The following is a 288,358-nucleotide window of genomic DNA, read 5'->3' as shown; positions in this document are numbered from 1 at the left end:
AATCATGTTTATTAGGGGTTTATTCTACAAAATCTTCTTCAATTACTATATTGTTTTAAAATAAATCTTCTGTACCTAAATATTGCCCTAAGGGAGATTTATCATGAGGAGAAATTTTAAGCAAGTTTTGCAGTTTGCTTTGGTGTAATTTGCGCCATATTTTTCTAATGTCACAAAATGCTTGATCATTTTGGAGCATCATTAAGTCTAACACTTCTGTCTCGAGATGTCAGTCGACTTTCTATACCACCCCTGTACTAGACTACAATGGGGACCATTTTTAATTCACAGTTGATACATCTGGCCTACTGTAAATCAGCTTGACAGGCTAACCATTTCCCATGCTAGCTGTGTTGTACAATTGACACCTGACTGCAATGGCAGTGGCCGGGTTTGGAGTGGCCCCAACGTTACACTGGGTCCCCCGGACACCCGCTCAGCGTCCCGATCTCAGCGTCTTCTTTTGGTCACTCATGCAAACTGTCAGAGTCTTCCCCTCCGAGCACTGGTCCCTAACTGCAGAACACTAGGGACTCTGACTGCTCTCCTTATTTACAGTTTCTGGCTGAACTAGAATCTTCTAGTGGGAGGTGTAGAGTGGAGAAACTCAGCACAAACAGATACATTGTTACACTTTCCGTCTCTCATAGACTTACATTACAGCTTCAATGATACTCAATGACATAGCAGTTTTTCCAGACACAAACAGGTTTCCAGACATAACAACATAGCTAAAACCAGATATTCAAGGTCAGTCTGTCTGATTTTGGTGGTAAACAAATCTGGCCTTTTCTCTACAAAACGTGCTCTTCTTTAAACCCTATGGCAGCTGTGGAAAACCATCAGCTTCTTATTCAAAGTCCCAAAAGTTTCTCAGTAATCATTAACCCTTTCCACACAGCCTCGCAAATACAGTGCAAATGAACAGGATATATATACATATAAAATGCAGTTACACAGTGTATTAAACAGTATAAATCATTGCAGTTTAACTATTTCAAGTGAAATAAAGTAAGAAGTTGCTGACTTTGCATAGGGGAACAGAGCAACTGTTCACAAATGTCCAGACTTCAAAGTACCCCTGCTCCAGGGCACTACACAATGACTGAGATGATAAATTGCCGTCTATAATATAAGAGATCAGAAGATCACATGTTCAAGTACCCTAGGGGGATTAAAAATGAAAGTAAAAAATATATTTTGAAAAATACTGTCATGTGTACCCCAAAATGGTACTGATAAAAACTACAGCTTGTTCCACAAAAAAACAAGTTCCAGAGACAGAAATATAAAACGGATATGGGTGTCAGAATGTGGTGATGCAAAGAAATAATTTTTCCAGATTATTTTTTTTAAGTAGTAGAACATAATAAAAACAATAGATATTTGGTATTGGTATGATGTTTAGCGCATAGTAAGCACCATAAAAAAAACATAGAAAAAACAAGGAATTATTTTTCTATGCCAATCAGAATTTACAAAAAATGCAACTTGCCCTGCAAGTTGTTATGTTTTGGATGTTGTAACAAAGAAGTGTAAGATTTAATTATGGGGCATCCCTTTTAAAAGAATTTTGCAGAATTCAGTTATCCCCCCACCCCCCAATGAAACATTGGGGCTCAACCCATGCATGGCTTCCCCTTTGTACTTGTAATAGTAACAGATGATGTGGGCACTGTTTCCATACACTCTAGTGAGAGATTGTAAAGAGATTTAAATGTGAGACAAGTTCTGAAGAAAATTGCTAAAGTTGCTCGATTCCAATCTTAGACAATCTAAGGGGTTGTGTCACTCCAGCAAATGGCATTTATGAGGCAGAGAAAGTTCATACAAGGCATTTACTAATGTATTGTGACTGTCCATATTGCCTCCTCTGCTGGCTGCATTCATTTTTCAATTGCATTATACACTACTCTTATGCAGGGGTTACAACTAGTGTTGATCAAGCATGCTCGGCTGAACACCAGCGCAATGCTCGAGTCTCCTCCCTGCACGTTTCTTGGCTGCTGCGCAGCCAATAAATGTGCAGGTAAGTGCTGCCCTCAATGTAATGCCGTAGCCATGTTGGTTACTGGCATTACAGTTATTGGCTGGCCGGAACGCGTCATCAGGTGCTATATAGCACCCGATGATGCGTGTTCGGCTCAGTCTTAGTCAGGGAGAGCTGAGCATAGGAAGGGACAGACAGCGTAGGGAGTGTAATTGGAAGATTTTTTTTTTTTTTTACTTTTCAGAGACCCAAAAGTCCTTTTAAGGACTATTATGTGTGACAGCAGCAAAATATGTTTGTAGCGCAAGCTGCACTAAACTTCTCAGTCTTAGGCCTCATGCACACGACCGTTGTGTGCATCCGTGGCCGTTGTGCCGTTTTCCGTTTTTTTTCACGGACCCATTGACTTTCAATGGGTCCGTGGAAAAATCGGAAAATGCACCGTTTGGCAGCCGCATCCGTGAGCCGTGTTTCCTGGCCGTGAAAAAAATATGACCTGTCCTATTTTTTTCACGGCCAACGGTTCACGGGCCCATTCAAGTCAATGGGTCCGTGAAAGAACACGGATGCACACAAGATTGGCATCCGTGTCCGTGATCCGTGGCCGTAGGTTTTAGTTTCATACAGACGGATCCGAAGATCCGTCTGCATAAAAGCTTTTTCTGATCTAAGTTTTCACTTCGTGAAAACTCATTTCCGACAGTATATTCTAACACAGAAGCGTTCCCATGGTGATGGGGACGCTTCTAGTTAGAATACACTGCAAACTTTGTACAAGACTGCCCCCTGCTGCCTGGCAGCACCCGATCTCTTACAGGGGGATATGATAGTACAATTAACCCCATCATATCCCCCTGTAAGAGATCAGGGCTGCCAGGCAGCAGGGGGCAGACCCCCCCCCCCTCCCCAGTTTGAATATCATTGTGCGGCCCCCCCCCCTCCCCTGTTGTTAACTCGTTGGTGGCCAGTGTGCGCACCCCCCTCCCTCCCTCCCTCTATTGTTTTAATACATTGGGGCCAGTGTGCGCGCCCCCCCCCCCCAACCCCCCCTCCCTCCCTCTATTGTTTTAATACATTGGGGCCAGTGTGCGCACCCCCCCAACCCCCCCCCCCCCCTCCCTCCCTCTATTGTAATCATCATCGGTGGCAGCGGAGTAGAAGATTTTCATACTTACCTGCTTCTTGCTGCTGCGATGTCTGCGTCCGGCCGGGAGCTCCTCCTACTGGTAAGTGACAGGTCTGTGCGGCGCATTGCTGTCACTTACCAGTAGGAGGAGCTCCCGGCCGGACGCAGACATCGCAGCAGCAAGAAGCAGGTAAGTATGAAAATCTTCTACTCCGCTGCCACCGATGATGATTACAATAGAGGGAGGGGGGGGGGGGGGGGTTGTGGGGGTGCGCACACTGGCCCCAATGTATTAAAACAATAGAGAGAGGGAGGGAGGGGGGGTTGGGGGGGCGCGCGCACACTGGCCCCAATGTATTAAAACAATAGAGAGAGGGAGGGAGGGGGGTTGGGGGGGCGCGCGCACACTGGCCCCAATGTATTAAAATAATAGAGGGGGGGTTGGGGGGCGCGCGCACACTGGCCCCAATGTATTAAAACAATAGAGGGAGGGAGGGGGGTGCGCACACTGGCCACCAACGAGTTAACAACAGGGGAGGGGGGGCCCACTGGCCACCAATGAGTTAAAAACAGGGGGGGGGGGTCTGCCCCCTGCTGCCTGGCAGCACCTGCCAGGCAGCAGGGGGCAGTCATGTACACAGTTTTTTTGTATATTCTAACCTGAAGCGTCTCCATCACCATGGGAACGCCTCTGTGTTAGAATATACTGTCGGAAATGAGTTTCACGATGTAGCTCATATCCGACAGTATATTCTAACATAGAGGCGTTCCCATGGTGATGGGGACGCTACAAGTTAAAATATACCATCGGATTGGAGAAAACTCCAATCCGATGGTATAACAGAACTCCAGACTTTACATTGAAAGTCAATGGGGACGGATCCGTTTGAAATGGCACCATATTGTGTCAACATCAAACGGATCCGTCCCCATTGACTTGCATTGTAATTCAGGACGGATCCGTTTGGCTCCGCACGGCCAGGCGGACACCAAAATGACTTTTTTTTCATGTCCGTGGATCCTCCAAAAATCAAGGAAGACCCACGGACGGAAAAACGGTCACGGATCACGGACCCACGGACCCCGTTTTTGCGGGCCGTGAAAAAAAACTGTCGTGTGCATGAGGCCTTAGGGAGAGCTGTGCATAGGAAGGGACAGACAGAGTAGGGAGTGTTATTGAAAGATTTTTATTAGAAAACTTTTCAGAGACCCAAAAGTCCTCTTAATGACTATTGTGTGTGTGACAGCAGCAATATATATTTCAAGCGCATCCTGCGCTAAATAACGTCTAATAGGCTGCTGCGGACAGTTAAATTATCCGCGCCACATGTCCTGTGTAAAGTGTGTGCATCCCTAAAATATCAGTGACATCCAGTGTACTTTTTCCATAGACGGTGTCCGCTGTGGACAGTTAAATTATCCGCGCCACATCTCCTGTGTAAAGTGTGCACATCCAAAAATATCTGTGACATCCAGTGTACTTTTTCCATAGATGGTGTCCTCTGCGGACTGTGACATTACCAGCGCCACATCTCCCATGTAAAGTGTGCGCATCCCAAAAATATCTGTGACATCCAGTGTACTTTTTCAATAGATGGTGTCCGCTGTGGACAGTGACATTAGCTGCGCCACATCTCCAGTGTAAAGTGTGCGCATCCAGAAATGTATCTGTGACATCCAGTGTACTTTTTCAATAGATGGTGTCCGCTTCTGACAGTGACATTAGCTGCGCCACATATTATTATGTCTAGTAGGTCAGCACTGCAGGTAAGTTTTGTGGTGCTCGCGTCTTAGGATTGGCATCCCATAAAGTAACAGCAGTAAAGGGCTGGCACTCACTTCCAGTTATGTTCAATAAATCTGCTTATTGTTCACTCTGCATTATGACAAGAATCAGATCTCAATCCTTGATACGTGTGTGATTAAGATGAAAGTGAAGATAATAAGATTGTGACCGACCTATACATTAAAGACACTGACCGCAATAGCACATTGTTTTACACTAGTAATCATCCTGTCAATACGAAACGGTGCATTACCATATTCTCAATACCAACAGGTGAGACGTATTGTGGGTGATCCCGAGCAGTGTGAAATTAGACTGAATGAAATGTCAGCCAAATTTAAGGAAAGAGGATATCCCCGTATTTACTTCAAGAACAGAGAGATAGAAATCCACACACAATTGAGAAGCCATTCATACCTTTTGTGGAAAATAATACACGTGGATACATAAAATCAGAACGGTAGTGAATAAACATTGGCATATTATTAGCGAGTCATACCCCACAATTGAAGAGTTCCAAAACCGACCTATGGTATGCTACAAGAAAACTGAAAATATTCGTGACAAATTCGTCAAACCTGACATAGGGAGTGACAGAAGGGAACTAAAACAAAAAGTTCTTATGACTCTGAAACAGGGAACTTTACATTGTTCCAGTGTCATTAAAGGTTCCTATGTCACTCACCCACGATTGGGGGAACATATCCCTATACGGGGCTTTTTCACCTGTGACAGTAATTAAATTATAAATATCTTGAAGTGTCCATGCGGTCTTTTATATGTAGAAGAAATGTCCACACGCATGAAAGATAGGTACAGCAAACACAAATCCATGATCAGGAAGGAGAATCTGCTGTTACCGGTACCGCATAACTTTCATCAAGAGAGACATAATATATCGCAGTTCCAGTTTCAGATTATTGAGGGTATAACACAACCAAGGAGAGGAGGGGACAGGAATATATTACTAAGAAAACGAGAGGCATACTGGATCCATTGGCTCCAAACTTTAGAGCCGATGGGTCTAAACTGTGACTACGAACTTTTTTTTTCTTGAATTTACAACTTTTATGCATTTGATATGGGTAGGATTTTAATATATATATATACAGTACAGACCAAAAGTTTGGACACGCCTTCTCATTCAAAGAGTTTTCTTTATTTTTATGACTATGAAAATTGTAGATTCACACTGAAGGCATCAAAACTATGAATTAACACATGTGGAATTATATACATAACAAAAAAGTGTGAAACAACTGAAAATATGTCATATTCTAGGTTCTTCAAAGTAGCCACCTTTTGCTTTGATTACTGCTTTGCACACTCTTGGCATTCTCTTGATGAGCTTCAAGAGGTAGTCACCTGAAATGGTTTTCACTTCACAGGTGTGCCCTGTCAGATTTAATAAGTGGGATTTCTTGCCTTATAAATGGGGTTGGGACCATCAGTTGCGTTGTGGAGAAGTCAGGTGCATACACAGAATTTGTATTATGGCAAGAAAAAAGCAGCTAAGTAAAGAAAAACAAGTGGCCATCATTACTTTAAGAAATGAAGGTCAGTCGGTTCGAAAAATTCGGAAAACTTTGAAAGTGTCCCCAAGTGCAGTCATGAAAACCATCAAGATCTACAAAGAAACTGGCTCACATGCGGACCGCTTCAGGAAAGGAAGACCAAGAGTCACCTCTGCTGCGGAGGATAAGTTCATCCGAGTCACCAGCCTCAGAAATCGCAGGTTAACAGCAGCTCAGATTAGAGACCAGGTCAATGCCACACAGAGTTCTAGCAGCAGGCACATCTCTAGAACAACTGGTAAGAGGAGACTGTGTGAATCAGGCCTTCATGGTAGAATATCTGCCAGGAAACCACTGCTAAGGACAGGCAACAAGCAGAAGAGACTTGTTTGGGCTAAAGAACACAAGGAATGGACATTAGACCAGTGGAAATCTGTGCTTTGGTCTGATGAGTCCAAATTTGAGATCTTTAGTTCAAACCACCGTGTATTTGTGCAACGCAGAAAAGGTGAACGGATGGACTCTACATGCCTGGTTCCCACCGTGAAGCATGGAGGAGGAGGTGTGATGGTGTGGGGGTGCTTTGCTGGTGACACTGTTGGGGATTTATTCAAAATTGCAGGCATACTGAACCAGCATGGCTACCACAGCATCTTGCAGTGGCATGCTATTCCATCCGGTTTGCGTTTAGTTGGACCATCATTTATTTTTCAATAGGACAATGACCCCAAACACACCTCCAGGCTGTGTAAGGGCTATTTGACCATGAAGGAGAGTGATGGGGTGCTGCGCCAGATGACCTGGCCTCCACAGTCACTGGACCTGAACCCAATCGAGATGGTTTGGGGTGAGCTGGACCGCAGAGTGAAGGCAAAAGGTTCAACAAGTGCTAAGCATCTCTGGGAACTCCTTCAAGACTGTTGGAAGACCATTTCAGGTGACTACCTCTTGAAGCTCATCAAGAGAATGCCAAGAGTGTGCAAAGCAGTAATCAAAGCAAAAGGTGGCTACTTTGAAGAACCTAGAATATGACATATTTTCAGTTGTTTCACACTTTTTTGTTATGTATATAATTCCACATGTGTTAATTCATAGTTTTGATGCCTTCAGTGTGAATCTACAATTTTCATAGTCATGAAAATAAAGAAAACTCTTTGAATGAGAAGGTGTGTCCAAACTTTTGGTCTGTACTGTATATGGTACTAACCACTAAAATCATATCTGATCAGCACTCCACTATATAGCCACTAGATGAGTATATCTATGTTGGATCCTTAATAATACATAAATAGCAGCAACAATAAGTAGATGTCTATCTAAAGTGCTCAAGTAAACAGGTCCCCATACATCAAGCCATCTGATATAGGCTAAAACCAAAGCTCGCCTGAGGATATCTGATGGAAAATTCTGACATACCATGTGACATGATGGAGGGCAGAAACAGCAGGCACAAGGACAGGCTGAAAAAACTCTGACGCGCGTTTCGCCTCAGCTTCGTCAGGAGGTTCATGAAAATAAAGAAAACGCTTTGAATGAGAAGGTGTGTCCAAACTTTTGGTCTGTACTGTATATGCTTTTCTACAGGTGAAATAATGTAAAATTATGCCGTACATTAAGATTGATAATAAGAGAAGATCATGCCCAGGATGAGAATTATTATTTGCATTATTATTTGTATTGTTTGTTTATTTGCTGGGGGGCGTGTTTTGTGACATCACGATCATGTGATGCACACACCTTGCTGGGGGTTTAGCTATTTAAGGGTTGTCTGTAATGTGTTTGGTACTGTTTGACAAAGACACCTGGGAGTGTCAAAACGCGTCACAGGGATGTGTGACAATAAACAGAATTATTGAACATAACTGGAAGTGAGTGCCGGTCGTTTACTGCTATTAGCTGCGCCACATCTCCAGTGTAAAGTGTGTGCATCCCAAAATTTGGGAAGATGGTGAAGAAGTACATAGCAGACCGTGTCAGCGTCCTCAATGATCCCTCAGTGCCTTACAACCACTGGGTGTCCAAGCTGGACACGTGGCATGAGCTGGAGCTCTACGCCTTCTGGTGCTGGCCTGCCCTGTTGCCAGCATTTTGCCTGAGCGGGTATTTAGTGCTGCTGTGGCATTATAACAGATAAGCGTATCCGCCTGTCAACTGAAAATGCTGACAGGTTGACTATTATAAAAATGAACAAGGCCTGGATTGCCCCTGACTTCTCGACTCCACCAGAGGAAAGCCGATGAACATAAAGGCACTTTAAATGTGTTGTTTATAATGTACTGAATACACTGTATTCCCATGTACCCCTTCCACCACAAACAAGGTTATACGGTTAAATCTTCCTTTTCTGCTTATTTGTCGCATATAATGCACTCACATATATGCCCTTTGCATATAATGTTTTACAGGGTCAGCTCAGCTGCAGGCCTGCACCTAAAATCTTTTATAGGGTCAGCTCACATGCAGGCCCTTACCTACAATCTTTTATAGGGTCAGCTCACATGCAGGCCCTTACCTACAATCTTTTATAGGGTCAGCTCACATGCAGGCGGCCCTTACCTACAGTCTTCTACAGGGTCAGCTCACCTGCAGCCCCTCGCATATAATGTTTTAGAGGGTCAGCTCACCAGCTGGCTCTCACCTACAATCTTTTACAGGGTCAGCTGACCTGCAGACCCTCACCTAATTATACCTAATCAGTAATTTGCGCACATGCTGCCTTTCTTGGAAGTGGTAGCCGTAGCTGTTCCTCAGGTTCCCTCTCCAGAATCAAACCCTCATTCCCCGTTACCCGTGGTCACTGTGGTTGGGGCAGAAAATAACATCAAAAGTTCATAGGGCAGACATCCGTCGCTGTCACAGGGACGTAGGATCGGGCCCAGGTTATCTAGAGTCACCAAAGCGGCAGCAGGCCCTCGCCCATAATGTTTTAGATGGTCAGATCAGCAGGCCCTTGCTCCAAATGTTTTTGAGGGTCACCAGCAGGCCTTCAATCATAATTTTTCAAGGCTGTGTATGATGCCCTCCTTTATGCGATATACAGGTTGTATCGGAGTGCCTCTTCCTTGTAATTTAATATACAGGAAAGAATGTTTTCTAAAATTTTTTCCTCTAAAATCGATTTTATCTTCATTTTTGTGCGTATTATTGTCAGTCTGTAAACGTGGCGTACTACTAAGGCCTTTTTCAGACGGGCGTTGCGGGAAAAGGTGCAGGTGCGTTCTGGGAACATGCACAATTTTTCCGCGCGAGTGCAAAACATTGTAATGCGTTTTGCACTCGCATGAGAAAAATCGGCATGTTTGGTACCCAAACCCAAACTTCTTCACGGAAGTTCGGGTTTGGGTTAGGTGCTGGGTAGATTGTATTATTTTCCCTTATAACATGGTTATAAGGGAAAATAATGGCATTCTGAATACAGAATGCATAGTAAAATAGCGCTGGAGGGGTTAAAAAAAATAATAATAATAATTTAACTCACCTTAATCCACTTGATCGCGCAGCCGGCATCTCTTCTGTCTTCTTTCTTTGCTGTGTGCAGGAACAGGACCTGTGGTGACGTCACTCCGGTCATCACATGGTCCATCACATGATCCATCACCATGGTAAAAGATCATGTGATGGATCATGTGATGACCGGAGTGACGTCACCACAGGTCCTGTTCCTACACACAGCACAGAAGACTGAAAATCACTGCTCATGTGAACAGCCCCATAGAAATAAATGGGTCGGGATTCAGTGCGGGTGCAATGCGTTCAACTCACGCATCGCATCTGCGCGGAATACTCGCCCGTGTGAAAGGGGCCTAAGACAACATCGTTCCCAGCAGAAACCTGGGAGTCCAAGATGCATCCAGACAACCTCCCTATGCTGTTCCTGAACCATTTCGGTGGAGTTTTCATAAATTTCTGACCTTTTCCTATGAGCCAGGCACCCTGCCCTCTTCAGAGCAGGGGGTGCCTGGTTTATTGCTCGGGTTCTCCCATTGACTTCCATTGTGCTCGGGTGTGGTATCGTTGTAACCGAATTTAGCTGGAGAATGAAGATAACAGGTCAATTTTACTGCACAGTGTACAGTAAACCTTTATCAGAATTGCACTTTTTCAAAATTCTACCCCATTTGGAATTTTGTTCCCGCTTCCTACTACATGGTATGCAACCGTAAATGATGCCATTAGAAAGTACAACTTGTCCCACAAAAAATAAGCTCCCATGAGGCTATGTTAATGGAAAAATAAAAAAGTTAGGACTATGGGAAGGCAGGGAGTGAAAGACGAAAACGCATAAATGGAAAATCCCAGGGTCCTTAAGGGGTAAAGTGCCCACATGTAGCACACAGTGGGACACTGCAATATTATCAGAAAATAACTACAGGCTGCCTATGCAAAACTAACTGAGCATCACAACAGGATTCTTCCACACTTCACACATTATTACTCTAAAAGCAATATAAACAGAACTAAAATAGTCCCTCATTTTATAACTACTTTTACATCAAAGAAAGACCCTCTTCAATAAACAAGTGCTTGGCTTCACTCCCTCCCCAGCAGTTATAGGGTCAGGAGTTCACTGTACTTGTCAAGTGTTTGTGTTCAATGAATCATGTTGCGTGAGGTGTATTCATGACGTGTGACAATGGCGGGGTAGATTGCGATTTTCTTTCGATTTTGTTAGCATGTGCGCTGCAGGGGATAAATGAAAGGACAAACGCAGTGTGTAGCATCCAATAGGAACATCTAATGCTTGTGGGATATGAATTATTAGTGAAGCTAGCTGTCACAAAGGTAGGAAGATATTTTCAAGTGTCATGACAAGTGCAGCTCAAATACAGATGTAGCAGTGTTATTTTGACAGCAGCTGCGTCAGGATTGTCACAATCGCGATTTGTTGTATTACTGTAAGGCTTCTTTCACATTACGTTAGGATTGTCCTGCAGGGGAACAGCCTGCTGGATCCAAACTAACGCTAGCCCACGTGTGCTGACAGAAGTCCGCTCCAGTCTCCGGACCCATTCACTATAATGCCAGACAATCCTAAAGAAGACTAATGTAGTCAAAATTACAGCGGTTACATCTATATAAATTGACTGACAGAATAGGTTGTTTTAAAAAAAAGTTACTGAGGGACATTTACTAACGGAATTACCCAATTATTAAAAAAAGAAGCAAATTATGGCGCACGCCATATGTACACGCCAGTCTTGATAAACGTCCCTCACTGAGTATGAGGTTTGGAAATCAGCCTTGAACCTCTTAGGGTACAGGTTTCCTGATGCAGTTTTGGAAGCCAAAGCCAGGAGTGAATTTACAAAAGAGGATATCATATCTCTATTTTATACTTTCTCTCCCTTTTGATCAATTCCTAGTTTTGGCTTCCAAAACTGCATCAGGAAACCTGACTATGTGGCCGTCCCTATACAAAGAAAACGTATCTTTTGCAGTAACACGTTACCTGTTTGATCCTGTTGCAGCGGCAATACCACCTACTGTAGTTGAACTGTGATGTGACTGTTGCAAGAACATGCCAGCATTGCTTTTACGTTTATACATGCTTTGTATCTCCCAGCACTGAAGTGTGCCATGTAACTTGCACCCATGATGATATGTCATGTTGTGATATGTGAGTCACCATGTACTGTGCCTTTAAACCCCTGTGAAATGCCAGCAAGGGAATGATAAATGTATATGCGCTAATGTGGGTGAGACATCCTGTAAGTATTGAGACTATGGTGGGAATGTATGGTGATGATGCAGTGAGCAGATTGTGACAATATACAGACACTCTAGGAGAGTCATATACCTTGGGTAGGATATGATGGACATTGCAGAGACTGCACTGGATTATTACATTTCTCATCATCGAAAGTGCAACACATTGGGAAGGACAAGCTGTAAGGTTATGCAAATCGAGGAAGTAGCAGGTATCCCTCAGATCTACAAAAAATCTAATTTTCAAGCACCTAGCTCCAATCTGTGGCACGTGAGAGGGTTATAAAAGAAAGCAACGTTTTTTTAGCCACAAATTTTTAAAAAAAATCTGGTCAAGTCATATTGCATGATTGTGCAGTGCCTCCTATTTGTGGACGTGCCAGTTTTGTACAAGTAACAGGAACAGAAGCCTTGAACTGAAAGACCAGCAGATCAGTACGTGTCTAGGCCAAGATTTCACCACTGTTCAAAGTTGCATGTCCCAATGATTAGGAGAAAAATGATCATGTTATGGATACACCTGGCGGTACTCCCGTGGCAGTCCCACCCCTTCATGGCAGCGCTGCTATCATCTTTCTATTGCCATAGCAGCAAACCCCGATCTATCTGGATAAGGAAGTGTTGGGCCAACTAGACGTGGTTTTGGCATCACATGCTTTCTGCTAGACAGAGACTTAAAGAGGCAGCTGCTGGCAAAAGGTGTCTGTGATTGGTTTCCTTAAAGGGAACCTGTCACCTCTACTATACTACCCTCACTGAGCATTTCTAAATGTTCATTGTGTTACCCTAAACATATAAATTACATTTTTCATTTCATTTGCAGACAAATTCAATAAGTATTATGCATTTTTGTACTTCCTACCTTTTATGCAAATTAACATAAAAGAGTCATATCTTACTTGTGTGACCAGAGAAGAGTCATATTTTCACGCTCTGACTCATCTCAGGGTAATTTGCATATGTATCACATCGTTTTTTTTACACAATAAAAGCACACAGAGCTATAGGGACTGGGTATTGCGGATGTGCTAGCGGCCATCTAGCAACCCATGTCCTTAGCTCTATACCCAAAATCCCGGTGACAGGTTCCCTTTAAAGGAAATCCATCCCCAGTTTTATGATGTCCTAACTAAGGGCAACATAAACTAGTCACAGGTCTCCCTAGCAAAATGATGCTTCACTTTTCTTAATTGACCCCATTTTTTTTTGCGGTGCACAGAAAGACGTCAAAGGTGGTTGTAATGAGGGTTTAACCCCTTCAGAAATGAGTCACGCTTTTGTCTCAGACACAATGATAGTCAGAGATTGGTCTGGAGACCGCATAGGCAATTCTATGAAGATGCCTTCACAAGGAAATGTCATGTTGGTCCTACTCCTGGGATTATGATGTGGGGTGGCATAATGTATGGTAGCCAGACCTTTCTACTTATTTCAGGTACACTCTCAGCTTGAAGTTACATTGATCTGGTGGTGAGACCAGTGGTATGACCATTTCTTCAAAGTGTCCAAGGAGCTGTTCAGGAAAATGCCGGGCCACATATTGCTCGTGCTACTGTGAGCAACATGTGTTGTCGAAATATGCTACCTTGGCCTGAAGCGTCAACGGACATGTCTCCCATCAAGCAAATCTGGGACCTCATTGGTCTGCAATTGCAAAAGGAACTGCCATAAGTGGATCTTAATGATTTGTGTGCCAAAGTGCATTCAGCACGGCAGAACATTCCTCAGACAATCATTATAATAACCTTATTACCAGCATGACAAAGCTGTTAAGCACGTGTATTTCTGAGCATAGTGCTTAAACTGAAACTAGTGCTTATACGGATACTGATATATTGATACTGATTAAACCAAGATGTTTTGAATATTTGTTTCCATTTTTTTTATTTTTTTTATTGTTTGTATATCATTAACAAGTCTATCGGTCCTTTCCATAATGCAATAATTGTTTCTTCTTGGTGTTGCAATTTCAATGTTGAGGAGTGTATACAGTATATATACAATGTTGCCTCTTAGAAATAAAGAAGGCTCTGCAGTAAGTGGGGGCAGTAAAGACAGAGAATGCAAGTGAAAGGGTTCTGTGGGCCAGGAGGAGTAGGAGTAATGCTGTGTCCCCTGGCTTCATAGCACCGTGTCAGACTCAGAGTTGACATTCACATCATTCTACTGTGATTGAGGATGAGTGAGCCATTAATGTCATCCACTTTGTCCACAATAATGATGTGGTGTCTATCACACATGAGGGAGAACTGGGACCTGCTGCATCTACTACTCCAGGGCAGATGGCTGGTGCTGCTTCTGCTGTTTTAAATACTATAGCCACCCACATTCTGACTTTCGGATGATGAGGCATAGGTCTTTAATTTTCCATTCTTCTGTTTGCCAGGCATTTTATTATGAGGCCTATAAATATAAAGCCACATGTTTGGTATACAAATAGTTAGGGTACTAGCAAAATTGCAAGTGTTTTTTTTCTCTGTAATTTACAGACATAGCCACAATTTAATGCCCCCTCCCATCAACAAACACACTGCACACTGGTATTGACAATTTACAATGGTAATACAAAGTGTTGAATGAAACTGCTATATTAATGCAGTTATTGCAGTTCAATGTATTCACTAAAACTGCTCGCTATCTTGAAACAATACAATGCTTAGATTGAAACTGTTTAATGAACTTATTTCAGTACAGTACATTCACTAAAACTGCTCTGTATGTTGACGTAATACAGTGCACGGAATGAAACTGCTATATTGATGCAGTTATTGCAGTAGAGTGTATTCACTAAAACTTCATGGTCTCTTGGTGTAATGCATTGCATTAACTAAAACTGGTAAATGTCCCAGAATTGCTCTCTCGCGTCTGTAGGTTCCAAGAGATAAAGGGGAACTTCAATTCCTAATATAGTCAATTTAAGTATTTTTTGTATTAGTAGTCAGGTTATGATCAATAATATATCCAGAGCAAGTGCCTAGATGGTGGAGAAATGTCACTGTTTTTGTTGTATGGGGGACAATTTGGCCGTAAGAAGTTCAATAGGTTTAGCACTTTTATTTTAATGCAGAAAGTGTGGGGAGATATTAAGAAAATTATTGCAATTTAAGGATATATACAGGCTTCAATCATCTCAGGTAATAATACACCGCCTCATTTTATAGTTCATCTGGATTCACAGTTCTGCTTTAAATTTAGTATTACCAGAATTGTTCAAGTGATGGATTTTGAGGGGTCTATTTTACTTGTGGTATTGAAACAACAATACAGACTTCCCATTTCTCCATAAATTTTGCCGAGATATTTATCTCACCCAGCATGGGTATATATAAAATGACACCCCAAAACACATTCCCCAACTTCTCCTGAGTATGGCGATACCACATGTGTGACACTTTTTGCAGCCTAGGTGGGCAAAGGGGCCCACATTCCAAAGAGCACCTTTCGGGTTTCACAGGCCATTTTTTGCTGATTTAGATTTCAAACTACTTCGCACGCATTTTGGCCCCTAAAATGCCAGGGCAGCATAACTACCCCACAAGTGACCCCATTTTAGAAAGAAGACACCCCAAGGTATTTCGTGATGGCATAGTGAGTTCATGGAAGTTTTTATTTTTTGTCACAAGTTAGTGGAATATGAGACTTTGTAAGAAAAAATAAATAAATAAAAAATCATCATTTTCTGCTAACTTGTGACAAAAAATAAAAAATTCTAGGAACTCGCCATGCCCCTCACAGAATACCTCGGGGTGTCTTCTTTCCAAAATGGGGTCACTTGTGGGGTAGTTATACTGCCCTGGTATTTTAGGGGCCCTAATGCGTGAGAAGTAGTTTGAAATCAAAATCTGTAAAAAAATGCCCTGTGAAATCCAAAAGGTGCTCTTTGGAATGTGGGCCCATTTGCCCACCTAGGCTGCAAAAAAGTGTCACACATCTGGTATCGCCGTACTTAGAAGAAGTAGGGCAATGTGTTTTGGGGTGTCTTTTTACATATACCCATGCTGGGTGAGAGAAATATCTCGGCAAAAGACAACTTTTCCCATTTTTTTATACAAAGTTGGCATTTGACCAAGATATTTATCTCACCCAGCATGTGTATATGTAAAATGACACCCCAAAACACATTCCCCAACTTCTCCTGAGTACGGCGATACCACATGTGTGACACTTTTTTGCAGCCTAGGTCAGCAAAGGGGCCCACATTCCAAAGAGCACCTTTCGGATTTCACAGGCCATTTTTAACAGATTTTAATTTCAAACTACTTTGCACGCATTTGGGCCCCTAAAATGCCAGGGCAGTATAACTACCCCACAAGTGACCCCATTTTGGAAAGAAGACACCCCAAGGTATTTCGTGATGGGCATAGTGAGTTCATGGAAGTTTTTATTTTTTGTCACAAGTTGATCCACCACTTGTGTGATACTTTTTTGCAGCCTAGATGCGCAAAGGGGCCCAAATTCCTTTTAGGAGGGCATTTTTAGACATTTGGATCCCAGACTTCTTCTCACGCTTTAGGGCCCCTAAAATGCCAGGGCAGTATAAATACCCCACATGTGACCCCATTTTGGAAAGAAAACACCCCAAGGTATTCAATGAGGAGCATGGCGAGTTCATAGAATTTTTTTTTGGGGGCACAAGGTAGCGGAAATTTTTTTTTTTTGTTTTTTTCTCACAAAGTCTCCCTTTCTGCTAACTTGGGACAACAATTTTAATCTTTCATGGACTCAATATGCCCCTCAGCGAATACCTTGGGGTGTCTTCTTTCCAAAATGGGGTCATTTGTGGGGTGTTTGTAGGGTCTCCGCAATCATTAAATGTATGGCCAGCATTAGGAGTTTCTGCTATTCTCCTTATATTGAGCATACGGGTAATGAGATTTTTTTTTCCGTTCAGCCTCTGGGCTGAAAGAAAAAATGAACGGTACAGATTTATTCATTCGCATCGATCAATGTGGATGAAAAAATCTCTGCCAAACAAAAAAAAGGAGGGGAAAGGCGTCTGCCAGGACATAGGAGCTCCGCCCAACATCCATACCCACTTAGCTCGTATGCCCTGGCAAACCCGATTGCTCCATTCACATCAATCGATGTGGATGAATAAATCATTGCCGGGATTTTTTTTATTCTTTTTTATATACAAAGTGTTTGCCAAAGCATATGAATACCGCCGCCTCCTCAGCTCCTATGCCTCGGCAAACGTATCTTTTGCTGCAGAGGAGAAATCTCGTCTTGCAGCGCCGCATACACCGACTTTTGTGTAATCTGACAGCAGCGCGATGCTTCTGTCAGAATGCACATCAGTGCTGCAGCTAGTCGATCGGTTGGTCCACCTGGAAGGTAAAAAAAAACTAAACAAAAAAGAAAAAACCAGGCCGCAACGCAATAAATTTATTAACTTTATAATAACATTTGAACGGAACATATAAACTTTATTTAACTTTTTGAACAGAACGTTAACTTTTTTGCTTACTGGTGATTTTTTTTTTTTTTTACCTTTAGAGGACAAACCTCTCCTTCCCCATGGGACAATGTGCAAAGCGCCCAAAGATGTGGCGAAGTACATTATGCACTTTGTCCCAGGTGAAAGGAGAGGTTTGCAGCAGCTCTGTGTGAATGGGCCCTAATAGCCCTGTGTGCCTGTCCTGTGAGATGCAATCCCTTTGCTAAGTGTACCTGTGTGTGGTACTTCCGGAAACACTCCCCAAAGCATAGGGCAGGGTGGTCAGGGCAGTCAGGACAGAAATAGCGGGTGTCACGCCTTTTTCCACTCCTGCTACAGACACAACATCTTTTTTCGGGTTGACGGTTGGGTTGAGGTACCAGCAACGACATTGGGGAAATGTTGCTCGTGTAGACGACTCACTACACTGGTGGATGGGGCTACGGAATCTCCTGGATACAGGAGGTTCTCCATGATCTCTTCCTGAAATTTGAGGAAGGATCCTGTTCTCCCAGCCTTACTGTAGAGAACAAAACTATTATATGCAGCCAATTGAATTAAATATACAGAAACCTCCTTATACCAGCGTCTGGTGCGTCGGGAAACCAAATAAGGAGCCAACATCTGGTCATTGAAGTCCACCCCTCCCATGAGCGAATTATAGTTGTGGACAGGGGCTTTTCAATGACACTGGTTGCTCGTTCAATTTGCATTGTCGTGTCTGCGTGAATGGAGGAGAGCATTTAAACGTCACGCTTGTCTCTCCATTTCACCGCGAGCAGTTCTTCATTACACAAGGTAGCCCTCTCCCCCCTTGCAAGACGGGTGGTAACGAGCCGTTGGAGGAATCCCCGGCGACTAAGTCGCGCGGTGCCACAGCAGCCAATCTGTTCTAGGAACAAATGCCTGAAGAGGGGCACACTTGTGTAGAAATTGTCCACATAAAGATGGTACCCCTTGCCAAAAAAGGGTGACACCAAGTCCCAGACTGTCTTCCCACTGCTCACCAGGTAGTCAGGGCAACCGACCGGCTCCAGGGTCTGATCTTTACCCTCATAGATCCGAAATTTGTGGGTATAGCCTGTGGCCCTTTCACAGAGCTTATACGATTTGACCCCATACCGGGCGCGCTTCCTTGGGATGTATTGTTTGAAGCCAAGGTGCCCGGTAAAATGTATAAGGGACTCGTCTATGCAGATGTTTTGCTCAGGGGTATACAAATCTGCAAATTTATTGTTGAAGTGGTCTATGAGGGGCCGAATTTTGCGGAGCCGGTCAAAAGCTGGGTGGCCTCTAGGACGGGAGGTGGTGTTATCGCTAAAGTGCAGGAAACGCAGGATGGCCTCAAATCATGCCCTGGACATGGCAGCAGAGAACATGGACATGTGATGAATTGGGTTTGTGGACAAATATGACCGAAATTCATGTTTTTTGGTTAGACCCATGTTGAGGAGAAGGCCAGAAAAAATGTTAATTCGGAAACTTGGACGGGTTTACACCGGAAAGGCTGGGCATAATAGCTTCCCGGGTTGGCGGCTATAAATTTAGTGGCATACTGATTTGTTTCTGCCACGACTATGTCCAAGAGCTCCGCAGTCAAGAACAGCTATAAAAATCCCAGGGTCGAACCGATCTGTGCTGTCTCAACCCGAACTCCAGACTGGGCGGTGAAAGGGGGAACTAATGGTGCGGCTGAAGTTGGGGACTGCCAATCAGGGTTTGCCAGCACCTCAGGGACTCTAGGGGGTCTACGGGCCTGTCTGTGCGGTGGCTGCGACGGGGTAACTATTCCACGTGCCACCGTACCAGCTTCAACTGCCCTTCTGGTGCTCGCCACTTCACCATGTTGTACGGCAGTGCTGGTACTAGGTCCAGGGTGGGCTGCGCTGCTGGTGTATGCCTCACCACGTAATCCGACAGCGCCAGCCCCACTCTGCTGCCCTTGAAGCGGATTCTGCGCAACCTGTGGTGTAGCAACACGGGGCCGGGAACGACGCCTGTTGGTATCAGGGACCTCAACCTCCTCGTCCAAACTTTGGGTCAGACTGCCACTGCTTTCTACAGGTTCATATTCTGACCCGCTGGATTCGTCAGATGAGGGTTCCCATTCCTCATCCGACTGGGTCAGAAGCCTGTAGGCCTCTTCAGAAGAATTCCCCTTGTTTGCCATTTGGACTACTAAATTTAGGGGGTATTCCCTGAGACTATCCAAGAAAAAAAGCAAGCCTGTCTTACAAATGGGAGGCTAGCAAATACCGGAGGCCGCTGCGATTGATGAAAAATTTCAAAACTGATTTTTTTTTTTATTGTAAATGAATGCCAGATCCAGCATTATGGCAACTGATCCGAAATTTTAGATGGCGATAATACCGTAGCATGCCGCGGTATTTCCTCCGTCCATAACGCTGTTCAGTGACTGAACTGATGACATCCTGATGCATCCTGAACGGAATTCACTCCATTCAGAATGCATAGGGATAAAACTGATCAGTTCTTTTCCGGTATTGATGGAACTCAGTGCCGGAAAAGAAAAACGATAGTGTGAAAGTACCCTTCACACACAAAACAATGAGCTATTCAACTCAAATTCTGGTTGTACATTTTTCAGTGCAAACTTCGCACGTTGATAAACTGGGTTCCTGCATATGGTAGCTATTTACAAAAGTTACATTTTTCTTCATTTCCCTACTGATTGAACGCCAAGTTGAAGAAATTACCTTGTATTATTTTCTTCATGTATTTTAAAGGTTGACATTAAAATAGTATGAATGCATTAAATAATCATCACATGCAAGCACTGCTATGGATTAAGCATAATTCCTACATGACAAAAACACATAAAAGTCAGCATTGTCTGCAGAGGTACTGGTATATGTTTTCAGATAAACTCCCTTGGAAACCGCACATAAATTCCACTATGTTACCTTCCCAAGCAGCTACTGTTATCCTTAAATGTTCAATATACTAGATATCCATATACATCAACAGCGAGTGACCCCTCCATTCTGTAATAAACTTTTTTTGCTTTTCCTTCTCAAGTAAACCATATTTCTATCTTTAGCTAATTACTATGTCCTTAGGAACACTTAGGTGTAATCTGTAATTTTCTTAAAACGTACAGTCTGTGTACCACCTAACAGAAGAAAACAACATTTATGAATAGAATCACTGGTTTTGTTTAAAGAAAGGGAAAAGAATATCTTAAAATAAAAAAGGCACATGCTCAAGAAATGAACATTAAAGGCAAGACTATATCTGGAAAAAGTTATAGTGAACGAGAAACATCTGTTTAAACAAAGCGAATTTGCCATTTTCCTTTTTAGCCAAGTAAACTAAAAGTGGTGGAAAGTGAAGGAGTAAAGTAAAAATAGAATTTATCAGAGAAGACCCTGCACGCAAAGCAAACGTTTGCGGATGAAGCAGCAACAAATATTTCATGGTGATGAGATTCCCGGAAGGGTCACATTCACCATCACTTTCTACAACCTGGGTTAACTTACAGACGTAAAGAGGTGTTGAAATGACACTGAATGTGAAGGGGTCATTAACACTACACCTCTCTGTGGGAGCAGGTCAGAGTTTATTCAACATGTTCACTGGTATCTAGGTATAATGTATGGCTGACATGTTCACATCCATGAAGCAGCTGTCTGGGGTCTCCAGATGTTCTCCATGTCAGAAGATATATCATTGGCCAAATAGGACAACAGTTTTTCAGACAGATTTGCAGGGAACCATTGTCAATTCTGCACACACTTAATGAACTAACCATTAAGGTTCCAGGGTTACGAAAACATCTGCTTTTTATCAAGATACAACACCTTGTCTGTCTATAGGCTTGGTCCAGTGTCCTAGTCTATGCCCATTCAATGAATACAACTGGGCTATCATACTAGACTTAGAACCCAGACAGATATGATGATGTTTCTGGGGAGAGGAGCATATCTATGTTTTCTAATTCTGAACAACCCCTTTAAATGTGCCCAGAGCCTAGACAAAAAAACCTAAACGCAATACCCTGAAGGATTTCTAAGAGCTCTACTCATTTTCTGAAAAGAAAGGGAAAGATGATCTGTCACTGTTTTATAATTATGTATTAGAGCATTTATTATAAAATTGTTTCAATCTGTGTTTTGTCATATTTTTGTCATATTTTCTTTGGCACAGCATGAGGACTTCTCTGACTCGCCTGTAAAATCATCATTGTTTGGAAAATAATAGAAGTTGGCATATTTATCAGAAAAGACACTCACAGTGGGCCAAGGCTCACCTGGGCATAACGAGCTGAAACTCTCTGTGTTTACACTTGGCTCATTAGTTACTTATATTGGGGGCATCGGGTACTTGTACCTGGCTGATGGATGCAGGTGCCCTCCTAAATTCAATTGTATCACCATTAGCATGCTGAAGGTAGGGCTGGCTTGTAGCTATGGGCCACATCTTACCTCATAATCACCATGCATAAGAGACAACTGCAAGAGGAGGACAGAATCTGGCAGCTGGTGCCAACCACCAGAGAAGGGTAGATTCTAGGGTAGTCTTTTGTCCTGCATTATGACATTTGGTTTTGCAGAGACACTATTTTGTGCTGCAATTCCGTATTGCTGACTCCACCTACTTGTATTGACCCCACCTACTGTCATTGTATTGTCCTACCTTCTGTCTATTGGGGCCCATCATGGGGGTCACTTTTAGATTTTTTTTTTTCCAGGGACACTTTAAGTTCCAAGTCAGAACCTGCAAAATGCTGCACAAATGTTGCTCATGAGTTCTTGTCTCTTCAATTCCTTAATGTGTACACAATATAGATTATTTCTAGTAATTTATGCAAAAAACATTTACTATTTTTGCTACTTCAACCACAGATTGTGCTCTTCTCCTGCTAAAAGGCAATGGGTTTGTTAGACTCTGTTCACATTAGTGTCATAACATCTCTTGCTAATAAAGCCATGATAGTTTAGATTGGTTCCAATTAGGGATGAGCAAATTTCTTGAAATTCTTATGGTTCCAATTGTAATTAATCAGTAGGAAGATTAGATTGAGGTGTGATCAAATTCAACCAGAATCAAAAGTGCTGAAAATTTGTGTATGACACTCTGAGATCTTCTGGGACCCATATTTTTTCTCTTTTGTCTTTCTTTCCTTTTTTATACATTTTTAAAATACACTTACTTGTTCAGTTATTAACTATAGAAAATTAGCAAGAGGTTTTTGGAAAAAATGGCACAATTCAAAATCTGGGGCCAAAATATATGCTACCTAACTAAATATATCTCCTCAGTTCCTAATACTATCCCTGTAAGACCGTAAACTGACTGCCTTGTGTGTCTCATCGCTGTCTCTAGTTGGTACCTTATATAGAGCCTAATAGGCTAGACATGCCTCCTGATTGGCTTTGAGACTGAGGGCAATGAATTATGGGCACGCCTGCTGGCCAGGGTCCCACTCAGGGTCATGTGATCCTCCGCTTTTACCTTCCCTGCCCATCACTGCATTTGGAATGTAAAATGGTGGACGCCATTTTGCACGATTCATCTGAATCAAAATGCCAAAACTTTGGTTACATTTTCAAGTACAATTTTTTAAGAAATTTGTAATGACTTAGATTCTTTTAAAATCTATTCACTAATCTCTAGTTTTAATGAATCCTGGTAAATCCCACAGAGAAAAAATGGGTGTCAAGTTTCCATCAGGATTCCATTATTTCTTATTGCAAGAACAGGCCTGCAGATTAGGTGATTCTTTCCTTCAAAAAGCAATGGAAACCTGATGGAACAGAGGCAGGCAGTAGTGTGAACCGAGTTTTTCCCATTGATAAACCTCAGATAATTCAATTTGTTACATGTATATTTTCTTATTTTTCGTATATTTCTTTGATAGTATCTTGAACACTTAATAGACTTGTGGGCTCAGTGTCAGCATTTACAATGGTTTAGTGTTACATAAACATAATTCACATATCAATAAGAATCACTGTTCACAGTAACTTACATAAATGTGTAAGAGGTTACTGGTAATGCATTCCTAACCCAACCATCGACACAGGACCACTTGACAGCCTGATCTGAGTTTTATGTTTATCAAAGAGATGCCCTGCAATGAGTAGCATATGTGCCCTCTGGAAAAGGCTTCTTATACAAGTGACATGCCTTTCCTTGTTACTCAACAGTTGGGGTTCATGTACACAACCATTACCTGTTTTGCGGTTTGCAAAAAATATGGATGACGTCCGTGTTGAATTTTTTATTTTTTTGCAGATCTTTTGTAATAATACCTATTCTTGTCCACAAGACGTACAAGAAAATATCATGTTTTATCTTTTTTGCGGAGCTGCGGGACGGACATGCAGATGTGGACACAGATGCTGTCTGCATTTTTTGCGGAACCATTAAAATAATTGGGTCCACATCCAAGCCGCAAAAAATGCGGATTGGATGCGGACCAAAAATACGGTCATGTGAATGGTGCCTTAATAGGAATGTCACATATATTTAATTTTAGTTTGCTTTCTTAGATCTTAGTGTATAGGTGAGAAATAATGTGTTATAGTTGTAACTATTTATTTTTTATTTTTTAAAATACTTTCTTAGGGTGTCCATATTAAAGGCACGCTTCATCCTGTGTTATAAATGTAGCAAAGGGTTGCAATTAGAGTTTCAAGGAAGTGAGAGACCAGTAAAAGTCAAGAGAGATGCATACAGAACCCTATCTTTATGCACAGTGTTACTATCCTGCCTTATCTGGGACTCCAGCAGCACAATATTGAACAGTCATTATATCTTGGAAAGTTAAATGATAATGAGATGACTCTTCCCAATCTGTCCTAGTCTGTGCAACAAAGCTGACAAGTGAGTTGTAGAAAGCATTAAGAGGCAGAATTATGAAAACTGTGTAAAAGAAACATTATAGAAACCAATGCCAGTGCAGCTTTTATTTTTCGGGAGCAGACCGTTTCAAAAATCTCTGTCAGTCTATTTTGTTTGCTTTAGGCTGCTTTCACACTAGCGTTCGGGTTTCCGTTCGTGAGCTCCGTTTGAAGGAGCTCACGAGCGGACCCGAACGCAGCCGTCCAGCCCTGATGCAGTCTGAATGGAGGCGGATCCGCTCAGACTGCATCAGTCTGGCGGCGTTCAGCCTCCGCTCCGCTCGCCTCCGCACGGACAGGCGGACAGCTGAACGCTGCTTGCAGCGTTCGGGTGTCCGCCTGGCCGTGCGGAGGCGTGCGGATCCGTCCAGACTTACAATGTAAGTCAATGGGGACGGATCCGTTTGAAGATGCCACAATGTGGCTCAATCTTCAAGCGGATCCGTCCCCCATTGACTTTACATTGAAAGTCTGGACGGATCCGTCCCAGGCTATTTTCACACTTAGCTTTTTTTAGCTAATATAATGCAGACGGATCCGTTCTGAACGGAGCCTCCGTCTGCATTATTATGGGCGGATCCGTTCAGAACGGATCCGCCCGAACGCTAGTGTGAAAGTAGCCTTAGGCCTCATGCACACGACCGTTGTGTGCATCCGTGGCCATTGTGCCGTTTTCCATTTTTTTTCGCGGACCCATTGACTTTCAATGGGTCCGTGGAAAAATCGGAAAATGCACCGTTTTGCAGCCGAGACCGTGATCTGTGTATCCTGTCCGTCAAAAAAATAAGACCTGTCCTATTTTTTTGACGGACAACGGTTCACGGACCCATTCAAGTCAATGGGTCCGTGAAAGAACACGGATGCACACAAGATTGGCATCCGTGTCCGTGATCCGTGGCCGTAGGTTACTTTCATACAGACGGATCCGAAGATCCGTCTGCATAAAAGCTTTTTCAGAGCTGAGTTTTCACTTCGTGAAAACTCAGATCCGACAGTATATTCTAACACAGAGGTGTTCCCATAGTGAAGGGGACGCTTCTAGTTAGAATGTACAACGAACTGTGTACATGACTGCCCCCTGCTGCCTGGCAGCACCCGATCTCTTACAGGGGGCCGTGATCCGTACAATTAACCCCTCAGGTGCTGAACCTGAAGGGGTTAATTGTGCTATCATAGCCCCCTGTAAGAGATCCGGGGCTGCCAGGCAGCAGGGGGCAGACCCCCCTTCCTCCCCAGTTTAAATTTCATTGGTGGCCAGTGCGCCCCCCTACCTCCCTCTATTGTAATGATAACATTGGTGGCACAGTGTGCGCATTCCCCCCCCCCGCCCCCTTCTCCCTCCCTCTATTGTAATAATAGCATTGGCGCCCCCCCTCCTCCCTCTATTGTTTTAATACATTGGTGGCAGTGTGCGCCCCCCCTTCCTCCCTCTATTCTTTAAATACATTGGTGGCAGTGTGCAGCCTCCCCTCTCCCCACCACCTGATCATTGGTGGCAGCGGAGTTCCGATCGGAGTCCCAGTTTAATCGCTGGGGCTCCGATCGGTAACCATGACAACGAGGACGCTACTGCAGTCCTGGTTGCCATGGTTACTTAGCCTTAGCAATAGTAGAAGATTCATACTTACCTGCTGGCTGCTGCGATGTCTGCGTCCGGCCGGGAGCTCCTCCTACTGGTAAGTGACAGCAATGCGCCGCACAGACCTGTCACTTACCAGTAGGAGGAGCTCCCGGCCAGACACAGAGATCGCAGCAGGCAGCAGCCAGGTAAGTATGATGCTTCTACTCCGCTGCCACCAATGATCGGGGGGGGGGGGAGGAGAGGGGAGGCCTCACACTGCCACCAATGCTATTATTACAATAGAGGGAGGGGGGGCGCACACTGCCACCAATGCTATTATTACAATAGAGGGAGGGAGGGGGCGGGGCGCACACTGCCACCAATGCTATTATTACAATAAAGGGAGGGGGGCGGGGGGGCGCACACTGGCACCAATGCTATTATTACAATAGAGTAAGGGGGGGCGGGGCGCACACTGGCCACCAACAAGTTAACTACAGGGGAGGGAGGGGGGGCCCACTGGCCACCAATGAGTTAAAAACAGGGGGGGTCATGTACACAGTTTTTTTGTATATTCTAACCTGAAGCGTCCCCATCACCATGGGAACGCCTCTGTGTTAGAATATACTGTCAGATCTGAGTTTCACGATGTAGCTCATATCCGACAGTATATTCTAACATAGAGGCGTTCCCATGGTGATGGGGACGCTTCAAGTTAAAATATACCATCGGATTGGAGAAAACTCCAATCCGATGGTATAAAAGAACTCCAGACTTTACATTGAAAGTCAATGGGGACGGATCCGTTTGAAATGGCACCATATTGTGTCAACGTCAAACGGATCCGTCCCCATTAACTTGCATTGTAATTCAGGACGGATCCGTTTGGCTCCGCGCGGCCAGGCGGACACCAAAACGACTTTTTTTTCATGTCCGTGGATCCTCCAAAAATCAAGGAAGACCCATGGACGAAAAAACGGTCACGGATCACGGACCTACGGACCCCGTTTTTGCGGATCGTGAAAAAATACTGTCGTGTGCATGAGGCCTTAGTGAGGCCAGTTGGCAATAAGAACATTTTAAGATTTTTATATGCATATTCACTAGTGATGAGCGAGCATGCTCGGCCGAGTACCGGTTCGGCTCGAGCATCGCTATGATCGGCATGTGGCGGTACTCGGCTGAATACTACGTGTGCTCGTCGCATTGCTCGAGTCTCCTTCCCGCATGTTTGGCGCCTCCTAAGCAGCCAATTAACGTTCAGGTAAGTAATTCCCTTCAGTGTAATGCCATAGCCATGTTAGCTATTAGCCTTACACTGGTTGGCTGGCCGGAACATGTGATACCAGTTTATATAGGAGCCGATGTCCCGCGCTCGGATCATTCAGCGTCAGGGAGAGCAGACAGTAGGCAGGGACAGATAGCGTTTTGCTGGAAATTCACAGATTTAATTCCAAAAAACTATTGAAAGACCAAACATAAACAAGAACAAACTATAGTGTGTGTTTGACAGCAGTGCAGCACCATTTTTTATTTTTTTTTACCAGGGGTTAAATTCAGCAGTATCAGGGACAGGCATCTTCAGGAAGGGACAGATAGTGCAGGGGTGGAAAATCGCTTTTAAGTACCCAAAAGCTTTTAAAAGACAGAAAGATTTGATATTAGTGAGATCTACAGTACGCCATCAGAAAGCAGTGTGTTTAGCAGACATTATAAAAGGGGGCTTATTCACTAGAGTGTGCCTGCTAGTAAAATACACCACGCCATCAGAGAAAAGAAAAAAAAATCGGTGGAAATTAACTAAATTTGTGCCACATCTGTGTGTGTGTTCAATCCGTAACCGTTATATACAGTATTCCATCAGAGAATTAATTGTATTTGGGACAAATTTAACTAGTTTTAGGCACATCTGTGTGTGCGTTCAATCCACATACGTTATATACAGTATTCCAGCAGAGAATACATTTTATTTGGGACAAATTTAACTAGTTTTAGGCACATCTGTGTGTGCATTCAATCCACAAACGTTATATTTAGTATTCCAGCAGATAATTATTTGTATTTGGGACAAATTTAACTACCGTATTTTTCGCCCATAAGACGCACTTAGGTTTTTGGGGAGGAAAATAAGTAAAAAGATATTTTTAACCAAAAGGTGTGCTGTGTGTTTGGTGGGTTTGGAACTAATGATGGTCTGTGGATGGCACTATTACTGGGGATCTGTGAATGACTGACACTGTTATGGGGGGATCTATGGATGACGGACACTGTTATGGGGGATCTGTGGATGACGGACACTGTTATGGGGGGGATCTGTGGATGACGGACACTGTTATGGGGGGATCTGTGGATGACAGACACTGTTATGGGGGATCTGTGGATGACAGACACTGTTATGGGGGATCTGTGGATGACGGACACTGTTATGGGGGATCTGTGGATGAAGGACACTGTTATAGGGGGCATCTGTGGATGACGGACACTGTTATGGGGTGGATCTGTGGATGACAGACACTGTTATGGGGGGGATCTGTGACGGACACTGTTATGGGGGATCTGTGGCTTGCACTGTTACAGGGGGATCTGTGGCTTGCACTGTTGCAGGGGGATCTGTGGCTGGCACTGTTACAGGGGGGGATCTGTGGCTGTCACTGTTACAGGGGGGGATCTGTGGATGGCACTGTTAGAGGGCGGATCTGTGGGTGGCACTGTTATATATGTGCCATCCACAGACCCCCCAGCCCATAACAGTGCCATCCACAGACCCCCCCAGCCAATAACTTTGCCATCCACAGATCCCCCCCCCCCCCCCCGCCGCCGCTGCTCCAGTATACAAATATAAGATGTCTTATTCAATTAATAGTTATTAAACATGCCCCCTCACACCTTATAGTACCTTACATCCTAACCGGTTCAGTAGAACCCTGGCAGGCAGGCCGGGCGGCCGGCGCGTCACTCACTGACGTCACTTGCCTGCGCCGCCTGCTTCATTCATAAAGTAGGCGGCGCAGGCACATGACATCAGGGAGTTAAGCTGCCGCCCGCCCGGCCTGCCTGCATTCTACAGAAGCGATTAGGATGTAAGGTAGTAATAGGAGTGAGGGGGCATGTTTAATAACTATTAATTGAATATGACATCTTATATTAGTATACCGGAGTGGCGGGGCTATACTACACTGACTGAACCGCCCGCCGCTATTGCCAGCCCCCAGATCCTCCTCCCAGTCCCTCCCCGAGTCCCAGCTCGCTGGTACATCGCAGCTTGCGATGTAAAACTGCAAGCATTCGCCCCATAAGACGCAGGGGCATTTCTCCCCCATTTTGGGGGGAGAAAAAGTGCGTCTTATGGGGCGAAAAATACGGTAGTTTGGGGCACATCAGTGTGTGCGTTCAATCCACAAACGTTATATACAGTATCCCAGCAGAGAATAATTTTGCTGGGGGCAAATTTAAATAGTTTGTCCAACATCTATTAAATAAACCTTTTAATATATAGAAAGTGAGCACTAAGGGACGGGGAAGTGGGCATGTTGCTGACGGTTCAGGCAGAGGCCGTGGCCCTTGGCGCAATGAAACTGTGCCAGCTGCCGGTGAAACTGGAAAAAAGAAAAAAATCCACCATACCCAGTTTGATTTCACAGTTAACTGGGCGTCGCAGGACCAGTGCGGACCAGTGCGACTGGATGGTCGGTTCGATGGCAGAAGATAATTCTTCCACCCTCTCTTCCACCAAGACCAGTCTCATTAGCAAAGAGTCTGGTCCACAGAATCCTCACCCTGATCCTCCTTCCTCCCACCATGTAGAGTCAGGAGTCGGACAAACCGTTGATACCACACTCGGACATTCCGAGGACCTACTTTCATCACCATCACTAGATTTGGCCCTCTCGCCAAGCACACTTGAAGAGGCACAGATCTTGTGCCCTGATTCACAACCTCTTAACCTAACACAGGGTCAAGAAGATGAGGGTGGTGAACATCAATTATTTGTTCACGAGGTAGATGAGGATGAGACACAGTTGTCAATCACTGAGGTTGTGCTTAGCTCAAGTCAGGAGGATGGGGATGAGGAAGTGGAAGAGGAGGTGGTAGACGATGAGGTTACTGACCCAACTTGGGAAGGTGAAAAGCAGAGCGGGGAAAGCAGTACAGATGAGGAGGGATCTGCAGCACCGCAACAAGCTGTACGAGGCAGTGGTGTGGCAAAAGGGAGAAGTCGGCCCACACCAAACAGGCCCGCAACCGTTACATGGAGAACCCACATGTGTAAATCTCCTTTACCAAGGGGTATGTGTTCCGCAGTATGGCGCTTTTTTGCGGAAAGTGCAGATGACAAAAGAGTGGTAGTTTGCAACCTGTGCCGTACCAAAATGAGCCGTGGCGCGAACACCAGCAACCTCACCACCACCAGCATTATCCGCCACATGGCATCCAAACACCCTAATCAGTGGTCCGAACGACTGGGTCCACAATCTGGGTCGAAGTCTCAGGGCCGGATGCCCCTTGCCCTGCACCTGGGCCTTCGCATGCACCATCAGCAACTACATCCACTTCCCTGTCCCAGCACAGCGTCCAATCGTCCTTACCCCAGGCATTTGAACGCAAGCGGAAATACCCAGCCACCCACCTACTGTCCATAGCACTAAATGCGCAACTTTCAAAATGACTGGACCTTGAAATGTTGCCATATAGGCTTGTGGAGACTGAGGTCTTCCGCAGCCTGATGTCGGCGGCCGTCCCTCAGTACGCAGTCCCCAGCCTCCACTATTTTTCATGGTGTGCCGTGCCTGCCTTACACTATGTGTCCCAGAACATCACCTGTGCCCATCACCCTCCCATTTCGCTTGATCATCTTTGATATATTTCGACACCTTGATTGGAGTACACCTATTGTGTGAACTATTAGTTGAGTGGACATAATTTAGAAAGACACAGCCCTGTCTATATAAAGTCTCACAACAGACAATGCATATCAGAGCATAAACTTAGTCATGAGAAGGAAAGAACTGCCGGTAGAGCTCAGAGACAGGATTGTGTGGAGGCACAGATCTGGAGAAAGGTACAAAAAAATGTATACTATACTGAAAGTTCCCAAGAGCACACTGACCTCTATAATTCCTAAATGGAAGAAGTTTCGAACAATCAGGACTCTTTCTTGAGCTAATCATCCCATCAAACTAAGAAATTGGGGGAGATACGGTAGGTCTTGGTAAGAGAGGTGACCAAGAACCTAATGGTCAATCTTGCTGAGCTCAAAGTTCTGTGTGCCTGGGAGAAACTTCCAGAAGGTCAACCAGCACTGCAGCACTCCACCATTCTGCTGTTTAAAGCATAGTCCCCAGAAAGAAGCCTCTCCCCAAGTAAGACACATGAAAGTCTGCCTGGAGTTTCAAAAAAGCACCTAAAGGACTCTTAGACTGTGAGAAACAAGATTCTCCCAATACCATATAGTGAAGCACGGTGGTGGTAGCATCATGCTATGGTGTTTTTTTCACCAAATGGGACAGGTAGATTATTTAGGGTTGAGGAAAACCTGAATGGAGCAATGTACATAGATATTGTTAATGAAAACCTGATCAGAGTGCTCTCGACCTCAGATTGGGCCAAAGATTTACCTTCCAACAAGACAATGACCTTAAGCACACAGCCAAGACAACACAGGAGTGACTTGGGGTGTGAATGACCTTGAATGGCTGAGCCAGAGCCCTGACTTGAACCCAATCAGGGCCGGTGCTACCATAAGGCAGACCAAGCGGTCGCCTTAGGGCGCACCCTGGGGGAGGGCGGAAAAATGTGACATGGAGGGGGAGAAATGTGACATGGGGGTCTGATGGCTGACATTGGGGGCTGATGGCTGAGGGATGATGTCTGACATGGGGTTCTGATCTGAGGTCTGATTAACATTGGGGGTCTGATTGGGGCTGTGAGCTGAGGTCTGATTAACATTGGGGGTCTGATTGCTGGTCTGACCTGAGGTGTAATGGAAAAGATTTTTTTCTTATTATCCTCCTCTAAAACCTAGGTGTGTCTTAGAGGGCGAAAAATATGGTTCTTAAACCAGCCATTGTCCGAAGCAGAGAGAAAATACCAGGACCACAGAGAGGAGAAGCGTGGGGGGGTGGAGGGGGGGGGCGCCAAAATGTAGCTTCGCTTGTGTTGGCAAAAATCCTTGCACCGGCCCTGAACCCAATCAAACATCTCTGAAGAGATCTGAAAATGGCTGTCCACTGACAATCCCTATCCAACCTGACAGAGGTTAAGAGGATCTTCAGAGAAGAATTGCTGAAAGCCCCCAAATCCAGGAGTGCAAACCATATTGTTTCATACCCAAGAAGACAATGCAAGATTTTAGTTTTTCTTAAATCAAAGATTTCTAAAATTCCATTATCACTTCGTCCTTATGGGGTACTGAGTGCAGAATGATGGGGAAATGTGATGTATATTTTAGTACAAGGAAGCAATATAAAACATGTGAAAAAGAGAAAAGATCTGAAGACTTTCTGTATGCATTGTATAAGAATAAATGCTCCAGAATTGCTATTTCATGAAGAATGCAAATACTTACTAAAGTAGACATGTTAGGGGAGATGACAGGCCATCTTTAATTGATTTACTGGTTGGCACTGGCAGCTCCCTAATAGCTTCAAAATAAGAACAATATTTCATATATGTATTCATATTATATATAAGAGTCGCAGGTCGGCACTGCTGTTTGAAGTTGCGGTGCACGAGTCTGTGGGATGGCGTCCCAATGTAATATTGCAGAAAAGACCGGCACTCGCTGTAGATCAATCTTGTATTTATTCAGTCACATATACAGGGAATAAGTGACGCGTTTCGGTGCTACCGCACCTTCATCAGACTTATCATCATACAAGAAACATTTCACGTTTAAATAGACCGCCCAAACACAGGGAAATGACATCACACAGAAAACCAATCCCACCAATCAGTGTTAAATCAAAACATATGAACAAAATGAAAACACGCTAAATAGTAACATTTCTTTGAATTCAATCTATATTATTCCCTCTTTATTGTGTTCTTCTTTCCTTAGGTCCACTGTAAAAAATATAAGAAAAAAGGAATCTTTTTTAGTTTTGTTTTTAAAAAATAATTTGGGTTACAATTTTATTTTATTTTTTTCAAAAATTGTTTTATTTATTTTTAGGAATTTTTATCAAGAAAGAATTATATTTTTTTGTATTTTTAGTAAGATGATCTATCAAAGGAAGCTTTGTACATTGTATTTGCGGTTGAGTCCATGGGGCTCAATCGTTTGTAATCGGTGTATCCAATAAGCCTCCCTTTTAAGCAATAATTTATTTCTATCTTCACCTTGGAGTGGAAGGGGTACATTTTCAATGATCTGCTAACACAACTGTGCCACTGTGTGTCTATGTTCGTGAAAGTGAAATGGTACAGGAAATTAGATTTATGATTGCTTAATCTATCTTTCATCCTTGTGGAAATTTCTCCCACGTACAATAGACCACAAGGGCACTTCAAGATGTACACAATAAAGCGGCTATCGCATGTAAAAAAGCCTTTAATAGGTATACGTTCACCCGATTGTGGGTGTGTGAAATGTGTACCCTTAATTACGCTGGAACAATGTACGCAATTTAAACAGGGAAAAGTTCCCATTTTGGGGGTAGCCAATACTCTCTGTATAGGTCCAGTTCTATTGCTGCCAATATCTGCCCGTACTATCCTGTCACGTATATTGCTAGCTCTTTTAAAGCACAACATGGGTGGTTGTCTAAATTCCACCACTTGTGGGTAGGATCTTGATACCACATGCCAGTGTTTGTTTATTATCCCTCTCAATCTCTGGGTCCATGGATGATACTTGACTACAAGTGGAATCCGTGGTTGTTTCAAAGGTTTATCATGTTAGGGGAGATGACAGGCCATCTTTAATTGATTCACTGGTTGGCACTGGCAGCTCCCTAATAGCTTCAAAATAAGAACAATATTTCATATATATATCAATAAATCATCCTTATCACAATAATCCGGATATCGTAATTCTAATGCTGACTTTAAAATTAAGCTTCAGTGACGCTGATGTGGCAGTTTTCTAGGATAAAGTCTAAAAATTCTGCTGGGTCCCCATGTCTGTTCCTAATTCTATAACATACAGTAATTGTCATTTTCAGATGGGGAAATGGTCTAAGACTTTCAGTCTTTCCCATAGGACTTTAAAATATTCTATGACATAAGGAAATGATATTTGCAGCTACTGAGCCAAATCTTTCCGACCAAATCTTTCCCTTTTAGAATAGGAAAGATGGGAATATGTTCAATAGGCTTCCTTCACATGTGGGGGGATATATCATCCCCCCTATGCCAGTTTTTGTGCATTAAAAAGTAGCAAAATCTGCTTTTGCAACTTTTAAAATGTCATTGCAACGTTTTTTAGTCGCAAGTGCCATTTTTACACTGCCATCACTAGCTTCCAAAAAGGTTGTGTGGTGAGGGCAGAGTTCATCAGCCCTGGCACATTTATCATTATTTATGCCAGAAACTGGAGTAAATAATGCCTAAAATGTACACCAGCCCCTAGCTTTTGTAGATTTCAGTCTGAAGCATGGACTGCTTGAGAAGGCATTTCATTTATGTACTTTGTCATTAACCAAATGCCTCCTCCTGTGGCGCAGGCCTTATCAAGACCGATGCAGTGCACAGCGGTCTTGGTAAATCAGGGCCATCATGTTTTGTGGCATCTTCTTTGGGCTTGTAAAGAAACACATTGCTGTCCTTCTATCTGAGCTGGTCGTAGGCACAGCATCTCTCACTCTTACTTTGCTCCTGCTGGAGTCCTGAGTCTCCCGTGGATTCCTCTTTCTGCAGTAAAGGTCCCTCTTCGCTCAGCTGTGCTGTATTCTGATTGTCTGCCATACCGACCTCTGCCCATTAACCGACTCAAATCTTCTTCTGCCTGACATGACTATTGCCTGTTTACAGTCTTGCCCCTTTGCTGCCTGCCCTGAACTTGGATTGGTTTCACAGATTTGCATGTACAGTCGTGGCCAAAAGTTTTGAGAATTAGAAAATTGGAAAAGTTGCTGCTTAAGTTTTTATAATAGCAATTTGCATATACTCCAGAATGTTATGAAGAGTGATCAGATGAATTGCATAGTCCTTCTTTGCCATGAAAATTAACCTAATCCCCCCCAAAAAATTCCACTGCATTTCATTGCTGTCATTAAAGGACCTGCTGCGATCATTTCAGTAATCGTCTTGTTAACTCAGGTGAGAATGTTGATGAGCACAAGGCTGGAGATCATTATGTCATGCTGATTGGGTTAAAATGTCAGACTTGACCTGTTAAAAGGAGGGTGGTGCTTGAAATCATTGTTCTTCCATTGTTAACCAAGGTGACCTGCAAAGAATCATCGCATTGCATAAAAATGGCTTCACAGGCAAGGATATTGTGGCTACTAAGATTACACCTCAATCAACAATTTATAGGATCATCAAGAACTTCAAGGAAAGAGGTTCAATTCTTGTTAAGGAGGCTTCAGGGCATCCAAGAAAGTCCAGCAAGTGCCAGGATCGTCTCCTAAAGAGGATTCAGCTGCAGGATCGGAGTGCCACCAGTGCAGAGCTTGCTCAGGAATGGCAGCAGGCAGGTGTGAGCGCATCTGCACGCACCGTGAGGCAAAGACTTTTGGAAGATGGCCTGGTGTCAAGAAGGGCAGCAAAGAAGCTACTTCTCTCCAAAAAAAAACATCAGGGACAGATTGATATTCTGCAGAAAGTATGGTGAATGGACTGCTGAGGACTAGGGCAAAGTCATATTCTCCGATGAAGCCTCTTTCCGATTGGGGCATCAGGAAAAAGGCTTGTCCGGAGAAGAAAAGGTGAGCATCAGTCCTGTGTCATGCCAACAGTAAAGCATCCTGAGACCATTCATGTGTGGGGTTGCTTCTCATCCAAGGGAGTGGGCTCACTCACAATTTTGCCCAAAAACACCCTCCAACAGCAACTTCTTCCAACAATCCAACAACAGTTTGGTGAAGAACAATGCATTTTCCAGCACGATGGAGCACCGTGCAATAAGGCAAAATTGATAACTAAGTGGCTCGGGGACCAAAACGTTGACAATTTGGGTCCATGGCCTGGAAACTCCCCAGATCTTAATCCCATTGAGAACTTGTGGTCAATCCTCAAGAGGCGGGTGGACAAACAAAAACCCACTAATTCTGACAAACTCCAAGAAGTGATTATGAAAGAATGGGTTGCTATCAGTCAGGAATTGGCCCAGAAGTTGATTGAGAGCATGCCCAGTCGAATTGCAGAGGTCCTGAAAAAGAAGGGCCAACACTGCAAATACTGACTCTTTGCATAAATGTCATGTAATTGTCGATAAAAGCCTTTGAAACTTATGAAGTGCGTGTAATTATATTTCACTACATCACAGAAACAACTGAAACAAAGATCTAAAAGCAGTTTAGCAGCAAACTTTGTGAAAACTAATATTTGTGTCATTCTCAAAACTTTTGGCCACGACTGTACTTTGCCTGCCCTGACCTCTGCCTGTTTCCTAAACTACGAGCATTGCCTGACCCCTCAGTGCTTCACAATGGTGTCTCTGACTCCCATGGGTCATCTTGCAACCACACCAGAACTATTCCAAGAGGTAGAAGCCTGGTGGCTCCCCTGCAGTGAATTCCAGATCCGTGTATAGGGTTTAAAAGATGAAAACCAGGGGATTGTAAGGATAACTCACTTAGGTCTAGCCCAAAGTCAAACCCGCTGTCCATGACGCACATGAAATTCATGTGTTTTTTACAAGCACTTTTTTGGTCATATATTTTTTAGGTATTTTTTTCCATATAGAGAAGCCTTTAGTAACTGAAGGCAATGCCATACCTAGAGCATGCCGCATTTTGACAGCAATGCCATGGACTATAAAAAATCCAATGAAAGTGATGGGAAACACTACAAATAAAAAAAAAGACACTGTTTCTACTGCATTTCATATTTTCCTACTGACGTATAAATCTGTCTGGGTGTTTGCTGCAAAAATGGTGGCAACAAACCCTTGCAAAATACCATCATTTTATATATAGGGGGGAATTTATTATAAGGGGAATATTTGAAGTCAGCTTTTCTTCAGTGTGCATTGACATACCGTATGCCACATTTATCAAAAGTTTCATGCTGTTTGCTAAATTTGTCTTATCCTTAAACCTAACACTTTTGTCTAGAAAAGCTACTCCAGTTTTCCTACTCCACCCTGGAGTAAGATTGAGACTTTTTTTTGCAACTTTTAAAAAAGTCTTAATGATAAATCTGGAGTGAAATTTATTAACATAGCTAACCATGGCCACTTCTCCACCCCTTTTTTTAAAACTGGAGTGAGTGGTATAAAACTGCAAAAAGTTGCAAATTTTTTGCACAAGCGTGTGCTCTATTTGTGATTTTTTGAAGCCATAATTTTAAAGTGAAGACATGATAAATCAGGGCCATAGTATTTTGGATAAAATACTATGTATGAAATCACCTCAACAGTAATTTTGGAAACCATACCCTACAAACTACATGAGTGACAATGTTTCAGTCGAAGAGGATTAAAGGAGTTGTCCAGGAATATATCATTTCTAACAGGCGCTGGTAGCCTGTCACCCCTACTGAAAGGATCATACTAACCTGCTTACCACCACTCAGGTCCGCCGGGCTGGCTCCCATGCCTCCATCTTTCATTTGGGGTTTGTCTTCTTCCTCCCCGGCGTGGCATTGTCACCTCTTCAGTCAACTGCTGGCTTTAATGGGGCCATTCAAGAACATTCAAAGAGCATGTGCAATCAGCCATTCCATTCTTTTCAGGAGGACTGCAGGTTTTATGAGGCCCCATTCTCGTGATCAGTGGGGTCCCAGCAGTAGGACCCCAACCAATCTAATAGTTATCACCTATCCTGTGGATAAGAGATAACTTGTAACAACCGGAATATCCCTTTAAATTAAAAGTATAAATGTATGCATTGCTGAACTTGTTTTCACTGCTTGGTAAAAGAAAGATTATAGTTAGGAATTTAGTTCCCCTTAAAAACTGTGTTGATGAAAAACAAACCACCACTAAAATCCACTTTACATTAGTGGTTGCTGTTATATATCTGTTTGGCATACATACTGTAGCTTTCACTCTCTTAGCAAAGTGAAATTGAAGGGACACTTCCTCCAACATTTTTCAAACTATGTGTTAATATTCTACCAATTTTTTTATAGTATATTTACATATGGTTTTATTCTAGTTCCTGTCCAGAATCTTTATTTTCCTCTTTGTTTGGATTTTTAGCACAGCAAACATCCTCACTTGATTGTCATGGCTGTGTCTCAGTCCCGGTGTAGTTTGCCGTGCATGCAGTTGCCTGGGGCAACGTGTTGTTTCTGCATGTGTGCGGACAGCTCCTGTTTCCTGGCCTCTCCCCAGTCTGGTGGTTATGGGGTTAAGGTGTGGATCTGGGTGTGGTCTCATGGCTCTACTTATCCTGTTGCTGTGAGGTTCAGGTCAGTTGTACTCCAGCCTTAGTGTGTGCTGGAGTTATGCTCCTGTGCTGGAGATTCCATCTGTCCAGTGTGAGGGCCACCTAGTTTGACATCAATGTCTCTCCATTGTCTTCCTGTTGTTGTTCGTCCATGTTGTGGAGGAACAGGTCGTCTCTAGTTCCTGATCTTTATTTCAGGGATCATCAGGGCGATTCAGGGTCTGAGGTTCCAGTGTATGAGCCCTCCTACCATCTGGGTCCGCTCATACAGTTAGGAGTCAGGGAGAGGTTTAGGGATGCATTAGGAAGTTTTCCTGCTCCCTTTCCCCGGTGACCTGGCCTATTTTCAACTCCCACTTCCTTACGGTGTTCGGTGTGGAGTCTTCCTCCCACAATGCACAGTGACAGTTTGTCAAAGTAGGTGGCCCTCACACTGGACAGATGGAATCTCCAGCACAGGAGCATTACTCCAGCACACACCAAGGCTGGAGTACAACTGACCTCACGCTCACAGCCATAAGACCACACCGAGATCCATAACCACCAGACTGGGGAGAGGCCAGGAAACAGGATCAGTGCACACACATGCAGAAACAACACGTTGTCCCAGTCAACTGCATGCACGGCAAACTACACCGAGACCGAGACACAGCCGTGACATTGACTATCTCAGTCAAACCATTCACTACGACCAGAGAGAGCCCACTGTAGTGGCTTAGAACATCACACTAATCAATCCTCTTATGTGAGCATCTTTATCTAGGCTTATCATTAGAAAAATTTAGCTACTATACTGTTATGCCAATTCTACACCTACTATTATCATAAGGGTTACCCTTCTCATAACCTCTTCCCCCCCAAAGCAGAAGTACACAATGGATTACCTTTGTATTTAGGAGGTCTTATCATTTGTGTTGACTGCTACTGAAGAACAATATTTTGAGTTAGTTTCAGTGGCATAGTACTGTCAAAAATAAAAAATAAATATTTTAATTAAATAATGAGTTTGAAATAGCCCTCACTGACAGAACCGTTCCTTTAAAACGGTTATCTGAAATTATTTTTCTAGATTTTATTTTCTAGAAGTAGCACCACCTTTTTTGATAGACTGTCTAGTGTTGCACCTCAGTCCCATCCAAATGACAGGGTTTAAAGACTATGGCATTTTTGCACTGATATTTTTCAGCAACTTTATATATATCAGATTGTGTGTAGGTCTTTTCTCTAGCAGAATCTGACTTAATTCCTTCAAAGCACAGCTTTCATTTGATGGCCCTCTCTGTTCTCTTCCTCCCTTTTTAGTGTTAGAGATAGTTTCAGGACTGGGTTGCACACAGTGAAAAGGGGGAAAGGAGGGCAGTTCACACAGGCTGTAGACATAGGAAGAACAGCATAATCCTGGACACACAGATCCAGGATGTATTACTGGTAAGAACAAAGACAACCACAATGAATTTCTGAAACTAGGAGCAGATTGCAAAATGAATATCATGGGTCTGAAAATAAATGAAAGAATGAGGACGCTGATGTGCACATATATGCAATTATACTAAGAATACGCTAGTACTGGGCACAAGCCAGTTACAGTTAACTATATTGGGAGCCTTACTACATCTCTAATAGTCTGGCATACCTGTCAGTATTTTAAACCAAAGAAATCAGGTTACTTAGTGGTATGCTTGGACAAGTCATTCTGCTTTTCGCCTCCCTTCTTTTTGTTAGAGGTAGCAGCAGGAGGTTGTGCTCACTAGAGAGAGGATAAATAATCAAAGGAGGGAAATCATAGAAAGCAGTTTTCAGGGGGAGGGCAGCAGCATCCTGGGCACACAGATCCAATACCAGAAGTACAGAGCTAGAGATGAGCGAATTTCTCAAAAATTCTATTCGACCAGTTCGCCGAATTCTCAGAAAAGATTTGTTTCGATCCAAATGTATTGTACACAGTGGCGGCTTAACATAGGGGCATTCGGGTCGGCAGCCCAGGGCCCGACATCTCTGGGGGGGCCCAACACCAACTCGAACGCCCACATACTGCGGCAGGGCACGGGAGGACATAGTTCCCTGCCCCACCCACGTGAATCAGATGTTTGAGGAGATTGCGATCTTCCAATGAGTGCTGCAGCCTCTTTGCTCCTAACCAAGCACAGCGCTGTCCATTTGATAGCACTGCTCAGCCCCAATCACTCAGATGGGACTGAGCTACACCTAGGCCATGTGAACGATGAATGTGATGTCATGTGGCCTAGGAAGAGAATGTGGCACTCACGAAGCACCGCAGCCTCTTCATACAAAAAAAATTAATAAAACTAAAACTAAAATAATAGTAGGGGCCCGAGTTGGGTAGACAGCCCTGGACCTATCGTGCACTTAATCCGCCCCTGGGGTCACGTGACCCACAAAGTCATCCAGCAAGCTCCCTGTGCTGACGTTTTATGTACAGGCTTATCCCTGCCTTAGGGAGTGGCCCGGCTCTGTACATGAAACGTCAGAGCCTTGTGTGCCCGCCCCCCTCCCTCTGCGTCTTGCTGCCGGCTGGCTCCTGTGAGGGATCGCGCTAGCACGATCCTTACCAGTGCCAACAGCCCTGTGTAAACAGAAGCGCCCTCACCCACTGCTGATCGGAGCGCAAAGCCACCCCCATGACCACAAGTAAATTCATTGCCCATGATGGCACAGATATATTAGATAGATTATATACAGACCAAAAGTTTGGACACACCTTCTCATTCAAAGAGTTTTCTTTATTTTCATGACTATGAAAATTGTAGATTCACACTGAAGGCATCAAAACTATGAATTAACACATGTGGAATTATATACATAACAAAAAAGTGTGAACTGAAAATATGTCATATTCTAGGTTCTTCAAAGTAGCCACCTTTTGCTTTGATTACTGCTTTGCACACTCTTGGCATTCTCTTGATGAGCTTCAAGAGGTAGTCACCTGAAATGGTCTTCCAACAGTCTTGAAGGAGTTCCCAGAGATGCTTAGCACTTGTTGGCCCTTTTGCCTTCACTCTGCGGTCCAAACCATCTCGATTGGGTTCATGTCCGGTGAATGTGGAGGCCAAGTCATCTGGCGCAGCACCCCATCACTCTCTTTCATGGTCAAATAGCCCTTACATAGCCTGGAGGTGTGTTTGGGGTCATTGTCCTGTTGAAAAAAAAATTATGGTCCAACTAAACGCAAACCGGATGGAATAGCATGCCGCTGCAAGATGCTGTGGTAGCCATGCTGGTTCAGTATGCCTTCAATTTTTAATAAATCCCCAACAGTGTCACCAGCAAAGCACCCCCACACCATCACACCTCCTCCTCCATGCTTCACGGTGGGAACCAGGCATGTAAAGTCCATCCGTTCACCTTTTCTGCGTCACACAAAGACACGGTGGTTGGAACCAAAGATCTCAAATTTGGACTCATCAGACCAAAGCACAGATTTCCACTGGTCTAATGTCCATTCCTTGTGTTTTTTAGCCCAAACAAGTCTCTTCTGCTTGTTGCCTGTCCTTAGAAGTGGTTTCCTAGCAGATATTCTACCATGAAGGCTTGATTCACACAGTCTCCTCTTAACAGTTGTTCTAGAGATGTGTCTGCTGCTAGAACTCTGTGTGCCATTGACCTGGTCTCTAATCTGAGCTGCTGTTAACCTGCGATTTCTGAGGCTGGTGACTTGGATGAACTTATCCTCCGCAGGTGACTCTTGGTCTTCCTTTCCTGGGGCGGTCCGCATGTGAGACAGTTTCTTTGTAGCGCTTAATGATTTTTGTGACTGCACTTGGGGACACTTTCAAAGTTTTCCCAATTTTTCGGACTGACTGACCTTCATTTCTTAAAGTAATGATGACCACTCGTTTTTCTTTACTTAGCTGCTTTTTTCTTGCTATAATACAAATTCTAACAGTCTATTCAGTAGGACTGAATTCAGTCTATTCAGTAGATCAGCTGTGTATCCACCTGTCTTCTCCACAAGGCAACTGATGGTCCCAACCCCATTTATAAGGCAAGAAATCCCACTTATTAAACCTGACAGGGCACACCTGTGAAGTGAAAACCATTTCAGGTGACTACCTCTTGAAGCTCATCAAGAGAATGCCAAGAGTGTGCAAAGCAGTAATCAAAGCAAAAGGTGGCTACTTTGAAGAACCTAGAATATGACATATTTTCAGTTGTTTAACACGTTTTTGTTATGTATATAATTCCACATGTGTTAATTCATAGTTTTGATGCCTTCAGTGTGAATCTACAATTTTCATAGTCATGAAAATAAAGAAAACTCTTTGAATGAGAAGGTGTGTCCAAACTTTTGCTCTGTACTGTATATATATGGAAAAAATCAGCGGCACATCCAGGGCGTAAAATCAAAGTCGCTTCCTTTTGATCACCAGACAGCGACGTTTCTGTCCACTTGCTGGAACCTTTCTCAAGCATCAACAAAGTGCAATGGTGCCATAACTAATAATTAATTAATGTAATTAATCAAGTCAAATCTAAAAATGTCTAAAAATATCTGTACAACTTTTGTTTTTATATAATTTCCATAGATAACAATGTGATCACATCCATCTACATTCCAGTGAAAGCATGTACATATTAAAACTAATAAAACTAATATTTTATACCACACTCTAATATTATCAAACATATTTCATTGATAACTATCATATTTGTAATCTACAAAACACCTACGATTAAATAAGTAAAATACCTTAGTGCAGGTGTAGATAATAAAAACATTGGAGAGGACGGCCATAGCCTCGGCGGGCTCCGGTCCACATGGATACTGGCGTGTTATACTTCTCAATGCGCATGTCGCAAGTAATTCAAAGAGATACATCGTACTTCCGGGTACTCAACTCACGTGATCGTAACTCCGACCACGTGATCGCACTCCTAAACACGCAAACTCTCCCCGCGGGCTACAAACTGCGTTTCACAGGAAAAGGAGTCGTGGACCGCAAGCCTCACCATGATAACAGAAGGAAATGGGGCCGGTCCAATTCACAAGCACCTTGAATCAAAAAAAAATATTATGTTCAGATGTAAAAATATGTTCGAATGTAATAACATAAGTATTCGCCATGTAATAGGGACAGTTAACACTATATAATGCAAAAACTTGGCCAGAGAATATAAAGGGTACCCAGGGATCAAACCAGTCTGTATATGATAAGATTAACACCTAAAACTGGACAATCACCCACTGATCACACTGTGTATCCAATCTGGACACCAAGCGTACTATCCGTAGGAAATTGAATCCCCAATGTATGTAGGGCAATATATATTAAACATGTGTTAGGGGTATGCTGACGATCACGTGCATGCATTTCAGGACGCACCATGAGCTCTCAGTACAAAGTAATCCCCCATTGTGAGCGCCATCAATCTTACGGAGACTTCAAATGTGTCGTGCGATAATCTCACAAGACAACATATTGGAAACCCACAGATGCCACTGGGTATCTATTCCTAGACTCCAAAGTAGCACTGTAAGGTCCAATCGCCACTCGACCAACTCACTGAGTAGGTATAATGTTAGTAGACATATATAACGCTATACACACTGGTCGGTCCCTAGTTGTATACCACTGATAGAAAATATCTGTTCATTAAGTATCTTTATCATGTACACTATCCCTATCACCTTGGCAAGCACTGTTATATCTTGAATCCATACTGTCTAAAAATAGTACAAATATATCAAGACTATTATCACAAAAAGCAAAAATGCTGTTACCAAGAAACATAAATATTTCCTATTAATCAAGATTATATATATTTGTTGTAAACACCATCAGTATCCAATGGGAACCAAAGATCACCGCCTCCTCTTCACAGATGGTGATTTCCTCTTGCAAATTCTGAAAGAGATAAAGACATTTAATAAAAAATCATCCTTATATTTGAAACAAAGCACCACTGTATAACCAGGAATAGCAATAGAGGAATTCAACAAATACATAATCAGGTAAATAACCAAGGCTTATAGTCTACATTCAGCCCGTTGGGCCTAAGTGTGTTCAACGTAGAGATCCAATGGATCTCCTGTCTTTTTAACAGGAGGTTCCTATTTCGACCCTTTCTGGGAATAGAAAAATGATCAATTAGCATGCATCTTAGATCTTCTTCCTTGTGTTCAAAATCCACAAAGTGCTTTGATACAGGAAGGTCCATAAGTTTTGTCCGAATGGTGTATCTGTTCTGATTAATTCTAGTTTTGAAATCTAGGGAGGTCTCTCCTACGTACAACAAATTGCACAAACACAATCCTCTATAAATATGCACATGGCACCATTTTGACAGGGTGGAGTGGCCCTTCCTGTGGGGAACTTTGAACAGAATGAACCTGGGTGAACACTTTATTAAATGGATACAATTGCTCTATTGTGGATCTACTGCCAGTGTTAAGATAAATGGGATTGACTCCGAACAGTTCCCCCTACAGCGAGGCACTCGGCAGGGGTGTCCACTCTCACCTCTGATATTTGCCCTGGCGTTAGAACCCCGTGCATGCAGAATCCGACAATCTAATGAGATTGTTGGTTTCGGAGGGAGAGGAGAGGAAGATAAAATTAGTCTGTACGCGGACGATATTCTTGTTTTCTTGAGGCAGGGGTGGAAAGCTGTTCCACCTGTTATGAATATCTTGGAAGAATATGGTTCACTATCGGGGTATAAAGTAAATTGGGATGAGTCTGAACTTCTCCCCCTTGTTCGAGCAACCCCCGATGGCTCTCTAGGTATCAGGCCACTTGGACCCACTGACTCTATTCGATATCTTAGAATTAGTGCGGATTTGACTAGATATCATCTTCTAAACATAATTCCTATGATCAATAAGGTGAAGGAGAAGATCCGCACTTGGCAGAAGTTGCCTTTGTCACAGGTAGAAAGGATTGCATTGGTCAGGATGGTGGTCCTCCTATCACTCTATACCCCTTGACAGCGTGTCCGATATGGATTGACAACTCATTCTTTGGGCTGCTGGATAGACTGCTGAATGAGTTAATCTGGGGAGGGGAAGGGTTAGGATCAAGCAAAAATATATTTGGCTCTCCGAGAGAGATGGCAGTCTTTCCCTTCCATTCCTTCAGGGATACTATATTGCAGATTGCAGCTCAGATAATGTGGTGGGTGGGACGAGGGGGGGACCACCAGTCTGCCTTGCTGTTAAAGAGGACCTTTCACTAGAATAAAACTTCTAAACTAACCATAAAGACATGTAGAGCGGCGCCCAGGGATCTCCCTGCACTTACTGTTATATCTGGGCACCGCTCCATTCTCCCATTATTGCCTCCGGTATCTTCATAGTTAGGCTCCACCCAGGGGAACCTGCCGGCGTCTCATTCTCCCATGCTGTAGCGCTGGCCAATCGCAGCGCTCAGCTCATAGCCTCAGCTCATAGAAAAAAAAAGCCTCTCAGGCTATGAGCTGAGCGATGCGATTGGCCAGCGCTACAGCATGGGAGAAGGAGGCGCCGGCTGGTTCCCCTGGGTGGAGCCTAACTATGAAGATAACGGAGCCTATACCGGAAGAACGGAGCGGCGCCCAGGTATAACAGTAAGTGCAGGGGGATCCCTGGGCGCCGCTCTACATGTCTGTATAGTTAGTTTAGAAGTTTTATTCTAGTGAAAGGTCCTCTTTAAGTATTCTGTCAAGGGACTTTCAGGGGCCATATGAGGATATTTTTTTCTATTTTGGAGACTGGGCACCCGGGGAAAAGAAAAAAACAGTGTTTAATTAGCGATACGTTAAATAGGGTCTGGAATAAGATTAAAAAAATACTGGGTGTAATATGCCCCACTCACTTTACCACACTTTGGCACAATTATAATTTAAAAGAATTTATGTCAATTGTAGATTACAAATACTGGAATTCACGCGGTATTAACCGCTTAACCCATATAATATCACACGTAGTATTATCCCTTTAGATGAATTAATAAAAGGCACAACTGTCACTTTTTTAGATAGATACAGATATGCACAAATTAGTCATGCATTTATGAGCACTCAGGATAAAAGCCTTTTGAATATTAGGGCAAATTCCTTTTTGGATTATTGTTTCAAATTTAAGGATACACAACTCACCCTCTCTCAAATATATCACAGATTTCGGGACTGTCTAGGGGAAATAACATGTAAAAGCGAGGGAGGCTGGGAAGCAGAACCGGGCGATGGGAGCATTTTAGATTGGGATATAGTATATCAAAACATAAAAAAAGTATTGATTTCCCAAAAATATAGATTGATGCAGTTCAAGATTGTACATTGCCTATACTACTCCCCCGCCTTCCTCGCCAAAATATATAAGGAAAAAAAGGACACGTGTTGGAAGTGCTCGGCAGAAAATGCTGATCTAAGTCACTGATTATGGAACTGTCCAGAAGTAAGTGGTTTTTGGACCAGTATCTATGAGGAATTATATAGAAGATATAAGATTAAATTGAACCGATGTTTTATGCAGGCAATATTATGTCTCTTTTCCCCTACTGATTTAACGCCCTACCAGATACGAGTTTGTCTGGAGGGTTTTATGGCCGCAAAGGCCTTGATTGTTAAATACTGGGGCACTAAAAATAGCCCTAGCTTCCCCGAGTGGAGGGCTCGAATAGACACCATTGATGCCTATAGAAGAATAGCAGGAAAATCAGAGCAATGTTAGAAAGGGTAGGTTTTTTGGTCCAAAAATTTCGGTCATTGGTAGCACTGGAAACTGAAACCAAAGTAGCAAATAAGGTACAGTCGGACCCCGCAGCAGTGAATCAAGGGGAGGGGGGGGTAAATAGGGTCAATTGTAGTAATCTGTGTATAATTATTTGTTATTCTCAAAATGTATGCAATGGAATTTTATATACTTGGCTTAGAAAACAATAAAGAAATAAAAATAAAAATAAAAAAAAATGTGCTTGTGAAATGGACCAGTCCCATGTCCTTCTGTTATCATGGTGTGTCTGTGGAACGCAGTTTGTAGCCCGCGGGGAGAGTTTGCGTGTTTGGGAGTGTGATCACGTGGTCGGAGTTATGATCACGTGAGTTGACTCGCGATCACGTGAGTTGAGTACCCGGAAGTACGATGTATCTCTTTGAATTACTTGAGACATGCGCATTGAGAAATATAACACGCCAGCATCCATGTGGACCGGAGCCCGCCGAGTCTATGGCCGTCCTCTCCAATGTTTTTATTATCTGCACCTGCACTAAGGTATTTTACTTATTTAATCGCAAGTGTTTTGTAGATTACAATTATGATAGTTATCAATGAAATATGTTTGATAATATTAGAGAGTGGTATAAAATATTAGTTTTAATATGTACATGCTTTCACTGGAATATAGATGGATGTGATCACATTGTTATCTATGGAAATTATGTAAAAACACAAGTTGTACAGATATTTTTAGACATTTTTAGATTTGATTAATTATATTAATTGATATGCACATGGCACCATTGCACTTTGTTAATGCTTGAGAAAGGTTCCAGCAAGTGGACCGAAATGTTGCTGTCTGGTGAATAAAAGGAAATTACTTTAATTTTACGCCCTGGATGTGCTGTGGATTTTTTTCATTTATTGATTATTTGGAGATCCCCCATAGCAGCTGGCACTCCACATCTACGCATTGAAACTGGTGTGCTGCCCAGTGTTATTTTGTATCTACATATACAGTCAGGTCCATAAATATTGGGACATCAACACAATTCTAACATTTCTGGCTCTATACACCACCCCAATGGATTTGAAATTAACAAGATGTGGTTTAACTGCAGACTGTCAGCTTTAATTTGAGGGCATTTACATCCAAATCAGGTGAACGGTGTAGGAATCACAACAGTTTGCATATGTGCCTCCCACTTGTTAAGGAACCAAAAGTAATGGGACAATTGGCTTCTCAGCTGTTCCATGGCCAGGTGTGTGTTATTTCCACATTATCCCAATTACAATGAGCAGATAAAAGGTCCAGAGTTCATTTCAAGTGTGCTATTTGCATTTGGAATCTGTTGCTTTCAACTCTCAAGATGAGATCCAAAGAGCTGTCACTATCAGTGAAGCAAGCCATCAATAGGCTGGAAAAAACAAAACAAACCCCTCAGAGAGAGATTAGGCGAGGCCAAAACAACTGTTTGGAACATTCTTTAAAAAAAAGGAACGCACCGGTCAGCTCAGCAACACCAAAAGACTCGGAAGACCACGGAAAACAACTGTGGTGGATGACCGAATAATTCTTTCCCTGGTGAAGAAAACACCCTTCACAACAGTTGGCCAGATCAAGAACACACTCCAGGAGGTCGGTGTATGTGTGTCAAAGTCAACAATCAAGAGAAGACTTCACCAGAGTGAATACAGAGGGTTCACCACAAGATGCAAACCATTGGTGAGCCTCACAAACAGGAAGGCCAGATTAGAGTTTGCCAAACGACATCTAAAAAAGCCTTCACAATTCTGGAACAACCTCATCCTATGGACAGATGAGACCAAGATCAACTTGTACCAGAGTGATGGGAAGAGAAGAGTATGAGGAAGGAAAGGAACTGCTCATGATCCTATGCATACCACCTCATCAGTGAATCATGGTGGTAGTAGTGTCATGGCGTGGGCATGTATGGCTGCCAAAGGAACTGGTTCTCTTGTATTTATTGATAATGTGACTGCTGACAAAAGCAGCAGGATGAATTCTGAAGTGTTTCGGGCAATATTATCTGCTCATATTCAGCCGAATGCTTCAGAACTCATTGGACGGCGCTTCACAGTGCAGATGGACAATGACCCAAAGCATACTGCAAAAGCAACCAAAGAGTTTTTTAAGGGAAAGACGTGGAATGTTATACAATGGCCAAGTCAATCACCTGACCTGAATCCGATTGAGCATGCATTTCACTTGCTGAAGACAAAACTGAAGGGAAAATGCCCTAAGAACAAGCAGGAACTGAAGACAGTTGCAGTAGAGGCCTGGCAGAGCATCACCAGGGATGAAACCCAGCGTCTGGTGATGTCTATGCGTTCCAGACTTCAGGCTGTAATTGACGGCAAAGGATTTGCAACCAAGTATTACAAAGTGAAAACTTGATTTATGATTATTATTCTGTCCCATTACTTTTGGTCCCTAACAAGTGGGAGGCACATATGCAAACTGTTGTAATTCCTACACCGTTCACCTGATTTGGATGTAAATACCCTCAAATTAAAGCTGACAGTCTGCAGTTAAAGCACATCTTGTTTCATTTCATTTCAAATCCATTGTGGTGGTGTATAGAGCCAAAAATGTTAGAACTGTGTATATGTCCCAATATTTATGGACCTGACTGTATATAGAGAGATATTTACTGATCTCTCTCTCTATAATATATATTGTTCATCTATATATCTTTATGTGATGTGTGTGGGGCAGCGCGTGATGTATACATGTGTGTGATGTATGTAGTGCGGATCTTCTGCCTGTGTGAGCTAGGAGATGATCATGTGACAGTGTTTGTATACAAGGATTAGGCTACTTTCACACTGGCGTTTTGGCTTTCCGTTTGTGAGATCCGTTCAGGGCTCTCACAAGCGGTCCAAAATGGATCAGTTTTGCCCTAACGCATTCTGAATGGATAAGGATCCGCTTAGAATACATCAGTTTGCCCCCGTTCAGCCTCCATTCCGCTCTGGAGGCGGACACCAAAACGCTGTCCGCTTGACGAAGCAGAGCCAAACGGATCCGTCCTGGCACACAATGTAAGTCAATTGGGACAGATCAGTTTTCTCTGACACAATCGAAAACGGATCTGTCCCCCATTGACATTCAATGGTGTTCAAGACGGATCTGTCATGGCTATAGAAGACATAACACAACCGGATCCGTTCATGACTGATGCATGCGGTTGTATTATTGTAACGGAAGCGTTTTTGCAGATTCATAACGGATCAGCAAAAAACGCTAGTGTGAAAGTAGCCTTAGGTTGTGCAGAGCAGGGGGCGGGGAAGGGCAGATTATTCATGCCCACAAATATTTATGAGCGAGAGCTCAGTCATTGTGGTTACAGGACCCCACAGCTTTGCTGCAGCATGTAAACAAAGCAAGAATAACAGAACCATGCAAAGGTGTAAGTATGGGTTTTGTTTCCAAGAAATCAAGCTTAACTAATGTATATGTAAAGTCCTGATGAGTTTTATAATGTTTTTTTATATATTTTTTTCCATTACTCGGATAACCCCTTTAAGGTTACTGCAGGGATGCAGTTTTACTATTTGCTGAAGCTACGTCTGGATGGGATTTTGCGGTAAAGTCTGCACAAAAGGGGAGATTTATCAAGATCGTCGCCTTCTGCTCCACTGCTTGAGGATGCGCTCAGACCTCATCATAAATGAGGCGTTTCCTCCGGCAGTCCATGCGCCTAAACAGAAATATACGGCAGCTCTGACCTACTGCAGATTTCTGGCTTCATTTGAGGATAAATTGCTCATGGCAGCTGGCCATGCCACCTTCCTGAAAAGTGGAAAGGGTGGCTTAAAAACTGGGAGATATGACAATTTTGACACATAATTTGCTACTTTTTAACTCCACTTTTCAGGAGAAATGATAAATCTCCCCCAAAGTGTATCACCCAAGTCTGTAACGTAAGATAAAACAAGGTCTGTGTGTACATATACAGTCTCCAGCCCAGAGTGGATGTGCCTGGCATAGTATTGAATGCTTTAACTTAATTATGTGATAATAAGCACTTAAAGAGAGGCTATGATTGCCTTAGACAGTAATATTTTACTGTATAGTGCCATAAAATGGAAAAGACCGTGTAACCCATCCAAGTCCATTAAAGCTTGTCCTGCATGGTGTATACTTTGGACCCTCCACTGGTTCCTCCACAGTTTTACAGCTGCTCTCCACAGAGAAGGAAACTACCTCAATTACTAAGGCATTTAAGACTTGGGAGGCACTCCGTCATTATGTACTCCCTCTACAAACGGTGTAAACTTCCCTAAAACAGAATCTACCAAAGAAATTCTTAGTTTCGATGACTTGTTTACCTCAAATGCAGCAATTATTTAAACTGTATGTGACCAGTGGTTTGAGAGATCTGATTGAGACTTCCCAAGTACAAATCCTCCGCTGTACCTACCCCCTTATTGCGAATGAATTCACTTACCTCTACATTTAGCCAATGTTTACCTTTAGGGCTCATGCACACGACCGTATGTATTTTGTGGTCTGCAAAAAATACGGATGACGTCCGTGTGTATTCCATATTTTACGGAACAGCTGGCCCCTAATAGAACAGTGCTATCCTTGTCTGTAATGCGGACAATTATAACAGGACATGTTCTATTTTTATAAGGAAATAAATACAGACATACGTAAACAGAACGCACATGGAGTAACTTACATTTTTTTTGCGGACCACATACTGTCCGCAAAAAAATGGAACGGGTGCGGAAAGAAAATACGTTTGTGTGCATGAACCCTTAGGCAGACAAAATGTGTGCGCAAATTTGGGTTTCAAACTCTACCGCTTCAGACCTGAAGTCCACATATGTCTCATATACCCCTTTACAGCGCATGATGTCCGTGTTATGGCTCATGCACACGAATGTGTGTCGGCTGGGTCCGTATTGCAGTCCGCAATATACGGGACCCAGCCGTTTGTTCGCTGCATCACGGAAGCAGACCCATTCACTTGAAGGTGCGGTATGGCACGGAGGCACGGAGTCCCATGGAAGCACTATGGAGTGCTTCTGTGGGGCTTCTCTCCGTGCCGCCGCACCGCAAAAAAATAGAACATGTTCTATTTTTTTTGCGTTGCAGACCGATCACGGACCCATTCAAGTTGCTAAGGGACATACGTCTTCCTAACTAAGAAGATAGGAAAACGGGCTGGGCTGGGTGTCTGCCCTCACTGCTCCCTCATATAGTGGGGACGATACAGTCATAACTCGATAAAGTATACATCAATATATACATTAAGTTCCTGGTCACTGGTCAGTGTGGTCGGTAACTCCGGGCACCAGGGGAGATGTCTGAGCGGTAAGCTCACTATATACTGTATAACAGCTTCCCCGTGCCAGTAGTGGTCGCTTACCGCTCACACAGACATCTCTCTTGGCAGCTGGTTCGTTACACGGCGCGTCGGCAGTACAGTTGAAGAGCGCGCTGACCACACTGATCAGTGACCAAGAACTAAGGGCCACATTTATTAAGACCGGCATTTTAGACGCTAATCTTAACCACCTCAGCCCCCCTAGCTTAAACACCCTTAATAAAGGCCTAAACAGGAGTAGAAAATGATGAATGAGGCGGGCCGCCACGTCTACGATTTTAAACCTGGTGTGAGGAGGGCGAAGTCGTGGATAGCCCCCTGAAATGTGCCTAATTTAGGCATATTTCAGCTTAGTAAATTCCCCCCTAAATGTATACACTTATTTATTAATGTATATTTAATCTACTTAGGACTATATCGTCCCCACTATACGAGGGAGCAGATGCAGCGCTGACGGACGTCCCGTAGCAGCGGCTCCGATAAAGATCACTGCTAAGGGACATTTCAACCCAAGTTTTCTACTAGTATATTAGAAAAATGTCCCATCACGGTCCCTACACATTAGCAACAAAAAAAATAATTATATGACAGTTACACTTTAAAGCCTTTAGAAAAATATTAAAGTGAAAGGCATTTTACGACTAAATGACGTTTTTCAGGCTCTGGTACGGCTGTATCATAATTCTGGTCTAATAAGTTATTTGCAGTTCCCTATAAAGTACCCGTTCTGTGATAAAATGAGAGCACAAATCACACGCAGGCGGATTATTGTATCTGGCATCTGTTACAGGGCACAAGTTAATCTTGGTATAAATTTATACGGCATAAGAAAAATGGGACCATGTAGCGGTGGAATGTGACTACAAAGTGAAGGCAGGCTACAGCGCTCTCCTGAAAGGCACGCTTAATTGTAGAAAGTTGGGGAGGTAAAATTTTACAGAATATATTTTATGTACCAAAAAAGCAATAAGAGGAAATAATCACATATGAATACGTTATACGGCTGAGGTTTTCCCGGAAATCTTGGATATTACCAGCTCCATCAGGTTTCATTTACAGAATATGCACTTTATTCGCACAGGTCTGGGATGGATGTCGGTGAGAATGTCCGGTATGTTCTGCATGGTGGGACTATACGACAGGTAGAAAATAGTTAAAACCAGCTGACCCACATGGCTCCTGCAGAACGGTGCACGGAGCAGACCCAAGCCAGTCCTGATGAACATCCACGTGAAAAAAGAAAAAGGATCCAGCACCAGTTTTGGAAGTTTTTTCGTTCCCGATCTTTATTCACCAAATTTTTCGAAGTATATACAAAATACAGTGGCACTTGTTCCCACTCTTCCCCAGTTGATTTACGCGCTTCGAACACTTCTGTTCTTAATCATAATCAAAAGTGTCTGATCCGCCATGATCTTAAATAGGGTCAACCTTCCCTTCCCCACCCATAAGGGGAGGTGAGCCCGATCCTCAGCATGAAACAGGTGTCTGACATGCTGATGATCGGCCTCACCTCCTCTTCCCAACCCCAGCATGCTTCAGTTTTATCTCCGGCCCAAAAAACGGAACACTTGCCGGAATGCCGGATCCAGCATTTTTTTTCCATAGGAATGTATTAGTGCCAGATCTGGCATTCACGTGCAGATCGAAAAAAAGGTGAAAAAAAATATGCCGGATCAGTTTTTACCGATAACACCGGAAGGACGGATCCGACATTTGAATGCATTTTTAAGACGGATCAGTATGCTGATCCGTCTTACTAATGCGATCAGTTGGCATACGTTTTGATGGATCCGGCAGGCAGTTCTGGCGACGGAACTACTTGCCGGATCACTCTGCTGCAAGTATTATTCTTTTCCGGCATTGAGTTCCGTCCTAGGGGCTCAATACCGGAAAAGAACTGATCAGTTTAGGGTCCATTCACACGTCCGTTGTTTCTTTCCTGATCTGTTCAATTTGGAACGGAACAGATCTGGACCCATTCATTTTCAATGGGTCCCGAAATAAAATCAGACATTGTGCTGTCCGATTTTTTTTCAGGACCCATTTGAAAGTGAATGGGTCCAGATCTGTTCCGCAAAAAACGGAACAGATCAGGAAAGAAACGCTACTTTCACACTAGCGTTCGGGGCTCCGCTTGTGAGTTCCGTTTAAAGGCTCTCGCAAGCGGCCCCGAACGGATCCGTCCAGCCCTAATGCATTCTGAGTGGATGCGGATCCGCTCAGAATGCATCACCGTCTGTCCTCCACTCCGCCTGGATCCGTCCAGAGTTACAATGGAAGTCAATGGGGACAGATCCGTTCGAAGGTGACACAATATGGTGCATTTTTTTAAACGGATCCGTCCCCCATCGACTTTTAGTGTAAAGTCTGGACGGATCCGTCTGACATATGCCTTCAGTTTGCATACGATGGGACTGCCTGCCGCAACCCTCTGCCGTGTCCTTCCCCCGGTCTCCACAGGCAGACGCAGTGCACAGGTGACTCCTGCAGGCGGGGACACTGAGCCGCAGACCGGGGTCCTCCTGGATGTCTCTCCCTCGGTGTCCGCAGTAGCAGCCTCCGGTGCGGAGAAGGGCGGGCTGTGACCGAACGGGGCGGGGCTCCGCCTGCTCCGGACTCTCATACACAGCCGGGGCCAATCAGTCACCGGGGGCGTGCTCTGCTGACAGGGTTAACCCTATGTGTGAGAGCCGGCCCGGTGGCTGCTCACTGCCTGGGAGGCCGCCCTGTGCTGCTGCCGCTGAGCTGTGGATGAGCATCTTCTTCACACGGATCCGGGAGACTTCCAGCTGAGGAGACAAAGGTGACTTGTGCGGGGGATGAGGATGCGTGTGGTGTCCGGGGCTGACTGGTCCTGTGTGCGGACCTCGGAGCAGATGCTGAATGCTGGTATCCATGGTAACGCGGCCCCCAGAGCTTTGTTCTCGGGTGACAGGCTGAAGCCGCTATTATTCCAGGGAGGTCTCTGCAGCCCCACAACCTGTCCTCAGTCTCTGGGTGCAGATGTAGCAGTGCTGACACAGCCCTTCAGGTCTCTGCAGCCTCACAACCTGTCCTCAGTCTCTGGGTGCAGATGTAGCAGAGCTGACACAGCCCTTCAGGTCTCTGCAGCCTCACAACCTGTCCTCAGTCTCTGGGTGCAGATGTAGCAGAGCTGACACAGCCCTTCAGGTCTCTGCAGCCTCACAACCTGTCCTCAGTCTCTGGGTGCAGATGTAGCAGAGCTGACACAGTCCTTCAGGTCTCTGCAGCCTCACAACCTGTCCTCAGTCTCTGGGTGCAGATGTAACAGAGCTGACACAGCCCTTCAGGTCTCTGCAGCCTCACAACCTGTCCTCAGTCTCTGTGTGCAGATGTACAGAGCTGACACAGCCCTTCAGGTCTCTGCAGCCCCTTAACCTGTCCTCAGTCTCTGGGTGCAGATGTAGCAGAGCGGACACAGCCCTTCAGGTCTCTGCAGCCTCACAACCTGTCCTCAGTCTCTGGGTGCAGATGTAGCAGAGCTGACACAGCCCATCAGGTCTCTGCAGCCCCATAATCTGTCCTCAGTCTCTGGGTGCAGATGTAGCAGAGCTGACACAGCCCTTCAGGTCTCTGCAGCCTCACAACCTGTCCTCAGTCTCTGGGTGCAGATGTAGCAGAGCTGACACAGCCCTTCAGGTCTCTGCAGCCCCATAACCTGTCCTCAGTCTCTGGGTGCAGATGTAGCAGAGCGGACACAGCCCTTCAGGTCTCTGCAGCCCCATAACCTGTCCTCAGTCTCTGGGTGCAGATGTAGCAGAGCGGACACAGACCTTCAGGTCTCTGCAGCCTCACAACCTGTCCTCAGTCTCTGGGTGCAGATGTAGCAGAGCTGACACAGCCCTTTAGGTCTATGCAGCCTCACTACCTGTCCTCATTCTCTGTGTGCAGATGTAGCAGAGCTGACACAGCCCTTCAGTTCTAGCTTATATTCTGGCAGCATCTAAAACCACACATAGGGCATCAAGACACATTCACCTCTGCTACATCGGACACAGCTCTGCTCTATAAAACATTTCATTGTATATCTGTGTATTTCCTTGTATCAATTTCCCTCATGGTGCCCCAGATTTGTGGCAGGGGATGGTTATAGTGTCTGGCTATGAATGCGCCACCATTTGCATTGGGCTAGTGCTGGCCCTGTGTGGCTCTGATGGACACAATGTGACCTGAGGTATGGCTGCCACCCTGTGCCCAGCATGGCTTGCCTCTGGCTCAGTGTAGAGGGGCATGGCCACATAGCAGTGCCCTTTGTCTGGCTGACAGGATAATCTAATGGTGACGGAGGGCAGATCTGTCCCAGCAGTTACAAGGTCATGGGTCCTGTCTAATCCCCCTGCTGCCTCACAAGGTGCCCAGTCCCCTTATCACATGGCGCCTGGCTGTTATGGAGAGGAGTGACATGTGGCAGAGTGCCAGTCTCCGCTGATAACAGGGGGGGGCAGGGGGTATACAGGGAAGTAACGCCATCAGCCTTCATCTTCAGGGGTCTCGTCCAGCGCATTGTTCCCAGGACCAGGAATCTGCTGCAGTCTCCTCATCCCATCAGACATATGCATTATAGTACAGGCGACCCCCCTCAACAGGGGCCTAGGGGGCCCCATAGCAAAACCTCCACACCACCATGACCTTAGGTAGAATGGATGATTACGTTACTATTCCTAATGCACAGGGATAATACAGTGGTGGGCAGAGGCACAATGTAGTGATGTCACAGTACAGCAGTACGGCTCACAGTAATGTCATAGTGGTGGTCACAGGCATAATGTCCACAGTGATGTCACAGTACAGCAGTACGGCTCACAGTGATGTCACAATGGTGGGCATAGGCATAATGTCCGCAGTGATGTCACAGTACAGCAGTACGGCTCACAGTGATGTCACAGTACAGCAGTACGGCTCACAGTGATGTCACAATGGTGGGCATAGGCATAATGTCCACAGTGATGTCACAGTACAGCAGTAAGGCTCACAGTGATCTCACAGTACAGCAGTAAGGCTCACAGTGATCTCACAGTACAGCAGTAAGGCTCACCGTGATGTCACGGGGGAGGGGGGGGCACAGGCATAATGTTCACAGTGATGTCACAGTACAGCTCACAGTGATGTCACAGTGATGTCACAGACATAATGTCCACAGTGATGTCACAGTACAGCAGTAAGGCTCACAGTGATGTCACAGTACAGCAGTAAGGCTCACAGTGATGTCACAATAGTGGGCATAGGCATAATGTCCACAGTGATGTCACAGTACAGCAGTACGGCTCACAGTAATGTCATAGTGGTGGTCACAGGTCACAGTGGGGGGAGGGGGGGGGCACAGGCATAATGTTCACAGTGATGTCACAGTACAGCTCAAAGTGATGTCACAGTGGTGGTCACAGACATAATGTCCACAGTGATGTCACAGTACAGCAGTAAGGCTCACAGTGATGTCACAGTACAGCAGTAAGGCTCACAGTAATGTCATAGTGGTGGTCACAGGCATAATGTCCACAGTGATGTCACAGTACAGCAATACGGCTCACAGTAATGTCACAATGGTGGGCATAGGCATAATGTCTACAGTGATGTCACAGTACAGCAGTATGACTCACAGTGTTGGTCACAGGCATATTGTCCACAGTGATGTCACAGTACAGCAGTACGGCTCACAGTAATGTCATAGTGGTGGTCACAGGCATAATGTCCACAGTGATGTCACAGTACAGCAGTACGGCTCACAGTGATGTCACAATGGTGGGCATAGGCATAATGTCCACAGTGATGTCACAGTACAGCAGTACAGCTCACAGTAATGTCATAGTGGTGGTCACAGGTATAATGTCCACAGTGATGTCACAGTACAGCAATACGGCTCACAGTAATGTCACAATGGTGGGCATAGGCATAATGTCTACAGTGATGTCACAGTACAGCAGTATGACTCACAGTGTTGGTCACAGGCATATTGTCCACAGTGATGTCACAGTACAGCAGTACGGCTCACAGTAATGTCATAGTGGTGGTCACAGGCATAATGTCCACAGTGATGTCACAGTACAGCAGTATGGCTCACAGTGATGTCACAATGGTGGGCATAGGCATAATGTCCACAGTGATGTCACAGTACAGCAATACGGCTCACAGTGATGTCACAATGGTGGGCATAGGCATAATGTCCACAGTGATGTCACAGTACAGCAGTACGGCTCACAGTGATGTCACAATGGTGGGCATAGGCATAATGTCCACAGTGATGTCACAGTACAGCAGTACGGCTCACAGTGATGTCACAATGGTGGGCATAGGCATAATGTCTACAGTGATGTCACAGTACAGCAGTATGACTCACAGTGTTGGTCACAGGCATATTGTCCACAGTAATGTCACAGTACAGCAGTAAGGCTCACCGTGATGTCACGGGGGAGGGGGGGCACAGGCATTATGTTCACAGTGATGTCACAGTACAGCTCACAGTGATGTCACAGTGATGTCACAGTGGTGGTCACAGACATAATGTCCACAGTGATGTCACAGTACAGCAGTAAGGATCACCGTGATGTCACAGTGGGGGGAGGGGGGGGGGGCACAGGCATAATGTTCACAGTGATGTCACAGTACAGCTCAAAGTGATGTCACAGTGGTGGTCACAGACATAATGTCCACAGTGATGTCACAGTACAGCAGTAAGGCTCACAGTGATGTCACAGTACAGCAGTAAGGCTCACAGTGATGTCACAGAGGTATGATGATGCACATGGCCATGTACAGAAATGGATCGGTGATGTCTCAGCACAGAAATAACGCAGCCTTCCATTGTCCATCACAAGCTGCACATATGTCTGTTTGGAGGGGCCCCTTTAGCTCTTGGCGCAGTGACCCCCATGCTCTCGGTGTTCTTTCAGCCTGCTCCGACATCCTGTGGGCTTTGTAAGGCTTCCAGTGATCTGTCTTCTCCAGGAATAAAAGGGATTTTCTACGCGCCATTCAGCGTAGATCATGTGCCGCCTGACAGGACTGAGAGGAAGCTCACATCCCAGCAGCAGCCTGACGTGTCCCCCATCTGTAAGCCCCTGCGTCCTCTCCACAGATGGGTTTGTGGTTTGCCTCTTATCAGAACATTTTGTCACCGAGTATTGCAGTTATTCCTGGGCGTTCCTCTGCGATTAGAGTACCCCTTTAAGTCTCCACCTATACTAGGATATGAGAAGCTCCAGAACCCCTGTCCTGTTTTACAGTAATTTTGGCAAGTCTCACGTGACGCCACTGGCTGAGGATTATGGAAGATGTAAGTCATCAGCACTTGGTATATGGACGCTTGCCCATGCTTAGCCGAGACCCTCTAAATCTACCACAAAGTACTTTATAATGAAGTTGGCGACACTTTTTACAATCCGTATGCAAATACCTTTCTCTCATGCGTTCCAGATACTAGCACTCATCATCTGTATTTGGACTGCAGCCTATTTTTCTAGAAATTTTAGGAATTTTAGGATTATGTTAGTTTCAGAGTAGCAGTTTTCTGACACAATGGCCAGGACTCCAGCATGCGTATATCTCTTCATCATGCCCGCTTCAGGATTTACATTGTTCTGTATTCTCTATTTTCATTACCTTAAAGGGTTTTTCCAGGATTATTTAACTGATGATTTAGGTCATCAGTATCTGATCGGTGGGGGTCCGACACCCGGGACCCCCGCCGATCAGCTTTTTGGGAAGGCACTGGCACTTGTAGTAGTGCTGCGGACTTATCACAGATTTCCCTAGCCACGTAAATGGTCACATGGCTTAGGCCAGTGATGGCTAACCTCCGGCACTCCAGTTGTGGTGGAACTATGACTCCCAGCATGCACCATTCATTTCTATGGAGTTCTGAGAACAGCCAAGCAAGTGTACATGTTGGGCGTCATAGTTTTACCACAGCGGGAGTGTCGGAGGTTAGCCATCACAGGCCTAGGCGCAGCACAGCTCAGTGAATGGGGCTGAGCTGTGATACCAAGCACAGCCACTATCAGTTGGATGGCGCTGTGTTTGGCGAGAAGAGAGAAGTCTTCTCAAACAGCTGATATATATAAGCAAAAAATAGCAGCACTCCTAAATGCCAGGTGCAAATTCCTTGCAAGATTCCAGCAAGCAAAATCCACAATCGGCAGCAAAAATGGTAACAAGGTAGCACTTTCGTCTTTTGGTGGAAAAAGTGGATCTTTTATTCAGCCCAATGCAACATTTCAGCTCATCTCAATGGAGCCTTTGATGAGATGAGCTGAAATGTTGCATTGGGCTGAATAAAAGATCCACTTTTTCCACCAAAAGACCGGAGTGCTGCCTTGTTACCATTTTTGCAATATATATATATATATATATATATATATTAGAACAGGCATTCTGAAAATGCGGCCCTCCAGCTGTTGCAAAATGACAACTCCCAGGATGCCCGAACAGCTTACAGGTATCAGCCTACAGCGTAGAACATTGTGGAAGTTGTAGTTTTACAACAGCTGGAGGGCCGCAAGTTAAGCATGCCTGTACTAGAAGAAGGACCCGGCTTTGCTCGGGTATATTTAATCTATTTCATGTAATATCGACAGTATCCACTATAACAGTAACATCTACAGTACCCCGCCCCTTTAACAGTAACCTCCACAGCGGCCTGCCCCCTCACAGTAACATCCACAGCGCCTTCCCCTTTAACAGTGATCTCCATGGCGGCCGCCCCTTTATTAGTGACCTCCACAGTATTCCGTCTTGTTAATAGTGTTTTCCACAATAACCCTCACCCTTAACAGTGACCTCCACAGAGCTATGTTCCCTTAAAATGTGACCTCCACAACACCCCGCCCCCTTAACAGTGACCTCTACAGCACCCCGCCCCTTAACAGTGACCTCTACAGCACCCCGCCCCTTAACACTGACCTCCATAGCGGACCGTCCCCTTAACTGTGACCTCCAACGTTCCCTGCCCCCTTAACAGAGACCTCCACAGCGCCCCCCCCCTTTTAACTGTGACCTCCACAGCAGCCTGCCCCTAGTCCGGCTTTCAGACTCCCTGTCCTCCGTCCGGCGCAGGGCCTGGACGGACACAGGGATGCATCGAGCTGTCTGAGTGTCAGCTGCAGGAAGAAAGTCACCCTCTCTCCCACCCCTGCAGCTGAAGTCGATTTTTACCTTCATTTTTTTTTAACCCCGTCGGCTGCGGAGTGGGCGTGACCTAACCGTGTTGAGGCGTGGCTTAGCGAGCCTGGGGGCGGGGTTTTAAGTCCGTCTTTTGAGGGTGAGCACTTTGCTCCTTTAACAGTGCCATCCACAGCGCCCTGGCCCTTTAAAACTGACCTACAGCATTGAAGAAAAATGGCTGCGTTATGGAAACCTAGTGTAAAACTGTGTGTGTGGAGACTAAGGCCTCTTTCACACGAGCGTGTCCGGATAAGGTCTGGATGCGTTGCAGCAAACCCGCGCGAGTAGGTACCCAATTGCAGTCAGTTTTGACTGCGATTGTGTTCCGTTGTTCAGTTTTTATCGCGCGGGTGCAATGCGTTTTGCACGCGCGTGATAAAAAACTGAATGTGGTACCCAGACCCGAACTTCTTCACAGAAGTTCGGGTTTAGGTTAGTTGTAGTGTAGATTGTATTATTTTCCTTTATAACATGGTTATAAGGGAAAATAATAGCATTCTGAATACACAATGCATAGTACAATCGCGCTGGAGGGGTTAAAAAAAAATTACAAATAATTTAGCTCACCATAATCCACTTATTCGCGCAGCCGGCATCTCTTCTGTCTTCTTCTTTGAGGAATAGAACCTTTGATGTCGTCACTGCGTTCATCACATGGTCCATCACATGATCCATCACCATGGTAAAAGATCATGTGATGGACCATGTGATGAACGTAGTGACGTCATCAAAGGTCCTATTCCTCACAGAAGAAGACAGAAGAGATGCCGGCTGCGCGAATAAGTGGATTAAGGTGAGTTAAATTATTTTAATTTTGTTTTAACCCCTCCAGCCCTATTTTACTATGCATTCTGTATTAAGAATGCTATTATTTTCCCTTATAACCATGTTCTAAGGGAAAATAATAAAGATCGGGTCCCCATCCTGATCGTCTCCTAGCAACCGTGCGTGAAAATCGCACCGCATCCGCACTTGCTAGCGGATGCTTGCGATTTTCACGCAGCCCTATTCACTTCTTTCGTGAAAAACGCGCAAAATAGAGCATGCTGCGATTTTCACGCAATGCACAAGTGATGCGTGAAAATCACTGCTCATGTGCACGGCCCCATAGAAATGAATGGGTCCGGATTTAGTGCGGGTGCAATGCGTTCACTTCACGCATTGCACCCGCGCAGAAAACTCGCCCCTGTGAAAGGGGCCTAAGGGCCTGCGAGCTTCTGTTGGCTGATATTGGCAATATCTATTGGAGATCTGAGACCTGGTCTAAAACCTTCCCGGACACCTGGAGTACCTGTGTGCCAAATGTCGTGATTGTAAATGCGACGGTGCGGATTCCTTTAGCGGACATACACACACACAGCTTTATATATTAGATACTGCTCTGTCCTGATCTAAGGATGCAGTTCTCCAGCCGACCCAGTACAGCAGTGGTCCTCAATCTGTGGCTCTCCAGCTGTTACTATGCCTTGACAGACCATAACTATGAGAGCCATAGGTTGAGGGTGTTTCAGTGGTAGTTGTGCTCCAGTATGATACCATTGCACACTGGAGGGGTGTTATCAAAATGGTGTAATGTAGAACTGGCTTATTTGCCCATAGCAACCAATCAGATCCCACCTTTCATTTTTCACAGCTCCTTTGGAAAATGAAAGGTGGAATCTGATTGGTTGCTGAGGGCCCCTAAGCCAGTTCTACTGTACACCAGTTTGATAAATCTCCCCCATTGTCTTCAGGGTCGGCACCCATTGGAGAACATCAGAGTGTGTCTGTTAATTGATACGTTTCCAGGAAGAACAGCGGAGAAAAGACACAACACTGAATTCTGCGAACACGAGATCCGGAATTGCTATTTCTTGGGGAATACAAGTGTTCTCTGGCATTGGTCCTCTCTACAATACGTAATTCTGTCTTTTCTCCTTTTGAACATGAAAGTCAGCTCCCTACTGCCTAAATACAAGAAAGGATTGTCATGCTTTTGATGAAATCTATGAACATAGAATAATGAAAGAACAATAAGTTATTTTTTCTTCAAAAAAAGTTTACAAGAGACGAAAATGAAAACACTTGCAGAATCCCCAATGACCTGGCCCAGGCCCAGCACTGACTGGGTGAGGGCATTTCTTCTCCGCCTGAACCAGTGACCTGTTTTCTTTACTGGCTGAGTGGATGCAATTGTATCCAGCCTGGGGTAGGACTAATAGGACCAGGGTGACTTAGGCCAGTTGTCCTGGGGTTCTGACGTCTCCACGCGCAGCTGGCGCACATCGCTTGGGATAATTATTCTGGAATCGATTTGATATTTTTGTTGCAATGCTTTTCTTGAGACCAAATTTGGTAATAGCTGGCTTCGGCGGTTTCACAAGGTTGTACTTCTGCTCTGGTATTGTTTAAGGTACCAGATTACAGACATCGGAGGTGCATGCTTTACATTTTAGTCTTGGCTCCGAGCACCAAATCTCTGAAGTGGATTTGACAAAGAAAAAATAACTTGAAGCAAATTTAGCAGAATTATTTGTGACAAAGTAAGAACTAGCACAAGTACAAAGTGCACAGAAGGTACAGCATGTTCTCTCGGACTTGAAAATCTCTGACGACCGTTTTTACACCAATGGAAGTCTGGGTTTATTCACATGTCCATATTTTTGCCCATTTTGACAGCCTGGTGGATCCCATAGAAGTCAATGGACCTGTTTTTAATGGCCATTGTACAGAATTTCGGGTTGGTTACTAGAAGTCGCTGAGGAGCTCTAGGGAAATCATGTGTAAAAAAAAAAAAAAGGCCTATGAAGTTCATCCTTTTGTTAACGTCTGTTAAAAACGGTTGGTGGACGGATGATAAACAGCCAGGTTATGAATAGACACATGGATGCAAATGCCCATGAAAAACTGTTTGGCCTCTTGCACACAAACGTTTTTTTCTTTTGTTTCCGTTTAGTTTTTTGCTTTCCGTATACGGACCGTATATGGAACCATTCAAAACCATCCGCAAAAAAACCGGAAGATACTCCGTATGCCTTATTATTGTCCGCATAACGGACAAGAATAGTACTGTTCTATCAAGGGTCAGTTGTTCTGTTCCGCAAAAAACGTAATGCACGCAAACGTAATCCGGATTTTTTGTGGATCCATTTTTTGCGGAACCGCAAAGTACTGAAAAATCCATACGGTCGTGTGTAAGAGGCCTTTAACTGTGTTTAATAGCCGTTTTTTTTTCTTCACTATCATGTGAATGTAGCCTTAGGGCCCACTATATTTTCTTCCATCCCATATGTAAATCGAGTGTACGGTAGTTGTTCAAAGGCAGTTTCAGATACTTCCCTCCTCATGAGTTTATTTTGTCGTTCTGATGCTGTCCAGTATGCCAGCACAGCGTTAGAGCGGCACTTACCTGACTGTATACAGAGAGCAAGGAGTGTGGTCTTACAAGATCAGGCATATCTAGTAACATAGTAACATAGTACATAAGGCCGAAAAAAGACACTTCCAGTTCAGCCTGTCACCCTGCAAGTTGATCCAGAGGACCCCTCTCTAGCAGCTATATCCTGTAATATTATTACACTCCAGAAATACATCCAGGCCCCTCTTGAATTCCTTTATTGTACTCACCATCACCACCTCCTCAGGCAGAGAGTTCCATAGTCTCACTGCTCTTACTGTAAAGAATCCTCTTCTATGTTTGTGTACAAACCTTCTTTCCTCCCGACGCAGAGGATGTCCCCTCGTCACAGTCACCGTCCTGGGGATAAATAGCTGATGGGAGAGATCTCTGTACTGACCCCTGATATATTTATACATGGTAATTAGATCTCCCCTCAGTCGTCTTTTTTCTAAAGTGAATAACCCTAATGTTGATAATCTTTCAGGGTACTGTAGTTGCCCCATTCCAGTTATTACTTTAGTTGCCCTCCTCTGGACCCTCTCCAGCTCTGCTATGTCTGCCTTGTTAACAGGAGCCCAGAACTGTACACAGTACTCCATGTGTGGTCTGACTAATCATTTGTAAAGTGGTAGGACTATGTTCTCATCACGGGCATCTATGCTCCTTTTGATGCAACCCATTATCTTATTGGCCTTGGCAGCAGCTGCCTGACACTGTTTTTTGCAGCTTAGTTTGCTGTTTATTAAAATTCCTAGATCCTTTTCCATGTCAGTGTTACCGAGTGTTTTACCATTTAGTATGTACGGGTGACTTGGATAATTCCTTCTCATGTGCATAACTTTACATTTGTCAGTGTTAAACCTCATCTGCCACTTATCTGCCCAAGCCTCCAATCTATCCAGATCCCTCTGTAGTAGTATACTGTCCTCTCAGTGTTAATTACTTTACACAGTTTAGTGTCATCTGCGAAAATAGATATTTTACTATGCAAGCCTTCTACAAGATCATTAATAAATATATTGAAGAGAATAGGGCCCAATACTGACCCCTGAGGTACTCCGCTAGTGACAGTGACCCAATCTAAGGGTGTACCGTTAATAACCACCCTCTGTTTTCTATCCCTCAGCCAGTTACTTACCCACATACAGAATATCTAATGAGACATCACTCTTTGGATACTCTGGCTGGGCTTAATTAACCTACAGACCAGCTCGGGTATCATGGCGATGCTCCGTGCCCACCACCATCCCGCTATCTGGGCCAGGATTCGGCGCCACATCTCTCACCAAGCTTCTGCCCAGGACCAGCAGCCAGACACCTGTGTCCCATGCTGCCGACTGGCTGCTAGGTCTCTTTCTGTCTGTGTGTGTGTTCGTGTCTGTTCATTGAACCTTTCCCTGCAGCACTGTAAGGATTAATTCCCCTTTTTGCTCTGTGTTTGGCTGTTTAACTAATGAGCTCATCAATCCTCCTATATATCCTGGGCTGTGTGTTCCACCCCTTGCCTGAGATATAGATTCCTTTAGATTACCCTTGGTTTCACTTGCTTGCTAGACCCTGCAAAAGAGCTATAGTCCATTTTTCTGTCTGTGTACTGATTTCTGCCTGATTCCTGGATCCTAACTTTCTGCCACCTGACTCAACATGTGACCTTGACCTCTGGACTGTTTCATGGATTTGCATGTACTTTGCCTGCCTTGACCTGTGCCTGTTTCCTGACTTTGTGTATTGCCTAATCTTCCTGTGCCTTGCAGCGGTGTCTCTGACCCTAGTCGGTCAGCAGCCAACCACACTGGGATGATAGACTGTGCTCAGCTGTGCAATTTAGTTCCATACATTGGCAAACTGAAAAAATAATAATTTTTGGGTAGAAAATACCCTATATTGAAAAGAATAGTCTACTACGCTAATTCAATGATGCAGATTCCCCAGATGTATGGCAAAAAATACTCTTGTGGCATACACTGGGCCCAATATGGCCTATGAACATGTCTCAAAAGCATTAAGTGAACACAGCCTTAGTTGTTGCTTTGCTCACATGTGACATAGCTAGAGCATCTTTGTCACTAGTGACCATAAATCTAGAAATTTAGGCACCTTGACCTTGGAAAGCTGCCATACAGTACTTTTGGAAACTCTTCAGACCCTTTCAATATCTTAACATTTTGTTATGTTATATTCTGAACTCAATACCCTATAATGAGAAAGTAAAAACAAGATTTGTGACATTTTTGCACATTTATGAAAAAGGAAAAGCTAAAATTTTGCATCAATATAAATATTCACACCCTTAGCTATGACACTTGAAATTAACTCTGGGGGCCTCCTATTTCTCTGGATCTTCTTTGAGATGTTTCTACACCTTGATTGGAGTCCGCCTGTGGTAAATTCATTCGATTGGACATGAGAGAAAGACACAACCCTGTGTTTTTAAGGTTTTACAGCTGACAATTGATATCGGAGCAAAAACAAAGCCATGAGGAAGAAAGAACTGCCTGCAGAGCTCAGAGACAGGATTGTGTGGAGACCCAGATCTGGAGAAGAGTACAGAAAAATCTGCTGCACTAAAAGTTCCCAAGAGCATAATGACTTCTATAATTCTTAAATGGAAGAAGTTTGGAGCATATAGAACTTTTCATAGAGCTGATGCACTCCTCTCAAACAAAGTAATCGGGGTAGAAGGGCCATGGTAAGAGGGATGACAAAGAACCCAATGGTCACTCTTGCTGAGCTCCAAAGATCTTTTGCACAGATCAAAGAAACATCCAGAAGATCACTGCAGCACTCCACCAATCTAGGCTTTATGGCAGAGTGGCCAGAAAGAACTCTTTTTTCAATATAAGACACATGAAATTCTACATTGAGTTTACAAAAAAGCACCTAAACGACTCTTAGACTGTGAGAAACAAGATTCTCTAGTGTGCTGAAACCAAGATTGAATATTTTGGGCTCAATTCTAAGCATCTTGTCTGGAGGAAACCCTGCACTGCTCAGCACCTCCCCAATACCATCCCTACATTGAAGCATGGTGGTGGCAGCATCATGTGTGCGTGTGTGGGGGGGGATTGTTCTGCAGCTGGGACAGGGAGACTGGTCAGGGTTTAGGGAAAGCTGGATGGAGCAAAGTACAGAGATATTCTTAATGAAAACCCGACCCAGAGGGCTCTGGACCTAAGATGGGGCCCCAGGTTCAACCTTGTGGCATCATACTCAAGAAGACTGGAGGCTCTAATCGCTTACTAAGTGCTTCAACTAAGTACTGAATAAAGGCTCTAAATACTTATGTCAACGCAAGATTTCAGTTTTCTTTTTTCACTTTATCATTATGGGATATTGATTGCAAATTGATGAGGAAAACCTTGATTTTTTTTTTTTGTATTTTAGCACAAGACTGCAACATAACAAAATGTAAAAAAAAGTGAAAGTGTCTGAAGACTTTCCAAATTCATAGTATTATTAGGGAAAGAAAACCAGTCATGACCACCATGTTCCTTTCATAGCACAGGCACAAATAAAGCCTCACCAAAACATTCTCAATATCTGAGCTACTGTGAATGTGATGTGAAATAGTGAGACATCGAAGTTATATACAGTCACTCCCGAGTGTTTAGATTCCCTGCCCCCCTATTCTTGCTTGCTTACAGCACTAGTCAAAATTGTACTTGTCATTGATGTTTTAGTGATTTAGACTCCTATCACTGGTGGCCTCTTGGTTCCTTCTAGTCCCAGTCTGGTTACTGACTTTTTCATATAGCGTGAGAAAGCTGTTCTGAACCCATTGGTTTTATGGTAGATTCCAATTACAAGTGGATTAAACGAGTAAGCACCAGCCAGGGGAGGTGGAGTTACGAAAATGGTGAGAAAGGCCACAATGAGAAAACTCATTTTCATGAGGATGCAATGACTTCTAAAGCCAGGTCTTTTGTGAAGTATGCTGTTTACACCTACATCTTAGGATCAGCTTGTTGAAGAATGTAGTACTGAATAAAGAGTTAAATTTATAGCATATGTTTTCTTTATTATTATTATTATTTCCTGGAGGGGTTGGGGCTTTTGTGCCTTTATTTTCTTAATAAGACACATAATCTGAAACAGAATTTCTTGTAAAAAAAAGTTTAGCATAATGTTTGGATTAAAATAATATGGAAATACCATTTTAAATTCTGTACTCAGCTGTTCTCTAGGTTATCACATGTCATACTATCAAAAGGGTTAAGAATAGCAATCACATGTGCTATCCACAATAGAAACACTTTAATGGGGAATGTTCAGGCCATGTTGCATAATCTTGCACGGTTTCTCTGATGATTAGAAGGCATCTAGAATTATCAAACACAATGTTGACAGCATTCGGTATACACAAAATACACGATCATAAAATATAGTAACTAGTGCAATACTCATTATACAAATAAATATGAGGTCATTAGTAAATACATTTTCATCAAAATCATTTTTTGCTATATCGCTTTTGGACAGGAACCTATGCTAAATGCTACCTCTTGTGGTGCCAACCAACATCCAAGGAATTTAGGGAAGACAGTCCACATGTACACTGATGTATACCTTTCCTGGTGCCAGCAGACCTCCATTGAATACAGTACAGATGTCAGCAGGGGAACATGACTAATCCATCTTTCCACAGGCTGATTTTAATAAGTGTAGTATAAAGCCTAAGTCTGCTCTCCCTGTATTCATTGGAGGTCTGCTGGCACCAGAAAAGTTAAAATACAGAGTGGGTTTAGTGTATATGTGGCACTTGCCTTTCCCAAATTTATTGGATGCCGATTGGCACCACAAGAGGCAGCATTTAGCATAGATTCCCATCTAAATGAGGTCACCTTGCTGTGGTGGATGGGTACAAATGATTTGGACCTCACATTCATTTATATAGTGAGTATAGCATTAGTTTATATATTTTGCGATCATGTATTTTGTGTGTATAGAGTGCTGTTGCATTGTGTTAGATTTTTTACATTTTCATTTGCACACTTGTGCATTAGGATGTGCCGAGTAACTTTGTTTTTTCCTTGTAATAATTGTATAAAAAGTCAAATGGCAAATACGGCAGCAGGCAACAGAAGCTTGTTTAAGTTTAGACGCTAAGGATATATTGAATATGGCCAAATTGAGCTTGTTGTGTAGCATGCCACAAATGCTTTCAAGCAGAAAAATGCCTCTTTCTCTGCTTATCAGATTCCTTTCCTTCCTCCCTTACCTCATGCACTGATCAGTCACTCTTAATTTATTGCTAAATATGTACTTAATAAAGACAGGTTAGCAGCTCACTGATAGATCAGGTTACTGCTACAGCCCATTGAGTTCTATGGAGAGGTAAAGAAGTTGCAGGAGGAGAGAGCTGCTGCTGGAGAGAGACAGAGGCAAAATTGCTGTAGCATCTAGTAAGTGTTCGACTGTCTATCCCTGTGCTGGATTCACTACTCACCATTACAGTATAATGTTCTCCATGCTGCTTCTCTGTATGTGAGAAGTAGAAATAGGGGGCAGGATATTCACTTCTCTCTGTGTGGTATATATGGGAGACATCATAGCAGCTTTTCTCTATCCTCTGAGAGCTTTGTTCAGGGAAAACTGAAGATTAGAGATGGAAAACTGCTTATTCTAAAGTCACCTGAGATGATGTTAATAGACTTTTGGGTTATCAATATCTATGCTGGGGTCCCCTTCATGTTATGCTGCTCTTGATTGTTCTTTGTATGCTTCTAGTCTCAGGTAGTTCACATCTGGAATTGGGTGCAGCACATTAGAGATTTTGGAATAAAAGTTAGATGCATGACATCATGGCATGGAAACTGTAGAGGAAAAGTAATATGCATGTACAGATTGAGGTTTGGTTTGTGTATATTCACTTTAACAATGATACCCAACACTCCCTTCTACCCTGTTTCTTATTGGTGGAAAGACTAGCCAGTCAGTCTTGATTTGCAGCATGCCAACAAATGGACTGTACTTTCTTCTCCTGTATATCTAGCCACCATGTTTCTCATTAGTTGTATGATAGCCCTTTTGATTTCTGTGCATTAAAAATTAAAGAAGGAAGGAGAATGCCCCGCAGCCCACCAGTGACCGAAAAGAGGATAAAAAAACAGCACCAGTTCATTGAAGTCAATATACAGCACAGTAGATATTCCATTTCAATGATTTGTATTCATAAAGATGCTGCTGATTTTACTCTCATAGCATCCAATTCAGATCTTTAAATACAGTAATACATGTTACTTATGAGAGGTGCCAGGAACCTAACTCATTGACTTACGCTCTGTTCTCAGATGCATTCTACGCCTTTTTTTTTTTTACAATATAAAGACAATCGTAACGACAGGGCTACCTGGACTACTTGTATATCCTTTCAGGGTTGTGCAGAAAGCAATAGGTTAAAACTGTCAGAAAAGGATTTCAGTGAATACATCCAACACATAACAGATCCTAACAATTAAACTGAATGTGTAGAACCAAATCCATCGTAAAGTACATTTGGCCAATGTTAGATAAGCAGAAAAAATAATTAGGGACAAGTCTGTACGACCGGGGTGGATCCACACCCTCTCTGCTTCCAGCTGTACAGTTTACTGTTCAATATCCCATTTGCTTTAAACCTCACACTCCTCCTGTCCCATAAGGAAACTGACTTTCCTCTAGTTCCTCCTTAACGCTGAGGCTGCCAGATGACTTTATCTCACGTGCAGATCTTTTGTCTTCCTTTATCTTGGACTTCTTCCTATTATAAGTAATGTAATGCAGTTGTTGGCCCTATAAAGTTTCCCCTGTAGTCCTATCTAGAAGAAGTCACATTTCTGTCCTCCTATAATAGAATTCTCCACCATCTCATCACCATCTCATCTAATGTTCTGACACTCCCTCAGCACCACAACTAATTTTATCTCATCTACAACTAAAATAATCATTGCAAACCTTACCCGCAGACAAACTTAAAACACCCCCTAATTATAACTTCCATGTGCTCATGTCCTGTTTAGAATTAGGATCTTTTACTAGCGAGGACTCACAGCATTTCATTGGCAGTTGTTTCTCCTGAACTGTAAAGCTCTTTAGAAAGTAATTTGTAGTTATTCCTAATAGTAATAATTGTGCTGAAGCTTTTCTGGAAAATTAGCTCTGTTAAAATAAAACAATTCCTTGGAGCCACTGTAAAGGTTTTATTAGAAAAATGCATCAGAAATTTCCTAATATAATGTTATTTTCAGAAAGGTTCTCTTTAGTAAAACCAATCAGCTGGATGTTGCCCCCAAAACTTTCTGGAGTACCTGACTATTCTGCTCCTAATGTCACTGATGGTGTCCTTATTTGTCTAGTTTCATGTTTTTTTTTCTCATAAAATGCACCTTTACCACCTCTCGTGATGTATTTAGATGAGTCTTTTGGAGTCTAGGAAGCGGAGGCCTTGAGAATGCAAGTCAGCTTTGCTGTTCCCAAATTATGTCCCATCAGTATTGATTGACATCACTGAGGTCATCAGCAGACCTCAAAGATCTCCTCAGGGATGTGATTTGGGTGCATCAAAGTTTAATTTCTTTCTCAAGGACTCTGTCTCCACCTCTTAGACTCCAAACCACTCATTTAAATACATGAAGAGCAGTGATTAAAGTGAATATTCTGAGATATAAACCACCAGAAGGGGCAATTAAGGACACCACCGGTCATGAGGAACAGAATGGTCAAGTACTCTGGGCGGTGTGGGAAACAGTAGTGCAGGTGCTAGAGGAAAAGGTTTGACTTCCTAATTATGAAAACTATAGCACTAAATAGTAATAGGGGCACTTGGTTACTGGGGCGTAGACCACCGGAGTTTGAGCTGTAGATGTGAACTTAGCCTTAGCTCTCCCGACATGTAAATAGTTGTATTCTTCATATAAAAAAAATCAAAAAAAATCTGGAACATCGTTTCTCAGAACTCGTTGTCTGGTGAAGTTCTGCTTTTATTCCTCCTGGAATAATATGAATAAATTTACAACTGGGAGTTACCATTCCCCATGTCAACTGGACATGTGTCCGCACAAACTCATAATGTCCATAGTACACCCTAATGACACGGGGAGTTGTGACATCCAGGAAGATTAACAGAGAAAAGGCACCAGGCAGAGTTCTATGAAAAGATGCTCCAGAATTGTTAATTGCTGACCCACCCTCTTTAAAAGGGGGTGTTCCCGTACTGTAGAAAAGCCCTTTTTAAAAAGTAGCAGGTGGTCCGGCTTTTCTACCCTCTGGTAATCAGATTTTAATGCTAATGGAGGCCAGTTCAGGCTATTAGAGGGGCTGTGAGTACTCCATTCACCCCATGGACAATGATTGTCATCATGAAGCAGTTGCCTTAACCTGAATAAGCCCACAAAAAAATAATAATAGTAAGATGGTAAGGCAGCTTAAAGTGTCGTTTCAGTTTAGGGACAGGAATGTTAGACATTTTTATCATATACTTTATTAGGGAAAGATGCTTCTTTGTTCTAGAAAACAGGATTTAAAGAGTCTTCTTAGCAAAATTCCCAGCATTGCTAAGGATAGTCTGTCTTCAGCACTGCTGTATCCCTGTCTGTATGACTTGCTGCCAGCTCTGCTTATGCCTCTCTTCCCTGTGCTTCTTTCTTAGTTATCCAGTGTGAGAAGTGAGCGGAGCACAGGACTGTCAGGCCTTAGCATTGACACTGTGTATGGTAACATAGCACACATACTGTCAGCGCAGAACGCTGTAGCCCCCGTCCTCTCCCTTTCTTCCCTGTGTGTGTCTTTTAGCTCTGGGAAGGTAGGGAAAGGAGCTATTATCATTAAGCGCTGACAGTCAGTAACTAAGAGAGAAGTGCAGGGAAGAGAGACATGTACAGAGTTTCTAGCAGTTAGCGTTGGCAGCAACTCACATAGGCAGAGACACAGTAATGATAAGGCACATATAGCATGGCAGGGGCTGGGGTAATGAGCTAAGAAGCCGGCTGGTACACTGCATGTACACACAGTTGTCTTCAGTGTTCAGTGGGCCACATCAGCTCCCCCTAGCATTTGCGATGTCAGACAGTGGGTTCCTCCTGATCAGCTATTTATCAACTGACAGGTCTTATCATTATATACCTCCCACTGACTGTGTACTGGAGCTAAGTATCATTTCTTTATCTATTATGTGTATCTTTTTTTTGCCCTACAAATTAGGGTTTGTCTATCACCCCCTGATAATCTGCTAGTCGCAGGTGAAACGCGTCGGGGTTTTACATAAATTCATCTTTGTATCCACCATCTGAGTAGGGTCACTATAGGTTGACTATAGCCATAGGTACGGGGACAGGGTATCTCTACCATCTGGGGATATACCTGGGCTTAGGGCCTAGATCTCTAGGGACATCCAGGGAGAGTCACTCCTTCCCCTTTGAATACCCCCTATCACCTGTCCTCGGATGTAAATACCTAATCACCTGTATGACTATAGGTTTATCTCTATAAAGTATCTTTTTGTGGCATCATAATCACAGTAGGAGTCAAAAGACCTAACCAACCTTCTGTTAGGTCATGGTCACCACTTGAGCAGCTTTCTGCTCCATTTACCTATTAACTCATAATAAAGGTATCGGTTTTAATTAGCACGCTATTTTGTCTCTATATGTTTAATACTAATTGATGACGTGTCGATTATCTATACTATCTAATCTGTATATTTTTTCTTAAACTGTCTTCAGTGTTCAGTAGAATGCTGAAGACGGACACTCCTTAGCAATGCTCAGTTAGAGGATTACTAAAAAGACTCCTTGCACTATTTTATAGTAAAAAAGCATCTTTCCCTAATAAAGTACAGTTTTTTTTAGCTTTATAAAACACACTTTTTCCCCCCTAAAAAAATGTCGGGAAAATGGCAGTGCTTCTTATAAAGCGAATACTCGTGAGGGCTTCCATTTTGGAAGAGCTCACTAGTATGCAGGATGTGCGGGTAGTGGTGAATGTAGCACTGCTAGCCCTGACTGTACTCATTGCTCCCTGGTCTTCTCAGGGTGCTGAACGGTCCTGACAGTATGCAGCCTCAGGATGTAGTGTGCATACTATGACCTGATGCTAGTTAATTCATGCAGGTTACATAATACAAAAACGATCAAAAGCCCAAAGAAAATAGTGGGCAGCATCTAATCCCTTCAAAAAAGGAGCCAACTCAATACTAAACGAGCAAACATATACAAAAAACAACTGAGTCTCAAATGGTTCAAAAAGTAACAATAATCTTTATTGTTCACATATATACAACATGATAAAAAGTAAAAGTGCGGTATTTACCTAAAGGATAATACAGTACCACAGTCGGCACAGAGGGGAGTCAAGAAATATGCATTGTTTCACTGCCCGGTGAATGGTAATTGGACATGAATCAGTTAGTGTAGAGGTATAAAGACTTGTGTCTATTAAATCTAATTCTCTGGACTCCTCAGTTAGAAAATAGCAAATACAAATAGCAGATAAACCTAATCCTGACATACCCATAGGTAGAGTAGTCACCTCAGGAGGACCGCAAACCCCAACGCGCGTTTCGGCAACGCCTTCATCTGCGGGCGCCCCCAGATGAAGGTGTTGCCGATATGGGAGTCTCAAATGGGGTCTGATACGGGGGTCTGATCTGAGGTCTGATGAAGGTTGGGGGACTGGTGCATTTTATAGAACGAAATATACGGTCAATTACAATGTTTAACATTCCTACACTATAATAATAAATGAACTAAAAAGTAAAAACTTTAAGTAAAAAAGAGGTTAATTTGCACAGAAAATTGGACAGAAGGACAGCTGCTTTATGTAGGAGATTATTTCAATTTTTAAATTGCTGTTTTTTCTTAATGTCCATTATTCATGTTTTTCGTCCTTGAAGGTTGTTTATCAGTTTTTGGTCTTCACATAAAAGACTGTGTAAAATAGAAAGATAAACTAGAATGCAATGGAAATGGGGTCCAACAAACCAATAATGCAGGGCTCAGCTCACTGTTTGATAGCAGTAGGTGTTTCAGAGCCCCTGGTAAGGAGTATAAAAGTATAAAAAAAGGCAATGCATGGACTGCTCGTCAGATGGTGAGCACAGAGATAATCCAAACTGGATTAATTTGTATCATCTCATTGCCCATGACTTCGCACAGTTTCTGTACAGGAACTGCATTGTTTGGCATTTAATTTGAATCATTTTAATCTCTTTCCACTATGAATGAGAACCTATGTGCTCGAAAAGTGAACATGAAGGAACCATCCCATGGACGGAGGAGCTGTAATTACACCTGTTCACCGCTGCAATGTCAACAGTGAGCAGGTAAACGGTGAAGAGAAGGGATCGCTCATACAAGTGCTGCGTTCTTTTGAAACGGCTCTTCGCAGGGGTGCAAGGAATTGGGCCCCCGCTGATCTGCGGTAACCCCTTTAAACATGTTTTCTATGTTTTCTTGCTACTTGAGTCCATGGTGATGGATGAACATCAAAAAGAAAGACCATTTAAAGGGTTTCTCCGGGAATTAAGAAAATAAAAATACGTAAATATTACTTTTTTATAAATATATTCCCAAATACCTTTTATTAGTTACAATGGCTCTTTTTTGGGGGGAGCAATGATTAGGAAAAACAAAATGGCTGCCGTCCTGTTAGTACACACAAAACCTGTCTTAATCACACAGCAGGACAAGTTACTTGACTGAAATAAAGAGCTGCCTCATCCTCCTCTTCTACTTGTTAGGGATTGTGATCCTGAATACAGTTTAATATGATATTTGGCAGAATCTCGGTAGGAATGGAGTTCATGAGGAGACACGAAGTACAGAGAGGGCAGACTGTGGTAATGTGGGGCTGTGGTAATGGAGACTGCATACAAGAGCTGCTGCTTTTTAGCCACATCTGCTCATGAACTCCATTCCTACAGAGATTCAGCTAAAGATCTTATCATCTGTAAGCAGAGCAGAGAGGAGGATGAGGCAGCTCTTTATCTCGGTGTTGTGAAGTAACTTGTCCTGCTGTGTGATTAGGACAGGTTTTGTGTGTACTAATATGGAGGCCATTTTGTTTCCCCTAATGATTGCTCCCTAGACAAAATGAGCAATTATAACTAATGTAAGGTATTTGGGAATATATTTATAATTAAGTAATATTTAAGTATTTTCATTTTCCTAATTCCTGGAGAACCCCTTTAAGCACACTTCCGAAATTGTACAAAATTACATAATTTTTTATTGTTCCCAAAAAAAATAAGCATAACTTTGCATTCTCTATGAAGGACTTTAAATAGGTTTTCCAGGAATAGAACAATGATGACCTATCCTCAAGACAGGTCATGAATATCAGATTAGTGGTGGTCCAACTCTCAGCATCCCTGCTGTTCAACAGTTTGAAGAGCCTGCGGCTCTCCAGTGAGCACCGAGGCCTCTTCCTAGGCACAGGAGGCTATGCGCTCACCAGAGCACAGCAGCCTCTTCAAACGGCTGATTAGTGGCAGTGCAGGGAGTTGGACGGCCAATAATCAGATATTGATGACCTATCCTAAAGCAAGGTCATCAATATTGTGCTCCCAGAAAACCCCCTTAATCCTTGTTTTTTGGGTACAATACATTTTTTATTTTGTATAATTTTGGAAGTGAAATCTTGTGCAGGCGCAGTACCGCCTACTGCCTGCGTCTGTGCGATCCGACCGCTCCTTAGGGCAACAGCCTCAAAAGTGTTGCTGGGCATGCACAGAGCCCAGTGACGTCTTCTTATCGCTGTTGCCCTCAGGAGCAGTCGGATGGCACAGGCAGTAGGCGGTACTGCGCCTGCGCAAGATTTCAGCCAGACTAACTGAAGATTCAAGGTGCCTGGTTTGAATGAATTAGCTGACGTACCAGAGGGGGCACCGCCATTAAACTACACTGTGGGAAGTTACTACATAGCGAGTAAGCGTGCTTGGGCTATAAACTAAGGTGGCCTAGGCACTGCAGGGGGGCTTTACTGGGCTCAGAGGGTGAAGAATAACGCCCCTCTGGGCACCTTCTGGGTTAATTTGCATATCGCAAAGATCGCTTTTTTAGCAAAACGAAAACATGAAAATAAGAAAGAAAACCACTGCAGGAGAGAAGGTAATTTATTACACATGGCAATGGTGAGAGCTCAATATGGTCAAACCAGGTGACAGATTCCCTTTAAAGTGGATTTTGGGCCATTGGTCCTGGACATCCAGTAAAGAAAGTATAAATGAAACGTGTTCTTTGTTAATATGGGGGCCTTTGGGGGATACAGATGACTTATGGATGGCATCTCTTGATGTATACAGCAGATTTATACCTTTTCTTCACTTTTAACATCTTAGTTCATACATCTCAAGATATGTCAAGCTCAGAAAGGACACATCTGTACCAGAGGACCTTTATTCTGATATGTGCATTGACAATTGTAAATGTACCCCAGCTGTACTTTGCTATATACGATCTCATGGACCTTTGTAATATTTGTTCATCATGGGGAGGGGGTCTGCTTAGAACCTTTGTCTATAAGCTATAGCAGAGAGCCACGTACAAAGAGTAGCTCTCACTCTGTATGAACCGACCCCGCATTTTAATGGCTAGCATATAAGCCGTGTGGTGGGGCCAGATGCAGCTGTCCCTGATGGTAACCACTGGTAAATGGGCCAGGCAGTGTACATGTGATAATGCCTGGCAATGCGGGCACATATGAACATGGAACCAGCATGGATGTCTTCAGCTGCCAAGCGCACATGTAGCAGGTCAGCCAGTGTCATAGGCACTAATCTGCCGACAGACGCCCTTCAAGAAGGAGTTGTCTTTGGAAGACAACCCCTTTAACTACGGTATCCATAGCTATAATGTATGTATAACATAAAAGTTACTTTTGGTGTATGAATCGCATCAAAATAACTACAGTAATGAATACATTTGGTGGGGGAAAACCATCATCTTCTTTTTGTCAGTTTGTTATATGATAACAGAAAAAGGATTACATAAAAAAGTTATCGTAATGGCTTTTTGCAACCCTCCAAAAAGGAGTCAGTAGTAAATTATTAGCCAGCGCCTAGACCAGATAGGTAAAATCCTAGTAGATTACCGTGATAGGCTGTAAATTGTGTTACGGAATTTCAAGTAAAGCCTTTTGACCTGCAGATAGAAGTTCATATACTGGTAGAAGTCTTTCCCCTAAGAATGATGAATTCGGATATCTTGTCTCCTAGTAAATATAACCTAGCACTCAGTAGCAGCAGAAATGTTATTAAAGGGGTTTTCAGAGACTTAAATACTGATGACCTATCCTCTGGATAGGTCATCAGTATCTGATCAGTGGGAGTCTGACACCCAGGACCCTGGCGATCAGCAGTTTTAGAAGGCAGCAGGTCTACTGTGAGTGCCGCGGCCTTCTCTCTGCTTTTCCTAGGCCAGTGACGACAGGTCCATCGTTTACGTGGCCTAGGAACAGCTTAGTCCTATTCAAGTGAATGGGGCTGAGCTGCAATACCAAGCACAGCCACTATACAATGTACGGCGCTGTGCTTGGTGAGCAGAGAGAAGGCCACGGTGCTCACTGGAAAGCCGGTGCCATCTCAAACAGCTGATCGGCGGGGGTCCTGGCTGTCGGACTCCCCCCGATCAGATACTGGTGACCTATCCAGAGAATTGGTCATCATCAGTATTTAAATGTCGGAAAACCCTTTTAAGTATAAAAACTCAAACATGGTCTGAGCGTCCACTGGCCAGTTGTACATTTTAAAGCAGTTTTCCAATCTCAGGCATTTATGGCATAACTACAGGATATGTCCCGACTTTTGAGAATGCACCTATATCAAGAGCTCTGTCTCATCTGTGAGGTGGCTGGCTGACATGGTGATGTGCCCATATGCCATACTTAACTGCTGCAGCCAGTCACTCGCATTAGCATTGTACGGTATGGTGCAAAACCACTGAGGCCAGTGATTGGCTGCAGTGGTCATGTGTAGTTTATGGAAATGTCAGTGCTACAGAGAAGCAAACAAAGCCTAACCGGTAGGAACAGAGCAGCAGCTCTGGAAGGAGAAGGGGATAAAATGAGTCAGTATTGCTTATTTTATTATTTCAAACAGTTCCTGTCTTTGGGGAGCTTTTTGGTTATTTCTGGGGTTGAGCGAATCGACTACGAATGAAACATCCGAAGTCGATTCGCATTATACTTTGAATACTGTACGGAGCGAGTGCTCCTTACAGTATTAGAATGTATTGTCTCCTATAAGCCGAAGTTTTTACTTTGCGAAGTAAATCAATTTCTACTGTAAAAAAACATTTCCCGAACTAGGAGCGCTTGCTCCGTACAGTATTCAAACTAAGTATTATGCAAATCAACTTCAGATGTTTCATCCAATGTCGATTCACTCATCCCTAGTTATTTCAGAAAACCCCTGTAGTTATTGCTTAAAGAGCTCCTGTCAGCAGGATCAGCCCTATTAGGCCACACACACTGCCTGGTGTGTTCGATCTTGCTGATTAAAATGACACTGAGTCTTCTAAAAATCGGCTCCGGTGTTCCCGAGAAAAACTACTTTTATTCTGCATGCAAGTGAGGGATTCAGTGCACTGAGGGGCGGAGCCTTGCTCTTATGTGCACCTCAGCTTCTCAGCTTTCCAGTGCTGGTCATCACCCTTGGTGCACTGAAGGTCTAAGGCTACTTTCACACTAGCGTTTTTGCTGGATCCGGCAGGGTTCAGTAAAAACCCGTCCGTTACTGGTTCTATTCTTCCGATCCGGTTTTATTATCTTTAAGATAGACAAGATGGATACGTCATGAACTCCATTGAAAGTTAATGGGGGAAAGATCCGTTTTCTATTGTGGCAGAGAAACTGATCTGTGCCCATTGACTTGCATTGTGGTCATGACGGATCCGTCTTGCTCCGCATCCCATGACGGAAAGGAAATCGCAGCTTGTTGCAACCAAACGGAACACAATACTTTTAAAATGGAGCACTCCGTTCTGTTCAGTTACGTTTTGTCCCTATTGACAATGAATGGGGACAAAACGGAAGTGTTTTTCTCCAGTATTGATGGATCTCAATACCGGAAAATAGAAACGCTAGTGTGAAAGTAGCCTTAATTGTATAAAGAATAAAAGTTTTTTTGCTCGGGAACGCCACAACCGATTTCCATAATACAGGTGTCATTTTAATCATCAGAATTCACCCTAGCAGGTTCAAGTCTGGGTTGATCCTGATCTTTAATGAAAATTTCAGTAACATTCTTAAATCCTTTGAGTTTCAGTTGCTTATCCCCATACAGACTGAATGGTTCTCACAGTTTAGACTTTATTATATTTGTATCCAGCCTAGGAAATCCTCTGTGAGCAAACACAGCGGCACACTGTGGGTCAGTAAAAATCACGGGGACATGCACTACTTTGATCCATGATGCGGACCAAGTATGCCCATTGAAGTCCGTGAGAATCACTGCCACAACACGGATGTCACGAAAGTCTTCTCCTTTTTTGAAACACTTCTGGTTTCGGCCTCAAAAGCTGCAGTAAAAAACCTCAGCGTGTGGCAGCACCTTTACAGCAACCAGTAAGATACATAACTTCATTATACGTCAATTAAACTTCGTTATAAGGAGACCTGTGTCCTATTTCTTTATAAATCACATTAGAAATTTGGAGCTAACCATGATTTGAAAGCATTAAGATGCTGTCAGGTTAATAGATGTTATGTGTGTTGTTTCTTAAAGGAAGTGTCCATTCTTGAGTTCTAGTCATAACAATGAGCGCATGATTGTTTCCTATTTGTTTCTGAAAGAACACGTCATGAAGCCAAGGCTGGGAATCCAGGTGTCTGTCAGAGTTAATGTTAACCAGAGCTTTATCTGCTTCTGCTGCTCAATCACCGCCCTTTCCCTGGAATGATTTAGGCATCAATTGGGGGTCATTCATTCAAGCATCAATTAAAAAGACAAACGTCAGTGGAAATGGGAAACTGGAAGTTCCTCTTGGCAATTGTTTCACCGAAATAACATTTTGAAAGAAAGCAGGTGCAACTGCAGTACAAACTCAGCCCTTTTCAATGGGAGAAAAGCTGCAGTATACACTGTAGTTGCAAGGGCGATAAGGACAGATTTGTGTTACTAAGCACTATAGGGGTCATTTATTAAGACCGGTGATTTAGACAACGGTCTTAATACCCCTTTAAATGCCGGTTGATGTGCTGAATTTATGTAGAGGCGTTGGCCTCAACTTCGCCTCAACTTCGGCGTATCCACCGCCTGTCTAAATCTACCCCAGCTCCCTTGCTGGCTTAGATTTAGACCATTTTATTTGCCTAAAACAGGCGTCTAAAATTATAAATGAGACAGGCCTATCGGCCTCCCCGCTTCCCCGCCCACGCTCCCTTATTTAGACCTTTGTGCAGCAATCTGCGGCAGATATACACCAAAAAGTGTTGTATATCTTGTTGGCCCCCTATATATTTATATGTAGTGTATAGGTTATGTAGTGCTATGTGGTTATTAACTTATAAGCAGGTGTACATAGAGAAGAGGCCATCCCATATAGCCATAATTCATATTGTGCCCCCACTACTGAATCACAGAACACTGGGGTGGGTTTACTATTGAAAATATGCCTGAAGTTTGGAAAAATTTACTCCACAAAATTGGAGTACCTATCTTGTGCCTCCCCAACAAGGAGGAGTGGCTTAGGTGGGCCATCATACTTCAAAAAAAATGCTTCAAATATTTTATGCATTTTTTTAGTGTTCACTAAGCCAACAAATAGGTGGTGGAAAGTTAGACAAGACAGTCTAAAGATGTGCCAAATGTATCACCCAGCTTCAGCCACTGTGATAAATCTGGTGTGGTTTAAGACCATTTACATTGTCTCAGAGGGTAGGTTCACATGGAGTTTTTGGAAGAGTTTTTGAGGCAGATTTGCCTGCAGGTTTTTCAGCCAAAGGCAAAAGTGGATCCAGCAGAAAGAAGAATTATATCATTTATACATCTTCTTCCTTCTGGCTTTGGCTGAAAAACCTTTTGTAAACTCTTTTAGGTAGTTTTAGTAAATGTGCCCCACTAATTCTTCTATCATCCTCTTTTGCTCCATCTTCAAACTGATTCCCCTTGGTAGGACTGAGTCCTGCATAGGTTGGCCATGGAGAAAAGAAATGGAACCTCACTTGGTCATAGGACTTTTTTTTAACTGAAATGAGCTCACCTACACACACTAAACTCGATTCTTCTTCCCTGTGAGGCTCCTTTTGGTGCATTTACGCTTGTGAGTAGCATCTGGAATGTCTCTTTGAAGCACCCAACAGTAGTCTGCCATCATTGTAATGCTCTATTTTCCCTGGTGTTTCTTTTCCATCTCTTTAATGTCTTGGTGGAATCGTTCACCTTGTTCCTCACTCACAGCTCCCAAATTTAAGGAAAGTATTAAAGGTGAGAATAGAGGAAATGCACTTTCAAACTCATCAGGCAACCTAAAGCTTGAAATACTTTCAGCATTCGTCCAATGATCTTTTTGTAGTGAGGATCTTTGTTATTGCCTAAAAATTTCTGTACGACTTCTTTAAGTGCAATCCACCCTTCTTTTTGAGGATCCGTCATGGTATTGACAAACTCTTAATCAACTATAAGCCTTCTAATGTCTGGTCCGACGAACACACCTTCCTTCAATTTTGCCTCCGACAGGCCTGAAAACTTGGTGACCAAGTATTTAAAGCATTCTCCATCTCTTCAAAGTAATTTTCCGAATTGCTTCATCAATCTCAATTTTATGTGGAGAGGTGGTAGAAGAAATTTATGGGAAGGTACTAAAGTTTCTCGGAGGACATTTTTTTCACCGACTGATAGCACCCATGGCTGCCAACTCTTCTTGGTCCAGTGATTTTGTCGGTCTCGACTGTCCTATAGATACAGAAAACAAGGGTATTTGGTATACCCAGCTTGTTGCCCGAGCAGCATGCACAAGACCTTCAAGTCCCCACACACTTGCCAACCATGGTCTTCATATTTAAGTTTACGAAGAACCAATTCCAAGTTCTCTTAGGTTTCCTTCAAGTGTATGGTATGGGAGCGTAAAAAACACCTTTGTGGAGTAAAACTGCGTTGAGACTTCTTTTTGAAGAATCTATAAAAAGACGCCATTGCTCTGAATCATATTGGATTTTAAATTGACCCATCAGACCTTCGACATCGATGCACTAAACCAACTTGTCTTCCTGGGTGAAGTAATGAACAAACTACTTTTCATGATGTCTGAACCATGAAGATGACACTCTTGGCAACAATAAATTCCTGCTTTTCAGCCTTGATCCGAGTAACTCAGCGGCATCTTTTGTAAGATTCAAGTCTCTTACCAAATCATTCATCTCCTCCGGAGAAAACAATTTTGGTCTTGTATCATCTTCAAAGTCAGATTCCTCAGGAAAGATTAACCCCTTCTACCATTAGAAGCAGAAACTCAGGGCTGAGGCTTACACATACAGCATGCTGCTGAGTATCCCAGTAGTCAGACATGTCACTCAGAGCAGCACTTGTATTCACCCCCTTTGCAGGGGGGAGGGACAGAGATTGTTTACCTGCAAATAACAAGAAAGGGCCAAGAAAAACACTAGGGAAATTAGGAAATATAATTTTTTTTCTTTAAAACTTGCTTAGCTTATGTATATATTGCTGACCATCAGATTTACAGTGCTATATATTTTTTTTTATATAACTCGGACAACCCCTTTAAGTTTTTTTTTGGGCATTTTATATCCTAAATGCACTCATGTGAATTAATTAATAGTAATTTGGACTTTAAATTTGGTTAAAAACCTATAATATAAAAATATACCATAAATTTGATGACAGTTTTGCATTTTATGGCAAATCATAATGTCTAGGAGTTTTTTCACACCAAAATACATGGAAATTAGATGAAAATAATCAAACAGCTTTTTAGTTGCAGACCTGTGATTGGAGCTTAGTAAATGTAGTAAAATTGGCCTGTTGGTATTTCATGCTCCCCTATTTTAGCACTATTTCTGACTGGATTCCTTAACATTAAAGAGGACCTTTCACTCGTCTACAAACTAAAAACTAACTATACCTGTGGGCAGAGCGGCGCCCAGGGGTCCCCCTGCACTTACTAGTATGCCTGAGCGCCGCTCCGTTTGCCCGGTATAGGCTCTGGTGTCTCAGCTCCGTCTGTTGTACTGGACTGATTTTTTGTAGGAGGCGTGTCCCTTGCTGCAGCACTGGCCAATCGCAGCGCACAGCTCATAGCCAGTCTATAAGCTGTGCGCTGCGATAGGCCAGTGCTGCAGCAAGGGACACGCCTCCTACAAAAAATCAGTCCAATACAACAGACGGAGCTGAGACACCGGAGCCTATACCGGGCAAACGGAGCGGCGCTCAGGCATACTAGTAAGTGCAGGGGGACCCCTGGGCGCCGCTCTGCCCACAGGTATAGTTAGTTTTTAGTTTGTAGACGAGTGAAAGGTCCTCTTTAACCTTATCCTGAGGTTTTGCTCCACCAGTAGCTATATACTGTACACTACATTAATGGATACATTTTGAAACGTTGTGTTAAAACATTTTTCAAATATAATGTAAATTTGAGGCTCAATTGATGCTATGGTACTTTTAGAGGATTTATTCTTATTTTACTTTGTATCCAACAGACATTAAAATTCACAAATTTTTTGTCATTTCTCCCATTAGCCAAAACATATCAATCCCTTTCAATATGACATACATACAAATGTTTTTTTTTCTATAATTATTATTCGTATTATTATCATTAGTAGTAGTTATAGTGTTTTTACATGGAGTTGGGGTACCCTTTCTTTACTATTATAGTCAAACTTGATTTTTTTACATGACACAATTCAGTTCTAAGTTTGTTTCAGCCATTCTGCCATAACGTACCTTATACAGTTTGTTTTTGATGACTATTTAATCTTATTTATTCATTGCTCCTCTACATATAGACAGAGGGATCCAGATAGTTGTAGTTTTATTTTACGTCTTTTCTTTGTTTAGGCAAATGTTCAGAGCTGAGTCTGTGGCCACTTCTGTGCCTTTTAATATCTACCGCTAAGTGCAGATAATGTAAAACACAAGGCTAGTATTTTGTCTAGTGTACTGGTTGTAGACATAGCTTGATCTGTCATGGTGACCTAGTTGATATCTTGTACATACCAGCCTGCCTGTAGAGAACCAAGCGCCTACTAGGACAGAGATGAAATTCATCACCAAGGAGGAAATAGACTAAATAAAGCTTATTTATAGGAAATAGAGGAGTTATTCAGTTGAAGAAAATTATCACATTTGACCAAAAGAAGCAGGAAATAACAGGATAAAATAGCATCATTCTCTCTTGTATCTCACAGAGGCATATATAAATAAAATAATAATAATAATGATATATATATATATATATATATATATATAAAAAAAAAAGCTTTATGACAGAGGGTACATAAACTTGGTAAAACACATTCCAGTTTACAATTTAATTGTGGTCTCAGAGCATCAGTCCCAGGGTCTCTACTGTATGGATGTTTTCCATAGAAAAGTCGACTTAGAAAGTCTATTATAAGGCCTCATGCACATGACTGTATTTTTGTTCCACGTCCCATCTGTATTTTTTGTGGATCTAATGCAGCCCCATTTCAATGGGGCCGCAGAACATGTGAATGGTATATTGCTAGAATGTGCCACCAATGTTTCATAGGTGTGGGTCCCAGAACTCGCAAAGTGAAGGAGAGCGAACTCGGCCACCCTCCATTCATTCCTATGGGAGTGCCAGAAAATTGCCAAGCGGCCCGCTCAACTATTTCCAGATGTACCATAGAAATGAATGGGAAGTGCACCACACAAATGCGCCACCACTCCATTCACTATGGGGCTGACAGAAATATCTGAGCCACCTTCACTTTGTAGGCTATGTGGATTGTGGTGACATTAATGAACATTGTATGTACTAGAAGTCCTCAGCCTTTACTTTCGTAATTGATTTAGTCTTGGTTCTGTTTTCTCAAAATAAAAATCAAATTAAAATCCAGTTTTTGTTATGACTTTTAACCTTTTTTTTATACTTTTAACCAACCACCTTCCTTCCCTGGATGAACAGAGATTTCATGAGCATGGCAGCCAAGGCATGTTGATACGTATATCATCCTGCTAGATAACATGAGATCCAGAAGGGGGTGCAGAGATATTTCTTGATGTTTTGCCATTTCGTATATTTTGCCTCTCTTCCAGGGGTTTGTTAGCAGATTAGTTCAATGTATAAATAAAGTTGTAATATTCTTTGAGTCGTCCGCTATGTGTCAGTACTCTCCATTGCTTTGTACTGCTGTTACAAAGTCTTGCCGATGCAGCCATTTGACCGGTTTATAGGCTCTAGTGTTGGCCATACATGTACAAAGAGCCAATTGATCACATCATTATGACATCGATGTGACATCACTGCCGTATTGTTTGCAATGGGCAGTAGAGTTTTTTTTAGGCAAATATTTCCTTAAGAAATTATTAGAGCATGTTTAATTTTGATATTTAGATTTTTCTGCTTATAGTATTTTTTACTAATGTTTATAAAACCCCTTTTGGGATAACTTGCAAGAATTTTCTTAATATATATAATGAGTATCAGAATGTGTCCCCGAGAAGGATCTCTTCCAATAATACACTTGCATGGCGGGCAGGTTCAGAACATTTCTATGGATACTCTCTGAACTCTGTCCTTACTGTGCTGCATTATGGTTTTAAAATCACTATCCCTCAGCTGGTTTTGATATTATACATATGGCCTCCAATCTGTCTTTAGCACCTCTGCTTACTAAACAAATGTAACACCAACTACTATCTGCTGAGCAATAAGACAAATGCTTGTCAGATGTCCTGGATGAGCCTTTGCTGTATTTTACAACCATAAGGAATGGGGAGTCAAGTATGTGACATATTAACAAGAGTTCATAAGTTAAGGAATTTCCATAGGTTTAAAGAAACAGGACACAGCTTTACTGCTTGATATCTTTTGGCACAATGGATCTTAACCTCTAGTTTCTGACCTTCTTGTACTTGTGTGCCTTCTGAATTCAGTTAGACACTGGAGATACTATATCTCAAAGGGGATTTGTTGGCAAAAAATAGTCACTGCAATCAGGTTATGAGTTGGCTCTGTATCTGAGAGCACGTTTCAAAACGGAGGTCATTTCATTAAAACTATATGAGACTAACAATTGCCGTAGAACATAAGGCAGATACAAGTCTTCAAAACAAGTCAAACAAGTGAAGACGGAATTGGAGACTGAAAAACCTTAATGTGCCAGAAACAGACCTGCAATCCATTATCTGTGACTGTTTCATGCAGAAGACAGCCAAATAACAGCACAGATGCTGATGAAAAGTCCCATCCTGCCATATATACTATTGTAGGAGTGAATGAAACTAGTGAGAACAACCATTAAGTGACAAACTATTAAAGATGTCCATCTAAAAAAAGTAATGACAGAGGTTGGTTGCCATAGACCCCTTTATGCCCTATGAAGACAAGTTTCATTGATATAGGAGGAGGGAGTCCTCCATCAGGTCACTGGCATCCATTGAGATATTGTAGTTATAAAGAGGCTATCAGAGAATTGTGAAGCTCCCAGCAGTAGGGCTGGCACACTCGGCTTGAAGCTATTTAACCTACAATTTGAGATTGGGATGTCTAAACCAGACAACTTTTTAATATCTACTACAAAAACATTAGCCCACTGTGTCTAACACAGAACAGATGTAACAAAAAAGCTGCCATCTCTTCAACTAGGGTTGTAGTAACATTATACATTATTGACATAGCCATCACTCCGTTTGAAATCATCTACAAAGTAAGCAGATTGCATTAAGAAAAATGTAAAACACTAATAAAAAGCTAGATCGTCAACAAAAATATTAGAGAAGACCAATGTTATTTAGCTAAGCAATCGATAAAGTCCCCAAAGAACAATGAAAGGTGTGAAAGAAAGAAATTTAAAGAACCAAATTCTAATATTTGAAAACTGAAATGTAATAAATGAGAGTATTAAAGGGGTCTACTGATTTTCCAAAATGAGTGCAGTACTGTTTTCTCTCCGTCTCCCATAGCCAGACAATCGAGAGTTGCGTCAGCCCCCTGAACTGGACATCGCTGAGGATGTTCTTCACACTGGAGGACTGGCCTCTAGAAGCAGTAGAGTGTACAAAACATCATCACTTCCTGTAAAAATACAGCTGACCCTCTACCCTGTGACCAACTCTGCAAAACCACAAAAATCTGCACCATTTAAATTAAAGGGAACATGTCATATTGAACATGGTGTCTGGGCTATAGCCATCATATTATAGAGCGGGAAGAGCGGAGCAGATTGATATATACTTTTGTGAGACAAGATTCAGTATAACCTTTATTTCATTCATTTAAATTCCTGCTCATTCTGGGCTTTGAAGTCCAGGAGACGGTCCTATCTGTGATTGACAGTCTTCCCTCTATGACTGTGTATACAAAGATAGCTGTCATCACTGATAGGATCTTCTCCTGGACTTCAAAGTCCAGAATGAGCAAGTATTGAAACAAATGAAATACAGGTTATACTGAATCTTTTCCCATAAAACCACGGTGTGTATATATGAACGTGCTCAGCTTCTCCTGCTCTATAACATGCAGCTGGCAGATTTTCATGGTGACAGGTTCCCTTTACTAATGATTTACAAATATCTGCTCTTCACATGTCTGCATGGGTCGACAGTAAAGAAAATATGTCAGACAACCTCTTTCTCCAGTTTAAACCTGGCCAGTGGAACCTACATTATGGCTTTGCCTATGTGGTCTAAATGTCTCTGCAACCTCTGCAAATCTCTGCAACCTAGATAAGAAACCCTGCCAAGGTATTAGGCCAGGCTCCCAGCCAATTTTTAACTGTTTTCTTGCTTAAATAATTGCATTTGAAGTGGTGAGAAAGTTTATAAGACGTGTTAAGTGACAAGTATTCTCTGGATGTTTGGCCGCTAGTAAACCTTTTTTTTTTTTTGGGTGAACTCATGCCTTGCATTAAAGTCTGATATCATAAGAAGCTTACTGCAGATTTCATGATGAAAAGGTTGATACTTTACTAAACACATTTCCAGGTTTCATTAGAAAAATTTGTACCTTGGTTTACTCTAGGAAGCGTGTACATCTATAAGTAGTGCGGTGATAATATGAAATATAAATGGGGCAGTTTTACTAATACTATCTGAAATGTAGTGCAAACTTAGACTTGACAGTCTAAAGATGTGCCAAATTTATCACAGTGACTGATGCTGGATGATAAATCTGCACCTTTAGACTGTCTAGTCTATGTTTATGCCACCTATTAGTTGGCCTACTTTGTGCCAGAATGTTGCACCAGAATTTTGGCTCACCTTTGTCAAGTGAGGTGGAAAAGACACTGAGACAGAATTCTGGTGCATTTGCAATAGTTAGTCTGCCCCAGTGTGTGGTCATGGCCCTCTAATAAATCTGGTATTTCTGAATTTCTAAATTTCCCAATAGTTTTTGAAGGTTCTGCCATAGTTCTGAAGATCAGGTGTTTATTGATGGATCTTGTTTTCTCATCTCCATTTCAATTGTTAACGTTCTTTTCTATAGCAGACAGAGTAATTCTTCAGTTCTTCAGTATAGGTGCTGCGAGCAGTGATCACCATGGTTGCTCGGAAAAATGTAACTAGCTAATAAAAATGTTTGTTGGGTGCCAAAATACTACCACAATGCTTTTTGATTGATGTTAAAAGTTTAATTATGAAAAGATTAACGTACCGGCCTGTAGTCAGCATAGTTTATACTTATGTTGTTAAGAGACCATTATTCTTCTGACTGGTTTTTAATGTGCTTTCCTGGCACAATGCACATGAGAATAAAGGTTACAAGCGTGATGTAACCTTTCCCAGGGACTCTCAGGGCACAGATAACTCCTCACACAATGTCCGAGGCATTTGAATATGGGATTGTTATTGTTTTATGAACACACGTGCCATATTGGGGCATATGGATGTCAGCAAGTGGTTCCCCATGGATGGTAATGTAATGCTACATTTTTTCTTTACAGTGGAAAATTTCTGTCTGGCTTGTCAGTTCTTGTATGACAGTGGTTGTCTTTAGTTGGACAACCTTTAAAATGGTATTACCATCTGGATATTTATGGCATATGCAGAGGATATGTCATAAATGTCCAATAGTTGTTGGTTTCACATCTGGCTCCAGATGTGGGACCCTTTCTCATGGCCGCTGTGAGTGGAGAGGTTCACTTCCATTCATTTTTATGGGAGTTCCGAAAATAGCTAAGTATTTCTTTTATTTCTTTGTACCATATTGGAGCATATAGATGGGATCTCCTGCTTGAAACCCCCTGCTATTTGAGAGTCATTTTAAATGGTTTGCAGACTAGTGCTACACCCCACTGATTAGAAAGTGACTGCATGTCCTAGTGATATACCATCACATTCTGTGATGGGAAAACTCCCTAGAACCGGGATGCTCAACCTGCGGCCCTCCAGCTGTTGCAAAACTACAACTCCCAGCATGCCCAGACAGCCTACAGCTATCAGCCTACATCAGAGCATGATGGGATTTGTAGTATTGCAACAGCTGGAGGGCTGCAGGTTGAGCATCCCTGCCCTAGAAGTAGCACTTACTACAGTCGATTGCTATGTGTGTCCTGCAGGTAGCAGTAGAACCTGGTAGTAGTTAGAGACTGGTGGTTTCTCCCAAATAGTTGTTATCTCAGAGAAGTATAGTATAGCTTAGTAAGATCCGAGAGGCTGGGGAACAACCTACCCGCCTTGTTAGTCTTAATTGGTCACTGTTGTCTCAACTTTACATAAATTAATAGTATAAGAAAATGTATAATACATATTATCATCTACAGTTATCAGCTGCCCCTATCTCCTTTTTTAAACTAACATTTCAGAAATGTGTGGTAAATCTGTTGTCATGGTGGTGCTCCGTGGCAGACTCCAGTGTCCCACGCTACACAGACTAGGCAGCAAGACCTCTTCCTGTGTGCTGTCTCTGGTAGACAGGACAAGCGGACGCAGTATAGAGGCAAAGACCAGTTTGTAACTCACAAACTTCATTGTTTTATTCACATTTATGGCAACAAAACAGTATGACAGTCCATTTGCAGTTTTGGTGTTCGTTCACATCTCGACAGTTCATACAGCAAAAGAGTGTGTTAGTTCACACCCGATCGGCATTGCTCAGGACAGAGCAGACCTCCCAAACTCAGGCCTCCAGGCTAGCACACGGCTCAGATCCCAATCCAGCCATTGCCAGAGCTCCTCTGTCAGAGAGAGAGGTAATTACCACCAGCTGACACTGCTGGCTTGGTTTTTTATATAGGCCAGTCAAGACCCGGCCTGGAACGTGGGGAGTAGTCACCCACCCAGCACTTTGACTACTCCTAGTAAGAGCCATCCCAGATCAACTATTACAGCTATACTTAATAGCATGGTGTCAAACAGCAACTGCTGCTGACACATGAAAACTGGCTCTTACTCCACCGAGGCCAGAAACCTCAGTGACATATCAACGGTCCCTTGCGCCTTCCTACAGTGTATTAAAGAGACTTTTTCCTGCAGCACTGCAGGGGTTAATCCATGTTATGATCCTTTGCTCAGCTGCTTGACTAATGAGCTAATCAACTCTCCTATATAGGTTTGCTGCTGAACTCACTTACACCACAACCTTGTAGCAAAGGCCAGATCCCTGTATAGAGTTTAAAGAGTGAACATCTGGGGACTACCAGGATAATACCCTCAGGACTAGCCCAGAATTAAACCGGTTGGTTGGCACTGTCCATACCAGCTGTCTTGTTTAAACCAAGACAAACTGCCTGCTCATGGAAGGATCAGATTAAATAATCCCATAAAATTCTATGGAGAGGAGAGAGGGAGTAGGAGTGAGCAGCAGAGTGTGATAGACAAGCACAGACATGACTCAGCAGCTAATAGTAAATGTTATTTCTCACCCCAGGGGTTTTATTCACATCTATACTACTCAGTACTGCTCAGTAATGTCCTATTTAGTGCTTCTGGGTGAGTGAGTAAGATGGGGAGCAGAAATTGAGCTGTCTCCATGTGTACTCAATGGGGAGACATCATTACAGCAAGTCTTCACACACCAGCTCAGAATCAGCTGAGAATTAGAAATGGAGCCTGTGGAGAGGTGAAACTGCTAAATATATACATATGTCAACCTGTTCTAAAAAAAAGTCACCTGAAACAGGCAAGCTTTAATTTGGAAATGATCTATGAAATCATTTATCCGTGTGTGTATGAACCAGTAGGTTTGATATGTTCTTCCTACACATTTTTTACATTCTTACTAAAAGCTGTTAACTCCACAAAAAACATTTTCAGAAGATAATTTGCCCTCTAGACAACAAACATTGTGCCATACCCCAATAACTGCTATCAGGAAGTTAAAAAGCACTCCCAATTGTTAGAATACATTGACCCCATAAAATAAAGGAAAAAACAAAAGGGTAAAATAAATGAAAGTATGTACATGTATGGAGTCATGAGCTGACAAGCTTTGCCTGAAGCTACTGTACGGTATGTTGGTAAAGGTCATGTTTCATTTTATTTGCTGGCTGTCGTACAGAGAACCGTTTTTGAAAAGGTTATGGTATAATAAAAGCAAAAATGAACTTTTTTTTCCTGAACTTAGATGACCCCTTAAAGATTGGAAAACACTTGGATGTAGTTTGGACTTTTTTGACTCTACAGAAATGTAGGAAAAGTGTGACAGATGCTCTTTAATATCAAACTTGGCACTGCTTGGCACAAGTCATTTGTTGGCGTAATCTGTGTAAAATTCACTTTGACAAAGGAATCTTCTTTCTTTGATTATCTTCTCAGCACAGATATTCACATCTATTGCAAGTGAGTAGCGTTGGCCCATAAACATCATTTGTCACCTACCCACAGTACAGATGATGAATGTGTGAATGATGATATGCAGGTATATGGCTTGTGACTGCTGCAGTCAATCACTGTCCTCGGCAATATCCAGCACAAGACCTCTGATGACTGCTGTAGCCATGATGTGCCATATACCACTCATCACAGCATTTCAGAGAAAAAAACTGTTTGCTTGCGTATGGGGAGAGACCCATGTATCAAGGAGAGAAGCTGCGCAGAGGACACTTTATTCTGAGTTGACTCATTTTACAAAACAAAGTACCGTGTTTTAGAGTAAAAAATAGCTCTCCGTAATGAGGAACCCTATCAGGATTTTATGGACAGCATAAAGTGAATAGCAGAGTCCCGTTAATGTTATGGTTGATCAGTGTAAACTATAGTGGCACCGAGATAATTCAGGTCATGCACAATAATTCGTTATGCATACAACAGCAAGGCGACAAATGTGATGGTCTGGACCACAGTAGGTCTAGTTTCACTTTCGTAAAAAGTTTTGCAAAACTAAATTAAAGATTTGCTTTACATGTTCTTTTGAATGTTTTTTAGGCTAGAGTTTTAACAATTAGTTCTTCTGGGCAGATAATTCTGTACATAGGTCAATCATAGGCACAGAACTCTGGATCCACCTTCATTTAGGTTTGCAAATCGTATAACAAATGATAAGTGTTTCTTTTATGTGATTTATCCTTAGCAAACTAACTGCATCATAAGAGTCTTAAAGACTAACTGATTTATACCTTTATAGGCTCCTGTTTTAATGGATTGTTTCCTAAAGTCTCTTAGCATGTGCTGAGTTTAATCAATTCCTGTCTTGTTGGCCAGCTATTTTAACTTAAGAGTCTTCATCCATCATCTATCCCAGAATGAGTATTCCTTCCGATAGCAAAGCCAAACTCTGACTATACTCATAGCTGTGTTGTGGAAAGCTGCCTTATGACTAGATAAATGACCTTCTTAGCCAGAGAGTTACTGTACGTACAGGGACCGGTAGTGGAGCTGAACTTTGTAGTCACTATAATCTTACCATAGGCCCTCAAACATATATAGAATTGCACCATATTATATATGATGACACTAATCATCAGTATCCTTCCTTAATTGATATCTGATTTGAAGACGTGCTCTACCTGAGATTGTCCTGGTGGTCTATGGTTGAAGACAGTGCCACAAATACCCAGGGAATTTATCTGATGTTGCCGTTTGATTGAGGTAAATGGGGCTGAATTGCTATAATTCTATATGTGGCACTGATTTTGAAAGCAGCCATGTTTATCTAATCTTGGAAAACCCCTTTAATGTTGTTGGCTAAGATATGCCCATCTCTGGGACCCACACATAGCTCCAGACCAGAATCCCCGAAGTGAGTGGAGAAAAGCCGCACATGTGTGGCTGCTCTCAATTCATTTCAATGGGGCTGACAAATATAGCCAAGTTATATCTAAATATAGCCAAGCTATCTCTGGCAGTCCTGTAGAAGTGAATGAAGTGGTAGTTGCACTTGCACAGTGAACTCTCCATTTATTTCTATGGAACTGAAAATAGTCGAACGCACTGCGTGGTGGGCTCTCCGTCACTTTCAGGTCCCGTTCTGGAGATTAGTATGGGTCTCAGAGCTCGGACCTGCACCTATCTGACTTTGATGGCATGTTCTAGGGTTGTGATAGCTAAACTCCGGCACTCCAGCTGTGGTAAAACTACAACTCCCAAGATGTACAATTGCTTGGCTGTTCGCAGAAATGAATGGAGAATGCTGGGAGTCATAGTTTTACCACAGCTGGACTGCTGGAAGTCTGAGATGACACGACTCTTTTAGTGTCGCAGTCCATCCCTGCCAAGTGTTCTCTCCAGTACAATCTGTTGGATGCCAACTTTTCCTTGAGGTTGGGACAAGCAATCTAAGATAGAGAGACTCCTTTACATGAAAAGTCTATGGTCGTTGTGTAATGTATCACCAACCAGATAGTCATAATTGCATGCTATCCTGATCTCAGATTATGTTTATACCCATATTGGTGTCTTGTATAGGGCCCAGAGGCTTAGGTGATCAAGACAAGTGCAAGAATGTTGTTCCTTTTTGCAAGAGAAAGTGGTTGGTGACTTATTTTTCTAGCTCATAAAATGTAGGTTATCTTGCACACGACCGTATGCCCTCCAAGACATACGCTCCATGAGCAGGCCATATGTCCCGGAGCGGCATTGATCATGCGCACGGGAGCGCACAACTTCATAGATTACAATGATGTTCTGCATGTCGGGCCGCCCGCTGGACTGGTGTCCCACACTCATATGATCATATGAGAAGTATACAAGCCCTAGATGCGCCAATTTACTCCAGTTTTTAGACACACTTCCGCCATAGATACAGTAGTAAATCTGGGTTTATGTTTTTTCTGAAGCATCACCTTTCAGAGTGCAAAATTAGTGTTTGTAATAAGAGAGTTTGATGTGGTTTCATGCAGCATGAATCACTTGTCAAGTGTCAGATAAATCATGCTATCAAGGTCCTGCCTCATTTACAAAACCCCTCACTATCCAGTCTGTACTTCGACAACTAACTGATCAAAGCTGGAAAAGTTGAAAACCCAACAAGCACCTACTATCTACCCCTCTCAGTGGGTGTCTGTGTGATGCTGAGTCCTCCAAATCAATGTTTTTTGGGCGCCCTACTCTGGTTTATAGAGGGCGTGTCAAAAATATCTCCTGTAAAAAAATGCTTTTCTCTGTGACCCTTATCCAGTTTTCTAGTGTTTTTTCTAAATGAACGTGTATTTTATTACATCTCTTTTACAGAATGTTTGTTGGAAGTCACTTCCATCAGATAAGTTAGTGCTCACATGGTGATCTGGTGATAGATATCTGGCTGTTTTCCTTTTGTACTTAAAAAAGGAGTTAACGTTAATGAGAAATGTTCCATAAATTAGGCCCTAAAACTCTTTTCATTAAGGAGCCAAGCTAAAAATATATTTGGCATGTCAAAAGATTATGCTTGATATCTGGTCTCGAGTCAAGAATCTTTGCTTCTCTTGTCTGATGTACACAAATGAAGCTACTAACGTTGTTCCTACAGACAAAGCCTTACAATTGTTGAGCTGTGTGCAGACTGTTGAAGTACATTTGATAGTTGTAGTACCAAAAGTGAATAAAAGTGGCATTGGATCTGATTTATAAAGTCTACAATATGACCTCATGTGACTTGTTTGGTTATTATAGATTTGTTTAAAGTGTCATGTTGTACAAAAATGTAGATTTAGTTAGAGAACAATCAAGCCACCAATCTCCCACCACAATACCTTACTTACCTAGGGTCCAGAAATCAGATGGGTTCCTCTGATCTGCTTTCTTCAGCGCATGAAATCTTGATAAAACATACCCTTCTACCGAATATTACATGATTCAAAAGAGGAAATATTTCTTAAACCAGTGAATGGTTGGTGTATGACTTTACTAATTTCTGACCGTTTCTGTTGTCACAATGCCAAAGAAGTAAACCTTAACACTAAACTGTATTTTTTTGGGGCAGGACATTTCACACCCTTGTCCCCTATTTAAAAAACAAATAAATAAAAACTTAGGTGAACATACTCAGGGTTATTGCTTTTTATTACATGGGTTTGTAGACCAAGACAAACTCTTTCCAAATGCCCTATTATTCAGTATACGGACATTATATAGAGGGGTCTCCTGCCCCTTTATGATCTCAAACATAACATCAGGAGCTTCCGCTCTGGCAGGCCCAGTCTGTCTTTGTATTACAGTACATGCTTGGCTATTCATTTGAATGGCCACCATGGCGCCTCTCCTTGCAAATAGCGCTTATTGCCAGGGTTCCACAATCCAGACCTGCAGCCATCAGGTTGTCATTCATAGCAGAGTTGTCATGATGAGAAAACCCCTGAAAGATGTAAGGAGACCATGAAACCAAAATCTTTCCTGCTGCCAGTTCAAATTGTGTAAGGCAGAAGAGAATACTACTTTAAATATGGCTATGAGACAGCATAAGAGACAGCACAATGTGTACATTTTTGCAAAGTATTTTTTGATATAATATATGAAGAGTTATTCCAGAATTTCCATCTTTTTTAAATTCTCAATCAACAACACCGGACCTGTGAATATAAGCACATTTACCTGCTCCCCACCGCTTGGTGGGAATTCTCTCGGTCCACTGTTTTCTTTACTGCACTTTGGTTTCCACATGTAAACTTCTAGCATAGATGGGGGTCACATACAGTGCTGCAGCAAATGGCCGGCTGCAGTGGTGGCATGTCTCCTTTGCTGGAAGGGGCCAAGGCACAGCAAAGGCCAAGAGAACCGTAACCAAGCTGCAGGGAGCAGGCAATAAGGCTTTCCTTCACAGGTCTGGTGGGCAGGGAAGAGGGGGTTCAAAAAGAAGGAAATCCTGGAATAACCCTTGAATGCTATTTCAACAAATGTGTAAAAAGTTCTAATATTTTTGCAATGGGAATGACAAAAGGTTTGATGCCAGTATTGTAAGTAAGATGGGTTTACTCAACATACACGTATGTTCTTTTCACATGTGGTTTTAATAAATTCTTTAAAAATTGCTGTTACTTCATATTTATCTTAGTTTCCAAGTTACTGAGTATATTATACATATTGACTTCTAAACGCTGTAAGGGGATTGCTTTACTTCAGTGGGTCACGCTCACAGACATCTTCACCAGACACCAAATTTAAGGTCCAAACTTGTGATTTATTTAGGACACTTCAGCCAATACAGGTAATTAAGTCGCAGCCCGGCTAGGCTCTAACTAATACATATAACGTCTCCCTGACTCACCTACATAGCACAGTTCACACACTGTCTCAAGTGCGGCTTTACTCAGCCAAATAGTCCACCCAGGGAAGTGATCAGGCGTCGCATAGCCTTGTGGCCCCTCAGTCCTCCTGACTTACACCACGCAGAGCCTCGGCAAGTCTCTGCCTCCAAGTCACTCTCTCTCTTCCCCCATACTGACAGCCTGGGACAGGTTTTTATTTCCCCTTAACAATCCCAGATGACAACTGGAGATCCCTCAGGCAAACAGGCCCTGGAATGGGGTGGACTGGGGAGGTCCCACTACCTAGCCTACCTTCCCCAGTCCAATAAAATCCAGCCCATGAAATACTAAGGAAAAATAGCTTCAGCAACTATGTTTGCTGAAGCCAGTACCATCCTGGATCTTATTTACCTCACCCAGTTGAGGAACCTGTGTGAGATATACACCCTTTCCGGGACTTTCTCACACATTTCACTGTTCACATCACCACAATGCATATTACTTAAATGTAATGCAGCTTATGAAAGACCTGACTTGACTTTACTGCAATGAATTGAGTTACTGTACATTCCAAGACCTTTTTTTTTGTTTTTGTCTTGTGCTTCTTTTTAATCTGTGCTTACTATGAGGTATTTACACACTAATTTATGGCATTTGCAAAGTAGACTCTTAGGGCTTTAGTGTTTTTGAAATGTTAGTAGATTTCTGGAAGCAATAGTTAGCCCTCTTTGAGGGGGTTTCTTACACAGATCCTCTAACTGCTAGCATATTTTCAGGGCATGTAACATCCTCAGAGGTCAATTGTTCTCGTGTGACAGTTAAAAAACCAACTATTTTAAATTTAGTAGTTCATATGAAACTATTGTAGCTGAAAAATAACAGTGTTAACGATGTCAGGTTGAAAATGTTAAGAATGAGCATCATTATGGACATATGAAATTTGTTTAAATAAAATAATAAAAATAAATATAATTTGTTGTTTGCCTAGGACAACAATTCATCAGAAAAATCCCATTGAAATGGGGCAACAATTTAGTTTTCTACTCCAGTCCTGTATCTACATACCATACACTAGCTAAGACAGAGTGGATTGTTGGTACACCCTCTGCTTCATGACCTGGGACACATTCTTCAGTCAGCCCGCCCTACAGCCTCCCAACTCTCTGCCAATGGCAGACATCAGGGGTGAGAAGGCTCAAGTAGTTAGATTTCAATATGCCAAACCTTTTCTTTTGTTCTCAGGGAAGATAAGCCAGACAGCAGAGGTGACTGACAGCAGATTGTTCCCCGCTCCCCATAGAAGTCTAATGTGTATGGCCAGCCTTAGTGTCTAACACTTGATCCCAGATGCTCTATGAATCCTGGTTATGCCTCATGAATATATTGCATCAATTACTCTGTACCTCTATTTCTACTGCTGATAGGCTTTATTCATCTACACTGCAGTAATTATCCCCTTCAATCCCAGAGGATTTTTCCTTTTTTTTTTTTCGTTTTAGTTTTTTTACTCCCAGCCTTCCAGGAGCCATAACGTTGTCATTTTTCCATTCACATAACCGTATAAGGGCAGTTTTTTTGCAGGAAAAGTTTTACTTTCAATAAAACCATTTACTTTAGCATACAATGTAGTGGAAAGCTGGGAAAAAAAATTCCAAATGGGCTGGAATTAATAAAAATGCAACTACGCCACAGTTATAGTTTTTTTTTTTTTTTTTTTACGACATTCCCTGTTCCCTTCATTGTCCAGGTCAGCATGATTACGGTGATACCACATTTGTATAGTTTCACTTGGGTTATAATACTAATTATTATTTCTTTGCATCACCATATTTCAACCCCCTAACTTTTTTATTTTTACATCTACAGAGCTGTGGGAGGGCTTATTAATATGGGGAAATCTGTACTTTTCAAGGATACCATTGTGGTGTGTATAACTTTTTAATCACCTTTTATAAAACTTTTTTTTTTGGGGGGGGGGGTGAAAAACAGCAAATAAGGTGTTTCTTTTCACAGATGTTTTCGGATGTTTATCTCTTAGGTTTTTTTTATTCTAGGGAAAATGAATAATTAGAATTTTTATATTTTTTTATATTTTACTTTTTGTTTTTACACCTTAGATGGCTATAACATGCAATCATTACAGACTATAAGATTCAGTATATTCCAATGCAGTGCTGCCACCTGCAGGCCAAGATTGGAATATACTAATAATCAGCGCCGAAGTCTTGTACAGGATCAGGCCTATTACTAGTATGGAACGACTTTCCAGATCTCAGCCAGGGGAAGGCAGCCTGGACCGTGATGCATGTCCTTCCTGTTTTAGTGCTCTCAAATGTCGCAGTCACATTTGGCATTATCGCCGATCACAGACATTAGCCCCAGGTGTCTGCTGTTAAAAACAGCAGACACATGGCGGCTATGGCACCGGCTGCGCTCAGGAGTGGGTGCCATCTTTAAACTATTCACTTCCACCATATATGTTCGTCACTGGGGCTGAAGGGTTAAAATAAAAGCAATGAGGGCACTACATGCAAGAGCTCTATGATGAAATAACGGTGACACAAAGGTCACAGATGTAACAGGCAACAAAGGAACTTTCGTCACGCTATGTCAACATAGTACATCAACAAACTTTTGTACACTGCTTAGCCTTTCTAATTTGCTACAAAATGAGTGAGTGGCACTTGTAGGCACACTATGTAGTGTAGCACGCCATGATCGTTCATTTAAGGCTAAGTTTATATTCAGGCAAGAAAAGGATGAAATATGGCACTTTGCCCGACAAAATGGCAGTATTGGCAACAGACAGCAGTCTACGCAGAAAGAGAAGACCGGAATCCTAGCACTGATGTGCTCTTAGCCTAAGAAATGCTATAAAAGTGCTTGTTTTGTAGAATTATCCAGAGAGCTTATACAAGGTAGTAAATATAGAGCTGCTTGAGCCAGTCACCTAGCCAGTATCTGTGTATGTACAGATATGAATTGCTTTTGAAGGAAGGGATCAGGTTCTGAGGAATAATACAGAAAGGGTAAACAGATCAGAGTTACATTAGACATGGTAAGCATTAAAGAGTTAGGGAATATGATAGATGTGTTTTTATGGCAAGCTTACAACTATGGATATTGAGAATTAACCTCATTATCTGGGGTAGCACATTCCAGAAGGCAGGTGCAGCTGGAGAGAAGTCTTGGGGATGGGACTGAGTGTTCAGAATATGGAGGATGTCATAAATCCACTGGAAGTACATAGAGCCCAGGTAGGGTGGTAGATAGAGATGAGTTAGGGGATGTAGGGAGGGGCAGCAAAGTGGAGAGCCTAGTGGGTGAGAAGTTTAAATTGTACTCTATACTGGATGGGCACAGGATGGAGGCATCGGTATAGCGATTGAACAGGTAGAAGGGCCTGGCTGCTGCGATCAGGATATATTGGAAAGGAAGGCTGATGATATTGAGTTACAGTAATCAAGACAAGACTGAATCAGAGTTTTTGTTGTTTTTTAGAGTAAGAAAGGGGTGTATTCTGGAGATGTTTTTGAGGTGCAGATGGCATGAGGGGGCAAGCAGAGAGGGAGAGATAAGAGCCAAAATAAGCCCCAAGGAAGTGGGCGTACTGCCTAGGAGTTCTGGTAGTGCCACACGCCGAAATGGGAATATGAGGTTTAGGTTTAATTATATATATTCTAAGGACATTGTGTTATATCCGGTGATTCTTTGTCAGGATGCTTATACTGTTGTTGGTTTTGCTTATTTTGGCATTTGTATTGTTCTTGGTTAGAGAGAGAGAAATACTGTAAAACAATATCTAATCACTTCTTTGTTAGAGGGTTGATGGTTTTGATCAGAAAGTCCATAAAGAATCTCAGATTGAGAGCCCTAAACAACCCCCAAAATGTCTGAAGCTTAGTTACAAATCCCACAGATTTTTTTGTAATCATTTTACTTTTTTTTCGAAATATGGTTGGCTGAGGTTAGATTTTTTTTTCCCTTCTCTCTTTTAGAATAACCACATTTAAATTATACTCTGTTTGATGGACTTGAAGTCATTTCTTTCCACTAAATTAACTATGTAATGCAGCTACAGTATGGAAAATGTTACGAAGTCATCAGCCACAATTCAGTTATTCAATTCTCTGCTAGCAATCTTCAGAAATGTTCATTCTAAAGCAAGATAATAGAAAACAAGATAAAATGTAATTTTTGTATTGTAATTAGAGATGAGCGAGTTTTTTAAAAGTTTGATTCGGCTGATTGGTAGAATAAAAAAAAAATTGCTTGGTGACGAATTACTTCGTCACAAAGCGCATTTTTTTTCTAAGTAGCGGGTGCAATGATAAGGAGCTGAGGTAGCGTCGCCCGCCGTCAATGTACCCCTCAGATGCCACGTTCATACATGATCTCGGCATCTGAGTGTAAGAACAGTGTGAAATTAACATAAAAAAAAATAAATTAAATCAAACTTACTTTGCTCGCACCTGGGGCGGCCACCGCCATCCTTGCTTGAAGATGTGGAGCGAAATCTTGTGCAGCGCGAGATAACGTCATCACGTTGACCAGCGCGGTGACGTCATACGTCACCACGCACAGGATTTCAGCTTAGATCTTCAATCAAGATGGTGGCTGGCGGCCCATCGCAGTGCAAATGGAGGAGGTAAGTATGATTTTTTTTGTTTTTTACACTATTTCAGGTTAAATCGATTCGCTAACACGAAGCACAAGGAAATTCGGCTTCGAGGTGAATCGAATTTATCCTGAAATTCGGATCGAATTCCACTCTGTGGGATTTGATTCACTCATCTCTAATTGTAATCATGGAATGTTACACATGGAAAAATCATAAATGAAAAGACTAACTAGATACATTTTTTGAAGTTTTATTAGATTACGGCACTAAGAAAATTTGAGAAGATTTAAAATAAGTGAACTTTCTTGACTGAGATTTGCCAGGATAAGTTGGCAGCTGTGAACTGAGAGTAAAGAAAAGGTGATTTTAAAAAAAAATAAGTATTGATGAATGACTCTAGTTCTTCCCGCTTTGGGGGAACCTGATTCGTTTAGCTCAATAACTCAATTTAATTAAAATCCTGATCTCTGTACATGCAGTAAAATCTATTAGCATTGGTGAAGCTGTTTAAAGATGGCCGCCATTATCGCAAGACTATCTTAGTCTCAAGCATGCGCCGTTACTGGGATCAGTGATGCATGCATAAATTTATTTAATAATGAATCTGCACCCGGATTTATGGCATGCACCACAATTAACGAATCCAGGTTCAGATTTGTTATAAAATACATTAAAGGGAGTCTGTTACCACAATTTGCCCTTATAGACCGCTTACATAGCACTGTAGCATAACTATAGATCAGTCAAATAGTACCTTTGTCTTTTTGTTTGCATGTTCACAAAGGGCAAAAACTGAGTTTTATACATATGTAATTGAGGGCCCGAAAGTGCCCAGGGGTGGCGTTCGGGCTGTAAGTGGCCAGGCCCCTCTTCCTTCTTCCCACATAACCCCTCCCCAGCCTGTTGCTTGGCCTGCCTTGTAAGCCTCTTACGTCATACAGTGTACTGGCCGAGATCCCGCCGGCGCATGCGCACTGCATGGAACGATGCTGCTGCCCACAATGGTCATCACAGTGTGCATGCTTAACTTTTTTTTGCACTATTATTGAGCCCCCTTATGGGCCTTTCACATGCGATTTTTAAACCACTTGTCCTTCATACTGCAATGAATTAATATTGCAGTGTAAGTTATTTGCACTTTTTTCCTATGGAGCTCTACCACCTGCAGAACTTAGAGGGATAGTCCAAATTATGTAGAAAAAAATAAAGCACTGTATATCTAATGGTCAGCAATATATACATAAGATAAGCATAGTTCTATTCTGGCCTTTTGTTTACATGCAGCTGCAGAGCTCTGTGGCGTGTAACAAAAATCTCTAAGGCTTTCTTCATGAATATATTTGGGTGTCAACAAACACTGCCTTTCCCCTCCCCCTGTACTGCAAAATGAGTGAATAAGAGTGCTGCCCTGTCTCCAGTCTGACTGATAGGATACTCATGTTGTATGTGTGAGACTACAAGTCCCAGCTGTACAGTACAATGACATTGCTGATACACTCAGGATCTTTCCCCGACCTGTTCTTGTATAATGCTCTGCAGACACTTCCTTATAGCCAGCAGAAGATACTTATCAGCTCTGTGTTTTCAGGGGAAAGGAGGTAGGGAAGATTCTGTGCACAGGATTTGTCTCTTCATTGCCTGGAGAAGAGGAAACCCTTCAGCTGCTCAGTACCTGAGCCAGAGCCTGCAGCCCTGAGTCTGTGCTGCTGATCGGCAGTGCAAGAGGCTTGGCCACCAGATGTGGCAGTGCAGGGTGTGGTTTGCTGCTCCAACCAGCACAGCCTTAACAGTGATGTTTTGTGCACGGACATAGACCTGCTCCTCCTGCTCCCTCAGGCTTGTGCACTGAACATCATCATAGCAGGGAAAGAAGCTGCTATCACTGGCCATGTGACACTCAGTGAAATATGAGAGAGGGGCCACTGCAGATGAAGTATGTGAATAGAAAATCCCCTACATTTGGTTACTTAGAAACATACAAAGCACAAAAAAATAACTTGGACAGCCCCTTTAATAGTAACTATTGCTCTATTAGCCTGGAACTCGTCAGAGGAATCCAGTCTATTAGAGAGAATGAACAGCTTCCCTCATCTCAGTGCAGCAAAAGCTGCGTCAGATGCCATGGTCACAACTGACCATGGCATCTGAAGGGTTAAATTTCTGCAATCAACATTATCGGCAATCACAGAAATTAGCACTGGCAACTATAGGTGCCTGTGGCACTCATAAGCAGACGCCATTTTCAAAGACCGGACTTTCGGAAGTTCTGGAAAGGGTTAAACCAAACCATGTGCAATTATTACATGATGCATATTACAAATGGCATAATTTATCATCAGTCAATGCATAAGCTTTATTTGCAAAACTCAAATTCAAGCACACCTCTAGATATATTCTCTTTGGACCTGCTCATACTTCCTTTGGGCCCACTCAGACACACCTCTAGATACATCTCCATTGGACTCCCTCATGCACACCTCTAGATGTACTCCCTTTGGACCCTCTCAGGCACACCTCTAGATGTACTCCCTTTGGACCTGCTCATGCACACCTCTAGATGTACTCCCTTTGGACCTGCTCATGCACACCTCTAGCTATATTTCCTTTGGACCTGCTTATGCACACCTCTAGATATATTTCCTTTGGACCTGCTCATGCACACCTCTAGATATATTTCCTTTGGACCTGCTCATGCACACCTCTAGATATACAGTACTTCCTTTGGACCTGCTTATGCACACCTCTAGATATACAGTACTTCCTTTGGACCTGGTTATGCACACCTGTTGATATACTTCCTTTGGACCCGCTCATGCACACCTCTAGATATACTTCTTTTGGAAGTGCAGCTTTCATCCATACCTCTAGATATACTGCTGATTTGTATATGTCCTCATCTTGTAATTTAACTGCCTGTCCTCTTTATTTGCATATGAAAGTTGGATAAAGTTGTCCTCATTTCCTGACTATATAGTTCTGCTTGTCCATTGAAATCAACATTGTTCTTGGATTCATCTGATAGAAAAGGATGTGCAGATGTTCAGTGCTACATGGAGAATTCATTGAGGTTACTATTTAACTAGTCGCAGCTTTGTAAGCCACCTGAAACAGTGTGCCAGATCATGGAAGCAGATGTGCATTAGATTACATTAGTTAAGGACTTTTCATGCTCCATGTATTTGCCTTTTTATTGCAGATGAATAATGACTTTGTGTCTTACTCATTGAATTAGAAACACAAGCCAACTAGTGATATTGAACTGCAGGTCATCTGCGATAGATACAGTCTGTATTCGTTTATTTCATCCAATCTCTCTCATGTCTTTACATGGGCAAGCAAACACTTATTAGCAGACTGTTTTCTGGCATTTTTGAAGACTTGTACTGGTTTGCCAAGTTTTCACTCAGCTTGGATATATTACCACCATTTCATTTAGTAATTGGAATGGAGTCTATAATGTGATGAATCACTGAAACACGTCTTTCATTAAGCTTTAATTAAATGTATAAAGGGTTGAGAATAAAATAATTTGGATTGACCGTCTTTTACTGGGCAAAGTCCGTCTGCAATATTCAGAGCAATTTCACATTTCTGTACAGTTATGATTACCATTATGGTAAATTCAGAGACAAATAGGTGACACCAAATGTTGAATATTTAAAGGCTATGTACACCTTCGGGGGCATTTTTTTTAATTATTGCATTTTACATTTGGGGCTGAAAATTATTTTTTCAATTGGTCTTTTTTTAAACTATTGAGCTGTTCTGTCATGAACTGTTAACTGTTTTTCTAGTTGTGTGCTTCCTACTTTCACTTTGTGTCAGTCATCTAATAACCCTTATCTGTAAATTACTTAAAAGTCATAAACACTTACTTAAGCCACATTGTTTATCAGTAAGATAAGGGTTGAGTTTTGACTGTTTATAAGGTCTTAGAGCATAGATAAAGAGCGCATCAGCTCCCTGCCTGATGGAAAAGAGAGAAAATGCAGATCCTGCTACTAGGGCATCTCAGCTCCGTACAGAAAAAAGGGTGCCATATTTTTTTATTAAAGACCCATTGAAAAAATGATTTGCTCATAATGAGTACAATGAACTAATAAAAAAAATATCCCCAAAGGTGTACATAGCCTTTAGCATCATTAGCTAACATATGGTATCATACAGAAGTAATAGAGGGGTATTACAGATAAGTATGAAACAGGGGCGGACTGGGCCGGGGGGCAGGGGGGCAATTGCCCCCCGGGCCTCTGTTGCCTCACTTTCCCGGCTGGCCGGCCCCGAATCAGACTGTCACAGTCACTAAGGGCACTGCCCCCGCCGCCGCTGTTGCTAATACTACTTACCTGCTGCTGCGGAGGGAGAAGGGGAGGTGTGCTGCCGGCAGCCTATCAGAGAGGCATTCGGCATAGGCGCAGTGGAAATGTCTGAGCAGGGAGCGGTCAGACATTGACTGCGCCGAATGCCGCCGAATGCAGAGACGAACGGCGCAGGTGCGAGATTTCGGACGCCAGAAGCAGGGGGAGGATCGATTTCACTAGGAGATGGGCGTGGTGGAGCGAGGAGCTGGGTGGCAGTTTATGAAGGTAGACGGAGCCTCTAGGTGCTGATCGCTAGTGTCTGAAAACGAAATGTGTGCAAAGCAAGTGGTAGAAACCTTTTAACTTCAATGTGAAGGAGCAGACGAAGCCATCCCATTGAAGTAAATGGGGATCGAGGAGCTGTAAAACATCTGCTTGCCACTGCAATGTTGACGGGCAGCAGGTAAACAATGAAGAGAATTTGCACAAACGCTGTGTTCTCTTCAAACAGCTCATCAGTAGGGGGCCAGAAGATGGACCTCCGCTGATCTGATACTGATTAACTATCCAAGCGCTGCATTCTCTTCTAACAGCTGATCGACAGGGGTGCTGGGAGTAGGACCCCCTCCAATCTGATATTAATGACCTATCTTGAGGATGGGTAATCAATATAGGAAACCAGCCAACCCCTTTAAGCCTAATATGAAAGAAATGTGCAAGATGTTCAGCATTTGATAAAAGGAGACATTTCATGCACTTGACTCTTTTAATTCCTTTAGTTGCTCATGATGCCCACAGTAAAATGTTAAAGCTGGATAATTTAAAAATCTGGCATTCTTTGGTCTAGAGGAACTCTGGAGTCTGAAGAGGATACTGTGTATAGTAGTACATAAACGGTATACAAGTGGAATAGAAGGGACAGGTGATTGCTTCATGGGGCTTCCAGTTGACCACTACTGAACTGTAGTGTCTCCATTTCTGTATTGTGTTTATCACATCAAGATGCCAAATATGTTTTGCCTTTAACTGTACATTTATTTTAGTCATTTTGATCTAAGTATTGACAAAATCTACTCCCACCAACAGTCTTAAAATTAGATACCAAGAATAGAAGAGAATGCCACCAGCTTTGTCTACAGGAACTTTGTGTAGAACAACAAATAAACAGGAAAACACAAAAAAGGTTAAGAAACCACATAAGAAACCAAGAGAAAACCAAGAGAAAACCAAGAAAAGCCAGCTTGATTTAAAAATAAACATCACAAAGTGACTGAACCCTGGAGATCCACTTACAGTATGTTGTGGAACATTCTCCATGGTTTGTTTACGCCTGGATGTACTGTACGTCTGCGTGTATCGCTGTATGGAAATATTCTACTTCAAGAACCATTGTATGGATGTTATCCATTTACTGACAAGAGAATACTAACTAACTTTATTTTATATTATGTCATATTTGATAATCTTATTACCATATAGGAATTAGTGGTTGAGATCATCTTATGCAAATAAATACCCACTAAAAACATCCTAAATCAGTGGTTTTCAGAAAAGTTGTTCTTTCTCTTGAATTGTCAGTACAGATCTTGCAACTATTATCTAGTTATCATGTAGCTCTGAAAATTTGCTCAAGGAAACCATGCATACTTCATCGAGATGCTGACCTGGTGGTAGAATCCAAACCCCAAATCCCTACTATGGCAAAGTGATATTTGCTGTGCCACCCTACTGCCTTAAAGGGGTTATCCATATATTTTTTAAACCCAGCATTTATGGTATACTTTCTTTCCCTAACCTTTTCTATACCAGGGCTGCTGCTTAAAGGAGTATTGATGATCTATTCTCTGGATAGGTCATCAGCATCTGATCGGTGGCACTTTGATGAGGCTGAGGTGCGCCTAGGTCACGTGACCAATAGTCGTGATGTCACTGGCCTAGGGTAAACAGCTAGAAGGCCCTGACACTCAAAGGAGCTCCGGGGCCATCTCAGACAGCTGATCAATGTGGTTCCTGGGTGTCCCAGACCCCCACCCATCAGATTTTGATGACCTATCTAGAGGATAGGATAGGTCATCAGTTTAATCTTCCCCGATGTCAGTTTATCTGTTATTCAGTATACAGTAATTTACCTATGGGGACACTTTGCTAGAAATGAAAAGGCTAATGAGTTTCATAATTGCTTGTCTTAGAAGATAAATCATCCATGTGCCGCCATATGTGTAGTAAACCATTTCTATATCTTTGCAAGCTCAACACAGTCCCTGTGAAAAGTACAGTATAGGTCATGTTTCCATTTTCCTCACGTTTGCTATTTGACTGGCTCTGCTTGGAAATGGACTTCAGATTGGGCGTCGATACATACTGTATGTCTGGAGGGTCTTTTGGATCTGCTGCTGCACTCTTCTCATTTTATATACTCCGGGTACAGTGAGCTGATTTCTGCCCAATTTAAATATAGGACCATTTTTATTTCTTATTTCGATAGTTTCCATTGCATAATGTGTTTCTGTGGAATTTTCACCTTTACAATTACTTTATTTAGCATTTTTTACTGTGTAATGCTTCAGATGGCAATAAAATGAACAAACGGCACACTGTGGGAGCGATACCACTCAAAATTCTATTGCACCTGCTAACATTTAAGTGTATTTCCGTACTTATTTAATTCAGGATGTAAGTAAGGGCATGCCAAAAACAGGAAAATAGCATTAGAAAACAATAGCGTTGACATAAATGGCTGGCAAATGACAACACAAAAGTGCAGGCTGGGCATGAAACAGCAGACACATCAGAAGCAGACCTGTTCTGTATGCACTGTGTTCTTCTTATTCCCTAATAATGAAATTAATTACACATACTACACAGATGGAACTGGACAATTCTCTCCCCTTGCAATCCCTTTGCCCAGGGATGCTCAACCTGCGGCCCTCCAGCTGTTGTAAAACTACAACCTCCCACCATGCCCTGCTGTAGGCTGATAGCTGTAGGCTGTCTGGGCATGCTGGGAGTTGTAGTTTTGCAACAGCTGGAGGGCCGCAGGTTGGGCATCCCTGCCTTTGCCAATGACCCCTGTATATCAATATCCATAATGTACATAGAAATAATATGTATGCAAAAAGCAGTACTGGATGTATCTGAGGGGCCTGTAGATCCTGATGGGTCAGTGTAAGGGGCCAGCACTCCATGACCAAGTACTCTACAAATAGGCACTCTTCCGTAAGCGCTTATAGCTACACCACTTGTATTTGAAGGGGTAGTCCAACTTTGAAACTACCTTTGGCAGCCCCCCGCCACACTGGGCCTGTGGAAGGAAGCATGCTTACCTTCTCCCCATCACTCGGTTCCAGCTCCTTCAGTTCACCACACCTCAGTTCCCTGCTTGTCACCTTCAGGAGAGGATGGGGGACATATGTGCCCAGCAGTAACATGCCCCCCACATGCTGCTTATTAGTGATGAGCGGCAGGGGCAATATTCGAATTTGTGATATTTCGCAAATATTTTGGCGAATATTCGCCATATATTCGCAAATTCGAGAATTAGTTATCTCAGTCATTATTTTCTTGATTACGTAAATCGGCAATTGAAAAATTTGCAGTACGAAAATTTGCAGTACTAAGATTTGCAATCGACACTACTCCTAAAGTCAAAGATATTGCAGCCTTCTCATTAGCCCACAAGCTAGAAGCAGGGAGGGATCATGTGTACGGTTTAAAAAAAAATCTTGAATATTCGAAATTACGAATATATATCACTATATTCTAAATATTCCCGAATTCTCGAAGTGCCGATATTAAAGATAAAAATTCACAATTCGAATATTCGTGATCAACACTGCTGCTTATTGCATCAACCAAAATTTTCCTCTGAATCAGAGGAATAGGGGAACCATCCTCCTCAACATAGTCCCCTTTTGCTGATAGAAAGTGTGACCCTGGCAACAAATCTAGCCCAATCTGGTGAGAACAAAAAAGAATGAAAACTACCACATAGTGCACATAAATTATTTATTTTATGCACTTATATAGCGCTACTATATTCCGCAGCACTTTACAGACATTAGCATTCAACTTACCCCAATGGGGCTCATAATGTAAGGTCCCTATGTCTTTGGAGTGTGGGAGGAAACCAGAGTACCCGGCGGAAACCCACGCAAACACGGGGAGAACATACAAACTCCATGCAGATGTTACCCTTGGTCGGATTCAAACCTAGGACCCCAGTGCTAACCACTGAGCCACCGTGCTGCCAATACTTATATTTCTCATAACTGGTTTCTCCTCGTGCACTCCTCTTTGTGAGGGACTGAGTAACTAGTAGATCTCCAAGTTGTAATCTGATTTGAATATCATGATTACAATTACAGGAGGAAGTACAGCTCTGGAGCACAAACTGCCGATCTACTTCGTTAAATAGTGCACAGGTGGATAGGAATATTCATATACAAACACATTTGTTATTATTTCAGCAGGTCCACTTTTTAATTTCAGAACAAAGTGTACATTGTCACCTATAAGCTTTCAGAAGAAGATAACGGTAAAGGCTGATGAGACATTCCTTTCAATTATAGTTTTTCTTGTTTTAGGTGTCTGTTGTGACAAGTGGACCGTACGCATACAAGTGAGTAAAATTTTTATACTATATTTTAACTTTTTGAGGTACTGTAGAAATTTTGTGGAATGACCAAGTGCAAAGGCTGCCAAATATTTCACAAGAAACTAATCAAGATCTGTGGGATTAGTGGCATCCCTCGTAGGTTATATGTAGTGTGCATGCCCTCCACTTTCAGGCCAGCTATTACTTTCAATTTGCCATGTTAAGGTATAGTTTTCAGTTGAGTATAATCTTGAATTATTAGCATCTGTTCAGATGTGAAGTATGTGATTTTGCTGTGTTAGTCTAGTTGAAAAGCATATCTTCGTACCTCCAGTCACCTATTATTAGCATACTGCTGAGGAGGCACCATGTGTAACTTTCTATGGACTCTTGTAGATTCAGTGGACTGTCCCTTTACGCTGCCTATACACATTAGAAGAAAGTCAGCCAAAATGGTTGCTGTAGTCCGTTTTATGAAGACTAACCAATGTCTGCCAAGTAGATGACTGGTCATGTTGGTTGGTTTTTTTGTTTATGTCCTTATTGGTCCATTTCGGACTGATCCTTTACAAGTTTGTTTTTTACTTGGTTTATTTTTAAACTTCCAGTTCACTCTGGCTATGGATGATCTGCTACATTCTGGATGATCTTAATCTACATACCAAAAGAAATTACTTAAACGACACCTGCCAGCATTATCAACCCTATTAAACTAGACATAGTGTCTGGTAGGGTTGATCCTGCTGATTGATCTCGTGAAAATCAGCAGCAGCATTCCCGAGGAAAAAAAACACTTATTTTTTTTATACAAACAAGGCTTTAGTGCACGGAGGGTGAGTCCTAGCCCCTCTATGCACTTCAGCTGCTCAGCTGTCAAGTGCTGGCCACTTCCGTCGGTGCACCAAAGCTCTTATGCACAAGACAGGTATAATTTAATCAGCAGGATTAACCCTAACCCTATCCGATCAAAAGTAAATAATACTTATTTAAGCATTAGCAATCTCTGCTTTCTGTTGAGTATTTCACATGACCAAAAATTATAAAGCCATTTAGCTTTATTTCAGCTCATATATGGCTGTGTCTGGCTGTTAGCCTCCATCAGGGGAAACTATGGAAATGAAGAATGTATGGAGTAGAATTTGGGCTGACTGCATCCCTCCTTACTCCTCATACATCCTCGGCCAAGCGAGTATGTGTTCTGAATGGGGACGGCTGCTGAAAGACAACTTGGTGACATATCTACCCTGAGAATAAAAGGATGTTAACATTCAAAAGCCCGATCTTTCTTTCCTCTGACCTCTGCCTTAATGGGAAGGTCGGGAATCCACCACACTCTAGATCAGGGATCAGCAACCTTTGGCACTCCAGCTGCTGTGAAACTACAACTCCCAGCATGCACACATACTTGGCTGTTCTTGTAACTCCCATGGAAGTGAAAGGAGGATTCTGGGAGTTGTAGTTTCAGAACAGCTGGAGAGCCGGAGGTTGCTGATCCCTGCACTAGATGGTCTTCAAGTCCTCCTGCAGTCTACGGGTTTTTTTTTGGCCAATGGTTAGCTAATGTGTTTGGCCAGCTTTAAGGGTTAATTGTGGTTTCATGCCTGAACCAGATTTCATTTCCTTATCTGAATCAACAACTTCTTCTTGAGCATTTAACACCTCTTAAAACAGTGTTTGTGTAAAGCCAATTACTGCTTATCCTGTGCATATCGCCCATAGCCCTACTAATTAGGAGATGAACATGTGGGGAATTATGGCTTTTAATATAAATATGTAAGGGATGTTTTAATGGCCGTGCACGCCATAGGCGACATTATAGGTTTATTTCATGTTTCAACAATATTTATTTTGTCTGGAATACGAGACATTACGGGGCAAAATTAATATTTTTGACTTCATGACTTTATCTTGTAAAGTTATTTATGATGTGCCTGAGCCTTTCATATGCAATTATGCAGCAGTTCTCGGAGGTCCCCATTTGTTTGCATTGCACCCAAACGTTCCTTTGAAGATCTCTTTCCATTAAATGGTTGTTTTTACATTTTGAATTAATTACAACATGCCACATTTTCCAGCAAGACCATTTGTTATGAGGCAGTTCTTGCCATTTTGCAGCCACAAGGATGAAGTAATGGCATGATGTATGACCCATTACTAACCTTAACTGTATGCTTCATGTATATCCCTTTGTAGTTGGCATTAGCACTATTAAATAGCTCATATATATTCTTTCTTCTTACGACCGTTATGGAAATAATATGTGCATGGTTGAAGAACTGGTAGAAGTGGTAGAAAGAGACTATCTGAGCAGGAACCTCCAGGTTTAGAGGAATATGATGAAACCATGTTCACATGTTCAGGATTCTATCAGGAAGTACAGTAGAAGCAGATTCCTGGCTTAAAGAGGACCTTTCACCTGGATATCCTTAATCTAATTATTATCCTACCTTATAGTGTGGCCGAAACTGATCCTTAATCAAATTTTTCCGCTGTGGTCCCCATATCTTTTGGTGCCTCATATGCTAATGAGGCTACTCGGTTATACTAGGCATCTCCTGGGCGTGGTTATCTTCTCCCTGGCTGCAAGCGCATCCAATCAGAGCGCCCCGCTATTAGCCAGGGAGAAGGAGCTCAAGTTCTCGCCGAAGAAGGAGCTACGATTCTCGCGAGAACTTGAGCAGTGTATAATGTGAGCAGTGTATAATGTGACGGAAAAATGAAAGAAGCCAGCAAAGGAGGCAATATGGACAATCACAATACATTAGTAAGTACCTTGTATTAACTTCCTCTACATGGTAAACACCACTTTCTGAAGCGAGACAACCCCTTTAATGGTGATTGTCCCTAGGTAACGTGCAGCCGTGAACATATTTTCAGATTTGAACTGGTATGTCCTATTTTGGCACAATGTTGTCATAAAATACCAGGGTGTGTTTTATCATATATGCAGGCTGAATATTATCAGATGCCATTCATAATTATAGCAAATGTGGGCTACTTTTATCCTGCAATTTACTCCAGAAATAATATCATGAATGAACGCCAAGTCTTTCCGATGGTAAAATATAGAATTGTGCTGTGCCATCACTATTTGTGTTTCTTTAGGATTTGGCACAGCACATACATTATACTGCCGAGCTCTTTTTATATATACTGTATTTGTACAGCTGCACTCGGTCACATTTAGTTAGCACAGCACATCGAGATGGCAGATAAAAAAAACATGCACTTCAGATAAAGGATAATTATTAGAATGAATGTCTATGCCACTATTGTCTTTGATGAGTGCAACACAATGCAAATAGAGGAATAGTAGATATTTTCTCTGGAACATTTTTTGGTGACCTATCTATACGAACCAGAGGACCTTCTACTGTACATTCAGCAGTCAAACTATAAAGTTCACACGCGTATGGATCTAGACACGCTTGCATTGGTACAGATAGACACCATTGTGCTCATCGTAACTCCTTCTGTGTTTGCTCTTTTTATGATATTTTTGTTGGAAGAGACTGGAAAGAGTAAATGAAAGGTGTGCAGCTGCTTTTTAAGTTAGCCCTCGAGACTTTTGTTCTGTATTTAGTAATCCATCCAGTATTTTAGGAATAAGACCATCTTGGTCTTTATCCCTAACATCTGTTTGAACTTTAGAGGGAAAAAGGACATCTGCACTGGAAACGTAGCTTCATTTCAAAAGTCTGGAAAATAAAAACGCTACAATATCACTATTAACTTCTCAAATGGTTTTGTTCCAGAATGTGGCATTCAGTTATTCTTCACATAAATCTACCACATTTTTTCAATGCCAGTTTTCTAATAGGTGTTCTCTCTGATGGTGTAAGTACAGATGGAGGACATGGGGCACCAGTCTGTGCCCCAGTGCAGACATTCATTAGCAGGGCACATGCATAGTCAGAAAGTAGAAAACTTTGCAACTTTAAAGCCCTGCCCACTTTTTTCAATGTATTTGATGAAAAAAGTGGTGCAAGGGTTTCATGTATATGATATTCGGATCAAATGGCATGTACTTTCACTTTGTAAATACTAAATAATCTGACTATTGAATGCTCTAAGAGACCACATAACGCTTTTTCACTTATTTTCATAATCCCTACAAGGATTCTGGTCATATGATTTGTTTTTAACTGTGGCCTTCTGTTTGCCACCCCATTGGTACAGTACTCTGTCTGGCTTCCCTAACTAATGCTCTTCCCCTAAAGCCATACTGCCTTTGGAGGTCATCGCGTGTCACTAGGGTCTATTTCTTGGATTCAAAGCTATTAGCTTTTATTGAAGATATATGGGTTAGGCCCTGAGAAAAATTTCCTCTGATGGACCTAAAAAGACCCAGTCTGACATTGGTCAGAATTATATCTGTGCCATATTCTTTCTAGTTATAATGAATTTTTTTTTTTACATTTTTTTTTACAATGTTAGACAATTTCACTGACTGTTCCAATAATTTTGGTCTGCTACACAAAATAAAATGAAAGGATAAAATATTCTTGCATGGCAGGGACATGAAGCCCCTACAAGTGTGCAAGTATCTAAGACGTGATAGCCAGCTGCAGTACTCACTATAGCTCGATACATGGTCCCAATGGATGGTGTCAGGGGCATGTGGGCGTCATACAGCAAAGGAAAAAACATAGTAGTAATCCAGTTTAATGAAAGCTCTTACTCATAGAATAAGAGCTCTCGTTAGCTCAGAACACATCAGAAATTCTTCTGTCCTGTCCGTATGTGCTTTATAAGGTACTTCAATAAAGACTCCATTTTATACTAAAAGAAGATGAGCTGGATTACCTCTGCTTTTCTCCGGGTCGGTATTACCTGTGTAGCGTCCCCTTGAAGTACTGTATTCTGCTCAAAATTGGTTCTAGTGGTTATTACTTGCATTAGAGAATAACACTTTTTTCTCATGTGGAATCCCTGAGGCAAAAAAACTGAGCATAATCCCATAGCAGACTATGACCTATTATATTTGTATTGGGTTTGGTTCTATAACTAAGCCCTGCAGCCCTCTTTTAGTACCATTATCTATTACTACTCTGTTTTAACATTAACAGGTATTTTGCTTATTTCTTTTTCTGGAGAAACAGCCTGAAAATACATTTTTGAATTTGATAGACCTTTATGTTTCGTTCAACCGTATTGTTGCCTGTTCCTGTTAGGGTTGTGATCTATAAAAGGGCACAAGGTGTACATTTTTCTTTCGTTTTTTTCTCTTTCTTAACATAATAAGGCTATTAAAAATAAGGCCACTTGGAAAAACAAGACATGCCTGCTTCCTTAATATTAATTAACTCGTTTATTATTGATTGTATTGGTCAGGTTATATTGCTTGTAATGTAATGAAAATACTCAGTCGAGTCACCTTACTATGACCAGCAGCTAAAGTGCAGCACAGACAGCAGCTAGACAGACAGGCCAGGGGTGACTCACTAAGGTCCTGGCACTGGTTGTCACAAGTATCTGAAGCCACGCTGACTGTACTGCATCCCACAGCTGTGGGGGAGGATCCATACAGCAAACACAACGATTGGGGTGGTCCCACAGATGCTCAGTTTGGTTCAAGTCTCGGGTGTTAGGGGGCCAGGGTAGTACTTGAAAGTCTTTGTCATGCTCTTACAATCAATGTTGGACATTTCTTGCAGTGGGACATGTCCCATTGTCTTGCTGGAAGATCCCATTCACTCCATGGAAGATAATCAGCATGGATGGGTGTACTTGATCTGCAAGGAAGTATTCATACTCAAATCAGTAAAGAGTGCCTTCCACGTGGATGAGTGGACCCAGAGAATGCCACAGAAACATTCCCCAGACAATAATGCTGCCACCACCAGCTTGCCTTCTTCTAGCACTGTGGTTGCAGTGTGTTTGTTCTCTGATGCATTTTGTCTGACATGTCAGTGTCCATCTGTTTAATGAAGCAGAAAACGTGACTCATCAGAGAAGGCAACCCTTTGCCAATCAGCAGAGTCCAATTCTGATACTGCCACCAAAATGGAAACCTTTTCTGCCAATGCAACTTTGTTAGTATAGGTGCAGTGACCATCTGTCCCATACGCAGTAGGGTTCATTGATCAGTTTTTTTTAGACATGTCTGGTAGTCCCCTGGTTCATTTTGGTGGTGAGCTTCTGCACTGTAGCATGTCTATCCACCCTCATGCATCTTCGTAGCCGATAGTTACTTGTCACATCAATGGGACATGGTGCTCCGCAGTTTCCATGTCGTTTATTTGCAGTGGTGCCATTTGTGCACACACAATACACTTTCACCACAGCAAAACAAGAACAGTTCATAAACTGCGCAATTTCAGATATACTGCCACCCTTGGCCCGAAAGCCAATAATCATCCCTTTTTGCAACTCTGATAAATTGTCCTTTTACCCATGACAGTAACAAAGAATATGTGTGCAGACAGCCTATCGCACACCTTATGTACCCTCCAAGCCAGCTCATGACATGTGACCTTCCTGCATGAGCTACACAATGCCAATATCAAAAGCAGGAAGTGGTCATAATAATGTGACTCGACTGTGTAGTCTGACCAAAGCTACAATATAATGTTCCTCTACTGCAGGGATGGCCAACCTGAGGCTCTCCAGATGTTGCAAAACTACAACTCCCAGCATGCCTGGACTGCCAACAGCTATCAGCCTACAGCAGGGCATGGTGGGAATTGTAGTTTTACAACAGCTGGAGAGCCACAGGTTGGCCATGCCTGCTCTACTGCCTTAGCACTTGGGCTTCTTTCTGAGGTCCTTATATAATGTTCCTCTACTGCCTCAGCACTTGGGCTTCTTTCTGAGGTCCTTATATAATGTTCCTCTACTGCCTCAGCACTTGGGCTTCTTTCTGAGGTCCTTATATAATGTTCCTCTACTGCCTCAGCACTTGGGCTTCTTTCTGAGGTCCTTATATAATGTTCCTCTACTGCCTCAGCACTTGGGCTTCTTTCTGAGGTCCTTGGTGAGTACAAAGAGGTTATTCAGTGACTGGAGTGTTTATATGTCAGAATAATAAAAAATTGCTTTTATATCTATCCACATTTATCCTTTCTTTGTGATGCATACACTGGGATACAAATAATCTTCTACAGAATCACTTGAAAAATGTTGGATATGTGCTGTCCAGTGTAAGCAGTCATGTAAACTGGCAATGTTCTGGTGCCCGGGCACCAGCTTTCTTCTCTCATGTAATTATGAAATACAATTAAGAGATGATTAGAAAGATACCATGGGAAAGTTTATGCCCGCATTATATATTGAGACTAGTGACCCTGTGTACTACATGTGATCCCTACTATATCTGTGACTTCTTTTGATTTTGTTCATGGGCCAGTTGAAATACAGCTTATGTTCCAATAATAGCTAATTAATGTAGTATTTTCATCATGCATCATATGCTCTAATGCGACAGTATGAGGCTGAGATATTTAATCACAATACAGCTTCTACAGCAGGGAAAATGTAACATTGCATGGTACCCATTCAGATTAAAGGCTGACCATCTAATACATGGTCATGTAGTGCCTGGCAGAGCTGTGGAGCCTGTCTGTGAGAACATATGACATTGTTGGGACAAATCCTTCAATAATTTATGGTAAGGCTATATTAGTCCTTATATTTCGAACCTCAGCTACTACAGGAGCATCATGGCAGTCAACAGTTACCCCACAACGCTCACCATGACATGTCTTCATCACATCCAAGTGGTATCACAGCCAAGAGGTGAGGTGTCTACAAGCCACAATGCTTCCCGGAGAATACCAGCCTCAAAATGCTAAAAGACCACCAGCCACCACTCCACGTAACATTGAGCCCAGCATCAATATTCATTTTGAACATGCAGAGCTCTACTTATCATATATACAAGTCTTTTTTATTGAATGCTGTGTATTCTGTAAAAGAGAAGATATGGATGTATTAGTCTCTGGCACCGGGCACCTGTTTTGTCAATTGCAAGGGCAGGTGATTCAACCTTTGTTAATGGCATAAGTTTTAAAGGATGTTTGTCAGCTTGTTTTTGCAAGGCATTTAGTGGCATTTAGGTCTTGCATTGACAATTAAAACAGTACCTCTACTCTTGAAATCTGCATGTAGTAGAAAAAACAACCTTTTCAAAAATATGCAGATGAGATGTTGAATGCTCCAAAGGAGGGACTAGCCCTTCGAAGCACTTATTTCCCTGGTTGATTGACAGGGCCAGGCATCTGTATCCTGCTCCTGCCTGGCCCCCTCATCACGCTCCTGCACCGTGTCTCTGAATGGCACCGCAGAGAAGAACTGTACTGAGAAGAACTTAGTTTAATGTGCGAAAACAAGCTGACAGTTTGACCTTTAGTGTCCAGAACCATGTGTTGTAAATATGTAGCATGGTATTTAACTGGTTAATTGTGGCATGAACTTCAACAGCTTACTAAAGATAACCTGTCACTACTTCAAGAACTAAAAATTGTGCACATTACTGCATTGCTGTCAGTTCCCTGATCAGTTCATTGTTAATTAGGATGACTCCCATTTTCAAGACATTTGACCCCCAATTCCAATATTCTGTGTGCCCTACATGCAAATGGATTGCCATAAAGGCAGCACAGCTTGACTTTTGGGTGGAGACTTCTTCCAGAGCGGTCTGACTAAGCGTGGTCTAGCGAAATGAGGTAGACCTTGTAAGACCATGTTGTGCCATTATAAATTGAAACCACAAAGCAGAGACAGGTCCGTTGCACATTGGACACCAGCAGAACCCGACAGACCCCATTGATTAATTGGACACCGCCTGCTGTTCATGATGGAGAGACTATTATAGGAGCAGAAAAAAAAGGGGTGGATGAAGTGATAGTATTCCCTCCACCTGTCCACCATGGCTTTATATTTTTTTTTTTACCTTCCAGCCGACATGCAAATCAATACAGCAAGCCCATACTGGATAAGTTATGCCAGCCCTGACCTGTACTACAAATATGTACAAAACAGCTAATTGGGCTGAGTCCATCACCAATTCCTTAATATTAAAATGATTAAATATTCAAATATTAAAATTACCGATAAATAAAATTAATATTATCCCACAAAAAGCATTTCTGTGCAAGGAATAATCCATTTCAAATGAAGAATTATTGCAATATACATGCAATAAAAATATTGTTGGTTTTTTATGTACATTACATTTTCCCCTGGTAGCGCCCCCTGCTGTCTATTTTCTTTCTGGTCCACCTTCTCCCACATTCAGTAGTGGACTATGGGTGGATTTACACGGGCAGATAATTGGGCAGATTATCGGGAACAAACGTTCCTGTGAACGCTCCTTCCCAACAATCTGCCTGTCTGAAGGAGCAGCAGATCACCCGATGAACGAGCAAAACGCAGGCAGGTAAATGATCATTTCTGGGCAGCTGATCGTGCAGTCTAAACAGCGATCTGCTACCCACAAACAATGCAACTGTATGAGGACCAGTGATCACAATAGCGATTCCGCATCCTACTGTGAAGGAGATTGCTGCACAGCTTCCTTCCTGTCAATCTACTCCTCCTCGGCGCGTGGAACATGCTCATTAGATTCCCTGCTCCCTTCGCCTCCCCTCAGTGCTGGACACCTTTCAGCTATCATCTGTACGTCTACGTTCTTAGAAATATATATCAATGTCTCTTTCTAGACATTAGAGAAGGAAATTGTAGGGGCATTGCATAAAATATGTATTTCTAGGGCTATATGTCAGGGACTCTTTTCCATGCAGAGGTGGAAGGGGTACTGTACTTGCTAGGAGATGCAGGTGCTTCATTTTCTCACGTGAGCTACTGCCTACCCACATAAAAGAAAGAAAATTCTCCAGATAAGTGAGTAAAAGAGTTTTAAACTCGTGTGATAGCCCTTTTTCGTTCAAGAAAAAGGAGGCAAGAATGTGTGTGTGTGTGTCTAATATACATAACATGTAACTTCTAAACACAGAAACTGTATTTTTGTTACGTCTCTTTATGAATTCCTTAAAGAATTTATTACTGTTCCAACTCATTTGATTTCTGTGTCACAGATGTATATTGCCCCTTTAATGTGCATAGTAGTTCACAGTTAATAATGCGGCAAGTTCCCTTTATATGGATCCTGTGGGAATAAACTGATTTTATTTGCTGTTTTTATAGGCATGACAAAAACTGATATAAACCCTCTATGTCTTTAGCACATTGCCTTGCGTGCTGAAATGCTGTTCCCTGTGGTTAACATCAGATGACAGTATATTTAGTAACATTCAGCCCGCCATTGTGTGCACTCACACAGTATTCATGAGATCAGGGCCTCATTGATACAGCTTGCCTATTGCACATGGGTCTAGCCTGACACTACAGTAAATCTGTAAAGGAGGAAAACGTATTTGAGCATCCCATCAAAGCAGATTTGTGGTTGGAAGATCAATATCCTTACATATGGATGATAAAGCGTTGCAGACTACTCTGTCTTCTGAAGCGAGCCTCTTAAAAATGACTGCTTTGAACTGTTGAACTTTAATAAGAAGGGAACGCTCTGAATAAACTGTGGGTTGGGATGAGGTGATCCTTTGCTTGGAACTTAGTCTCTGAGTAACATAAATCAAATATGTCATGATCTGGAAAGGCAGTGAATAAAATAACAGTGCCTGTTTTTTTTTTTCCTTTTCCCTTTGTTCTTTCCTTGACCCGAAACCTTTGTGAGCAATTATAATTATCATTTTCAGGAAATGTCACCTGTCGTGAAAACCAGAAGCAAATGAGTCTGCGAGCAAAGCTAGTTTGCCGTCATGAATTCTCACGCTTCCATTATGTGAGATGTTTTGTATATAATAGCTGTGTTTTATTACGTTTTTTTATGAAGAAACACTCCACCATTATATATACTAATCACGTGCTGGAGCAACGTTAATCTACTCCATTACCATGTAACATGTAGCTTTTTATTGTGTTTTTTCATTACATAGATTTGTTGTTAAACTTGCATTATCTTCTACTGTACTGTACTTTATGCTATACAGTAGAGGTCTCCAACCTGTGGCTCTCCAGCTGTTGCAAATGTATAACTCCCAGCAAATTATCTGAAATTAGACTCCCTACACCAGCTGAATCTGTGAAGGACAAGAAGTACCTTCCAAGAGCTGGGTCAAAGGCATCTCATCTAACCAACTAGTACACAGAACTCCAACACAGTTGCATACATTTAGTCATTAAAGACTCTTTAATGGGTCTGATGTTGACTTTCAGAGTGGCTATAAGTGGCACTAGAAAGACCGGTTTCTTCCATGAGAACGCCCCTCAAAAAGAAGCCTAAAAACACAGTTGAAACCAAATTTATGTAAATATACATTAAATATGAATGAACTGGAATTGTCATTGGGAGGATGAAAACTATTCTTAAAAATGGACTTTGAGTAAACTATTCTGTAGACTTACTGTCACTTTCAAGATGACCTGACTAGTAGTACAGTAGGTGGAATATATTACTGGTCCAAGATCAATGTTCTCCAAGAATACAGAGACAGCTCCTTTGCCACCATCATGGAGAAGATTGAAGTTTCACTTTATTAAAATGACAACAAATCTGTTCTGAAGATGTTTAAAAAATTACCTTCATGGGAAGACGCTTGATTTGTACCATGTATGAGTTTAGTGCCTGATAAAGGTCCTAGTGAGTCTATATTGTCTAAGGTCTAGGTTATTGGTGGAAATATTAAAGGTTCTCTGTGACAGCGAACATCTGCAGTAGAAAATTATATTTTTTACAATCAGTTGTTCCAACTATAAAACACAGCCACTTGACCACTGATCATTTCCGAAACATCAAGACACATTATCTGATTATCTATGAAAGGAATAACAACGTGGCAATTTCATTCTCTCATGCAATGGTTATAGATTGTGTATTGCAGTAGAAATCCCAGAAGAAATGATTACATGTTGCTCTCCTGTTACCAGGCTTCTCAGATACTTAATTAGCAGGTATACATGTGTTTTTCTCTTCCATCACTTGGTCCCATGGTAGTGCCACATAACCCTAATGTAACTGTGCATTTCTCTGCCTTGCCGTCTACACAGAGCTCTGGTTTTCTGCTTCTGAGGACTCGTTGCTATATTTTTCTTTTACTTAGCACAATGAGTTTGAGTAAGGATTCTTTCAAGTATCTTTTTTCACTGAAGAAGTGACAGGATCTCTTTGGCTTTTCACCTGGTGCTGAAAATGAGGCTTTCATCGAGTATCATTGAAATCATTGCCTGCTGCATCCTCATCTTTTCGAGTTTACTGGGAAATGCCATACTGATTTATTGCACATGGAAGTGCATTACAAGACGCCTGCCAACATCATTTGCCCTCATTTTCAGCCTTGCATTTGCTCACGTACTGAAGAATATTGTAGTCAATGCTATTAATATTATATTCAATGCTGGACTGGTCCCTAATCCTCTTGTCTGCAAAATTGGATTGTTTGCGGCATCGTTAACTACTAAACTTGAGATCTGGTTCACATTTTACATGGCTGTCTTCTACTGTGTGAAGCTCAATCGAGTTGTCCATCCGCTGAGGACACCTCCTAATGGCAAATGGCGCAGGCATCATCTAATAGCTGTGCCTGCCATGTGGATCAAAGGAATTGTAGCCTGTTGCCCTTATCTAGTTTTTGGGAATAATGTGCCACGGCAAGCTCTGCTCAATGATACTTACTCCGTCCATTGCAACTTTCTTCATGAAGCATGTAGCATTGATTTTCCAAATACTACATTTGCATTTTATTATAACCAGATCTTCATGGTCATCACTGATATAATTCCACTAGTGATTTTATTTCTGGTCAGCCTTCGCATCATCGTTCTTTTTTATGAGCAAAAGAAAGCAACTTATGGCAATATCTGGATCGGACATGACCCTTCAGAGACTGAGGTCCTACGGGCTTCCAAAGTGCTTGTACTGTTGATGTTCCTTGTCACTGCCCTGTGGGTTGCCCATTTTGTCCTTGTCTTGCTTTTGAAGTACATAAGGTCATGGTATTTAGCCTCAACTCTGCTTATTGTGCTGTTTTCTGCATATTCTAGCATTAGCCCCTACTTACTTATGCTAATTAACTACAAAATCAGTTTGCAAATTAGGTCACTGAGTTCCTTCTGCTGTGCAAATAACAAACCTAAGACTTTACCCACTAGCAGTCAAAAATCCACACCAGAACCACCAGACACTGAAGACTGATCTCATTATAAGGCTACATGCACAAGACAGTTGTTTTTTGTGTCCGCAAATTGTGCGTCCGCAAAAAAAAACGGATGCGGCATCCTTTTTTTTGGAGGATCCGTTTTTTTCCACAGATCCCTTGTAATAAATGCCTATCCTTGTCCGCAAATGTGAAAATAGTAGGACATGCACAATTTTTTTTGCTGAAGGGAAACACGGACAACGGACGCGGAACACAAACGGATGAACTATCAGCATTTTTTTGCTGACCCATTGAAATGAATGGGTCCCCATCCTACCTGCAAAAAAAATGGAACGGAGGCCGAGAAAAACAACTGTCGTGTGCATGAGGCCTAAGACTGTAGCATTCTTTATATTTGAACAGTGAGTGGCCCTTTTAATGACTACGTAATCTGCAATGGCTTCAGTTTGGACTTGGAAATAAGCATATATATAATAATGTAATAATACTGCTTGTTTTTTGATAATCATAATATACAGTAATATGCTGTAGTATTTTATGTAGTAATGGAAACCTGCCAGGTCCACTATAAAAAGGTGGGCTAAAGATCACATAATAATGGATCCCTCAAAAAGATCATAGTGGATGATAATGGATCTGTCATTCCTTTTCTAGGGTCTTGTAAAAGCAAAGTCATGGCACCAATGGGAACATGACCTTATTTGTTCTTATGGACTTCACTTTGTAGATATTTTTGCTATTAGTATAATATTAATAGTTTTTGTAATTAGGGAGCATATGTTAACATCTCACTTGTCCACACAGCTTCCAATGTACACTCTAGCTAGACGAAGGCTGGTATATGTCAGTATACTGCACAAACCCCCCCCCAGTATAAAATAAAATAGTAGATTGTGCTATTTCATATATTTGTATCCAGTAAAAAACATACATGTTAAATTTATACATTTTTTTCCCCAATGGAACACTGTTGGTGATAGAGGCCATTGCATGACATCAGAGGCATCTATTTACTGTAGATGTCATGGGATGTTACGACTACTCACCCATGCAAAACGACAGGCCATGAGGGGGCATACTGGCATTCACAGGACCCTTGACCTTAGATGAGATCTTAAGGGGGAAATCCACGTCCACTCTCACTTTCACACTTGCCTAACGCTTTTGACTACCAAGCAATGAAGCGAACCTCAAATATGTCCACATAACCACACACAACACTGCCACCATCCGTTAGTAAAGCCGATGGAATGCCCCAACAGGGTTACATAAAGATAACAAAAAAGTACATACAGACAAGCAAACTGTACAGAAATAAAAGGGATACAATTTGTTTGTGCTTCATTTGGTGATAAAAGCAGAATTGCGTTATGGATTCCGTTACCACGGACCATAACGCAATTCTATGACGGAATGCATAACAGAATACCTTTAGAGGCATTCCGTTATTCATTCCGTCATAATAGAAGTCTATGGGCTGCAAAACGGATCCGTCCCATTTCTGTTAAGAAGGAGAGGACTCCCCTGCATAACGTAAATGGGAAGGATCCGTTATGCAGGCCATAGACTTCTATCATGACGGAATGAATAACGAATTGGTCCGTGGTAACGGAATCCATAACGCAATTCTGCTTTTACCACCAAACGAAGCGCAAACGAATTTCAAACTATAAAATTGGCTCATCTCTAGTTACAATAATTAATTGCATACCAATTAGATCTTTGAGGGGTCCACACTGGGGAACAGAACAGACCTACAACTAGGTGTCTTTCCGGGATCTGAACCATGTGTGGTTTACAGTATGCCATTTTTAAAGGGTCTTAGCCAGTGCCCTTTCACTCCTCTTTTAGTCATGTGACAGGAGGCTAGCTAGTTACATGCAAAAAGTGGTTGTATTATTCTAATTTGAGCCAAAACTTCTTGTAAGTATCTCTAAGAAGGATAATGGGACTGGCAGGTTTTACAGGATATTTTTACTGACCCACGCATACCAAACACAAATATGAATTGATACTTTCAACCAATATGTAATTTGATAGGTTTCCTAAGGCTGAAAATCCTGACATTTAAAGCCAAAAAGGCCCCACGTTCCAATATCATATAAGGACATAAGTTATTAATTACAAAACCTGAATTATGACAGGGCTGCTTTTGAAGTGTCCTCTGGTCTATTGATACCTACAGCAGCGTTGGGTGGTAGCCCAGAGATGTACGTCTGTGGCATGCATTAATCCCATTAGCATCTCTACATTACCTGGAAAAGCAGTACAGTTTGGTCTGTTCATTTTCCATTAGCAGCTCTGTGATAACTTAAGTAATTACTCTCCCATCCAAAAGTTTTAAAGAATTGTCCAAAATTGGACAAAACCCAGCAAAGTTTGGGAAAGGAAAACAAAAGGCCCATTTATTTACCCAGTAGACCCCCGCTGTTCTAACACTTCTGCTTCAGTCTTTCCCGTCAATTTATTATTATTTTTTAATGGAATTTATCAGTTCTAGATAAATGTTGTCATATCGCAAATAACCTTTTTAAGAACTGTACATAACATTAAATAAAATACTGTTCTGTCATTCTGCTTTAAATATCTAAATTAGACGTTCATTTTACAATATATAGACGTGTACATAATTGAAGAGGTCATGTCGCCTCTCCTGACAGGAGCTGTTTTAGTAACAACTTATGTTTCCATGTAATAATTCTGGAGCATCTATTTTAGTGTTGTACAGTTCCTCTATTATTCCTACTCAAGCTTATAAATGAATTCTCAGCAGTCTTACCCCAACTGGTAACACCCAGATAGACTTTTATTGCTGACTGCTGGCAATTCGTTTATAAACTGCTAGTTGGAATAAAAGAGGAATGGTACAATGTAGAATCCTAAGAATAGATACTAGAATGGTTATTATGTGGGGAATGCAAGTAGTTCTACACGTCTATGATGCTTTATCTCTGCATATGCTCGATCCACTATTCAGAACAGTTTGAAAGTTGTGACATCCTCCATGAAAGCTACAGTAGTACTATTCAATGGCCCAGTGCAGCAAAGGTGGTGACCATGCAACGTCTCTGATACCTGCAGAACCATAGGCACATGTATGGATCACATTTTGGTTATTCGATTTGAAACAGTACAGTAAATATACAATGAAATTACGTGACTTGGCTTTCCAAGTTGACAAAGTTTAGAACCTAACTAATGTTTTACTCCTAGAGCAAATTCCATATGCTAATATACTATAGTGCAGTGACCTGTTTTAATACTGTAAATTTGTTGCATATAAAAATGTATAAGATGGTTTCCAAGGTACAAAAGGAATATAATATATAATAAAATGTTATTTTATTATTTGGCACAGTTTCCTATTTTCCTCTCACATTTGCTTCTGTCTAACTCAGCTTGTTAGTCTAAATTGTCTCAGTGAAAAGCTGAATTATTTATGGCCTATGATACATTTTATTGGAAGCAAGTTCAGTTTTTTTCATAGATCATTTGTAACCACAAAAGTCTGATTTTCATAAGAAAAAAATCCTATGTGGTCTTGACCTAGTCCAGAGTTTCCAGTATTACAGAGTAAGGGCTCATGCACACAACCGTATGTATTTTGCATTCCGCAAAAACAGATCCGCAAAAAATACAGATGAAATCCGTGTGCATTCTGTATTTTGCGGAACGGAACAGCTGGCCCCTAATAGAACAGCACTATCCTTGTCCGTGATGCGGACAATAATAGGACGTGTTCTATTTTTTTTGTGTATGGGAAATACGGACATATGGAAACGGAATGCACATGGAGTAACTTCTGTTTTTTTTGAGGAACCATTAAAATGAATGGTCCGCAAAAAAAAAACGGAACTGGCACGAAAAGAAAATACGTTTTTGTACATGAGCCCTAACTCACAGCATATGTATGCTCTTTCCAGGATAGCGGAGACATTATACATTGTGAAGATGCTGATAATTACATACAAGTAGAGTCTGGCAGATAATACAGGTATTAGCACAAAAGAGTTCTTGGTAGAGATGAGCAAATGAAATCTAAACTAATGAAATTTGACTCTGACATTTGAATTGCAAATTGTTGGTTCCATTCAGACAAATCTTGGAGTGAGAGAGAAATTAAAGAGGCTCTGTTACCAGGATCAACCCTATTAAACCAGGGTTCATGTAGCTGAGTAAACTGATACCTTTATTATTTTTTTTAATTTATTATTAAATTTACATTTATTTTTATGCAAATTAGCCATTGTACATCTCTCCAAAACACGGCTACCTAAAAATAAAATAAAATACAGGTATAATTTTACTCAGCTACATCAACCCTACCAGGCTATAGGTTTAATAAGATTGATCCTGGTGACAGGACCTCTTTAATGTATTAGAAGAAAATTAGTTGTAGGAGACAGATTTGGCCAAACATGAATCAAAATTTGAGCGATTCACTCAACTCTAGTTCCTACACCTTTTTGCACATTTTTCCTATCTTCTATCATGCTCTAGTGACGTATGAGAATGCCACACCAGTGGAGGATTTCTCTTTAATGACCCTCTGAGATGAGAGGATAGCCTTACAGCATAGCTTAGATACAGAAATTTCTGTCCTATTATTTGAAGGGCATTTTTTTAAGCTCTTTACGCCGCTATTGTGGTATAAAAAAAGTTGCAGTTTATGGCACATGTGTGCACCATAATTTGCCACTGTCTGAGCAAGTGCAGAGAAAAAGGGGACATGGTGTAGCAGGAGGGTGTGTGGCTTCATGCCGTCTGCCACATTCACTATAACTTTTGCCAGAAAGTGGCGGAAGTTATAGCTAAGTCTATGCCAGCCTGTAGCTAGCGTAGACTTCAGTGGCTGGCATGCATCAGGACATTCGTCTCTTAATAAATTAGATGCATCTCACACTAGTGCAAAAAAATGAAGACTGGCATATGGATGCACCAGTCTTGATATATCTCCTCCACTATGTTTAGAAGAGGGCTACAGCCTGTTAAGCTGGTCATAAATGTTTGTTGAAACTGCAGGTTTTGGCAGGATCCACGGACCCTTTAATGTGTGTGGGACCTCTCGTTTCTCTCTCAAGCAGCAGATGTCAGAGTTCATAAGGATCAGGCAAGTTGGATTTCAGGTGCCGTCCTTTTGGTCTCAGGGACATACACTTCTGCCAGAGGGGTTTTTCTCCTCTCACCATTCAAGACTAATGAATGCTTGACCGAGCCAAACATACACGTGTAGAGATGGGTAGGAAGAGATACTGCAGGTCTTGAGCATCTACTGTCTATGGCCAGCCTTCATCCTAAAGATCAGGGGAAGTCCTCGACAACCCACCAGTATTTATCTATGTTACATTGATCACTCCTGTGTAATAGACATATGTATAGCATAGCGAGGTAACAAAGTATTTTTTGCAATTAATTGTAAATTTACACCAGGATAAGAAAGCCAAAATCTGGTTATTAAACTACTTAATTTGGATCGCCCCAAAGTATTTCTCTTTCAGTGGAAAAGTCATTATTTTCTGAGTAAGCTATTTTTGGAATCCAGTGGCAGTTTATAACCTGGAGCCAGCCTCTAAGTTTTTTCACAGCCAAAGACATAAAATACTTTCTGGATGCTCAGATTGACTTTCAGTCTATCTGCCCAAGCAGAGCAACACGGCCAAGCAGAGAGCTCAGTCCAAGGCGAAACGGAAATACAAGGCTGAAGTATGAAAAGGATTAAAGTTTGTGGTGTTAGCTTCCCCTTGGGATGAATCCTAAGTAAGAAACCTCAAGTATACCCTTTCTAGTGAAAAGGGCCGGACAGTAACTGGACACCATGGTGAATTTAATTATAGGATTAGAAGAGTGCTTTCTGCATCTTTATAGCACCTGAGGGGTGTTTAGATTATGCATTGCCTTGCAATGGTAGGTTGTTTTAAATAATATTCCTTGCCATGCTGCCCCTAACTATGGGTTCAGTGATGGAACAATGTGACTTTATTGAAATAAAGAAACCACATACAAATCCATTGTTAGATAAAAAAAAATCTTCAAATCTGTGAGCACATCAAATATGTTTTATTACTTTTACTTTTATATGATAACATTTTTACAGGAATAATATTTAATAGTATCCTACTGCAAAATACAGCTCTGCTTAATATATGTGCGTGAATGATGATAATTAGTGCCAACACTTTTATCATAAAATATCATCTTTCAGTCACATTCCAGCAACTGTTTTCAAAGTGAAGGTCAGGATATGAACTTAAGCATCTGTTTTTTCTCTTCAGCTGTTTTCACGCATGACTTTTAGAATTTAGTACACCAGGTATAGACCATTAAGTGTTCTGTCTACATCTAGGCCTAATGCACGTGGCCATATTTTAATCTGCAGACAGAGGTTTCACAAATTATGGATATCTTGCTTGCGTGTTATGTATGTTTCTCACTCCCATCAATAGAAAGAGCTATTCTTGTCCGCAATATTGACAAGAATAGGACATATTCTAAGCCACACAGATATTGTTATTATTATTATTTATTAAAGCGCCATTCATTCCATGACGCTGTACATATGATAAGGAGTATGCATACATAATACAGTCAATTGCACTAAGCACGAACAAGACGAGTTACAAACTGGTACAGAAGGAGACAGGATCTACAAGGGATGGGAGAAGGACACGGTGATGGTAAAGCTGGTCATGGCAGTATAGTGGCAGCAGGGTTACTGTAGGTTGTAGACTTGTCTGCAGAGGTGAGTTTTCAGGTTTCCTTCAAAGGTTTCCACTGTAGGTGAGAGTCTCATATGTTTCATATGTTGAGGTAGAGAGTTCCAGAGTATAGAGACTCATGGGAGAAATCTTAGAGGCAATTATGGGAAGAGGTGATAAGAGGATAGTAGAGAAGGAGGTCTTGTGAGGATCGGAGATTACTTGTGGGGATGTATAGGGAAAGTAGCTCAGAGATGAACAGGTTGTGGATGGTCTTATATGTATTTGTTAGTATTTTAAACTGTAATGAAAAGCCAGAGAAGGGATTGGCTGAGGGGAGAGGCAGAAGAGTAACGGGGAAGAGGTGGATTAGTCAGAAATCAGAGTTGAGGATAAATTGTAGGGGTGCAATGGTGTTAGATGAGAGGCCACTGAGGAGGATGTTATAATAGTCTAGGCGGGATATGATGAGGGCATTCACAAGCATTTTTGCAGACTCCTGGCTGAGGAATGCGTAGATTAAAGATATATTTTGTGTTGGAGGTGGCAGGTGGTTTAAACGGCTTGGATGTGCGGTTTGAAGGACAGGGCAGACTCAAAGGTTACTCCAAGGCAGTGGACTTGGTTGACTGTGGAGAGTGTGCAGCTATTGACCGTGATAGATAGGTCTGTTGGGGGAGTTGAATGAGATGGGGGAAACATGATAAATTCTTTTGTACTCATGTTGCATTTTAGAAAGTGAGAGAAGAAAAAGAAGGATATACAGAATAGGCATTGTGGGATTTTGCATAGTACGGTGCTGATATCTGGACCAGAGAGATAAATATGCGTGTCAGCAGAGGCGGATGGGCCATAGACCCTACAGGGAAATATCCCGGTAGACTGATGCCCAGGTGGCCACTCAAGTCCTCTTGATGGCCGCAGGCTGGGTCGTAATGATCTGATGCTCAACGGCCACAGGTGCCCTCCTGAACTCAGCTGTATTACCATCCTCATGACAGTGATACAGTTGAATACTGTGGTTGGGGCGGCAGTATTTTGTGCTGCCTTGTGGTATTTTGTTCAGTTGGGATGGTATTATGTGATGCCCTATGGTTTTGCAGGCCCTGCCTACTTGTTTTGTCCCATCGTCTGTTAATTTGGACCCACCTACAACATGGGGCCACGTTTACATTTTTTTCTCAGGCCACTTTAAGTTCCCAATCCGCCTCTGCGTGTCAGCAGCATAAAAGTTATACTGAAATCCATGTGACTCAATTAGCTGTCCCAAGCTGAAGGTAAAGATTGAGAAGAGCAGGGGTCCTAGGGCAGAGCCTTGAGGGACACCAACAGAGAAGGGGTGATAATTTGGATGTTTGCATGGCTCTATACAGATGAATTTGTCAGTGTGCTGTCTGCAAAAAATGCAGATAGATAAAGAATACAGATTAAAAAAAGTTGTGTGCATGAGGTCTTACTTGCTAATAACCTTGTGATAGAGATTTGGTTTATTTAAAGGTGTTGTCTCTTAATGAAAACCGCTGTCCATATCCTCTATTAGGGCATTTGGATATCAGAGAGGAGCCCCTCTTTGAGCCAAAGCAGATACCACTAACAGACAATGGTTCTTCTTCTAGTGTACTCAAGTGGCTTGTGTAATTACATGGATGACCATTTGTTTGTATCTAACCCAAACTTCCGCCAGCAAAATCAGATGTTTGAAGCTAGACCTGCAGTCAGCTCATAGCCACATGTAAGAAAAGGTTTTCTTCATTAGAAAAACACTTCAAGCACTCTTGGTTTATTTAGGACAGCTCTATAGCTCGACTTGCCATCATTCTGTGTTCTTCAGTTGAAGTCAGGGAAGTAATTTTACAAACACAACTAATAGATAGGCAGATCAACAGATGGCTACAATTCAGGGGATCATTCTTCAGATTGATGATGATAAGCTTGAGGGGTTCCAAGACCAATAATCTATCTGTGCTTTAATACGGCAAAGTAATCATGATGAAGTGACACATGTGGGATGAGCTCTTTGGGTTTCCCTAAATAGAGTTAAAAGGCAACTCTCCATATAAACAACCTTCCATAAATCAATAGTGCAAGTGAAAATAAGAAACTTTGTAGTATATATTACAAAAAAAAAAAAAATTTCACCACTTCACAAACTCCTCTTCCTCTTGTCTGCCTCACAAATCACTCACTGTGAACGTATAGAAAATCCATACACATGAGGCAGGAAGCAGAGTGGAGGGTTTTAAAGGGAATATGTTACCAACATTTTTTCTGCCAGTTAAAACCAGATAGCAAAACATATCTTTTTTAACCTGTTTTAATTTAATGATTATAGATTTTTTTTAAAAAATTTTTATTGAACATGATTACGGGCCTATATATTACATATAAACATTATCATTCATTTTGTCCATAATTCTTAGCTGTTTGGACATGTCCAGTAAAACGAAAAATTATTTTCTTAACCCCTCCCATTTCTGCCACACACTGAAGCAGAAGCATCAAAGATGTTGCAGTGTAGCTGTGAATTCAGCACATTGGTAAGATAAAACAATTACTGGTAGCAGCAAAAGTCATGTGAGTGCATTTTTTCTCTCTCTACAGCTGCTTCCTCTTGCTCCTCTCTCCATAGAAATCCACTGACTGTCCATGGGTAGCAGCAGGAACATGATCTTAGTAAAGTGGAAAATCTTCTTGTCAGGATAACGTGACTACTGTCACACACAAACAGGGATAGCGCAGCCCTGAAATTTCCTGGACCCGCTATCCCTACCTACTTGCACAATCACCCTAGGCAGTGACCCCATAACTGGGCGTCAGTCTCTACGCTGAAATATGTTTGAGGGCGACACACAAACAGGGTACAACAAACCGACAAACACTAAGAGAGTAGTTGTAAAGTAAAGGGTCAAATGCCAGTTGGACAATAAAGTACAAAAAACGCCAGAGACAAACAACAAAATCAACATGCCAGAATGTCAAAAACCAGGAGATCAATACAATAAAAACTTGCCAGAAGCCAAAAACGTAGCCATAATACCTATCCAGAAAATCCAGGCCAAAGGAGTCTTCAATAACAGCAAGGAAACAACAGAGGGAAGTAGAGGACTAGAAATTCACAGCACCTGCACATGCAGGGGCCAGCGGCGTTATATACTGAGCAAGGAACGGCTCACGTTGGCGTCCCTGCATGCCTGGTGGAGCTGCCATCTGAGTGTCCTGGCACATTGGCCCGGGGCTCTGATGTCAGAGTGGGCCGCCCAGCTAATCTGGTTACCCCAGCAACGGGGGAACTGTAACACTTCTTTCTGGGAGATCAGTAACTAATGATAGGCAGGATGAGAAGTGGCTGATAAGTGAAGAAAGAGGCATTTACTATAATAGGATATTACATTATTGGTTTATGGAAAGTAATTCATAACCAAAAGTACACTTTGCAGCAAGAAAAAGAACACTAAGACTTTGTCATAGCTTTGTTTAACAATTTGGTCCTTTGTGTAGATCTGTAACAGTATCTAGTTTCCATTTGTACCATTCTACAGAGTTAGATTTGGTGGCATTTGCATGAATATTGATCAGCTTATAGAACTAAGTAGATTGCTCCAATGTGTGTTCAGTCAATAGGCACACTTCAGAAAGCAATTGAACAAATCTGCATGAGCCTTGCGCCTGAGGCTCGATTGACCTCCGCACTGTTTATCATCTGTCTTTGTGTTGCAGCACAATACTGCTCTTCCATAGGGAATTCACTGGTCTTTGCGTGAGGGAAAGTAAAGCTCTGAAATATTGTTCCCTGGTTTCGCAGACAAATGTTTATGATTTTCTCCAAGTGATGTCATGCCACTTCCCTGGTTTTATGTTCTTATTCGGTAGTTACTTTGCTTTATATGGGTTCAATCAACGTAATCTATAACTGTTGTGAGCATGATTTCTGGAAGTTACTAGACCTTAGCGTAATGGTTTGTATCTTTTCCAACACATACATTGTGCACAATGCACATATCAGGCTTTCCTGCAAAGGCATAGTAGTAAAGATTGATAGCTGGTAAGGATTAGAGGATGCCAATGAGATGAAAGCGTTGCATATGTCTACGTGGTCACTCTAATAGCACTGACACATAGGAGAAGATCTTATTACAATCATTTCTGGCCAATATAGTAAATGTGTACTGAAGATGACCATCAATGATCACTGTATATGTGGAAACCCTGGTTTGGGAGTAGAAAGGATAAATGTTGTAAGAACCCAGCAGTTATGAAGATCTACATCTCATCTAAGCAGTATATCAGAGATGAAGGTGTAAACTTTTGTGTGCAGTGAGTCACGATAACACAGTAGATATGGTTACAGCACTTTACAAACTACAGACAAGACTTTGTGGTGTCTCAGTGAGTTGGCAAACTTAGTTTTTCTACATCTGTACCCAATTTGAGCACCCGTCTTTCTTTAGGTGCTTACACTAGATCTTATATTTTGTCCTTCTCTCAGAACTGAGGAAGAATAAGGATGGTAGTCATTGGCGGGCACAAAAGCCAACGTCCTTTGACTGATTTGGGGTTTTCATAGCATTGTTTATGCTAAAATATACAAATAAAGACACATTCTGTGTATTCAGAACAGAACGCTCCAACGTGTATCCTCCGTTACATGAACATATTCCAGATTCTGGACTGAGAAACCCACCATCTTGATTAATAATGAATGGCGAGAAGTGTGAAATGCTCATGTTTAGCCTAATAAGGTTTACCGGTTATTTATAGGACCCCTAATCCATTCATTGATGAGCACGTAATGCTCTGCAGGGCTTCCTGTTTATTGACAAGCTTTAGTTAAAGAAAAACCCTATGAGAGTCATATTGAATGTGCATTAGTATAATCACGCTGTGCTTTTTTGCCATGATTTTTCAAGCATCATGGTAAAACATACACCACAAATATTAGCTTATGCCTTTTGTGTACCATATATCTGCTATAGACTGCAATGGGGAGGCTACATGCAGGTTTAACCACCTCTCCATTGAAGTGCATGGAGAGGCATGGAGGCTGGGAATCGGCGAATAAGGGTTACGATAGGTGGGATCCCAGCAAGATCGGACTGGTTCTGAAAATCAGCCCTGGCACACAGACCCCACAGTCCCTCCCCCCATATCACAAAATATAGCAATGCACACTATGGCAAATTGCAGTTTCCTTAATCACATACAACCTTAAAGGGTTTGTCCCTATTCTATCAGCCCCTCACTATCTAGCTTAATAAAACTTAATTTGTAATGTGCTCGAAAATCATAAAACAGTTAACTTGTACTAAAGGTGCTTTAAAAACACAGAGTCTGTGTGTAATCCCATTTGAAAGCTATTCTCTGCTATTTAATACAGCATTTAATACAGGGCCCAGTTCCCCGGAAGCCTGCCCTAATATATATTAATCACGCTAAATAAAATGCCAGGTATTAGGCTACTTTCACACTAGCATTTTTTGTCTTTCCGTTGTGGATCTGCAAAAACTTTTCCGTTACAATAATACAACCGCATGCATCCATCATGAACGGATCCAGTTGTATTATGTCTTCTATAGCCATGACGGATCCGCCATGAACTCCAGTTAAAGTCAACGGGGGACGGATCAGTTTTCTATTGTTTCCCATGCTGCTTGCAGCGTTTTTCTGTCCACGATGGCGACGCAACCAAATGGAATGGAATGCATTTTGGTGCACTCTGTTTCGTTCAATTCAGTTTTGTCCCCATTGACAATGAATGGGGACAAAACTGAAGTGTTTTCTTCAGTGGCATCATCGGGGGCTTCGGACATTTTAAGACGTAACACATAATCAAAATGGCTGTGTCTGCTATATTAGGGTTCTGCCTATCTCGACATTCCCCGATGGCAAAGCTCTCACCAACTTACATGTGCGCATGTGTGGGCACATGATTCCGGCATAAAGACACTCCTGATCACATGACATACCCTCTATCTATCACATGCTTACTCCAGACGCATTTCAGGCAGAGGAGAAGACCCGTACTGGATTACTTATGCACTTATCGCTATGCCTAGATAGTTATAGGGCAGGATTACATTTTTATATACACATGCATAAAAACACATATACATATATACACACGCAATATATATGCACACTTACATGCCCACATATATACATACACACAGATATCTACATGCACATGCATATTTACATGTATACATGCACACACTAGACTATACACATATATACAGACATTTGCACCCATATTTCACCTTACCTTTTCTGTACGCAGATGAAGTTTTTCGAGGAAGGCAACCCAGACAGAACAGCTCAGTGTCAGTGTCTACAGCCTCCCCTCCTGAGCATGTTACAGTCTGCAAGAAGCTTCTGCGGGAAGATGAGGGGAAGGCAGGATCGCCATGTCCTCTGATTGCACACTCTGCAGAACGACCATGGCTGGTGGTAGGGGCCTCTGCTCCATCTTCCAGCTCTGCTAGAGTAGACAGGGAAGCTTCCCTTCATTAGGAGGGAGGTCTTCAGGATCCTCCAGTAGGTAAATCTGACTTTGGCACCATGACTGCAAGGGCACATAGGAAGAGGGAGGCAGAGCCAGCAATACTGAAATTAAAGGGGTTCTCTGGGAATTAAGAAAATGAAAATATTACTTCATTATAAAAATATTCCCAAATACATTTCATTAGTTATAATAACTCATTTGGTCCGTGAAGCAATCACCAGGGGAAATAAAATGGCTGCCATCCTATTAGTACACACATAACCTGTCCTAATCACACGTGAGGAAAAGTTACTTCACAACACTGAGCCAAAGTCTTCTCTGCTCTGCTTGTCAGGTATTATGATCCTGAATACAGATGACAAGATCTTCTGCAGAATCTCTGTGGGAATGGAGTTCATGAGGAGACATGAAGTACAGAGAGGATGGGCAGGACAGACTGTGGTAATGTGGGGCTGTGGTAATGTAGCTGACTGCATACAAGAGCTGCTTCTCATTAGCCACAGCCCCACCTCCTCTCTGTTCTTTATGTCTCCTCATGAACTCCATTTCTACAGAGATTCAGCTGAAGATCTTATCAGCTATATTCAGGATCATAATCCCTGACAAGTAGTAGAGGAGTCAGAGGCAGCTCTTTATTTCAGTTTGTAAAGTAACTTGTCCTTCTGTGTGATTAGGACAGGTTTTGTGTGTACTAATAGGACGGTGGCCATATTATTTCTCCTAATTATTGCTTCCCAGACAAAATGAGCCATTCTACCTAATTAAAGGTATATGGGAATATATTTATCATGCCCCCTGGAAGAAGCGGTAGGGCGAAACGCGCATCGGGATAATGGTGGTGGTCATGTCACACTGTGGTCTGTATTTATTTGAATTGCCTTCGTTGCTGTGGGTTATCTCCTTGACTTATGGATGATCTTGATATACCTGCAATCTTGATTGACTTTTGTCGACCTGTGTTATTAGTGGTGATTATATGTGGGGTTCTACTTCATGATCTCCCACCACTTTTTGCCTGCTTGTTTGATGGCATGTATAATGGAGATCTGAAACTGCAGGGAGGGACTGATACTTATGTTGTATTTGTATTTTTATGAATCTTCTTTTATTTTTATTTTTTTGGGATTATGCCACATTTGGGATCCATTTTTATTGCTGATTATTATTATGTATTGTATTTTACAGATGTATTTGAAATAAATATGTTATTGAATATATAATAGTGTTGTGGTATTGTGGTGTTGTTGTTGATTAGGACCACACACTTGTTGCACTATATTGGTTATATTGTTTGGTGTAAATATATTTTTGATAGCGTAATCTTTAAGTATTTTAATTTTCTAAATTCTTGGAGAACCCCTTTAAATGGCTTATGCAGGCAGGGCAGTTGGCGGGGGATCTACTACAGTACATTAATTATACAATTTAACAGCGGGGGGCCGGATTGAAGAAGGGTGGACCCAGTGGCTCACTTTGTTACCTTCTAGAGCGGCCCATCAGGAATCTGCCTGATCTGGCAGATTGCTAGTTCGGGCCTAAATCCCATAGGTATAAACAAGGGGTAAATAAGAATACTTCTTTAAGTAAATGGGATTTCTGGGTTGAATTCTCATATTACTAATATAGTCTTAGTCTAAGGTGAGCAAAGAAGCAAAAGTGAACCACATGTGAACACTGATATGTTTGCTTACAGCACATTCACATTTACACATATGTTGGCAAACCTAGATGTAATTGTACAGTTTTACCAGCTCGGCTCACGGCATACAGCACTTGAGGGGAGTGAAGCAATCATATGGTGTGGCCTAAATGGTAGAGCAATAATAGACAAAGAAAAATGTCAGGGATAATAAAATGTTGCTTTTCTGGAATATTGTGGCTGGCTTCATTTGAAATAGATTGTATGGAATACATGTACTGTGCGGAACTGTAGCTTGCGGGCAATTAATGCTGGTGCAACGTCAAAGAATGGTCTGGCTTTTTGCAGAAGACAACAGAAATAAATCCTCGTAATTGACTTCACAACCTTCCTTTTTAATTATGTATGCAATGAGCTCTGCAGGGAGCTTTTAAACCAGCCGTTTACGCACCCAGTCTTACAAAGAAAGATACATTATTCACTGGATAATAACGGCAATTGTTTATCTGGCTATTGTACAGCATATGTAAGTAAAAATACATTGTACAGAGCAGGACTACTTAAACATTTTCTACTCGGGCCTCAATAGTGAATTTATGGTTATCCTGAAGTCTCACCAGCAAAAATATTACCTTGATAACAGCCACAATAATAGTTCTGCCCAGTATATCTCCCCAGCAGCGCCAAGCAAATACTACAGTGTAGCGCAAACCGCTTCCCCGTAGCATCAAATAACAGAGTGCATCATAAGATGCCTGTCACTACTGTAGACAGGGAAGCACACATACATGGTGAGCCCTAACTGGAACCCAACCCACTGTAACCTGCCTACTTGCAGGGCAAGCCCTAAGCAGCAAGCTCGCAACTGGTCAACCGTCCCAGGTTAAGTGCAGGGAGCAAACTCAAGCACTCTTGGTAAAAACTGCAGGCACCTGTTCACACAGCCGGAAACCAAACAGATTAGTACACAGAGAAGGGTCCTACAGAAATGGGTTAAAGCCGGTAGGACAATACGGTACCAAATCACAGGATGGAGGGTAGTTGGAAATAGACAAGCATCATGTCTCACTTGTTGCGGCCATGCCACAGTCCCAGGGCGTGTTGCTAAAGCACAGTCCCAGGGCGTGTTGCTAAAGCACAGCCAGGTAAGTTAGTGACAATACCTTCTTAGAAGTGCCACTTAAATACCACAGTACATATGATAAACTTCCTTAAAATGCCACAGTGCAGCACAACATACCTCCCCAGCAGTGACAAACATTATACCGCAGCACAAAAGTATAAAAATTGGAAATAAGTACTGTATATATCTCCAATAAAAATGTCTGCAGGAATCTGTGGTGCTCTTAGAAATAGGTTATACACTTAAAGGGGTTATCTTACTTCAGCAAGTAGCATTTATCATGTAGAGAAAGTTAATACAAGGCACTTACTAATGTATTGTGATTGTCCATATTGCCTCCTTTGATGGCTGGATTCATTTTTTCATCACATTATACACTGCTCGTTTCCATAGTTACGACCACCCTGCAATCCATCAGCGGTGGTCGTGCTTGCACACTGTAGGAAAAAGTGTCAGCCTCTCTGGTGGCCAGGACCATGGGAGCACACATAGGCTGGTGTTTTTTCCTATATTCTTGCTGCCTTCAGCCGCCACCAGCTTTGGGATATCACCAATTTCATTCTGCTATAGGCGTAGTAAATGCTTTGTGTTTCACAATCAAACAGGATAGTTGTATAGAGAGAAATGGCGGCCCAGCATAAGCAACGCACAGTGGAACACCCTGACATTAGACCTTCAGAAGGTAGTTTTAAACCAGCAGTGATTATGACAGCAATTTACTTTCCATTTGAATGTAATTTACTACATGTATGGGAGCCAGAGGATATAGTGTTCTTCAGCATGTATATATTTTTCATATTATTAAGCGTTCATGCTCGACTGCTGACAGCCAGCAACTGTTTTAAATGTTCTTCTGGATGTCTACTTAGTTTTCTTTTACTTGGTTTTTATTTTTTTTACCCTTATAGTTGATGACTGTTTCTTCTGTTTCCTGAACAATGTAAATCTTAGTGCTTGCTTAATCTGAAATGGAATTAAAGATCCTTAGTACATTCTTCAGTCAGGGTTGTGCTTCTCTATTTCAGCCACAAACAGTTCTCTTTCCTTCCTTAAAGAAACTCAACCTCTGCGTATTGCTTTCTTTCCTCTGCAGCTGGCGGTCAACTCCGCTTCACCTGGATGAGTCATTGACTTTGCTATTAAGGCAAAGTCTCCATATTTATGAAGTAATGTAGTCTCCTTTAGTTGTGTTACTGGGTTTCAGCTATGGAAATGCTGTATGCTAGACACAGGCAATATGCCTCTCTCGCTGTCTTGCCTTAGTATTTGATGCCATGTTCAGATCAGCATTAACCAGTGACTTGTCTGTTCCTCAGATATGAACCCGGCAGAATCCTGCAACCTATGCACCTTTAATTGTCGTGGAGCTACTCATTTTAGCATGGCCTTGGCCGCATAATAAACCTTGTAGTAGTTTGAGAACTGGAGAAGAACTTCTTAGCTCAGCCTTAAATACCAGGATAACAAAATACGGGCTCGCTTTTTTCCCCAAAAAACAGTGCCGCATCTGTCCATAGACTTTCACTTGAATGGGGATCAGAGGAGGTACTATTTCTTATTGAAGAGACTTATTTTTCAGGCAATTTCCCTAATAGTCCTGAATTAATTTCTGTAAAACCAAATACTTAGTACATACTCCCAGTGTTGGACTGGGGTACCTAAGGACCACCAGTAAAATTATTTTGGGGGCCCACCGTACGAATACATTCAAATATAATAAATAATCTAACAAGTTTTTTATATGAACATAGGCTGGTGCTGTACATTGAATATATGTATGTAGTGTACTAAATCTAATGTGTTATGTGCCACTTGTGCAGGGGGTGGGAGACTAGGGGCCCATCTTGCTCAGGGGCCCACAGGGGGATTCCCCTGTACCCCTGTGGGCCAGTCCGAGCCTGTATATATTTATGTGGGCCAGTCCGAGCCTGCATACTCCAACATTCAGCAAATTTGCTTCATACTGCCTGTTTGCTTCATACTGCCTGTTAGACCTGATCATGCTGACTTAAAAGATCCCTTACCCTGCTTTCACACCTGAGCGTTTCTCAAACGCGCGTTTTATGCACGTTTTTTGTAATAGTAAACGCGCGTTTGACGCGCGTTTGTGTGATTGACTGCAGTGTCCTATGGCCACAAACGCGCGTCAAAACGCCCCAAAGAAGCTCAAGTACTTGATTATGCGTCGGGCGTTTTACAGCGCAATCGTACGCGCTGTAAAATGCCCAGGTGAGAACCATTCCCATAGGGAAGCATTGGTTTTCATGTGTTGAGCGTTTTACAGCGCGTTTGAACGCGCTGTAAAACGCTCAGGTGTGAACTTAGGGTTAGGCTAGTTTCACACTAGCACTAGAAATCTGTCAGACTGTTCCGGCAGGGAAGAGCCTGCCCGATCTTTCTGCATTCCGGCATTGCCGGAAGCTTGAAAGTCTCTGTCTGGCCCCATTAACTATAATGGGGACCAGCAGAGATCTGGCCACAACCCAGCAAATATGCAGAAAATAGGCCAGAAGAAAACTCTGCGCTGAGACTTTCAAGCTTCTGGCAATGCCAGAATGCAGATTAATGCCTGCCAGAACAGCTGCCGGATCCTTAGCACTAGTGTGAAACTTGCCTTAGTAGTTCAAATCTGCAACCAAATTTTAGATAAATATGCACTTTATTAAAAATGCTAATTAGGTGTTCGGAGCAGACTCCGCCTACTCTGCACTCTTGATGGGGATGATGTGACCACCTGACTAGCTGCTGGCTCTTCCTCTGGCATCGCTACTGACTGTGTTCCTCTTTCTTCCTGTTCAGCTACATAATGTAGATGTAGCTGGACAGAACTAACAGGAGCACATTGCACCATCAGAGGAAGAGCCCACACCCAATTGGACAGTCACGTTATTCTGGCCAGGATTGCGGAATCAGCGGAGCATTTTAAGGGTAAGTACCGCCCAAAGTGTTTTCTGTCCACAGGTTAGCTGAAGGAGACTTTTTAGGTACAGTTCTGGAGAACCCCTTTATGTAGTTATATGCAATTATTATACATACTGTACACTACTTATTTAAACCACAGTATACGGTCACTTGGAGCAGTCCATGGGCATTTCTGATGTCCTGCACTGTTGTGTACCATGAAGTATACAATATAAAATGTCAGATAGCTACATTAGTCATGATAACATCATTGTCCAATATCATTGTAGAGACTACATAGCACTATGGTTTTCTCATACTGTAGGATACCCCACAGACATACTGCCCAGGTGAGAATGCTACCTCTGCACCACTATTGCACATAAAGTCGTTTTTTCACTTTCCTTGCTGTGATTCCTTTGTTCATAGCTGCATGGTCAAACCATCTAAAGTATCTGCTGGCTTCTGAAGCCACGTAACATTTCATAATCCTGGCCTCTCTGCTGGAATCACTGGAATATCTAGTCCTTCATTCATGATGACCTGAGGTGCACATATTTCATAGCTGTCAAAATAAGAACTTGGGTTTTTAAAACCATGTGCAATGGCTTTGGACTTTGTGAAGGAAGTGTGCCCAGCTTCAGCAGTTTATTCCCGTTGTACTAGATGTCCGAGAAAGGAAGTAATTCTGTGTGCCGTTTATGTATTTTCACTCTCTACCTAATCTGATATATCCATTATGGTTATCCTCTGAGAATAGTTCATGGCTGCAACCTAGCTGAGAATGCAAACTGATCTTTCTGTCGGATAGGTACATCTGTAACATTGAGTAAATGAACTGTTGTAATAGATTGCTTCTGACGTATTGACGAGCTTGATATGAGCTATGGCTTCCTCGTGATTTGGCTCATTACAACTCTTGTTTTGACAAGATGTTTTTTGCTTGGAGCACATGTGTACACAGAATGGCCGACTAGAGGAGCGCTTATGTACAATCTGCCTTAGTCTGCTCATCTTTGTAAGATGCAGAAGCCAAGAAAAGTTAGTTGCTGAACTTGTTTTACCTTTTTTTTGCCTTTTACATTTGTATTCATAAGTAGGACAGATGGCTGAAAAACAGGTTTACGAGAAGACACTCTACTGCACAAGTAGGGCCGTAGGCATGATATTGTATCGAGAAAACAAAATCACTTTGATGGTGATCTTTCCATGCATTATTGATTCCTCCATAGGCACAGGAGTTCAGGGAAGAACTTCGGGCCCAATAGACCCAGAATTCCACATCTCTACTTTATATTGATTGCACAATATATTGCACACATGGAGCATGTTCTAATAGTTTGTCTTATAATTAACCCCAAAAGTGATAGATAATAGTGGAAAAAGATGTGCATTTAATGGGGTATTCTGGCAAAATGTTAAATAGAGGTCAGAGAGTAACAGTAACAGTGTGTATTCACCTTACAGATCCTCTGTTGCTGCTTTCTGGATGCTTCTCCAGTCTCCACTTCTCTTCCCTTGCTTTTCACAGGCTTGACATGTAGGAAACAGCTTGGCCTGCCCATGCAGTCACTGGCCACGCGGGGTCACCCCTGTGACCACAGATTGGCAGAGCGGGCAGGCTAATCTGTTTCTGGGTTATGAGTGCAAAAAGAGAAATTAGAGAGGTCCAGTGACCACAACAGCGGCCAGACAGCATTGGCAGGGGATTGGTAAGATGAACACGCTATACACAGTTTGTTACTCTTGCTCTCTGACCCCATTTTTATTTAAAATTATTGCACTGAAATACCTCTTCGGAGGAGTTACATTATGCCTTATCCACAGGATAGGTGATAAATGTATGATCGCTGCGGGTCCAACTGCTAGCACCTCCAGTGATCCCAAGAATTTGGGCCCCAAGTCCCCTATGTGAATGTAGAGGTAATGTGCATTTTTAACTAACATTTAGGATAGGTCATTAATATCTAATCAATGGGGTTATAACACCCAGGACTGCCAATGATCATCTGTTTAAATATGCCGTGGGCACTGAAGCCTCCTCTTGGCCCCATTTGATGTATAGCCGTTGTGCTTGGTATTGCTGCCCAGGCCCATTCACTTGAATGGGGCTGAGCTGCGCCTAGGACATGTGACTGATGAATGTGACTGATGGACCAGAGTGCTGCAGTCTCTTCAGACAGCTGGTTGATGGGGGTGCCAGGAGTCGGACCACCACCGATCAGATGTAGATGTCCTATCCTGAGAATAGGACATCTATATTCTAGTCCTGGAAAACCCATTTGAGCCTATCCACTGGTGGGTTAGACAGACATAGAGTTCTTAAGTGGCCTCTGCAGCTCATTTAGTTATTAGGTTTCATGTATTCATCCGAGTATTTATGTGTTCATGACGTGAGCAGATCTGAGTACTCACACAAGCCGAACACTCATCCATATAACCAAATTATGGTTGAATTTCTTCTATGAGAGGTTATGACACTTCGTGGAGTACTTACGGCATGCCACCATACATGGTCAGTGCACGTGGCAATGTCAGGATAAAAATAAGGCCATAAGATCCATAAACAGCAGCTTGCTTGTGAGTGCTTTCTAGGTAGCAACAGATCGCTTTTCTGACTGTACATGTATAATTGATAAAAAAATGTATATGCAAAGTTATTAAGAGGTTCCAAATGTGGCGCTTGACTTTAGCATGATGCATGGATACTCTATAGAGAGCGTCTTCACATTCTGATGGTCAGTATGCAAGGTGTCAGAACTGTCTTAAGGACTTGGAGTGAACTTGACGAAGGCGTTAAAATACTTAGCAATGTAATAGCTCTGTAACGAGTCTTTCATCGGACTTAACATTTGAGTGTTCTGCTCAATTATGTTGTGCTGTAATTTGTTTTTAACAACCCAAAGAAAAACTATTTGGCTTGCACACAAACATTGATCCTTTTATCTCTTTGATGGTGCTATTAACACTCAGCACGGGGTGGATGCGTGCCGCTCTTATTACAATGCAGGCGATTTAAGCATGGCTTCTTGTTAACGTGCCGCTCCTTATGTGCTCATTTTTATTCTCCTAACAGGTCCAAGAAAATTGGTCTTCAGCTAAAAATGGTCATTGATGTATAATGGAAGCTCCGGAGTACCTCGATTTAGATGAGATTGATTTCAGCGATGATATATCTGTAAGTAGATCTGCCTATATATAGCATGTGCGTTACACTGTTACATAGCTTGTGTCATGGAAAATACATCAATGCGCAAAGCGTCATACATTCCAGATGGTTTTTATTGTAATATACTGTCACCTTCACTACTTTAGATCGTACGCTCCGATAAACTTCTTTTGGTTCAGTTGGTTGCTGCAGCACTAACTATTCTACTAATTATGTATGTCACTTCTTATTTTCACAGTTTTATTTGCAGTATTTTTGACTTTTAATAGTATTTATCCATATTTTATTTGTAGGTACATTTTTGATTACCCTGTGTATACTACTCTATGGAACATTTTATTTTATAAGATATGAGCCCTGTTCTACAAATAGAAATGCTAGTACAGTACATCTACAGTCAGTGACCACTTTTTTAAAGTCACTTGTTTTTTAGGGTGGTTTTACATGCAACATCTTTTAAGAAAAAAAAACAATGCAGTTAGTTTTTTTTTTTTAGCTTAAACCAGAAGTGAATAGAAGAGGAATTGAACATATAAAGCAAGGACCTTTACTTCTACTTCTTACTGGGTCCACTCCTAGATTCAAAAAAAGTTTTTGGGGTAATTTATTATCCAGAAATCTGCAACTTTTCCCTGCTGCAGGTCTAAGAAAAATGGCGTGGTGTGAGAGGTGACAGTCCGGCATTCCCATCTCATTCATCATTTTCTATGCTTGTTTTAGGCATAGAAAATGATCTAAATGTAAGATGAGACTGGCGCTGGATGCGCCGAAGTTATGTAGGGGTCAGCGCCTCTTCATAACTTCGGTGGATCCACAGCCATATATAGGGGTTATTAAGACCGGCATCTAAAACACAGGTCTTAATAAATGACCCCCAATGTGTGTGAATCTATCCTTAAAGGGAATCTCTCCATAAAGTTCTCTGTTAAACCAGACACAATAGGAGAGATTTCTCAAAACTGCCGTAAAGGAAAACTGGTTTACTTGCCCATAGCAACCAATCAGATTCCACCTTTCATTTTCCAATTGAGTTCTGAAAAATGAAAGGTGGAATCTGATTGGTTTCCTTTACACCAGTTTTGAGAAATCTCTCCCATTGTGTCTGGTTTAACAGCGAATGCTATGATCCTTTACACCAGTTTCGATAAATCTACCCCAATGTCTTGTAGGGCTAGTTCAGTTGAGTGTATTGATACCTTTCACTTTTAGTCCATATGCAGATCAGCAGTTATGTGCATCATGGGCGGACCAAAGCAATTCTGTGCACCCTTGCTTGCCCTATGTCCTTTCCAAGCCCCTACTTCTTCTTCTTTATAGGCACGGCCAGGTTCTTGCATAGTCATCTTGCCTGGCCCTATCAATCAAGAAGGAGAGAGAGTAGCTGCAGAAACCAGGCCCTGTCAATCAAGGAGGATAGAAAGGGGCTGCAGAAACCAGGCCCTGTCAATCAAGGAGGATAGAGAGGGGCTGCAGAAACCAGGCCCTGTCAATCAAGAACGAGAGAGGGTCTGGCAGAGGAAGGAGGAGGAGCACGGGTGCACTTAAGGGGCGTGAGCCCACCCTCAGGGCACTTAACTGCTCATTTGCATACGGATGTAGTAGAGTGAACACACATGCTTTATGAGATGTGTTATCTAAACTAAATGCATTAAGAAAACACCTTCAATTGCTTTTCAATGGCTTTTGTTTCAAGATAACACGATGAGTCAAGAAATTTGAGTTAAGAGTTTGTGTGTTAACCTTGCTACATCTGTATGGATTAAAAGTGTTTTTTTCTCCAGAATGAAGCCACAGATTGCTGGGTAAAAGGTATCATTACATTCAGCCCAACTACTCCTACAAGGCACTGTACCTGGTTTAACCGTGAGCTTCAGCAGATTCCCTTTAAAGCAAATATATAATTAGCCAATCATATGGCAGCAATATGCGGGGAACATGGATAACAATATCCAGGGAAAGGTAACATCTGGTAATAAGGGATAATTGTCAAAACGGTTCAAGCTGGAAGGCATTAGTAACTAAAATAACCATGCGCTACAAGAGTAACACCAAACCTGTACGGCTGTCATTAAGGACTGGATAAACATTGCATTCTGTTGCACCATGCAGATGGTAGGCTCAGTATTTAGTGGAAAGCCCATAAATCCTCAGCTCCATCCTTCCCATGTCACTGTTTTTGGCTGGTGGTGTTGATCATAATATAAAAATGTAAGTGTATCTTAAAACACACCGAGCTCACGTTGGCTCTGTTCACACAATGTTTGTAGTATTTGGCATTTGACATTTATGCCCAACCTATATCCCTGTATGGCATACAGTTGCAAATGTCTCCCATTGAAGAGTATACCAGCCTTTGTAATGATAAAGTCTAATGAACTACACTTTTCAGGCTGGAAAGGAGAAGACGATGATGCGGGCTGCACCAGTGTAGGCCAAAATGGGACTCTTTTGGCACACCACAAATAAAAGACAGCATCCAACTATGTAAAAAAAGAACTGATTTATTCACCCATCTCACATGAAAAAATGCAATGTTTTGGCCGGCACAGGGATCTTTCTCAAGCATGGCATACGTCAGAACCATAGAAACCTATGGGAACACTTATGCGTTCTAGAGCCTAATGCTAATTAGGACTTTTTTAAATGCTTCACCTTCCCTGTGGATTGTTGTCTGGATCAGAGACGTTGATCGGCTAAAAGCATCATGTACCGTATAGATTAACACAACCAAGGAGGACTTTTTCTTTCAGCCGCCCGGTTGGGCCCTTTGAGAGGTTGTTTACTGGGTTTAATTTTTCCCACCAGTATATTAGGGTTTCCTACTCATGTCTTGCTTAGTATAGATCAGTCATAGTAAAACATCCTGTTCCTAATAAAGCTTGAATCCTGACCTTTAGTTCACCTCAAAGCTTGAATTTTGGAAAATGGACTGAAATTCTGCAGAATGGGTCTGCCACACATCACTGGTAATCCAATATAAACATGCAGGTCGTTTTACCTGCTCCAGTATTAATAAGAGACTTTAATGGTGCTGAAACCGAGACGATAGACCGCTAACCTCACATGGACTGAAAGTGGCCCAGACAGACATTCTTCTCAGCCTTATCGCAGACGTGAATCGGAATGTACAGCCAGTAACTTTATCATGTCCTGAAATTAGTCTATTATTATTACTTCATGCACTTATAAAATAATAAAATTAAAGTTATATAAAATTATTAAATAATATAACATTACTATATTCTGAAGCTCTTTACAGACATTAGCATCAAGCTGTCCCCAATGGGGCTCACAACAAGTTCCCTATCAGTATGTCTTTGGAGTCTATGTACTGCGTACCTATAGGAGGATGCTCCTCAGCCTGTATGCATATAGTAATAATATTATTATTATTGACAAGGTCATGCCTGGTCCTGTCAATCAAGGCGCAGAAGACGCGGCAGTTGCTCCTAGAGGCTCATTTGCATATATTAAATCTTCATTGCTCTCAGCAATGCGGGCTCATATGAACATGGGACCAACACAGATGCCTTCAGCTGCCAAGCGCACATGTAACAGGTCAACCAGTGTCATAGGGAACCTGTCACCATGAAAATGCAAAGTTATCTGCAGGCAGCATGTTATAGAGCAGGAGGAGCTGAGCACAGTGATCTATAGTTTTATGGGTAAAGATTCAGTAAAACCTGTAATTTATTCATTAATACTCCTGCTCATTCTGAGCTTTGAAGTCCAGGAGATGGTCCTATCAGTGACCTGCAGCCTTCCCTCTATGACTATGTAAACACAGATAGCTGTCATCGCTGATAGGACTTCAAGGTCCAGAATGAGCAGAAATATAAATGAATGAAATCCAAGTTATACTGGATCATCTCTCATAAGCCTGTGTATCAATCTGCTCAGCTCGTCCTGTGTATCAATCTGCTCAGCTTGTCCTGTGTATCAATCTTCTCAGCTCGTCCTGCTCTATAACACGCTACCTGCTGCTCAGATACCATGGTCAGTGTGACAGGTTCCTTTTAAGTGGCGTTTAAATGTGCCGATTATTGTAAGTATGGGAAGAAGTGATGATTTGTTAATACGATTGTTGGCCCCATACAGTTTCCATTTGTTGGCAGCACATCCTCTGTTTACACTGGGCAATCTGCTGCTCTCAAATGATGAATTTTAACACCACATAAAAATGCAAACAGGCGACAAAGAGATAATCAACAGAAATTTTTTCACGGGATCCAAGAAATGTTCCAGTGCTCCAAGACAAATGTAACAGACCCCCAAGACAAATGTAACAGACCCCCAAGACAAATGGAAAGGGAGTATGAATACAGGAGTAGACTATACAAGGTCTTTTAAAGTCTAAATAATTTAGCTACATGCAGTAGGTCTACATAGGAACTATAGGCACAAACAGTAGGACATTGTAAATCATTATTATTTACAGAATTGAATATCTTGATCCAAATGTTTAAGATGACTTGTTATATTTTCTTATATGTACTGTAACCCTATAAATGACAAACCCAGCCCTGCTACGTTAGTAGCTGTGATATGAAGTCATATCCAATAGGTAATGTTCCCTTCAAAGGGTTTGGACGTTTTACCAATGTGGTTGGAAACATGAATATATGCAACTCACTAATATATACTTATTAGAGGTTCTGCACCATTTTACCATTCTCACACCCCATTGTTGGCAAAACTTTCTCCTTCAAACACATGGCACTCGAGTCCATAAAACAGCAGGAGATGGAGGGGCATGTGACCCGAAAGGTCCACCAGCAGCCTCCATTGAAACAAACTGTTTCCTGGACAAGCACAGATGAAGCTGTTTGGCCATTTTAGTTCCAAGCTTTCGTCTGCATTGGAACACGTTTTATTAAGAATGTTAGGCCTCTTTCACATGAGCGTAGCGGATTAGGTCCGGATGCGTTCAGGGTGCGTTCAGTGAAACTCGCACCATTTTTCAAGCAAGTTCAGTCAGTTTTGGCTGCAATTGCGTTCAGTTGTTCAGTTTTTTCCGCACGAGTGCAATGCGTTTTGATGCGTTTTTCACGCGCATGATGAAAAACTGAAGGTTTACAAACAACATCTCCTAGCAACCATCAGTGAAAATCGCATCGCACCCGCACTTGCTTCCGGATGCAATGCGTTTTTCACTGAAGCCCTAGTCACTTCTATAGGGCCAGGGCTGCGTGAAAAACGCAAAATATAGAACATGCTGCTATTTTCACGCAACGCAGAACTGATACGTGAAAAACAACGCTCATGTACACAGACCAAATGAAATGAATGGGTCAGGATTCAGTGCGGGTGCTATGCGTTCACGTCACGCATTGCACCCGCGTGGAAAGCTCGCTTTAGGGTGGCTCCTTACATTTTGCAGTCAAAGGTGGTGCATTTCTTGGATGTGCTGCGCTCACAGCAGTAGAACTGTTTTATTGTTTCACAGTTATATGTGTTTTTTATTAGTTGTAGAGAACCGTATTAATATATTATTTTATAGTTCATGCATAAAATTGTTCCAAGAGGAAATAAATGAGTGCACAGTATTCCTAATGAGGACTACTGAACATAAAATGTGTTGGTGGAAACATGGAGGCTCCGAGGCTTTCTTTATAGGAGAGGTTTTTTGTGGTGTATTGACCTTAACACTAAATGCTTCCCACAAATATGTAGGCAGGAAAGCTGTTTTCTATGCTCTGAATGGTTTCCTTTTTCCTTCCATTGACACATCACTTTCTACAACTTCCTTTCAAAATACATTGTGGCTATTGTTCCCAGGGAGAAGACGGGTTTAGCACATAGTAGGATCAAACTTTTCTGCTCTGCAACAATTTAACATTTTCCAAGATGAGAAAGACACTTTGTAAAATAAAGTTATTACTGCTATAACGTTCTCACGTAATCCCTGCCTTCGTTTGTGTCTCATTATAATAGTTAACTATCAGGTTTGCTAAAAGCAATGGAAATGCTTTTGGCATATGCTTGCAGGGCATGCACAGAACATGTTAAAGGAGTTTTCCAGGCCCCTGATATTTATGAACTATCCCCAGAGTAGGTAATTAATATCTGATTAGTGAGGGTCTTACATTCCGCTCCCCCACCGATCAGCCATTCCCTTCAGCCTCTGGTGCTGGAACTAGCACTTTGAATGGAACAGAATGCACGGTCGGTTCAATGTGTAGTTGTCATGCCAGGTTATTGCAGATCAGGTCCCATTCACATCAGTAGGAGCTGGGTGCAGTAACCCAGGATGGCCACTACACTTTGAAAGGAGCTGTGCTTCCTGTTCCATTTAGTGTGCTAGTCCCAGCACTGGAGACTGCAGGGATGGTGACCCAGGGTCTGAGGCAGAGTATCCCCATCTCGGCATCTTCTTCTGGTCACTCGTGCAGTCTGGCAGAGTCTCTATTACTTAACACTGATCTGCAGACATCTAGGCCCTGTGACTACTCTACTTTTATACAGTTTCTAACTTGTCCAGAGCCTTCTAGTGGTGGAGGGGGGTGTGAAACTGGAGAATCATAGTGTAACAGAAACAATATTGCAGTTCACGGCTGCCATAGACTTGTATTGCGCCTCAATACAAGTCGATGGGAATGACTAAGCAGTTTCCAGATGTAAACAATCATTTGACAGAGCTGAACCAGATGGTCAAAAGTTCAATGTGCCTTGTTTTTCCCTCCAAAACTCAGCTCTTCATAGTAACTTATGGTAACTGTGGAAAAGTACTAGCTTCTCAGTGCGTAGGATGGCAAGTCTCAAAGTCTCTCAATACTAGCTGGCTGTGCATTAACCCTTTCTACAGTGCAAATGAACAGGATGTATTACACTAAACATATAAAATGCAGTTCAGCAATATAACACTGTAAGTGTAAACGACAGCATAAATCATAGTACAAGTTAACCCCTCAAAGTGCAATAAAATAGGGAGTTGATGGTTTTGCATAGCAGCAAGAAGGGCAAATGTCCACAAACATCCAGACTTCAAAGTACCTTTTGCTCCAAGGCAAATTGTTGATGAAAATCTGCTGAAAGACATACGTTGGTGACAGTGGCTGCTGTGCCGCTTATGCAGCCGTAGTACTTCAGCCTGTGGACCTGTCCCATAGCTCTTCCAGTCCACATGCCGCATTCAAAGTTTGTTTTTACAGCACTTTATCAATAAATAGCAGGGAAAGAGGTAGAAATTTGTATTATATTCTGAATACTGTATTATATTCTGAATACTGTATTGTAAATCCAAAAGCAGAAGCTGTGGCTATTTGTAGCATTAGCATCAATGATACGTGTAGTCACCCTGGAGACCCGCTGGATGTAGTTCCAACTTTTACATATGTTGTTGTGTAGCAGTGTAGAATTTTGAGAGTCACAGCATGTAAAGTAGTTTCTTATAAAAACTAAGTAAGGTCAACGGCCAAAAAGAAAGCATATTGGTATAAAAATGTTTGATATATCATCTAGTAAATGGAAGCTTGCAGTGCTGGGAAATGCTATATCCATGACTGCTTGGTTACATAGTTACTGCACAGACACACAGTTAGTGATATCATCGGATCATTTGCTGCTGGCAGACATTCTAGTAATAGGAGCAAATCCAGGCCAAAATCGTGAAGTTCTCTAGGTGAACCTGAAAAATATGCGGTTTTGATACAATTTTCACGGCTTGTTTATTTATTTATTTCTCTTGACTTTGGAACGATTGAGAAGATATCTGCAGGTCATCTGAAGGGAACATAAATTTCAAATGGTGTTCGATACGTCTATTTTGTAAAGTGTTCCCTCGTTAGGATAACAGAAGATAGTACATCTTAATGAAGCTTGGGGTGGATTTGCCCTTTCTGGGGTTCCAAGCAAAGTTTTGTCTGGGGGCCCCCTTTACACCACTAAGCTCTGTCCCATCGCACCGATGAGCCCCTCCCCCCCCTCTGAGCTCCACTCTAAGCTCAGCAGTGCCGCCTGGGCACTTCTGCTACTGCTCTACGACTGGGAAGTGTCCTCCTACCCCACAAAGACTCTGGGGGTGCTAATCTCTGGGGCCACAAGAATGTGCATTGTAGTAAATTCCACCATAAACCCCCCAGTTGTTGGTGAGGGGCTGGTTAGTCCGTTGTAACAAAGTCATTATATGCTTTATGGGCCTTTCTTCGGCTGCACCATTTTGTGGCTCAGCATTACAGCTGACATTTATTTTTATTTTAATATTGCGCAGGGTTCGATAGACAAGTTTGATGATAATCTGAGGTACTACATTTTGATATAGACCATGCTAACTGGGTATGCCCCAGTATAACAAGATTGAAAACACCTCATGTAGGCATTGGGGCAGATTTATTATTGCAAATGTGCAAATTCTGGTTGAGATCGAGACAGAATTGTGACGCACATGCTTTACACTTTATTAAGGGTTTTCGTTTTTCTTCCATGCCCAGTGAGTAGGTGTGGCTTCAGGAGAAAGGGGTGTGGCCAGGCGAACCAAAATTGTGCCAGAATTTCTGGTACAAAGTAGACAACAAATAGGTAGTATAAACAATCTAAAAGTGAAGATTTGTCATCCAGCATCAGTCACTGCTTATTTATTTTATGCACTTATATAGCGCTACTATATTCCGCAGCACTTTACAGACATTAGCAACCAACTGTCCCCAATGGGGCTCACAACCTAAGGTTCCTATCAGTATGTCTTTGGAGTGTAGGAGGAAACCAGAGGACCTGGAGGAAACCCATGCAAACACGGGGAGAACATACAAACTCCATGCAGATGTTGCCCTTGGTCGGATTCAAACCTAGGACCCCAGCGCTGCTAGCCACCAATGCTAACCAATGAGCCACCATGCTGCCCATGTTGTCCAGGTTTGTGTCTAAATCTTAGTAAATCTGCCCCTATGTGAACTATATTTCAGCAGCGAGATCAGTAAGCAATGTTTTGAAATGACACAATGGGTATTTGAGCAGGACACCACCAGTGATCAGAGCAGTTAGAGACACCAGATCCAGCCTCTATTTAAAAAGGGGTTGCCTTTGTGATACAGCTGCTTTAAAGGGAACCTGTCACAGGGATTTTGTGTATAGAGCTGGGGACATGGGTTGCTAGATGGCCGCTAGCACATCCGCAATACCCAGTCCCCATAGCTCTGTGTGCTTTTATTGTGTAAAAAAAAACGATTTGATACATATTCAAATTAACATAAAAGAGTCATATCTTGTTGTGTGACCAGAGAAGAGTCATATTTTCAAGCTCTGACTCATCTCAAGTTAATTTGCATATGTATCAAATCGTGTTTTTTTTTACAATAGAAGCACACAGAGCTATGGGGACTGGGTATTGCGGATGTGCTAATGGCCATCTAGCAGCCCATGTCCTCAGCTCTATACCCAAAATCCCGGTGACAGGTTCCCTTTAACCTTGACTCCAAGCGTTCGTTCACATGGTAGTGCCCCTACATGTGCTGTATTTTCTCGTAGTGCTGTACTGCATTGCATCTATGGGAGAATATCTCAGTAAGATATCAGTGTTGTCATATGTGCCTGTCTTAAATGACAATGTACTGTAGCATGCTGCCTTGCAAACTAATAGTCATGTCTGTTGCTAAGTCCACCACCAGTGATAGCCGTATAAGTCCGGCTCAGAACGGCCAGCAAAGCAGCTGGTGGATCCCTAACCTGGAGAGCACCCATGCTGCTCAGCTGTTTCTGGCAGTCACTGGCACCAGCAGTCTCACAGTGGACGGTCCCGGAAACAGAAGGCTCTGTCCGCTGTGTAGTGGTTGCGCTGGGCTACTTCAGCATTCAAGTGAATGGGAGCTAATCTTCTGTACACCAGCAGTAGAGACTACACAGTGGATGGAGCCTCCCACTCACTGTGTCATTTCTGGCACTGACATCTGCTCAAAACAGCTGGTTGTTGGGGGTGCTGGGAAAAGAGTATGAATGGAGCTCGGCTGCTCTTATAGAGAATGAATTGAGCTTGTGCTCGGCCTACTGCTCCATTATAATGGGGGAACAGGACCCCCATTCACAGGATTGGTGGGGGTCCCAGTATTCGGACCCGAAGTGATCACCTAGTAATCCCCTATTATGTGAATGGACAGAATGCAGGACAGAACAGTCTGAGCCACAGGCTAGGCAGCAGGCTACTATGGCAGTGTTTTAGGCTGGGGTTGCGAATGCAACCCCAGAATCACAAAAAATCCAACCCTGCTGGATACTTTGCGATTCTGGTGTTGCGATCACAGCAAACGTGAGTTGCAATGCAACCCCATTCATTTCTATGGCTGCCCTGCTACACTGCAATTCTTGGTTATGCGAAACCTGTTGTACCCAAGATCGCATGTAGCCCTAGCCTTAGGGATTTGCAAACCAGCAAGTCAGGTGATATTTTAATGTAGCTGCGCAGTGGGCCCCCAAAATGCAATTTACTGGTAGGCCCTAGGAACGCCAGTCTGACACTATTTTCATTAAAATACTGTAGGTAGAAATCTGACAAAAAATTATCCAAAAATTATTTTTAGAAGTGGATAGATTTGAGCAAAGGTCGGAAAAGGAAATGAACCAAATACTCTTTCAATGAAATCTTTTAGTGGAGAAAACAGAACAAAGCGATTGTAATCCATGCTGGCACCAAGACGTCCATATTAATAGCAACATCTTTAATGTGGTTGAGTTTGTGGTGACTCTACACAACTTTCTTTTATTTCACAATGCACTATAAATATTTTATTTGCAAAATCCTTGCATTGTTTTATTCTCTCAGCTTTTTTTTTTGCATTTGTTTCTGATTGGCATCTTCGGTGTTTGAAAGAGCAGAAAGCATTTTTAGCTCTGACGTTGCGAGCAGTGTGGTTGGTAAGGAATGTTAAATTCTGTCCATAATTGGCTATCCGGATATTACTTAATGTTTATGTAACAATGATGTGAGTGGAAATGTAGAGACGCTGGCTAGGTGAATGTTTCTGGAGTGACTACCACTTTTAAATTCCTAAAGTAAACTTAGTGGCTACTTTGTGTGCTTTTAATTATTGCCCCAGAGTGATATAGGTCCTTCAAGTTATCGAGAGACACACCCGCCTCCATTGATCAGGAAAATATGACTGAAACTGTCATAATAGGCCTTAAAGGCTCTGTACACCTTTGGGGGCATTTTTTATGATTATATTGTATTTATTTTGAGCTACAATATTTTTTCAATTGGTCTTCATTAAAATATGGAATCGTTTTTTGCGTACATAGCTGAGATGCTGTAGTAGCAGGCTGTGGATTTTCTGTCTTTTTCGTCAGACCAGGAGCAGACAGACTCCTTATCTCTGCTCTCTGACCTCCTAAACACTCACTATAGCTCAGTCCTTATCTTACTGATAAAAACGTGGCTTAAATAATTGATTATGACCTTCTAGTAGTTTAGAAATAAGGTTTATTAAATGACGGCACACAGTGAAAGTGAAAGTACCAGTCACACAGCTAGAAAGCAGTTAACACTTTGTGACAGAATGGCTCAATATTTTTAATAAAAACCAATTGAAAATATGATTTTTAGCCAAAAATTAGTAAAATGCAATAATAAACAAAAGTTGCCTCTGAAGGTGTACATAGCCTTTAACTTAAAAAAAAAAAACTTGATCCACATCACAGGACAGTGATGTCATAAACCACTGTATGTGGCATGAGAAATAAAGTGTAAAAAAAATGCACCAACAAAATCATGACTTTATTGGAGATGACTCTATTCCACAAAAAAGTGAAGATGTCCAGTGGCTAGACCAATATTGATAAGGCTCTGTGGGGGCATGTTCACTAAATCGCTTGAAAACTCTGAAAAGAATGCTTAGCAGTTGGAGCTTTGATATGATTTTATTTAAAATGACTTTATGCATTTAATGTGAATTTAAAGGGGCTCTCCAGGAAACAGATATCGATAGCCTATCTTTAGAATAGATCATCAATATCAGATCAATGTGGGTCCAACAGCTGGCACCCCCATTGATCTGTTGTTTGGGGCTGCCGTGGCGCAGAGCTGGAGGCAGACAGTTCTGTAGACTGTGTAGTGGTCATGCCGAGGTACTGCAGCTCAGATCCCATTCAAGTGAATGGCAGATGAGCTTAAGTACATTGGCACTGGAAACGGTACAGAGTAAAGAGCCATGGGCAACCACTCCGTACACTGGTATTTTGTTTCACTGCAGCATCCCAAGACAGCAGATCTGTGGGGGTACCAGGTGTTGGACTCCTACTGGTTCAGTGGATGCCTCCTACTTAAAGAAATATAAAAGGATAAGTAATATAAAAGAATCATCTAATCAAGGCCGTGTTCACATCTGCATCAGATTTCATCCATAAAAAATGTGGGACAAAATAGCACAACATACTTTGCCATTCTGTCTGATAAAATGCAGGGTGAAATAATATAAACCCGATGGACTCAGTTATACTCAATGAGGTCCATGGGGCGCCATTCATGTGATGGATCCGGAGCTTCCTTTGTTTTCTTATATATGCTTCTATATTGGAGCATAACAATGGAAATAAGAACACCAATGGGAACACGGCCTTATAGACTAAGGGTCCATTCACGCGTCCATAGTCTATTGCGGATCCACAATACACCAGGCTGGCACCCCCATATAACTGCCTATTCTTGTCCGCAATTGAGGACAAGAATAGGACATGTTCTATTTTTTTCCTGCCCCATAGAGAATGAATGGGTCCGCACCCTAATGGACCCTAATACTAAGAAGTTGTTACTTTGTAATATAACATATGACTCTTCTTATTCTGCCCATTCATTACCTACTGCATATAGTAGGCCACAATTATAAGTTTAATGTCATAGAAGGCAAAACAGAAAATAAATCGATAATAACAGGATGTCCATAAGAAATATTTTTTCAGTTCAGGAAAAGATTAATACAGCCTATATTTGCTTTGTACCAAAATACTGCTGAGTTTTCATCTCAGTCATCCTGCATATGGTTTAGATGATACTGTTTTATTGAACTAACCTAATTTCTCCGAAATTATAGTATTTTGTATATACAGTGTCATGTATCTTAATGTAAACTCTGGGAGCAAAAAATAACCAGGCACGGAGTTCTGTTTAAAGGAGTTTGTTCTGCTTCCTGAGTCTCTCTTTGTTATATACTTTTCCTAACTAGAGTGTCTCACACAATGTTCCTCCTTATCGTGAGTTTAGATGGTTACAAATCCCATCCACTCACACAAAGGGCTGGGAATTGAGTTTGCAATTTGTTTTAAAGCACAAATGTAGTCCTTTGAACCTAGATCCAGTGCCATCCTACATGGTAATCCGTGTTGTTCTATCTTCCCCAGTATTCCATAACTTCCCTGAAGACAATTCCAGAACTATGCCGAAGATGTGATGTCCAGAACGATGATAGATCAGGTGAGCTTGGTATTTATGTTATGTAAGTCAACAATCACTTACATGCATTTGTGATACTTCTTAAAGGAGATTTTCAGTTTTCTATGCCTTTTTAATGTTTTATTTTTACGTTTTAGAGGGTACCTGTCATTTAGTAACAGACGATATGTCAACTCATAAGGACATGTCAGAGGTTTGATTGGTGATGTTCGGGCAGATAATTGCTATCAAGTGTTTGTACGAATGCTCTTTAGCAATAATCCGCTATTGTAAAGGTGCTGCTGATTACCCGATGTATGAATGAAATGGGTAATAGGATCGTTCATGTGGACACCTAAATCATTATTTACCATCAGCAGATCATGCAGTCTAAACAGAACTCTGCTGTCGGCAAACTGTGATTCTGTATGGGGATAAGAAATGGCATTAGCGATTGCTCCTCCACATACTGTGGAGGGGATCACTGCATGTAAATGCAGCTGTCTCATCCACTGACAAGCAAGTGATTGTCAAGAAGGAGCGCCTCCTTCCTAACAATTGCCTTCTCCAATGGGCAATGGAAAGAGACCTTAAGACTCCTACTGATTTCTAGGAAGAGGAGACAGAATATTGCAGCTGGACCCTCTGCCACTTTGGCTTTGATTGACTTTGATCAGTTCTCACAAAGTAGTTCACAGGTCCATGGCCTGCACTGCTAACACTCCCTCTCCCTGGATCATCTGATGAAAACCCAGTAGACACAATGCCGAGCTAATCAATATTGGCCTTTTGTTCCAACCATTGATGGTTCCAACCATTATCCCTACCCCAATTATCAAAACTTCTAACTTATCACTGTGACATATAGCACTTTACATGGGGTTGTAATTCAAGACTTCCTCACCTGCAGGTTCCCATACACAGTCAATAGCTGTCAGCCTGAGTCTCTCCCAACTCCCTCCAGACTATCTCCATATACATACACGTTCAGATAACTCGAGTGCATATGTGTTGTCAGTGGGGAGAGAGGAGATAGCTGGTGCCTGGCACTCCTTCTCTCCTTGACTGTTATTGCATTTTTATGGGTTAGAAAGTTTTGATATTACCATGCAAGTGGCCCTCGGTTTCCTCACTCATGGACACCCCTTACTACCACAGTAATATTTAGACGTCTCTTGGAGTACAAGACTGGTTTAGAGTTGGTGAGCCATATCATACATGACATACTGTATGTGATGGCAAAATGTCACTTTCCCCTCTTCGTTTAGAATGGCTCGTGAGTCGTGATGTGACATGCAGATTGAAGTATTAGTAACTATGTTTTGTATATTATATAGTTTGCAAGTTAGCAAGTATGGAATTTTTTACTTCACATAACCGGCTTTAAACCGCACCCACAGTCACTGGAATTATAGGAACTTGTTTGAAGGAGATTGTTAACTTGAGGCTTGGGTAAGTATTCAGATACCCCTGAGCATGGGCTGTAAAAAGAACTGAACATGGAAAGTAATTACCTGAAGACTTCAAGTGAAGGCAGTAGGAGAGGTCATTGTCACTATCACTGCCTCGTCCAGCACACCCCTCTTCTGGTGCTCCTCGACTTTCACAGTGTCACCAGCAGACTGGTCTCAGATGGACAAAGAGCAGCCACAGGATGCAGAAAAAAACTGCAAAGTATCTTGCGTTGTCTTCAAGATGTAGGTCAGCCGAGGACATTTATAGAGGTAAATATCTTGGCTATGAGGGATAGAGTTATTATCATTCCTTATGTGTTGTGCATCATTTAAATTGATGATAAATGTCATATTTTATTTTTCAATTATGTTTGCTATTCAGAGAACATGCAGCTTTTGCATGCATATCTAACCAGAACATTGGTTGGCACTGTTAGTGCAGGGTTCCGGGGTTTCGAATCTAACCAAGGGCAACATCTGCCTAGAGTTAGTTTGTTCTCCCCATGTCAGCGTGTGCTTCCTTTGGGTTCGCTGGTTTCCTCCAAAAACACACAGATAGGTTAACACATCATTTAGATTGTGAGCCCTAGCATGGGCAGGGACTGATGTCAGCTCTGCGGAATAGGTAAGTGGATTAATGAGTAAAATAAGTAATCCTGAGGAACACCAACTCTACAATGGCTGTAGACAAACAACACAAGAAAGGACACTAAATTGCAAATGAAGTACATTATACACAATGCAATCTCTTAAAAAGACCACGTCACAGACAGATTTTCAGTTCTACCACATATTATGCATAGTGGCCTTTTTCTTTGAGAAGACCATCCCCACTTTTCAATGCAATTTTGGGAGATCATCTAAAAGGGTATGTTTTGGGTCTTTTTTGTTATCCAATTGCAATTTACCCTTTACAGTAGCTGCTTTGCCGCATGTACTACATTTGGCCAAGGGTACAGCTGCAAATAATACGCACTTTACAGGGATTTATCAAATAGTGTACCACAGTCCTGTGGACATTATACGCTTTTTTAATACATAAGAAAGACTCTATTCACATGAGTTTTTCCCATGTGACTGGTAGGGATCAGGCCACCGGGATCACCGCTGATCAGCAGAACAAAGCAACTTCTTGGTTCACCTAGATGCAGCAGGGCATCTGGTTGTAGAAGGTAAACCAGCACAGCCCCTTTCAAGGACATGATGCTGTCCTAATGAGAGGACATCAATGTGTTTTCTGAGAAAATCCCTTTAATGTTCTCATTGCAGTCAGTGGGATTTTTCTGATTGCAGGTAATTTCCCTCAAGTGGCATTTCAACCAGTAAACAAAAGTTTTCCCTGTCACTTTTACCATGCAAGCCAAAGGTGTTGTCAGGACCTACTTTGATCTATTTAAAACGGATCCATGGGATACAAACGCCTTGACATTAGTGTGAACAGAGCCTTGTAATGTATGTTTTTTAACCTGTTACTATACAGGTCCTTCTAAAAAAATTAGCATATTGTGATAAAGTTCATTATTTTCTGTAATGTACTGATAAACATTAGACTTTCATATATTTTAGATTCATTACACACAACTGAAGTAGTTCAAGCCTTTTATTGTTTTAATATTGATGATTTTGGCATACAGCTCATGAAAACCCAAAATTCCTATCTAAAAAAATTAGCATATCATGAAAAGGTTCTCTAAACGAGCTATTAACCTAATCATCTGAATCAACTAATTAACTCTAAACACCTGCAAAAGATTCCTGAGGCTTTTAAAAACTCCCAGCCTGGTTCATTACTCAAAACCGCAATCATGGGTAAGACTGCCGACCTGACTGCTGTCCAGAAGGCCTTCATTGACACCCTCAAGCAAGAGGGTAAGACACAGAAAGAAATTTCTGAACGAATAGGCTGTTCCCAGAGTGCTGTATCAAGGCACCTCAGTGGGAAGTCTGTGGGAAGGAAAACGTGTGGCAGAAAACGCTGCACAACGAGAAGAGGTGACCGAACCCTGAGGAAGATTGTGGAGAAGGACCGATTCCAGACCTTGGGGGACCTACGGAAGCAGTGGACTGAGTCTGGAGTAGAAACATCCAGAGCCACCGTGTACAGGCATGTGCAGGAAATGGGCTACAGGTGCCGCATTCCCCAGGTCAAGCCACTTTTGAACCAGAAACAGCGGCAGAAGCGCCTGACTTGGGCTACAGAGAAGCAGCACTGGACTGTTGCATGTCATTCGGAAATCAAGGTGCCAGAGTCTGGAGGAAGACTGGGGAGAGGGAAATGGCAAAATGCCTGAAGTCCAGTGTCAAGTACCCACAGTCAGTGATGGTCTGGGGTGCCATGTCAGCTGCTGGTGTTGGTCCACTGTGTTTTATCAAGGGCAGGGTCAATGCAGCTAGCTATCAGGAGATTTTGGAGCACTTCATGCTTCCATCTGCTGAAAAGCTTTATGGAGATGAAGATTTCATTTTTCAGCACGACCTGGCACCTGCTCGCAGTGCCAAAACCACTGGTAAATGGTTTACTGACCATGGTATTACTGTGCTCAATTGGCCTGCCAACTCTCCTGACCTGAACCCCATAGAGATTCTGTGGGATATTGGGAAGAAAAAGTTGAGAGACGCAAGACCCAACACTCTGGATGAGCTTAAGGCCGCTATCAAAGCATCCTGGGCCTCCATAACACCTCAGCAGTGCCACAGGCTGATTGCCTCCATGCCACGCCGCATTGAAGCAGTCATTTCTGCAAAAGGATTCCCGACCAAGTATTGAGTGCATAACTGAACATAATTATTTGAAGGTTGACTTTTTTTGTATTAAAAACACTTTCCTTTTATTGGTCGGATGAAATATGCTAATTTTTTGAGATAGGAATTTTGGGTTTTCATGAGCTGTATGCCAAAATCATCAATATTAAAACAATAAAAGGCTTGAACTACTTCAGTTGGTGTGTAATGAATCTAAAATATATGAAAATCTAATGTTTATCAGTACATTACAGAAAATAATGAACTTTATCACAATATGCAAATTTTTTTAGAAGGACCTGTATTAATTTATATCGCGCTTACATATTCCACAGTAATGACGTCACATAAAGAATTCCCCTGGGGTTGAAAAGTGTCAATCCCTGCCTCTGTTCCACTGCGTAATACAGTTCTGCTGGACAAATAATGATACGTTGCATATCTTCTGGAGCTGTACATGGGAGATGTAATCCGCACAGAGATAAACAACAAAATCTGCACTTTTGTAAAAATCCACACCTGCGTATTTTCTGGCAGATTTTTCCGCCACATGTGACGTCGCCCTTAGACTTCGGAATTTGAGATGGCAGAAAGGTCATCTCTTGCTTCATTCTTATTACGTTGCAGTCTCCCCCGTTTTATTTCCAACCAAGATCTGTAAAGTAGAAAAATGAGTTTTTCTTTTGAGGCAGACCTCGGCTAATCCAGAAAGATTAGGACATCATGAAAACTATCTGATTAGTATACACTGTATGGGCGAATGATGTATGAATCAGTAATAAATGTGCGCTGGAGAGTTTCAGTACAAACAAACAGCCCATTATCTCTCTCAAATATTTGGACTCTGCTTGTTGCTAATTCTTCTTATCCAAATCTGTCCATTAAACCATGAGACGCACATAATCCCATCATACATAATCTTCATCTGACAGTTTTGTAGAAGAGCTCCATCTTGTGTGCAGATGGATAACATTCCCCGTCCATCGCTCTATTACAGCCTCTATATGCATAGAAATGCTGTCTCTGAGTTAGAGGCGCTACATTTTCTTTCTTTTCTTTTTTTTTACTCACTTAAACCTGCGCCAAGTGCCATAAGGTCAGGTTCACACAGGGCACTTTGACACAGGTTTTTACAAAGGTTTTCGGCTCTTGCTCATTACCACATACAGAGTTTTCTTTTTAAAATCAAGATTGAGTTTGGCTCCAAAAAAAAAAAAAAAAGAATAGAACATAACTCTGTATTTTATACTATACTCTTAGTTCTTAGGATCCACTCCAAAACAAAAATGCATCAAAAATTGCACTGAACTGCAGCCGCACTTGGAAATAGAGCATGGGCGGTGCTGTATGTTTGTATACCTCTGGTTATACATGGGTACATTGCAGAAATGCCTATTCTTCTCTGCAAAACAGACAAGAATAGGACATGTTATATATTTTTTTGCAAGGCCACGGAATGGAGCAACTGATGCGGACAGCACACACGGAGTGCTGTCCGCATCTTTTGTGGCCCCATTGCAGTGAATGGGTCCGCACCCGAGCCGCAAACACGGCAGCTCAGATGTGGACCAGAACAACAGTCATGTGCATGAGGCCTTAGCCTGTAAGCCCTTTAGTGGTGGCAATGCTGGGAATTTGCATCTAGAAACAAAACAGAACCATTTATTAAGACCAACATTTTAGACGCCAGTCTTAATAACCCCTGCGTCGGGGGTTGGATCCGCTGAAGTAATGAAGAGGCGCCGGCTTCCACATAGCTTCAGCACATCCACCGCCGATCTCAATGTAAGCCAGCTTTCTTGCTGGCTTAAATTTAGACCATTTTCTACGCCTAAAACAGGCGTAGGAAATGATAAATGAGACATGCCTGGCAAACCGTCCCCTTCCCTGCCCATGCCACTCCCACTTTTCTAGACCTGGCGTAAGCGGGGGGAAAGTCAAAGGTTGCGGTGCAAATAACCTTTGCGCTGCAATTAGCGACAGATATACGCCAGAAAACTGGCGTATATATCTGATAGTAAATGACCCACAAAGTTCCTGCCATTATAAAGGTATATTAACTAAATAAATAAATCCAAACAAGATTTTGAGCCTACTTAGAATAATAAAAATAAAATGGCATTTAAGGCTGAGCATTCCCTTTAAACCTGAAAACACCAAATCTGTTTACAAAGCACAGATCATAAGCCTCTTCTGTAAGAGATTATTAAGGTATCAATTACACGAGCACATCTAGTACGCAGCTAAAAGCACAGGCTTAACATGACATGGAATATAAGCAAACATTATGACGGGTTTTATTAATATTAATCAGTCCAGTGCCAGCTAGGGGAAAGTGGTTACTCAGGAGAAAGACTTTAATCTAAATCAGCGGCAAATCAGTCTAGACGAGCTCACTGAGAATGACAGGTGAGCAGCTGGAAGAGACATTAAAGGAATATGTCAAATAAAGCTATTCATTTCCCCTGCAGCGACCACTAGAGGAGAAATGTAGTATTGGTCATCCAAAAATGTGGTATGTAATACATAGACGGTTCTATGGGAAGTCCCAAGATGGGATTTCCTCCTGTGATGTATATCGGGCATACACACGGACAGGGGTGTCCGTGAATTGATGCTCCAGTGGCAGCAATCGGGGCAGGGTTACAACAGTTTCTTTTTCTGGGCTTGTAAAGGATTGCAATGGATATCTTGCCCTGGAAATATTCTCCTATCTGTAGACATCCCTGTGTTATACATTAACCCCACAGTGGCCACTGTAGAAAAAATGTCGTATTACATGTGGTCATTCAAAAATGTGCAATGTTAAACACAGATGGTTAGGTTCCTTATGAGGCAGACATGGTCATAGGGGAAGTCTCAATATGCGATTCCATTCTGTGATGTATATAAGGCATATATTGGACATGGGGCGCATTTAGTGAGATAACCTTTTTCATTTGATTGACTTGTAGGTTCTGCTCCACATTGATTCTACAGAGGCAGCAATCATAGAATGAGCAGGATAGACTTTAGCAAAGTTGGATGAATTCCCCGGGAGATGATATAGGAGGTAAATAACGAGACAGTGTGGGGAAGAACGATGATGTTAGCGATCACTCCTCCCCATATTCTGGAGGAGATGAGTGCATGTAAATGCACCGGTCTCCTCCGCTAGCGATTAATAGATTGTCGGGAAGGAACGCTTCCTTCCCAGCAATCTGCCAGATCATCATCCTGTGTAAAGGGACCTTTAGAAACATGTACAGTATATCTCATAAATGTCAACAACTTCACGCAAGAAAACAAAGAGAACTTAAAATACTGAAAGAGCAACATGGAAATAAGATCCTGCTGAGACTCTGCATTTTGGTGTGGAGACAAGGCTTGGTCATTCGCAGTCCGCTGGATCCTTCTCAACCCTCTAAACAAACAAAGAAGTAAATAAACAGTAGCACAAAAAAGTTTGGATAGTTAAGTTCAGGTCCGGGTTACAAGCCAGAACAGCAGATCCATGTCTGAAAGGCTGACAAGAAGCTGAAAGTGTAGCCGAGTCTTCCCTGCTGGTCAGACCATTGTGCAGAAAGAAGTGTTTTCATAAGGCTTAGACAGAATTCATTTCCATGCTTTGCCTTTAATGGTTCCTGTCAGAACGAAGCAGCTGGGGAGCATATGGTATTCATTTCCCTCTATCACTTGGAAAAAAATTCACATCTAAATAGAACTTACATAAAAGTGGAAACCACGAACCTTGAATCTTATATAAGATAGGAACAAGTGGGCACAATGGCGTTTCTGTACTGGACAAGTAAGTAACTGGGATTTCCGTTATTCTGAGATAATGTGAAGCATTGGCGTTACATGCATCTGTGTAGACCTTGTAAGGTCTTTCCCATGGTTTCATGTAACTTTATCTACTTCCTGACCATGTCCGTATTTCAGTCCATAACAAAGGATCTCCAAGATACGGATACCTTCCATGTGCATTAGATATTTTTCTCACTGCCAACAATAGAAAGGGTTATTTTTATCCATAAATACGAACAAGAATAGGATGTGTTCTATAATTTGCTGAATGGCCACATGAATATGGATGTGTGCATGGCCCAGTAGAAATGAATTGACCAGTGAGCTATCCACAAAAGTGCAGATAGCATGTGGTTGAAAAATACACTCACACCGTATCTCATAATCATGATGATAATGGTGGGGTGGGCATAAATGGCATCTGTAGGTTTGAGTTCTAAGCGGATCTTGCACATTTTTATTCTTCTTTACATGTTTATTGGTTGGTTTGGTTAAGGATAAGAGGTGCATGAAAGTACGTAAAAATATGGCCACTTTCAGACAACATCGTGGCCACCAAAAGGTTCTGTGGTGATCTAAATTAAAGGGGTTGTCTAATTTATGATGTAGAGTAGGCTAATACAAGCCACGTACTACTGTATTGTGATTGTCCATATTGCCTTTGCTGGCTTGATTCATTTTTTCATCACATTATACACTACTCATATCCAGAAGTGACGACCACCCCGTAATCCAGCAACGGTGGCCTGGCTTGCACACTGTAGGACAGGGTTCCTCAACTCCAGTCCTCAGGGCCCACCTGCCGGTCATGTTTTCAGGATTTCCTTAGTATTGAGCAGGTGAGATAATTAGTGTCAGTGCATCAGGACTTACCACAGGCATTCATTCTTTGGGAATTTCTCAAATCATGACCGGTAGGTGGGCCCAGAGGACTGGAGTTGAGGAACACTGCTCTAGGAAATAGCACTGGCCTCTCTGGTGGCCGGGACTGTGGGAGTGTGCATAGGCAGTTTATGGTGCAGTTACATAAAAAAGACAATTATGCTGAAAAGTATATTCTGGAGTATGAAAGAAAACCAGGGTACCTGGATGAAACCAATACAGACACAGAGAGAAGACCGCATGCACAGGACTACTGTTCTGCAGAGCAGCAGTGCTGACCACGGAGCTCCAGTGCTGTGGAGTGGCATCTATACTTGGGAATTGATAGTAATTCTTTAAAGTTAGTATTGGAAATATTCTCTTTGGGACTATTCTGAGCAGGTAAGACCATGAGATCTTTCAATGAACTTCAGATTATGGACTGTTCTAAATGTACGGTATGTTTGCTGAAAATCTGAAGGAAAAGTACAAAGAATTTCCATTAATAACATTACACCATGGAATTGTTAATTATACTTTGAAGCTGCTTTAAACGATGAACCACAATTCAAAAGTCAAAGGGATGTAAAATTCATTAAGTGCCAGATGCAAATAGTGTATATGATGTAATGTGGATCTGTTTTTTTTCTGTAAAGTGTGTGGGGAGGAGTATTCACATGTCACTGAATCACGGACATGTGCTGTTCATGTTCTCCCATGGACAGCACACATATCCATTGATTTTAATGTATTCACCCATTCTTGTGGAGGCATGTACGCTACTATTTTGGTCTGTTTTGCACATCAAATGCACCCATAGAAATCTGTGGGTCTGTAAAAACCATGGGCAGAACACAGAAGCCATCCATATTCTATTGCTTAGAAAACTGTTTAAATTATAATTTTTTTCAGATGCAATAAACGGATCAGCCATTGTGAAATAACATGGCAACATTCCTTAACTCTGCCCTTTGCAGATACAAAACTTGGATGCAGCACGGTCCAATTACTTAAATCTTCAATACAGACATGAACGTGTGACTAAGCCCTATGTTCACGAGTGTCGAATTTGACATGAGTTTCAGTGCGGATTCTGCACAGAAATCTGCATGAAATCCAACCCCAGTCCAAATCTCATACACGTGAATGGGGTTTCTACAACCCAGTCCACATGCATGGGATTTTTACCCATGGTTAAAAATCTGATGTGGGAATGAGTAGCAGGAGAATTAGTATGACTGAGTAAAATTGGGACAAATCAGTTCAAACTGAAAATCTGTGGCAGAAATCCTGAGTTCAGCTCTGATTTCTACCAGGGACATTACAGTGGGTACCCTTCATTTAATTTTATTGTGCAGTTGTAAAGAGGTATCTTCAGCCCGATTGTCAGGCAAATTATTGGGGACAAACGTTCCTACAATCGCTTATTCTCGAAAACTGCCCATCTAAAGGTGCAGCCAATCACCCAATGAACAAGCAAAACGCTCCTCCATCATCCATCAGGTCCATCATCCCTGCAGGCAAGTAAATTATAGGCAGCAGATCGTGCTGTATAAACAGTGATCTGCTGCCCAGAAACAAGGACAAGCGATGGCAATAGTGATCATTATAGAATCGAAGTATTCGTGGAATTCAATCCACATTAAAGGAAAAATGATATTTGCTGCAAAGCTGAATTTCCTTGCTCTTTGTGGTAAAGAATTAATTTTCCCTGGAAAAACATATTCACCTCATCCATTGGTTGCCACAGCCATCTTGATTGAACATACCGTGCAAATTCTATGACGTCACCATGCCGCCCAGTGTGATGACGTTATCACCTCACCACATGAGATTTCGCATGGTGTCCTCAATCAAGATGGCCGTGGCAGCCTCTACGCGATCACTTGGATAAGGTGAGTATTTTTTTTTAACCAGATTAACCCCTGAGAGTCCTCAATGTTAATCTCAAATGCCACGATCAGCGATGAACGCGGCTCCTGAGGGGGTTCAGTGATGGGGCGCGTTCACTGTTCCCCGTTATTGCACCCATTGCTTACAAAGAAATTAGCATTCATGACAAAGTAATTATTGAAGAAACAAATTTCTTTGTGAAACTTGGCGAAGCGGAATCAAATTTTTCATAACTTCGCTCATCTCTAATGATCATACTGTGGAGGTGATCGCTGCATGGAGGTAAATGCGCTTCAACCCAACTGAATGAGCAGCCAGCTGTCAGTAAAGAGCACTTCCTTCCCAATAATCGTCCACTAGTCTGACCGGCCCGTCCACCCTATTCTTTGCCCACGCCACACAGCCTTTTTCCACCACCTCAGCATGAGGTCGCAGATTTTGCCACAAAAACTCTTTGCAACAAAATCTACGCCTTTGATACACGTATATTTCCTAATAAATGACCCCTATGTGTTTTGTCAGTCACTACAATGATTGAAATGATTTAGTAATTTTTAATGAATCAAACATTTTCACATTTGTAAATGACATATTCAGCTCATAATGTTCAGATTCCTAAAATATTCTGGTAATTCCCAATAATGACGTCAAAACAGAATGTTCAAAATCTTTGCTAATTTATTGAAAAGAAAGAACTAAAATTTTGCATTGACATAAGTATTCAGATCCTTTACTCAGTACTTACTTGAAGCACCTTTGCCAGCAATTACAGCCTCCAGTCTTCTTGGGTATGATGCCATGGATTTGGGGATTTTCTGCCATTCTTCTCTGCAGATTCTTTCAAGTTGGATGAGGATAGTTGACAACCATTTTCTAGTTTTTTCAGAGATGTTTAATTGGGTTCACGTCAGAGCTGTGGCTGGGCCACTCATGGACATGCGCAGAGTTGTCCCTATGTCACTCCTGTGTTGTCTTGGCTGTGAGCTTAGGGTCATTGTTGGAAAGTGAAACTTCATCCCAGTCGGAAGTGCAGAGCACTCTGGATCTGGTTTTCTTTAAGAATATCTTTTTACTCTGCTCCATTCAGCTTTTCCTCAACCCTGACCAGTCTCCCTGTCCCTCACAGCATGATGATGCCACCACAGTGCTTCACTGTAGGGATGGTATTAGGCAGTGCCTGATTTCTTCTAGCGATAACGCTTAGAATTAAGGCCAGAATCTTGGCCTTAGACTCTTGTTTCTCACAGTCCAAGAGTCTTTTAGGTGCTTTTTTGCAAACAAGAAGCTTCTTTCTGACCACTCTGCCATAAAGCCCAGATTGATGTAATGCTGCAGTGATGGTTGACCTTCTGGAAATTTCTCTTATCTGCTATCTGCACACAGAATCTTTAGAGCTCAGCCAAAGTGACCTTTGGGTTCTTGATCACCTCTCTTACCAAGGCCCTTCTCCCTCAATTGCTTAGTTTGGTGGGGCTGCCAGCTCAAAGAACAGTCCTGGTTTATCCAAACATTTTCCATTCAAGAATTATGGAGGCCACTATGCTCTTGGGGACTTTTGGTGCAGAAGAAATTTTTTTGTAGCCTTCTCCAGATCAGTGCCTCCACACAATCCTGTTTCTGAGCTCTACAGGCATTTATTTCCTCTCCATGGCTTGGTTTTTGCACTGATATGTATTGTCAGCAGTGATACCTTACAGTATATCAACAGAGGTATATCTTTCCAAATCATGTTCAATTAACTGAATTTACTACAGTTGGACTCCAATCAAGATGTAGAAACATCTCAAAGATGATCACTTATGTCCATGTAAAATTTAAGTTTTTACTTACTTTTTTCTTTTTAGTGAATTTCCAATATTCTGTTTTCACCTTTTTCTTATGGGTTATTGGGTGCATATTGATACGGGGAAACTTGATTTTTTTATTTTATCACAAGGCTGGAACATATCAAAATGTGAAAAAAGTGAAAGGGTCTGAAGACAAATGCATTTCACACACAAAGAGTTCAAAGTGTTTACTTGGCCTCCATATTTCTCAGATATCTGTCTGTACAAGCAAATGTGTGATGCACAAGAAAAACACTTTTGATCAATGGATGCCTCTCATTGCAGCTTATAGGACTTAAAAGGGTATTCCCATCTTAGACAATGGGGGCATATCGCTAGAACATGCCCCCATTGTCTGATAGGTGCGGTTCCGACCGCTGGGACCTGCACCTATATCGAGATTTCCCGAGGTCCGTCCACCACCAAGCGCTAATCCCCACCTCTCCCATAGAAGTGAATGGGAGCATGCCTCACATGCGCGGCTCATGCTCCCATTCATTTCTATAGTGCAGACGGCAATAGCCGAGTCAGCGCTTGGCTATTTTCGGCGGCCCCATAGAAATGAATGGAGGGCGGCTGCGCATGCGCAGTGCGCTCTCCTTTACTTTCGGGGCTCCGTTCTCGATATAGGTGCGGGTCCCAGCGGTGTGACCCGCACCCATAAGACAATAGGGGCATATCCTAGCGATATGCCCCCATTGTCTGAGATGAGAAAACCCCTTTAAAGGGTCTATTGCTAAAATCTTGGGGCCAGATACAGTACCTGTTTAGCAACATAGGGGGAGGGATTACACAATATTAGACAGGTGGCTTTAATATGTGGATAATCAGTGTATATGTATTCATGAAAACATCTCCTTGATAATATCCTCTTTAGGCTACTTTCACAATAGCGGCAGGCTTTTCTGGCAGGCTGTTCCGGCGGGTGAACAGCCTACCGGATACGTGCTGCCGCTAGTGCACGCGTAGTTTTATTCCGGCCACCCCTCGGCATATTTGCCGTGCTACTGCCGGAACTCAAGCCCGCCCCTATTATAGTCAATGGGGCTGGAGCGGACACTCGTGCACTAGCGGCAGCACGTATCCGGCAGGCTGTTCACCAGCCTGAAGAGCCTGCCGGAGAAGGCTGCCGCTAGTGTGAAAGTAGCCTTATACTACTTTTTTTTTTTTAGTTAACCTCCTTCTACTACCCTGGGCCAGTTTTCACCCTCCTGCCCAGACCATTTTTTGCAATCTTACATGTGTCACTTTATATGGTAATTCTCAGATTGTTTTCTCGTGAAACATTGTACTTCATGAGCTCACACATATCGCGGTGCGGACGCACGCTTATCCTTCTGAGCGCAGACCATCTTTTCTCTCTGACAGCGGCACCAGTCTGATAAAGGACAAAATAGGCCGAAACGTAACTAAAATCAGCCGCAGATTCAATAAAGCAACTTATATTGATTAAGAAACGACGACTCGTGATATTTCTGGAGTTTTTCTATATATTATTTGATGGGGTGGAAACCCGACTCCTAGAAATCTACACACATAGTAAGTAAGTGTGCGACTAAGCAACTCCTCTGTCATAACAATTCGCAATTTTCTAAATTTCAATTTCTCTGCCTTTAAAACAGAAAGTGACACCTCATAAAATATTTATTGCTTAACATTCCCCATATGTCTACTTTATTTTGGCATCATTTTGTAAATGTCATTTAACTTTTTTTAGGACATTAAAAAGCTTAAAATTTCAAAAACCCACTTTTTACGGACCAGTTCATTTCTGAAGTCACTTTGTGTGGCTTGCATAGTAGAAACCCCCCATAAATGACCCCATTGTAGAAACTACACCCCTCAAGTCACTCAAAACTGATTTTACAAACCTTGTTTTTGGCACTATTTTTATTTAAAAAACATTACGGTGTTCACCTGAGTGGTTAGGTCATGTGATATTTTTATAGTTATAGAGCTGGCTGTTACGGATGCTGCGATACCTAATATGTCTACTTTAAAAAAAAAAATATCCCTTTAATACAATAATAGCATTTTTTAAACAAAAAAAAATGTTTTAGTGTCTCTATATTCTGAGAGCTATATATTTGTTTTTAATTTCCAGGCGATTGTCTTATATAGGGGCTCATTTTTTGCAGGATGAGGTGACGGTTTTATTGGTAACACCTTTTTGTGATGTAAGCTGACAAAAATGGCTTTTTTACACAGTTTTTATTTATTTATTTTTACAGTGTTTATCGGACAGGGTGGATCATGTGATATATTTATAGACCAAGTCGTTACGGATGCGGCAACACCTAATATGTGTGTTTTTTAATATAATTTTTTTATTTTTATTATAAAATTTGGGGAAAGGGGTGTTTTTTTCTTTTTTTACTTGAAACTTTATTTTTTCTAATTAAAAACACTTTTTTTTCCCTTTATTTTTAAACTTTATTTGTGTTCCACTCTGGGACTTCAACTTTTTGGGGTCTGATCCCCTCTGCAATGTATTACAATACATCTGCCTGGATCTCCTCCTCCCTCGTACAAGGCGGGTCCTCATGCCATGCAAGGCATTTGGCAGCCTGTGCATGGCATAGGGCTGCCTTGTCACCCATCGGGTCCCCGCCACAGCAAAGTAGCCTGCATATACCTGATTTATAGTGATTCTATAGTGAGCCTGCCCAACTCTTTTAATTGTAAAAGACAATTGCATGTCCCTTTATTGCCAATGCTTTACATTTCTTGTTTAGGCAAAGTCTGTCTTCCTGGAAATTACATTCCTAACTATTTTTATATTTACTACGCCCATGTTTGAAACTTTATCTTCTCAAGTTGAGTATATTTTTAGAAGAGAACATGGAACATGTTTTTTTTCCTTAAAATATGTGAAAACCTTAAAATTATAGATGAAAGAAAAGTCTTGTGTGATTTATGCCACTGATCATGATTGACCATGTGATGTGACAAGTTTTTAAAGAAGAACTAACAGACTTTGCTTCTGATCTTCTCTTAATGAAACCAAGGAACTTACATAGATTTATTGAGTGTAACTTTAGGGAGTGTAGAGGTAGCAATGGCAATCCAAGTCCAATTCCGGTGCTATAGATAAGAAGACCCCTGGATTGTGTCTTGGTAGCATGTGTCCATGATAGGCAAGGAACTCTGTTAAAGATACTGTATTTGATTGTAGACCAAAAGCTTTCAGTTACATTTTTAGATTTTATAGACGCTCAACATTATAAAGCATTCAATATTTTGGGTGCTTGAGTGTTAGCATGTCCTGAGAAGGCTCATCTTTTTTCTTTTATGTGTTTTAAGGAGGTGGAACAGCAGGACAAGGTAGCACATAACCTGTTCCAAACACTAACCATGGGGATATTTGCTGCTCTATGGTCTGCTCCTTCTCTCCAGGCCAGCTGTCAGTTTTATTGATACTTTATCCTGTGGTTATCAGTGATATCAAAGACAGAGGATTCCCTGAGGTTCCTTAGCATGTGAAAAATCACCAACTTCACACTTTTTGTTGCAAGTCCTAAAATCTACATAATATTATTATAACATTCATAAAATTAAAGATGTAAGACAGTGGTTTATTATTCTTGTCTTATAACTTACATCATGTATTACACAGACATAATTTTTATTCTATTAAATCAGGCTCCACTGGCAGCTTAGATACAGTAGAAATTGAGTTATTATCTCCAGGAATATTTTATTTAAATGATAGACTTTGATCTTGAAAATAGAGAGAAATATGATCACCTGTAAGGGTGAAGATGTCAAACATTCAAAGCAAACATTGAGCATATATACAGTTTTTTTTTTGTCTTCATTATATGGGTATGAAGGAGAATGAGCAGTACCATGATAGTTAGTCATTGTGGTATTGCATCTCAGCAGCAGAATGTCCAGTTACCAGTTACAGAATGGGCTCATTAAAAGTTTTTTCCTAAATGAGTCACATACTGCTGTCTCTGTTAGTGGCCACATGATTAAGACCAGCCAGACTGGATATTATTGCAGTCTAAGATGTTGTGCTTTCATTTTAATGGTTTTAGGACTCCAGTTTATAATGAAACCCTTACAAATATGTGATTTACATCACAACCACCAGTTGGCCATGCATAGACACATATAGCATAGACATCTTCTGACCGAGTAAAACTACAGAATATGGTTCCATCGAACATGCCATTTTTTTTTCTGTGCAAACCCACCATTAAAGTACCTGCCTTTGAATATATAGTGATATGCCTTGCTTCATAGAATACCATTAGCACCGTATTTGGACACTATGTGCATTTTAACATCCTTATTATAGACCAAATTGTCCAGCGTAATCAGCATAAAACCCAATGATAATCTGAGGTCAGTGATGGTTCTTCTGACCATTAGAAAAAAAGAAAAATGAAGAAGAAAAAATATTTTATATACTGTATATATTCTACTGTATATTTTATAATTACATATAGGGATGAGTGAACTTCATGTTTTGAAGTTCGAGTTCGGGTTCGAGTATAAGGCATTGCGTTATGGATTCCGTTACCACGGACCATAACGCAATTCCATGACGGAATGTATAATGGAGTGCCTTTAGAGGCATTCCGTAATTCATTCCGTCTTAAAGAAGTCTATGGCCTATAACGGATCCGTCCGGTTTACGTTATGCTGGAGTCCTCTCCAACCCGAACACGAACTTCAAAATATGAAGTTCGCTCATCCCGAATTACATACATACAAATGTTTGCATTGTATTTTAAAGACTATGTGGGTCAGTTATTATCTTCTTATGCCACTTTTTGGCATATTTATGTAGCTGATTTTGTCGCAAAGATGTTTTGCAGCAAACTGTGTGGCTTTTCCCCGCTCACGCCACTTTTGCAAAATGGCAAAAAAGGGGGCTGTGCCCTTCTCATTCATCATTTTCCACATCAGTTTTTGGTGTGGAAAATTATCTTAATCTACCCCAGCAAGGGAGCTTGCGTAGATTTGAAGTATGTCACATGGCCGACAACAGCAAGTGACAGAATTATGTAGCGGTCGCGCCTCAACATAACTTTGGCTCATCCGCCGGCAGCACACAGGGATTAAGGGTACTTTCACATTAGCGGCAGGGGAGTCAGGCAGGCTGTTTCCGGCGGGTGAACAGCCTGTCGGATCCATCCTGACGCTAGTTCACGTGTGCCCCCGGAGTTACGCTCTATCCCCATTGACTATAATGGGGGCGGGGGCGGAGTTCTGGCGGCAGCACGGCAACGCACGGCGAGAGGCAGCCAGACTAAAAGTACACATGCAATACTTTTTAGTCCGGCTGCCTCTCACCGTGCGCTGCCGTGCTGCCGCCAGATCTCCGCCCCCTTTATATTCAATGGGGATAGAGCGGCAGTCCGGGGTCACACGTGAAGTAGTGGCAGGACGGATCCGACAGGCTGTTCACCCGCCGGAACTCCCCTACCGCTAATGTGAAACTAGCCTAAGACCAGAGTCTCTATCACCAATCTTAATAAATGGCTCTTTATGTCCACATTTGCAAACAAGTTTTTTTTCCTCCGATGTATCTAAACTGTAAAACTAAGCAACATTGTCTTCTTTAAAAAGACAGGAATCTATACCTGTGATGCAGATTGATACATTCCCATGGTAACAGACAACAAATAAACCCAGAGTAGTCTGATCCTGCGGTCCTGACCAACCAATATTATTATTACTTATTATTGTTGCTTGTAATATTTTATACATACTTTAATCTTAGTCTTTTGTTATCATAACATAGAGTGTGACTTTTAGTGATTGTAGGTGTCTTTTTCATGCATTTATATTTCTGGTTTAATTAAAAGTGCTGCTTTCCAACTGCAAACCCTAATTCTAAGTACAGTAAATAGTGTTTACTGGAGAGGTATCAGTATTTATCTGAACTAAAATTATTAGGAATAGAAGTAAACAATGTGGAATTAAGCTGTTGTGATTTGGGTTCCAAGTATTTGAGTGAGCCCAGTGCTCAGGATTAAACTCCTTGTAAGGTAAGAATTAGTTCTGATTGGCCTTAGTTAAAAGAAGCCCCTGAAGAGTATGTAGTACCCTCGAAATATACGCCATCATAATGAGGAAAACGTATGAAAAGTTATTATTTTGTTATATTATGTCCATATTCTAACATTATATACAATTTTGCCTGGAGCTCAGTATAGTATGGTGAACACATCTACATACAATTTAGTCCAGGTACCACAGTCTCCATGGATGCAGTCTACAGACAGACCTTACATGTAGTTGCATCCTGAAGCTATATGTTTCTCCACACCATCTGACATTCCCTTCTTATTAAGGTGTAACTATTTAATTTTATTTATCATTTTATTACATAGGGGCAGAAGCACTCAGCTGAGGGTGCACTCCTCCGGATCTCATAGGCTGTGCTCAGCTCTCCTTGGAAAGTCGAGAGAGGGTAATATGGATTAATACAGACTTTCTATGAGGCCATACATTACTCACTCAGCAATGCAAGGAGAGCTGAACAGCACCTATCAGACCCCAAGGAGCACAGCCCTCAGCTGAGCGATTCTGCCTCTTCATGTTAATGATTTATGGGGGTCTTATCACCACTCCACATTTTTGGCATGTCACTGTTGCATTTCAGGAGATTTCCCAGATTATAGGTATCCTTTAGGCTGGGTTCACATAACGTTTTTACTCTACTTTTAATGCTTGCATTTGGAAAAAAGAGGATACAAAAACGTAGTAGACTAGCTTTAACATCCTGCAGAGTCCTGTAAAAAAATAATGGATGTGTTAACATATATTTTTTTTTTTTTTGCAGTGGAACTCTATGGTGATGGATTCCACTGTGTTATATCTGTATGAGGCATCTGTTTTTTTTACAGTGGAACTAAGTTCTACTGTGGCCCTTGGTAATTGGTTTACTCCAGTAAGTTGGCCCTTGGACCAGAAAAGGTTGTGCAACCCTGCTCTGGAATAATGTATAACATAATCTACCCAAAGGTCAAAAGTTTCTTGTAAACCTGAACTGGAAAATATATCTAACAATAAAAATAAAAATAAAACATTTTTGGGGGAAATTTATTTTTTCTTGTTAGGATCGCATTAGGTTTAGGTTTTTGGAATTTTGAAGGTCCAAATTCCAAACTTTCCACTTTGTTTCCTGGGGAGACATTAGGCTGACAGTGCATGGATGGATTTGTGAGATGTTATGCATCAGTATAGGATTTTCAGTGATGACTTACAGTCATTTGTCTAAAATTATGAGTCAATTATTATGTATAGTCAGTGGAAAAGTTCAATCTGCCCAGTTCTTGGCAGTGATAATAACATGTTTATGAGTTTAAAACGCTTTCAAGAGTCTCCTGCTTTTCTCTTTATAACTCGAGTACTATATCTTAGAAGTGGATTTTACAAGAACATAAATACTGTTTGAGCGTCATCTTTACTGCTACATATATTATATTATCAGTCCAGAATTAATACCAAATGCTACTCGACTCAACATGGTAGCTTTAATTCTGATATTTAATTCTTCTAAGTGTGTACTCGTGTTGTCCTCTCCTAATGGTATAAATGTCTACTATTTAATGTATACCGGGGCTCATTTACTAATACCAGTGTTTTCCACGCTGGTCTTTAGTCCCTCTGCTCTGCTGGAGGAAGCGCCAACATTATTTGGAGGTGCAGGCCTCTACATACGTAGCTTTGGCGCTTCCTCCAGCAGGCTGTACGACAGATTGAAATCTACGCCAGCTCCCTTGCTGGCATAGATTTCAGCCATTTTCCATGCCAAAAACGGACATGGAAAATAATGAATGAGATGGGCCTGCCGGCCTGCCCACACCACACGCCCTTTTCTCAACCTGTTGGAAAAGTGGCATGAGCAGGGAAAAGTCGCAGATTTTGCTGCAAAGTGGCGTGCGACTAAATTTGCAACTGGTATACTAACTGACCCCCACTGTTTTTAAAAATGGCCTCAGTGATAAGATGGTGACTCGTGACTTTAAGCTCAGGGGCCATCATTGGTTTAGGCTGGTGCCCTCTAAACTCAGAGGTGCACAACCTGAAGCCCACAATGATGTTCTGTGAAGCCCCAAACCATCAGGACTCAGAAATACAGACATACGTATTTACTTACTTAAATGGTTACAGTGCCTGCCTAGTGCAGGCAATAAGTGGTATTTTCATTATGGTGTTTTAGTTTTGTGTTAAAGGGAACCTGTCACCTCCAAAACACATTTTAAACCGACATCATTACCTTACAGTAGCCCCCAGTGTGTTCCTTATCACATTTTTCATTCCTCCACTGGTTGTTGTATACTTTATAAAAATGTTCTTTTAATCTGTGTTTTCATTATCCTCAGAGTCAGCTTGAAGTCAAGGGGCAGCGGCCTCCTTGCTTCAAGTCAAGCTAAGCCCCCCCTCACCCGTCCTCCCTTCACTGTGATTGACATCCTGCTGTGAGGCTGGGATCGTGCTCCCGCACTCAGCCGGCCGCTTCCCTTTCTCTGCGCATGTGCCGGGCACATGCACATAATGGAATTTTCAGACCAGAAAAGGTTGAATACCCCTGATCTAGCTGCTTCCGTTTCTACCCAAAAACATATTTAGGTTAATAAGGACCTGTCATCTCAAAATACAATGCAATATGCAGGCAACATGTCATAGAACAGGAGGAGCTGAGCATCTGCATTTTAAGAACTTAAAGGGGTATTCCCATCTAAAGATGTGTTACATATGGCTGGAATATGCCTCCAATGTCAGATAGCTGGGACCTACTCCTGACTCAGCTCCGCATACTGTATTTTCACTTTGTAAGACGCACAGGAGGAAAATAAGAAAACATATTTTTCATCAGACCTCAGAACAGTCCCATAAATTAGACCACAAATATTCATCAGACCTCAGATCAGACCTCATATCAAACTCCCATATCAGACCAAAATTCCCCAGAAGGTGCTGCCACTCTGCATACCTAGCCGCTCTTCCCGCACTTACCCCTTTCTGGTCTTCTCCGGGCCCGTGCTGCACTGTGACCTGACCCTATAGACAGTCAGAACAGTGCAGCACGGGTCTGGAGAAGACCAAGGAGTGCTGAGTACAACCAAGCAGTGTTTCCCTCACCGCCACCACACTAACCAGTATTCACTTTATAAGACGCACTGCCCTTTCCCCCCACAGTGTTTCTTATAAAATAAAAAATATTGTATATATAATGCTTTGTGTTTCGATTTCTGTCTGTTTGTATATTTCTAGTATCTATATACTATACATTTGTACAGTGTTTCATTTTTATGTCCAGCACTTATTGATTTCATGTTACATCTTTATATGTGTAGGTGCTGTGTTTGTCTGATCCAGGGATCCATATCCCTATATATGTATAGGGGGAATTTCTCAACAGATTTACCGCACTATTTAATTTTATTACTACGGTATATACAGACATATAACAGAGGGGCGACTGAATTGATACTTCATGTTTTTTTCTTTTTCTTCCTCTAAGACTAACAAGTCTTAAAATGGAGTGTATAGAAGAGGTTAAACACCCCACTTATCTATACATAATACATGAGAGAAAGACTAGAAGAATGTTTCCCTACTGAAGCAGCCTTAATAAAATTGCACAAGGTCATAAGTTCAGAAGTCAGGAAATGATCAATTGTGGGTCATTAACTGCACCGTATTGCCCATTATATCACAAATGGCAATGGAAACTGCAGCCACCTGCTATTCTGTACTCCGAGCCTCTACAGAAAGTGAACAGACTTCAGTAGTTTGATTTGCACACATAATATAAATATTAACCTTTTGGGGTGCAAATAGCTAAAATGAGTCAGAAAAAATAAAATACCACAGTTTAACATGGCAAATAAAAGCTATTAATTAGTATACTGAAGACCTCAAAGCCCTTTCCATATGCCCTGTGAAGGATGCTCCTGCTCTAGACGATTGATGCATTACATCAGTAGCCATTCAGCCATTCATTTGACTGGTTGGCATGTAATGCTTCATTTCCCTTGGTACTTGTGATAGCTCTCTGGAAAATATCTCTATAAGGCGGAACACATAGGAGAATGGTGTCATTTTCTTTTAACGGTTCATATGGAAGCTGTGAGAAAAAAATCTCCATGAAACCAGACACACAAAGAATTCTGTGGGCACTGGATTGCAGATAGTACCACGCAGATCCATAATATAATTGTATAGATGGTCCCTTGTACATATGGCTGACTGGATATGGATGAGCCCCTGTACATATAGCTGACTGGATATGGATGAGCCCCTGTACATATGGCTGACAGGATATGGATGAGCCCCTGTATATATGGCTGACAGGATATGAATGAGCCCGTGTACATATGACTGACTGGATATGGATGAGCCCGTTTATATATGGCTGACTGGATATGGATAAGCCTGTTTATATATGGCTGACTGGATATGGATGACCCCGTGTACATATGGCTGACAGGATATGGATGAGCCCCTGTACATATGGCTTACCTGGATATGGATGAGCCCCTGTACATATGGCTGACAGGATATGGATGAGCCCCTGTACATATGGCTGACTGGATATGGATGAGCCCCTGTACATATAGCTGACTGGATATGGATGAGCCCCTGTACATATGGCTGACAGGATATGGATGAGCCCCTGTATATATGGCTGACAGGATATGAATGAGCCCGTGTACATATGACTGACTGGATATGGATGAGCCCGTTTATATATGGCTGACTGGATATGGATAAGCCTGTTTATATATGGCTGACTGGATATGGATGACCCCGTGTACATATGGCTGACAGGATATGGATGAGCCCCTGTACATATGGCTTACCTGGATATGGATGAGCCCCTGTACATATGGCTGACAGGATATGGATGAGCCCCTGTACATATGGCTTACCTGGATATGGATGAGCCCCTGTACATATGGCTGACTGGATATGGATGAGCCCCTGTACATATGGCTGACAGGATATGGATGAGCCCCTGTACATATGGATTACCTAGATATGGATGAGCCCCTGTACATATGGCTGACAGGATATAGATGAGCCCCTGTACATATGGCTGACAGGATATGGATGAGCCCCTGTACATATGGCTGACAGGATATGGACGAGCCCCTGTACATATAGCTGACTGGATATGGATGAGCCCCTGTACATATGGCTGACTGGATATGGATGAGCCCATGTACATATAACTGACAGGATATGGATGAGCCTGTGTACATATGGCTGACAGGATATGGATGAGCCCCTGTACATATGGCTGACAGGATATGGATGAGCCCGTGTACATATGGCTGACAGGATATGGATGAGCCCGTGTACATATAGCTGACTGGATATGGATGGGCCCGTGTACATATGGCTGACTGGATATGGATGAGCCCCTGTACATATAACTGACTGGATATGGATGAGCCCCTGTACATATGGCTGACTGGATATGGATGAGCCCCTGTACATATGGCTGACAGGATATGGATGAGCCTGTGTACATATAGCTGACTGGATATGGATGGGCCCGTGTACATATAGCTGACTGGATATGGATGAGCCCCTGTACATATGGCTGACTGGATATGGATGAGCCCCTGTACATATGGCTGACAGGATATGGATGAGTCTGTGTACATATAACTGACAGGATATGGATGAGCCCGTGTACATATGGCTGACTGGATATGGATGAGCCTGTGTACATATGGCTGACAGGATATGGATGAGCCTGTGTACATATAGCTGACTGGATATGGATGAGCCTGTGTACATATGGCTGACAGGATATGGATGAGTCTGTGTACATATAACTGACAGGATATGGATGAGCCCGTGTACATATGGCTGACTGGATATGGATGAGCCTGTGTACATATGGCTGACAGGATATGGATGAGCCCCTGTACATATGGCTGACAGGATATGGATGAGCCTGTGTACATATAGCTGACTGGATATGGATGAGCCCCTGTACATATGGCTGACTGGATATGGATGGGCCCCTGTACATATGGCTTACCTGGATATGGATGAGCCCCTGTACATATGGCTGACTGGATATGGATGACCCTGTGTACATATGGCTGACTGGATATGGATGAGCCCCTGTACATATGGCTGACTGGATATGGATGACCCTGTGTACATATGGCTGACTGGATATGGATGAGCCACTGTACATATGGCTGACTGGATATGGATGACCCCGTGTACATATGGCTGACAGGATATGGATGAGCCCCTGTACATATGGATTACCTAGATATGGATGAGCCCCTGTACATATGGCTGACAGGATATAGATGAGCCCCTGTACATATGGCTGACTTGATATGGATGGGCCCCTGTACATATGGCTGACTGGATATGGATGGGCCCCTGTACATATGGCTTACCTGGATATGGATGAGCCCCTGTACATATGGCTGACTGGATATGGATGACCCTGTGTACATATGGCTGACTGGATATGGATGAGCCCCTGTACATATGGCTGACTGGATATGGATGACCCCGTGTACATATGGCTGACTGGATATGGATGAGCCACTGTACATATGGCTGACTGGATATGGATGACCCTGTGTACATATGGCTGACAGGATATGGATGAGCCCGTGTACATATGGCTGACAGGATATGGACGAGCCCCTGTACATATGGCTGACTGGATATGGATGAGCCCCTGTACATATGGCTGACTGGATATGGATGACCCCGTGTACATATAACTGACAGGATATGGATGAGCCTGTGTACATATGGCTGACAGGATATGGATGAGTCCCTGTACATATTGGCTGACAGGATATGGATGAGCCCCTGTACATATGGCTGACAGGATATGGATGAGCCCGTGTACATATAGCTGACTGGATATGGATGGGCCTGTGTACATATAGCTGACTGGATATGGATGAGCCCCTGTACATATAACTGACTGGATATGGATGAGCCCCTGTACATATGGCTGACTGGATATGGATGAGCCCTTGTACATATGGCTGACTGGATATGGATGAGCCCGTGTACATATAGCTGACTGGATATGGATGGGCCCGTGTACATATAGCTGACTGGATATGGATGAGCCCCTGTACATATGGCTGACTGGATATGGATGAGCCCCTGTACATATGGCTGACAGGATATGGATGAGTCTGTGTACATATAACTGACAGGATATGGATGAGCCCGTGTACATATGGCTGACTGGATATGGATGAGCCCCTGTACATATGGCTGACAGGATATGGATGAGCCTGTGTACATATAGCTGACTGGATATGGATGAGCCCGTGTACATATAACTGACTGGATATGGATGAGCCCCTGTACATATGGCTGACAGGATATGGATGAGCCTGTGTACATATAGCTGACTGGATATGGATGAGCCCCTGTACATATGGCTGACTGGATATGGATGGGCCTGTGTATATATGGCTGACTGGATATGGATGGGCCATGTACATATAACAGACAGGATATGGATGAGCCCATGTACATATGGCTGACTGGATATGGATGGGCCCATGTACATATAACTGACAGGATATGGATGGGCCCGTGTACATATGGCTGACTGGATATGGATGAGCCCCTGTACATATGGCTGACAGGATATGGATGGGCCCGTGTATATATGGCTGACTGGATATGGATGGGCCCGTGTACATATAACTGACAGGATATGGATGGGCCCATGTACATATGGCTGACTGGATATGGATGAGCCCCTGTACATATGGCTGACAGGATATGGATGGGCCCGTGTATATATAACTGACAGGATATGGATGAGCCCCTGTACATATGGCTGACTGGATATGGATGACCCCGTGTACATATGGCTGACAGGATATGGATGAGCCCCTGTACATATGGCTGACTGGATATGGATGACCCCGTGTACATATGGCTGACTGGATATGGATGAGCCCCTGTACATATGGCTGACTGGATATGGATGAGCCCCTGTACATATGGCTGACAGGATATGGATGAGTCTGTGTACATATAACTGACAGGATATGGATGAGCCCGTGTACATATGGCTGACTGGATATGGATGAGCCCCTGTACATATGGCTGACAGGATATGGATGAGCCTGTGTACATATAGCTGACTGGATATGGATGAGCCCGTGTACATATAACTGACTGGATATGGATGAGCCCCTGTACATATGGCTGACAGGATATGGATGAGCCTGTGTACATATAGCTGACTGGATATGGATGAGCCCCTGTACATATGGCTGACTGGATATGGATGGGCCTGTGTATATATGGCTGACTGGATATGGATGGGCCATGTACATATAACAGACAGGATATGGATGAGCCCATGTACATATGGCTGACTGGATATGGATGGGCCCATGTACATATAACTGACAGGATATGGATGGGCCCGTGTACATATGGCTGACTGGATATGGATGAGCCCCTGTACATATGGCTGACAGGATATGGATGGGCCCGTGTATATATGGCTGACTGGATATGGATGGGCCCGTGTACATATAACTGACAGGATATGGATGGGCCCATGTACATATGGCTGACAGGATATGGATGGGCCCGTGTATATATAACTGACAGGATATGGATGAGCCCCTGTACATATGGCTGACTGGATATGGATGACCCCGTGTACATATGGCTGACAGGATATGGATGAGCCCCTGTACATATGGCTGACTGGATATGGATGACCCCGTGTACATATGGCTGACTGGATATGGATGAGCCCCTGTACATATGGCTGACTGGATATGGATGAGCCCCTGTACATATGGCTGACAGGATATGGATGAACCCCTGTACATATGGCTGACTGGATATGGATGACCCCGTGTACATATGGCTGACAGGATATGGATGAGCCCCTTGCACATATGACTGACTGGATATGGATGAGCCCGTGTACATATGGCTGACTGGATATGAATGAGCCCCTGTACATATGGCTGACAGGATATGGATGAGCCCCTGTACATATGGCTGACTGGATATGGATGAGTCCGTGTACATATAACTGACTGGATATGGATGAGCCCCTGTACATATAGCTGACTGGATATGGATGAGCCCATGTACATATAACTGACTGGATATGGATGAGCCCGTGTACATATAACTGACTGGATATGGATGAGCCTGTGTACATATGGCTGACTGGATATGGATGAGCCCCTGTACATATGGCTGACTGGATATGGATGACCCCGTGTACATATGGCTGACTGGATATGGATGAGCACCTGTACATATGGCTGACTGGATATGGATGACCCCGTGTACATATGGCTGACTGGATATGGATGAGCCCCTGTACATATGGCTGACTGGATATGGATGACCCCGTGTACATATGGCTGACAGGATATGGATGAGCCCCTGTACATATGGCTTACTGGATATGGATGACCCCGTGTCCATATGGCTGACTGGATATGGATGAGCCCCTGTACATATGGCTGACTGGATATGGATGAGCCCCTGTACATATGGCTGACAGGATATGGATAGGCCCGTGTATATATAACTGACAGGATATGGATGAGCCCCTGTACATATGGCTGACTGGATATGGATGAGCCCCTGTACATATGACTGACTGGATATGGATGAGCCCGTGTACATATGGCTGACTGGATATGAATGAGCCCCTGTACATATGGCTGACAGGATATGGATGAGCCCCTGTACATATGGCTGACAGGATATGGATGAGCCCCTGTACATATGGCTGACTGGATATGGATGAGTCCGTGTACATATAACTGACTGGATATGGATGAGCCCCTGTACATATAACTGACTGGATATGGATGAGCCCCTGTACATATGGCTGACTGGATATGGATGAGCCTGTGTACATATGGCTGACTGGATTTGGATGAGCCTGTGTACATATGGCTGACTGGATTTGGATGAGCCTGTGTACATATGGCTGACTGGATATGGATGACCCCGTGTACATATGGCTGACTGGAATCTTCTTCTGTCTGCACAATTGTTCAGAATTGCTGGACTCTTTGGGAGTTGATGATTTGTCTGCACAGTTTAGGGATATTAGCCAAACATCAAGTCATCCTTCCAAGACATGTTGCTGAGAAAAGCTAGATGTACTTATTCCCTTGAAGTTTGTTTCAATGACTCGTACTTAAGCCAAATTAATAACTAATACTTTGCCTTAAACAGTTCTTATTTTGCTCATGACCGTGGAGGAGAATGACATAACAGTAATGTGGAGTTCTTAAAAAGTTAGGCAGACTACCTTATGTACAGTAATAGAAAGGGTGTAACTAATGGGTAGCCAGCCAGTAATATGTGGCTGACCCCTCTGATACTACATTATTTTTCTTTGTGCTTTTTCAATGGGATTGCACTCAAGATGGTGACATAGCATTTTGGATAAAGGGGTTGTCTCATTTCAGACAATGTGGGGCATATCGCTAGGATATGCCCTCATTGTCTGATAGGTGCGGGTCCCACTAGGACCGGCACCTACATAGAGAGCAAGGCCCCGAAAGTGGTGGAGAGCGCACTGTGCAAGCGCAGCCGCCCTCCATTCACTTCTATGGGGCCGCCAAAAATAGCTGAGCGCAGGCTCGGCTACTTCTATCGGGCCCGTAGAAATTAATGGGAGTGGTGGCTGGAACTATCTCCTAAATGGAGCCCCGCAAAGTGGTGGCTGGAGAACTCCGGTCCGTTCCCCACTAAGTGCTCTCCCCATACAAGTTCGGCCACCGCTGCCATTCACTTCTATTGGCCGGACGGAAATAGTCGAGTCAGCGGCTATTAGAAATGAATAGAAATTAATAGAGGGCAGCTGCGCATGCACAGTGCGCCCTCCACCACTTTCGGGGCTTCGTTCTCGATATAGGTTCGGGTCCCTGCGGTAGGACCCACACCTATCAGACAATGGGAGCATATCCTAGCGATATTCCCCCATTGTCTGAGATGAGACAACCCCTTTAAAAGACTACAGGTATGCTTTTGGAAAAATGTCTCTAAATAGCATGTAGAAAAAAATGGGAAAAGTCATTAATTGGACAGTCAAACTCTGCTAAAAATGCATAAAAAGATTACAGAGGGGACGGGATTTATCATGCGGGTAATATTTGAAGTCAGTTATCACATGTCTCAGGTTGTTTGATAAGTTTGTCTTATCCTTTATCCGAACACTTCTGTCTAGAAAAGCTAATCCAGGTTTTCTACTCCATCCTAAAAAAGTCTCAATGATTATGGAGTGAAACTCATTAACATAGCTAACCAAACCTACTTTTCTACCCACATTGCAAGACTGGAGTGAGTGGTGTAAAAATGCAAAAAAATCGCAAAATCTTTGCACAAGCAAGTGCAGAAGGTCTATTTTGCTACTTGTTGACACTGAATTCTGGAGTGAAGGACTGATAAATCAGGGCCCATGTATTGACCAACATTTTGTCTCAATGCGCTTCACAATGAAAATGTCAGCTGTGAATGTGGATGGATAGATTGATGATGAACTATTTTAGGTTGCCCAGCAGGTTTCAAGTGGGTTTCCACAAATATTAAAGGGGTTGTCCGGGCTGTTCATATTGATGACCTATCCTCAGGATAGGTCATCAATATTAGATCGGCGGGGTCCGACACCTGGCACCCCCGCTGATCAGCTGTTTGAAGAGAAGGTGCCAGTGCTGCCTCCTCTTCATTGTTTACCTGATCGCCATTGCATCAGCAGTGGTGAACAGGTGTAATTACACCCAAGCCGTCCGATTCATTTCAATGGGACGGATCGCTCCTATAAAAGTGTATAGGAACAAGCCGTCTCATTAAAATGGATGGGGCGGTTTCGGTGTAATTACACCTGCTCACCGATGCGATGGCGAGCAGGACCCCCACCGATCTGATATTGATTATCTATCCTGAGGATAGGTCATCAATAAAAATAACTTGGACAACCCTTTTAAGTGATAAAGACGCACTTTTACAAAAATCTTTATTCTCTGTTAGAAAGGTAAATTATGTAAATGATAGTGATTTTCTTAGCCGTGACTTTATATTATTATTTATAAATACAATAAACCATAAACTATTAACAGACTGATACAGAGGGGTAGAGGACCCTGCCCGCTTACAATAATTGTGATGTATCCACTGCTTTCTGGTCCTCAGCTGTGTCATGTGACCGACACTCTGACTCTCCAACTGACACAGCGTCTTATGTGTGGACAGGAAGTCAGTACAATAAAAATGAATAGAGAAACTGACTTCCTGTCCGCACATAAATAAGTGTGTTAGTGGACTAGAACAAAGTGGACAACTCATAAATACAGATTACCTTCGCAGTTTACATCATGTATCTTTATAAAGGCCCTATTAGACTGCACAATTTCAGGCCAATTATCAGGACTATGAATGCTCTTTCCCTATAATTGGCTTGTATAATCGATCAGCCAATCAGCAACTGCTCATTCATCAGCTGATGGTTATTGTACATCAGTAGAGATGAAAGATGCCCGATTTTCGGCAGCACATCTCCCCGTGTAATCAGGGATGTGCTGCTGATCATCTATGAAAGAGAATGGAGGAGGTACAACTGCGGTACTAATCGTTCCTCCCTCATTAAAAGTTTGCATCGGCCTGTGTAATCAGGCTGGTGCAAACGATTGCCGATGGATGATTATCATCTATTGACACTCTCACTGCCTGAAGATCGTCCAGTTTAATACCACCCTTACGGGCTAAGTGCTTCTGTCTGTATTTGTTATATGTTTGTTTTTATTGCTATAGACAGATATTTCTAGACAGATATATGCCTGTTTTCTATGTTTTTGACTGACATAATTGTATTTATTTTTGCTAACTCTTTAGTGCCCAATGCAAACTGGAGCTGCGGAGTTTCTACTCTTATTGGCAACACACAAAAGCCAACAGGGATCGCAGATGTCTACAGTAAATTCCGACCTGTTAAAAGGGTTTCTCCATTGAAGCATCAACCAGAGAGTCCAAAGCTCAATGAAAGTGATGATCAAAAAGAGGAAAAAGAAGAAAAGGAAAAAAATGGTGAACCAGGAAAAGATGGTAATCCTGCAGATGAGGATGCATTTAAGATCAAAAGCATCGAGTCGAATGTTTTGCTTGGCGAGCTGGAACATTATGACCTAGATATGGATGAGATTTTGGATGTGCCTTACATCAAATCCAATCAGCCACTGACACTGTTTACCAAAGTAGCATCAGAAAAAAGGACCTCCAGTATAAGTCCAGTGTCCAAGGGAAAAAATGGTCCTGTGAGCAACCTGGAGAACCTGACGGCCAATGCCACTCAGTTTTGTGTATTGTCTCCGGTTAAAAACTCCACTCAGTCTACCATCCTTGATCAGAGCAGGCATTCATCTGGGGGATTAGAGCTTTCACAGTCTAACATTCAGTGCGGCTCAGTCCATGAAGCTGAATACTATAACAAGAGCTTTCTGAATAGGGCTCTGTCTGATTCCCATGCACAGAAGCTTGAAAAGACCATGCCTAACTGCCAGCTTCGGGCATTTCACCTGCCGGGAACAGACTCACAACTGGATGGCGTGAACGGTAATGTGAACTGGAATCACTCAGAAGGGGAAGACATGAAGAAAATCAAAAGCATTTTAAATATTGTTAAGGAAGGACAGATATCCTTACTGGTAAGTAGATAGCAAATGTATTAGAAAGCCACGGGATAGGTCAGTCAATAGACAGAAGTTTCCATAGTAAGTTTATTATATATCTAAGGCTTGTACAACACAATGGTGACCTGAAAGTACTGTATAGGCCCAGTTCAGTTAGTAGAGCTGAAGAATATAAAGTATTAGGGTATATTGCCTTCTTCCAGGGAGTTCTACAATGTGTTAACTCTTGCAGCTCAGCCTGTTTCCAATCTGCTCTTTGTCATTGGCTTACCGTGGGAACACCGTCTTGCCTTCATTAGTATTCAGAAATGTTCTTTGCAGGCTTTTTGCAACAATCATTCATAGACAAGAGCTGAACGCACAGTTTAAAGTGTCCCACGGCCCATTCTAAGTGTTTCATTAGCATCTGCTTTGGTGATTAGGTATGACAATTGTACTGCAGGTTACCAGAAAAACAGATTACAAAAAAAAACTGCTTGAGGGAGCGGATTTAAACCGTCTATTACAAAATGAGATCATTCTTGATGGTCAAAACTGCTGTTTGGGTTTATAGAAAATTATGAGATTTGCATTTCTTTGTATAATTAGGCTTTTTCACATTCATGCCAAATAGTCAAAGAATAATGGTCCTTGTTGTTCTACCAAAACTGCATACTCCGTTTGCCTATGTCTAAAAAGTGTAAAAGTGCACTTACATGGCCATAATTTAGGTAAAAATCTAGGTAAGCTGTTTTAAAATATCCGGGTGACACTTGGATCAAAATTGCATTTTAAAAATGTGAGGGTGAATTGCTAAAAAACAGTATTCACACCACATTTCAGCCAATCTATTGAACTATATGATTTTTCATTCTGCCATTGACTTTTGTTGAATAGTATATACAGGTGAAACTCGAAAAATTTGAATATCGTGCAAAGTTCATTTATTTCAGTAATGCAGCTTAAAAGGTGAAACTAATATATGAGAGACTCATTAATACAATTCCTTTTAATTAGCATTACTGAAATAAATGAACTTTGCACGATATTCAAATTTTTCGAGTTTCACCTGTATATATAATTTGTATATTTTTTTTTATCGTGAGTAAAGAAACAGTATTCAGACATTTATCTGTTACTTGCCTATACGTTAGACTCGTAGAAAGAGCAGAACACATTTGAATCCTTTTTTTTTGCTGACCAAACGTACTGTATTTTTCAGTTGTAGGTTTTATTGTGATATTTAACAATTAATATTAAAAAGGCCTGGAGTTTTAAGTATATTATGCCTTTTTTACATTCATTTTTTAGTGTTGTTTTTCATAATATTCTTTCTTTGTACAGTTATTTGTAATTTACAGTTCTTAAAATTCTGTCGAAAAAAGCCTATGAATAAATGTCGTATGTCCAAAAACACCATTATGTTTTATTCAGACACACTTTTTTGGTGGGATTTTTTGGGGAAATGCCTCATAAATTTCACATGTATTTTTACAAGCTTTTTCAACTGTCATTATCTTTGTTCACACATTTTTTACATACTTTTCTTTTTGAGTTTTGAGAAATCTAGGCAAAATTCCTTGAAAAAATACCATGCCTTTAGCATGCTGTGTTTTGCAAAAAATTATTAAAACCCACAAATGCAACATAGTCTGTGGATTTCCCATCTGAATTTTGTGGGTGGAAAATCAGCAACGTACTGTATTACGTATTACGCTGTAGAAAAAAATCCAGATTTTGATCTATGGTCCAGATTTTAATTCTGCAGCATGTCATTTTTTTGGGCAATTTTTAAAACCAATTTCTATGTACCGGTAATTAATAGGGTGAAATCAGGCAAAATCTGCAACAAATCCACATATTACTCAATCACTGCAATGTCTGCAACAGATTTGTTATACTTAATTTACATCCCACGTGGACGGCAACGGACTGGCCCACTGTAATGCCTGAGGAACCCCTAGGGGTCAAGGTTCAGATACCATAGTGTGCCCCAAAGGTCCAGAGGAGAAAAAAAAAACATTTGGAGCTGCCTTTGGAGACAATAACTTGCCACAAGGGTCTATTATATTTTTTTTTATCAAAACCTATTAGAATTGATGATATGGCGGCTGGGCCCAAAGAATAATTTTCTCTGGTGAGCCCATTGAACCTTAGTCTGACTCTGCATGTGAACATACCCCTACAGAACCTATTACAGTATTCCTAATGGAGATTACATTTTCTTACAAAAGGTAACTAAGTAGATTGCTAAGACAAATGCTGAATATTATTCGAATACTGCATGTATACGAGTATAAGCTTGGAAAAAGGATTCATAACAAGGAAGGATTTGCATTTCAACTTCCCAGACAACCGTTTAAACCTGTGAAAACTAGAGAAGAACCACAAACTGGATTCTGCTTAAAGTTTGCCAAGTCCTAGGAAATTTTTATGATGAATTGGATTATTGTCAATGTATAAGACACAGCCAACTGACCTGATTTGTCTGATACATTTTCAAAAGCTAGAGTAATGTATAAATTCTGTATTTTAAATGGACACTAACAGCACAATATATTCCTGAAAGTAGATATGCAAATAAATTGTATGTTGGTTGTCCAGGTCCACCAAGAAGCCAGACAACACTGGGAATTGGTCCAGAAAAAAAAATGCAGCCATACAACTTACCTAGTAGATCTAGTACTGCCTTTCTGATTCTCCCTGTCTGGCTTTGTTTATCCGGTGGCAGCAGTGACGTTATGCTGACAGCAATGACCACTGCAACCACTCACCTGGTGTCAGCAGTGACGTCATGCTGACAGCACATGACCACTGCAACCACTCACCTGGTGTCAGCAGTGACATCATGCTGACAGCAATGACCACTGCAACCACTCACCTGGTGTCAGCAGTGACGTCATGCAGACAGCACATGATCACTGTAGCCAAATTCAATGTGGAGTAAGCAACTTTATGTATGTTCTTTCTTTTCCTTCTGCCTTCCATTACCTCAAAACAAATGTCTGAAGCATTGCTCAATTTGAAACACACTTCGACTAAATCCAAACCGCTTTCAGGGGTCATATTTGAAATGGTTCAACCAAACATATGTCCAGAATATGCACCTGAATGCATTTATTTCAGTTAGGCCTCCTGCACACGACCGTTGTGTGCACCCGTGGCCGTTGTCCCGTTTAACTTGTTTTTCTGCGGTCCCGTTGACTTTCAATGGGTCCGTGGAAAAATCGGAAACTGCATCGTTTGGCAGCCGCATCCGTGATCCGTGTTTCCTGGCCGTGAAAAAAATATGACCTGTCCTATTTTTTTCACGGCCAACGGTTCACGGACCCATTCAAGTCAATGGGTCCGTGAAAAATCACGGATGCACACAAGATTGTCATCCGCGTCCGTGATCTGTGTCCGTTTTTTCCTATCATTTTAATGGCAAACTTGACTTAGATTTTTTTTTCATTTTTCATGTCCGTGGATCCTCCAAAAATCACGGAAGACCCACGGAAGAAAAAACGGGCACGGATCACAGTACAACGGAACCACGTTTTGCGGGATGTTAAAAAATACTGTTGTGTGCAGGAGGCCTTAGACTATGGGGGTCAGAGTGTTATTGTCATAATACATATGCTACATTCTTGCCATTGGTTTCTTTACCAGTGAAAAGTATACTTGGATATCCATTTAATGGCACATATGCAAGGGCCATACACCTATTTAAAGATACATACACAATATAAAATAGGGTATGATAAAAATATGGTTCGGTGTGGGGAGATACTATAAAGTGCATGACCCAGAACTCTAGACAGCAGTGCTAAGCACTATGCCACATGGGCATCCTATTGCTATTTTCATTATTGAAGTAAGCATCAAAAAATGACTTGGGATAAAGATGACTCCCCTGACGCATTCAAGGTATTTTATAACTCTTTTTGTGCAATCGAATATCATCTCTGTTATTCGACTGGTATGTTTTTCTTTAAAATACGATGAAGAAGTAACAGCAGTAAACCAGACAGAGAGTATTATATATTTTACAAATGAGCCATGATCCTGTCTGTTCCCAGTCATTCTGCGTTTGCTTCAGAATTGTTTGACTGAGAACACTTTATACAGAGCCATTTGATTAGATGTGATCTTTTCTCCAGAGTTTAGTGAAAATAACCAGTCTCCTCTTAAAATGTTATTCATTTCGTCCTAGGCAGGCTCCAGAGGGCGGGCGGGCGGGCATGCTTGTGGTTACTTGTCACAGTATAATTCAGCCGTAGACAAGAATATTTCAAAAGGCCTATAGCCAGATCATCATTCTCAGTTTATGAGGAGACCTCTCCTGATTACAAGGGCAGTTAAGAACCCAAAGACAAAAATGCTCTACTGGTCGTTGTTTCTGAATACCTCTGAAACTAGTCCATGATTCATTTCAGAATATCTTTATAGGGATCAGAATACCATTTCCCCTTCTTCCATTCACACAGCCATGGAGATACCATCAATGATAATATTCTGGTTTATAGACTTTCTATCAGGTTGTCTACAGCTACTAATAAGACAGAGCTCAGCTGATCGCTTTGACTCCTTTGTTTTAGTTGATCAATGGTTCAAAACTTCTGACATGTCTCTATGACATGAAGAGTTTTTTAGCTATACAATGTGTCAAAAATATGGAAAAAATTACATTTCTCTGTTGTAGGATTTCCGTTCGGAATCTCTGTACAACACTCTTTTGGCGTTAATAAGTTGTAATTTAAGTCACACGCCATTTTTGAGGCATAATTTGTGGCTCTTCCTCCTCACCACTTCTGGAGTAACAAGAAAAGGGTAGTGGTGAGGGTGGGAGGTGGCGGGGCTGCACGGCCGGAAAATTTATCTTCATTCATGCCAGTTTTCTGGCTCCTAGTTTCCGTAGATTTTAGTATGTCGCACAGCCTGTGGGAGGATGTATCACATCTCCGAGGCTTGTGCCACAACATAACTTAAGGGCAACATCCAGCTGTGCAGGAAGATTTAAGACCATTAATGAAAAAGTTGGTCTTTATAAATGTCCCCGTATGAGTATATCACAGGCACATTTAGATACTTTATTGCTGACCAATTGTATTGTCAGAAGCTACCCATGAATGCGGTGAATAGTGCCTAATTATAGCATGTAAGTTTGCTATGTAGTTCTCTTAGTCCTGTTTGGTTTGTGGACATAAGGTCTGCACACAAATCTCCTCCATCCTATTCTTTCACTGTTGGATTAAAGTGACGTGGACACTAAAAAGTAGATCCCTGTTGTACAAGGCCAAAGAAAATTAAGATTGTTTTACTCTTTCTCTGTCCTCCTCTATGTCTATCTGCAGAAACATTCATTTTGAAGACCTTGAGTCCTGCTTTCTCTGAATCCGTCTCTCTTTCTGTTCTTCAGTGAATCAGCCTATCCTGGAACCATGGTTCACTGGGATGCTAGTCCAACATCCAGGCTCGGACTGGCCCACCGGGTGAGGTGGGGGATTCCTCAGTGGGCCCACAGTCTCCTGAGCCCAAGATAAGATGGAGGAGTAATTATTTCACTTTTCTTAGAAGAGATAATTATTGTAACTACAAGGTGGCAGTATCGCACAGCGATGCACCCTTCTACTGGTGTATATTGTATCGGAGGCCCCGCAGTATCTTCTAGACTTCTGGGGCTGCTGTCTGTGAAGGAGGAGAGAAGGTGTCTGCCTCCTGCCCTCCCTGCTGTCAGGAAACTGTGGTTGCTGGAGAGAAGGACTCTTCTGCGGTGCTGGGCTGATTTCTCAGGTGTGTGACAGTAGTGTGCTGTAGGAGACTGTAAGGGGGAATAGGGGATTGGTTTATAGCAGACACAGATACCCCCCAATGCCCCCACTGTAAAAGCACCCCTAATATTGAATCTTCTCCAGTTGCCACCCTAATATCCCTGCAGCTGCTCCAGCATCCCCACTATTACCCTGCCTCAGGCGACTCTAATGCCTCTGTTTTAGGTTCACCCCCATAAGTGCCCCAGCTCCAAATGCCCCGACTCTAAATGCACCACTAATATTGTCTCTTCTCCAGTTACCCCTGCTCCAGGATCCCCACTATTACCCTGCCTCAGGTGACCCTAATGTCCCTGCTTCAGATATGACCGTCCGTTTGTGCCCTTTGCTCACGTTTCTCTTCTATCACCTTTGCTTGGGCTTTGTTAAAGGTTGCGACCTGCAAAGGGGGTTGGACTTATGCTCAAAAAATTCTGCACAGTGCGTCACATTCTCCAGTATTGACACGTATGGTTTACATGTCGGCAGTGATGATATTCCGTATTTGCAGGCATCACTGCTGCCATGCATAGAGATACTGGTGGTCGATTGGTGGAGGATTTAAAGGGGTTGTGCAGGTTTTCAAGTTATCCTCTCCACACCATAGGGAATAACTATATGAATAGTGGGGTACGATTCTGTAACCCCCACTGATCCCAGGAACGGGTCCTGTTCCCCCTCTTAATGGTGTAACAGGCTACACATACACCCTGTTGCTCCATCCATTCTCTTTCATAACTACTGGAATTAGCCAGCACTGTACTCCACCATCTCCGGCGCCCTTATAGAGAACGGATGGAGAGGCAGGGCATATAGTTCATTAGCTGCAAGTTCTACCTTCAAGTACTACATTAAGTACAGTGAAGAGATATTGCAGGAGACTGAAGAGATACTGCAAGATACTGCAAGAGATTGGCTTGGAGTTTGCAACTGGCTCATCTGTGTGTTCTTTTGCTAACCATTGCTTGAGAAGAGGTAAGGAATTTGCTCAGGTGTTTGCTATTGTGCGTTTGCTAATGAGCCTAGCTCATTGAGGTGTTACATTTGTTGCTGGGGGAGGAGCTTGTGAAGGAGTGTGTGTATATATAGAGACAGACTCATTAGCTGGCCTAATTCATTAGCTGCAAGTTCTACCTTCAAGTACTACATTAAGTACAGTGAAGAGATATTGCAGGAGGTAGGCTGGAAGGTGGAAACAATACAAAAAAAAAGGTAAGATTTGTTTGATTTAAATTGACAAATTTTTATTTCTTTTTTTTATTTCCTCCTCTTTAAAATGGCAGACTTGGTTCAGTGCAGGAATTATTGTGCATTTATTTCATGTTCCACTCTTTGGAGATTCGGATGCTGTCAGATCTGTAGACAGTTCTCCTTACTGCAGCAGGAAATTGCATTTTTGAAATCTGAGATATTTAAATTATCTGTTAAACAAACTCCAGCTAGGACTGCTGCAATGCCACTGCCACAGAGGACCCCCAGAAATGGCAGATGGGTTACTGTAGGTTCTGGAAGACTTAGAGTGGTGGATAGAAGACATGTCCCACAGTCGGTGAGTCTCTAAAATTCATTTGCAGCACTCTCAGAATGTAAGGACAACATGGATATGGACTCAAGCACAGAGGGTGAGAAACCATCGACTCCTATGTCTAATGTATACAAGACTGCAGCCAAGGACAAAAAAGATAAAGTGAAGTCTCAAAGGAAGCAGCTGTTGCTGGGTGATTCAATCATAAGAAGTGTGGAGCTTAAAGAAAATGGTTTTGTGAGATGTCTCCCTGGGGCTACTGCTAGAAGAGATAGAAGACGTATTATTAATATTGTTAAGCAAGCAAAGCAGGAAGGGGACGTGGATGTTCTTGTCCATCTAGGAACAAATGACCTGGCTTGCAATGAAGTGTCAGAGGTGAAAAAATCTTTTATCACACTTGGTAATGACGTACAGGATTTTGCATCCACCATTTCATTTTCTGAAGTTCTGCCTGTGCAAAATGTTCAGAATGATAGGCAGAGGCGCATAAAGGAGTTCAACACATGGCTTGGTAAATGGTGTCAAGAGCAAGGATTTGGCTTTGTTTCTCATAATAGCTCTACTTGGAATAGAAAAGAACTGTACAAACAAGATGGTTTGCATCTTTCTCTCAAAGGAACAAATGTACTTAGTGAACAACTCCAAGAATTTGCGAAAGAGTATTTAAACTAGGAAGGGGGGGGGGGGGGCAAAAGAGTGAAAATAAAAGAGTCCAATTGCCCCCCGAAACAATGCCAGAACAGGTCAGAAGCACAGAGGGTAAGAAATAAGCTCCGAGTCCTCTCTACAAATGCTCGCAGTTTAGGTAAAAAAAATCAATGAACTTGGGTCAATAATGGCATCTGAGAATGTAGATTTAGTGGCTGTTACGGAGACATGGTTTAATGAAAGAAATGACTGGGACATAACCATACCAGGGTACTCTTTATACAGAAGAGACAGAGAAGGCAAGAAAGGAGGAGGAGTGGCCCTGTATGTGAAAGATAGCATTAAATCTAACCTAATACAAGTTGGTGAGGCCAACATAGAGTCAGTTTGGGTTACGTTGCAGTTTGCTAATCATGCAGTAACTCATGTAGGTGTGATATATAGACCACCTGATCAAGTTAAAGAACTAGATGATCTACTAGTTGAAGAAATAGCTAAAATGACAATGAAAGGAGAAGTTATCATTATGGGAGATTTCAATCTTCCAGATATAAACTGGAAAACCAAAATAGCAAGTTCTACCAGGAGTACAGATATTCTAAATTCCCTACTGGGGTTATCCCTACAACAAATGGTTGAGGAGCCAACCCGGAGGGAGGCCATTTTGGATTTGATATTCACAAATGGGGATTCGGTATATGATGTCATTGTTGGCGAAACCTTGGGATCTAGTGATCACCAGTCAGTGTGGTTTAATATAAGAACTGTGAAAGAGTCCCACCACACAAAAACAAAAGTTTTAGATTTTAGAATAACAGACTTTTCAAAAATGAAATTAGTCATAAATGAGTCCTTATCAGACTGGAACGGATTACATGGAGTCCAGGAGAAATGGGACTACTTAAAAGGTGCATTATTGAAGGCAACAGAAAATTGCATTAGACTTGTCAGTAAAAGCAAAAAAAGGAAGAGACCACTGTGGTACTCAGCAGAAGTGGCCCAAATCATTAAAAATAAAAAGCTAGCATTTTGTAATTATAAAAAAACCCAGAGCAATGAAGATAAGGAAATCTACAAGATTAGGCAGAAAGAGGCCAAGCAAGTTATAAGAACTTCTAAAGCTCAGGCAGAAGAAAAACTAGCTCAGTCTATGAAAAAAGGGGATAAGACATTCTTCAGATGTATAAATGAAAAAAGGAAATTAAAACAAGGAATAGCTAAATTAAAAATAAAGGACGGAAGGTATGTAGAAGAGAATAAAGGGCTAGCGGACTGCCTTAATGAATACTTCTGTTCAGTTTTTACAAAAGAAAAAGAAGGAGAAGGACCTCCACTAGAAAGGATGACTATTAAATCGTTTGATGCATGTGTCTTTACAGAGGAAGATGTTCTAAGTTTGCTGTCTAAAGTGAAGACAAATAAGTCACAGGGGCCTGATGAGATACACCCAAAATTATTAAAAGAGCTTAGTGGTGAGCTGGCAAAACCGTTAACAGATTTATTTAACCAATCATTAGTAACAGGAGTCGTCCCGGAAGATTGGAAATTGGCAAATGTCGTGCCCATTCACAAGAAAGGTAGTAAGGAGGAATCGAGCAACTATAGACCAGTGAGTCTGACATCAATAGTAGGCAAATTAATGGAAACCCTATTAAAGGATAGGATTGTGGAACATCTAAAATCCCATGGATTGCAAGATGAAAAACAGCATGGGTTTACTTCAGGGAGATCATGTCAAACAAATCTTATAGATTTTTTTGACTGGGTGACTAAAATAATAGACGGTGGAGGTGCAGTAGACATCGCATATCTAGATTTTAGTAAGGCTTTTGACACTGTCCCACATAGAAGACTTATCAATAAACTGCAGTCATTGAGCATGGACTCCCATATTGTTGAGTGGATTAAGCAGTGGCTGAGTGACAGACAACAGAGGGTTGTAGTCAATGGAGAACATTCAAAACAAGGTCATGTTATCAGTGGGATTCCACAGGGATCTGTACTGGGACCAATTTTGTTTAATATCTTCATAAGTGATATTGCAAAAGGCCTCGATGGTAAGGTGTGTCTTTTTGCTGATGACACAAAGATATGTAACAGGGTTGATGTTCCTGGAGGGAAACGCCAAATGGAAAAGGATTTAGGAAAACTAGAAGAATGGTCAGAACTCTGGCAACTGAAATTTAATGTGGATAAGTGCAAGATAATGCACCTGGGGCGTAAAAACCCAAGGGCAGAATATAGAATATTTGACACAGTCCTGACCTCAGTATCTGAGGAAAGGGATTTAGGAGTAATTATTTCAGAAGACTTAAAGGTGGGAAGACAATGTAATAAAGCAGCACGAAATGCCAGCAGAATGCTTGGATGTATAGGGAGAGGTATAAGCAGTAGAAAGAGTGAAGTGCTTATGCCGCTGTACAGATCACTGGTGAGACCTCACTTGGAGTATTGTGCGCAGTACTGGAGGCCATATCTCCAGAAGGATATAGATACTCTAGAGAGAGTTCAGAGAAGAGCTACTAAACTGGTCCATGGATTGCAGGATAAAACTTACCAGGAAAGGTTAAAAGACCTTAACATGTATAGCTTGGAAGAGAGAAGAGACCGAGGGGATATGATAGAAACTTTTAAATACATAAAGGGAATCAACTCGGTAAAGGAGGAGAGCATATTTAAAAGAAGAAAAACTACCACAAGAGGACACAGTTTTAAATTAGAGGGGCAAAGGTTTAAAAGTAATATAAGGAAGTATTACTTTACTGAGAGAGTAGTGGATGCATGGAATAGCCTTCCTGCAGAAGTGGTAGCTGCAAATACAGTGAAGGAGTTTAAGCATGCATGGGATAGGCATAAGGCTATCCTTCATATAAGATAGGGCCAGGGACTATTCATAGGATTCAGTATATTGGGCAGACTAGATGGGCCAAATGGTTCTTATCTGCCGACACATTCTATGTTTCTATGTTTCTATATGCTCGACCTGCCACTCAGTCAAGAAGGGGAATTAGTGGGGGCTCCAGCGTTCATTTTTCCATCACATTATACTGTACACTGCTCGTTTCCATGGTTACGACCACCCTGCAATCCATCACACTATAGGATAAAGCACAAACCTATGTGCATTCCCATGGTCCCAGCCACCAGTAAATGGCATTTATAATGTAGAGAAAGTTAATACAAGGCACTTACTAATATAGTGTTATTATCCATATTGCCTCTTTTCCATCACATTATACACAGCACGTATCCATGGTTACGACCACCCTGCAATCCAGCAGCGGTGGCCATGCTTACACACCATAGGGAAAGGCTGGAAGTGTATATAGGCCAACACCTTTACCTATATTGTGCAAGCACGGCCACCGCTGCTGGATTGCAGAGTGGTCAAAAGCATGGATACAAGCAGTGTATAATGTGATGGAAAAGAGCCAATATGGAGAATCACAATACATTAGGAAGTGCCTTGTATTAACTTTCTCTACATAATAAATGCCATTTGTTGAAGTGAAGCAGCCCCTTTAAGTGTGCTTCACTTAATAGGGTTAGGCAAAAAATGTCTTGGTGCGTGCATTGCATGTTTCCTATGTGTGATAGGGACTGCATGTGTCTTGTTTCTGACTGACTTAAGAGCAGGATATCTAGATATGTGTAAGGCTACTTTCACATTTGCGGTAGCAGGGTCCAGCAGGCTATTCCAGTGGGGGAATAGCCTGCCAGATCAGTGCTTACGCTAGCCCACCGGAGGTCTGCTCCGGCCCCATTCACTATAATAGGGACGGGCCGGAGGTCCGGCCGCAGCACGGCAAACATGCCAAGAGGCGGCCAGACAAATACTACAGCGGACTTCCGGCGGCACGGTGGGCTAGCGTTAGCACGGATGCGGCAGGCTGTTCCCCCCGACGGAACATCCTGCCGGACCCTGCTACTGCAAGTGTGAAAGTAGCCTAAATTCTGCCACGTGTATGTTTGTGCATTTTGCAGTGAGTGTCTACCATCATACTTCATCTTTAATATTTCTGTTATCACTGTAAGGGCTCATGAACACGATTGTTGGTTGTTTTGCAGTCTGCAAATTTCGGCTCTGACAAACATGGATACTGGGTGTGCGCATTCCACATTATGCGGAACAGAACAGCCAGCCTCTAATAGAACACTCCTATCCTTGTCTGTAATGCTGACAATAATAGGACATGTTCTATCATTTTGTGTAACGGCCATGCAGACATACAGACACGAAATGCACACGGACTCATTTCCGTTTTTTGCGGCCCTATTGAAGTAAATGGTTTCACATACAGGCCACACAAAAAAAATGGTATGGACGCAGAAAAAATATTAGTTTGTGTGCAGGAGCCCTAAGGTGGGCCCCCAGACTCAGTTGCACTGGTGGGCCCTAGGTACCCCAGTCCGACACTGCCAACACCCATTACTTTGTAATCCCAGCAGTTCACAGATCCACGATTGACTGATCATTTATTGCATATATAACTCACACACATTCTAAGAAATGATTGAAAATGCTTATTCTCTGCTTGTCAGGAGTCATGATTTATTTCAGACGTTTTAATTCTCAGTCTCTGCACTCACAGCATGAAGTGATATTTTTACATGTGTGATACTATTGTGGGATTTAACACAACTAGACATCCATGTTTATGAATTCCTCATTGATACATTACTTCGGATAGAGCTATCGTTTTCCCACACTTTTGTACCCAAGAGATTCTTACTTATCCTTATTCAGGGGACTTCACTAGCAGAGTACTTGGTTATTGATGAAGAATGTAGACACATTAGTGATGTTTATTGTTCTTATTCCTGCTTTTGGTAAAGTTATGTCACATGAGACAAAAATATGTTCAAGGATAATTCTATATGTTTTAGTTAAAGTTCTTTATAACAATGGACATACAGTTTTTCTCTGCAATAGAGTCCCAGCTATTATAGTGGTGCTTGAAAGTTTGTGAACCCTTTGGGATTCTCTGTATTTTTCCATAAATTAGACCAAAAACTACTAACAAGTGATTAAAAAATATTAGACTTCGTCATTTATGTATTGAGGAAAATAATCCAATATCACTTGTCTGTGTGTGGCAAAAGTCTTCACATAACTGCAAATAATCATTTCTGGTAATTGTTCATAAGTAGGGATGAGCGAACTCGAACTGTATAGTTCGGGTTCGTACCGAATTTTGGGGTGTCCGTGACACGGACCCGAACCCGGACATTTTCGTAAAAGTCCGGGTTCGGGTTCGGTGTTCGTCGCTTTCTTGGCGCTTTTGTGACGCTTTCTTGGCGCTTTTTGAAAGGCTGCAAAGCAGCCAATCAACAAGCGTCATACTACTTGCCCCAAGAGGCCATCACAGCCATGCCTACTATTGGCATGGCTGTGATTGGCCAGAGCACCATGTGACCCAGCCTCTATTTAAGCTGGAGTCACATAGCGCCGCCCGTCACTCTGCTCTGATTAGCGTAGGGAGAGGTTGCGGCTGCGACAGTAGGGCGAGATTAGGCAGATTAACTCCTCCAAAGGACTTGATTAACTGATCGATCTGCAGCTGTGGATCATTGAGCTGCTGATCCTCAATTGCTCACTGTTTTTAGGCTGCCCAGACCGTTTGTCAGTCACATTTTTCTGGGGTGATCGGCGGCCATTTTGTGTCTTGTGGTGCGCCAGCACAAGCTGCGACCAAGTGCATTTAACCCTCAATGGTGTGGTTGTTTTTTGGCTAAAGCCTACATCAGGGTGAAGCTGTCACACCAAGTGCATTTAACCAGCAATAGTCTGTTCATTTTTTGGCCATATACAAAATCAGGGGCAAGCTGCGCCTGTCACCAAGTGCATTTAACCCTCAATGGTGTGGTTGTTTTTTGGCTAAAGCCTACATCAGGGTGAAGCTGTCACACCAAGTGCATTTAACCAGCAATAGTCTGTTCATTTTTTGGCCATATACAAAATCAGGGGCAAGCTGCGCCTGTCACCAAGTGCATTTAACCCTCAATGGTGTGGTTGTTTTTTGGCTAAAGCCTACATCAGGGTGAAGCTGTCACACCAAGTGCATTTAACCAGCAATAGTCTGTTCATTTTTTGGCCATATACAAAATCAGGGGCAAGCTGCGCCTGTCACCAAGTGCATTTAACCCTCAATGGTGTGGTTGTTTTTTGGCTAAAGCCTACATCAGGGTGAAGCTGTCACACCAAGTGCATTTAACCAGCAATAGTCTGTTCATTTTTTGGCCATATACAAAATCAGGGGCAAGCTGCGCCTGTCACCAAGTGCATTTAACCCTCAATGGTGTGGTTGTTTTCTGGCTAAAGCCTACATCAGGGTGAAGCTGTCACACCAAGTGCATTTAACCAGCAATAGTCTGTTTATTTTTTGGCCATATACTACATCAGGGGCAAGCTGCGCCCGTCACCAAGTGCATTTAACCCTCAGTAGTGTGGTTGGTCAAGCTGTGACACCAAGTGCATTTAACCAGCAATAGTCTGTTCATTTTTTGGCCATATACTACATCAGGGGCAAGCTGCGCCCGTCACCAAGTGCATTTAACCAGCAATAGTGTGGTTATTTTTTGGCCATATCCCAGTCTAATTCTGTCACTAAATCCATACCGGTCACCCAGCGCCTAAATACTAGGCCTCAAATTTATATCCCGCTAAATCTCTCGTTACCGCTGTCCTGTTGTAGCTGGGAAAGTTATTTAGTGTCCGTCAAAGCACATTTTTTGTTCTGGGTTGAAGTACAATTCCCAATTTAGCAATTTCATAATTTAGTGGTTTCTGCTATATCAGAGCTATTTGAAATCTATCCCTAAAAGGGTATATAATATTCAAGGTGCACATTGGGTCATTCAGAATAACTTCACACACACCCGCTACTGTGTATTTTCAAGTCTAATTCTGTCACTAAACCCATACCTGTCACCCAGCGCCTAAATACTAGGCCTCAAATTTATATCCTGCTAAATCTCTCGTTACCGCTGTCCTGTTGTAGCTGGGAAAGTTATTTAGTGTCCGTCAAAGCACATTTTTTGTTCTGGGTTGAAGTACAATTCCCAATTTAGCAATTTCATAATTTAGTGGTTTCTGCTATATCAGAGCTATTTGAAATCTATCCCTAAAAGGGTATATAATATTCAAGGTGCACATTGGGTCATTCAGAATAACTTCACACACACCCGCTACTGTGTATTTTCAAGTCTAATTCTGTCACTAAACCCATACCTGTCACCCAGCGCCTAAATACTAGGCCTCAAATTTATATCCTGCTAAATCTCTCGTTACCGCTGTCCTGTTGTAGCTGGGAAAGTTATTTAGTGTCCGTCAAAGCACATTTTTTGTTCTGGGTTGAAATACAATTCCCAATTTAGCAATTTCATAATTTAGTGGTTTCTGCTATATCAGAGCTATTTGAAATCTATCCCTAAAAGGGTAGATCATATTGAAGGTGCACATAGGGTCATTCAGAATAACTTCACACACACCCGCTACTGTGTATTTCCAAGTCTAATTCTGTCACTAAACCCATACCTGTCACCCAGCGCCTAAATACTAGGCCTCAAATTTATATCCCGCTAAATCTCTCGTTACCGCTGTCCTGTTGTAGCTGGGAAAGTTATTTAGTGTCCGTCAAAGCACATTTTTTGTTCTGGGTTGAAGTACAATTCCCAATTTAGCAATTTCATAATTTAGTGGTTTCTGCTATATCAGAGCTATTTGAAATCTATCCCTAAAAGGGTATATAATATTCAAGGTGCACATTGGGTCATTCAGAATAACTTCACACACACCCGCTACTGTGTATTTCCAAGTCTAATTCTGTCACTAAACCCATACCTGTCACCCAGCGCCTAAATACTAGGCCTCAAATTTATATCCTGCTAAATCTCTCGTTACCGCTGTACTGTTGTTGCTTGGAAAGATATTTAGTGTCCGTCAAAGCACATTTTTTGTTCTGGGTTGAAGTACAATTCCCAATTTAGCAATTTCATAATTTAGTGGTTTCTGCTATATCAGAGCTATTTGAAATCTATCCCTAAAAGGGTATATAATATTCAAGGTGCACATTGGGTCATTCAGAATAACTTCACACACACCCGCTACTGTGTATTTTCAAGTCTAATTCTGTCACTAAACCCATACCTGTCACCCAGCGCCTAAATACTAGGCCTCAAATTTATATCCTGCTAAATCTCTCGTTACCGCTGTCCTGTTGTAGCTGGGAAAGTTATTTAGTGTCCGTCAAAGCACATTTTTTCTTCTGGGTTGAAATACAATTCCCAATTTAGCAATTTCATAATTTAGTGGTTTCTGCTATATCAGAGCTATTTGAAATCTATCCCTAAAAGGGTAGATCATATTGAAGGTGCACATAGGGTCATTCAGAATAACTTCACACACACCCGCTACTGTGTATTTCCAAGTCTAATTCTGTCACTAAACCCATACCTGTCACCCAGCGCCTAAATACTAGGCCTCAAATTTATATCCCGCTAAATCTCTCGTTACCGCTGTCCTGTTGTAGCTGGGAAAGTTATTTAGTGTCCGTCAAAGCACATTTTTTGTTCTGGGTTGAAGTACAATTCCCAATTTAGCAATTTCATAATTTAGTGGTTTCTGCTATATCAGAGCTATTTGAAATCTATCCCTAAAAGGGTATATAATATTCAAGGTGCACATTGGGTCATTCAGAATAACTTCACACACACCCGCTACTGTGTATTTCCAAGTCTAATTCTGTCACTAAACCCATACCTGTCACCCAGCGCCTAAATACTAGGCCTCAAATTTATATCCTGCTAAATCTCTCGTTATCGCTGTACTGTTGTTGCTTGGAAAGATATTTAGTGTCCGTCAAAGCACATTTTTTGTTCTGGGTTGAAGTACAATTCCCAATTTAGCAATTTCATAATTTAGTGGTTTCTGCTATATCAGAGCTATTTGAAATCTATCCCTAAAAGGGTATATAATATTCAAGGTGCACATTGGGTCATTCAGAATAACTTCACACACACCCGCTACTGTGTATTTTCAAGTCTAATTCTGTCACTAAACCCATACCTGTCACCCAGCGCCTAAATACTAGGCCTCAAATTTATATCCTGCTAAATCTCTCGTTACCGCTGTACTGTTGTTGCTGGGCAAGATATTTAGTGTCCGTCAAAGCACATTTTTTGTTCTGGGTTGAAATACAATTCCCAATTTAGCAATTTCATAATTTAGTGGTTTCTGCTATATCAGAGCTATTTGAAATCTATCCCTAAAAGGGTATATAATATTCAAGGTGCACATTGGGTCATTCAGAATAACTTCACACACACCCGCTACTGTGTATTTTCAAGTCTAATTCTGTCACTAAACCCATACCTGTCACCCAGCGCCTAAATACTAGGCCTCAAATTTATATCCTGCTAAATCTCTCGTTACCGCTGTACTGTTGTTGCTGGGCAAGATATTTAGTGTCCGTCAAAGCACATTTTTTGTTCTGGGTTGAAATACAATTCCCAATTTAGCAATTTCATAATTTAGTGGTTTCTGCTATATCAGAGCTATTTGAAATCTATCCCTAAAAGGGTATATAATATTCAAGGTGCACATTGGGTCATTCAGAATAACTTCACACACACCCGCTACTGTGTATTTCCAAGTCTAATTCTGTCACTAAACCCATACCTGTCACCCAGCGCCTAAATACTAGGCCTCAAATTTATATCCCGCTAAATCTGTCCCTAGTGCTGTAGCTGGGCGAGTTATTTAGTGTCCGTTCAAGCACATTTCTTGTTCTGGGTTGAAATACAATTCCCAATTTAGCAATTTCATAATTTAGTGGTTTCTGCTATATCAGAGCTATTTGAAATCTATCCCTAAAAGGGTATATAATATTCAAGGTGCACATAGGGTCATTCAGAATAACTTCACACACCCGCTACTGTGCATTTCCAAATCTAATTCTGTCACTAAACCCATACCTGTCACCCAGCGCCTAAATACTAGGCCTCAAATTTATATCCCGCTAAATCTCTCGTTACCGCTGTCCTGTTGTGGCTGGGAAAGTTATTTAGTGTCCGTCAAAGCACATTTTTTGTTCTGGGTTGAAATACAATTCCCAATTTAGCAATTTCATAATTTAGTCGTTTCTGCTATATCAGAGCTATTTGAAATCTATCCCTAAAAGGGTAGATCATATTGAAGGTGCACATAGGGTCATTCAGAATAACTTCACACACACGCTTCTGTGCATTTCCAAGTCTAATTCTGTCACTAAATCCATACCGGTCACCCAGCGCCTAAATACTAGGCCTCAAATTTATATCCCGCTGAATTTGAATACAATACATTGGGCCAAATAATATATTTGTTGTTGTGGTGAACCATAACAATGAGAAAAACATCTAGTAAGGGACGCGGACGTGGACATGGTCGTGGTGGTGTTAGTGGACCCTCTGGTGCTGGGAGAGGACGTGGCCGTTCTGCCACATCCACACGTCCTAGTGTACCAACTACCTCAGGTCCCAGTAGCCGCCAGAATTTACAGCGATATATGGTGGGGCCCAATGCCGTTCTAAGGATGGTAAGGCCTGAGCAGGTACAGGCATTAGTCAATTGGGTGGCCGACAGTGGATCCAGCACGTTCACATTATCTCCCACCCAGTCTTCTGCAGAAAGCGCACAGATGGCGCCTGAAAACCAACCCCATCAGTCTGTCACATCACCCCCATGCATACCAGGGAAACTGTCTCAGCCTCAAGTTATGCAGCAGTCTCTTATGCTGTTTGAAGACTCCGCTGGCAGGGTTTCCCAAGGGCATCCACCTAGCCCTTCCCCAGCAGTGAAAGACATAGAATGCACTGACGCACAACCACTTATGTTTCCTGATGATGAGGACATGGGAATACCACCTCAGCATGTCTCTGATGATGACGAAACACAGGTGCCAACTGCTGCGTCTTTCTGCAGTGTGCAGACTGAACAGGAGGTCAGGGATCAAGACTGGGTGGAAGACGATGCAGGGGACGATGAGGTCCTAGACCCCACATGGAATGAAGGTCGTGCCACTGACTTTCACAGTTCGGAGGAAGAGGCAGTGGTGAGACCGAGCCAACAGCGTAGCAAAAGAGGGAGCAGTGGGCAAAAGCAGAACACCCGCCGCCAAGAGACTCCGCCTGCTACTGACCGCCGCCATCTGGGACCGAGCACCCCAAAGGCAGCTTCAAGGAGTTCCCTGGCATGGCACTTCTTCAAACAATGTGCTGACGACAAGACCCGAGTGGTTTGCACGCTGTGCCATCAGAGCCTGAAGCGAGGCATTAACGTTCTGAACCTGAGCACAACCTGCATGACCAGGCACCTGCATGCAAAGCATGAACTGCAGTGGAGTAAACACCTTAAAACCAAGGAAGTCACTCAGGCTCCCCCTGCTACCTCTTCTGCTGCTGCCGCCTCGGCCTATTCTGCTGCTGCCGCCTCGGCCTCTTCCTCCGCCTCTGGAGGAACGTTGGCACCTGCCGCCCAGCAAACAGGGGATGTACCACCAACACCACCACCACCACCTCCGTCACCAAGCGTCTCAACCATGTCACACGCCAGCGTTCAGCTCTCCATCTCACAAACATTTGATAGAAAGCGTAAATTCCCACCTAGCCACCCTCGATCCCTGGCCCTGAATGCCAGCATTTCTAAACTACTGGCCTATGAAATGCTGTCATTTAGGCTGGTGGACACAGACAGCTTCAAACAGCTCATGTCGCTTGCTGTCCCACAGTATGTTGTTCCCAGCCGGCACTACTTCTCCAAGAGAGCCGTGCCTTCCCTACACAACCAAGTATCCGATAAAATCAAGTGTGCACTGCGCAACGCCATCTGTAGCAAGGTCCACCTAACCACAGATACGTGGACCAGTAAGCACGGCCAGGGACGCTATATCTCCCTAACTGCACACTGGGTAAATGTAGTGGCAGCTGGGCCCCAGGCGGAGAGCTGTTTGGCGCACGTCCTTCCGCCGCCAAGGATCGCAGGGCAACATTCTTTGCCTCCTGTTGCCACCTCCTCCTTCTCGGCTTCCTCCTCCTCTTCTTCCACCTGCTCATCCAGTCAGCCACACACCTTCACCACCAACTTCAGCACAGCCCGGGGTAAACGTCAGCAGGCCATTCTGAAACTCATATGTTTGGGGGACAGGCCCCACACCGCACAGGAGTTGTGGCGGGGTATTGAACAACAGACCGACGAGTGGTTGCTGCCGGTGAGCCTCAAGCCCGGCCTGGTGGTGTGTGATAATGGGCGAAATCTCGTTGCAGCTCTGGGACTAGCCAATTTGACGCACATCCCTTGCTTGGCGCATGTGCTGAATTTGGTGGTGCAGAAGTTCATTCACAACTACCCCGACATGTCAGAGCTGCTGCATAAAGTGCGGGCCGTCTGTTCGCGCTTCCGGCGTTCACATCCTGCCGCTGCTCGCCTGTCTGCGCTACAGCGTAACTTTGGCCTTCCCGCTCACCGCCTCATATGCGACGTGCCCACCAGGTGGAACTCCACCTTGCACATGCTGGACAGACTGTGCGAGCAGCAGCAGGCCATAGTGGAGTTTCAGCTGCAGCACGCACGGGTCAGTCGCACTACAGAACAGCACCACTTCACCACCAATGACTGGGCCTCCATGCGAGACCTGTGTGCCCTGTTGCGCTGTTTTGAGTACTCCACCAACATGGCCAGTGGCGATGACACCGTTATCAGCGTTACAATACCACTTCTATGTCTCCTTGAGAAAACACTTAGGGCGATGATGGAAGAGGAGGTGGCCCAGGAGGAGGAGGAGGAGGAGGAGGAAGAGGGGTCATTTTTAGCACTTTCAGGCCAGTCTCTTCGAAGTGACTCAGAGGGAGGTTTTTGGCAACAGCAGAGGCCAGGTACAAATGTGGCCAGCCAGGGCCCACTACTGGAGGACGAGGAGGACGAGGATGAGGAGGAGGTGGAGGAGGATGAGGATGAAGCATGGTCACAGCGGGGTGGCACCCAACGCAGCTCGGGTCCATCACTGGTGCGTGGCTGGGGGGAAAGGCAGGACGATGACGATACGCCTCCCACAGAGGACAGCTTGTCCTTACCCCTGGGCAGCCTGGCACACATGAGCGACTACATGCTGCAGTGCCTGCGCAACGACAGCAGAGTTGCCCACATTTTAACCTGTGCGGACTACTGGGTTGCCACCCTGCTGGATCCACGCTACAAAGACAATGTGCCCACCTTACTTCCTGCACTGGAGCGTGATAGGAAGATGCGCGAGTACAAGCGCACGTTGGTAGACGCGCTACTGAGAGCATTCCCAAATGTCACAGGGGAACAAGTGGAAGCCCAAGGCCAAGGCAGAGGAGGAGCAAGAGGTCGCCAAGGCAGCTGTGTCACGGCCAGCTCCTCTGAGGGCAGGGTTAGCATGGCAGAGATGTGGAAAACTTTTGTCAACACGCCACAGCTAACTGCACCACCACCTGATACGCAACGTGTTAGCAGGAGGCAACATTTCACTAACATGGTGGAACAGTACGTGTGCACACCCCTCCACGTACTGACTGATGGTTCGGCCCCATTCAACTTCTGGGTCTCTAAATTGTCCACGTGGCCAGAGCTAGCCTTTTATGCCTTGGAGGTGCTGGCCTGCCCGGCAGCCAGCGTTTTGTCTGAACGTGTATTCAGCACGGCAGGGGGCGTCATTACAGACAAACGCAGCCGCCTGTCTACAGCCAATGTGGACAAGCTGACGTTCATAAAAATGAACCAGGCATGGATCCCACAGGACCTGTCCGTCCCTTGTCCAGATTAGACATTAACTACCTCCCCATAACCATATATTATTGGACTCCAGGGCACTTCCTCATTCAATCCTATTTTTATTTTCATTTTACCATTATATTGCAAGGCTACCCAAAGTTGAATGAACCTCTCCTCTGCCTGTGTGCTAGGCCTAAATATATGCCAATGGATTGTTGCAGTGGTGGCTGACGTGAAGCCTCATTCTCTGCTATGACATGCAGACTGATTCTCTGGTGACATGAAGCCAGATTGTCTGTTACGGGACCTCTCTCCTCTGCCTGGGTGCTGGGCCTGAATTTATGACAATGGACTGTTGCAGTGGTGGGTGACGTGAAGCCTGATTCTCTGCTATGACATGCAGACTGATTCTCTGGTGACATGAAGCCAGATCCTCTGTTACGGGACCTCTCTCCTCTGCCTGGGTGCTGGGCCTAAATTTATGAAAATGGACTGTTGCAGTGGTGGGTGACGTGAAGCCTCATTCTCTGCTATGACATGCAGACTGATTCTCTGCTGACATGAAGCCAGATCGTCTGTTACGGGACCTCTCTCCTCTGCCTGGGTGCTGGGCCTAAATTTATGAAAATGGACTCTTACAGTGGTGGGTGACGTGAAGCCTGATTCTCTGCTATGACATGAAGACTGATTCTCTGCTGACATGAAGCCAGATCCTCTGTTACGGGACCTCTCTCCTCTGCCTGGGTGCTGGGCCTAAATATCTGACAATGGACTGTTGCATTGGTGGCTGACGTGAAGCCTGATTCTCTGCTATGATATGAAGACTGATTCTCTGCTGACATGAAGCCAGATTGTCTGTTACGGGACCTCTCTCCTCTGCCTGTGTGCTAGGCCTAAATATATGCCAATGGATTGTTGCAGTGGTGGCTGACGTGAAGCCTGATTCTCTGCTATGACATGCAGACTGATTCTCTGGTGACATGAAGCCAGATCCTCTGTTACGGGACCTCTCTCCTCTGCCTGGGTGCTGGGCCTAAATTTATGAAAATGGACTGTTGCAGTGGTGGGTGACGTGAAGCCTGATTCTCTGCTATGACATGCAGACTGATTCTCTGGTGACATGAAGCCAGATCCTCTGTTACGGGACCTCTCTCCTCTGCCTGGGTGCTGGGCCTAAATATCTGACAATGGACTGTTGCATTGGTGGCTGACGTGAAGCCTGATTCTCTGCTATGACATGCAGACTAATTCTCTGCTGACATGAAGCCAGATTGTCTGTTACGGGACCTCTCTCCTCTGCCTGGGTGCTGGGCCTAAATTTATGAAAATGGACTGTTGCAGTGGTGGGTGACGTGAAGCCTGATTCTCTGCTATGACATGAAGACTGATTCTCTCCTGACATGAAGCCAGATTGTCTGTTACGGGACCTCTCTCCTCTGCCTGGGTGCTGGGCCTAAATTTATGAAAATGGACTGTTACAGTGGTGGGTGACGTGAAGCCTGATTCTCTGCTATGATATGAAGACTGATTCTCTGCTGACATGAAGCCAGATTGTCTGTTACGGGACCTCTCTCCTCTGCCTGGGTGCTGAGCCTAAATTTATGAAAATGGACTCTTACAGTGGTGGGTGACGTGAAGCCTGATTCTCTGCTATGACATGAAGACTGATTCTCTGCTGACATGAAGCCAGATCCTCTGTTACGGGACCTCTCTCCTCTGCCTGGGTGCTGGGCCTAAATATCTGACAATGGACTGTTGCATTGGTGGCTGACGTGAAGCCTGATTCTCTGCTATGATATGAAGACTGATTCTCTGCTGACATGAAGCCAGATTGTCTGTTACGGGACCTCTCTCCTCTGCCTGTGTGCTAGGCCTAAATATATGCCAATGGATTGTTGCAGTGGTGGCTGACGTGAAGCCTGATTCTCTGCTATGACATGCAGACTGATTCTCTGGTGACATGAAGCCAGATCCTCTGTTACGGGACCTCTCTCCTCTGCCTGGGTGCTGGGCCTAAATATATGAAAATGGACTGTTGCAGTGGTGGGTGACGTGAAGCCTGATTCTCTGCTATGACATGCAGACTGATTCTCTGGTGACATGAAGCCAGATCCTCTGTTACGGGACCTCTCTCCTCTGCCTGGGTGCTGGGCCTAAATTTATGAAAATGGACTGTTGCAGTGGTGGGTGACGTGAAGCCTGATTCTCTGCTATGACATGAAGACTGATTCTCTGCTGACATGAAGCCAGATCCTCTGTTACGGGACCTCTCTCCTCTGCCTGGGTGCTGGGCCTAAATATCTGACAATGGACTGTTGCATTGGTGGCTGACGTGAAGCCTGATTCTCTGCTATGACATGCAGACTGATTCTCTGCTGACATGAAGCCAGATTGTCTGTTACGGGACCTCTCTCCTCTGCCTGTGTGCTAGGCCTAAATATATGCCAATGGATTGTTGCAGTGGTGGCTGACGTGAAGCCTGATTCTCTGCTATGACATGCAGACTGATTCTCTGGTGACATGAAGCCAGATCCTCTGTTACGGGACCTCTCTCCTCTGCCTGGGTGCTGGGCCTAAATATCTGACAATGGACTGTTGCATTGGTGGCTGACGTGAAGCCTGATTCTCTGCTATGATATGAAGACTGATTCTCTGCTGACATGAAGCCAGATTGTCTGTTACGGGACCTCTCTCCTCTGCCTGTGTGCTAGGCCTAAATATATGCCAATGGATTGTTGCAGTGGTGGCTGACGTGAAGCCTGATTCTCTGCTATGACATGCAGACTGATTCTCTGGTGACATGAAGCCAGATCCTCTGTTACGGGACCTCTCTCCTCTGCCTGGGTGCTGGGCCTAAATTTATGAAAATGGACTGTTGCAGTGGTGGGTGACGTGAAGCCTGATTCTCTGCTATGACATGCAGACTGATTCTCTGGTGACATGAAGCCAGATCCTCTGTTACGGGACCTCTCTCCTCTGCCTGGGTGCTGGGCCTAAATTTATGAAAATGGACTGTTGCAGTGGTGGGTGACGTGAAGCCTCATTCTCTGCTATGACATGCAGACTGATTCTCTGCTGACATGAAGCCAGATTGTCTGTTACGGGACCTCTCTCCTCTGCCTGGGTGCTGGGCCTGAATTTATGACAATGGACTGTTGCAGTGGTGGCTGACGTGAAGCCTGATTCTCTGCTATGATATGAAGACTGATTCTCTGCTGACATGAAGCCAGATTGTCTGTTACGGGACCTCTCTCCTCTGCCTGGGTGCCGGGGCCTAAATATCTGAGAATGGACTGTTCCAGTGGTGGGTAACGGGAAGCCAGATTCTCTGCTATGATATGAAGACTGATTCTCTGCTGACATGAAGCCAGATTGTCTGTTACGGGACCTCTCTCCTCTGCCTGGGTGCTGGGCCTAAATTTATGAAAATGGACTATTACAGTGGTGGGTGACGTGAAGCCTGATTCTCTGCTATGACATGAAGACTGATTCTCTGCTGACATGAAGCCAGATTGTCTGTTACGGGACCTCTCTCCTCTGCCTGGGTGCCGGGGCCTAAATATCTGAGAATGGACTGTTCCAGTGGTGGGTGACGGGAAGCCAGATTCTCTGCTATGGAACCTCTCTCCAATTGATTTTGGTTAATTTTTATTTATTTAATTTTTATTTTAATTAATTTCCCTATCCACATTTGTTTGCAGGGGATTTACCTACATGTTGCTGCCTTTTGCAGCCCTCTAGCCCTTTCCTGGGCTGTTTTACAGCCGTTTTAGTGCCGAAAAGTTCGGGTCCCCATTGACTTCAATGGGGTTCGGGTTCGGGACGAAGTTCGGATCGGGTTCGGATCCCGAACCCGAACATTTCCGGGATGTTCGGCCGAACTTCTCGAACCCGAACATCCAGGTGTTCGCTCAACTCTATTCATAAGTCCTGCACATCAACTTGGAGGAATGTTAGACCATACCTCCATAAAAAACAACAATTCTGTTATGTTGGTGTGTTTCCTCTCATAAATTGCTCGCTTCAGGTCCTTCTACAACATTTCTATTGGATTAAGGTCAAGACTTTGACTTGGCCATTGCAAAACGTTTATTCTTTTGTAGAACAACTTGTGTGCTTAGGGTCATTAATAGATTTTCCTTTAGAATTTCCTGGTATCATTCAGCATTAATTGTTCCATCAATGATGGCAAGCCACCCTGGCCTAGATACAGCAAAACGGACCCAAACCTTGATACTACCACCACAGTGTTTCACAGATGGAATAGGTTTTTATGCTTGAATGCAGGGTTTTCCTTTTTCCAAACATAACACCTCTTATTTAAACCAAAAATTTCTATTTGAGTTCTATTTATCTACAAAACATTGTCTCAATATCCTTGTGGCTTGTCCAGGTATCTTTATCAAACAGTAGACAGGTAGCAATGTTCTTTTTGGAGAGCAGTAGCATTTTCCTTACAATCCTGCCATGCAAACCATTGTTTTTCAATGTCCTCCTGATGGTGGACTCATGAACATTAACTTTAGCTAATGTGAGAAAAGCCTTTAGTAGCTTAGAGGTTATCTTGGGTACCTTTGTTACCTTGAGGATTATTACACGCCTTACTCTTGGCGTGATCTACATTGGTCAAGCGCTCCTGGGGAGGGCAATAATTGTCTTGAATTTTCTTCATTTGTTCACAATGTGACTGTGGATTGGTGGAGTCTAAACTCATAAGAGATGTCTTTTTTAACCTTTTCCAGCCTCATGAGCATCAACAACTCTTCTTCCGAGATCCACAGAAATCTCTTGTGTTTGTACCATGATACACTTCCACATGCATGTGTTGTGAAGATCAACTTTTGATACATTCCTGTTCTTTAAAAGAAACAGTTTGCTGACTCACACCTGATTGTCATTCCAGTGACTGAAAATACCTGACTCTAATTTCACCTTCAAATTTTCTGCTACTCCTGATGGTTCACATATTTTGCCACTCACAGACATGTGATATTGGATCATTTTCCTCACTACATAGATGACCAAGTCTAATATTTTTTACTCATTTATTTGATTTTGTTATTTTTATCCACTTTTAGGACTTTGATATAGTTTTAAGTAAAATGGATACAGCAATACAGAAAATTCTGAAGGGTTCACAAACTTTCAAGCACCACTGTACCTCTAATCTGGAAACCTGAGTCATGCTGGTAGATCAAATTCTCACGTTTGGTTGTAGTGGTGCAGCACATATTCACTACTATACCACAGATGAATTTTTACATCTGGATTTCCCTCTTTGTCAATGGAGAATAAACAGCCAGAACTTTACAGTTTATATTATCCTGTACACAAACATAAACAATTAAAGTCCTATTGAAAAAAAAGACAACAGTTGTGAGCTTTGCAAAATAGCGCTTTTGGCTACAGTAAGGGACCATTTACATAGGCTGACACGCTGAGCAACAAGCGGAAACAAACATTTATAGGAACATCACTGCTGTACAGGGATTAACGTTCGTTACTATGATCATTTGTCCCCTATACAATTTTATTGTTTGCCAGCAGCACAAACACCGGTGCGCAGGACAGTGTAAATGATCGGATCACCCAACAAATAGCGTTTGCTTGTCGGCTGATTGTTGGCACATTTATTCAGGGCAGTTGTCAGGAATGACCCAGCAGAACCAAATACCACAGTGCACCATAAAATACTTCTCTATCACCATACTGATGACAGTGATACAGTTAAATTCAGGAGGCCCCCTGCGCCTGCTGGCCAGGTTCATAAGTATCTGATGCTCCTATATTAAGTAATGCAATTTGTACCTGGCCAGCGGCCATGTGGAGAGCTCAGGCAGTCCCCTGTAAGGTCTATGGCCAGTCCGTCCCTTGTGATAAAAATTATGGATGTGAACCTTAGGCTCTATTCAGACGTCCGTAGAATGGGTCTGCATCCGTTCCGCAATTATGCGGAACGGGTGCAGACCCAATTTATTCTCTATGGGGCCAGAAGAGATGCGGACAGCACACAGTGTGCTGTCCGCATCCACATTTCCTGAGCGCGGCTCCGATCTTCCGTTCCGCAGCTCCGGAAAAAAATAGAGCATGTCCTATTCTTGTCCACAATTGCGGGCAAGAATAGGCATTTCTATGGGCATTATCCGCAATGCACTACGAGCGTCTGAATGGAGCCTTAGAATAGCATTACTTTAGCAGCCTACATCTTGGTCTTAGCAACCACAGCTCGTTGAGGTAACTTACTGGTGGTACTGTTCTTATTAAACTAATTCTACAATGAAAGAAAAATTTATTTTTCTAATTAAAATGCAAACATACAAGTAATAATTACTACTAGATGCATTATTTTAATTATACAAAGAGCCATATTAACTTTTATTTATGCTAATGTAAAAAAAACTAGAAGAGAACCGACATACTATTTGTGAATGTATAATTTTGGCTGCATGCCATCATGTTGTCACAAGCCGGTCCTGCTTTATGTCACGTTGGATGTCACACTTTGTACATCTTATCTAGTTATGATAACAGTTATCTTACATTTATCGTTAACAAGATGGATAGCAACGTGTCTTGTGCTGCATGACTGAGATGAAATAGTCCAGGACTGTCAAATATGGAGGAACAGACAAGATACTCTTACAGGAACCCTGAAATTACAATAGTCATTTGTGTCACTGATGTCTTTGATCTGGTTATCTGCATTCTCTTCCTATGACTGTTTAGCTGAGAATTGTTCTCTTTTATAAACCCACATGTAGAAACATCACTCCAGGGCAGATTTGAATTGGATGGCATGAAGCACAGGCTTTGTACATGATCTCACAGAGAAGGTTTGGACTTGGTGCAGCAAATATTATCCTTTCCAATTAATTTGGTGATTTTATTCCATTTACAAGTTAAAGGAGTTCTCCGGGGTTTATCTAAACTCTGTGTTTCAGATAACCTGTGGCAGGAAGAGCCTTTAATCAGTACTTACCTTTCCACTGCACCACAGATTCCATGATCTCCTCTGTGATCCGGTGACTGGCTGGACTGGCTGTGGGCGCTTGCACTGAAGTCCTGGCAAGATGTGCACCTGTGCCTTCCTGTTCAGCTGCATAAAGTACATGTAGCTGAACAGGAACATGTTGGGAGGTCAGTGGAAGAGCCCACAGCCAGTAAGGCAGTCATATGATCAAAGCCGACATCTCCGAATCTGGCACAACGGAAAGGTAAGTGCTACCGACACTCTCTTCCTTCCACGGGTTAGCTGAAACAGAGAACCCAGAGGATTGTTCATCAATAAGAAAAATCCAAAATACCCTTTTACGGTGCAAGTTCAACTTTTGTACCCCCTACATATGCAGAAGATGGGGGCCCCATAGAATAGATCATAATGGACCCCTCAAAAATGGTCTTCTTTCACAGACATGCTTGAAAAAACAAAAACAAATTTCAAGTATTTTTCATAATATTTGCATTAGCATTTCTTGTGGTGTTTTTATTTTGATACATTTGTAACAAGCATATTGTCTGGTGCTTTGCAAGTTTTATAGAGCATCTTATGGAGAAAAATTCCATTAAAAAAACACCATACCCAGGGCATGTTGCCTTTTGTAAAAAAAAACTAAACTGAGAACGCCACCAAATGGTTACAAACAAAAACTTTTCAATAATTTCCCATGGATTTTAAATTAATGCCCCAAAAAGGCTGTTGAAACACCATTGAAAATGCCAGCAAACACTGACGCCAAAACTGAGAAACGGTGAGGGTTTATCTCCTTTACTTCTAGGTTTCTGTATTCTGTAGGACATTTGTGACATTTTAGGGAACATATATAGTGCATAAAATAGAAGAAACTTCAGCTTAAAAAAAGTGAATTTATTTTTCTTGAACAACCTTTTGGACATTTTCTTGTTTAAAGATTGTCTTGTAACGTTATCATCACTTGGCCCAAGGGTCTTATCTTCTTTTTCCAGAACATACCATATCAGGGATGATGTGACTTGTTTTCAGAACATGGTTACTCCGTCTACAAATGTGATATCTCTTCCTTTTCTCCCCACAGCCTCACATTGCTGTAGATAACTTAGACCAAATCCACGATGGAAATGGAAACAATCTTCTGCACATTGCAGCATCCTATGGACATGCTGAGTGTTTGCAGCATCTCACTTCACTTATGGGGGAGGATTGCTTAAGTGAGAGGAATGAAGAAAAGCTGACACCTGCTGGATTGGCGATAAAGGTAATAACCAAGCCAAAATTCATTGTTTTTTACTTAAAACATAATTTACAATATGCCGTTTTGACTGTCAAAAGCAGACAGGAAACGCTGGGTCATAGAATTCTAAAATCAGTGCATTAATGTGTTATCCTTTATTCTTATATTGCTGATATATTCCAATGTAATCTGACATTATTTCTACTTCTTAGGGCTTGTTCACACGACCGTGCCATGTTTTGCAGTCTGCAAATTGTGGATCCGCAAAACACGGATGCCACCCGTTTGCCTTCCGCACTTTGCGGAACGGAACAGGAAGCCCATTATAAAAATGCCTATACTTGTCCGCAAAACGGGCAAGAATAGGACATGACTCATAATTTCTGCCACGGAACGGAGAAACAGATGCGGACAGCACACGGAGTGCTGTCCGCATCTTTTGTGGCCCCTTTTGAAGTGAATGGGTTAGCACACGAGCCACAAAAAATGTGGCTCGGATGCGGACCCAAACCGCGGTCATGTGAACGAGCCCTTAGATGGGTTCTTCAGTCATTTCCTCTAATCAACCTATGGTACTAACCTGCTGAGGTAAGATGTTTGACATAGTACTTACTGACCCTCACTCCCCCGATGCCACCATCCCCACTGTACTCTCACATGCTGTGGACCCTTCTGCCTAGGTCCTAACCTGTTGTGGTCACTTCTTTTCCCATTCAGCTGCATTTACTTCAATCTACAGCATTTTACAGTACCAGAAAAGAGGATTTTAAGAATTCCCATCCATGTGCTGTGAAAAAAAACAACCTACAGCATAAAACGATCTGCAGTGCAGATTTTAAGTTTGCAGAATATATCCACAGCCAATTTCACCCTTTGCAATGGATAGGGTAAAATCCCCAGCAGGCTTTCTGCTCGCCCTAATGGCAAAATTCCACCTCATAAGACTGTACTCTTAAAAGGGACACATCACCGCTGAAGCTAGTCATTAGCTGAAGTGGTACACATGGTCAAGTCCATGTCCTGGGGCCAGACAGGTAAAACAAAAAACAAAAAAAACAAGCTGGGGACTGGAGGATGTTGGACCGGGGTCCAACATGCAGGACCAGAAAGGTGAGGAGCAGGTAAGAATGAATCTTTCAGGAGGTGATGCAGGCTAGCGGCATTCCCTTAATAGTTACTATTCAAAGAAAACCCCTTTAATGGGAGCCACTGTCTTTTTTGTGTAGTATCAAGTTTCTTTGACTGATGAAGGAGCTGGTTCTGTTCCCAAAAACATTGCCTTTCACACAAATCTTTTAATAAAAGGAGATTTAAAGACTTCTTCTGTCATGTCTGTCATCTAGCAGTAAAGTGGCGCCTGTATGTTAGATTGCTTTTTGTGCACATTTCGAACCTTGCCCCCTGAGTGCTGGTCCCTGTTTGCTACTTCTGTGTGCTTGCTGAAATTGCCTTTTTCACTTTCATACACTTCTACTACACATATATTTGCATAGCATATAGTGGTACACAGGGATGTTACTATAGGCATAGCAGCCATAGCACTTGCTATAGGGCCCAGAGGTTTAGGGGCCCAATCAGGTTCAAAAACATTGTACCTTTTTGTGGGGAATAACAATTTGGTGGCTTTTTGCTATAATGGGGGTTTTCTGATATATGCAGTTATTAGGCATACCTTTAAAGGGCAACTGTCAGCAAATTTTTACCTGTAAAACTGGCTGACCTGTTACTTGTGTGCTTGGCAGCTGAAGGCATCTGTGTTGGTCCCATGTTCATATGTGCCCGCATTGCTGAGAAAAATTAAGTTTTAATATATGCAAATGAACCTCTAAGAGTAACAGGGGTGTTGCCGTTACTCCTAGAGGCTCTGCTCTCTCTGCAACTGACGCGCCCGCTGTACTTTAATACTTTATTTTTCTAAGCAATGCGGGCACAGATAAACACGGGACCAACACAGATGCCTTCAGCTGTCAAGTGTAACAGATCAGCCAGTTTCATAGGTACAAATCTGCTGACAGATGCCCTTTAATGATTGCTACTTATGCTGATGTTTTAATTTTCTTACACTAGGTGGTGGGGTCCTCATCTCATTTTGCTATGAATTATAGTTTTGCCCCTGGTGGTATGCCATAGATTTAGATGTTTATCCAAGTTCTAGGACTTCAATATTAAATCTGTACACGCCCCACCTACCATGTGCCATTCACAATATCAAGGTCTTCTTACTGTATGTGACGGACTAGCCCCCTCAAGTACCTAGACCCTTGGGCAACTGCCACTGCACCTGTTCTAGATATATTCCTGCATAAATCATTACAAACCCCATTTTCGGTACATTTGATAACATGTAGCCTGTTATGTGTTTAGTAGCAATTTTTTCAGAAAAAAATAAATTAAAGAAAAACTGCATAGTTAGTATGTTGCTATTGCATGAATGTAATAATGCCACAATTAGAACTAAAGCCAAGCATTGCGCCTCGGTCTGCTCATATGTTTTACAACTTAGCAAGTGTAGATTTACTTTTCAGTTAAATAATATAGGGTGGCTTTTGGCCATAGTGTGGCTTTTGAAAACAGGTTCTTTAACTTAGTCCAATAAAAAACTATCACCTCCATTTAATGTGTTGACATTTGATTTTCTGCATTACTTAAGTTATTGGATACCTGCCAATTCCCCAATAAAATAGCTGTAAACCAAAGAACTTATGAAAAGAGGAGAAAATAAATGAAACTCATATATTTCCCAGAAACAGCTATGTTACAGTATATAAGGCGCACGGCTCAGTGATCTGCATTACAGTACTTGTGCCCTTTCCTACTTTATATGACTTATTTTGCATCTCCATTGTGCCGTTAGAGAGCTCTTAAACAATAGCCCAGATCTACTAATCCTGTAGATGGTATAAGCGTAGACAGGCCGTCTAGACCGGCACCAGATTTATCACAGGGGCTCAGACTGGATGATGACTGTGGTGCCGGGAGAGACACTTTTCTCTGACTCTATAGCAGCTATTGCTTGGCTTAATTTGAGACTGGTTTTTATGCCAGATTTGTGATGCAAATTTGGTACAAAATGTTGCATTTTATGCATTTTAAGCTCCAACCCGTCTGATAAAAATACAGCAACTGTAGGTGCGCCAAATAGCTGCACTGTTCTCCGCTGCTTCCGGTCCCTGCAGGACAAAGAAGTGGCTTAGACCTGTGACTACCAATCATAGGTCTCAGTGGCTTGAATGGTAAATCACTATGACTGCTGAGGCCTCTGGTTGGCCACAGTGGTCACGGGGACTGGAAGTGGCCTGGAATGGCACATTGGTAGGATCATGGACAGGTGAGTGGGCTTTTTTATGTTCAGGAGAACAAGATTTGTCAACCCTTTTAACTACTGAAATGTATTATTAATTGGTTTTTAGGTGTATTCACATAATGCAGTTGAGATGCCGTTAAAACCTGCATCAAAACTGCATGTCAGTGTGCAATTGTGGCTCATATTTGTATAATTAACATGAAACCAGGAATTAAATGAGACCATACACACCCAGTGGGACCTGTCAAGGTCAGCACACTTACCTGCTCCCAGATGCTGGGTTCCAGTTATATGGGTCCACGGCTGTTTTCACGTGGGCTTCAATCCCCACATGTAAGCTTCCGAGTGGAACAGGTAAGTATGCCCTGCTGGGTGGGGGAGGGGCCTATTTAAAAAGCACCTAACAGTTGGACAACCCTTTTAACCCCTTCCTGACAATTTTCTGGTTTTGTATTGTACGGTAACTCCCTGCCTTCCAGGAGCCATAACTGTATGAGGGCTTGTTTTTTGCGGGACAAGTTGTACTTTCTAGTGGTTCCATATGATGTAGTGGGAACCTGGAAAATGGGGTGGAATAAAAAAAATAAGCTATTCCATAGTTTTATGGGTTTCGTCTTTATGGTGTTTTCTTTGTAGTAAAACGGACATGTCAGCTTCATTCTTTTGGTCAGTACGATTATAGTGATACCACATTTATATACAGTAGTTTTTCTTGTGTTACTAATACTAAAAAAATTAAAACTTTGGGAACAATAATATGCATTGCCATATTTAGACCCCCATAACTTTTTTTTTTGTAGTTTACAGAACTGGATGAGGGCTCATTTTTTGATGGGTGATCTGTAGTTTTTATTGCAGTTTTTTATTTTGGGTGTGTAGGACATTTTGATCACTTTTTATTACATTTTTTTTGGTAGGCGAAGTGACAAAAAATGTTTGTTACATAGTTTACCATATGAGATAAATACATTTATATTTTAATAGTACAGGCGTTTTGCGACAAGGAAATGACTATTATCTTTATTTTTATATTGTTTGTTTATTTTTAATGGGGAAAGGAAGGTGATTAAAATTTTTATATTGTTTTATTTACTTTTAACTTTTAATTTTTTTTTACATTTTTTTAAGGCCCCCAAGGGGAGTTTTACATGTAGTCGTCACATTACTTCTACCATAGACTGCAGTGATTTACTATTGCAGTCTATGGGAGATTCTTTATGTTACTATGGAACCCTGCCACTGTGACAGTTCTCAGAGCCGCCACAGCAAATGAACAGCATCCGCCGATTTCAGCCTAGGGGAGCCATTTGGGCCCAGGGAATTCAGTGCTCCCAAGAAAAGATCTCGCAGATGCTGTGGTCATTTCATTAAGCCCCAAAATGTATACAGTGAATATTAAAAGACCATATACAGAGTATGCTGTCACATTCTTTTTGGTTCTGAAGATTGTGTAGACACACCCGAAATAGAACACTCATTTGTCTGTCATGAACCAGCGGGTGTGAACCCACTGAGCCACATGTCCTACCTTCTCTAAGGGTGTTGTCTAAGTGAACCCCTCGATCGTCACAGTACCCCTAATGGTGGGGATAGACTTTCCTGAGAGGAACACCAGGTTGCTACCTCTTGAGAAGGATTGACACAAAAGGCAGCTGGTCCAGGTGGACCAGGAGGTACCTGAGCAAGTCAGCAGGCCGAGTCGTAACCAGGAGCAACAGTGCAGGACCGAAGGATGAGGCAGAGGCGAAGTCAAACTAGCAATAGGTCAGGGCAGTTGGTGCAGGTACAGGTCAGGCAATCCAGGTCAGCAACAGAAGAGTCAAGGCAAGCAGGGAGGGATCAAACAGGTAGCAGAGTCCAGAAACACAAGCACAAGTCAGGTACACAGGAACACAAGCAGAAATAACAACAACCTAGCAGGACACAAGGACCTTGACGCTGAGGCATCTGGAAAGGGGGCTGTGCAGAAGGGCTAGGATTGGTTAGCGAGGTGACATGATCCAACCCATAAAGGACAGGAAGTGACATCCGCCAGCCCTTAAGGAAGTGCTGCAGGGAACAAACAGCAAGCATGCTGTGGCCCTGGCTGAAAGAAAACTGTGGAGTTGATCCCAGAACAACAGTACCTACACAGACAGGGCCCAGGACTGCAGCGGTGAATGGGAAAGCACTGGCAGCATATCACCGCTGAACATGGCACCCGGGACCTCGGCGGTAAGCAGGGGAACAGCGGAATACAGGAGCCACTGTTACATTGTCAATTTATTCATACATATTCATGAGGAATAATAGAGGAACAGCACAACACAGAGTTCCAGCATTGTTATGTGGAGTGCAAATATGTACTAAACTAGTCAGTTGACACGTCCTATCCCAAGTCATGATTTAAGCCATAGAGTACCCATGGGTGTTAACTCAATGTTGATTTTCCATACCACTGTTACTTATTATAGAGACTGTACATAAATACCATATTGCAATTCATGTCAAACTATTTTAAATTTGCAGAAGCAAAATATGTTGATTATAAATGGTGCTTAAAGTCATTTTAGTGGAGAAATTACTACTTTACTGGCTTGATTCATTAGCCCAAGAGTCTACAAACTGACAGGTTTTCTAATGCTTTTGCCATAAGTCATGGTGAACTTTTTTATTTTGGATTGTTTCCAAAGTGGAGTCTGTCTGGTTCAACAAAGATTAAATATATTTGGAAAAAGAGCAAAGAGGGAATTCTCTAAGACACCTTCCAGTCGTAAATAAGGCATAATCATTTGGAAAGAATACATAAAATATACATCTAAGAGGACAAAAAGCCAGCGCAACTAGCATTTTATGCTTTTGTATTTTAGGAATGTTGATCTGAACCCAGTATTTAGAATTGATTAGTTATATTAGAATATCATAGAATTCAGTCCTGCAGCTTGGAGACTTATAAAGGTTTCAGCAACTACATTGCTTCTTCCAATAAATGTTATGTTATCAAATGGAAGCCATAACTTAATTATATTACTTGTCTTAAAAAAACATGCACTAAGTTTCCATTGCTTCATTTGTGCTAACCTCCAAGCAAACCTTTGTAAAAATATGTACAATAAATGGCCAAGCAATAACTCTGGTCGTCATACGGCACAGACTATGCAGTGATCACAGAAAGAGCCGGAGCAGAGGATGGCCCTAGGGCCAATCAGTGAAAGGACTACATACCCTTTCTTCCTCCGGGGCACAACGAGATGTTGGAGTTCTTGCCTAATGGTAGTCGGGGTTTTTTGTGATGATGAGTGTAATTAGGCTCAATTTAGCAGAATAACTGTCTCTCTTTACTGTAGTTCAAAATAGGAGTTGTAGTACATGCAACAATAGCAAACCACAGTTCCAACTGTACACTTTTGTGAATTTAGGCAAGGATGACCCTCTTCCCTCTCTATCTCATCTCTTCCAGTAGAATCTATGGCAGCCAATAGGTGTGCAGGGTGTCTTAACAGTGTCCCTCACTGCAGTAAAGTCTTAACAGCCTTTGGTAGCAGGTTATCTTACTGACTCCAATGCTTAGCCATGCAGACTCTAAGTGTTCTATTTCTCTCCTTTGCCCAAGTCACAACTTCCTCTCTCTACAAACTCTCACTCTCAACTGACTAACTAAGCTGGGGGCCAGTCCTGAATCCCTCCCAACTTCCTGCAAGAACATAAGATTACATTACATTACATAGAGAAATTAACTTAGAAATGATACCCCCTTGCTCTGGGGTAGTATGCCTATCCACAGTATAGATGATAAATGTATGATTGCTGGGGTTTTGACCGCTAACAATCAGAACAATGAGGGATTCCAAGTCTGTGTGCATGGAATGGTGGTGTGCATGTGTGACCACCACTCCATTCACACAGGGTACTCTGGGGACCCTATACTCATGATCGGTGGTATCTCAGCAGTTTAACCCCCAATGATCATACAGCTATCACCTTTTCTGGTAGGAGAACTTTATCCGGGGATTCTTCAGGTAGAAAAACTTTATCCAGTGGTTCCCTCATGGTAATCTATGTCTAATGATGGATTCACCTATTTAAAATATATACAAAAACTCATCTTTCTCAGTAGACTATCAATGGAAAGAGCAGAGTACTTAAAGGAGTTTTTTCATCATGGACAATAAGAGCATATCGCTAGGATACGCCTCCATTGTCCATATCGCTAGGATACGCCTCCATTGTCTTATAGGTGCGGGTCCCACAGCTGGGACCCGCACCTATATCGAGAACGGAGCCCGGCAAGGTAGTGGCTGGAGGACCACCAGGCCGGCTCCCCATAGAAGTAAATGGGAGCGTACCGTGTAGGCGCGGCCACCGCTCCCATTAATTTCTATTAGGCCAACGGAAATCGCCAGCCCCATAGAAAATGAATTGAGGGCTGCTGCGCATGCGCAGTGCACCCTGCTTTACTTTCGGGGTTCTATTCTCGATATAGAGACCCGCACCCATAAGACAATAGGGGCATATCATAGCGAAATGCCCCCATTGTCCATGATGAGACAACCAATCTAAATATAACTAGTAATTCATCATTAATTAAAATAAATTTTCAGTTTCCAAATAAATTCATAATAATTCAGCTCCAAAATGTATTTCATAGTTTAGGTAGAGACCATTATGGTTCAGACTTATGTTTTTATAGGTAATATACCTATAAACAAAACTAATTCATCCATTTTTGAGCAATAGGGTTATTGCCCCAAAAGGTGGCAGTTCTATAGGAGAACTTGTTAGAGATGAGCAAAGTTTTGAAAAATTCAAATTTGGCAGCTTCGCCGAAGTTACACAAGAAATTTAATTTGTTCCGAATTAATTTGTCACAAATCTCGATAAATCAGGTATACCCAGGCCTATCTGCCTAATCATATTCTTCCCGTTTAGTGAATATTCATTGGGAAGGCTTTGAAGTTAGCAGAGAGGTTGCAGGGAGAGCGTAGGAGACTGTTGAACTACAGACTCTGCTACAATTTATTGCTGTGTACATAACTGTGCAGTGCAGCAATATTCAGTTAGTGGCCCCATGACAGAATGGGAAGGATGGCAGCAGCAATGACATTAACAGTAACAATAGTGGCCCCATGTCAGAGTGGGGAGGGTGGCAGCGCAAAACTGTCCTTAGTACATGAGTGGTTGCTGCGTTTCTCCCTATGCTCTGCTCACAAGACAATGTCGGAGACGGGCCGGGATGATGGTTTTATACGGCTGTGACATCACAGGAGATGGCTACCTGCGGACTGGCTGGCTGTACGGCATTATGGGATCTAGTGTTCCCAGGCTTCTTACTTTCACTATGTAACACGTGCAGCTGCCATTTTAGAAAAAAATGGTTTGTTACAACAAAAAGTGCAAGGAATTTTGGATTTGTTGTGAATTTAAGTTTTCATAAACTTTGGACCAAATTCCATTTTAAATGCTTCGCTTCCCTCAACACTAGAATTTGTACCTGTTTTACCCTTATTAAGCCCTGTCCTCCTTATGCATTTGATTTTGAAATTGCCCACAATTTCTCAGGGAACAAAGGCCAATTAGAGCCATGGTAATGCAAACAAAAAGCTGTAAAAAAGCAATATCCAAGATAAAAAGCAGCTAATGTACACAGTGGGATGTGGGCACTGCAGATGCAGCACCACTCAGGGTCCTTCTCATCTATGGGATGAACTAGTTTTGATTATAGGTACATTTGCCCTATAGGTAACAATCGCTATAAAAGTTTATGTCTGAACTGTGATAAGATTGTCACTACCCACCTGATTTAGTTTTTTGGAGCTGAAGTATTATGAATTTATTAACTAACTGTATGTATTTGTATGACCAATTCACTAATAAGATCACCGACACGATCACAAAAGAACAAAAGATAGTGCAGCAGTGCACGAGCCAGTACCGCCCACCAGCTCAATAACCACTGACAAGGGTAAGCTGTGTATTGTGACTGTGCTATCAATGTCCAAAATCTAACTACAAACCGGATTCCAAAAAAGTTGGGACACTATACAAATCGTGAATAAAAACTGAATGCAATGATGTGGAGGTGCCAACTTCTAATATTTTATTCAGAATAGAACATAAATCACGGAACAAAGGTTTAAACTGAGAAAATGTACCATTTTAAGGGAAAAATATGTTGAATCAGAATTTCATGGTGTCAACAAATCCCCAAAAAGTTGGGACAAGGCCATTTTCACCACTGTGTGGCATCTCCCCTTCTTCTTACAACACTCAACAGACGTCTGGGGACCGAGGAGACCAGTTTCTCAAGTTTAGAAATAGGAATGCTCTCCCATTCTTGTCTAATACAGGCCTCTAACTGTTCAATCGTCTTGGGCCTTCTTTGTTGCACCTTCCTCTTTATGATGCGCCAAATGTTCTCTATAGGTGAAAGATCTGGACTGCAGACTGGCCATTTCAGTACCCGGATCCTTCTCCTACGCAGCCATGATGTTGTGATTGATGCAGAATGTGGTCTGGCATTATCTTGTTGAAAAATGCAGGGTCTTCCCTGAAAGAGATGACGTCTGGATGGGAGCATTGTTCTAGAACCTGAATATATTTTTCTGCATTGACGGTGCCTTTCCAGACATGCAAGCTGCCCATGCCACACGCACTCATGCAACCCCATACCATCAGAGATGCAGGCTTCTGAACTGAGCGTTGATAACAATTTGGGTTGTCCTTGTCCTCTTTGGTCCGGATGACATGGCGTCCCAGATTTCCAAAAAGAACTTCGAATCGTGACTCGTCTGACCACAGAACAGTCTTCCATTTTGCCACACTCCATTTGAGGGTTTTGCTAGCATGTCATCATAATTATTTGTTTCACAGGAAATTGGTACCCTTTACAAAATCTACTGAAAGTTAAAGGGGTTGTACCTTGAAAAATATTCTACAGTTTTCAAACCAGCACCAGGATCTGAATACTTTTGTAATTGCATGCAATTACCAATTTTGTGTAGCCACTGAGTTATTCAATAAAGATATCTGTATATCTCAATTTCATCCTTCAGTTGCCTCCTGAGCTGTGACAGGGAGAGATCTTGAGCAGAAAAGACACACCCCCTTAGCTGCAGCAGAGAAGACACATCCCCCGCCAAGCTGTGATAGGGAGAGAATGGACACGCCCCCTTAGCTGCAGCAGAAAAGACACTCCCCTGAGCTGTGATAGGGAGAGCATGGACACGCTCCCTTAGCTGCAGCAGAAAAGACACTCCCCTTGAGCTGTCAGCTTGATAGAAATCTAGCGGAGCAATGAATGGGGAGATCTCTGGATCCATGTGAGGTACAGGGCTGGTTCTAGCTTCGTTAGAAAGAGATTGCCATGTACTACATTATGTCTGATTTTCACTTTTTTACATTAATCAGGGTATCCCCTTTAAGAGTAGACACATCTGCAGATCATGACATGATTCCGTGATACTCTGTTGGTAGTTGTTTATATTGTATGCGGCATATATGTCATGGGAATTGCAGCCTTTTGAGGGTTTTGCTATTATGTCGTAACAATGTATTGCTTTAGTATTCTGAGAAACATCTGTACATAATGGCATTTAGTGATATTTCAAAATTTAATAGCATTTCATTTTTCTTTATTTAGATGGGTCAGCTCGAGTGTGTTCGGTGGATGGTTAGTGAAACTGAAGCCATTGCTGAGCTAAGTTGTTCGAAGGATCATCCTAGCCTTATCCATTATGCAGCCAGCTATGGTCAGGTATGTTAATGTAATATAAAGAGTCTAATGGTCTTCCTGTAAGGCGGTTGTCCAGGATTTTGATATTGATGGCCTATATTTTCTGGCGGGGGTGGTTACTAGTGATGAGCGAAGTGGGTTTCGGATAGGAAACCACTTTCAAACTTGTAACCGAACTTGGCTTCGGTTCCGACTTTTACCTTGGAACCGAAGCCGAGTTCGGTTTCAAGTTTTAAAGTAGTTTTTCATCCGAAGCTCGCGCGTCTTCTCGAATAACTAACTTCGGCTCATCGGAGCCCATTTTAATACTAATACTGTATGGAGACGGATCTCCATACAGTATTAATATGACGTTTTGAACAAAGCGCCTTCAGATGTAGCATCCAAAGCTCACTTTGCTCATCACTAGTGGTAACTGCAGCATTGTTCCCATTCACTTCAATGTGAGGCGCGCTGAGGTTTCCAGGTCTATCCACTGCATAATGGATGGAGCTGTATAGTTCCTGTGCCAAATTCCAGCACCAGAGCTACAAGTGAACAGCTGATCAGAAGTGGGTGTAAGGTGGCGGACCGCTGCCGATCTGATATTGATGGCCTATCTGTTTAAAAATTGTGGACAATTATGTACAGCGTGTTGTAGTTTTTGTCCGGTCTCCTCTCTGCATGTTTGCCGTGCTGCGGCCGGACCTCCGGCCTGCCCACATTATAGTGAATGGGGCCATAGCGGACTTTCGGCAGCACGGTGGACTTGCGGTAGCCGGAAAAGACTACCGCAAGTGTGAAAGTAGCCTAAGTTGTTTTGCTTTATTTGTAGTTCATTCATCACAATGAGCAAATCAATAAGCTATACTGTATACTGGCCTAAGCAAATCATAAGTACATAATATTCATTCTACAAATGCATCCTTATGACTGTAAAAGACAGACTGCGTCAGAAATTTTACATAGAACTGATACGTTCCCAGATCTCTACTAGTTACTGATGCAGAAAGCAGTATTGTCCACGAGAAGGTGCTAGGTGCAGAAAACAGTTCGAGTGCATCTGTTAGCCTTTCCGGAAAGGACGGATTCGGCACATAACTGAGCTGAATGGAGCCTACGTACCCCATAGACCCCCATAGACTATAATGGGGTCAGTTAGGTTTCTGCCCAGAGCAAGATTTTTGAAGCAGAGATAAAAATCCTGCATGCACTACTTTTGTCTCTGCTCCAAAATCATCTTCTGAGCGTAAACCTAACGGACCCTATTATAGTCTATGGGGGTCTATGTGGTCCATAGGCTCCGTTTGGCTCAGTTATGTGCCAAATCCGTCCTTTCCGTTTTTCCTGCCTCTATAATGGAGTAGGAGAACGGAAAGGCTGATCGCTGATGTGAACGAAGCCTTATTGTATCTCTGACTCTCTGATAATATAGACTTTGACAGCATCAACTGAAGAAATGCAGGAATTTTTGTTGAAGTGGTGAAAATGGTATAGGAACGCAGTATGATGTGAAATCTTTTGCTATACATTCAGTCAGTGCTTTGAATGTTACACACACTTCATATTCTCCTGGTGAGACTGAATAATGACGCTAAGCTGCTGGACTGGATTAGTCTGAATGAATAATGGAATTCCTCCTTTGTGCATAGTCACAGCCTTGAACGCCCAGCAGTGACGGCTTACATATCTTGCTGTCATTAACTAAGTGATATATACTTAGTTTAAAGGGCAAGTTTTAATTGACTTCACAAACTTCAAATTCCTCAGCTACAGGGGCATCAGAAGGTAGGGGCAATTATTTAGACGTTGCAGGATTTATTTTAGCGCCTTTTTAATCAATTGATCTTCATGATCTCACATAAATATCCTTAGCTATCTGCCTCAATGCTGTATATATTATTTAAACTCCCTTTATGAAATGGCAGAGCTAGTCCTTTGTTTCATTTTAAATGATACAAGGGCCCATTGGACCTGGGGGTCCCAAATTGACCTGGGTAAACATACTGTACACTTGCCAGGAAGACGTTGGGATAGACAGGGGCACACTGTAACTGTAGATCCAGAGCCGCTTTATAATGCCATATTTTTGTACGCACTCTTAATTTACCATTTACGGTACCTTTCCGTTCCTGCTAGAGTCTCTGCTCTCTCTGCAGCTGCTGCACTCTCTGCACATTGATTGACAGGACCAGACAGTAAAAACTGCCTGGAGAGCAGAGCCTCTAGGTGTAACAGCCACGCCTCCATTGCTCCTAGAGGATCATTTGCATATATTGCAACATCATTTTTCTCAGCAATGCGGGCTCATATGAACATGGGACCAACACAGATGCCTTCAGCTGCCAAGAGCACATGTAACAGGTCAGCCAGTTTCATAGGTACAAATCTGCTGACAAATGCCCTTCAAACATATCTTTTTTTAATCCACTCTTGTGTTTTACTTAAAATGACCCTCCAATTCAAGAAACAAAATTCACATGAACTGCAGAACAAACAGAGCACTTACCTGGTGACCGCCTTTCCATCATTTCAGCTGCAGATCTGCCATCAGATAGTCTTAGAAGAGGGGTGGCCATGTTGGAATGCAGTATAGGAGCCCAAGAACTGGTGGATCTACAGCTTAAAAGATGAAAAGCATGGCATCATGTAAACAGGGGCGGATTGGCCATGGAGCTAACAGGGGAATTTCCTGGTGGGCCAATGCCCAGGGGGCCGGCCAGTGGAAGTTTTTGGGGATGTATTTTGTGCTGCTGGCAGTATTTTGTGATGGACTGTGGTATTTGGCTCAGTTGGGGAGGTATGATGTGCCACAATATGGTATTGCTGGCCCTGCCTTCCATAAATTTGGACCCAACTACCAAACGGGGCCACTTTAAGTATTTTTTCCAGGACCACTTTAAGTTCCCAGTCCGCCCATGCATGTAAATGTTCTGTTCATTCACCAGTTAATGTGATATTTTCTTTCTTGAACCAGAGGATCACTTTAAAAACTGCACCAAAAACTCTATGAATAAAGGCTGAAGCAGAGAACAATGTAGAATATGAAGTGCAATGAGACCTGCAGATTTGCAGTGTGTCTGACTTTGCAGCTGACACCCGAGGTGTAAGGCCATCATTCTCACATGACAAAAGCCTGTTTCCTTTTGCGAGAGCTCAGCAATGTATGACATTGTCTGCAGAAGCCATTCCAACTTTACTGCAGTGTGATGCATCTACCAGAGGGGATATGAAATGCAGAATATTTAATGGCTAACGGTTGTTAAGTGGCTTCATAAAACATTGGCTCGTTCCTTCTGCCAATATGCCTAGGTTTTAGTAACCTCTGTTTCATAGCATTGCTCTTGAAATGGGTTCTATTAACTGAGAATCGCTTTTCATAAATTCTTACATAGGAAAAAATACTTCTGTGGCTTCTTCAATTTATGCAAGAGCAAGGGATTTCCTTGGATGAAACGGACAAATGTGGGAACAGCGCAGTTAATATAGCATCTCAGAATGGATATCTGGGCTGTGTGCAGGTAAGAAGTGTCACAATATGGCTGTTACTAAAATATAACTTTTTACCGTTTGAAGCTTTGTCCTGTGACTTTGATTTGTGTGTAAATGATGAAATATTCAGTATGCGGTATTGTGTCATTGTAAGGGTACAGCTGCACAGGCAAGTTTCCTGATGTAGTTTTAGAAGGTAAAATCAGAAGTAGATCATAAAAGGAGAGAAAGTCTAAAGAACAGATAAGACTTTTACTCTTTTTTTTTATTGCTTTCCGGGTTTTGGCTTCCAAGACTGTGATCAGGAAACCTGACCGTGTGGCTGTACCCTAAGGTTGTGACTACTTTGCACTTAATTAAATTATTTTTTTTGTATAGTCAAAACAAGTGAAGCATAAAGCTTTGGATTCTACTGTTCCTTCCTTTAGGCTCCATTGTTTCTTTATTGCTTGAATAGAAAGAAAAAATGCACCTAAACAGCGAAAACTTGGCCTTAATACGATACAGTTCCAAATAGCACATCTTTAGAAATTCAGAACATCTGTCATAGGTCAGTGTGCTAGAACATTTTTACCAAGTCGATTTAGTATACCATTCCTACTAGGTAATGTACTAGAACTTTTTTAATAGGTTAATAATGTGGAATGTACTATATTTACTAGTTACAGTGCTCTAGAACATTATTGACAGGGATCTAAAACATCTTTACGGTGTCAATGCACTAGAACCTGCTTACGAATTTACAAAGTCATTATACTAGAGCATCTTTACAAAGTGATTAAACCTCTTTAGAAGTTATTATACTGGAATATCTTTACAAAGTCATCCTAGTAGATTATAGATGTTCCAGTATGATGACATCTTTACAATGTCATTATACTGGAACATCTTCACAAAGTCATTATACTGGAACATCTTTACAAAGTCATTCTACTAAAATATCTTTACAAAATCATTAAACTAGAACATCTTTACAAAGTCATTATACTGGAACATCTTTACAAATTTATTATATTGTAACATCTTTAGAAGTCATTATACTAGAACCTCTTTATGAATTCACTATACTAGAACCTCTTTAGAAGTCATTATACTGGAACATCTTTAGAAGTCATTATACAAGAACCTCTTTTTGAATTTATTATACTAAAACCTCTATAAAAGTTATTATACTGTAACATCTTACAAAGTCATTTTAGTAGATTATAGATGTTCCAGTATTATGACATCTTTACAATGTCATTATACAAGAACCTCTTTAGAAGTCATTATACTGGAACATCTTCACAAAATCATTATACTGGAACAACTTTACTAAGTCACTATACTAGAACATCTTTACAGAGTCATTAAACTAGAACTTCTTTACAAAGTCATTAAACTAGAACATCTTTACAGCATCATTATACAAGAACATCTTTACAAATTCATTATACTGGAACATTTTTACAAAGTCTTTATGCTAGAACATATTTATGAAGTCATTATACTAGAACATCTTTAGAAGTCATTCTACTGGAACATCTTTATAAAATCATTATACTAGAACACGCAATAGGAAATTAAAAATAGTAGCGCTACCAATTTGAAAAAACTAAAGGTCGGTGCTCGCCCCACAACACACCCAATGTCACTATAAAGTAGAAATACAGTATATACAGTACAGACCAAAAGTTTGGACACACCTTCATTCAAAGAGTTTTCTTTATTTTCATGACTATGAAAATTGTAGATTCACACTGAAGGCATCAAAACTATGAATTAACACATGTGGAATTATATACATAACAAAAACGTGTAAAACAACTGAAAATATGTCATATTCTAGGTTCTTCAAAGTAGCCACCTTTTGCTTTGATTACCGCTTTGCACACTCTTGGCATTCTCTTCATGAGCTTCAAGAGGTAGTCACCTGAAATGGTCTCCCAACATACTTGAAGGAGTTCCCAGAGATGCTTAGCACTTGTTGGCCCTTTTGCCTTCACTCTGCGGTTCAGCTCACCCCAAACCATCTCGATTGGGTTCAGGTCCGGGGACTGTGGAGGCCAGGTCATCTGGCGCAGCACCGCATCACTCTACTTCATGGTCAAATAGCCCTTACACAGCCTGGAGGTGTGCTTGGGGTCATTGTCCTGTTGAAAAATAAATGATGGTCCAACTAAACACAAACCGGATGGAATTGCATGCCGCTGCAAGATGCTGTGGTAGCCATGCTGGTTCAGTATGCCTTCGATTTTGAATAAATTCCCAACAGTGTCACCAGCAAAGCACCCCCACACCATAACACCTCCTCCTCCATGCTTCACGGTGAGAACCAGGCATGTAGAGTCCATCCGTTCACCTTTTATGCGTCGCACAAAGACACGGTGGTTGGAACCAAAGATCTCAAATTTGGACTCATCAGAAAGCACAGATTTCCACTGGTCTAATGTCCATTCCTTGTGTTCTTTAGCCCAAACAAGTCTCTTCTGCTTGTTGCCTGTCCTTAGCAGTGGTTTCCTAGCAGATATTCTACCATGAAGGCCTGATTCACACAGTCTCCTCTTAACAGTTGTTCTAGAGATGTGTCTGCTGCTAGAACTCTGTGTGGCATTGACCTGGTCTCTAATCTGAGCTGCTGTTAACCTGCGATTTCTGAGGCTGGTGACTCGGATGAACTTATCCTCTGCAGCAGAGGTGACTCTTTGTCTTCCTTTCCTGGGGCGGTCCGCATGTAAGCCAGTTTCTTTGTAGCGCTTGATGGTTTTTGTGACTGCACTTGGGGACACTTTCAAAGTTTTCCCAATATTTCGGACTGACTGACCTTCATTTCTTAAAGTAATGATGGCCACTCGTTTTTCTTTACTTAGCTGCTTTTTTCTTGCCATAATACGAATTCTAACAGTCTATTCAGTAGGACTATCAGCTGTGTACCAACCCCATTTATAAGGCAAGAAATCCCACTTATTAAACCTGAAAGGGCACACCTGTGAAGTGAAAACTATTTCAGATGACTACCTCTTAAAGCTCATCAAGAGAATGCCAAGAGTGTGCAAAGCAGTAATCAAAGCAAAAGGTGGCTACTTTGAAGAACCTAGAATATGACATATTTTCAGTTGTTTCACAATTTTTTGTTATGTATATAATTCCACATGTGTTAATTCATAGTTTTTATGCCTTCAGTGTGAATCTACAATTTTCATAGTCATGAAAATAAAGAAAACTCTTTGAATGAGAAGGTGTGTCCAAACCTTTGGTCTGTACTGTACATATATATAGATGGTTGGGGAGCACTAAGCTATCTGGGACTGAATGGATTGACAAATGGTCAGTTGTATAGAAACAATATATATATATATATATATATATATATATATATATATGTGACTTTATTCACAAATGGTATATTACATAAAACATACAGAATAGAGACATAGTATGTGGATATCGGTTGAATCCCACTGGTGGACTGCCGGGTTTAAACAAACTATCCACCTAATATACCTCTAGAAGGGATATCTCTCAAATGTGTTGAGATATATTACAATGCGTCCTCAGAACATATAAACAAACAATAGTTTCAACTTAGAGATATAAAATATTAAATTGTTATAAAAGATAAAATACAAAAAAATGCTGCATAAATTGATTCCAATTGAGATGTAGTGTCTCTATGGTTCAATATGACGTTCCAATAATAATATCGTGGTAAGCATGCAGAATTGTATATTGCGCAGTTAAGAGTGTATTGGATGTCCATCAGATGTTTCTATAGTTCGTTGTAGCCATTCAATGTTGATTGCGCAAATCTTATGTGTGGAACCGCAGTATATATTGCAAAAGTATGAATGGCACGTTAAAAGTCCGTATGTTATTGTATTTATTAGTGTTGCTATATTGCACTAAATGAATTAATATAATTATATATATATATATATATTTATAATTAATAGTTTTTCTTAATAATCATGTAGGAGCATTAGTTTTGAGCTGAACGGTTCTATTACAATATGTGTCAATTGTTCATGCTGCCATAGTATTCATTCACTTGTCAGTTGAAACTCCTATATTACAGTACGTTACCGATCTTGTAGAGGCAGCTTGTCTTACCGCAGCATGGCCGTGTAGCGCCGTTTGTGGCTCTCTGTGTCCGCTTATCGTTGGCGTCCCACGTGATTGGAATGGCATAGCGCTATTGGGCCATAAGAGCCAGGCTGCGAGTGTTCGGTAATGTGGAATCAATCGCTTGTATGTTGTTATGGATGATTCAAAGAAAAAAGCACGATGTCTTGCCAAATTTAAAGATGGAAATTCATTGGAACACGTTTCATTTCACTGCTATACACCGGACTCGTTTCGGAGCTAAGTGCTCCTTCCTCAGTGGTCAGCAGTAAATGGTTGGATGCAGATTTTTAAAGGGTGATCAATCTTTAGAAGGAGGTAACCTTTAAAGAACAGGTGGCCTTAAAAAGGTGGACTGGATTTGTAGCGTCTCATATTTTATCTTAGGATCCATATCAACAAACATCCCACAAATAACATACACCAAAGCAAAGAATTTAGGCATAAAAGTAGCACCTACAATAAAAGCAAGGTAACTGTAACCACATCAAATTGGTTAACATTGAAGGGCTTTTATAGATGCAGCAGATGCCTGAATTGTAAAACCACCACCTTCCCAAAGAAAACTACCAAAAAACAATCAACACAAAATGTATTCAGTTTTGAAATAAAAGATAGTCTTACTTGCGATTCAATAGATGTAATCTATTTATTAGAGTGTCCGTGCCATAAACAATATGTCGGCAGAACGAAAAGACCCCTTAAAAGAAGAATAGTAGAACATATTGCTAATATTAAGAAGGGTTTTTGAATTACATTCCGTCTCTAAGCATTTTAAAGATTACCACAAAGGTGATCCTTCTACATTGAAATACACAGCTCTTGAAAAAATTAGAAGACCATTGAGAGGGGGAATCATATCGCCAACATGTCAAGAATGGAATCAAAAATAATTTTTGATTTTAATACCTTGATCCCGCAGGCCTGAATGCAGAAATTGAATTATTTGGGTTCATGTAGACCTGGGACGGATGCCAATCCGGGACGGGACATCGAGGTCCAGCTGTCTACCAGCACCTCAATCTCCCCTCCTTTCTGGCCCCCATCTTCTTCAATATCTGACCTCCGTCTGAAAAAGAATAGTGGAATAAAAATACTTAACGAACACATAATAATACCAATATAGAAGAAACATAATTACTATATAAATAGGTCCATCCCCCCACTATACATGGTTGTGGAAGGGAGTTATGACAAGAAACGCACAGCAAACGCATAAAAAACGCTCCTGCGTTTCTAGATCAATTATTCCTCTTTATTTTAGTTCCCTTCCACAGTCATACAATTCCTTTGCATCCTTTAAATTATTTTTTTATCATATCATTTTTATATCAAAGTTTTTTTATGATATATAGCCCCTAAATTTATAGGGGACGTATTGCATGTAATCTATATATATACATACTGATAATGCCAATTAAAACGCATCTTTAACGCAGCGTGCATGCTGATGCGGTTTTAGATAAGTATCTTCCACTTTGGCTTAAATATATATATATATAGTTTACATATATGGTTATTAGACAATTTTCTATTTTTTGGGGTGTTTTTTTTTATATTATGTGGATAAAATCATAAGTAAGATTGTATTGTTGTCGTGGATGGTCTGAATTGGACATATAAGAGACGGTATTATGATACACCTATGCAATCTGTCTAATCCAGTCCACCTTTTTAAGGCCACCTATCCTTTAAAGGTTACCTCCTTCTAAAGATCAATCACCCTTTAAAAAGCCCCATCCAACCATTCACTGCTGACCACTGAGGAAGGAGCACTTATGTCCGAAACGTGTCCGTGGATAGCAGTGAAATGAAAATTGTTCCAATTAAATTGCATCTTTCAATTTGGCAAGACATTGTGCTTTTTTCTTTGAATCATCTATAACAACGTACAAGCGATTGATACCGCATTACCTAACACCCGCAGACCGGATATTATGGCCTAATAGCGCTACGCCCTCCTGATCACATGGGACGCCAACTATAAGCAGACACAGAGAGCCACAAGCGGCGCTACACGGCAATGCTGCGGTAAGACAAGCTGCATCTACAAGATCGGTAACATACTGTAATATAAGAGTTTCAACTGAATACTATGGCAGCATTATTGACACATATTGTAATAGAACCGTCCAGCTAAAAAATAATGCTCCTATATCATTATTAAGAACAACTAACTCATTTAGTGTACCAATATAGCAACACTAATAAATACAATAACAAACAGACTTTTAACATGCCATCCATACTTTTGCAATATATACTGCGGTTCCACATATAAGATTTGCGCAATTGACATTGAATGGCTACAACAAACTATAGAAACATCTGATGGACATCCAATACGCTCTAAACTGCGCAATATATATTGCAATTCTGCATAATAACCACGATATTACTATTGGAACGTCATATTGAACCATAGAGACACTACATCTCAATTGGAATCAATTTATGCAGCATGTTTTTGTATTTTATCTTTTATAACAATTTTATATTTTATATCTCTAAGTTGATCAACTATTGTTTGTTTATATGTTCTGAGGACGCATTGTAATATATCTCAACACATTTGAGAGATATCCCTTCTAGAGGTATATTAGGTGGATAGTTTGTTTACACCCGGCAGTCCACCAGTGGGATTCAACCGATATCCACATACTATGTCTCTATTCTGTATGTTTTATGTATTATACCATTTGTGAATAAAGTCACATATATATATATATATATATATATATATATATATAGTTTCTATACAACTGACCATTTGTCAATCCATTCAGTCCCAGATAGCTTAGTGCCCACCAACCATCCATATATATATATATTATACTAGAACATATTTCTGAACTCATGATATTAGAACATATTTAGGAGGTCATTATGCTGGAACATCTTTAAAAATGTGTTATACTAGAACATACTTAGAAGCCATTGTACCAGAACATCTTTTCATAACAATGTTATAGTATAATGAGTTCGTAATCAGTTTACTAGAATTTTCTTTGTAGATCATTGTACTAGGGCAGGGATGGCCAACCTGAGGCTCTCCAGCTGTTGCAAAACTACAACTCCCAGCATGCCCAGACTGCCTACAGCTAGCAGCCTACAGCAGGGCATGGTGGGAGTTGTAGTTTTACAACAGCTGGAGAGCCACAGGTTGGCCATCCCTGTACTAGGGCATCTTTACTAGGTCAGTACACAAGAACATATTTAATAGGCCAAAGAAGTCAAAAGTCCATACTAGGTCAATGTCTGGAACATATTTACGTAAGTCAGTTGCCTGTTATGTTGTGCAGAAGTTTGCAAAATAATTCTGTGATTTGTTGTTGGTGACCAGATGTAGCAAAACCTCTTTGAAGAGCAAAGGACTTAATTTAAAGGGGCTTCTGATTTAGTGGTCCTATTTTAAAGGGGCTTCATGCTTTAAAGAGGTTGTCCCATCTGGATATTTATGACATAGCAATACGACATGCCATAAATGGCCAATAGTTGTCTGCTTTTCTTTTTTTTTCATTAATCATGGGATAAATTTAAATTCAATTTTTTAAACTGTATTTCTTTAATAGTTAAAATTATAGAAAGGAATAATAAGTAGAAAATATTTCAGGATGTATCTCCACACGTTCTTATTACTATGAGTGTTAAACAATATTATATTATCAACTTAGAACCTGAATGCAGAAGATGAGAGAAAAAATAATAATAATTAAATTAAAATGCTGGTGTTGTTTTTGGGTAATAATGGGTCCATGAGTCAATACTTTTACTCAGTTTTGGGCAATTTACACTGGGTTTGGAAGCTCTGAATTTAAGTATATTCAACATGCTACTTTTCAAATTGAATTTTCTCTCAATACACTTTATGAAGCCTGTTTCAGACAATGGAGAACAGAGACATGGGAGCTTCTGGTAAAAAAAGAAGCACCTATGTACTGAGACTGGTTAAGAAGAGTACCTACAATATTTCTTTCTTCTCTGTTCTGTAATTGAAAACATATCAAAAGCCGTAATACTTGAGTGTGTACCAAAGCCAGTGCCAAAAGGTTGTCTGAATTTAATGAGTCAAGCTTTGGCAATGTCTAAAACATTAGCTGTCCTCTAGAATATACATTCATATAAAATGGAAAAGCCAACATTTCAGATGCTTTATGTCTAGTGCCAAATATCATAAACTGATGTTTTCATGCAAAACCAGCTTAGATAGCAGATACTCTCCTTTGACAGCATAATTGCTTATTAATTTTTTATAATTTTTTATGAAAGAATATACTGTTTTAGTGCCATCGTTGGCTGTATGTTTGAAGCATCACGTCTCTGATGAGCTGTGAATGTTTCTTCACTTTTAGTCAATCCATGTGGTCAGAATAGAAAGATTTTTCTAAGATCAAAGCTTCTATAAATCTTTTGAGGGTTTGGCCACTTTCTGGTTAGTGCTGTTGGCTGTGTTTCTAAGATGACTATATGGCACTTACTAATTTAGTCATTGTTGAAACTTTGTGCCATTTTCTATATTCCATAAGGTATGCCCCCTTTTGTGCCAAGTACTTTGTGCTTTCAACACAGAGGTCTTATCCATAAAGTGGCTGCAAATCACTGGGCACGTGTACTGTTTCTTCCATTCAAATACACTGCACTTGCCATCTGCACTGTTGGAAGTTTAGTGCAGGTGCGGTATGTTTGAATGGAGGAGACTGAGTGGTGTGTCTGGTCACAAGACCCTGCATCAGCGGCCATCTTATAGACAGGACCTCTATGGGGACCGAACAGAAGAATGGCTTATGAACTATAGCAAATGGCAAACAGAAGATCAACAAAAACTATAATAGTGCAATATAGTCATCTTACATACACATTGGTTACATGTAGCCAGCAAGTGGCCAACCGCTTTAAAGGTTGCTCCACTAAAAGATTTCTACATTTTTCTAACCAACACTTGGATCTGAATACTTTTGTAATTTTGTGTAATTAAAATTTTAACATAGCCAGTGGGTAATTCAATAAAATCTATCTCTGCCTAACACATTGAAGTGGGCGCATGTGCTCAGTTCCATCCTTTAATTGCCACAACTGTGTCTACCGATATAATCTGTGACAGTTACAGGGAGAGAACTGCAACAGAAAGGACATGACACTTGAGCTGTTAACTTGAAATAAATGGGATAGCCCTGGACCCATGCCAAGTACAGGGCTGGTCCTGGCTTTGTTACAGAGATTCTCATTATCATATGATGTCTGATTTTAATTTTTTACATCAGTCATGGCATAACTCCTTTAAATGTCTCATTGCTTAACTGTTGAGTTGAAGTGCATTAGTGACAGTGCATCATTTTACAAGATACATATATTGAAATGCAATCCTAACGTGTTCATAATGTTATTTTGCAGACATTAGTTGAATATGGCGCAAATGTCACCATTCAGAATCATGCTGGAGAGAAACCATCTCAAAGTGCTGAGCATCAAGGCCATAGCATGTGTGCCCGATACCTGGTTGTGGTGGAGACTTGCATGTCATTGGCATCACAAGTTGTCAAGCTCACCAAGCAACTTAAAGAGTAAGAAAGGTTACAACTGTAAGATGCTTCCATGCTGTATTTTTTTATATTGTCTTTTTAGAAGACAAAAATACACGTGAGAACTTTTAGCCTTGGCGGACCACAGATCATCCAGTGAGAACAGTACATTTCATTGGCACATATTGATTTCAATATGTGCTACTAATATAAATATATGCCGCCCAACAGGTATCACTTTACCTAAATACCACCGATCATCAAAACTGCCTTAGGGGCTGTATTACATTAAAAGATCAGGCAGACGAGTGTAGGGAGGGATGCGTTCCTTCTCGGCAGTCGCCTGCTAGCTAACGGAGGAGACCGCTGCTATTACATGCTGCAATCTCCACCATAGTATGGGGAGGAGCGATTGTTATGCCATCGCTCATCCCCATACTGACTAGTTGTTTGCCGGCAGCAGATCGTGATTGGACAGCACAATCTGCCACTAGCAAATTATGTTTTTTAAGCATGCTAAAAAATCTAGATTGCCCAATGAATGAGCATTTGCTCGTACATCGGGTAATTGGCGGCAGTATTACACTGCCAGATCATCGCTAACGAGTGGTACTACAAACCCTCATTAGTGATGATCTGGCAGACAATCTGACAGTGTAATGCAGCCCTTATTCTAAAGTTATCAGCCAAACATTGCACCATGTGGCAAATCTGTTTTGATATTCACCTGCTGTAGGCTACGTCCTGCATTGGAGCCTTGTAATGTAGGACATAGGAAGCGTCACATGATCTGCTGATATCTTGACACATCTCACTGACCTAAGGCATGACGGGACAGATAACACATGACAAACCAGAAAGTAGGATTCAAGCATGGGGATAAGAGAAAATAAAATCCAAGAAGAAAATGAGCTTTAGCGTGAAAAGTAGTTTCCTGCTTTGTAGACACTTCCTGCTTTGCTGCTTCTTTGCCATAGATTGCGCGTGCCGTCTCCTCATACAGTTGATTGGCGGGGGTGCCGGGTATCAGACCCCCGCCGATCTGATATTGATGACCTGTCCTGAGGATGGGTCATCAATATTAAAAGCCGAGTGAACCCCTTTAAGTAGGCACATTAATTTAGGCCTATAACCTAGTGGCCCCCAATATGTTGCAGTTTCCTGTCCCCAGTTAACATTAGATCTGGGGCACTGAATGAAATGTGCAGAAAAAGCAAGCAGACATTTTCATCTCCTCTCTTGGCCCATGAACGTTCATTTGTTTTCAGTTAGGTGTACTTCATTATGTTGAGGATACATAAATCAGTGTGCTTTCTTGATAATAAGTGCCTGCATGTTCATTTCTATATCAGTACGGAGCGGCAGTGTAGTAATTTACAGCCAGTTGTAATCTGGAACACATAAAACAGCTTGAAGTTAATGGCTTTCTTTAGACCCTTTGCAGCTTTCCATTGAATGACTGTAGAATATAGTTCACATGGATAAACTGAAGCTACAAAGTCTTGGTTGATGTAATTACTAAAATGGCAATTCACAGATTGGAAATAGGGCTGTAAATCTGGAGAATACAGCATATCATATGTTTGCTTATATCTGGTTTGCCATAAAGGGAATATGCTTTCCAGGATTTTGATAGTGATGGCCTATGCTCAGACTAGGTCATCAATATCAGATTGGCAGAAGTTCAACTCCTGGCACCCCTGCTGATCAGCTGTTTTGAAGAGGCTGCCGTTCACCGTGAGCGTTTAGGCCTATTCCTTGGCCATTGACATCACCATACATCGTCCATGTGATCTAGGTGCAGCTCGGTCCCATTCAAGTGAATTGGCCTGAGCTGCAATACCAAGCATAGCTGCTACTCAATGGATGGTGCTGTGCTTGGTAAGCTGCAAGAAGGCCGCAGTACTCACTGGAGGTCTAATAACAGCAGCAACCACTTTAAACAGCTAATCGGTTGGAGTACTGGAAGTCAGACCCCTGCCAAATTAATATTGATGACCTATGCTGAGGAAAGGGCATCAATATCAAAATCCTAGATAACTCCTTTAAGATCTATTAACTGCAGTACTACATAAGTAGTACTGCAGATAGCCTGGATCACTACTTTCTATTCTCATACTTCTCCCTATTCACCCTCAAAACTCTGCTGGATTGCCATACATAGCTGGGACTGCTGAGCTGATGAGCATATAATGGAGATGACCTCCTGAGCGCGAACTTAGCAGTTCCAGCAATATAATCTAGCATCTTGAGGGCACATTGCTGGGGAACAGAAAAGAACTATAAAAATAAGTAGGATTCCCTACCTGCAGCATTTCTCATGTAGTCCAGGTGACAGTCTCCCTTTAACCATTGTACAATATTTTATCATATGGATGTTGCAAAAACAAGAAGAAGAATTTTTCTATTTTGGGTCGTTTTTTAAAGAGTTTTCCAGGACTTAGTTAAGACCTATAGTCAGGACCTATAGTGTTGCAGTCTCTTCCTCGGCTTGTGACATCATGTCCATTATTCACATGGTCATATATATATATATATATATATATATATGTTACCTTACAGGTGATGAAAAAAAAAATATATATATATGTATTGTTCTGTAGGGGCAGATTGTAAAAATCTAAAGTGAAGGTGAGGAAGAAATCTTAGTTGTCCTGAACCTGTGCATCTTTCTATAAACACTGTATCATACAGGCTAACATGGTTTAACATTGTACTAGTAAAACTTAGGGGAAAGTGACTTTATAACGGCATTTGTGCCAGTTTTCTGGCATAAAAAAGTGGTACGTTTTTGCACAAGCATTTGGGGTTTTCACTGCTCATGCCACTTAGAGGGGCTTAGTAGAAGAGCATGGTCTCCCATAAATTTTGGCACAAATCTACGACAGCTCATACTTGGCATAGATTTGCTTTTCTACCTCATGGAGTGCCAAAACATGCAGCAAATTTATTTAGAGGCCTGAACTTTTTAATAAATTTGGTTCATCTTACTCAAGCATACTTTTAAGCCTTGTGTAGTAAGTGGTAATAGCAGTAGTAATAAAAATCTAAAACACCCTCTCAACCCTATACTTGTCTACTGACTTGATTGCAGATTTGATCACCCACGAGGTAAAGAAAAAATGTGGTATTTAGAAGGGTGAGGCTTTACGACAATCTTGGCAACGAAACCTATCGCTCTACCAAAGATTGCTGTGTAGCAGTGCAGTAATTGAGCTGAATCGGGTCACAATCAAACTCTCAACCTGTGATTGTGAACTCAGAATCATACAAAATCCGGAAGAGTCATGCCAAGACTTCGTTCAGTTCAATGGTCGAACGTCTACACAGTGATTTTTGGTCACACAACAGATTTCACAGCCAAGATCACCATGTAGCCCAGCCCAATGACTTCTGCCACATGAATGCCAGCTTTTATTCAGCCTCTATTGTTGTCCCATAAGGTTGCTCTTTACCAATTGCCAAGGGATGCTTATATAAATAAGTACACACATGGCAGATATTCCAGAAATTCTTTGGAGCTTGTCTCATTAATCTGAAATTCCTGCTACAGATTTGTTGTGTGCGAACAAACCTTAACTTTTTGTAATGCAGTACCGTATAGTCTACCTGTGAAGATTTGTAGTATTACAATCCAATAATTATAGCCCTTCGTATATGGAGTAGGCAGATTGGTTACTAAACTGCTCTGCCTACTGTTGTAGAAATATTAGAAGTTGTAATCAGCTCGCATCAAAGTTTGTGTAAGGAAAAAGGTAAATCCATCTTCCATCAGCCGCAGTTAGAGAAAGACCCAGGTGCTACCATCTTGATTGAATTTTGCTGAGCACTCCTCCCGCCTTGCTCAGTGTGTTCACTTTTATTTACTCACAAAAAGGTGTAAAAGGGGTTGGCCCAAGACAAGGATGCAGGAAGTGATGACATACAGGAAGTGATGACATAGGAAGACAAGACACTATCATTTAGAATAACATAGCCAACAAACACATGTATGCAATAATCTAACATTACCACTGGAGCGAACTTTATCCAGCCTTGCTCAGTGATCAATGCCAGATAAAGTTACTATGATCCACATGCAGGTTTATTTACAGTACAGCGTCATTATCTCCAGCGGCTGATCAGGCGCACTAGAGACAACAAACACACGTTCCTTTACAGGACATACACGGGAAGATATCCACTCCAATGGTTTACCCTGACACTGAGAGACATGATGACAATACACAATATATTAAATACACATCCTAATAAAATTTCCACAACACTACTATGATTGCAGTATTGTGCATTTATTACTATACCACTGCAGTTCTCATATACTGTCTCTACAAAGAACTTACAGGATTCTTGAGACATAAGTGTGCTTACAATTCCAGCTTCTCTGATCACTCCTATATTATTGGTACTGTGACAGCAAAGTGAAGTCAAAAGGGTTTTATAGAAAAAATTAAAATAACACCCTCTTTTCTTTACAGGCAGACAGCAGAGCGGATCACTCTACAGACGCATCTCCAACAGCTACTGGAAGCCCAGAAGTCCCTGCCAACTTCCCCTAGGTACCAGAATGCCACTCGTCCTCCTATACTAAAGGCCTCACAAATAGAAGCTAAATGACGCACAGAACAAAAATAAATAACAAAGGTGTATTAGTGATTGTGGGTCTTAATTTGTATAGCTTCTTTATGGCAGGATAAATGTAGACCAATTATGAATTATTGCTTTTTCAACCTTACTAACAATGTTGACAATATATCACTGTAATTCCAGCTCCCATAATAATTTAAGGTTTCTTAACAATATTATTTGGGGATCCTTTATGGTTTCTGTTAGGCCTCTTGCACACGACCGTATGTATTTTGCGGTCTGCAAAAAACAGATCTGCAAAAAATACGGATGACATCCGTGTGCATTCTGTATTTTGCGGAACGGAACAGCTGGCCCCTGATAGAACAGTACTATCCTTGTCCGTTATGCAGACAATAATAGGACTATCTTTTAGCGGAACGGATATACGGAAATACGGAAATGGAATGAACACAGAGTACAATACTTTTTTTTGCGGAAGCGCAAAAACGGAACGGAAACGGAAATAAAATACGTTCTTGTGCAAGAGGCCTTAAGGTTTATTGTATTCTTGCTGTAAAAAAAGACTAAAAAAACTTTGACATACCACATTGATATCAGTGGATCCACTGGAAAACGAAACCATAAACTTGGTCATGTCCATTATTAACAAATCCCTTGATGCTAGTATAGACAGCTACTAATATATTGATGCAGGGTGCCAGTAGTTGCTATGGCACCCAGGGGACCTGACACTAAGCTGAGAGATGAGCAAAGTTTAGAAAAATTTGATACGGCAGCTATGCCGAAGTTTGCCAAGAAATTTGATTCGCTAGGAATTAATTTGTCACAAATTGCTGTAAATCAGGTATATCCAGGCCACTCTGCCTTACAGTACAGCCACACAGAACGGGCAAGTTGCTGCAATGCTGCGGTGAAGAACTATGCGGCTAATTAGCCTGCAGCTGCCTTTCATTTAATAATGAAGACTGCACTGTATAATTGGTCTTTATTGTTAATGGATGCATGCCACCCATAATGCATCTTTAAACAGGGGCTGTACCCACTTCTCCAACCCCAGCGCTCTCCTGCCCTACAGGTGGGAGCTCGTCTTCTGACATTTTCTTTTTCTCCTTTTCCACATCATCTAATATCGATGAGAATATGTCCTCAGGAACATCCAGCTCCTCCTCTCTCTGCATCTTGCTGACTTTTCTAGGACATGAAGACTTTAGTAGCATAGTAACATAGTACATAAGGCCGAAAAAAGACATCTGTCCATCCACTTCGGCCTGTCATCCTGCAAGTTTGAAGGATGATTTTGAAGAAGTACAGTGCCTTGCAAAAGTATTAACCCCCTTGACTTTTTTTTGTATTTTGGTGCCTCACAACCCGGAATTAACATAGATTGTTTGAGGATTTGCATCATTTAATTTACAGAATATGCCCACATCTTTGAAGATGCTTTTTTTTTTTATTGTTAAGCAAACAACAAATAGGACAAAATAACAGAAAAAGTCAATATGTATAACTATTCACCCCCCTAAAGTCAATACTTTGTAGAGCCATCTTTTGCGGCAGTCACAGCTCCAAGTCACTTTGGAGAAGTCTCTATGAGCTTGCCACATCTTACCACTGAGATTTTTGCCCATTCCTCCTCGAAAAACTGTTCCAGCTCCTTCAAGTTGGATGGTTTGCGCTTGTGAACAGCAATCTTTAAGTCTGACCACAGATTTTCTATTGGATTGAGATCTGGGCTTTGACTAGGCCATTCCAACATATTTACATGTTTTCCCTTAAACCACTCAAGTGTTGCTTTAGCAGTGTGTTTGGGGTCATTGTCCTGCTGGAAGGTGAACCTCCGTCCTAGCCTCAAATCACGCACAGAGTGGTACAGGTTTTTCTCAAGAATATCCCTGTATTTAGCACCATCCACCTTTGCCTAAATTCTGACCAGTTTCCCAGTCCCGGCTGCTGAAAAACATCCCCACAGCATGATGCTGCCACCACCATGTTTCACTGTAGAGATGGTGTTCTTTGGGTGATGTGATGTGATTTGTTGGGGTTGTGCAAGACATAGTGTTTTCTTTGATGGCCGAAAAGTTAAATTTTAGTCTCATTAGACCAGAGCACCTTCCTCCATACATTTTGGGAGTCTCCCACATGCCTATTTCGCAAACTCACAATGTGCCTTTTTGTTTTTAGCTGAAAGTAATGGCTTTCTTCTGGCCACTCTGCCATAAAGCCCAACTCTATGGAGTGTACGGCTTATTATCTGCTGTGGAACTCTGCAGCTCCTCCAGGGTTATCTTAGGTCTCTGAGCTGCCTCTCTGATTAATGCCCTCCTTGCCCGGTCCGTAAGTTTTGGTGGGCGGCCGTCACTTGGCAGGTTTGCCGTTGTGCCATCTTTCCATTTGGTTATGATAGATTTGATGGTGCTCTTGAGGATCATCAAAGATTTGGATTTTTTTATAACCTAACCCTAAATTGTGCTTCTCAACAACATTGTCCCTTTACTTGTTTGGATAGTTCCTTGGTCTTCATGGTAGTGTTTGGTTAGTGATTCCTCTTGCTTAGGTGTTGCTGCCTCTGTGGCCTTTCAAAAAAGTTGTGTATATGTAATGACAAATCACCTGACACTTAGATTGCCCACAAGTGCACATCATTTCACTAATTATGTGACTTCTGAAGGTAATTGGTTGCACCAGAGCTTTTTATGGGCTTCCTAACAAAGGGGGTGAATACATACGCACATGGCAATTTTCTGTTTTCTATTTCTAAACAATAGTTTTACTTATATATTTTTCTCATTTTACTATACCAACTTAGACTATTGTGTTCTGATCCATCACTTAAAATTCAGATTAACAAAACATTGAATTTAAGGCTGTAATGTAACAAAATATGAAAAAAAAAATCAAGGGGGGGGGGGTGAATACTTTTGCAAGGCACTGTGGTCATCATTAAGACTTGGCCCCCACTAAGGGGTGCAGACTGGATAGTATTGGTTAGCATGCTGGCACAGGAATAATAAAGGCTTTTATCTTATTGGTATTTAATTGCATATCTTAGTTTACAGCTGATGCAGGAATAAGTAAATGTAGGAATACTTAAAACTGCTGCAGAATAAGTCTCCCTACTATCTCCCTGCACTCTCCTGATCCAATATTATTCTAATAATCGTTTTCAGCAACACTGTCGCTAAGGCATTCGCCCTATGCTTAGCTCACAGTGAAATGGCGGAGACCGCGGGGGATGAGGGTTTTATAGGACTGTGACATCACATAGTATGGCTACCTGCAGATTGGATGGCTGCATGGCATTATGGGTGATCTTGCGTTCCCGAGCTTGTCTCCTCTACTCTTAGTTTCGCTTGGTAACATTTGCAGCCGTCATTTCAGGAAAGCCTGATTTGTTACCATTGTGACACAGTGAGGGGAATGGTCTGGGCAAACAGGTATTTTCCTCCCAGCTTGTGCTGCTGGGCTGATTCGCAGCCAGGTGGGGTCTAATTCCGGACTGGATTTTAATTGCCGGTCCAGGTTTTTTGCAGCAGCTGGCTGTCCTTAAATAGGCAGCTGGGCTCAGCAGCAGAATATTTGTGTTGGAATCCGAGGCTTGGTGCCAGGTTGGAGGGCTGAGACCCATGGGCCGAGGAAACATGCCCCCTAAAGCTTGCCGTGGACTGCTGGAGGCAGAACTGAGATCAAGGTGACTTGTCTTATATGAACTTTCCAATTTGTGTGAAGTAACACCAAGATGTACTTTCCATTGTGTGTGAAGTAAACACCAAGACTGCAAAGTAAGGCATTGTTTTGTGCATTTGCCTCAAGTGTGAATAAACACTGAACTTTTGCATTAAGAACTTGTCTTTTGCCTCTGTACTGTGTCCGCTTACCCTATCTACCAGAGCGAAACCCCACAATTTGTGGAAGATGCAGGCAAGTGCAGTAAGGCAGGCGTGATCGACGAAGTATTGTTGTTTTTCATTTTTGCTCCGAGCACGGTTGTATGTCTTGCATTAAACCGCTAAATTTCAACCCATGACCCTCGACAAAATGGAGGCTGAAATGAAGGCTCGTGTGGAGGCTAATCAGCAGCAGCGAGAAGCCAACCTGCAACAACGGGAGGCTAACAGGCAGCAGCAAGAAACAAACCAGCTGCTGTTACAACACGTGATGGCTATACAGACGGCAGGAACATCCCAAAGCATCCATGATGTCCGGAAAGCGGTCCGTGCGGCGATCCCCATGATGACACCTTTAGATGACGTCGAAACCTACCTGGTGATGTACGAGAAGGTGGCCACAAGGGAGAAACTACCCGGAGACCAGTGGGCTGAGGTCGTCGCTCCATTCCTGGCATCCGATTCTCAGCGCGTGTATTTCAACTTGCCAAACGATCAAGCGGATGGCTACCAGAAAGTAAAGGGTGAGATTCTGGCAAGACTGGGGGGGAATGTGTTGGTCCAGGCCCAGCGGGTATATCAGTGGGGGTTTAACCCGGCTGAGCCCGCTAGACCCCAGTATTATGACTTATTTTACCTCTTGCAAAAGTGGCTACAGCCTGATGTGGTGAGTCCCACGGTGCTGGATCGACTATTAGCTGATATGTTCTGGAGGGCTTTGCCAACCCCTCTCCAGCACTGAATAGGCCAGGTGTCTCCTGGAGATGGTGGACCTGGTAGAATGCTATGAGGTTACTAAGAATCTACAGGGTGGTTATTTTGGGAGGGGGCAGTCAAACCCCTGAAATCTCTACCCCAGGCCTGGAGATTTGAGCCGATGAAACCCACCGGGATGTACCCACTATGGGCCTGGCTCTGTTAGTCTGCTGGCAGTGTCAAGATCCTGGCCATGTAAGGGCTCACTGTCCTCATCGGGTTAAGCCCATGGACACTAATTGTGGAACCTGAGGCCGAAGGGCCAGCACTAGGGGTGACCGCCACTTCAGTGGAAGAGGGGGAGACAACCCCGCTGAGTGTAATGGTGGTAGACGTGGAGGACTTGCCACCGGGCCCTGAGTTGGCAGACCTTAACGTCTCCGGGGATAATTTTGGTACAGCACAACACCGGGACCCAACCCTATCCCGAGCCTGGGAGAATGTGGTAATAATTGATAGTGAACCACAACAACCTGGAGCCGAGTCAATGTTTCCCCATTTTGTGGTTCATCAGAATATGCTGTATCAGGTAAACCAGCTGCGGGCTGAACATATTAAACAGTTGGTGGTGCAAACTCATGTTAGGGTTAGCCCACCAACATGTTCTCGGGGGTTATCTAGGTATGCAGAAAACACCAGACTGGATATTACAACGGTTTTAGTGGCCCAGTGTATGTAGAGAGGTGGACGAATTTTGCAAGTCTTTCCCGACCTACCAAACAATTAGCCCCCAGCACCTTTTACACAGTCCCCGTAGTACCTCTCCCGATCATCGAGGTACCGTTTGAGCGAATCGCTATGGACCTCATAGACCCAGTACCGAAGTCTGCTAGAGGATACCAACACATCTTGGTCGTCCTAGATTACGCCACTCGGTATCCGGAGGCAGTGCCACTGCGACATACATTGGCCAAACTCATAGCTAAAGAGTTAATGGAGATGTTTTACCGAGTGGGGCTACCTAAAGAGGTTCTGACTGACCAGGAGACCCCTTTTATGTCCAAGGTCATGAGGGAACTCTGTGTTGCTGCACATCAAACCACTACGGACGTCCGTTTATCATCCGCAAACTGACGGCCTGACGGCCAAACATTAAAAAAATGTTAAAAAGAATGGTGTCTAAGGATGGGAAGGACTGGGACCTCCTTCTGCCCTATCTTATGTTCGCATTGCGAGTGGTGCCCCAGCTTTCTACGTGGTGCTTTCCTTCGAACTGCTATATGGCAGATACCCTCATGGTCTGTTAGACATAGCCAAAGAGGCGTGGGAGCAACAACCCACCCCTTCTAAAAGTATTATTGAATATGTCACCCAGATTCAGGAACGTTTGGAAACAGTGTTGCCTCTATAATCGGCAGGCTCGGGTCCGGATCTTTAACCCGGGAGTTTGGATTTTGGTTCTGCGACAGACCGTGGACAGTAAGTTCCTGGCTAGGTGGCAGGGACCCAACGAAGTAATCGAAAAAGTTGGAGAGGTAAACTACAAAGCACACCATCCAGGGCGGCGAAAGCCGAAGAAGGTGTACCATGTAAATTTAGGGAGACCAGTACTGACGACAGCCCGCGGCCAAGTTTTTTAGGGGAAGAGGTTCCGGCCCCTCGGTCTGATGCAAGGGAAGCGGTTGCCACAGGGAAGATTGCTGACAGCCTCTCCTCTAAACTGACTCAGGAGGCCAGGGAGTTTGTCAGCAGGAACACGGATGTGTTCTCAGACCTCCCCGGACGCACTTCCACAATTCAGCATGACATTGTCACTGAGCCTCAGGAAAAAGTCTGGTTGAAACCATACCGGGTACCTGAGGCTCAGCGACAAGCCATCTCGGAGGAAGTACAGCTAATGCTGCAACTAGACGTTATTGAGGAGTCTAAAAGTGAGTGGGCCAGCCCTATAGTTTTACTGCCCAAAATGGATGGGACGTTACGGTTCTGTAATGATTTTCGTAAACTAAATGAGATTTCCAAATTTGATGCGTATCCCGTGCCCCGGGTGGATGAGCTTATTGAGAGGTTAGGACAAGCCCGGTATTTTTCTGTTTTGAACTTCACCAAAGGGTACTGACATATACCCTTGACGGATGCTGCCAAAGAGAAAACTGCCTTCATCACACCAGAGGGGCTGTACCAATATAAGGTGTTACCCTTTGTTCTGCATGGCACCCCTGCCACTTTTCAACGACTTATGTACATTGTGCTTCGTCCACATCATTGGTACGCTTCGGCTTACCTGGAGGATATTGTCATCCACAGTACCGACTGGGAAAGTCACCTACCCAAATTGCAGACTGTAGTGGACTCCCTTCGGAAGGCTGGACTAACCGCTAACCCACAAAAATGTGCGATAGGGTTAGAGGAAACGAAATACCTGGGGTATGTCATTGGGCGTGGAGTTATCAAACCCCAAGTGAACAAAATAGAGGCGATAAGGAATTGGCCACGACCTGTCACCACTAGGCAAGTAAAGTCGTTCCTGGGACTTTTGGGCTATTACATGAGATTTGTCCCCCACTTTGCTTAGGTGGCCGCGCCATTGACAGGGCTCTTGAAGGGATGCAAGTCAGTGATGGTTCGCTAGGAGGATCAGGCGGAAAATGCTTTCTCCACTTTGAAGTCGGCCCTGTGTGGATCCGTGGTTTTGGTGATGCCCGACTTCAAAAAGGAATTTATAGTACAGACCAATGCCTCCAAAGTAGGCCTCGGTGCTGTACTGTCTCAGGAAGTCAACGGGAATGAGTACCCCGTTGTCTTCCTCAGCCTAAGCTCACCCCAGCTGAGACTAGGTACAGTATAGTGGACAGAAAGTGCCTGGCTACCAAGTGGGCATTCGAGTCTCTCCATTATTATTTGTTGGGGAGAAAATTCCACCTGGTGACCGACCACTTCCCTCTCAAGTGGATGAGCCAGGCCAAAGACAGAAATGAAATGCCCGGGTCACCAGATGGTTCCTTTCCCTACAAAACTTTAAATTTACAGTGGAACACAGGGCAGGCTGGTTGCTGGGAAACGCGGATGCCCTGTCCTCAGGGTTGAACAAAGGGGGGGTATATGACACGGTGAGGGGAATAGTCTGGGAAAACAGGTATTTTCCTCCCATCATGTGCTGCTGGGATGATTTGCAGCCAGGTGGGGTCAAATACCGGACTGAATTTTAATTGCCAGTCCGGGTTTTTGGCAGCACCTGGCTGTCCTTAAATAGGCAGCTGGGCTCAGCAGCAGAATCTCTGTGTTGGGATCTGAGGCTTGGTGCCAGGTTGGAGGGCTGAGACCCATGTGCCGAGGAAACATGCCCGCTAAAGCCTGCCGTGGACTGCTGGAGGCCGAACTGACATCAAGGTGACTTGTCTTATATAAACTTTCCAATTTGTGTGAAGTAACACCAAGATGTACTTTCCATTGTGTGTGAAGTAAAGACCAAGACTGCAAAGTAACACATTGTTTTGTGCATTTGCCTCCTCAAGTGTGAATAAATACAGAAGTTTTGTTTTAAGAACTTGTCTTTTGCCTCTGTACTGCGTCCGCTTACCCTTTCTACCAGAGAGAAAACCACACACCATGAAGTGAGAGGAAATTCGTATTAGTTGGGAATCAAAGTTTTCCTAAACTTCTGACCAAATTCAGCGTCGAATGCTTCATTTCGCACAACACTAACTACCATCTTAGTACTCCTACTAAACCAGAGACAGGGCCTAATAGGAGTCCTGTCTGTATTTCTGAACATTGTAATACATATCTATTGCAGTGTATTGTACTAGTGTTGGAGACCCCCAGTTGTAAATTACCCTAGAGGGACTATAAATAATGTAAAAAATATATATAATATGTTTTTTAAAAAAAGACACAAACCTATATTCAATATTATAAATAAATAAATAATGTACACATAATTACATCCATAACGACCCAGATTAAATTGTCCATTATTTAATCTGCCATAAAAAAAACAATGCCATATTTCCTATTGCTGCTTATATTACCTTCCAAAAAATGGAATAAAAACCATTTAAAATATAATTATGTACCCCAAAATGGTACCAATATAAATTGCAGCTTGTCCTACAAAAAAACAATCCCTCACACAACTCCATTTTGTACAGGAAGTGTTTGTGTGGCACAAAAGTAGTAAAATGTAAAGAAATAAATATGCAATTGGTAATGCCATAATCATACTAACCCACAAAACTTAAATAACATGTTATTTATGCCACACATTGAACAGAGCAAAACAAAAAAAAAAAAAACAATAACAGAATTGCTGTTGTCCACGTTCCTGCCCAGAAAGGGCTAAAAAACATAATTGCAAAGTTGTATCTACCCCAACATGGGGATATTGAAAAATACAACTCATCACGCATAAAACATGCCATAATACAGCTGCATCAATGGAAAAATGTGACAAAAACTCTCTACCTAGCATAAGCCCATGCTTCAATATTTACCGGATATTTCTATGTACTTTTATTCAAATTTGTCACAGCTTTTTCCCATTCAAGTAGCAGTCACACCCGATACTAAAAGTACAAAGCTGTACAGTGCAGCCCCCTTGAACAGCTGATAGGCCATCAGTTTTAAAGAAACAGATACTTTAACAAGTTCGCTGTACCCTTGAATTGAGGTCTACATATTTTATGATGTGTGAATCATAGATGAGGACTCAAGTGCTATATGTTCAAATGTTGATCTTTGCTTAGTTTTATTTTTACCTCATTCTAAAAGACTTGCGTATTATGTGTACATTATCACAGGCTAGGATTTCACATCTTGAAATTCACTTTTGGGTCCTGTAATACATGGACTGTTTTTTAGCACTTTCATGCAGGAGAAGAGTTAACATCATAACACACCATTCAGTTGTGATGGTGATCAGCTAAAGACCTCATCATCTAACATGCTATAGGGTAATATATTCAGTGAGCTACAGAACAGATCTGTATTTGATGAAGATGAATTTCCTACCACAGAGCAGGCTATTTGTGCAGGGAAAACCCATTAATGGAATGTAACCTGAGAAAATAAGCTTTACAATAAGGTGCCAAAGCTTCAACATTTGGAATTATTTTTAAATTCTAATAGTATATACTGTACTTAGACCAGAAATTAGGTTAATGGACACATGTTATATATGTCTATATCCCACCAATGGTAGCAAAAAGCCTCCACAAAGGTAGAAAAGGGAATATGAAAAATACATAAAACTTAACTTTTAATCCAAAACATAAACAAAACAACTGAAAATACAGTATATAGCCGCAACAATGCTAGATTGAGGACTGACCATATAACTTATGCAATGGACTCTGTCAAGGCCACTACCAGCTTATTTAATAAACAGAATGGTCTTACCGGAAAATCGAAGAGTGCTGCTAATCCAGTAGCAATAATGAGAGGTTCCAAATAATCAGAAGGAGGGAATCTGGGTGTTTGTAGCTTCACGATTCCGGAGCAGTGATGGCCAGTTCGCCGTGTTCGCCCGCAAACACATGCGGGCTGCCATCTTAAATCACAAGTCCGGCGAGGCACAGGTAAGTCCTTACCTGTGCCTGCGCCACGAGCCGGTCTGAAACAAATGCAGTCACCGGGAGCAGGCAGTTCCAAGAACAGCCTGATGAAGGCCCCCGGCGGCTGTTCTTGGAACTGCCTGCTCCCGTTGACCGCATTTGTTTAAGACCGGCTCCCAGCGCAGGCATAGGTAAGGACTTACCTGTGCCTCGCCGGACTTGTGATTTAAGATGGCAGCCCGCATGGCCATCACTGTTCCTGATCTGTCCCTAGATGGCCCTGTAATGAGGGAGGGGGACCTGCCAAAAACCCTACCTCTCTAAATACAGGGCACCCACCCCGTCCGGAGCCTGCCCCTACAAATGGCCAAATCCAGTTCAGCATATTGTCCTGACAAGTTGATTCAGATGAAGGCAAAAAAAAAAACATGAGGTAAAAGCCAATATTCCTTATTGGGTGCTTTCTGACTGTAAATAAATCTAGCAATTATAATAATTCCCTTTGTAATATTGTTCATCTCCAAAAAGACAGGCCTATTTTCAACTATTTTACACAACATACTCAGGCAGAGTTCCATAGTCTCACTGCTCTTACAGTAAGTAATCCCCTTCCATGTTGGTGTAGAAACCTTATTTCCTCTATATATAACTTATAGCTAAACAGGAAATGATCCAGTGCTCCAAGACAGTGGTGATCCTACTGCAGTTATCCCTGAGCTGTGCATGCAGTGGAGGGCTCTGGGTGCAACAGTTTTACTGGACATTTTAAGCAGTTCGCAAATACATGCACTTGAAAGAGTAGGTACAGTCTTTTCAAATTGCATCAAATGGTTCTCCCAAAGAGGTTTATACAGGGTAGGTGGAAATGTTAGTATTAAGGCCCTCTGAGTCCCTTTCCTGACAGAAAAGCGATCTTTCCAATCTCACAGAATGGGTGCAAATTATATTTCTCTGTATCCACAGCACTACAATATCCAGCAGCAGGGTGTAGTCCTTAAACACATTAACAGATGCCCATTCTGTATTTTGGGTATGCAAGGCTACCTGAAGCTACTAACCTTACCAAATACAGTCAAGTCCATAACCTGGCACATGCTATTTCCTTTACTGGCTTCTTATCCATGCATTTCCCCTTTTAACAGAAGGTAGAATTTCCCCTTCAATTATTCTCTCCCTCAGGAGCTGGTACTGATTTCAATTAGTTTTCTGGCTGTTCTTGGTTGACAAGGCTGGTTTAACCCTGTCTGTTGTTTATCTTCTAATCTCTCACACACCCTAAAACTACATAGTGTTACAGACCATGGTTGCGGAGCCACTGTACCAACAAATTGTTTCGATTTTGAGCTATTCCTGAGTGAATTGTCTTGGTGGTCCCCTGGTTTTCACCCTTTAACCCCTGTACAGGGATATGGTCTTCGATGTAGGGGAGCCACCAGGCCACCACCCTTTGGAATAGTCCTATTGTAGTTGGCAGCTGAGCCACAGGGTCAGAGACCATGGCGCAAAGCACCAGTGGATCAGGCAGTACACCTATTCAGAACCAGACTGAGGTCATGCAGTCCGAGTACATGCGAATGCGAGAAACAGTCCCAGAACAGGGTCAGGATCCAGGCAACAGGCAGAAGAGGAACACAGGCAGACAAACAGACCAAGGTAATAGACACAGGTCAGGTTGCAGTCTAGAGAGTCAGACAGGACACGGTCCAAAGACAGACAACAGATTATAGCTCCTGCATAGGATCCAGCAGGCTAGAAAGAGCAAACAGAACCTGTTGCTCAGGAAAGAGGTGGGATACATTACATAGCATATATAGCATATATTGTCAAGCAGGTACACACAGTGCTGTAGAGAATTTTAGAATATAGAAAGAAAGGCGGTACAAACCCTAGCAATGCTGCAAAAAAAGGGGAACGAGGCAGCAGCAGGCACAGACCGCCATTGTAACACACAGCTCCAATGCAGAAAATATGGGGCCAGCCCATACCTAGCAACTGAATCTAGGGTTGGAAAATTAACCCCTCACTCCATATACAGCCTTTAAGGTTTACAATACATTACATAATACCATTAACCTTTTTAGCAGGGAACCACCAGGTCACTGTACTCGTACCTCCGTTTAGAATACTCTTTCTTATATAAGATCTTTGAGATCCCTTAAAGATCAGGCCCTGGGTGCAAATGCTACCTTTGCACTTCCTATCCCCTAGCTATGCACCATTAATTATAGCTGCTGGTAGTCAGAAATTTGGTATAATGAAGTCCTTGCAGCTTCCCTGTTTTTCATGTCTTAGTCCTGTTTGTAAAGGAGCGTTTTAAAATAGCATTTTAGAATAATAGACATACAGTGCCTTGCAAAAGTATTCACCCCTTGACTTTTTTCATATTTTGGTGCCTCACAACCTGGAATTAGCATGGATTTTTTTGAGGATTTGCATCATTTAATTTACAGAACATGCCCACAACTTTGAATTTTTTTTTTTTTTATTGTGAACCAAACAACAAATAGGACAAAATAACAGAAAAAGTCAATGTGCATAACTATTCACCCCCCTAAAGTCAATACTTTGTAGATCCACCTTTTGCGGCAATCACAACTCCAAGTCACTTTGGATAAGTCTCTATGAGCTTGCCACATCTTACCACTGGGATTTTTGCCCATTCCTCCTTGCAAAAATGTTCCAGCACCTTCAAGTTGGATGGTTTGCGCTTGTGAACAGCAATCTTTAAGTCTGACCACAGATTTTCTATTGGATTGAGATCTGGGCTTTGACTAGGCCATTCCAACATATTTACATGTTTTCCCTTAAACCACTCAAGTGTTGCTTTAGCAGTGTGTTTGGGGTCATTGTCCTGCTGGAAGGTGAACCTCCGTCCTAGCCTCAAATCACGCACAGAGTGGTGCAGGTTTTTCTCAAGAATATCCCTGTATTTAGCACCATCCATCTTTGCCTAAACTCTGACCAGTTTCCCAGTCCCGGATGCTGAGAAACTTCCCCACAGCATGATGCTGCCACCACCATGTTTCACTCTGATGTGATGTATTGGGTTTGTGCCAGACGTAGCGTTTATTTGATGGCCGAAAAGTTACATTTTAGTCTCATCAGACCAGAGCACCTTCCTCCATACATTTTGGGAGTCTCCCACATGCCTTTTCGCAAACTCACAACGTGCCTTTTTGTTTTTTGCTGAAAGTAATGGCTTTCTTCTGGCCACTTTGCCATAAAGCCCAACTCTATGGAGTGTACGGCTTATTGTCGTCCTATCTACAGATACTTCGGTCTCTGCTGTGGAACTCTGCAGCTCCTCCAGGGTTACCTTAAGTCTCTTTGCTGCCTCTCTGATTAATGACCTCCTTGCCCGGTCCGTGAGTTTTGGTGGGCGGCCGTCTCCTGGCAGGTTTGCTGTTGTGCCATGTTCTTTCCATTGGTTATGATAGATTTGATGGTGCCCCTGGGGATCATCAAAGATTTGGATATTTTTTTATAACCTAACCCTGACTTGTACTTCTCAACAACATTATCCCTTACTTGTTTGGAGAGTTCCTTGGTCTTCATGGCAGTGTTTGGTTAGTGATGCCTCTTGCTTAGGTTTTGCTGCCTCTGGAACCTTTCGAAAAAGTTGTGTATATGTAATGAAAAATCACCTGACACTTAGATTGCCCACAAGTGCACATCATTTCACTAATTATGCGACTTCTGAAGGCAGTTGGTTGCACCAGAGCTTACTAACGGGCAAATTGGATCCGGCACTGATACATTCTTATGGAAAAAAATCCGGCATTCAGGCAAGTGTTCAGTTTTTTTGGCCGGAGATAAAACCGCAGCATGCTGCGGTATTATCTCCATCCTGAAAAGTCAATAAGACTGAACTAAAGACATCCTGATGCATCCTGAACGGATTGCTCTCCATTTAAAATGCATGGGGATAAAACTTATTTTCCGGTATCGAGCCCCTTAGACTATTGTGTTCTGATCCATCACATAAAATGCTGATTAACAAAACATTGAACTTAAGGCGGTAATGTAACAAAATACGAAAAAAGTCAGGGTGTTGAATACTTTTGCAAGGCACTGTACATTCTGTATTTCCTTATTCCCTAAAAGTATGGTTTGCTTTCAGAGTGACTGAATCTTTGCATTCATTAGATTTTCTTTTGCAGTTCACCATCCTCCCCTGCCTCAGGCAGTCTCCCACGGAAGACACTTGAATTAGAAGATCTTGCACAGAAAAACAAACTAAATGGCATTCATGAAAACTATCAGTCACTAAACACATCCACTCCGAGCAGACTCAGGTGTAGAGCACTAGATGAAGAATCTGATAAGATTTTACGGCAATTATTAGGAAAGGACTTGGCAGACAATGTTTCTAATCCTGAAAAATTGTCATTGGAGTTCCAGGATGGGATATCATCCAGGAGTGCTAAATCGATCCCACTGGAGAAAAGAGAGTTTAAGCTTGCTCGATTACGACAACTTATGCAAAGGTCTCTCAGTGAGTCTGATACAGACTCCAATAACTCAGAGGATCAAAAGCATACACCTGTTAGAAAAGCTGATAAGCCAAGACCCCAGCCTATAGTAGAAAATGTGGAAAATTCTGAAGCTCTTCAGCTTATGATAAAAAAGCATACACAGTCAAACACTGCAGGACGACGGTTTGCTTTAGGGCTAAAATCTAAATCTGTGGATGGCCATAGCCCATCACCAACATCTGAAAGTAGTGACCCAGACTATGAACCTCAGTACCAAACAGGGAGCATACCCCTGTCTTCAGGTTCAACAGACTCATCAGGTTCTTCTTCAGCACAGAAGACAACAAGCCCTAAAAGTGCTTTAAAATCTCCTTCTTCAAAACGTAGGACTTCCCAAAATCTGAAACTCAGGGTGACTTTTGAAGACCCTATTGTTCAAGTGGAACAGACTGAAGTAGATCTAAATGAAGGTAAAGACAAAGATGGCGGAAAGACACAAAAGTCTCAATCTAATGGTGAAGTTGGGGAACATCAGAAAAAAACATTTGGTGCTTTTCGATCAATTATGGAAACTTTTAGTGGAAATCAGAACAACAATAATAATCTGCAATCTTCAAATCCTGGGAAAACATCGTCGTCATCTTCTTTACTGCCATTTTCCTCATTAGGGAGAAAGTCAGGAGATACAAAGACGTCACCTACAAGCAATATAAAAGGGAAAAGCAAAAACGTAAGTGTGAAGAAAAGTTCTTCAGTAACTTTAAATAAAAGAATGTATGTTTATTGGAGTAATTTTATATTCACTAGTTCCTGAATCTAATAATTATTTCTAAGAGCAGATTTAATGGAGTAAAAAGCACCCACACTTATATTAACAGGATTGTCTAAGTTAATCAGAAAACTTCCCAAAGGCCAGCCAGGCTTTATTCATTTTGCAGCAGCAGTGATGTACCATATAGCCCATGTGACTGGGCAGCAAATCAACGGCCTCAGCAGTCCTGTGGTGTATACCACTTAGGCTGCAGTGGTCACATGGGTTATACAAACTCTTCACTGCTGCAGCTAAGGAAAGAAAACTGAAACCAAAAAGGGTAATGAAACGGGTAACTATACATTATTTTATTATTTTATTCCAACTCCTGCCATTGGGTAGCTTTTTGAATAACTTGGACAATCCCTTTAAAGGGTTATTCCCATTTGGCATTAATGACATATACACAGGATATGCTATAGCTTTCCGATAGGTGCAGGTCCCACCTCTGGGACACATTTTTATCTCAAGAACAGGACCCTATCACATGCCACCTGGAATGGAGTGATTGCGTATCTCCCTCTATGAACTTCAATAAGACTTCCTGAAATAGCTAATTAAGTGTGTTTGGTTATTTCTGGATGTCCTATTAAAGTCAATGGAGATAGGAAGTGGTACCTGTCAGACCTTTATAACATGCCCTGTCGAAATGTCCAGGTGGGCCTTTAAGTTGAAGTCTACAGTTCTCTTGATTTTATGAGTCACCAGGTTTTGCCTAGTGACTATGGTACATCCCCAACTCTTAAGCAATTCCACTGTAAAAACCCAAATCTTTGTGTTTGCATTCCACCTATATCATACTTGCATATCTCTGCACAGGATATGCCATAAATGTCCGATAGCTTTAGCTCCCACCTTTGGAACCTGCTGCTTTGTTCAGAAAAGTTCCGTGTTGTGCCTGGTCAGGAATGGAAAAATGGCTGCACTTACGTGGTCACTTTTATATTCTCAACCGGGTGCATCTAGGCCCCATTTTGAAGATAGGAACTTGTCCCAGAGGTGGGACTTACACCTACTGGACAACCTATTTCAGTTAAAGATAATCAAATATATTTATTTACCATATGTCTATAAAAGGATTCAGATTCATATTTCTATATGCAAGCAAAATAACCAGCATTTCGGCATGTCTGTTTAATAATACCTGTCTGTTTTACAAATATGCATGCTGCATGTTGCATGTACTGACCTGTATATTGCAATTTCCCAGGAGCCTTACACCTGTTCTGCCAAACTATCCAATAGGGCAGTGCTTGAGGATCTTCTTCCTAATCATGCATGGTATGTGGTGGTGTTGATTAAACGGGTTTTCCTCTTTCCTCTTCTTTTTTCTTGTTCATTTCAATTCCTTCTTTAGAAAAAAATCTTAATCAACCAAGTAGATTATATTAACCATTTCCATTGCAATTAACAGCATACATCTGAAAAGCACTATCCTGCTGACAGCTCTAGCAATGCAATTTTTGGCTGTACTTGTAAGCCTCATATAAAAGGAGAGGGCTTCTCATAAATCCATCTTGCCGCATGCTACATCTTGGCATTGCGTGCAGTCTCTGCTGAGCAGGAGTCATTTAACAGATGATGTGTATGGAAACTACATTTCCTGTCATGTGTGGGAAAGTCACCTCCAAAATGTTCAAGCCTAAACAATCCAAGCCCAAAAAATAGTCTCTTTTTGTGGTAAAATTCTGTTCACATTTACAATGTGTCAGTGGTGAATTAATGATCTCCTACAAGTTGGGAAGGAATGTGTCACATGTGTATTTCATGGTACTTGATACAACAAAATCCAGATTTATGAATGTAAGACTGCTAAGGTAATGACAGTGCTGGGTGTTCACCTATAAGTACAGATCAACCAGGTAATGGCTTCTATGTGATATAATATATCTATCTATCATATCATATCTATGTGTGTGTGTGTATATATATATATATGCACACACCCACACGTGTGTGTTTTCCTTGGGCCCACTGGAAGAAATTATTGTTGAGGTCCAAATCCAATATCCTCAATAAAGTCTCATTTTTGAATCAAAGAAAAAGACCCTAGTGGCCGGTGGTTGACGCTTATACTGTAGTTTGCAGTTTCTCACATCTATTCTTAAAACATTTACCAAAACGCTCACCATTTTCTCATCTACCAATGGAGCACCCTTCCAATGGTGCAGTAGACATCAGTTTGGTCAGGGCAGTAGCTGCCATAGAAGCAGGGAAAGTGGCTACCACGGGGCCTGAAGGAGGGCAAATGGACTTAGCTTCAGGGCCCAGAGTGCGGTGAGTATGGTGCTCCTAGTCCTAGCACTTATTTTACTTCCCACTTCCTGTTCTTCTTCTTCAGGTGCCTGCATGGCACTAAGTCCTGGCAGCGCACAGCTTCAGGATGGGACATAGTGTGTATAGGAATTAACTATGACCTGATGCTGTGTGGTGCAACGTCAGGTCACAGTGTATTGGGTATCTAGACACAGTGCTGCTTGAAGAGTAGAGGCGTCTGCAGGAGAAGAGAGATGTTATTTTTATTTTTTTTTGGTCCAGATGGAAGTGTGTAAGGGGAAAGTGGGGAGGCTATAGAAAAATTCTGTGGGGCCCATTCAGTTCTAGTTACGCCATTGGGCATGGTTATTGTTCTTCCTGGGGTAGACTCATGAAAACTAATGTTTTCAACTGCCAAAGAATATACAATATATTAAGGAGGATTCTCCCTCCATTTATTTTTGGCCCTTGGTTTTGTGAAGTAATGTTTTTCTTTGGTTACACATATACCACATCCATGATTTATCTTCCAACTATGCCTTTAAATGATGAACTAGAAAATCACTGCTTTAACATAACAAAATAGATTAAATGAGATTTTACTGCTGTAGCCCTAGAAATTGTTGTATTGGAGCAAATGTAATGTGTTTATTAAAGACAAATAGTGTTTGTATTTGTCACGACTGGAAGGTCACACTTACGAAATAATCTGAAATTAAATATTTGATTTGGCATTAGCATTTTGGTAATGTAACCCTCCTGGCGTGCTATTTTCAGCTATTTATTCTAGTCGTTCTTTTTGTTTCCATGAGCTTTGCTGAGTCTGTTAACAATATTCGTTTAATTAGGGCAAGTGGATTTCATTAAGTGCACCATTTTATTAAACACATGAATAAGCAAAGCTCAGTGAGAAAGTCAAAGGGTGTTTTCCACACATGCTGAATGGCGCAGTGTTTTTGCCGCGTGCACACATTTCATAGTGAATTGCTGCAGTAATTGGCCGCATATCTTCTACAGGTGAAATAAGATCTTTCAACTTAATTCACCAGTACAAGGTTGGCCGCCAAAAAGTAATACTGTAAAGCCATGGCAGTTTGTTGTAAAATGCATGCCATTTGGCACATGTAAAAGCACACTGTTATGTAGACATTGGCATATATGCACATGTTAAAGGGGTTGTGCAGCACTAGTATATCGAGGATCTAGGATAGGTCAACAATATCAGATTGACAGGTGTCCAACTCCCGGCATACCCAATGATCAGTGGTTTGAAGAGGCCATGGCCCTTTTTACTGTTTAACTGCATGCCATCTAACTTGTTGCAGGGGTGCAGTGTAACTTCAACTGTTTGTATCGTTAAACTGAACCGCCACTACAGGTTACGTGCCATATAGGCGTATTTCTGTTTAATAAATGACCCCCTAATGGTATGTATTACTAGTCCATAGGAACTGTGAATGCAGCTTTGCTGTGCACATGGACCCTGTCTCATTTCTTTCTGCACTTTGCGGGATGCAGATCTGAGATCAGATGGCCAGTCCTTCTCAAAGAGTGGTGGGCGCTGAAGCAATATACCCTTTCCTCATGCAGTAAAGTCTTATTGCCATCCAGTGCAACTAAACCTTCTGTAAATGTCTGTTCTCTTTCTCTCGGTTATTCTCTCAGTTAAGATGTTCTCTGGCAGTTTGTGTCCTCAGGGATTAAGGTTCCTTGGGCTATGCTTCTCTTCAGGCGTGCGTCTCAGGAGCTCACACATGCACCTATCGCCTCTAGCTCTGAGGACTAGACACTCTATGACCAGCCGATCACCTGGAAATTAGGCTAATGCTGCCAGTGTTAGCTAATTGTTGCCCATACATAACCATTTCGGAATGTACATAGTGCATAAGGAAACATAACAAGAAATCATGAAATTTACCACTGTAGCATGAGGTCAGTTCTTAGCAGTAAATTAACCCTTGCAGTGATCCATTGAGTCACTGCATAAGTGATCAACATTAGGAACCAATATAAGACCCAAATTACACACTAGTGTTGCATATTTCAATGAAAGACAACATGTGGTCAACCATGATAAAACAGATAAAACAGAAGCTTACTAGTACTACTATTTTTATATGTATTCAGCATTCTTTTTGACACCACATAAAAGCAATAGTTCCCTTCTTTTACAAAACAACACAAATATATGATTAACTTGGATGTGGTCACATTTTGTGACCAATAACTAACAGTCGCATAGCTCTCGCATATTCCTGCACAATATTTGAGGTAAGGGATTCCAATACTCCGTTCCAAAATCTGTGCATTTTTACATATTAAGCACTTGCCTTATTACTAACAGATAAACCACCACGTTGTAGAAATAAATACCAGTGCGGGCATGGTGTGGGCGTTCTTCACAAATTCATTACTATACAAGATGATTTTAATTTGCAGCTATTCCTACCAGAAATCCTATACATATCTGCAGGGTCAGCGACTCTATACAAGCTGGGTGTTCCAAGTCTAGACTAGTGGAATGAATTCCGATTTTATTAGCAAATTCAACACTGACATTGCTCGTCTTTCCCTGGAATGAATGGCATGTTCTAACCATGTTATTTAGTGGTTCTGAGCCTTGTAGACTTCTACAAATGCCACATGAGAAGCAGAAGCCAAAACGACTATGGAAGCTTCTACAGAGAACTTCTTTTTCCAGATGTAGATAGTGGGGCAGTTCCTGTAATTATATTGTAACATATCTAAATAGATGGATCCAGGGCCCAGCCTCAAAGCTATTTTAAAGCATTTATGTCAAGCAATTTGTTAAAAAGACTAGTTGGATTAATCCTCTTGATGAGATACAGACCACACGATTCATGAATTTTACTGGTGACTGCCCTCATGGCTTTGTATGACGGAACAGTAATATGGTAACGTAATTTTATGGGGTATTCCCATCTTAAAACATGTTGGCATACCTCTGTAATATGCCATCACTTTATTGGTAGCACGGTCAAAACACTAGCCACTAGAAAACCAGACAATCCTCCAGACTCTGAGATCATAGTTGTGCTGCCTTTGCAATGTATATTACATGCTTGGCACTCAGTAGTGTCTGTTTCTTTAAGACCCTCCATTTTCTTGAAGCCTAGAGGCGGGTCTTCTCTGTACTCTCTAGGGCTTGCTGGGACATATCCTGTTCAGTCCAGCTCTGGCTACTATAGTGACCAGATCCACAGGACATCTTAAAGCTATTACAGATTGCAAACCTGACGAACACCAAAGCCTGTGAGTAAAGGGGTTTTGCTAGTTCAGCTTGTGTAGAGGGATGTTAGACATTGCAGATAGATAATGTGTGTTTCAGTGTAGTAAGCAAGCACATGTTAGTTAGGCCCTATCTTTTGTATTAGCTATGTATAATGTATGTTGCTTGAATTAGCCATGCTTATATTTCTCTTTTTATGTTTGTTTCACAGTTTTACCTCACATATCATCCCATATCATATGAACATTATTGTACACATTCCTGTTCATTATATCTCAGTAAAGATTGCATCAGTTCAGCAAACCAGCGCATCTTTCATTGGGATTCGGTTTATACTTGATGTTAAGCTGTGTACCTAAAGCAACACGCAGCCGAGACATTACAGTAAAAAGGCTTTAAAACGTTGTCAGAAGCAGTTAAACAGCTTTAAATCGTCCTCCGCAGTAAAAGGACTAATAACTCCTTTCAGCCACGTGGAGTGAAACTAATTTCTCTCACTCACTACAACACTGATACTGCCTGTGTCCAGTCATCATCATTATCCACGCTGCCAGCTAAATCAAGATGCAGAACACAGGGAACAGCACTCTGACAGTTAACCCTCAATGCTCCTATAAGGAAGATGGCACACACAGCTTGCCAAGAATCAAGTCTAGATACACAACACTGTCCAGAGCATCCAGTCAAACAAATCTGACTTCAGCTAGCGCCGATTCAGCAAGATCTAAGCGTACTAGTTCTAGACGTTCAGGCATCACCAGTCTGTCATCGGCTAGCGACAAAGCGACTAGGGCAAGAGCAAAAGCAGAGGCAGCTTGCGCCATGGCTTCTTATGCGGAGCAGGAAGCTGAATTGATGAGAGAGCAAGCAAAAAGTGAATCTGAAGCACTTAAAAAGAAAGCAGAAGTGGAAGCATCTTTACACTTACTCAAACAGCAGAAAAACGCGGCAGCAGCCTTAGCCGAGGCAGAAGTTTTCACAAGGGCTGCTGAAGCTCAGTTCGATGGCATAGAAAACCAGACGTTATCCCACAGCGCAATCCAACGCACCTGTGAGTACGTACAGTCACAAGCAACCATGTACACCGATCAGCAGTCCAATGACGCACCTAGGCTTTCATTGACACCACCAGCAATAAGCAACTTTGATACTACGCAACATTGCAAGACTAAATCAGAATCTCAGTGTGGGAAGTCAAGTGGTCGCATGCTTAGAGACCATTCTGCCAACCCTCCAAGAGTGCAAACGGATGCTCGCGTACTCCCTCCTCAAGCAAATACAAGTCTGGATTATAGCAGAAAGACTTACAACAGACGAGAACAACCACCTAAACAAAGTAGATTCAGACAAGCGCCTCATCAGCCTTACCAACCGCAACCATACCCTGAGTTTACACGTGAGAAGCATTCGCCAGACGCAACAAGTGCTATAGAAGTGGCAAAATTCCTGATGCACCGTGAGATAGTGGGCGCTGGTCTCATGAAATTCGATGACCGTCCAGAAAACTACTGGGCCTGGAAATCATCTTTCCTGAGCGGTACCCAAGACTTAAACCTGACAGAGAAAGAAAAGCTTGACCAGCTTGTCAGATGGCTAGGTCCAGAGTCCACTGAGCAAGCCCAAAGGATCAGATCAGTACATGTTCATGACGCAGCAGCAGGACTTGCAATGGTGTGGCGGAGACTAGAACAATGCTATGGATCACCTGAAGTGATCGAGGATGCTCTTCTGAAAAGGATAGAAAACTATCCAAGAATAACAAATAAGGATTACCAAAAGCTGAGAGGTTTGGGAGACCTACTCTTAGAAATAGAAGCCGCTAAGTCTAGTGGATATCTGCCAGGTCTCTCATATCTTGATACAGCACGTGGAGTTGAGCCCATAATCGAGAAACTTCCTTACAACTTGCAAGAAAGGTGGGTAGCTCAAGCTTCAAGATACAAGAAAGATCATCATGTTGCATTTCCACCATTCGTCTTCTTCGCTGAATTCATAGAAGACCAAGCTGAAATACGCAATGACCCAAGCTTTGCTTTCCTGAACAAGAGAACGGCAAGCTTCCCAAAGGTAGAGCAGAAACCTCCAGGGCTTTACAAAGAACGCAGAGCAACAGTTTCTGTAAGGAAGACAGAAGTTCCGCCTGAATCTGCAGCTAATCAGGAAGACAACACAAGGAAGAAAGTTGAGGAGTCAGACAAAATATGTCCTATCCACAATAAGCCTCATCCACTAAGAAAATGTCGCAGTTTCAGAAGTAAGACGTTAGAAGAGCGCAAAGCTTATCTTAAAGACAATCGCATTTGTTTCAGATGCTGCGCTTCAATTCAGCATCTTGCAAAAGACTGTACAAAAACAATACAATGCACAGAGTGTAACAGTGACAAACACTTGTCAGCACTGCACCCGGGACCACCACCATGGAAACAAGAAGTTCAAGCAACTCAAGAAGATCATGGTGGGGAGCAAGGAGAGAGTATAACGCCAGCAGTAACCTCAAAGTGCACTGAGATCTGTACAGAGCAGGGCCGCTCAAGATCGTGCTCCAAGATATGCTTAGTCAAGGTGTATCCAGCAGGTTTTAGAGAAAAAGCAATCAAGATGTACACGGTCATGGATGAACAGAGTAACAGATCTCTGGCAAAAACAGAATTCTTTGACCTCTTCGGAGACAAAGGAAGTCCAACTCCATACACCTTGAAGACTTGTTCTGGAGTTGTAGAGACAATAGGGAGAAGAGCAAATAACTACATCATCGAGTCTTTAGATGGAAAGACAAAGGTGACTCTACCTACCCTGATAGAATGCGATGAGATACCAGACGACAGGTCAGAGATACCCACACCTGAAGTTGCTCGTCATCACCCTCATCTGGTGCGAATAGCAGACCAAATACCAGCACTAGATCCAGATGCTGCAATCACCCTTCTACTTGGGAGAGATATTCTCAGATTGCACAAAGTCAGAGAACAGTACAATGGGCCACACAATGCACCATTTGCACAACGCCTTGATCTCGGATGGGTCATCGTTGGAGAAGTATGTCTAGACGGACTGCACAAACCATCAAAGGTAAATGTCTACAGAACACATCTGTTGCAGAATGGTCGTACATCTTGTCTTTGCCCATGTACCAACAGTCTACACATTAAAGAGAGATTAGATAACCCAACACATCATCGGAGTATCCAGAGGTGCATGGAAGACTTAGCCTCAACTGGAAATACAGATGAACTGGGTTGTAAGGTGTTTGAAAGAACACGAGATGACGACAAGCCAGCACCCTCGGTAGAAGATACCCTCTTCCTCGAGATCATGGACAGAGAAGTCTACAGAGACAAGTCAGGCAGCTGGGTAGCCCCTCTACCCTTCCGGTCACCACGCCATCGCCTTCCTGTCAACAAGGTACAAGCAGAGAAACGCTTCAGTTTGTTGCAGCGCACTCTACAAAGAAAGCCAGATATGAAGAAACACTTCCAAGCCTTCATGCAAAAGATTTTTGACAACGAGCATGCAGAAAGGGCACCACCACTACAAGAAAACCAAGAACACTGGTACTTACCAATATTTGGAGTGTATCATCCTCAAAAACCAGGTCAGATACGTGTAGTATTTGACTCTAGTGCGAAGCACGAAGGCATCTCACTAAATGACGTCCTTCTCAGCGGACCTGACCTGAACAACACACTCCTTGGAGTACTCATCAGGTTCAGGAAAGAACTTGTAGCAGTAACAGCAGATGTACAACAGATGTTCTACTGTTTCTTCGTTCGAGAAGATCACCGAGACTACTTAAGGTTCCTGTGGTATGCAGACAATGACTTTAACAAAGACATCATAGAGTACAGGATGAAGGTACATGTGTTCGGAAACAGCCCTTCCCCAGCTGTAGCTATCTACAACCTGAAACGAGCAGCACAGCAAGGTGAAAGACATGGTCAAGAAGCCAAACAGTTCGTCATGAAGAACTTCTACGTGGACGATGGACTTGCTTCTTTCTCCAGCAACGAAGAAGCTATTAACGTCCTAAAAAGTACAAAAGAAATGTTGGCAGAATCCAACATAAAATTGAACAAGGTAGCTTCCAACAGCTACAGAGTCATGGAAGCATTTCCAATGGAAGACCGTGCTAAAGACCTCAAAGACTTAGATCTAGGAACAGAATCACCACCCTTGCAAAGAAGTCTTGGGCTTAGTTGGGACTTAAAGACTGACAGTTTCACCTTCAGGGTCTCCAGAGAAGAGAAACCATTCACAAAAAGAGGTGTCCTATCTACAGTCAACAGTCTTTATGACCCCCTGGGATTCGTAGCACCCATCATCATGCAAGGCAAAGCTTTTTTGAGACAGATCACTACTGAGCAGGAACAAATTGACTGGGACGTACTTCTTCCTGACGAGAAGCGAATGCAGTGGAAGGTGTGGAAAGACTCATTGTTAGAGCTTGAACAACTCTACATTTCAAGACCGTACGTATTTGTTTCCTTGTCTGCTACAAAGAGGAGAGAATTATGCGTATTCTCTGACGCTTCCACTATGGCTATTGCAGCTGTAACTTACCTAAGGGTAATAGACACTGAGGGACAAAGCCATGTTGGGTTCATCATGGGAAAATCTAAACTAGCTCCCAGACCTGCTCACACTGTCCCACGTCTAGAACTTTGTGCTGCTGTCTTAGCGGTAGAGATGGCAGACATGATTACGACTGAACTGGACATTGAGATCCATGCAGTGAACTTTTATACGGACAGCAAGATTGTGTTAGGATATATTCACAACGCTTCAAAAAGATTTTACACATACGTGACCAACAGAGTGACACGTATCAGAAAGTCTACAAGTCCAGATCAGTGGCATTACATCAGCACAGACAAGAACCCAGCGGATCATGGGACAAGATTGGTGTCAGCCGCTGTACTCAAGCAAACTAACTGGTTCGTAGGTCCATCGTTTCTTGGTAAGCCAGAAATCAAAGAGACTACTCAGGTAGAGACCTTTCAGCTCATAGAACCAGATCAAGACAAAGAGGTAAGACCTCAAGTTGCAGTTTGCAAGACTTTAGTTACCAGAGACAGTCTGGGCGCCCATAGATTTGAAAGGTTTTCCAGATGGAAGTCGCTGACTCGTGCAATCGGAAAACTTATCTGTCTAGCCAGATACTCCTCCAGAGCTACTAATACTGATCAACGTAGCAACGACCATCTTGAACAAGCCAAGGTCGCGATCATCAAATGCGTCCAGCAGGAAGTCTTTAAAGAAGAAATTCAAAGCCTTCTGAAAAAGAAAGAGATTTCTCGACACAGTTCGCTCAAGAAGTTGAACCCTATCCTCGACGAAGACGGAGTACTAAGAATTGGAGGTCGTTTGTCGGCAGCGGATATGACTATCCAAGAGAGACATCCCTTCATCATACCTAAGAATCATCACATCGCTCTTCTTCTGGTAAGACACTATCACGAGCAAGTTGCACATCAAGGACGACACTTCACTGAAGGAGCAGTACGGTCAGCAGGATTGTGGATCATAGGAGGTAAGAGACTAGTCTCCAGCGTGATCAGCCAATGCGTTACCTGTAAGAAGATTAGAGGGAAACTTGAGGTTCAGAAGATGTCAAACTTACCTGCAGACAGACTTGCTTCAGATCCTCCGTTCACTCACGTAGGTCTAGACGTTTTTGGACCATGGAACATCTCTTCTCGCAAGACTAGAGGAGGCAGTGCCGAAAGTAAACGTTGGGCTGTTCTGTTCTCTTGCCTGAGTACTAGAGCAGTTCATATTGAAGTGATTGAATCTTTATCCACTTCAAGTTTCATCAATGCCTTGAGAAGATTCTTCTCTATCAGAGGACCAGCGAAATTGATTAGTTCAGACCGCGGCACAAACTTTATTGGGGCCTGCAAGGAGTTGAAAATCATCTCTACAGACTCTGAAACAGGTTCCTATCTTCAAGATCAAGGATGCACTTGGACTTTTAATCCTCCACACGCATCGCATATGGGAGGAGCATGGGAGAGGATGATTGGAGTAGCTCGTCGTATTCTGGATGCCATGCTCCTGAAGGTTGGGTCTACTCGCCTCACTCATGAAGCTTTAACTACACTAATGGCTGAAGTCGTGGCCATTATGAACGCCAGACCTTTGGTTCCAGTGTCTACAGATCCAGAGATGCCATCAGTCTTGACACCCGCAATGCTGCTGACCCAGAAGATGGAACCAGTGACAGCTCCCACTGGAGACTTTGACCTCAAGGACTTGTATACTAAGCAATGGAGACAAGTTCAAAGCCTTGCAGACATTTTCTGGAAGAGGTGGAGACAGGAATACCTGGTGACACTCCAGCCACGCAAGAAATGGCAGGATGACAAACCCAACTTACAAGTTGGAGACATTGTCTTATTAAAAGACACTCAGGCCCACAGGAATGAATGGCCTATTGGACTCATTGTGGCGACTGATCCTAGTGGTGATGCTAGAGTTAGAAAAGTTGAAGTTAGAGTTGTTAGACAGGGCATTCCCAAGGTGTATGCTAGGCCAATTTCTGAAGTAGTTTTACTTCTGTCCAAAGGTTAGTGGCATAACCAATGGTACGCCAGGTGGGGAGTGTGCTGCCTTTGCAATGTATATTACATGCTTGGCACTCAGTAGTGTCTGTTTCTTTAAGACCCTCCATTTTCTTGAAGCCTAGAGGCGGGTCTTCTCTGTACTCTCTAGGGCTTGCTGGGACATATCCTGTTCAGTCCAGCTCTGGCTACTATAGTGACCAGATCCACAGGACATCTTAAAGCTATTACAGATTGCAAACCTGACGAACACCAAAGCCTGTGAGTAAAGGGGTTTTGCTAGTTCAGCTTGTGTAGAGGGATGTTAGACATTGCAGATAGATAATGTGTGTTTCAGTGTAGTAAGCAAGCACATGTTAGTTAGGCCCTATCTTTTGTATTAGCTATGTATAATGTATGTTGCTTGAATTAGCCATGCTTATATTTCTCTTTTTATGTTTGTTTCACAGTTTTACCTCACATATCATCCCATATCATATGAACATTATTGTACACATTCCTGTTCATTATATCTCAGTAAAGATTGCATCAGTTCAGCAAACCAGCGCATCTTTCATTGGGATTCGGTTTATACTTGATGTTAAGCTGTGTACCTAAAGCAACACGCAGCCGAGACATTACAATAGTGGGACCCAAAGGTCCATAAGAAAAAATATATTTGGTCTCTCTTTTTTATTTAAAAGTTATTAGACTTTATTGATAAAGGTTAAGCCCTGAGAATAAATCCCTCTGGTGGGTCAAGAAACCCCTGTCCAATACTGATCAGTAGGGATTAGTGTTGATCGCGAATATTCTAATCACAAATTTTTATCGCGAATATTGGCAGTTCGAGAATTCGCAAATATCTAGAATATAGTGCCATATCTTCGTAATCGCGAATATTCTAAAAAATTTTTTATCAGTACCCATGATCCCTCACTGCAATGAGAAGACTGCAATATCTTTGACTTTAGGAGTAGTGTTGATCGTGAATTTTCGTATCGCTAATTTTTATCGTGGATTTTTCGATTGCCAATTTTCGCAATCAGGAAAATAATGACGAGATCTCGAATTTGCGACTATATGGCGAATATTGGCCCAAATATTCACAAAATATCGCAAATTCGAATATTGCCCCTGCCGCTCATCACTGGTAGGGATTTGACTTCTGATTCTGAAAATGAAGAGGCCACAGTGCTGGTTTAGTGCTACATCCCCTTCACTGTTGTTGCTGTAGAATGGGACGCTGGCAATCTACTGTGCATGGCCCCATTAAAATAAATGGGTCTCACTGCAGTTCTCTGTAGTGTCAAGTGGCTGAGAGAACCGCTGAGCAGAGAAAACTTAGACAGCCCCTTTATTCTCAGAATCAAAGGTGGCTCTAGAAGTAAGACCCCCCCCCCCCCCCCCACACACACACACCAAAAAATAAATAAATAAATGTCATTGGATGGGAATAACCCTTTTAATAAATTTGTTTGGGATGCGATAACCATAAACTGATCACTCAACCAGATCAGATCTTAAAATGTATATAAAAAACAGTTACATACACACACATACTTTTTAGTACAGTTAGAAAAAGAAAAAAAAAGCATATATCCATCAAGTTCAACCAGGGCATGGTAAGGAATGTGGGTGAAGAAAAAGGGCTCTCCCCTATTAATCCATTAGAAAGTTTAAAAAACATGAGGCATGAGCCAATCTGCGAAAGAAGGGAAAAATCTCCATCCTGGCCCCAAGTGGTTTTGCTTTATAAGGGAATAAATGTAAAACTCTTGGTGACCCATCCAACCCTTATTGCCAGATTCATACTTTAAAATCCATACACCCACCATACACCTACTGCACAGGCAATATACATCTGCTGACCTGCGTGAACATTATTACACTAGATGAGTCCCTTTTCAGAAGTTATTTTCCTACATTTATAATTTATAACTGGTATTATAATAACTAGTGTTGAGCAAAGTGAAACATTTGAGGAGTAATTCGGTCCAAAGTAAACTTCAATTTGCAATGAAGCCGAATTTCCTTGCGCTTCATGATAACAAATCAGGTTTTCCTAAAATGGCTGCTGCATGTGTAACAAAGTAAAAGTATGAACGTGAGCCCGGGGACGTGAGACCATCCATAATGACGTGCAGCCCGCCAATCCGCAGGTAGCCATCTCCTGTGATGTCACAGCCCTATAAAAGCCTAATCAGACGTGGTTTCCACCATTGTCCTGTGAGCTGAGCATAGGGAGAGACGTGGCAAATGCTCATGTGCTAGGGACACTGTTGCTGCAATAATCTAGCAGCCATGTTTGATCCTTGCACCATGTTCAGCAGGTGATATGTTGTGCTCCTGATGAAGGGGCTTTGAATACCCCAAAACACGTCAAGCTTTTTTGAAATAAACAACTTTGTATCCTACTGAGAGTCCACCAGGTCATCCACCTGAAGGACACCAAGGGGACCAATACTCTACATGTGATCTCGACGAGGGTTTGGCGTCAGGTGTCTTGAGTTTATCCTGCGCCACCCTCCCTGGTGAAGTGAGTAGCACACAGAGTGTGTATATACACCCTACTGGGTTCTATTCTCATATATACCTCATCAGTCTGATGTAATTGCTTTTAATAATAATAATATATTTATTTTATCTGCTGTTTTTATGAAGAGCCCCTCTCTTCATCTATTACCCGGCCGTGATTAGTCGGGCATTTTGTGCAACTGCCGATCACTCTTTACTGCGGTCTTTCCTTTTTCCCTGATTCCTCACATTGGACTTTGGGGGCTCTTTGCTTTTACCCATAGTTTTGTTAAAAAATATTCAGTGTTGAGCTCTTTCTGACACTGCCCATTTGGCTATTATCAGTGATATGTGTGTGTATTAATAGCTGTCAGTCACCGATAAGATGTTCCCCGTGTACAACTGGGGTGAGTAAAAGCAAAGACTTACATGTATAAGTTACAAGTTTTACTGACACTTTTCCCACAAAACTATATATCTGCTAAACTCCACCTGCTCTATAACATGCTGCCTGCACATAGCTTTGCATTTCATGGTGGCTGATTCCCTTTAAGTAGACTTCTATTTTTATTCTACAGCCATGGAACTTGACTTGGCATAGTGGACCAAGAACTTGATTCTCTTTATGAAATATTCCCTACATTCTAGTTCTGGAGGTTGAGGTGGAGGACACATCCAGGAGATCCATTGTGCCCAATTTGGCTTAGTTATTATTTTTTCATGAATTGTGTTGTACTTGGCTGATATATCAATGGGTGTTAGAGATGGATCTGTCGAGATGGTTTAGCGACTGATTTGCATACTGCTGTACAGTATATGTTATCTGAAAGTGTTCTGCATGATATATCTCTTGTTTTTAATTGTCCTGTGATTAATTATGAATTTTATTCTTGTGGATAGTCATTAAGATTTTTTATTTTTTTATATTTAGTACTGTGAAGTTCTGGAGGGAGTCATGCGATTGTATTGTTGTACTACCATCGGTATGGGTTTGTTAAAATCAGGTGGGGGAATTGAGGGATGTCTCTTTTTGTAGGAGTACTTTCTGGTTCTGTCTTTTGAAGTGAGTACATTCAATACTTTTCACTTACAAAGCCTCCTTCAACCATTAAAGAGACTGTGACATGATTAGTGATGAGCAAAGTGTTCAAAAATCTGATTCTGCTGCTTTGCCGAATTTTACTAGAAAACTCGCTTTGTAACGAATTACTTCGTCACGAAGTACATTTCTTTGCAAGTAGTGGGCGCAATTACACGGAGCAGTGTTTGCGACGTTCCCCATTATTGTAGCCCTCAGATGCCGCGTTAATAGCTGATCGCAGCATCTGACAGCAATAATACAGTGTAAAATGTTTTTAAAAACGTATAAAATCAATCGCCTGGTGACGTGATACAGGATTTCATGTGAGATCTTTAATCAAGATGACGGCATACGGATATTCCCGCTCCAATTGATGAGGTAAGTATGATTTGTTTTATTTTTTACTGCCATTCAGGGAAAATCGATTTGCTACCACGAGGCACAATGAATTTTGGCTTCACGGTAAATCGAATCTTCCCAGAAATTCGGATTGATTCGTGGAGTTTGATTCCCTCAACACTAGACATGATGAGTCAGTGTGAGAACAATTCTGAGTAGTATTTTGATGTAGTGTATACGAGAGACTGATGAGGGGTATAGTAAAGAAAGAATTGTCCAAGTTTAGACTAGAGTTACCCATAGTGCAAATGAAACTACAGTATAGCTCTGGCCAGAACGTCCTTTGCTCTCTATACACCCCTTCTGTTGTGGGACCCCTGTTCTAGTGATTGGTGGGGATCTCAGCAGTGGGGCACTAGAGATCAGACACTGTCAGACAACTGCTTTTAGATGGTAGATATTGCCATTCACTCAGCTCTGCTTCTTTGTATTACAGCATATCTAACATAGTTTAGCAATGTGGGCCAAGTGGTATTTTGCTCAGTGTTAGTAGTAAATGGAGGTCTAGCTTGCTGTTTTTCAACGTTATTGTAAAAATATTAGGAACATTAGTTGTCTTTAATATAGTGCTGCATGTATATCATTTTGCATTTACTAACCTAAATATCACGTTGATAATGCTATAGGTATTTGCATGTTGCTACATTTCTCTGTACTTTCATGTAGATATCAGCTATTATAAGCTAATTGTGGAGATAAAATTATATCTTTTTATTTTTGATTTCTCCAGGCATAAATCAGTTGGTGGATCAATGAAGATTCTGTTCAGTGATATACATCCTGAAGAACATGACATACAAGAATTTTTCTTATAAGTCTGACACGATGATAAAGATGTCCAGCAAAAAATCTGCAGCAGCACCAGCATAGGCCATGGGTCTTCCATGACCTTACATCTACTGTGTCTTTTCTTCTCCGTATGGATGTACAGACAATGATTTTTCATGCTGTGGGTACTTTTGAGTAACTGTAGAATTTATTTTATATGGACCACTTTTTTTCCTACTGGATGGCATGGACAGTGATTGACAGTATGCCTTGGTTCCAGTTCTATTAGAACGAGTAATATCTTGTTTTACTGTTTTCATCAGCTTCCGCTATAATTACTGTATATGATATTTATTGCTGACAACAGGTTCGTCCCATTGTTACCAAACCATTTGACCATTATTATGCCCCATTATTTTAGCTGGGTTTTGCGAAACAGATATTGCCAGTTTAAAAATGTTATGCAAAACCCTCGGAGAAGAGTATCCAGAGATTCCCCACAAAAACGCAACTTATGAGGAAAGTTTTGCCCAAAATTAATATTTTATAGAAATGGCCGAACAGGTCAATTATTATTATTTTATTCTCCTTTTTTTATGCTACTGTAAAGGTCCATGTTATGTGGTTGTCAAACCATATCTTCCTCAGTCATTTTTAGTAACCACATGCATTCCTCGGGTAATTACTCTGAGGCATCTATAATTATGACTCTATGTTGTACCATCCCTCTGTTATTCCTACTAGAAGGTTGTGATTGAATTGCCAGCAGTCTGCAATAAAGGTCCAGCTGGATGTTACCAGTTGGGAGTGAGTCCCTGCACAGTCTGCCACTGGCAGTACTGATTGGATAGCGTCAGGGTCTCCCCCTTCTGGTAACACCCAGTTGGCCCTTCATTGCAGACTTCTGGCAAAGTATTTATAAACTTCTAGTAGGAATAATAGAAGAGTGACATAACATAGAGTAATAGGAAAAAATGCATCTTATTTAGGGAATGAAAGTAGTTACTACAACTGACATGTCAGGAGAGGTGACTGGTCCTCTTTAAGATCTCAGGGTTGTGACTGAACAAATGCACCTTCATAAACCTTCACAATCCATGCCAATACACCTGCACATACACACATGTATACCAAGACTTAAAAACTGAAAAATGTTAAAAGAAGGCATAACATTCATGTCATGTGTGCCCAAGGAATAAATGGTATCATTACCGACATCCCGGGGATCGATCAAATAATTTATTTGCAAAATCCGAGCATTCCTGATGTCAGATGCCAAACCAGTACATGACACGGAGCACATACACAATGTATTGCTCTCCATCTTTTCTCACAATATTTTAGATGTAATATTTAATGGTATAAGTACTTTGAAGTGACCTTGACAGCCATATGATTGGAAAAACCTGGATATTTTACGCTGCCTTGGATAATGTCCTAAATTCTAACAACATCCAGCCTTATCAGAGAATTTTATGTTCTAAATAGTAATTTATGTCTTTCACCCTTTAAAGTTAAAAGCAGAGAAAAATGACTGTGACAAACACAAACAATTGGACTGTGCAAAAAAATAAGATCAACATTTTCTCCTAGAGCGTGAAGGGTAACTGTAATTGAAAGAAGATGCCTTAATAAATAAGGCTTTGTAGAGACACGGCCGTTGTGTTATCCAGACTTTTAGGAAATATAATTGCTTTTGTGCCCTAATCAAGCATATTACCTAATTTCCTCTGTTCCTCCGTGATTTTAATGTCAGTTAAAGACAAAAGGCCAAAATAAATAACTTCAGATGACAAGTTGACTATGTGACAATTCCTTTAACTGATAAAGGCACACTGATCCATTATCCTCAATCAGCCTCCATGGCCCCTTGACAGTTTATTTCATGTATGCATTCTACTGTGATATACACCATGTGACTTCTTTACACTTTTTGGTACAGTACTGTGTAGCACTGGTCCCAATCAGTGGATTAGGAGCCACACGTGTCTCTTAGGTTAGAGTACGACCGCCTGGTGTCACCGGCCTCACGCTACAAAGCCATGCCCACCCGTGGTCTTAGGATTACCAGAATTTGGTACCAGAGTCAAAACTGTGTCATATGCCGTATACACTAGAATAGGAGCCATATTACACAGTAATATCTTTAAAAGGGTTTTCAGAGAATCTACTGCTGATGGCCTATCCTCTGGATCGTTGGAGGCTCGTCCGGAACTCCCGCTCATCGGCTGTTTGAGAAAGCACTGGCGCTCCTGTGAGTGCCATAGACTTCTCTCTGCTCACCAAGCACGGCGCTGTCCACTTGATTTGGTATTGCAGCTCAGTCCCGTTCACTTAAATGTGTCTGAGCCGCGCCTAGGTCGTGTGACCTATACTGATACGCAGGATAGATCATCAGTAGTAAAGTCTTGGAAAACCCCTTCTATTGTGATGTTTATTGTGGCTTAAAATCAGCTATAGTATGGGAAAGAGGCTAGTGACCTACAAGAGGTTGAGGGCGTTTGCTTTACCGTATATCAATCACAGAATATCAACTTAAATCTCTGCACGGCTAGCACTAATGCAGCACAATAACAGGAGGGCAGTAGCTTTAATATTATGTTTAAACTATATTTAAAGGTGTTATCCCATGACTAATGTAAAAAATTAAAGTCAGACTTCATACAGTACATGATAACATCTTTCTAGCAAGGCTGGAACCAGCCCTGTACCTGACATGGATCCAGAGATCTCCCCATTCATTGTTCTGCTAGATTTATATCAACCTGGCAGCTCAAGGGGAGTGTCTTTTCTCCCTATGACAGCTCAGGAGGCAGTTGAAGGATGAAACTGAGCATGTGCGGCCTTCTCAGTGAGCAGGAAAAGGAAATAACAAAAAGAACAAACAGCAGGTGGCGCTATACAGATACATTTTATTGAATAACTCTGGGGCTATACTAAATTTTTAATTACATGCAATTACAAAAGTATTCAGATCCAGGTGCTGGTTTGAAAACTGTAGAATGTTTTTCATGGGACAATCCCTTTAATTTATGGACCCAATGGGACCATTCTATGGCTGTTCATTTACATGTCTGCATGACACAACCTCTATGCCTCTGCAGTTGCCCTCAAGAATCTACTCCCTAGAGACAGAGACATATAGGGTCTAACAGGGATTTGCTAAAGGCCTTAGTTCCTGTAAGGGTGGCCCTTTTCAAGGACAGTGGTGTGCAATATAGGAAGTGCACTATTCCCTAATCCATTTTGCTTACACTGCACATACTGTAACAATTCCCAAAATATATAGCAAGGTATATACTCTACACAGATAGATTGCCCAAGTGTTATGCTACTATAGGGATGTGTATCGCTATACTACAACCACATTGTGTTAGACTACACTCAAATTGAGGAACATGACTGACTATTAAGACATCAGTGCAAAAATGGATTAAAGTTCATCAGTATTATAATATGCAAGTTAAAAACAAGTTCCTCTAAGAGAAGTAGTCAGGGTCCCTGGGTCCTATATCTAACATAACCAGAATTAACCAACCACTTTGACATAATGCCACAATATTGCAATATTACTCTGTATAGCAACAATATAACATGTAAGTGTAGAGAAAAACAACAACAGTCCATATATTGGTATGTCAAAAGGGTAATGCAAGTAATAGACCCATATTGAAGCAAGCCATAAGGATAATGTGCCCCCCAAGTGAATGGAAGCTGAGATGTAGTACCCTGGGACAACCACAGCATAGGGGATGGAGTCCTCTGCTTCTGGCTTCGTCAACTGTTTAGTTTCTGGCGTGGGGGTGTCAGGTCCCTACTGATCGGATCCTGATGACCTGAGGATAGGTCATCAATCTCAAAAATCTGAAACATGCTTTTAAAGGGGTTATCCAACACCCTAATGCCTGGGCCCCTCATATAGGTTATACTTACCCTGCCCCCCGGCACCCACGTCGCTTCTGATCCATGCACGGCCGCTGCTGCATCTCCCCGTTGTGCAGATCAAAACATCTGCCGACAGGGATGGGGGGCAGCCAATAGCAGGCTGCAACGGGGACAAGAGCCTCCCTAGCAGCGGTGGCCATGTGGGGATCAGAAGCGACACGGGTAACGAGGAGCAGGGTAAGTATAACCTATATCAGAGGCCCAGGCATTTATAGATAGTTTACCTCCAATCCGTGGAGCAGATTCTATGATAATATATTTGTTTTGTGTGAGGTCAAATAGGGGAATTCATATTGTATTGCCTAGCATCATGACCCTGTATAATAAAGCAAAAACACACCTAATTATTTGAACCACTTTTGACAAAAATAATTGGTGGGATTATTATTTTTTTTTTTTCAGTTTTGACATTCGGGCAGATGGTGTTACCTGTGTAAAAACCCTCTCAAGGGGGTAGGTTCGCCATTTACCATTTAACACTATAAAAATGGGATA

At 42.1% G+C, this 288,358-nt stretch overlaps 2 protein-coding genes across 6 annotated transcripts; both read left to right on the top strand.

Annotated features, from left to right (window-relative positions):
- The first annotated feature begins 55,119 nt into the window (after nucleotides 1-55,119).
- LOC122924616 (synuclein alpha interacting protein) lies at nucleotides 55,120-286,729 on the top strand. Of its 5 annotated transcripts, XM_044275887.1 has the most exons (13): nucleotides 55,120-55,305; nucleotides 112,278-112,312; nucleotides 147,397-147,498; nucleotides 160,810-160,882; nucleotides 192,279-193,087; nucleotides 222,842-223,021; nucleotides 233,920-234,033; nucleotides 237,387-237,512; nucleotides 246,976-247,145; nucleotides 251,582-251,662; nucleotides 265,986-267,030; nucleotides 268,322-268,392; nucleotides 283,881-286,729. In XM_044275887.1, the coding sequence occupies exons 3-13, from the start codon at nucleotides 147,442-147,444 to the stop codon at nucleotides 283,963-283,965; spliced, it is 2,811 nt and encodes a 936-aa protein (XP_044131822.1). In that variant the 5' UTR covers nucleotides 55,120-55,305; nucleotides 112,278-112,312; nucleotides 147,397-147,441; the 3' UTR covers nucleotides 283,966-286,729. The 5 variants fall into 5 exon arrangements, 3 of the variants coding, with proteins under 3 accessions (XP_044131822.1, XP_044131823.1, XP_044131824.1); XM_044275888.1 differs by lacking the exons at nucleotides 268,322-268,392; nucleotides 283,881-286,729 and adding an exon at nucleotides 272,829-273,186; XM_044275889.1 differs by lacking the exon at nucleotides 268,322-268,392 and having other exon boundaries at nucleotides 55,121-55,305.
- On the top strand, nucleotides 124,497-125,498 carry LOC122928989 (taste receptor type 2 member 1-like). Its single transcript, XM_044282362.1, has one exon. The coding sequence runs from the start codon at nucleotides 124,497-124,499 to the stop codon at nucleotides 125,496-125,498; it is 1,002 nt and encodes a 333-aa protein (XP_044138297.1).
- Nucleotides 286,730-288,358: the final 1,629 nt, after the last annotated feature.

This window comes from Bufo gargarizans, chromosome 1, assembly GCF_014858855.1.
Source record: "Bufo gargarizans isolate SCDJY-AF-19 chromosome 1, ASM1485885v1, whole genome shotgun sequence".
NCBI lineage: Eukaryota > Metazoa > Chordata > Amphibia > Anura > Bufonidae > Bufo > Bufo gargarizans.
This window is presented reverse-complemented; position numbering and strand designations above follow the sequence as displayed.

What these genes read in the sequence shown, in the direction of transcription:
- LOC122924616 (XM_044275887.1), top strand. Translation starts at nt 147,442, where the DNA reads ATGGAAGCTCCGGAGTACCTCGATTTAGATGAGATTGATTTCAGCGAT. An exon ending in GATATCTGGGCTGTGTGCAG is followed by an intron (nt 237,513 to 246,975) that starts GTAAGAAGTGTC and finishes GTTATTTTGCAG; the next exon opens with ACATTAGTTGAATATGGCGC. An exon ending in TCCCTGCCAACTTCCCCTAG is followed by an intron (nt 251,663 to 265,985) that starts GTACCAGAATGC and finishes TTTCTTTTGCAG; the next exon opens with TTCACCATCCTCCCCTGCCT.
- LOC122928989 (XM_044282362.1), top strand. Translation starts at nt 124,497, where the DNA reads ATGAGGCTTTCATCGAGTATCATTGAAATCATTGCCTGCTGCATCCTC.